At 40.0% G+C, this 270,000-nt stretch overlaps 1 protein-coding gene across 1 annotated transcript; it reads right to left on the bottom strand.

Annotated features, from left to right (window-relative positions):
- Nucleotides 1–57,873: 57,873 nt before the first annotated feature.
- Nucleotides 57,874–236,867, bottom strand: HDAC11 (histone deacetylase 11). The gene is given in 11 exon segments (XM_053689395.1): nt 57,874–58,785; nt 104,078–104,256; nt 119,545–119,641; nt 136,745–136,807; nt 154,114–154,190; nt 165,834–165,876; nt 182,988–183,068; nt 183,071–183,106; nt 219,150–219,238; nt 222,072–222,217; nt 236,710–236,867. Coding segments are annotated over 11 exon segments (1,179 nt in total). The 3' UTR covers nt 57,874–58,575.
- Nucleotides 236,868–270,000: the final 33,133 nt, after the last annotated feature.

Genomic DNA, 270,000 nt, shown 5'->3' with positions numbered 1-270,000 from the left:
AAGTTAGAGGGGGATGGGTAAAGAGCTGTTTGGGGGGTATCAGGGAGGTTGGGGGCTAAGGGGGGATCCTCCAGAGCAGCATATGTAAATATGCCTTTTTAAAAATTTTTTTATCAAGGATAGCTTTTTTTTTTAGTACTGGCAGATTTTCTGCCAGTACTTAACATGGCGGGGACAATTGTGGGGTGGGGGAGGGAAGAGAGCTGTTTGGGAGGGATCATCGGGTGTAATGTGTCAGGTGGGAGGCTGATCTCTACACTAAAGGTAAAATTAACCCTGCAAGCTCCCTACATGCTACCTAATTAACCCCTTCACTGCTAGCCATAATACACGTGTGATGCGCAGCGGCATTTAGCGGCCTTCTAATTACCAAAAAGCAACGCCAAAGCCATGTATGTCTGCTATTTCTCAACAAAGGGGATCCCAGAGAAGCATTTACAACCATTTGTGCCATAATTGCACAAGCTGTTTGTAAATGATTTCAGTGAGAAACCTAAAATTGTGAAAAATGTTACTTTTTTTTTTATTTAATCGCATTTGGCGTTGAAATGGTGGCATGAAATATACTAAAATGGGCCTAGATCAATACTTAGGGTTGTCTACTACACTACAATAAAGCTAAAATTAACCCTACAAGCTCCCTACATGCTCCCTAATTAACCCCTTCATTGCTGGGCATAATACACGTGTGGTGCGCAGTGGCATTTAGCGACCTTCTAATTACCAAAAAGCAACACCAAATCCATATATGTCTGCTATTTATGAAAAAAGGGGATTCCAGAGAAGCATTTACAACCATTTGTGCCATAATTGCACGAGCTGTTTGTAAATAAATTCAGTGAGAAACCTAAAGTTTGTAACAAAATGTGTGAAAAAGTGAACAATTTTTTTTATTTGATCGCATTTGGTGGTGAAATGGTGGCATGAAATATACCAAAATGGGCCTAGATCAATACTTTGGGATGTCTTCTAAAAAAAAATATATACATGTCAAGGGATATTCAGGGATTCCTGGAAGATATCAGGGTTCCAATGTAACTAGCGCTAAGTTTGAAAAAAAGTGGTTTGGAAATAGCAAAGTGCTTCTTGTATTTATTGCCCTATAACTTGCAAAAAAAAGCAAAGAACATGTAAACATTGGGTATTTCTAAACTCAGGACAAAATTTGGAAACTATTTAGCATGAGTGTTTTTTGGTGGTTGCAGATGTGTAACAGATTTTGGGGGTCAAAGTTAGAAAAAGTGTGTTTTTTTCCATTTATTCCTCATATTTTATATTTGTTTTTATAGTAAATTATAAGATATGATGAAAATAATGGTATCTTTAGAAAGTCCATTTAATGGCGAGAAAAACGGTATATAATATGTGTGGGTACAGTAAATGAGTAAGAGGAAAATTACAGCTAAACACAAACACTGCAGAAATGTAAAAATAGCCTTGGTCCCAAACGGTCAGAAAATGGAAAAGTGCTGTGGTCATTAACCCCTTAACGACCAACGACGTATGGGGTACGTCCTGCAAAAAAATGCAGTTAATGACCAAGGATGTACCCCGTACGTCGTTGGTCTTTGAAAGCAGTGGAAGCGATCCTGATCACTTCCAACTGCTTTCATGTTATAGCAGTGATGCCTCGATATTGAGGCATCCTGCTATAAGATTTTTAAGCCGTCCGATGAAGAGAGAGCCACCCTGTGGCCCTCTCTGCATCGGCCATCAATGGCCCTGTTCGTTGGTGGGTGGGAGCTGATCGTGGGAGGCGGGTGGGCGGCCATCGGTGGGGAAGTGGGGCGGGATCAAGTGCGCACGCGTGCGCGGGTGCGCGCGCGTGCACAAGAGCGGGTGCGCGCGTGCGCGGGTGGGAACCCTACACTATGAAACACTGTAAGGTGGGAGAGAGGGGGTTGAGGGAAGGCAAATGTTTTACAAATGTTAACGATCTGGGAGGGTGGGCAGCTACACTACAGAAAATACTATTTTTAAAATAACAAAATTATAAAATGTTCTAAAAAACATATTTGATTTCAAACTGGGTACTGGCAGACAGCTGCCAGTACCCAATATGGGGCATAATAAGGCCGAGAGGGGGGTTAGAGAGCTGTTTGGGGGGGGGATCAGGGAAGTTGGGGGCTAAGGGGGGATCCTACAGAGCAGAATTATCTTTTTTTTTTTTTTTAAATCCCCAAAAAACTCTTATTTTAGTACTGGCAGACTTACTGCCAGTACTTAAGATGGCGGGGACAATTGTGGGGTGGGGGAGGGAAGAGAGCTGTTTGGGAGGGATCAGGGGGTGTGATGTGTCATGTGGGAGGTTGATACCTACACTAAAGCTAAAATTAACCCTGCAAGCTCCCTACAAGCTCCCTAATTAACCCCTTCAATGCTGGGCATTATACACGTGTGGTGCGCAACGGCATTTAGCTGCCTTCTAATTACCAAAAAGCAAAGCCAAAGCCATATATATCTGCTATTTCTGAACAAAGGGGATCCCAGAGAAGCTTTTACAACCATTTATGCCATAATTGCACAAGCTGTTTGTAAATAATTTCAGTGAGAAACCTAAAATTGTGAAAAATTTAACGCTTTATTTTTATTTGTTAGCATTTGGCGGTGAAATGGTGGCATGAAATATACCAAAATGGGCCTAGATCAATACTTTGGGTTGTCTACTACATTATACTAAAGCTAAAATTAACCCTAAAAGCTCCCTACAAGCTTCCTAATTAACCCCTTCAATGCTGGGCATAATACATGTGTGGTGCGCAGTGGCATTTTGCGGCCTTCTAAATACCAAAAAGCAATGCCAAAGCCATATATGTCTGCAATTTCTGAACAAAGGGGATCCCAGAGAAGCATTTACAACCATTTGTGCCATAATTGCACAAGTTGTTTGTAAATAATTTCAGTGAGAAACCTAAAGTTTGTGAAACAATTTGTGAAAAAGTGAACAAATTTTTTTATTTGATCGCATTTGGTAGTGAAATGGTGGCATGAAATATACCAAAATGGGCCTAGATCAATACTTTGGGTTGTCTTCTAAAAAAAAATATATACATGTCAAGGGATATTCAGGGATTCCTGAAAGATATCAGTGTCCCAATGTAACTAGCGCTAATTTTAAAAAAAAGTGGTTTGGAAATAGCAAAGTGCTACTTGTATTTATTTCCCTATAACTTGCAAAAAAAGCAAAGCACATGTAAACATTGGGTATTTCTAAACTCAGGACAAAATTTAGAAACTATTTAGCATGGGTGTTTTTTGGTGGTTGTAGATGTGTAACAGATTTTGGGGGTCAAAGTTAGAAAAAGTGTGTTTTTTTCCATTTTTTCCTCATATTTTATAATTTTTTTATAGTAAATTATAAGATATGATGAAAATAATGGTATGTTTAGAAAGTCCATTTAATGGCGAGAAAAACAGTATATAATATGTGTGGGTACAGTAAATGAGTAAGAGGAAAATTACAGCTAAACACAAACACCGCAGAAATGTAAAAATAGCCTTGGTCCCAAACGGACAGAAAATGGAAAAGTGCTGTGGTCGTTAAGGGGTTAAAGAGACACTGAACCCAAATTTTTTTCTTTTGTGATTCAGATAGAGCATGCAATTTTAAGCAACTTTCTAATTTACTCCTATTATCAATTTTTCTTTGTTCACTTGCTATCTTTATTTGAAAAAGAAGGCATCTAAGCTTTTTTTTTGGTTCAGATCTCTGGACCTGTGCAAAAGCTTCTTCCTGTGAAGGGCCCCAGACCCAGGCAACATCTTTCTTCAACAACTCTGTGATAGGGTGTAGTACTGTGGATAATTATGGAAGGAACCTGCCCACATAATTTACAAGGCCCAATATTTGTCTCAGCTCGTGTACATCAGAAGGACTTTTCCTCTGTTCAATAGCAAGGATTTTATCAGGGTCCTGCTTGATGCCATCTCCATTTATGATATGCCCAAAGTAACATAACTCAGATTTTCTAAAATAGCATTTCTCTTTATTTAATTTCAGCAGGGACTCTCTAATGGTCTGCAGCACACAGCTCAATCGCTGGTCATGTTCTTCCAATGTAGACACATACACTAAAATGTCGTCCATGACGACTGCCATGCCCTTGTGGTCCCTTAGGAGGGAATTCATCTCTCTTTGAAAGATTTCAGGAGCAGAGGATATGCCGAAGGGGAGTCTGCAGAAGCAAAACTGACCTACCGGTGTAATGTAGGTAGTCAGTTTGCGGCACTGTGGATCTAGAGGTATCTGCCAGAAGAAACTGGAAGCATCCAGTGTAGAGAAGAACTTCTCCCCAGCCAGTTTTGGAGCTATGTCTTCAAGAGTCGGCAGCACATATCTCTCTCTCCGCCACCTCATTCAGCCTTTTCAAGTCTATGTAGATGCGTACCTTCTCGTTTTTCTTCGCAACAGTCACAATGGGGGCACACCAGTCCGTTGCTTCAACAACCTCTTCAATAACTCCCATATTCTTCATACGCAGAAGTTCCTTCTCCACTTGAGGCATGAGCGGGAACGGAATTCTACGAGGGGTGGCAATGCTGTATGGGACTGCATCACTTTTAAGTGATAATCGGACTGGGTTGCAATTCAGTAGGTCCAATTCACCAAACATGTCTTCCAAAATCTCATTTACTTTGGCGACAAGGCCCAAACCACAGGCTGCTTTCCTGCTCAGTATGTTGTTAATAAACTGACCGCTCATTACACACATAGTGAATTTCCTCTGCTTGTACTTGCAGCTGGCAAGAAATTTCCCTGCACAATCAATGCGGCCACCAGGACTATGAACTTTAGTTGTAACTTTGCCAGCTGAGGCTGTTGAGGCAGTTTTATGAATGCTGCAAGGGACATAACAGTGATGTCTGCTCCCGTGTGAATCTTGAAGGCAACCTTGGCTCCCATTACAGTAAGGGTAACCCGCCAATCTTCATCTGAACCAGACCGTTCAACAACAGACCCCACAAAGGACACTTCTTGACCCTCCTGGTCATTATCCACTTGCATCTCCTTGATGGATTCAGTTTTACAAACCACTTTGAAATAGCCCATTCGGTTACACTTCCTACATCTTTTATCTTTAGCGGGGCATGTGACATTCTGATCATGGGTACGGTTACATCAGAATGTCACATGCCCCGCTGCACCCATCTGCTTCTGGGCCTATCTGTTGCCCTTAGTCTACCGCTCACACTGTGCCTTTCACCTGTGACCTGCAACTCCCCTGAACTGCTGCACTTCATCCACAATACTCTCAGACCTCAGGTCAGCACTTTGCTTTTTCAGCAGTTCACTCTGGCGGGCCATCCTAATTGCCCCATCTAACGTTAATTCAACCTCCAACTGTAGCTTCAGTGAGACTTCGGCATCTGCAATTCCTATAGCTATTCTGTCTCTGATTTGCTCTTCTTTAGCAACACCAAAGTCACAGAATTCAGCTAGTTGATACAGGCTGCACACAAATGACTCCACAGATTCTCCCACACGCTGAGCAGGTTTGTGAAAACAAGCCCTCTCATGAATCACATTTCTTTTGGGCACAAAGTGAGCACTGAGTTTGTTCATAACTATTTCAAAGTCAAATTCTTCCCCTTCTTGGAATGTAAAGGCATTAAACACTGGCTCCACATCTTTCCCCGTAGAGTATAAAAGAGAATTAACTTGTACTTCACCACTATCCTTGTCCAGCCTGGAAGCAATCCAGAAGCGTTGAAAACGCTGACGCCATTTGGGACAAGATGCAGGCTGAGAGACATTTGGGACAAGATGCAGGCTGAGAGAAATCAAAAGGCTCAGGTGGGTAACCTTCGACATCGTCCTTACTCAGGAAACAGAAGCGCAGGCAAGTACTTCTGACACCATGTCATGAGATGCAGGACACAGCATAGAAGGTACAACGCTATTTTTTTGCAATGCATAGAAGTATAAAGCTTGTACAAAATATCTAACTTAGTAACTGTGACATAGACTATAACGGCTATAAGCCACACCCTCATACAGTGAAGTCACACTCCTACTCTCATCACAGAAACTTTAGAGTATTTGGGGAATACAATCATTCTGATAATGTTAATTCTACCAGAGAAGGATAATGGAAGATTAGTCCAGGATTTAAGTTGCTCAGAAATAAATTTTAAAATTGGTTCATAGTTAAGCTCATATCACTTGTGGGGGTTCCGATATAAATATATAAATATACCACTAAATATTTAAATGCACCCTTCACTCTGGGTAAAGCCACAGGAATTCAGATATTTTTATAGTCAATCTGGTAACCGGAGAGCTTACCAAATATGGTTATCAGATGCATCACTTTGGATTTGCAACAATCAGGACCATATCGTCTGCATAGAGTGAAAGGTGTAGTGTTTCAAATCCCAAGTGGAGGCCTTCTATACCTTTCCAAATTTTAATTGCTAATGGCTAAAGGATGAGGTTGAAAAGAAGGGGGGACAGATGGCGCCCCTTACTGGTACAGCTATGACGGGAGAAGCTGGTGGATATTAACCCATTAACTATTATGCTTTCAGAGAGCAAGAAAGATGTTTAATGATATGTAAAAAGTGACCCTCAATCCAAAACTTAAGCAGAGATAAAAATAAGTGATTCCATAAAACTTTATCAAATGACTTCTCGGAATCGACTGCCACCAAACAAGCTGGCGGCAACTCAACTTAGAGGCCCTCTGTTCTACATTACCGGTAGTGAGATAATTGCAGTTGTATTTTGCGTATATTGGAAACTGAGGATTAGCCTTTAATGAAGCCAGTTTGGTCTTTATGTATGTTATGCAAAATTTTTGATAGTTTAATAGCTAATATGTTTGTGAATATTTTGTAATCGTTGTTCAGCAAAAAAATTGGCCAATATGATTCTCGTAATATGGGATCGGGATTCCTTCCTGGCATAGCTATTAAGCTAATGTTAGCTTCTGCAAACCTGTCCGACATAGTAACCGTTCCTGTAAAGAAACTGTTAAAAAGGGCAGTTAAATCAGATATTATGTCTTCAACCTTGTATAGCTTCAGACGCTCCTTGAAAACCCACCTATTCAGAGAGGCTTACCATCTCTCCTCCATCTCTCATCCTAACCAAACTAATACATGAACTGCCTGACTCATTTCCGCAACTACAACCGATTTGACAAGCTACCCCCAACCTTATGTCTCCGCACCCAAACCTGCAGACTGTGAGCTCTCCGGAGCAGAGCCCTCTTCCTCCTGTACTAGATTTGTTTAGTTTTGTTATGTTTTGTATTTTATCAGAAATCCTTTTCATTGTATACCCCTATCATTGTACCCAGCATTACGGAATTTTTGCGGCGCTTTACAAATAAATGATAATAATAATCTTTCATTATTTTGTAAAATTCTGGTGTTTTTCCCTGTGGTAGATCTTTAAACACTTGTCTAACTTCCTCTATCGTAATTAGTTAATTAAGCTTATCTATCTCAGCTTATCTATCTCAGCCTAACCAAGTTGAGGTAAATTGTACCAAAATTGTTCTTTGAGATATTCTTGAGATTTATAGAGCTTACTATAATAATCAACAAAGGTTAATCAGTTTTCTGAATCAGTTGAAAGTAAGGAGTCACACACCCAGAGGGCAGAAATGAAGCTAGTCGGTCTATCATGTTTTTTCAAGGCTGCTAAATATTACCCAGTTTTATAACCAAACTGGTTGAACACTCCCTTTGACTTATTCAGCCTGAACAACATCTGTTCAAAGAGATGACTATCTTATTTGTTTTACTTAATAATATTTATTTCTGTGGGGGATTGTGGGACATCTTAAGTATTTATTATAGGCATTTTTAACCTGCCGCGAAAGAAGATCTGATGTTGCAGTGTATCTCTTTTTCAAGCATATAGTATATGTGGTGATAACACCTCTTAAAGGGCTAGGAAATATCATGATTTGTATAGAATACAATTTTAAACAACTTTACAATTTACTTTTAATTTCAAATTTGCTTAATTCTCTTGTTATACTTTGCTGAAGGAACAGCATTGCACTACTGGCAGTTAGATGCACACATCTAGTTAGCCAATCACAAAAGACAAAGGTGTGCAGGCATCAATGAGCAGCTAGCTTCCACTAGTCTACATATTATTTTTCAACAACGGATACCCAGAGAACAAAGCACATTTAAAAATAGAAGTGAATTGAAAAGTGTCTTAAATTTAAATGCTTTATCTGAATCATGTAATTTTAATTTTGACTTTCCTATTCCTTTAATATAGCCTTAGTGATCTCCCAAAATGACATAGGTGTATTTAAATGTTGTGAATTAATAACTAAATATTTCTGCCATTCTTCTTTGTGAATTAATATCTAAATATTTCTGCCATTCTTCTTTGTGAATTAATATCTGAATATTTCTGCCATTCTTCTTTGTGAATTAATATCTGAATATTTCTGACATTCTTCTTTGTGAATTAATATCTGAATATTTCTGACATTCTTCTTAAAAAAAAAAAAAAAAAACACCTATGAAAGCTGGCATCATTGTAGAATTAGCTTGGGAATCTCCATCTGTTAGATTTTCGACAAGTGCATTTGGATCCTTTGTTAGGATCTGAATGCGGAATTATGTTTTATTTGGCTCTTTTTTGCGCCAGATTGATTCTTTTGCAAGATCATTGCACAGATCTTAACATGGTGATCTTGCACAAGAAAAAGCTGAAAAGAGCCAAATAGCGCATACTTCCGCATTTGGATCCTTATGAAGGATACGAATGCACGTCCAAAAGATTTATGTGCTGTCACAGTCATGTTCATAGATAATAGCATTGGTGAGTGGTCAGATAAGGTAATTTCAAATACATGCAGTGTTTACTCTGGAAATGAACAGGGTGGGAATCAGAAAAATAATCAATGGGAGATAAAGTGTGCCTGGAGGCAGAAAGACGTAGTTTTTCACCACAGGATTTCTATCTCTCCCAACGTCCTTCAGTTGTAAACTGTTCATAAATTTTGTCACTATGCGGGAATCTCTTTTAGAATACGTAATTTCAATTGGAAGAGTCTGTGGAGAGTCAGGATTCCTAAACCTATAGAGGTCTGTGCTGCTATATTGAAATCACCTCCCACCTCAATAGGGAGGTCAGCATACATAATTAGTTTATGTTGTAAGACTGGGCCAAAACTCAGTTTTACCCTCCAAGAGCCTGTATAGTTCACAAAGGACAATCAAACGTTAAGCTATATATGTCAAACTGTAGGATAATAAAGCATTCCTCCACATCTATGTCTCTTTTAATTATAGTATAGGGAAGCTGTTTTCTGAAAAGTATAGCTACCCTTCTAGCTCTTCATGCCTCATACACAGTATATAGTACCTCAGAGACCCATCCCTGCATCAATTTCTGATGCTCTGAGATAAATTAGTTTATTCCAGTATTACTATATCTCTGCATTTTTGCTTAAGATATTTGAGAATGGCTTTACGTTTAACAGGGGCTATAACGCCCCCTACATTCCTGAATCCATGCTAATGTTAAGTTTAATGCTTTCCATAGTTATCTACTGTTGCAACTAAGATGGACTATTGTGTTATGTCATGGATATCAGGCTGCCAAGGCTACTCCCCACCCCCCTACTACTTGGCTCACTCCTTTTTACACCACTTTTGGCCTTTTCATGGCTTATGCAATCTCCCAGACTCTTCCTATTGCTTGTTTTGTGGTTTGTAAATCCTCATGGAAGAGCTGATCTCTGACCGCCTAACCCCTCTCTGGCTGCCCGGGTTTGTGGAACTGCCGGTCGGCTGCATCACCCCAGACACCCGCTAACCTATACCCTAGGTTGCTTCAGCGGCTCTTTGCCCTTTTGTTTTGCAATTTTTGGGCTGCGGCATCTGGGGACCGCGGGCATTCCAACGACTCCCTGGAAGTGCCACCGCTTTCCCGAGATCACCCCAGAATAACCACCTCTGTACCACTGGGACTCTGTGGGACTATGGATATTATGGGGGGTGCCAGCCTGTCTGGAGGGGCGGGAATGGCGAGAGATCTGGGGGGGTCAGATAAGACCCTTATCAAGATGAGCTGGGTGTATATAAGTGTGTGTGTTTCATAATAAAGAATGTTCTTGTTCCACCTGAATACTGGTTCTGTCTGGTTATTTGGGTGGGCTCTGGCTATAATCACTTCTCTGCTCTATAGCTGCAAATTCCAGGGATAGGTAGGACCCTCTTGGCAGGGCTACCCAATCGGGGTAGCCGGTGTCCGTCACATGTTATATGTACAATTAAGTATTTTTGTAAAAAGGAGGAAAGACCATTGCCATATGTCAACAACATCAGCCCTGTCCCGTTATGTAAGGTCAATTGTAAATAAAAACACAACTCTGCATCTCTATGTTGACCCTGTCTGGGGTTTCCCCTGGTGTATCCTGAGGAGGGAGCAAGCAGCAGTAAGCCAGAGTATCTCTGAGCAAACACAAAACATAATTTATGCTTACCTGATAAATTAATTTCTTTCATGGTGGTGAGAGTCCACGATCCATTACTTCTGGGATTTTCTCTTCTCTACTACTAGAAGAAGGCAAATATTACAAAGCCTTAAGAGCCCTATAAAACGGCTCCCACCTCACAGGTACCTTAGTCTAACATATAGCCAAGCAAATTGAGATAAGAAAAAGGAATAAGAGCCATTCAAGGAGCAGGGAAAAAATATGTGCTACAGAAAAAAATAACCATAAAAAATATAAGGGTGGGGTCTCATGGATTCTCACCACCATCAAAGAAATCAATTTATAATGTAACCATAAATTATTTTTTCTTTCATACAGGTGGTGAGAGTCCACGATCCATTAGTCCTGGGAACTAATACCTAAGCTGTGGAGTCCACGAGTAATAACATAAAGGAAGGGATTTAAAAACATATTTTTCCACTGAGAAATTAAGTCCACCACCCCAATATATTTTTTTAATGCACTTAAAATAAATCAATCAGGGGGCGTGTCCAAGCAGTGGCTCTGTGCAGTCGCACTTTTCTAAGCTCTGGGAGAAAAGTGTATAATCCCCTGATTATTACCTCAATACTACAGCTTCTATCACGAGTGTAATTGACATTATACTTACTCAGACCAGCAATCAACAATATCTTTCAAATAGCTGTGTTTATGACCCCTGAGACGAAAAAGGACGATTAAGGCTTGGAGCGGCGGCTAAAATACAGGCAGCGTCCTCCCCCAGGAATCCCCTGGGGTAATTTGCCAGATTTGGTTAATATAAATATACATAGCAATACCTTTTAAACATCCAACGCCTTTTGGAGCGTATACAATATTTCAGACGGAGCAGTTATACATTGAACGTCGTCAAAATCCTCAGCCAGCCATGCTGCAGACCGACGACTCATCTATCGCCTTAGACCCACTTATGGCCAAGCTGGAGGCTTTGTTTCAAGCTATGATAGAGAAAGTGCCCTCAGAACAGGACATACAATTTTTAATTGATAAAGCAACATCTATAATCACCATGGATTCCACACCGCATCACTTCAAGGCAGAAAAGACTGAGCTAGATTTACAAGAAGAAGTCAGCCTCATATTCACACCTAGCTACGGAATATCTACCCAGCCAGGCAGCTGCCTTGCAATACCATTCCGACCGGAAACTTCAGGGAGCATATACAGAACATCAGACAACTCGCTATGGCAAGATCCTCAAGCCAAATCCCTTTTACCAAAAGCTGATTCACTGAGACGGATCTGTGACGGATACCCCAGCTACTCCGACTGGGTAGCTCCGCCAAACGGGTCCTGCTTCCTCACTGCTGACTGCAGCTATGTATCTGGCAAGTGACCACAGCCTGTAGCCACCCCTGATGCCCGACAGCATCAGTACCCCGGGTCCCACCCTGTGGCAGACTCCAGCTACCTAGACTGGGTAGCTCTGCCTGATGATCCTTTCTCTGCCTGGAACAGGCTGCTATGTATCCCAGGAAAGTGATTTCTATGTAGCCCAGGAAAGTGATTTTAGCTAGAGCTCACCCAAATAACTAGACAGACTAGCCTTCAGGTGAACAAGAACTGATTTTATTGAGAACACACACTCCTTTTATACAGACATCTCTTCTTGATAACACAAAGAACAATCCCACAATTTTCCCGCCATTCCCGCCCCTCCAGACTGACCGGCGCCTCCATAGGAGCCACAGTCCCACATAATCTCAATACATGGGGTGGCGGTTTCGGGGTGATCCAGGTGGAGCGGCGGCACTTCCAGGGTGTCATTTTAGTTGAAATAATTTTTATTATTTTCCAGTTAAATAACATCTTTAGGTACATCAAAACATAAGTAAACAAAGTGTAGCTAACAATATATCCTAGTGCAAATTATCATATAGTTTATCTCTTCACTTGGTTGAATGAGCACTAAGGAGTGCCAAACCCCCAGAGTCGTGAAACTCCGAAAGAGTTGGCACTAATCTCCTCAGATGATTAATGTCCATAGTTTACACATATCCCAGTATCTCCTGGTATAGATGTCCATTAAATAATTTCCTATATTTAAGGAAAAAACAAACAAAATAATACTATCAAACTATAATAACTATAAGTGTCCAACTTACAAATCTGCTTGTCTTTAGGGCTTAGACAATTGCTTATGAGGAAGGGTGAAATCATTAAAGTTACCTTAAGAAAAGATATTTTTTGTCGAGCAGAGCCGGGAGGGGTCCCATTCTATCCTCTCAGGAGACCGAGACTACTACCTATAAATGTAAAAGTCTAGAAGAGTCCACTCTCTCCATCTCAACTTCCCCCATTCTGTTACCTCAAAATCCAATAAAACCAGATTTTATGAAAGCTCTCATTATTTCCTTGTATCAGAGAGGCTTGTTCCGACATAGAGTATGTCGTTTTAAATTTCTCCATAATCTCAACCCAAGTCGGAACCCCCACTTTCCAATATTTTGCTACACAAATTCTGGTAGCCGTGCATAGAGTTTTTATAAATGTGTTTATGGCTGAATTGTATGTTGGGATGTGTTCGTTTAAGAGGGCCTGTGCCGCTGTCAGATTTATATTTTCAGATAGAATTGTACCCAACAGGGTTGAAAGTCTTGACCAAATTAATCGCACCTTCGGGCATTCCCACCACATATGAATGTATGTACCCACTTCCTGGCACCCTCTATAGCATTTATTGGTGGCTCCCTTTGAGAAGTGTGACGTTTTAACCGGGGTCAAGTACCACCTAAAGGTGGTTTTAATACAATTTTCTTTGATATCAGCACTAATCATACCCCTACTAGAATCTTGGGTTCTAGCTATCCAGTCCCAGTGCCTAGATCTTTTACCCATCTTTCAATCAACGGGGTCCTAGAGTTGTATCTCGCTTTTTGTATAGCTATATATAAATGTGAAATCATTTTTTTGTCCCTAGTCTTGGAGCTTATAAAGTGTTCTAGCATAGTTACCCCTCTTGATAAGGGAAGATGTAAATATCTGTGGATCGCAGATGATATTTGCAGATATAAAAACCAATGGAGCTTATGGGGGGGGGGGGGGGGGTTAATCTCTCCTGAACTTGTAGATATGTTCTAAGTTTCCCATTCTCCAAGAGGTCTGCTACTTTGTATAGCCCCTTATTTTCCCATTTACCTAATTGTGGGTGTAGTTCCCTTGGAAGTAAAGTGTTAAGTGGCCTGGATACTGAGTCTTTCGGTAGTAACTGAAGGGAGCTTGTCAGCACTGTCCAGGTCTGTACTGTTTCCCTAGAGGCTACTGAGTCATTTACAGAGTTAGTATGTCTTTGGCCTGAGTTCCAGAGTATATCAGATGGATTGTCATGTCCTCCTAAGTCTGCTTCCAAGGTTGTCCATATAATATCGTCTGAATTTTTGTTCAGCAATATATCTTGAGCTAGTTTGGCTGCTTGATAATACTCCCACCTGTTTGTGTTGTTGCAGAATCTTAGAGGCTATTCTAGCTATTTTGTTACCCCTTAAGAAACCCGTTAAGTCTTGTTGTAGTCTTTGTAAGTCAGGGATTGGCACTTTTATTGGTAGAGCCCTGAAAAGGTATAGCATTCTTGGAAGTATGTTCATTTTTATAGCCGAGAGACGCCCGAACCATGAGAATTGCTTACTTTTCCATAAGTCTGACCTAATTTTCTTATATAGGGGAGTGTAATTTAGTTTATACAAATCTTTATAATCGTGGGACAATTTGACTCCTAAGTAATGTATCGCTTTTTTTGCCCAGGCAAAAGTAAAATTAGTTTCTATTAATTTACGAGTGTGGATCGGGAGAGCAATAGGCAATACCTCATACTTGTCTAAGTTAATTTTGTATCCCGACACATCAGAGAACTCCTGTAAAGTGTTATATAAATTTGGTAGAGATATTAGGGGTTTTGTCAAAGTCAACAGGATATCATCCCCAAAAAGTGAGAGTTTATATTCATTTTGTTTTACCTTGACCCCGTGTATATCTGGGGAATGTCTTATCTTCGCCGCAAGGGGTTCTATGCACATCACAAATAGCAGGGGAGATAGAGGGCAACCCTGTCTCCTCGAATATCTATGGGGTCTGACTGATATCCTGCTGCTTTTATTACAGCTGTTGGAAAAGAGTAAATACTCCTAATTGCTGTCACGAAGGGACCACTGACCCCAAAACCCGTCAATACCTCAAACATGTATTCCCAATCTACTCTGTCAAACACCTTCTCTGCATGTTCTCTCCAAGTAATCTGTCAAGTTTATAGTCCGTCTGATATTGTCAGGTGCTTCCCTATCCCTAACAAACCCCACCTGGTCGGGATGTATCATGGAAGGGAGGTGCTTTTTTAATCTATTGGCAAGAATTTTAGTAAAAATCTTTATATCCTGGTTGATTAATGAGATAGGGCGATAGCTTTGGCACAGTTTTGGGTTCTTTACAACTTTAGGGATAACAACTATCTTGGCTCTAAGGATGTCTGGAGGGATATCCCTACCTGTCATGATGTTGTTGCAAAATTTTAGTAGATGTGGTACTAATGCTACCCTAAATAATCGATAATACTCCCCAGGAAACGCATCTGGGCCTGCTGCCTTATCCGGCTTCAAATTTTTAACTGCATCAATAACCTCCTTCGTTGTTATTTCTGCGTTTAATTCCTTTAGAGCCTCTTTTCCAATCGTCGGGAGTTGGGCTGTCAATAAAAACTGCTCTCTAAGCGTTTTGGTATTTACCGTCGGGTTAGTTTTGTTACCGTCATACAGTACTTGGTAGTACTTCGCAAAATTATCCGCTATTTCCTGTGGGTTTGCTGTGTATGAACCGTCAGCAGTCTGAATGGAGGGAATAGAAAAAGATCTAATTTTCTCCTGTAACTTATGAGCCAAGTATCTGTCTGGCTTATTTGAGTATATATAATAATGGGCTTTCAACCTTTGGGAAGCCCTAAATGAGGAAGCTGACATAAGATCAGACAGTTCCCAGCGCTTTAATTGAAGAAGTTTAAAAACTGTAGTAGAGGTTGTTTGTTGGTGCTGTCTAGTCAGGTCATCTATCTCTGTCTGTAGTTTGTCTGTTGTTGCGCGAATATTTTTGTTATATATGGCTTTTGCCTTTATAAGAAGCCCTCTGATAAATGGCTTATGTGCTGCCCAACAGCACACTGGATTAGCAGTTGAATCTGCATTTATTTCCCAGTATTCAGTTAATTATTTTAAAATAGCTTCCTGTGTCTTTTGATTTTTAAGTACAGTCGGGTCATAAGTCCATGAGCGAATGCTACTATATCCTATAATCCCCGCTACTTTAATACCGATTATAGAGTGGTCAGACCACGCACATGCATGTATGGAAGAGGATTGTAAGTTAGGTATTAATATCTGACTAAGGTAAATGTAATCTAGTTTCGAGTATGTCTTATGCGCATAAGAGTAGCATGTATAATCATTGGTTTTGCCATATAATGATTCCCAAGAATCTATCACATTATGTGTTAACAAGGCTCCCCTGATTGATCTGACCAATACATTGTGATGTTTTTGCTTATGGGTTAGTCCGGGAGAGTCACCCATCCCAAGAACCTGCATAGGTAAATTAAAATCTCCCCCTAGGAATATTCTCGATTGAGACCATTGGGTAAGTAGTCGGGCAATTTGTTCAAAAAAGCTGTCTTGTTTGTCAATTGGGGCATATATGTTGCATAACGTGATCTCCTTCCCCTGTATCGACCCTCTAACTATTAGGTACCTACCCTCCGAGTCCCTCAGTACTTCCTCTGTAATAAAATTTAGTGATTGATGTATTAGGATGGTGACCCCTCTTTTTTTACTATCAGTTACAGAGTGATAATGTTGGGGAAACTGTCTAGACCAGTATTTGGGGATTATGTTGTTGGTGAAGTGTGTCTCCTGCAGAAATATTAAATTCGCTTTTAATCTATCATATTGGGTCATCACTGTCCTGCGATGAGACCTTTTACATTATGTGAGATAAGATGAATAGAGTTTGTCATTATAAGCTTACCGTGATGTGGAATGCATTCTTATCGGTCCTCCCTGTGACCTTTGATATTTCTCTTCCCTCCCCCCCCAGCTCTGCCGACCACGACCTTCCTTCTGAATGGTATAACAATTACAAGCATGGTTAGACACTAAATCAGAACAACAAAAACATAAATGAACTAGTAACAAAATTTGAACACATAACAGGTGCATATATGGCGAGATCCGCCAATGTCTTAAGAAAAAGAGAGACGAGAAAAAGAAAAAAAGGGGGGGGGGAGGAAAGGGAAAGGAAGTAAGATAAAGAAAAAAAAGAAGGTAGAGAAAGAAAAACATTTATTCAATGTATGATGTGTAACATCGCCTAACTTCAGATATGCAGTAGCAGCATATCGTGTGAACACCAGTGATTAAAAATAAAAATTTTAAGTAAACTTCTTAGAGTGTTATAACCTTGTGCAGCCTACAAATTATATAAAAACATTAGCAGGTAATTCAGTCGAAAACAGTTATCATATATGAAACTTTACGTTTATGATTCTAGGACTCCGGCCTACAATCCATGGAGACCTGACATCTAGAGTTCCGCAAAGTTGTGAGTGGAACAAATCTGTTCAGCTCCAAGCCCCTGGAAGTCCATCTTCCAGGATATTTTAAATGAAGAATTTCAGAACTTCTCAGGTCTTGGTACCTTTCTTGGTTGCTTTAGTCCATCTTTGTCCCTGAGGATGGTATGTTTTGCGGTCCTTTTGTGGGTCTTTTTCGGGAGGTGAATCAGAGGGTATATCAGGAATTTCCAAATGTAACCGCTTACAGGTCTCCGGTATTTCTGACAGGTCTCTTAGCATGATAGATCTACCTTCAGACTGGATATGTAGGCCAAATGGGAAGGTCCATCTATAGGTAATATGATTTTTCCTCAACAATGAGGTTAATGGTCTCATTTTGCCTCTACGTTGCAGCGTTCTCAGGCATAGGTCTTGGTAAAACTGTATAATAGACCCCTGAAATTTAAATGTTGGGGTCTTCCTCGCTGCCAACAATATGGCCTCTTTCTCTGGAAACCGGAACATTTTTAATGATCACATCCTTTGGTGGGGCGTCTTCTTTAGGTTTTGCTCGTAGCGATCTATGGGCTCTCTCCATCTGAAACTTCTCATCACCAGTTTCCCCTTTGATGGCTTGAAATAGTTGGTGTAGATAAATTGGCAACTCAGAGGTAGTAACTGATTCTGGGACCCCCTTAATTCTCAAGTTGCACCCGTGGCTCCTATTCTCCATATCCTCCATTTTACCTTCTATTTCTGAGATCTCTTGTTGCTGGGAGGTAATTTGCTGGGATAGTGCTGAGATTGCCTCTATGTTGGAGGATTCATTGTCTTCTAATGAAGCTACTCTGTTGCCTATGTCTAACATGTCAGATCTAATTTCTGCCAAGTTGTTAGTGATTGTGGTCTGGAAACTATCAAACTTGTCCCATAATTTTTCAAAATTAGTATTAATGTCCTGTTTTGACACCAACAGTTTAAGGTCCGCTTTTGTCACCGGCGTGGAGTCCCCCATTACTGATTGGGTGTCTGAGTCTGATCCTGCTTCTTCTTCTGTTATAGATTGGCGGAGTCCTTTAGACTTAAAAAAGAGACTTGAAACTTGAGTCTTACTGACCACAGGCGGTTTATTTTGCTTTCTGGTTGCCATTATTAATCAGGTGAAAGGTATGATCTGCAACAGCTTGCAGTGTCCTTAACTACAGTAACCTGGGATTAAGCCTTGTGTAACAAAAAAAATTATATGTGACTTCCTGCAGCTAGCTCGCTAACATATAGCGTTACAGTCCTCCTGGTTAATAAAATTATGCTTTGTTTGCTTTTGAAAATATGAGAGCCAGAGTCCTCTACAAGATGTTTATTTAATGTCTCTTATTAAAGGGCCACTGTAAGTAAATATTTTCTATGCCTGTTACTAACTAACTACCCCAAATACGCTTTTTATCAATAGCATTTCATTAACATATCTCTACCGTATATCAGAAATCTTGTCTGCAGATTTAATTGTTTTCCAAACCCACTTCGTGGGTATCCTTTGCTCTGTACCAATCCGTTTACAATACCTAGGTTTCAAAATGGCACTTTAAACACAAAGTTATTGGTTTAAGTATTTTGAACATGCAGTGCTGAAAATAGTGGGCAGGATAACGTGACATCATCGGCGAATAAAAGATATAACTTTTAGAACGTTATGAAACTTCGTTTTGGAGAAAATATAGGTCAGTAGGTTTTAATTAATGTTTATTAACTTTAATATGTTAGTTGTTTAGCTTAAGAATTATAACAGAAAGTAATCCTTTAACTGCTATAAATGACTCTGCAGTCGATGGGCAGCTTTCCTCAGTTCAAAAGCTTATCTGTTATTAAGGACCTGCTTATATACTTATTCACATGTCACTCTTATCATTTATGACAACCTTGTGTTCACATATCCGATATTAATCTGTACAGCTTTCGCCATGCTGCTGCTTATATAACGGACTGCTCTTGACAGTTATCTCTGCCACTACCATCCCGGTTTTTAGACCAATATACCACCCTCTCACCTCTGTGGCGTTCTATACTTGTGAGTACCAGCTTCATGAAGTCGGGTTGTCCGCAAGCCGTGAAAAGGCACTGAACCGCATGGCCAAGATGGCGTCTGTAACCTTTGAGCTCCGCAACTATTATGCCGCTTTACTTGCCGCTCCTCTTTATTTGGCTGCTTGCCAGTTTACTCGGGGCTTCGGTTAGGTCTGCAGATGGTTTCTGCTGAAATTACTGCATCCATTCTTTAAGAAATTAGTATACCATTGGCGATGTCACATGGAGCTATGTGTTTAGACCTCCATCTCTGAACGGCTCCAGGCTCCACCAATTACATTCCAGGGTGTCATTTTAAAGCTCTCGGTCCCCAGATTTCACAGTCCAAAACTCAGCATGATTTGTTACTGGGGACTGAAGTTACAGTTCGTTGAAGTTATGGGGTTAGGGGTGTCCAAAACCCCCAGTTCCCAAAGGAGCTCCCCTCCGGCAATTCCCCGACACCTTGTACTTCCCAGGGGCTACTAATCCCCAAAAGAGCGGAGCTCTGGGGCACATGGTTGCTGGAGCGACCTGGGTTAAAGTTAGCGGGTGTTCTGCTGTCCTGTGGCCGACCGGGAGTTCCAGGAGCCTGGCCAGCCTGAGAGGGGTAAGGCGGGTGTCCGTTGTGAGGTGGCCAACTGGGAGTTCCAGGAGCCCGGCCAGCCTAGGAGGGTTTTCCTGGTCATACACCAGCTCTTTTCTAAACAAGTTTGGAACACAAAACGATGCAACCAAAAGCTTCCAGAAATGGTGGTTGCTCTGAGGAGCCCAAAACCACTGATAAACAACAGGGGTGAGGTTGTAGTGTGGGTTGGGGGTATCCTTAGCTGTCTGGTATCCGTGACAGGATCCATGCTGACACTTCTTCCAAGATGGCGCCTGACACCATGCTGAACAAAAAATCGGAGAAGAAGCTGGACCTTATCCTCACAAATAGCAGAAACAAAGAACAAGGACCACCTCATACACCAAATCGCACCGGATTAAAAAGATCACATCTCATCTATACGGGGGGCGGAGCCGGAAGCTGCCATGAGAGCAGTGTAAAACCGGAGCTCCGTGCATTATGCCCTGAAATGTTAAGTTTATTCTAGGTGGATATTTGAAAAACTTCAAAAGAGGAAAAGAAGAAGCAATCTAAACATCTAGGCTTAAAGATGAGCCCCTTTGCAACAAGATACGACACGCTGGTGGATGTTTAGAAGATCTATCTAGATGCACTTCAAAAGTAACTGCGCCATAGCGGAAGTGGAATTGAAGCGCCACAAGAGGCCTATCCTTGAACCCGCAGCGTAGCGAGCAGCACTGACAAACCAAGAACCCCAAAAGAACGACCACATTAACAGATGAACCAGGAAGCTGACAGGCTATCGCTCCATAGAACGGAACATGTGGCAAAGGTGAGCCCTTCTAATACCGGTGGCTGGTAACATAGTGCAGGCAAAACAGTTAACCGCTACGACATACATATCACTATCTCTGCTAAAAAGACTGAAAGACCTGCTAGCTGCTAAGCACTTAAACACACATATATGCAGCGGGTATTATACGAGGGAAAGGCACATAAAGGGAGAATATCACTGACAAAGTTGGGGAAATGAAAACAGCATGAAAAGAAGTAAAAGTAAAGAAAGGTTTCCCTGAAGCACGAATCTTTGCATCTGAGATGTTAAGTATAGAAGCATAGACGCATCAGCGGTAGAGACTTGCAGTTATTTACAACTATAAATATTATTCTGGACATAGCAAATAGTGATATTACGTGACAGAACTCTGCAGTGCATACAGTAATAGAAATACTTCCTGAGAATCCTCAGTATTAAACATGGCGGCAAGACGCAACATTAGAACTGATAAGACAACTAAGCAGACACCCATGAAAACTCTCACCATGACCTCATACTTGCAGGCTGCAGACGCAATGGAACCATTACATAGTGAAGCCAACCCAGGAGCACAATCACCTACACCTTCCCAAAGCTCCCAACCCAAAACCATGGTGATAACTCCTGAGTCACAAATGCAAGCATCTTTCTTAAGTAATCTGCCATCAAAGCAAGATATAGCAGACATAGTCCGTACGTGTATCAGGGAAGAACTGGCTACCTTATCTCAAGACATCCACACTCTTGGTTTTCAAGTCGAATCACTAGAAAGCAACCATGACAAATTGAGGGAAGAAGTCCAAGTCTTAACTGAACAGGTCAATACTCAGCAAGATGTCATTCAAACCCTCCAAGAAAAAATGGAGGACATGGAAAACCGCAGTAGGCGGAAAAACATTAGAATTAGAGGAGTACCAGAGGAAGTCTTACCACGAGATTTCCCAGTCTATCTACAAGCTTTGTTTCAGCATGTAAAAGAATCTTCACACACAACGGACATACAATGGGTGAGAGCACACCGATCACTTCGTCCCAAACCTCCCAGTACAGCACCTCCCAGGGACATTATCATCAGGTTCAAGAATTTTCTAGAGAAAGAAATGATCTTAAACCAGACACGCAAAAACCAACCAATCCGCTTTAGAGGTACTGTATTGCAGTTCTATCAAGACTTGTCATATGAGACCTTGCAGAAAAGAAAAACATTCTCCCCTCTGACCACAGCATTAAGAAACAAGAAGATCCCCTATCGTTGGGGTTTTCCAGCACAGATTTGGGTCATTCAGGATAATATTAGACTGATCTGCAAAACACCAGATGAAATTGCGTCTTTTTGTTCATCTCTGGACATTGAACCTATAAAGCCAACGTCAGAAAATGGCGCCACTCAGTCCTCTGCCAAAAGACCTAGTGACAGAATCCCAAATTGGCAGACTGTTACCACTAAAAAAGGGAAAACTTTGATTCCCATACCACCTAGATCACCTGTTACTAATCAAACTGTTTCCACAGAAGTGTCTTGAATTCTAGACAATATTTACTTTCAGGGCCTTATACCAAGATAGCTTATTATTAGTATTGCTTTTCTGTTTGAAATTGTTTATTTACCAGAATGAAGAAGATTCTGTTAGATGAGACCTAGGGGCTTGCAACACCAATTCCCCCATGTATTCTCTCAATATACCCTATGTTAGGAAGAGAGACTTGTATTGTAATCCATATACTAAAATTTCAGTATATATGTTTGTTTGTTATGTGTTTACACTAATGTACAACTTAGTTCTCGCTGTTAATATTTTGTTTTGCAGAAATACCTGTGTTCAAATTCTCCTCTCGAACCCACAGCAATGTACAATGCAGCATTCCTGATCAAGTTCTATCAAGTATAGGTAAAGATGTCGAGACACACAAATAAACGCACACATCATCTGACTTTACTAACGCAGAATGCTAAAGGACTGAATTCACCTCACAAGTGTAGCAAAGCACTATCAGACCTAGCTAAGCGACATGCAGACATAATATTTTTGCAGGAGACTCATTTTCAACATCAAAGAGAACCAAAATATTTAGGGAAGACGTACACCACACATTACCATAGCTCAGGACCCCATAAGAAAGCAGGAGTCAGTATCTTAATCAAAAAAGACCTCCCGTTCACGACTTCACATATCAGTAAAGACAAGGAAGGTAGATTTTTAGGCCTAACTGGATTATTGTATGGAAGACCCATAACGTTAGTAAATGTATACGCGCCAAATACCAAGCAAAATTCTTTCTTCCACGCTATGTTTAGGAAAACATTAGATTTGGCAGTGGGCCCAGTGTTTCTAGCAGGAGATCTGAATTTTCCCCTCCAGCCCTATAAAGAAAGTTCCAATCCTAAAATAATGGTGTCCAAAAAAACTACTACAACATTGTGGAGAAACCTAAAAGACCTTAATCTATATGACCTTTGGCGTCTTATTCACCCAGATACAAAGGATTACACTTTTTATTCTAGCCCCAACAAGACACATAGCAGATTGGACTATATTTTCACTAATCAGAAAGGCCTCCCTAATGTGCATAGTTGTGATATTTCCCCAACAGCATGGTCAGACCATTCGGCAGTAAAACTAAAATTTTCTTGGCCAGAAACGCAGTCAGATGCGTTTCTTTGGAAGTTAGATGACACTTTACTGAATGGCCCAGACACCCAATCGAAGATATCAACACTGATCACAGAATATTTTACACACAATGTAAATTCTATAAATAACAACTATATGATTTGGGAGGCACATAAAAGTGTATTGCGAGGGGAACTGATAAAATTAAAAGCCCAGAGACAGCGTCATATGAGGCAACAATATAAAGACTTGGCAGATGAATTTTCTCGATTAGACCTGGCAATAAAACAAGATCCAAATAATTTAGAAATATTTCAGAAATATCAAACAGCCCGTACAGCCCTAGACAGTTTTTTAGATATAGAGTACCATAACCTACAACGGAAAACAAATAGCATGTTTTATTATGAGAGCAATAGAGCAGGCAAACTGCTAGCGAGGGCACTAAAAAAGAAGCGGTTTAAGTCATATATTTACGAGATTAGAAAACCACAATGTCAGAGTCCTCTTACCACAACAAAAGAAATTCTAGATAGTTTTAGGGAATATTATATTAATCTATATAACATTTCGAAAACGCCTCCCTCAGAGGAACATCTCACAAATCTCACGTCATATGTAGCAAAGTGTAATATTCCCAAAATCACACTAGACCAATTGCAAGATTTAAAAAAATCTATCACGGCGCATGAAATACAGAATGCGATTAGCACATTACAAAATGGGAAGAGCCCGGGCCCTGATGGCTTCTCATCAAAATATTATAAGCTCTTCTCCCAAAACCTAATACCCCACCTAACATCCCTCTTTAATGAGGTTACAGGCAATAACCCGTTTCCTCCCTCTATGCTAGAGGCACAAATCTCAGTAGTCCCTAAACCAGGGAAGTCTCCAGACACCCCAGCAAATTTCCGTCCAATCTCATTGCTGAATGTAGACATAAAATAATATGCCAAAATATTAACAGCACGTATTAATAAAGTCCTCACCCAAATAGTCCACATTAACCAGGCCGGTTTCACACCGACACGGAGACAACACTACTAAACTTTTGGCAATAATGGAACATGCTCACCGTATGCACACACCCTCCGCATTCATTTCAATGGATGCGGAGAAAGCCTTTGAGAGGCTCAGTTGGAACTTTTTAAAGCAAGTTTTATCTAAATTTGGGTTTGATCAAGAATTAATTGGGAAGATATTTTCATTATATAACACCCCTCAAGCAAAAGTTAAACTCAATGACTCAGTCTCAGACCCCTTCCAAATAACAAATGGTACGAGGCAAGGCTGCCCCCTATCCCCACTACTTTTTGTGTTATCCATGGAAGTATTAGCCTCATATGTTAGGGATAACGAACACATAACAGGGCATCGGATAGGGCAGTCGGAATACAAAATTACGATGTATGCAGATGACATATTTACCACACTAACTCACCCTAGCAAGTCAGTCCCCGCCCTTATTCATTTGATACAGGAGTATGGCCTCTACTCCAATTTCAGCATAAATATATCTAAATCTGAATTGCTGAGTATTAACTTAGAGCCAGCAGCAGTAAAAACCCTGCAACAGCAATTCCAGTTTATAATTTTGTTTTTATTGTTTATGGTTCGCAAAACGTAAACAGAATAAACATGTTGTTTCCACATAAACATAATAATAACTTACAGAACATTATCATCCATATCTCCTATTATATAGTTAGCTTAACAATATAATATTAGTTCTATTCATGTAGAACACATACTTGATGAGAAAAAAAAAAAAAAAACGAACCTCAACATTTTCTAGACATTATATTCTGAAGGCATTGAAAAAATAAGAATTCTTATATATTTAAACTAAATTTACTACCAAAGATTATTTTAGCGTTTCACTAATCTTACCTATACTATACCATATTCTGTAAACCATCCTTAATAAGAGAGGGGGGGGGGTTAGGACACGATGCTCAGGGGGAAAGAGGAAGGAAAAAAAAAAATTTTTTTTTTTTAGTAAAGGGAAAAATTTCGATTGTGTTTATATATTATTTCTGTATCTCCTGATAAATTCTAGCCATTTATGTTCAAATTTATGTTGGTAATTAGTTCCCTGATTAAGACTATCAATTTGTTCTATTTGATATTGTGAATGGAGTAAGAAAGTTAGATTATTAATTGTAGGTTCCCTTGTGGCTTTCCAATTTTTTAGGATAAGATATCTGCCTCCCAAAATTGCTGTATTAATGAAATCAATATTGGAGACATATTCCCCAAGATCTCTCAAATTAATCAGAAAGAAAATGTGCTGTAGTTCTATGAGTATCTGTATATTCAATAATCTGTTCAGCCAGAACTGTACTCGCTGCCAGAATTGCTGGATCTTGGGACAGCTCCAGAACATGTGGACCAGGTCGGCATTGATGGAACTGCATCGGGGGCACAGATTTGAAACGTTCCCGTACCATCTATTTAAGCTAGCCGGTGGTATATACATGCAATTCACAATTTTAAACTGTGATTCTCGCCATGATGCTGAAAGAGTTGCATGTTCTGCCACAATTATGCTCTGTTTTATTTTATATGGCTCCATGTTTTGTATATCTGTAGCCCATTTTGCAGATATCTCTACTATATTTATTTCACTTCAGAATCCAAGATAAAGCGATCAAGTACCTTGGGGTACATATCTCTCCTAATGTCCCTGATATTCTACTACTTAACTATAACTCACTTAAACTACATGTGTCCTCATTGCTAAGAGCTTGGAATAATAAATTCCTTTCTTGGCTTGGTAGACTTAACGCAATCAAAATGGTCATATTACCCAAAATTTTGTATTATATGCAAACCTTGCCCATTCCCCTCCCTGAACAAACAATTTATCAGATACAAAAAATGCTAACCAAGTTTATATGGGCAAATAAACGCCCACGAATAGCAACAGCAACGCTTTACCGTCCAAGAGAATTGGGAGGTATGGGGGCTCCGAATTTGCAACACTACAGGCAGGCAACCTTTCTGACCAGAATTGTTGACTGGTGTAGGAACGCAGTCAATAAAGAATGGGTTCAGCTAGAACATCAGTTAGCTAACAATGCTCCGCTAGGAGGCTTCTGCTGGCTCCCTCCCAGTCAAAGAGCACTTCCAAAAACTGTAGCCACATCGACATGGGAAACTTACAGATGTTGGGACAAGATTATTAAGAAACATTCACATATTTCCTCGACATATTCCCCACTGACCCCACTAGTGGGGAATGCTCTCCATCCACTTAATCTCATAAAGAGAGGGGAATATCCCTTAAGTATACGAGAATCTCTCCCTGTTTGTGAATTCTACACAGCAGGAAAACCGAAATCGCAAGAAGAAATTATTGCTAAACACGGCCCTAGATTTCAAGATTGGCTTGCGTATTTACAAATATCCCACTTTCTCACCACACACCCGTTCAAAGCACATCTAACTCGATCTCTCACCCCATTCGAGAATATATGTATCAACCCTCTACCAAATCGGGGAATATTGTCCCTCACACATAAACAAATCTTAGTTACATACTCTAAAACGCTGCCATCTTATGTCAGTGCATGGGAGAAGGAATCAGAAAGCTCGATGCCTAGACAGACATGGTGTGACATATTCACACGTATGAGTAAAGCTTCTTCATCCATCTCTATCCAAGAGATGAATTTGAAACTGATGTGCAGGTGGTATTATACACCAGTGCGCCTATACCAAATTTTTCCCACAGTTTCAGATATGTGCTGGAGAGGTTGTCAGGAAAGGGGCACACCATATCATATCTGGTGGCAATGCCCAATAGCAAAAGATTATTGGGAGGCAATCAAAAGAGAAATTGAGAGAGTTTTGCAATTGCCCTTACCACTAAACATCTGGACTCTTCTTTTTAACTCATTCCCTAAAATAACTTGTAAATTTAGACTAACGCTTTTGACAATTATGGTTAATTCAGGGAAAAAATTGATACCTTTAAACTGGAAGAAGCCAGACCTTCCTTCAGTAGAGGTATGGAAAGCTGCAGTAACACATGCACTTACATTAGAGAAATACCACTTTAAGCTGACCAACCGAAAAGACGACTTGGACTCAATACGATTTATATGGGACGAGTACAGGAATACCTGACTAGACACATAGTGAGAGTGGTAGCCGAGAACCTCAGTGACCACAGTAGGGTAATTTGTAGTCTTAGATACCAGCTTAGAAATGGAATGCAAAATTTTCAATTAACCATTCAAACACAAGTACATATGCGCTCTGGGTTCTCCCTTCTCCTTTTTTTTTTTTTTTTTTTAAATCTTGATAACCAGGAATTCTTTTCTGCAGTTTATTTTGTTAATAATGTGTTAAAAGTATAAGTAGATAATGTGAAGCAAAGCTATAACTGTATACCTTGTTATTGAATACTGTATGCTTCTGAACCTTTCAATAAAAAGTTTAATAAAAAAAATAATAAAATAAATAAATAAATATCTATACCTATAAAAAAAAAAGAAAAAAAAAAAAGATCACATCTCATGACAGAGTGGAACCTGGAGCAGGTACCACCGCTGCAGGAGCTCGGGGGGGACTCTTGGTCGGCCAAGGACTCTGAGGTGCTTCACTCCTCTTACAACAGTAACATCCCAGAGGTCAATTTAACCCTTTTGCAAGGCACTGAGAATTATGCTTTATTACAAACCACTCTGGGAACTAGGACCCTTAAAAAAATATCTCCTGCTGCCACAACCACTAGAGTTTTATACCAATGAAACGGGCCAACCAGCACATCTCATATGCCAACTATGTGGGTGATACAGATATGATCATCCAGCAGGCAAATTCAGGAGAATGATAGTAAAATTGTAATATTCTTCTACTAATAGACTTTCTGTCATAAAACTATAGGTTGTTATATAATACAGTTAGATGTTGTTTAATTTTATATCATATTCTAGGTTATGTTAAACTTGGTTTGTTTGCACATTGCCATTTACCAACATACACACACTAAATGTAAATCATAGCAATACACTACAGAAGCAGCTCAAAACTCAGCAACACTGAAATTTATAGCAGAAGTTGCTAACATATGTTCTTATCTACAACCCTCAAGCAGATCATTGTAAAACCAAATAAACTATGGGCGCATACACTATATTCTCAAAGTGCTACCTCTCGCGAGGCTGGCGGCCGCAGCAGCAATCGAGAGGAAATACTTATATTTAATAGTGAAAAGGTCATATCTTACTATATATTATAAAAGGTCGCCCACCCACATATAGACCCTCACACAAAGGAGAACCATAAGTCACAAATACAACAGAACTAAAATGCCTACTCTTCCTACCACAAATAAATTACCTCCTATTAACCACAAATATACTCTAATTGCGGCAAACCTGAACTATGTCATTGCGTGGCCTAGATAAAGCTGCTAGGAGTACTACATTATATGTACAGGCTTAAAGCATCTACTCTACCTAAAACATTTTAGACTAGGTTTTGCTTGTAATAACGTTAGTTTACACATATCTGGCAACTTGCATCTTTACCTGACCAAAGTTCCTACTAAACTATATATTAATTTTTCTGATATATTGAGATGCAGTTTTTCCTTTTCTTTTAGTTGATAACATTTTGTTGTTCATATTACTGTGCTTACAATAATCCCCTAGCTTTCATTTCTATTATTAACATGGGACCAAAAGTGTCCAACAGCATCTCGGGGCCAAAAATGAGGGCAGACTTGTTTTGAATACATATTCAATTAACGAATATGAGGTCAATATTCGAATAACTGTCAACGTAACTTTTTTTTCTTTGTAACATCCTCAATAAAATCATAAAAATTAATTTAAAAAAATCAATCAGGCAAAAAAAATCAAACTGAGACAACTGCATAAAGAATCTTCCAACCAAAGGCTGCTTTAGAAGAAACATCAAAATTGTAGAATTTTGTAAAAGTATGCAAAAAAGATCAAGTAGCTGCCTTGAAAATCTGGTCAACAAAAGCCTCATTCTTGAAGACCCAAGAAGTGGCAACTGATCTAGTAGAAATACAGTAGTAATCAGCTGCAGTGGAGGCTGACTGGCCTTCAAGTAAGCCTTGTGAATAAAAAGTTTCAACCAAGGGGCCAAAGAAACAGCAGAAACTTTCTGACCTTTCCTAGGACCAGAAATGTGAATCAAATTCTGAACAAAACCATTAATATCAGGAAGATCAGCAATCTTTTTATGGAACAAAACTAAAAGAGCAGAATTCTGAAAGAATGCCTGAAAAAACCATGATCAACACACCAAGAAATACAGGCCTTTCAGACCTTATGATAGATTGTCCTAGTTACAGGCTTACAAGCCTGAATCAAGGTTTAAATCACATAATCAGAGAAATCCCTATGTTAAAGGACTAAACATTCAATTTCCATGCCATCAAGTTCAGAGACTTGAGATCCGGATGGAAAAACAGACCGTGAAACAGAAGGTCTGACCACAGAGGCCAAGCAAGACAGCTGGATATTTGAACCATAGCTGCATAACAAATCATGTGAAGCCAAGCTAGGGTAATCAGGATTACTGATGATTTCTTTAGGCTTATCTTGGAAATCGCTTTAGGTAGAAGTAACAGTGGAGGAAATATTGTTGTTCAATCTAGAAGCCATCAGAGCTATCTCTGAGAGACCCCAAAGATCCACAATCTGATTGCACACATCCTGGTGAAGAGACCACTTCCCTGGCTGTAGAGATTTACAACTGAGAAAGTCTGCTTCCCAGTTGTTCACCCCTGGAATATGAATTGAAGAATCTAGACAAGAATTGATTCCTGCCCATGAAAGAATTTAAGACACCTCCCTCATCGCTTGTGAACTATGAGTTCCGCCCTGATGGTTGACATAAGCCACTGCTGTGACATTGTCTGTCTGAAAATGGAGATGAGATTCTCTTTTCAACAGAGGCCAAGCTTGAAGAGCCCTGAAAATTGCAGAGTTCTAGAACATTTATAAGTAATCTCGCCTCCTGAGGATCTCAAATTCCCTGTGCTCTCAAGGCCCCCCAAACAGCTCCCCAACCTGAGACTTGCATCTGTAGTGATCTCAGTCCATGTAGGATGACCAAAATAAGCCCACTTAATAATAAACTGATGATCCAGCCACCAAGTCAGAGACAGACTTGTATTGGGATTCAAAAATATCTTTTGAGACAGCTGATTAAGTCTCTGCACCATTGTTGAAGCATACTGTCACAAATATCTCAGGATTCAGCTGCTAAGGAGTTAACTTTGTGTAGCTTGAACTCAAAACAGTTATTTGTTTTTCAAGAAATATTGTGTTTGTGTCTTCTTTGAAGTGCCAGGAGCATCATAAATGCTTGGCAGTGTAAACAGGACAGACTTTTATGGCCTAAGCTGTCAGCAGCAGGGCATGATGTAAAACAGGGCCCCCCAGCACATCTCCTGAGGAGGTCAATAAAGGGACATGGGTTATGTATAATGTGCTTAAAACTATTATAACCTTAAATGAAGGTAAATATGACAACCTATGGCATATTTGATATCAAACCGATTCTCCCAATTAAACTAAAAGGTTCTAGATATGCAAATATAGAAATTGAGTTACCTAGCAGAACTTATAATGGATTGTATAATTTCAGGCAAGAAATTAGTCTATTGAAGGTCATAAAGACAGGGGGGTTTTCTTAGCCCGCCCAGGAGGGTGTGGTCAGGCAACTTGATTTCTGGAAAATGGTATAAGAATTTTATGTTTTAACAATAAGATGGCCATTCCTTACAAGGGGAGCTGCTGTACAGAAGTAAGGAGCCATCATTTTCATGCCAGCCCCGGGCACAGAGCTTGAAGCTAGGAAAGTATTCAATTCTGTTTTTTCTCCTTTTTATTTTAAAACACTGTTTGCGTGTGTAATTTTATTTGTAACAACTTTTTATTAATAATGCATTGTGCATAATATTTTTGGCATAATAAATAATTCCTTTATTAAAGGGACAGTAAACCTTAAAATTAATGTTATATAATTCTGCACATAGTGCAGAATTATATAACATTATATTAGCCAAACTTTATAACACATAATATTCCCTTTTCATTTTTAACAAAAAACGCTGTTTTACAGACCCGCTCTCTGCGCTCTGCTGAGCGGGTCTGCTTTTTTTACACAGCGCATCGGGCCAGCTGTATAGTCACAGCCCGGCCCGACCACGCCATAACATTAAGTGCAGCTCGCTGCTCTGTCTGACAGCGGTGTAGATAATTTTTTTATTATTAGATTTTAGTGCGTGTGGATTTGCTAGTGTGAAAATCCCGGTACTAAAAGAAATTGTTTCTTACAATTTCCAAAGGCTAAAACTCAGTGCATTATATAGTCACACATTGCAAACAGTCCCCTTCCCTATTCTCTGTTTTCCTTTTCTATTTTATTTTCGCTATGCAATCATACGAGCAGCAATCTAAAGAGACACTGATGCTCCTATGCCAGGAGTGTGATATTCCAACACGTTCAAAGAACAAAGATTTACTAATACAAGCTCTTGTTGAATATGATAACAGCCAAATCACACCAGTTGAAGTCTCAGGAGAGATGTCTGCAGCTGTGGGCAGTGATTCATCAGGATCTGGGGATCCATTGGACTGTTATTTGCAAACTGTTCTTAAACATATGGGCTCAGTGGATGCAAGTTTGTGCATGGAACTGATTACAAAGTTTTATGAAAGACAGGCTGCTGAACGACAGGCTGCTGTGGCGGAGAGACAGGCGTCTCTGGCAGCTGAGAGACAGGCTGCTGAAAGACAGGCTGCTGAATGACAGGCGGAGAGAGAGTATCAGCTACAGCTTGCACGGTTGGAGAGAGGGATGGTCTCACCTGTTGTTAGTGAACCTGGAGACCCACCTGCTCCCCGAGTGCGTGCAGAGAATTTTCCCACTCTGGAGAAAGATGGAGATGTGGATGTATTCCTGCGTAGCTTTGAGAAAGTTTGCAGACAGTTCCAGTTGTCAAGGGAGCAGTGGGCCAAGTACCTTACCCCTGGCCTGAAAGGTCCTGCACTGGAGGCGTTTGCTGACCTACCCCCAGAGTTTGATCAGGACTATGATTCCATTAAAGCTGCACTGCAGAGGAGATATAATCTTACTCCTGAGGTGTACAGGAAGAAATTCCGTTCTCTGCAGAAAGGTTTGTCAGAGAGCTATACTGCAGCTGTTGGGGACTTGATGACAGCCTTTAAACAGTGGGTCAGAGGATTAAAAGTTGCCACTATGGAGGAGCTGGAAAATTTGATTGTGAAGTAGCAATTTATGCAGCTGTGCCCAGTCGGAGTTCAAGAATGGGTTTTGGATCGGAAGCCCATAACAGCATTGGAAGCTGGCGAGCTGGCTGATTTTTACACAGCCAACAGGTCACCAGAGAATGGGAGGAAATCCTTTTCTAAGGGAGCTGCTGCACGACCCCCATTCACAAAACCTGCTGTGCCTTTATCTAGTGTGTCTGCTCCCTCTGGGAAAGAAGGGGCAAGTGCTGCATCTGGGCAGGCAGATACCCGCAGATGTTTTGTTTGCAACAAAGTGGGCCACATCAGCTCCACTTGCCCAGAGAGGATTAACTTGGAGCCATCAGCTGGAGGGGGTAATCCCTAAGAAGTACCAGCATCTGTTTTGTTTGTTACCTGTCCAGAGAAAAAACAACCATGAGAACTTGCAACCTGTGACTGTTCTAGACAAGGTAACCTTGGGGTTGAGGGACACGGGTGCAGAAGTGACTATGGTGCGTCCAAAGCTAGCGAACTCTGAGAACATTATCCCTGGAAAGACTCTAGCAGTTAAAGGGATTGGGGGAATGAAACTTGCAGTGCCTATGGCACGTGTATATCTTGATTGGGGAGTGGGGAGAGGTTTAAGAAATGTGGGGGTATCTGAAAATATTCCTAATGTTTTACTGGGTACTGATTTGGGTAGATTGTTATCTCTTTATGTGCCTGACAATGCTACATGTGACCTAGTGACATTAGTTGACCCTTATGTGGAAAGGGCTGTTTGTAAAAATGCTCAGAGACATTATGACCAGGAGGGAGGACAGCGTGCATGTGTGCGAAGTGCTGTGCCTGAACTGGGGGTGTCTGTGCTGAGAGGTGAACCTGTAAGAGGAGAAACTGATGGGGGAGAAAGGCAGATAGACTGTGTGGGTCTGTCTGTGCCTGAAACGAGTTTACCTGTACAGGGAGAAACTGTCTGTGAGAGGAGGTAGATGAGTGACGAGTGTCTGTCTGTGATTGAATCAGTGGATTCTATAGAAGGAGGTGAGATTCTGTGTGAGGATGCAAAGTGGCAGACTGACTATGAGAGAGAGCAGGGGGGCAAGCTAGCCCACTCTATGACAGAAGCAGCAGAGCCACAGATTTCAGAGTGTGTGGGGGAGGAGGGTACAGGATACTCTTTGAGGGATCCCCAGAGTGAGTGTGAAAGATTGTGGGTGACAGAGACCCCAGTAACCTCAGCTGTGACCTAAAAACAGACTGCACAGGCTAGGGGACAGAGACTGACACAGACTGCAGGCACAGGGGGGGGGGATTACAGAGAAGTGTATTTACACAGCCCCACATTGCCAGTCAGCAAATACAGTGGTAGGTGTGCCGCCTCAGAGTCCCCAGCAGGCTCAGCAGCTGGGACCCACAGTGAAGAGGAGGGTGGGAGTTAGTCAACCCCCTACCAACATAACAGAGTGCAGGAGTACAGGAATTCTGCTCCAATGGGAGGGCAAGAGCCCATGGTAGTTAAGCAGCAACTGACAGCACACAATATGTTTAGAGAGCACACCATAGGTAGCAAGACACTAGGTTTCACAGGCACCTCTGTAACAGGGGATGATGTGTTATTCAGGGATAAGATGCAAGCCTTATTGGGGGAGGTACCTGCAAAACCCAGAGATGCCATATTCGCACAAAAACAGTTGCAGGAGTTTACTGCCAGAGAGGGAGTATATGAGATGGGGCAAAATGTTCTGGTACTAACACCCATGAGGCAGAACCAGCTACAGGCTGCATGGGAGGGGCCCTGCAATATATTCAATCAGTTGGGTAGAGCAACTAGTGTGTCAATTTTAAAAGGAGGGCATCCTGCTGCCAAAACTGCTATGTGCAATTTGTCTGGCAATGGTGTTCTCACCGCAAGGGGAAGCTCCCTTTGATACGCATCGGGAGTGGCTTGTAGCCACCCCCTTTTGCGTCTCTTATTGGGGGAGGTGTCACGAATATCTCAGGATTCAGCTGCTAAGGAGTTAACTTTGTGTAGCTTGAACTCAAAACAGTTATTTGTTTTTCAAGAAAAATTGTGTTTGTGTCTTCTTTGAAGTGCCAGGAGCATCATAAATGCTTGGCAGTGTAAACAGGACAGACTTTTATGGCCTAAGCTGTCAGCAGCAGGGCATGATGTAAAACAGGGCCCCCCAGCACATCTCCTGAGGAGGTCAATAAAGGGACATGGGTTATGTATAATGTGCTTAAAACTATTATAACCTTAAATGAAGGTAAATATGACAACCTATGGCATATTTGATATCAAACCGATTCTCCCAGTGAAACTAAAAGGTTCTAGATATGCAAATATAGAAATTGAGTTACCTAGCAGAACTTATAATGGATTGTATAATTTCAGGCAAGAAATTAGTCTATTGAAGGTCATAAAGACAGGGGGGTTTTCTTAGCCCGCCCAGGAGGGTGTGGTCAGGCAACTTGATCTCTGGAAAATGGTATAAGAATTTTATGTTTTAACAATAAGATGGTCATTCCTTACAAGGGGAGCTGCTGTACCGAAGGAGCCATCATTTTCATGCCAGCCCCGGGCACAGAGCTTGAAGCTAGGAAAGTATTCAATTCTGTTTTTTCTCCTTTTTATTTTAAAACACTGTTTGCGTGTGTAATTTTATTTGTAACAACTTTTTATTAATAATGCATTGTGCATAATATTTTTGGCATAATAAATAATTCCTTTATTAAGTTTGGCCTTTGTCTAATAATTGAACCGCATTACTGAAAGAGACTGGAATATTAGAACTGTATAATTTAGGTTATTTTCTGCTAAATTGTATTTCTAGAGTTAATGTGTAAAGTCTGGGTTTTTTCTTAGGATTTTCCCTTTAATAAATTTTAAGTGGTGGCAGTATTGGAGCTATAGGATTGATAGTTTATTGTGGGTGGCAATAAAAGGGAGTTTTGGGCATTTCTCTTACGTCTAGTACAGACTAGGGAGTGTGGTTAACCCTTGCACCCACTAAACTGAATCACAAGCTTGCCTGGTGTGGCTAGATTGTGACCTATTGGTGACAGTAATAGGGGGCTGAAAACCCTTTCTGTGCCAAATAAGTGACTGGCGCAGGGTTGGATAACCTTGGTTCGTCACACATACAACGCTGAAGAGGTTTCATGTGAAAACAAGCAAATGTAATTGCATCTGAAGCTGCAATCAATCATTAGACCTAGAACTTCCATACAAAGAGTAACCTTTTCTGCTCTTTTAGAGAAAGACTCATGGACACTGAATATATTTGAGAGCCCGAAAAAGTTACCTTTGTTAGAGGAATCAAAGAACTTCTTGGAAAATTGATCCTCCAAATATGTTGTTGAAGAAATAACAAGAGTCGGTTGGTGTGAGATTCTGCTTAAGGAAAAGATAAAGCATGAACCAAGATGTCATCCAGGTATGGAAACACTGCAGTACACTGAGTTCTGATTAAAGACAAAAGGGCACCCAGAACCTTTGTGAATATTCTTGGAGCTGTAGCCAGACCAAATGGTAGAGCAACAAACTGGAAATTCCTGTCCAGAAAGGCAAACCTCAGAAACTGGAAATGTTCTTTATTAATAGGAACATGAGGGTAAGCATCTTTTAAATCTATTGTAGACATAAACTGACCTTGCTGAACAAAAGATAAATTAGTGTGAATAGTTTACATTCTGAAAAATAGAATTCTTACAAATTTGTTCAGAGCTTTCAGATCCAGCACTGATCTGAAAGTACCTTCCTTCTTTGGTACAATGAAAAGATTAAAATACAATCCCATCTCCTGTTCCTGCAAAAGAACTAGAACAATCACTCCATACCTTCCAGATCTGAGATAGACTTTTACAGGATTACTTGGATCATTGGACATTGGACAGAAAAAAACCTTCCTCTGGGAGGCCTTGTTCTGAATCTTATTCGATATCCCTGAGAAACTATATTCAGAACCTAAGGATCTGAAACAGACTGAAACAAAGCCTCCTTAAAGAGGCTTAACCTGCCCCCTACCAGAACTTCTGGATCGAGGCAGCACCTTCATGCAGTTTTGGCAGTAGGGATAGATTTTTTACCCTGCTGTGACTTGTTCCAGTTTGAATTTGGTCTCCACAATGAACCAGAGGTGCCTTTCTTCTGAGCAGAGGAGTCAACCTTGTGTTCCTTATTCTGTCAAAACAAATGAAAATGAATAGAAGCTTTAGATTTCCCTCTGGATTATTTGTCCTGAGGAAGAAAAGCCCTTTACCTCAAGTTACAGTATATATCAAATAATGTAAATTAGAACTAAACAATTTATTTCCCTGAAAGGAAAAACGTAATAATTTGGATTTTGACACCATATCAGCAGACCATTTTAAGCCACAAAGCACTCCTGACAAGGACTGCCAAAGTCATGGTTTTGACAGACAAATTATGTGACAGACAAATTATGTAAGGTTTATGAAAAACTTCATATGAGGTCAAAAATTAATCACAAACCATACCCCAAATATATCCCTTGGACAAGCACTGTACTCTGAGGGGAAACCGGGACTCAATATAAAATGAAAACCCCTCTCTCTGAAAAATTAATTGCACATATTTATTCTTCAACAACCTCCAGTGGAGGCAAAGTAAAGACTGAGGTATGTGTGAGGTGGGAGGGATTTTATAGTGCTCTTGGGGTTTGGGAATCTTTCCCTCCTCCTAGTGGTAGAGAAGAGTAATTCCCAGGAGTAATGGATCATGGGCTCTCCCCACCTGTATGAAAGAAAAGGAGGTTTAATGTACTTATATTACAGTAAACTCAGTGCCCTTTATTAATTTACTAAGGTGCTAGTGCCTTCATCTTAAATGCTTCTAACAACCCAAAACAACCTATAAGATGAATCACCACAGTCCCCAGCAATAGAGTCAGGTCAGCTTTCATATCAAGTAGATGGCATTTAATGAGTCTTTGTCCCCATGTTCATCTCTTGGGCCAGCAGCTTGTCCTGCATTCCCATTCTCAAGGTAGACTTGCAGTTTTTTCGGTGTGTCAAAAAACTTTGGACCTGCTGCTGTGTTGAGTGGGGTAGAGAAGGACAATCGATCTTCCTTCCTCAATGAGTTTCTTACAGAAGGTAGCAAATTCTCTCCTCCTGCTTGTGACTTCAATTGAGCAGAAATATTGCAGGCATGTCCGGGCGCTGATTCCAGAGCCAACAAACTTCTATGGTGATCAGGTGGTGCGACAAAGGGAAGCCCCTTTACATTTGCTTTGGGACTGCACGCAACAGAGGCCAGAAACATCTTGCCTCGTGTAGAGGTAACAGAAGTCTTGTCTCGTATCTTCTGAGTGGAGGATCGGGACAAGTCACTCCTCCATTTTGAGGAAATGGTCTGTGATTAGTGCTTGTAGTTGGCTTTGGAAAAAAGTGTCCTCCATTTTGATCTGTCAGGGAATAAATATCAGTAGCTGGCAGGTTAAATAAGCACTAATGTTATATCAAGTTGGCAAGCAATAGTAGGAAGTACAGGACCACTGGGGCTACCTGCTGGGGGTCAAATTGAAGGCCGCAACCTCCAATATGACTCGGAGTCCAGAGAAATCTGTAGAACCTCACAGCCTGAGACCTTGTAACACTAACGAGTCACATGACACCGGGGAGGGAAAATGGCTAATTGGGCCCAATTTGGACATTTCCACTTAGGGGTGTACTCACTTTTGTTGCCAACGGTTTAGACATTAATGGCTGTGTGTTGAGTTATTTTGAGGGGGCAGCAAATTTACACTGTTATACAGGCTGTACACTTACTACTTAACATTGTAGCTTTTGTGAGTACACTGTATATATAAATTTTTTGCATAAATAAAAAATACTTTTAGACCTTATTCTGGCTTTAAGTCTGGAAAGCTACTTATGAGCCATTAATTATACGATACACCTGAAATATAGAGCAGAATATTGCTCTATTATATGTGAGTACACATTTGACCTGTCTCAGGGGCCCATTTATCAAGCTCCATATGGAGCTTTAAGGGCCGTGTTTCTAGCGAGCCTTCAGACTTGCCAGAAACACCAGTTACAACCTGTCCTCCTGCTCTGAGGAGGCGGACAGAGATTGCGTGAAATCAACCCGATCGAATACGATCAGGTTGATTGACACCCCTTGCTAGTGGCTGATTGGCCGCAAATCTGCAGGGGGCGGAGTTGCACCAGTAGTTCACAAGAGCTGCTGGTGCAATGCTGAATGCAGAGAGCGTATTGCTCTGTATTCAGTGATGTCTGTCAGACATGATCCGCTGATCCGATCATGTCAGACAGCCATTTCATAAATAGGCCCTTCAGTGTTTATTGCAATATATTTACAATGGTATTGCACTGTTTTTGTGTTTTTCTCTCTTTTAAAGAAAATCAAGGACACTTTGAAGATCATAACTGTGAACTCGATATCCTTTATATCACATTTTTGTACACTATATTGTTTTTTATGATTTATCTCACTTTTTATTTATTCATTAGACCCATTAACTTAGTGAGAAAGAACCCAGTAAAATCTAGACTGGATCCTGTACATTCAATTACCCCGATAGTGGAGAATTGTCCCACCCTTCTCTTCTGAATACTTAACACCAGGGAACCCATATTACACAATAACTAAACAGGCTAGTTTAAACACTGTCGAGTTTTGCGTTAGCCTTAAAAAGCAGCGTTAAGAGGTCCATGAATCTGTCGCTGAGTATGTGCAGGAAACGTCAAGATAGATAATTCCCACTTGTTGAGGAACAGTTTGTGCGTAAGTCTATATCTCCTTGCACGTCTGCTTGTTCTATTCTCAGCTGCTGTTGCAACCTCTGTTTCAGTCTATTTAGAGTGGACGGTGTGCTTTCCAGCCAAAGAGAGAGTATCAGGTGTCTGGCTATCACTATGACATTATTGATCAACTTTGCCAGGTAATTAGTCTCACTGTTTGCAAACAATATGAGTATCTTAGGCCATGTTAGTGTTAATTTAAATCTGCCTATCCTACTCAGCCAGTAAGCTGTCATACCCCAAAACCTCCTAATCATAGGGCAGTCCCACATCAAGTGTTTCAATGATGGACAGGGAGCACTACATTTCCTACACATTAACTGAGCTGATGGGGCCCACCTAGTCAATCTGTCTGGTGTGATGTAAGCTCTGTGAATCAATTTAGAGTTTTGTTTCTCTTAACACTGCTGACAATGTGGAACTCCGTACCCTGTCAAAGCTCTGTCTAATTGCGTCTACGGTTAGTTTGGGGCATTGCCAACCTGCCCATCTATCAGCTATCAAAGACAGTTGGCTGTCTGCCTTAGTGTCGGCTAGCAAGTGGTATGCCGGGGATATCGATCTAATGCCTAGTCTATAGAGGGATGTCAGGTAATCTCAGTGTGAGGGGCCCCATCTGAAGTTGCCCTGCTGTATTACGTGGTTTAAATAGTGACGCGCTTGCAGATACGCAAAGTGGTGAGAATTTTGAATTTCATACTTAGTCCTGACTTGCTCAAAGGACAGGATACATTGTTGGAATATAGACCAGATTTTAGTGAATACAGCCCAGTGATGCAAAAGATAAATGACACAAAAGATATTTAATTAAGAAATCAGTTATTTTTATTTAGAATTAAAAAACAAACAAAAAACAACCCCTTAAAGGAACAGTCTAGTCAAAATTAAACTTTCCTGATTCAGATAGGGCATGCAATTTTAAACAACTTTCCAATTTACTTTTATCATCAAATTTGCTTTGCTTTCTTGGTATTCTTTGTTAAAAGCTAAACCCAGGTAGGCTCATATGGTAATTTCTAAGCCGTTGAACTGCCTCTTATCTCAGTGCATTTTGACAGTTTTTCACAGTTAGACACTGTTAGTCTGTCATATAGATAAACATTGTGCTCACTCCCGTGGAATTATTTATGAGTCTGCACTGATTGGCTAAAATGCATGTCTGTCAAAAGAGATAAGAGGGCAGTCTGCAGAGGCTTAGATACAAGGTAATCACAGAGGTAAAAAGTATATTTATATAATAGTGTTGGTTATGCGAAACTGTAGATTGGGTAATAAAGGGATTATCTATCTTTTAAACAATAAAAATTCTGGATTAGACTGTCCTTTTAATTATTTAAACAAAAATTATGATTCTACAATCAAGTTAAATCTCACCATCATTGAAAAATCAGTGCAATAAAATGTGTGTTTGTGTTCCAATGAAAAACACATACTAGAAAGGAATTCCCATTCAGTGATTGTTTAAAAATCCATATAGTTAGTGTCATCTAAAAGAGTTTATTCAAATAATATAAACTATGTTGTTATTAACATAAATAAAAAATATATATTATATTTACACATACTGAATTTAAATTAATCTGTAATTTCATAGAATTACACAATATTTTCTCCTAGACTTGAAAAAAGTTTATTTTTAACTTTGCATTTAAAGGGACATTAACCATCAATAACATTTTTACATTGGAACATAGTATGTTTCCCAAGACAGTTTGTTATGGGGTACACACCATTTTTCAAGTTATTTTGCCCCCAGATAGTGGTTATGCACTTTACAACCCCCTCTTCTATGTGGCTAAGTAGGAGTACTTTACTTTAAAATGAATACAGAGCAGTATGGCTTCTGATTGGCTGTACCACCCTATGACAAGCCTTCAAAATAGTGCTTTTACAGATGGGCAGCATATTAAGGTGGAACAGCAGCAGTTCCAGGAGCCATCTGTGGAAAAATCATTTTAAGAACGGTGAATAACAAACTTCCAGACTGAATATATTAATTTGTGATGTTAAAAAAATATGGGCTAAATTACAAATTTGCCCGTTTGCGGGAGCACAATAATTAACCAGCTGGTTATTGCTACTGCGAGCTTGTGGTAGCAATTAGCGCTCAGAAAATTAACCAGAGAATAGATCTCTGGTTAATTTTCTAAAAGTGCCCTAAATGCCGGGCATTGTAGTTTTTTATTAAAAAAATGCTAGCATTTTTTTTAAATAAAAAACCCAGCACTAGGCAGTTTTGGGGCTTTAAAGTTGGTGGAAGTGGGGTGTTAGAAGAAAAAAAAACGGCACTGAAAAGTGCCTTTACATTGTGGTCTATTGGAAATGTGTGTTCCCATTGACTGAAATGTAAATATATATGTATATGATTATATACATATATATTTATGTGTTACTATGTGTATAATGGTGACCATCGCTGCGCTACATATCTCCTTCACTGCGCATTAGAGCAAGCCTACCATAGGAGCCCCTGGAAATGCACTCTCGTGAGCGCGATGCTTCCTAGCAATGTGAACGCAAGCTCAAGTTCGCATTGCGATTAATTTGTAATACTAGGGCACATTATCGTGCTCTGGTTTGATAAAGTGGAACGCTAATATTGATTGCAAGCGATATTAAGGGATCTGCTTGTAATCTGGCCGTATATATCTATAACTATTGATCAATTGGTTGATATAGATATGTATACACACAAACACACTAAGGGGAAGACCTGCACTCACTGGTTTTAAAACCAATGAAAGCAGGTCTTCTCTTTAGTATTATTTAACTGCCTAGCACCCTGGTAATTTTATCATAATTTGTGAGAGTGCATATTCACACCCAGTACTTATATATATATATATATATATACACATATACACACACACACACACACATATATATATATATATATACACACACATATATATATATATATATATATATCTATATATAAAAAAAATTATGTAAGAACTTACATGATAAATTAATTTCTTTCATAGTGGCAAGAGTCCATGAGCTAGTGACGTATAGGATATACATTCCTACCAGGAGGGGGAAAAGTTTCCCAAACCTCAGAATGCCTATAAATACACCTCCCATCTCACTTATACCTTAGTTTAACGTTTAGCCAAGAAGTGAGGTGTAAAACAAGGAGTAAAAAGCATACAAAAAGAGGAACTGTAAAAAATAATGTGCTTTATACAAAAACATCATAACCACAAAAAAAGGTGGGTCTAATGGACTCTTGCCACTATGAAATAAATGAATTTATCAGGTAAGTTCTTACATAAATTATGTTTTCTTTCATGTAAGTGGCAAGAGTCCATGAGCTAGTAACGTATGTGATAAAATACCCAAGATGTGGAAGTCCACGAGTCACTAGAGAGGGAGGGATAAAATAAAAACGGCTATTTCCGCTGAGAAATTAAATCCAAAAAATAATTACGTTTTCTTAAAAAATGAAAAAAAAACCCTCAAAACAAAGGCATCAGAATCAAACTGAGACAACTGCCTGAAGAACCTTTCTACCAAAGGCTGCTTCCGAAGAAGCAAATACATCAAAATGGTAAAATTTTGTAAAAGTATGCAAAGAAGACCAAGTTGCCGCTTTGCAAATTTGATCAACTGAAGCTTCATTCTTAAGAGCCCAAGAAGTGGCAACTGATCTAGTAGAATGAGCTGTAATTCTCTGAGGCGGAGACTGTCCCCCCTACAAATAAGCTTTGTGAATTAAAAGTCCCAACCAAGAAACCAGAGAAATAGCGGAAGCTTTCTGATCTTTCCTGGAGCCAGAAAAAATAACAAATTGAAATGAAGTCTGTAAAACCGCTTTATCTTGATGAAATATCAGATAAGGAGACTCACAAGAGAGAGCCGACAACTCAGAAAGTCTTCTAGCAGAAAAGATAGCCAAAAGAAATAAAACTTTCCATGAAAGTAGTTTAATATACAAAGAATGCATAGATTCAAAAGGAGGAGCTGCAAAATTCTTGCGAACCAAAGCCTGAACAAAACAGTGAATATCCAGAAGTTTAGCAATCTTTCTATGAAATAAAACAGGAAGAGCAGATATTTGACCCCCAAACAAACCCTTATCCAAACCATCCTGAAGAAACTGTAAAATCCTAAAAGAATGCCAAGAAAAATTATGAGAGGAACACCATGAAATACAGGTTTTCCAAACCCGATAATAAATCTTCTTCGAAACAGACTTACGAGCCTGTAACATAGTGTCAATTACTGACCAAGAACTAAGCATTCAATTTCCATACCTTCAAATTTAGAGACTTGAGATCCTGATGGAAAAACGGCCCTTGAGATAGAAAGTCTGGCCGTAAAAGGAAGTGGCCAAGGATAGCAACTGGACATCCGGACAAGATCCGCATACCAGAACCTGTGAGGCCATGCAGGTGCTATCAGAAACACATAAGTGTCCCATTATGATCTTGTAACACAAAAATAGCAGCAGCACCACTTTTCTTTATCAGCAAAATCTCTTTATTTCCACATAGTGGGAGCAAGATATAACAGAACAACGTTTCGGGTTATACACCCTTAGTCATGTTCATGAAATGAACATGACTAAGGGTGTATAACCCAAAACGTTGCTCTGTTATATCTTGCTCCCACTATGTGGAAATAAAGAGATTTTGCTGATAAAGAAAAGTGGTGCTGCTGCTATTTTTGTGTTACATTATCTGGAGGATTTTTGCAGTAATCCTGGAGCAACATGCACACAGCTCAGGGTTAAAGTGCTGGATATTGAACTGGTTTTCCATTATGATCTTGGAAATCACCCTTGAGAGAAGAACTAGAGGTGGAAAAATGTAAGCAGGTTGGTAAAACCAAGGAACTGCTAAAGCATCCACCATCTCTGCCTGAGGATCCTTGGATCTGGAAAGATATCTGGGAAGTTTCTAGTTCAAACGAGAAGCCATCAGATCTATTTCTGGAAGACCCCACATCTGTACAATCTGATGAAACACATCTGAATGCAGAGACCACTCTTCTGGATGCAAATTCTGACGACTGCGATAATCCGCTTCCCAATTGTCTACACCTAGAAATTAGACAAGAATTGGACTACGCCAAAGAAAGTATCTGAGATACTTCCTTCATTGCTAAAGAACTGCGAGTCCCTCCTGATGATTGACATATGCGACTGTTATGATATTGTCTGTCTGAAAACGAATGGAAAGTTCTCTCTTTAATAGAGGCCAAGCCTGAAGAGCTCTGAAGAGTTCTAAAATGTTGATTGGTAACCTCGCCTCTTAAAGTTTCCAAACCCCTTGCACTGTCAGAAACCCCCAGACAGCTCCCCAACCTGTAAGCCTTGCATCTGTTGAGATCACAGTCCAGAAAGGACGAACAAAAGAGGCCCCCTGAATAATCCGATGATGGTTCAACCACCAAGACAGAGAGAGTGGAATGTTGGGATTTAAGTATATCAACTGTGATATCCGAGTATAATCCCTGCACCATTGATTCAGCATGCAAAGCTGCAGAGGTCTCATATGAAAACAATCAAAGGGGATCGCGTCCGAAGCTGCAGTCATAAGACCTAAAACTTCCATGCACATAGCCACTGAAGGGAATGATCGAGACTGAAGGTTTAGACAAGCTAAAACCAATTTCATTTGCCTCTTGTCTGTTAAAGACAGAGTCTTGGACACTGAATCTATCTGGAAACCTAAAAACGTGACCTTTGTTTGAGGAATCAAGAAACTCTTTTGTAAATTGATCCTCCAACCATGCCTTTGAAGAAACCACACTAGTAGTTTTGTGTGAGATTCTGCTAAATGAAAAGACTGAGCTAGTACCAAGATATCGTCCACATAAGGAAACACCGCAATACACTGCTCTCTGATTACAGATAGAAAGGCACCGAGAACCTTCAAAAAGATTCTTGGAGACGTCGCTAGGCCAAATGGAAGAGCAACAAACTGGTAATGCTTGTCTAGAAAAGAGAATCTCAGAAACTGATAGTGGTCTGTATGAATTGGAATATAAACATAAGCATCCTGTAAGTCATAAGACATAAAATGCCCTTGCTGAACAAAAGGCAGAGTAGTCCTTATAGTCACCATCTTGAAAGTTGGGACTCTTACAAAACGATTTAAAAGTTTCAGATCCAGAACAGGTCTGAAAGAATTGTCTTTCTTTGGGACAATGAATAGATTTGAATAAAATCCCAAACCCTGTTCCTGTAGAGGAACTGGAATAATTACCCCTGAAAGATCTAGATCTGAAACACATTTCAGAAAAGCCTAAACTTTCAAAGGATTTGTTGGAACATGAGAAAGAAAGAATCTTTCCATTGAGACACAATATTCTGAATCCACTGATTCTGAACAGAACCTGACTAAAATTCCTGAAACAATTTCAATCTGCCCCCCACCAGCTAAACTGGATTGAGGGCTGTACCTTCATGCAGTCTTGGGGGCTGGGTTTGGTCTTTTATAAGGCTTGGTTTTATTAGTGGAAATGATAGAATCCAATTGAGAACCAAATAAATTCTTACCCTGGAAAGATAGAGATAGCAATCTAGATTTAGACCATGTCAGCATTCCAAGATTTAAGCCATAAAGCTCTTCTGGCTAAAATAGCTAAATACATAGATTTAACATTGATTTTATTAATGTCAAATATAGCATCACAAGTTAAATGATTAGCATGTTGAAGCAGAAGAATAATGCTGGAGAAATCATGATCTTCTACTTTCCGGGGTAAACTGTTCAACCAAAAAGTTAAAGCAGCAGCCACATCAGCCATAGAAATAGCAGGTCTAAGAATATAGCCAGAATGTAAATATGCTCTTCTAAGATAAGATTCAATCTTCCTATCTAAAGGATCCTTAAAAGAAGTATTCTCTTTCATAGGAATAGTAGTACGTTTGGCAAGAGTGGAAATAGCCCCATCAACCTTAGGAACTTTTTCACAAAACTCTAAATTAGCAACAGGTAAAGGATACAACTTCTTAAACCTAGAAGAAGGATTGAAAGAAGAACCAGGTTTAGACCATTATTTAGTAATCATATCAGAAACAGCATCTGGAACAGGAGAAATCTCAGATGCAACCTTAAAAGGTTTAAAAACAGTATTTAAACGTTTACTGGCTTTATTATCAAGAGGACTAGACTCTTCAATACCCAAAGTAACCAGAACTTCTTTTAATAAAGAACAAATATAATCAATCTTAAACAGATATGAAGATTTGGCAATTTAAGAATCTGAATCAGGATCTTCTGAACCAGAAGAATCCTCATTAGCAGAGGATATTTCAGTATGCTGTCGGTCAAATTTAATCAGAATTATGAGAAGTTTTAAAATACATTTTACATTTATTTGAAGGCAGGATAGCAGACATAGCCTTATCTATAGCTGCAGCAATATAATTCTTTACATCTGCAGGAATATCAGGTACTTTAGACGTTGTATTAGTACAAATAGAAACATTATCAGCATGCAAAAGCTTATCATGACAGATGCCACATAATTGGGCTGAAGAAATAACATCAGTTAATTTACAACAGACACACTTAGCTTTGGTAGAACTGTGTTCAGGCAGCATGGTTTCTACAGCAACATCAGAGGCAGGATCAGATTGAGACATCTTGCAAAATGTAAAAAGAAAAAAAAAAACAACAACAACAACAACAACATTTCAACAAAATATCCAATTTCCTCATATAGCAGTTTCAGGAATGGAAAAATAAAGATGCAAAAAAATAAGCATCATAGCTCTTAATATGAAGAAAACCAAAAGCATTAAAGGAAGAGGGGTAATATACAAAAACGTTTTTAGTGCCAAGTATGACGCAAAAAGGAAGTTAAAAATGTTTTTGATGCCAAAGCTAACATCAGGAAATGACGCAACTCGCGTCCAAACAACTTGCGTCCACAAAGACGCAGGAAATGATGAAACTTATATCACCTTAGATGCAATTTCGCGCCAAAAACATTTTCACGCCAAAAATGACGCCATAAAAAACTAAATTTATTCTTACCTGATAAATTTATTTCTTTCTTGACACGGTCCACAGAGCATCATCAATTACTGTTGGGAATATCACTCCTGGCCAGCAGGAGGCAAAGAGTACCACAGCAAAGCTGTTAAGTATCACTTCCCTTCCCACAAACCCCAGTCATTCGACCGAAGGAAAAAGAGAGAAAAGAAGCAACACAAGGCGCAGAGGTGCCTGAGGTTTAAATAACAAAAACACCTGTCTGAAAAAACAGGGAGGGCCGTGGACTCAGGTAAGCATAAATTTTGTTTTCTTTCTTATGACATGGTGAGTCCATGGATCATCATCAATTACTGTTGGGAATCAATACCCAAGCTAGAGGACACAGATGATAAGGGAGGGACAAGAAGGTAACCGAAACAGAAGACACCCCTGCTTGAAAAAACATTCTCCACAAGAAAACCTCAATCGAGTCAAAAGAAACAAATCTGGAATCTTTTTTTTTTAAATATGTACAGAGAACTCAGATACAGCCTGTCAAATCAGATGCACAGAAACTACATTACGAAGGCCAAGAAGACTAAACAGTCCTCATGGAATGAGCTGCAATTCTCTCAGAAGACTGCTACCCAGCAGACTAAAACCCCCAAAATTATACTTCTCCATCAAAAAAAAGAAAGAAAAAAAAAAGAAAGAGAAGTAGCAGTAGCTTTCTGACCTATACGTTTTCCAGAGAGAACAAGCAAAAGGGTCAGAAGACTTGCGAAAATCCTTAGTCGTCTGTAATAGATAAAATACCTGCATAATAACTGAATTATGCAACAAACAATCCTTATGAGAAAAAGGATCAGGACATAAAGAAGGACCAACAATTCCTAACTTAGGACTAAAGACCGCCTTATCAACATGAAAGATAAGATAAAGCGAATCACACTGAAATGCAGAGAGTTCCAAAACTTTCACCAAAAAAAACAAGATAGCAACTTAATATCCATGGGATGCAAAAGCTCAAACGGAGCCTGCTGCAAAACTTTAGGAACAAAGTTAAAACTCCTCGGAGAAGCAATAGCAAAACCACAGGCCTGATTCTGACCAAGGGCTGACAAAGAGATAGCACATCTGGCACGTCCACCAGACGCTTAAGTAGCAAAAGGAAAATGCGGAAGGAAACCCATCCAGGTACTGACTGACAACCCATTTCCAGACCTTTCTGGAGAAGTACACAATCCTAGGAATCCTGATCCTACTTAAAAAGTAGCCCGTAGATTCACCCCCATAAAAGCGCCATATTCTTATAGCAAATCTGTCAACGAACAGGTCAGCGAGCCTGAATTATGGACTCAATGACTAATCCAGAAAAAAATACGCTCAGAACTAAGCGTTCACCAATTGAAACAAGCCAAACTCATGGAAAGAAATCAAACTGAGGAATAGAGATGTCAGACTGAAAACCCAAGGAAACCACTAGGGATTTAATAGAGCAGCCTTCAGATCTCTTGACCTTAAAATGTAACCAAAACGTTTGGCTACTGCCATCCCAACTCCAACACCCTCCATTTTGAGGGTTAACCTAGAGAACACCTCCGGAAAGAAAATCTACCCCCCCCGGAATGAAAACTGTCTGCTCAGGAAATCCTCGTCCAGAAGACCACCTCTAGAATGCGGAAGGCAGATAGGCCATTGAGAGCTACCGTCCACTGAATGAAGCCGAACCACCTCCTTCATTGCTAAGGAACACGAGTTCCTCCCCAAGCCACTAAAGAAAAAGACCAACTGGACTCGGATAAACCGGCTAGAACAATTGAAGTCAAGCCCTCAGCCTTAAACATCGTTCTCCACTCCAAATGTCGATGGGGAGAACAAACTCCTCTAGAGCTCAAAGATCCTGCGCCGATAACGAGATCCAGACTGCACCGCAGCCCAGCAGGCTGGCATCCATGGACACATCCCATGAACCCTCAGGACAATTACCTCCATACAAAGAGCCACAAAAGAGAAGGAAAATTCAACAACAGCTGGATTCAAACTCCCAATCCTCTGGAAGCAATGGCTAAGCTATGTACCGGGCTACTAGAGCTATATATAGCCCGAAGAAGACTGTAGAGAGAGATAAGAGGAAGAAATCATTGATAATCTGACCTCTAAGAAAAAATTATTATAGAGAATCTATTAAAATGTCTCTAAAAATACCCTTGCAGATGAAACAAGACACTCTTCCCCAGATACACTTTCCATCCATGAGAAAGTGAAAGGGACAAGATCTCTTGAAAGAGAGACTGCTCAGAAGAAAGAGGACACCCTTATATAGAGTCTGGACTAGCACCCTTGCAATTCCCCAAGACCAAAAGTCTTCCTTAGAAGACAAATCTCAGAAAACTTGATAAGATCCCGGATGATGGAAAACTAAGCTACATATCCTACAGTTCTGTGTTCATCATAAACAGACCCCCTTCGAATCAAAGGAGCAAGGATACTACTTTGAATGACTGATTAATGGAACTCATTTTATCAACCTTGGAAGGATGAAGGACTAAGTTGGTCCTGCCGGGATTTCAATCTGTGACCCTGGATCCTTTAAACAGGCTTTTTTGTAGTCAGGGCATTTTACCAACTGAACTAACTCATTCTCTGAGAAACTAAAGGAAAACCCTAGATCCCATTCCCTAAATGAAACTGGAACTACAATTCCCAGAGAGGCAGAATCTGAACCCAGTTCAAGAAGGTTTCTCAACATAACTGGATTGCAGATACAAGAAAGAAAAAATCTAAGTTCTAAGATGTTATCTCCTGGACCCGGAATGGTAGATCTCAATCAGTATTCTAAAAGACTGGACTGAATTTGTCGAAAAGAGAGAAAGCCTGTCCTTAAGTCCTTTCCAGTTGACAAGTGATGGAAACTCGAAAGTCCTCTCGGCTAGTCCAGGTCTAAACAAGGTCTTACTATTGTAAAGAAGCACCCGAAGTTGTACTAGGAGGGGGAAAAAACAAATATGTTCCATCATGGCCATGATCAACATATGTCTTGGCCAAATAGGATATAGAGGGGCCTAGTTATCAAGCCGTCAACCTCAAATACGCTGCGTATTCTGCAGCGTATTTGTGGCGAGGCTGATACGCCTTAGTTATCAAAGGCTCGAGACCGGCAAAAGTAGAATTTTGTGACGTAAGCTTCGATCCGCCGGACTCAGTCCGACACAGATCGATTCTTACGTCACTCCAGATGTTCCGCACACAAGTGCGGCACATTCTCACTACTTTTGCTAGCTATCAAAAAACTAGCAGGTACGCTCGGCACTTTTACGGCCCAGCGTACCTGGTTTTCAAAGCGCCAGCCTGGAGGCGGCGGATCCCATAGGAATCAATGGGAGTCTGACCATAGCGAAAGTACAAGTTCGCTGCTGACAGACATCCCATTGATTTCTATGGGAGCTATCTACACCTAACACCCTAACATGTACCCCGAGTCTAAACACCACTAATCTGACCCCCCCTACACCGCCGCAACTAAATAAAGTTATTACCCCCTAAACCGCCGCTCCCGGAGCCCACCGCAAGCTACTCTATACATATTAACCCCTAAACCGCCGCTCCCGGAGCCCACCGCAACTATAATAAATGTATTAACCCCTATCCTGCCCCCCCTACACCGTCGCCACCTATAATAAATTTATTAACCCCTATCCTGCCCCCCACTACGCCGCCGCCACTGTAATAAAATTATTAACCCCTAAACCTAACCCTAACCCTAACGCCCCCTAACTTAAATATTAATTAAATAAATCTAAATAAATTAACTCTTATTAACTAAATGAATCCTATTTAAAACTAAATACTTACCTTTAAAATAAACCCTAATATAGCTACAATATAAATAATAATTATATTCTAGCTATCTTAGGATTTATTTTTATTTTACAGGTACCTTTCAATTTATTTTAACAATGTACAATAGCTATTAAATAGTTATTAACTATTTAATAGCTTACCTAGCTAAAATAAAGAGTAATGTACCTGTGAAATAAATCCTAACCTAAGTTACAATTACACCTAACACTACACTATACTTTAATAAATTATTCCTATTTAAAAATAAATACTTACCTGTAAAATAAACCCTAAGATAGCTACAATGTAATTAATAATTATATTATAGCTATCTTAGGATTTATATTTATTTTAAAGGTAACTTTGTATTTATTTTAGCTAGTTAGAATAGTTATTAAATAGTTATTAACTATTTAATAACTACCTAGCTAAAAGAAATACAAAATTACCTGTAAAATAAATCCTAACTTAAGTTACAATTAAACCTAATACTACACTATCATTAAATTAACTAAATAAACTACCTACAAAGAACTACAATGAAATACAATTACATAAACTAACTAAAGTACAAAAAATAAAAAAAGCTAAGTTACAAAAAATAAAAAATTAAGTTACAAACATGTTAAAAATATTACAACAATTTTAAGCTACTTACACCTAATCTAAGCCCCCTAATAAAATAACAAACCCCCCCAAAATAAAAAAAATCCCTACCCTATTCTAAATTACATAAATTTCAAAGCTCTTTTACCTTACCAGCCCTTAAAAGGGCCATTTGTGGGGGCATGCCCCAAAAAGTTCAGCTCTTTTGCCTGTAAAATAAAAATACAACCCCCCCCAACATTAAAACCCACCACCCACATACCCCTAATCTAACCCAAACCCCCCTTACAAAAACCTAACACTAATCCCCTGAAGATCATCCTACCTTGAGTCGTCTTCACTCAGCCGAGCCACCGATGGAACTGAAGAGGACATCCGGAGCGGAAGAAGTTAATCCTCCAAGCGGCGCTGAAGAAATCTTCCATCCGATGAAGTCATCATCCAGGCGGCGCTGAAGAAGTCTTCGATCCGGCCGATGTCATCTTCAAAGAGGCGCTGAAGAGGTCTTCTATCCGGGCGAAGTCATCTTCCAAGCCGGGTCTTGAATCTTCCTTCCGCCGACGCGGAACCACCTTCTTCACCGACGGACTACGACGAATGATGGCTCCTTTAAGGGACGTCATCCAAGATGGCGTCCCCTCAATTCCGATTGGCTGATAGGATTCTATCAGCCAATCGGAATTAAGGTAGGAAAATCTGATTGGCTGATGGAATCAGCCAATCAGATTCAAGTTCAATCCGATTGGCTGATCCAATCAGCCAATCAGATTGAGCTCGCATTCTATTGGCTGATCGGAACAGCCAATAGAATGCGAGCTCAATCTGATTGGCTGATTCCATCAGCCAATCAGATTTTCCTACCTTAATTCCGATTGGCTGATAGAATCCTATCAGCCAATCGGAATTGAGGGGACGCCATCTTGGATGACGTCCCTTAAAGGAGCCGTCATTCGTCGTAGTCCGTCGGTGAAGAAGGTGGTTCCGCGTCGGCGGAAGGAAGATTCAAGACCCTGCTTGGAAGATGACTTCGCCCGGATAGAAGACCTCTTCAGCGCCTCTTTGAAGATGACATCGGCCGGATCGAAGACTTCTTCAGCGCCGCCTGGATGATGACTTCATCGGATGGAAGATTTCTTCAGCGCCGCTTGGAGGATTAACTTCTTCCGCTCCGGATGTCCTCTTCAGTTCCATCGGTGGCTCGGCTGAGTGAAGACGACTCAAGGTAGGATGATCTTCAGGGGATTAGTGTTAGGTTTTTGTAAGGGGGGTTTGGGTTAGATTAGGGGTATGTGGGTGGTGGGTTTTAATGTTGGGGGGGGTTGTATTTTTATTTTACAGGCAAAAGAGCTGAACTTTTTGGGGCATGCCCCCACAAATGGCCCTTTTAAGGGCTGGTAAGGTAAAAGAGCTTTGAAATTTATGTAATTTAGAATAGGGTAGGGATTTTTTTTATTTTGGGGGGGTTTGTTATTTTATTAGGGGGCTTAGATTAGGTGTAAGTAGCTTAAAATTGTTGTAATATTTTTAACATGTTTGTAACTTAATTTTTTATTTTTTGTAACTTAGCTTTTTTTATTTTTTGTACTTTAGTTAGTTTATGTAATTGTATTTCATTGTAGTTCTTTGTAGGTAGTTTATTTAGTTAATTTAATGATAGTGTAGTATTAGGTTTAATTGTAACTTAAGTTAGGATTTATTTTACAGGTAATTTTATATTTCTTTTAGCTAGGTAGTTATTAAATAGTTAATAACTATTTAATAACTATTCTAACTAGCTAAAATAAATACAAAGTTACCTGTAAAATAAATATAAATCCTAAGATAGCTAGAATATAATTATTAATTATATTGTAGCTATCTTAGGGTTTATTTTACAGGTAAGTATTTAGTTTAAATAGGAATAATTTATTAAAGTATAGTGTAGTGTTAGGTGTAATTGTAACTTAGGTTAGGATTTATTTCACAGGTACATTTCTCTTTATTTTAGCTAGGTAAGCTATTAAATAGTTAATAACTATTTAATAGTTATTGTACATGGTTAAAATAAATTGAAAGGTACCTGTAAAATAAAAATAAATCCTAAGATAGCTAGAATATAATTATTATTTATATTGTAGCTATATTAGGGTTTATTTTAAAGGTAAGTATTTAGTTTTAAATAGGATTCATTTAGTTAATAAGAGTTAATTTATTTAGATGTATTTAATTAATATTTAAGTTAGGGGGGCGTTATGGTTAGGGTTAGACTTAGGTTTAGGGGTTAATCATTTTATTACAGTGGCGGCGGCGTAGTGGGGGGCAGGATAGGGGTTAATAAATTTATTATAGGTTGCGGCGGGTTCATGGAGCGGCGGTTTAGGGGTTAAACTATTTATTTAGTTGCGGAGAGGTGCGGGATCAGCAGGATAGGGGTTAATAATTTTATAATAGAGGGCGACGGTATAGGGGGGGCAGGATAGGGGTTACTAGGTATAATGTAGGTGGCAGCGGTGTCCGGGAGCGGCGGTTTAGGGGTTAATACATTTATCAGAGTTGCGGCAGGGTCTAGGAGCGGCGGTTTAGGGGTTAGTAACTTTATTGAGTTGCGGGGGCTCCGGGGGCGCCGGTATAGGGGGTAGAACAGTGCAGTTTAGTGTGAGTGCTTAGTGACAGGCTAGCAATAAAGCTGGGAAAAAGCCGAAGGGCAGCGAGATCGGATGAGTGATAACTGTCACAGTCCGCTGCTCATCGCCCCGCGGCTTTTTGACAGCTTTATTTGATAACTTAGGCGTATTTTTTCAGGTCCGCGGCGGCGAAGGTAGGCGAGCTTAGGCGGACGTATTGGGCCGGCGAAGCCAGAAAAGTAGACGGCTTGATAACTAGCCCCCAGAATCTGCACCTGCAGAGATATAAAGCCTAGGTTGTGCCACTGATCCACAGGTAGACCTCTCAGATATAACGCCCCACGTACTAGCACAGAAAGTCTAATTAGACAAGGCATCACTCTAAATGTCAAATAAACTTCCAGCTTCTTATCCATTTTTTAATTGTATTGTATACTTGTAAAGTGCGGCTAATCACCCGTAAGGGTCTCAAATCGCTGAATGAAAGGCTGAGTGGACTTCGCCGGGGATAGAATTTGCAACCCTTGGGTTGCTACAGAGCTCAGCCACAGTGCCTTAGCATGCTGAGCTATCTGTCCAGCTGTTCTCTGAGCCAAGTAAAAAGTTCCCTTCTACTTAAAGCAATGAATATCCGAGGAACAGGAAAATCCTGAAAAGGACGAAAAAAACAGGGATAAAGGTATCTCTAGCTTCTCCTATTCCAGTGAAAATGTTTGATTTCATGTCTAGAAACACTTCCGCATAGGAAGGAACATCCTAGAATGAAAAGATGACAAAAACTTCCAAAGGTTGACAACAACAGGAGAATCAATGTCATCCAAGTAGCTAAAAACTCTTTAACAGTACATGAGGAGCTCAAGCATTCATCTGAAGAAGACCACTTCAGTATCAGATGAAGGAATTATACTGTCCGATATCTGAGATCTTACCCTCAGAAACTACTGGAGAATCCTCCTCCCAAACTTAGGAGAGAAATCAACCTGTGTAGCAGAGAGTGGAACAGAAACCTTACTATCTGAATCATTAAATGTCCTCTTGCATTTTCTCTGTAGAAAGGAAAAACAGATTAAGCCGCAGATACCGCAAGGAATACCTGAGCTGCAAAATCTGCAAGCAAATACACTCCGCCAGGAGATTGAGAGGAACCTTAGGGCACTGCATGTGATATCATGGAGGCTTGGGACATTTAAGGAGAAGCTGTGGCAATGCCTGAACAGCATCATCCTTGGAGACATGAGGCTCAAATGCCGCCAGCTAAAAAAAACATCCAATAGCTGACAATTATATGCAGCACAGCATTTCATTAAGCTGTATAAAATATGTCTAGAGGAACAGAAGGTTCAATAAAATTATATCTTAATTTTCAAAGATTTCATTTTTGATATAAGGGACTAAAACATTTGAACAAACAATAAATACCCAAGAGACCAGACCCTGTTCCAATCCAGACTCAAATATAATATAAAATAAAGCAACACTCTCATAGGGCGTAAATACTTTGAGGTACATAAAAACATAGAAACTGAAAATAAATTTTTCTACAGCACTGTCAGCGATGTCTTCTCTGTAGTAAGAAAAGCATAGCTGCTAAAAACAATATCATTTGCAATTGGAGTGTGAGAATCTATACTAGTCAGATAAAATGTGCGAATAGGCAGAACATGCTATCTGAAAAACAATATGACCAAAATCACAACCCTGCTCCGATTCTTTAATTACCGGGGGGCGAGGCAGAGTAAACATCTAGACTCCTATATTCACTTGTAAAGGAATTTCATGTTATAGAGACCGCCAAGGATCTACCCCAAACCTGCCTCTCTGACATGCTGATTGAAGTAACCAAAATGGCGACGCTCCGCTCGGTAAGGGAAGGAGGCGGGAAAAAAACAATATCGGCAAGAACTGAAGCGAACACACATCATGATCAATGTCTTCATTCCGCCGAGAAAACAAACTAAAAACTGCTGCAAACATGAGGAAAACCTAGCAGTGCCATTAAAATAGATCAAAATAATTAAGCAGCTCCGCACTCCTTACAATCGGTGTTGAGAACAACTGAAAAAGCCCCATAGAAGAGGCGTCTCTAAAAGAGAGAGCGCGTCCTCCAAACAGTCCGATCCGGACCAGAGAAGCTGCCAATAATCCCACTGCCAGCAAGGAAGCTTAAAGGCAGTCAATGGAAATAAATGTGTTATATGAACAGATTAAATAAAAATTCTTAACTGAGCCACCTTAAAAAGTTAACTCCTTCCTTGCCGTAAAGGAGTTAAACGAAAGTCTCCAAGTCACTTATGAGGGGCCTGCCCACTGCCATTAAACATCCTTTACCCTGAAGGATTTAGCTTCCCACATTTAGTACAGAGGGTTCTTAACCCCTTCAGTGCCAGCCTCCCAGCCCCAGAAGACAACAGGCACTTACCTGCACATTCAGCTGTCTGGCAGGAGGACAGTTCACCCGGTATGAGAGGATGCCTCTCCTCACATGGACCTGTGGAAAACAAGAAAGACTCAGTAAGCTTACTCAGGCTTTCAGTAGAGGGCAGCAAAACTGTTTGAGGGGCAGTAGGGCAGTGGTGGCTTTTAAGCAATTGGAAACATGTGGGGTACAATCCCCACTGCGCCTCTCAAACTGTTTCTCTGTTTGTTTCTCAAGACCCCAGAAAAGATCAGAGCAAACCTACTCTGCTTAAAAATAATAAAATCTTGATTGAAGAAAACTTCCTATCAGACACCTAAGCTTCATCTCTTCCTTGCACTGCAGGCAAAGAGAATGACTGGGGTTTGTGGGAAGGGAAGTGATACTTAACAGTGTGCTCTTTGCCTCCTCCTGCTGGCCAGGAGTGATATTCCAAACAGTAATTGATGATGATCCGTGGACTCACCATGTCATAAGAAAGAAATCAGCATTTTGCGTCCCCGCGAGCCCAATTTGCCCGCAAAATTTGGAAAACAAAGTCAAATTGAAAGAATCTGGAACCCAAGGTAAGACATTTTTTTTAAATAATCTTCCCAAATATAAATTCCATACTGAAACTTATAGTCTGCAGAAAAGGGAAATATACATAGACCTGACTCTTGGCAAATATAAACAAATACATATATTTAAAGCTTTATAATATAAAGCGCCAAACATAGCCGAGAGTGTCTTAAAAAAATTATACATACTTACCAGAAGACACCCATCCACATATAGCAGACAGCCAAACCAATACTGAAAAATATCAGCAGAGGTAATGTCGATCTGAAAAGGGAGGCAAATGAATCCCTGCGACTGATTACCGAGAGCCTTTGAAAGTATTTCCCATGGGTGAAACCACTAAATCAACAGGCAATACTCCCTTCACATCCCTCTGACAAACTTTGTACTCTGAGAGGAACTTGGCCTTCAAAATGCTTAGAAGCGCCTTTCACATAAGAAAATCAAGCACATCTTGCTTCACCACCTCCATAGGGAGTATGTGGTGGGAGGTGTATTTATAGGCATTCTGAGGTTTGGGAAACTTTGCCCCCTTCTGGTAGGAATGTATATCCCATACATCACTAGCTCATGGACTCTTGCCACTTACATGAAAAAAAATAATAATATATATATATATATATATATATATACACACACCTGTATATAGAATGTCTAAATATGTGTATGATTGTATATATTTATGTATCTTTATTTATGTGTATCTATCTATATATATTTATATACATACATATATACATGTATAAACACATATATACACACATGTATATACATAATATAAACACATATACACTTTAGAGCCCTTTCAACTCAAATAACTTTAAACATGTCAATCATTTGTATTAATTTTTTTTAAATGTAATAATGTGTTTTAATGTGTTTATACTGTAAATATTTTACATTCCAATGTTTTTCACTTAGAAGAAAATGTTCTTTGTATTTTTAAATAGATATTTTTTACATATATGTATATATCTATGGTCAAACGAACACAGAGCAGTGCTCAAGGAAGAAACTCCTACCCTCGGTATACGTCCACAATGATTCAGCCGCCTTCACACTCTGATGAAGGCAGCTGAATCTTTACCTGTATATATTCATATAGATATATAGATATGTATTTTACAAAAAAAATAATCAGGTATATACATAAATATATATATTTAAAAAATAAAAAGAACATTCTCTTCTAAGTGAAGAAGATTGGAATGTTTTATGCATAACTACCTTTGGGGTTAGTGCAGTTGGTCTAATGCAGTGTCGGGGTAGCGTGCGAGTAATAAGTGTTAGATTTTTTTTCTTTAGCGTGCTTGATTAAAGTCTATGGGCAGAAGAAGTTAAGTCCAGATGTTAGTGTGTCACCTTTCGCTCTAGCTCAAACAATTTACTTTCATCTTGTAATACTAAAATCATTTAGCGCGGCAATTGTAATCTGGTCCCTTATGGGGAATTACATTTTGAGTTTAATGTCCCTTTAAATTGTTCAGAAAAGGTGCTGTAAGAGGTCATCTTAACTCTTTATCATCAGTTCTATGTTTGCATTGTCCATTTCTCTGGTAGCTAAGGTTTTATCGATAAGCCCAAGGTTGTGCAGATTGAGAATGGAGTCTGCAATTATCCGCGCAGTTCTTTTCTGGTAGCCTCCAGACGTGACCATCAGTATAGGAACATGATAACTTTTGGCTATAGAAAACACAATTTCATCTCTTTTTATAATACCCTGAAATATAAAAAAGAACATCGTCATAATAGACAATATATGGTACTGATATTCTTTTTTTATGCAAATTTCAGTAACATCTTTATACACTTTTGATTGCAGCAATGTTTCCACGTTTAACATTGTTTAAAGTGACACTAAATCCATTTTTTTTTCTTTCATGATTCAGATAAATCAGCAATTTTAAGCAACTTTATAATTTACTCCTATTATCAATTGTGTTTGTTCTCTTGGTATCTTTATTTGAAAAGCAAGAATGCAAAGCTTGGGAGCCGGCCCATTTTTGGTTTAGCACCTGGGTAGTGCTTGCTGATTGGTGGCTAAATGTAGCCACCGATTAGCAAGCGCTACCCAGGGTGCTGAACCAAAAATGGGCCGGCTCCTAAGCGTATATTTCTGCTTTTCAAATAAAGATAGCAAGAGAATGAATAAAATGTGATAATAGGTGTAAATTAGAAAGTTTCTTAAAATTGTATGCTCTATCTGAATCATGATAGAAACATTTTTGGGTTTAGTATCCCTTTAAAGTTGCTGCCATAGTGGGTTCCAGAAGTAAAATGGAAGTAAAGTTTTTTTTTATAATATCCCTTTAATGTCTTAATGGACAAACATATTAATAGGACAGGATTACAACAGACCCCTTTGGTTTAGAAATTCCGTATTTTGTACAATTAAGATTTTTATTGACTAAAAGCTATAACTTAAAACAAGAAAACCATGTATAAACATGAGCTAACACTGAAATCTCCTGAATTAAAAGTAATTCACAGGTCATTCTATGCACAGGTAAAGAAAAAACAATTGTGTAGTGAAAATCATTTGCACAGAAACTTTGCTTGCAAACATATTTAACCTATGTCTGTTCTCTAGCAGGAAATTTTGTTATTTGCTCATTTAAACCCCCACAGCCATAATTAGTATTTCAATACCTAACAAACGGCTAGATTACGAGTTTTGCGGTAAGAGGGGTGTGGTATTAACACGTTATTGTCACCGCTCACTTACCTACAGCGCTGGTATTACAGGTTTTCATAAACCCGGCGTTAACAGGCAAGAAGTGAGCGTAGAGCAAAATTGAGTTCCATACCTCACTCCAGTACCAGTGCTGCTTAAGTCAGCGGTGAGCTGGTTTTACGTGTTTGTGAACGATTTCCCCATAGACATCAATGGGGAGAGCCGGCTGAAAAAACCCCTAACACCTGCAATAAAGGAGCGTAAAGCTCAGTAACGTAGCCCCATTGATTCCTATGGGGAAACACATTTTATGTTTACACCTAACACCCTAACATGAACCCCGAGTCTAAACACCCCTAATCTTACACTTATTAACCCCTAATCTGCCGCCCCGACATCGCCGACACCTTCATTACACTTATTAACCCCTAATCTGGTGCCCCCAATGTCGCCGCCACCTACCTACACTTATTAAATCCTAATCTGCTGCCCCCAACATCGCCAACACCTACATTATATTTATTAACCCCTAATCTCCCGCCCCCAATGTTGCCGCAACCTACCTACATTTATTAACCCCTAATCTGCCGCCCCCAACATCGCCAACACCTTCATTACATTTATTAACCCCTAATCTGGCGCCCCCAATGTCGCCGCCACCTACCTACACTTATTAACCCCTAATCTGCTGCCACCAACATCGCCGACACCTACATTATATTTATTAACCCCTAATCTCCCGCCCCCAATGTCGCCGCAACCTACCTACCTACATTTATTAACCCCTAATCTCCCGCCCCCAATGTCGCCGCAACCTACCTACATTTATTAACCCCTAATCTGCCGCCCCCAACATCGCCAACACCTTCATTACATTTATTAACCCCTAATCTGGCGCCCCCAATGTCGCCGCCACCTACCTACACTTATTAACCCCTAATCTGCTGCCACCAACATGGCCGACACCTACACTATATTTATTAACCCCTAATCTCCCGCCCCCAATGTCGCCGCAACCTACCTACCTACATTTATTAACCCCTAATCTCCCGCCCCCAATGTCGCCGCAACCTACCTACATTTATTAACCCCTAATCTGCCGCCCCCAACGTCACCGTCGCCAATAGAATGCGAGCTCAATCCTATTGGCTGATTGGATTGAAGTTTAATCCTATTGGCTGATTGCATCAGTCAATAGGATTTTTTTCAACCTTAATTCCGATTGGCTGATAGAATTCTATCAGCTAATCGGAATCTAAGGGACGCCATCTTGGATGACGTCACTTAAAGGAACCTTCATTCGACAGGAGTCGTCATAAGAAGAGGATGCTCCGCGCCGGATGTCTTGAAGATGGACCCGCTCCTCGACGGATGGATGAAGACTTCTGCCCGTCTGGAGGACCACTACTCCCGGCTTGGATGAAGACTTCTCCTGGCTTCTTTGAGGACTTCTTGCTGCTTTGTTGAGGACTTCTCCCGGCTTTGTTGACGATGGATGTCGGGTCTTCAAAACTGTAAGTGGATCTTCGGGGGTTAGTGTTTTTTAAGGGTTTATTGGGTGGGTTTTAATTTTAGATTAGGGTTTGGGCAGCAATAGCGCTAAATGCCCTTTAAGGGCAATGCCCATCCAAATGCACTTTTCAGGGCAATGTGGAGCTTAGTTTTTTTTAGTTAGGGTTTTATTTGGGGGGTTGGTTGTGTGGGTGGTGGGTTTTACTGTTAGGGGGTTGTTTGTATTTTTTTTACAAGTAAAAGAGCTGATTTCTTTGGGGCAATACCCCGCAAAAGGCCCTTTTAAGGGCTATTGGTAGTTTAGGCTAGGGTTTTTTTATTTGGGGGGGGGGGGCTTTTTTATTTTGATAGGGCTATTAGATTAGGTATAATTAGTTTAAATATCTTGTAATTTGTTTTTTATTTTGTGTAGTTTAGTGAGGTTTTTTTTGTAATTTCTGTATTTTTATTTAATTTAGTTAATTGTATTTAATTTAGGTAATTTATTTAATTGTAGTGTAAGGTTAGATGTTAGTGTAAGACAGGTTAGGTTTTATTTTACAGGTAAATTTGTATTTATTTTAGCTAGGTAGTTAGTAACTATTCTACCTAGTTAAAATAAATACAAACCTGCCTGTAAAATAAAAATAAAACCTAAGATAGCTACAATGTAACAATTAGTTATATTGCAGCTAGTTTAGGGTTTATTTTACAGGTAAGTATTTAGTTTTAAATAGGAATTATTTAGTTATTAATAGTAGGTTTTATTTAGATTTATTTTAATTACATTTAAGTTAGTGGGTGTTAGGGTTAGACTTAGGTTTAGGGGTTAATAACTTTAGTATAGTGGCGGCTACGTTGGGGACGGCAGATTAGGGGATAATAAATTAAGGTAGGTGGCAGCGATGTTAGGGACGGCAAATTAGGGGTTAATAATATGTAACTAGTGTTTGCGATGTGGGAGTGCGGCGGTTTAGGGGTTAATATGTTTATTCTAGTGGTGGCGATGTCCGGAGCGGCAGATTAGGGGTTAAAGGGACACTGAACCCAAATTTTTTCTTTCATAATTCAGATAGAGCATGCAATTTTAAGCAACTTTCTAATTTACTCCTATTATCATTTTTTCTTCGTTCTCTTGTTATCTTTATTTGAAAAAGAAGGCATCTAAGCTTTTATTTTGGTTCAGCACTCTGGACAGTACTTTTTTATTGGTGGATGAATTTATCCACCAATCAGCAAGAACAACCCAGGTTGTTCACCAAAAATGGGCTGGCATCTATACTTACATTCTTGCATTTCAAATAAAGATATCAAGAGAATGAAGAAAATTTGATAATAGGAGTAAATGAGAAAGTTGCTTAAAATTTCATGCTCTATCTGAATCACGAAAGAAAAAATTTGGGTTCAGTGTTCCTTTAATAATTTTATTTTAGTGTTTGCGATGCGGGAGGGCCTCGGTTTAGGGCTTAATAGGTAGTTTATGGGTCTTAGTGTACTTTTTAACACTTAAGTTATTAGTTTCATGCTACAGATTTGTAGTGTAAAACTCATAACTACTGACTTTAGAATGCGTTACGAATCTAGCGGGATAGGCTGTACCGCTCACTTTTTGGCCTCCAAAAAAAGCTTGTAATATCAGCGCTATGTCCCATTGAAAAAAGACTTTACAAAAATTGCGTAAGTTAATTTGCTGTACGGCCAAAAAAGTGTGCGGGACAGCTGTACCTACAAGACTCGTAATAGCAGCAGTAGTGAAAAAGCAGCGTTGCTGCTTTTTTACTCATAACGCAAAACTCGTAATCTAGCCGATAGATGACATTAGCAAGGCTGCTTTATATTCAGTTCAAGTCTATTGTTATGGGCATGTCTTGGAGAACAAGTGATGTTTTTATTTGGCAAAACAGCTATTTCAAATACAAATATATGCATACATTTAAAGGGACATTAAACCCCAAATTTTTCTTTCATGATTCAGACAGAGAAAACAAATTTAAACAACATTCCAATTTACATCTATTTTCTAATTTGCATCTTTCTTTAGATATCCTTTGTTGAAGAAATAGCAATGCACATGGGTCAGCCAATCACACAAGGTATCTATGTGCAGCCACCAATCATCAGCTACTGAGCTTATCTAGATATGCTTTTCAGGCAAGAATATCAAGAGAATTAAGCAAATTAGATAATAGAAGTAAATTAGAAAATTGTTTAAAATTGTATTCTCTATCTGAAAAAATGTTGGGTTTGATGTCCCTTTAAGGGGATACTGAAACCAATTTTTTCTTTTATGATTCAGATAGAGCATACCATTTTAAGTAACTTTCTAATTTACTCCTAGTATCAGTTTTTCTTCATTCTCTTGGTATCTTTATTTGAAAAAGCAGGAATGTAAAGCTTACATGCTGGCCCATTTTTTGTTCAACACTCTGGATAGCGATTGCTGATTGGTGACTGCATTTATATATATATATATATATATATATATATATACACACATATATGCATACAGTATATATATATATACACATATATATATATGTACACATATACTGTATATATGTGCATATAACAAGTGGAATGTATACCTATAAAAATTTTTTTTATTTTTTTTGAGTTTTAAATATCTTTATTGAAATAGTAAATATGGTACAAAATAAAACAAAAAGAGTAAGAGAGAGAGTGCTCTGTACATCAATAAAAGAGCCAGTAATGAATCATAAACAGGTTATTACTCCTTGCAATGCAGCTCTATAAGCAAGACTGTCTTATGCCAAAAAAAAGAACTATATAGTCCAGTGTTCCAGCTTGTGTGAAGTTTTGTTTCTAGAGAGTTCTTTGATGATTAGCCAGTCCACATCTAATGGTCTTATATACTTGGCTGGACAGTCGTACTAAGACTTGAGATTTTTAGATTCACGAGTATACATATAATAGAGCAACAACAAAGTTAACAAGAGGTTGGATGAATAATGTCTCAAAGGCTCTCTCTCTCTCTCGGAGTGTTCTCTGTCAACATAATAATACATTCTTATTCTTACTCTCAGTCAGGCCTGTCTATGACATTGTCGAGCGCGGGCGAAGGGGGGGTTAAGGGGAGAGTAGTGATGTAGAGGGAGGGGTGCACCTTAGGCAAAGGGTAGAGGGTTTGCAGATGTTTTACTTAGGATATTTTATTATAAAGCTTGTGTGTTGCAATCTTTCCTATCCTACGGAAATAATATCTTTCCAGAGCCAATAGTGAGTCTACTTGCTCTATCCACATATCCAAGGTAGGTATACTTTGTGTTTTCCATCTCTGTGGTATTAGGGTTTTTGCACTGTATACCTATATTTTATATAAAATATGTGTGTGAAACAAAGTCTACATTCTAACTAAGATATAAATAATGCGATTATTGACACAGGTAGAAAACACAATAGTAAGCAATAAATGTACAGCATATGCAAAGGAAAGAATGTACTGTTCTCAATAATAGATGACAAGATATAAGCAGTACAGTTGAGAAGGATGAGTAGGAAACACCACACAACACTCTTTTCAGGGGGCATAAAGTTTAACTGGTAATCTGGCCTGAATCATGTGTTGTTCTGCACAAGAATCTTCAAATCTTTATGGACATAGTGTACACCATATAACACAAAATGGAAAACTAAATGGAAAGTACTTACAAGAGTAAATAGTCACAAACAATTTATTCTGAAATAAAAAACAGCTCCACAATCAGCTAGCTCAGCTATGAAATTAGGTAGCTCACAACGGTCGCATATGTTTCTTTTATTTTAAGAGGAATCGTTTTTCCAAAAAGTTATATCTATCTATCTATACCTGGAACATTCAAACCACCAACTGAAGCCCTCTTCGGATGGAGCAGCAGTACCCTTCAGCAGGGTAGCTGTAGATATTGTTGGTCCCCTGTCCCGTCCCAGCCCCTCCAGGAAAAAGTATATACTGACAGTGGTAGATTATGCCAACCAGCACCCAGAGGCCATCCCTCTGTCCAATATCCCGGCAGAAACAGTGCGGATGCCCTGCTCCGGATATTTGCCAGGGTGCGTTTTCCCTGGGAAGTGATCTCAGACCAAGGAACCCAGTTCACTGCTGAGCTCACCCGGCAGCTGTGGAGGCTTTGCAGGATAAAACCCCTGCAAAGCGCTCCATACCACCCCCAGACTAATGGGTTGTGAGAGAAGTTCAACAGGACCCTGAAGCAGTTGCTTAAAGGGCCACTGTAAGTAAATATTTTCTATGCCTGTTACTAACTACCCCAAATACGCTTTTTATCAATAGCATTTCATTAACATATCTCTACCGTATATCAGAAATCTTGTCTGCAAATTTAATTGTTTTCCAAACCCACTCCGTGGGTATCCTTTGCTCTGTACCAATCCGTTTACAATACCTAGGTTTCAAAATGGCGCTTTAAACAAAAAGTTATTGGTTTAAGTATTTTGAACACTCAGTGCTGAATATAGTGGGAAGGATAACGTGACATCATCGGTGAATAAAAGATATAACTTTTAGAACGTTATGAAACTTCGTTTTGGAGAAAATATAGGTCAGTAGGTTTTAATTAATGTTTATTAACTTTAATATGTTAGTTGATTAGCTTAAAAATTATAACAGAAAGTAATCCTTTAAGATGTTCTTGGCCTCTCACAAAGACTGGGAAAGATACCTGCCGCACCTCCTGTTTGCATCCCGAGAGGTGCCCCAGGAATCTACTGGATTCTCCCCCTTTGAATTTAGTATATGGCCGGAGGGTGAGGGGGCCCCTAGACCTATTGAGAGCCTACTGGGAAGGATCAGTGGGGGAGGAAGGACCCTCCATTGTGGGGTACGTCCTAGAATTCAGAGACCGACTGAAGGACCTCGCCGAGAGGGTGCGAGAGAACCTTCAGGAATTTATGCTTTTCTCCCTTCAGCTCATTGTTTACTGGAATTCCCTGTGGAACTATTACTCCTCTCTGACGATTGTAATTATTTGTTTAAGGATCTAAACTTTTTGTTCTATTAGGAGACTTTGATTTATGTTTGTCTCCGTGTCTGTGTGACGTCACAGCCTCACTTCTACCAAGCCGACATCATCTCTGAGACTCAGCTTGCAGTGCCGTTCACCTCCTCACTCTCAGGTTTAGAAAAATCCTTTTCTCACAGCAGACTTCCTGGAGCAGCTGCAGTTCCTGTTGGTTGTGTCTTAGTTTGCCTGCAGATATATCATTACTACAGAAATCTCCTCTCTAACAAGTAAGCAACAGCATTTGTCAGTTGAGATTATTAACCTCTTCACTTACTGAACTGCCTAATTCCTTCACAGTCTGTATCCTCAGATACAGGTTAAACAAATGTGTTACAATTGTAAGCTGTTTGTTTAAAAAATTATAACGTTATAAAAACAAATAATTTTTTCAATATATATTTTCTATTTTTCTCGCCTGCCTCAATATTGTTGAGAACCATTGTTCATCTAATCTGTCTCATTAATTTTTTTCACTCTTATTGAGATATCTCAGTTAAATTCTAAAATACATATACATTTTTTGCGGACCCCCAAGCTATGGGTCGCGGACCCCCTCAGGGACCATACTTTCCCCTTAGAGAGACCAGAAAGCAAATTTTCTACCTTAAATTCTCTCCAGAATGCTGCAAATCAGTAGATGGTTTTTGCAATATTCTTAAGAAAACTTAGGTTACAGAATTAGCTTTTTGACCTCTCTATATAGAGTGCGGAAAAATCAACATTTTACAAAAAACAAACAAAACTAAAGTGGTACTTAAAAGGGACAGTATACCGTAAAACTATTTTCCCCTTAACATGTTCCAAATGACAGCTGCAGTCTATTAAATGTATTGAAAACTGCTCCTTTAAGGCTTATAACACATTGTACTCAAAAATATGCCCATTCTAATCGGCTGAGCTTGTAGGAAGAAACAAATACTTAAAAGAGACCAATACTTAAAATTATTTTTTTATTTTGTGTGGTGGTTTCATTGCTGACAATCAGCTATTTCAACGACAATAATAAACATAAGAGTGATTTTAAATTGTTTTAATAATCTATAGCTGTCAGATGGGAACACATTACAGAGAAAAATATAATGAATGGTGCTGCACTCATTTTTGGTAGTCTCATGTGATGGCCTGTGGACTATCTTTTGAAATAAAACAAAAAATGTATGCTTACCTAATATATTAATTTCTTTCGTAAAGGTGAGAGTCCACAAGTCATCACTTGTGGTCTTATTAATGTCCAGCGGACCTAACCATGTCCTTAGCTTTTTTGTCTTGTGGCAGGAAAGCTCCTTTAACTTCAGTGACTGTTGCAATAATAACATTGCAATAATAGCATCCAGTAAAGGTCCAAACAAAATCTTTCCCTTGAAAGGAAGGGAAATAAGTCTGCTTTTAGATGCCATATCATCAGTCTAGCACGTTTCACATTAATATGAGTCATTTCAACAGCTGTGTCACAAATTAAACTCTTGGCAGTCTTGACCAACTTCAAGTGATCCTTGAGCGATAAGGTCAGAAATGTCACACTAGACTGTAGTAGCTGCAGCATTGAAGAATACACTGACAACTAGAATAAACATATAGCAAGGCAGCTTAAAAGATCTCCAAAAAATGCTTCAAGCTTTCTGTCCATGGGATCCTTGAATGAAGTGTTGTCCTCTAAAGGAATAGTAGCCTGTCTAGCTAGAGTGGAGATTGATTCAACCACTTTTCAAATAGTTTCCGTATTCAGCATTGCACCAGCAGCTCACAAGAGCTGCTGGTGCAACGCCGCCCCCTGCAGACTCGCGGCCGCCAGCAGGGGGGTTGATTTCTGGCGATGTCTGTCCGCCTGCTCAGAGCAGGCGGACAGGTTATGGAGCAGTGGTCTTTGTGACTGATGCTTCATAACTGCTGTTTCTGGCAAGTCTGAAGACTCGCCAGAAACACGGGCCATCAAGCTCCTTTTGGAGCTTGATAGATAGGCCCCCTGGACTTGACATGCCATTAAAAAGAAATAAATGGCTGCCAAAAATTGCACCCAATATAAAGAGATCACATAAATACATATATATATATATATATATATTCACACTGTATATATATATATATATATTACACACACATATAAATATATATACATACACATGCATATACATATTTAGACATGTGTATATATGTATGTATCTCTATGTTAAAGCCATTTGCATGACTTGTTTTTTCTAACATCTTTGAGCCCTTATAACTTTTTATCACAATTTTTTTTTAAATATCTCTTATAAGATGGTGTTATTATGAGTGTAACTGTATTGTTAAATGTATTTTATTTTTATTTATTTTTTTAATCTTTTTATTGTTTGAAAGTTTGACAAAACATAGGCAAAAATATTTCTATCACATAAGAACAAAGTATTACATAAGTATAGGTAAAATAAACTTGTTGTGAAGAAATATCCATTTTTCCAGATCTGAATTTACAATTTTCTGAGGCATATATTCCATGTTGGGTATGTAGATGAACAGGTTCATACATGACATTTTTTTAGGCACTTATTTTAACAGTTTGCATTTTTTCAATACACATAACACAAAGAAGGGTACAAGTTTTGTGAGTGTCAGGACTAATGCAGCGAATGTGTACGAGTGAGGCTCAGTTTTGGTTGTGTGTATCGGATTGGAGGTGATACCGGTATTTCTCTAAATGCAGGAGGTTTTCTACCTGGTTGTCCCACTCCTTTTCTGTGAGGGTTATGTCAGATTCCCAATGTTTTGGAATTAAGGATTTTGCGCTGTTTAGCATAAGTATCAGTAAGTCTCTAGCAGTGGTTTCGTTAAGCTTAGTTAGTGATAAGTATAGGAGGATCTGCGGATCGTTTGGCAAGTGTTTCCCTATTATGTCTGACATTCGTTTAATATTTGTCCAGTTTGCTGCAATGCCACCATATATATGTTGGGTTGCCTATTTCTCCGCATCCCCTCCAGCACTTATTGTTGGCTGTTTTGTAAATTGTGTCCAGTCTGCTAGGTGTGAGGTACCAGCTCGTTAGGTATTTGCAATTTGTTTCCAAAACCCTTGTGAATATTAACGATTGTTTGGTGATTCTAAAGGATATTGTCCAGTCTTTGAATGTGATGTTGGATCCTAGTTCTTTATCCCATGAGTTGATGTACATTGGAAATTTCTGTGTGTCTCTAAGGAGTACTAGTTTATATAATATAGAGATAGCATGTTTAGTTTTTTTTCTAGTTAACACAAGTTTTCAAATGGTGTAAGGTTTCTAGTTGTGTTGTTTTTTTGGGGTGAGTGTCCAAGTAGTGGCATATTTGTGAGTAGGAGTATCAGTTTAAGGATATGTCAAGATGATTTTCTTGAATATCGGTTAGTCGTCTATATGTTTTGTCTTTGCAAAAAATGTATATGATTCTATTCTTTATGTAGCAACTTAAGTCTGGTTGCGTGTCTCTGTGGTTCCAAGGTAACGTTGGATTATGGCAAATGGGAGACATGGGGAAGAGAAGGTTGGAGATGTTTGTTGATGTGCTTGTTAGCTTATCCCATGTTGTAAAAAAATTCTGTCAGGAGGGGGTATTATTGTATTTTAGCAAGTCTTTGTTTGGGAGGTATCCATGCAGCTATTCCTGTGTTGCAAAGTCCTATCTATCTGGACCCATTGTTTGTTTATGTTGTTTGTGCACCAATCTAGTAGTCTATGTAGCATTATAGCTTCTTTGTAGGTATGTATGTTTGGTACACTTAGTCCTCCTCTGTCTTTGGGTAGGTACATTGTCTGTTTTGCTATTCTGGGTCTGGAGCCCTGCCATATATATTGTTCTATTAAAGATTGTATTTTGTTGAGGTATTGTGGCGGGAGATGTATGGGGGTGGTTTGCAGTAGGATATTCATTTTTACCATGTTTTTTTTCTACCAATCCATGAAATGGATTTGTCTTTCAAACTTGATAGGTCTGTCATAGTTTTTTCCATTAATTTATAATTTGATTGGAATATTGTTAGGATGTCTGGGGCTAAATAGATACCTAGATATTTTAGACTTATTTTTTGTCTTTTAATTGGGCAGTTGGAGGTCAAATGGTTTAATTCTCGGTCCTTGAAGTTGATATTTAACATTTCAGATTTTGTGAGGTTTAAGAGGAAGTTGGAAACTCGTCCAAATTCCTCAAATGTCTCCAGTGTTTTAGGTATAGAGGTTTTAATCTTAGTAAGAGTGAGAAGAACGTCATCAGCATATAATGCCAATTTATGCTCAGTATTATCAATTTGGATGCCTGTGATTAATTTGTTGTTTGAAAAGGGCAGGCGAGAGGGGGCAGTCTTGTCTTGTGCCGTTGTATATGTAGAATTTGTCTGACAAAAGTCCATTTACCTTAACTTTGGCTGTGGGGCATGAATATAGTGAAAAAATTTGGTTAAGGAATTTGTCTCTGAATTTCCTTTTCTGTATTACTGTTTGTAGAAAAAGCCAATTAACTCAGTCAAATGCTTTTTCTGCATCCATGGATACTAGGGGTGTTTGTATTTTGCGCATGATTTATAATTTGTAAAGTTTTCAGGGTGTTATCCTTAGCCTCCCTTCCTGATATGAATCACAATTGATTATTGTTCACTAATTTCGGTTGGTGTTGATTTAGTCTGGTGGCTAGAATGTTGGGGAAAATTTTTGTGCCTGAATTTAAAGGGACAGTCTAGTCCCAAAAAAACTTTCATGATTCAGATAGGGCATGTAATTTTAAACAATTTTTCAATTTACTTTTATCATCAATTTTTCTTTGTTCTCTTGGTAATCTTAGTTGAAAGCTTAACCTAGGAGGTTCATATGCTAATTTCTTAGACCTTGAAGGCCGCCTCTTAAGAATGCATTTTAACAGGTTTTCACCACTAGAGGGTGTTAGTTCATGTTTTTCGAATTGATAACACTGTGCTCGTGCACGTGAAGTTACCTGGGAGCCATCACTGATTGGCTAAACTGCAAGTCTGTCAAAAGAACTGAAATAAAGGGGCAGTCTGCAGAGGCTTAGATACAAGATAATCACAGAGGTAAAAAATATATAAATATATCTGTGTTGGTTATGCAAAACTAGGGAATGGGTAAAAAAGGGATTATCTATATTTTAAAACAATAACAATTCTGGTGTAGACTGTCCCTTTAATAGTGATATGGGGTGAAAATTCTCGGGTCTGTTTGGTTGTTTTCCTGGTTTAGGGACAACTGTAATGTGAGCTTCCAGCATGTTGCTTGTCAGTCCCTCTGTATGTAGTAGTGAATTTAATATGTTTGTTAAGGGTGTTGTAAGGTGGAGAATGTAAGTCTTAAAGTATTTCCTACTTAGGCCGTTAGGTCCTGGGCTTTTGCCTCCGGACATGTCTTTGATTGCTCTTTGTATCTGTTATGGGTAAGTTTAGATTGTCAGCTTCTTCATTGTCTAGGATCGGTAAGTCCAGGTCAGCTAGGTATGTTTCTATGTCCTGTAGCGTGGCTATGTTTTGTATGTTGTATAATGTCGCATAGTAGTGTCTAAATATCTCTGCTATGTTTTTGCTGTCCTTTTGAGTGTCTCCATGTTTGTTTATTATAGAGTGTATATGTGTGTTGAGTTGCTTTCTTTTCAGAGCGTCTGCAAGGGATGATCCTGATTTGTTTTTCACATCAAAGTATTTTTGTTTCAATAATGCAGCTTTTTTTGGGTGTTCTTTTATGAGGTAATCTTTTAAGGTTTGTCTGGTTTGTGTTAAGGATTCTAATATACTAGTGGATTGTAGGTCTTTCTTGTGTGCTTTTCCCCAGAAACTTATCTGGGCCATAAAGGAGTTTAGAAACTGTCTATTTGTTTTTTGTTTTCTTTGCCTTGTGTGCTATCAATTCACCCCTTACTACACACTTGCGTGCCTCCCACAACGTGGTTGGTGTTGTTTACTGTGTCATTTTCTCTGAAATAGTTTCATATAGATTGGTCTACTGCCTGTTTAATTAGGGTGTTCCCTAGCATGAACTCGTCTAACCTCCAGAGAAAGGGGCGTTGAGGGATATCTGGCCATTCCACTGTACATTGCATAGGTGCGTGGTCTAACCAGGTAATTGGTAGAATGTTTGAGTCTGTAATCATAGAAAGTCCAATCTGGTCAGTGTGAATGTATTCAATTCTTGTGTACGTATTGTGTGGGTGCCAGCAAAATGTATAATCCCTAGTGTGTGGGTTGTATGTCCTCCAGATGTCATGCAGTTTCAGTAGGTGCATGTAGTTGGAGACTCGTTTAGAAGTGCTTGTAATCCCAGTGGAAGTGTCTACTATTGGGTCCAGAGGTAAGTTAAAGTCCCCTCCTAGAAATAATGTCCCTTGTGCGTGTTCTAATAGTGAGTTAGTTATGTTTTTGAAGAGGTGATGTTGCTCTTTATTCAGCAGGTATATGTTGGCGAGGGTGATCGGTCTGTTGTATAACAATCCCACAAGGATTGTTTCTGTATATGTGGCCTGGAAGTGTAATTAAGTTTTAAGCAAGATTCCTACTCCCCCTTTTTTGGAGCTACCCGAAGCTAGAGAGCTTGTTCTGTATTTATGGCTCATCAATTTTGGTTCATGTCCCCTCTTAAAATGTGTTTCCTTGACAAACAGGATATCGCTTGAGGTGTTATGTAGGTCCTTACACACCATTGACCTTTTTCTGGGCTGTTTAACCTTTTCGTGTTTTTGGTGGTAATGGTGATTGTATGCATGGTTGTTGTCATTGTGTATGGGTAGCTTAGTGTTTGATCAGAAAGTGTACCTGCTTTTGCTCCGAGGTGTGTAGTCTTAAATGGTGTGAAACAGTGCTAAAATTATAACAGTTGTAAAACAAAAAATTGCAATAATGTTTGTAGTTAAACTGGAAAAATGTGTAATAATCTCGTAGAAGTTTCTAACAGAGATAAAGTTACCTTACTCACAGGATTTATTGCAAGTGTTAGAATAAACTAAAAATCTTAGGTAAAAAGTTCTGTTATTAATGAACAAAGTCCTGCAACAGTAAAATTAACAATAAGGGTAGTATCCTCACTCCCAAACCTAAAAAATTGTAAGATAAATAACATTTATATACGACCAGTAGCCGCAGTGGTTCGCTGGTAATGTCAGTCCATTTTGGCTTGCTCTGTAGATAAGGTGGTGTCTGTGTCTTGGTTCATAGATGAAGGGTGTGATCTGGCACTTTCTGTCTGAGGGGAATCTTGGGTAAGGTTACTTGTTGGTTGCTTTTCTCTTGTGTTGAGTTGACAGTCCTGTGGGATGTTGAGTTGTAGAGTTTTATTGAATCTTGGTTAGTCCTCCAGTGATTTGAAGGTGGCTGTGGTATCGCCTTTGGAGGCGATGCTACTGACTGGGAATCCCCATCTGTATGATATCTTCTGCTCCCTCAGGACTGAAGTGAAGATCTCTCCTCTTCTGCAATGTAGTCGGGCTTAAGTATGCAAATATCTGTATATGGATGCCGGCATGCATTATCCTTTGTTTTTGTCTGGTCTGCCGCAATATTTCTTCTGTCTTTGTGGTTAAGGAGCTTCACAATTATGTCCCTGGGTGGTGCTTTCAGGGGTGGTTTTGACCTTAGAGCTCTGTATGCTCTCTCAATATATACATCTGGTGAGTTATTTTGAGGGTCCTGATTAAGTCTTGGAGGCAGCCTTCTATTGCGTTTGGTAGAATTGACTCTGGGATGCTGCGTATACGCAAACTGTTGCATCTACCTCTATTATCTAGATCCTCTACTTTCTCCAATAACTGGTGTATAGTTTCTTATTGGTTGTATGCCACTTTTGAGATGTGTTTTATATCGTTGTAGGCAGTGTTGTGGCTCTTTTCAAGAACAGAAACCCTACGAGTTACTTTAGATAGGTCTTTTTTGAGTTCACCGTACCAATTTTTGACTTCTCCAATTATATCTTTAATGTCTTCTTTTGTACATAGGGCTTGCAAGTCATCTTTGGTTAATGTTGAGGTGCTTGCAGCTGCTTGCGAGGGTTGTTGGTGCGCTGCTGGGGTGGTGTTGTTAGCGATGTCCATTTTTGGCACTTTATTTATGGGTTCTTGTTGTTTGAGGTATTGTTGTATGGGTTTTAACACTGCTTTGGTTATCTGCTTTGCTAGTTCTGCGGCCAGGCATATCTAGTTTTAATGGTATTAGTCACAGTTTTTGTGAGGTGTTGGTAAATAAGGTATAATGGGCAAGTTTATGCCAAGTGTAGGGGATGTTGGCAGTTGGTACAGGCCCCTTATACTACTTGTGGGCTTTTATTCCTTGGCCCTTAAGGTGGTGGATGCACTGTATAAGTACAGTGACAGCGTCCCTTTTGGCTGTGTGTAGTGAGGCACTGATAACGTTAGGAGTCTGTGTGCTGGAGCCTTATTTAAATGAGTGTGTTGAGGTGATAAGCCATACTTTAGCTCAGAGTTGTTTTATTTTATAGTGGCAGTCTAATGTGGTTATGGACTGTTATGTCCCCTAGGTTAATTGAAGCTATCTTACCTTTTTTCACTGCTGTGTGGGTTTTAAAACAGCAGCCGGTTTTATGCTGGTGTGTCCCGGTCCGGTCACGTGGTCTCAGGGAAGAGCTCCGATTTTAGCCCTGTTTGCTGGCTTCTTCGATGTCAGCATTGAAGTGGGGACAGAGGAAGGGTGACTGAGTGTAAAGGCCGTCGTTTGCTTGTGGTCTGCTAATTATGACAGGATCATGTCGGCTTGATCTCGAGAGCTGCGGTGTCTGTCCTCTACTTCCGGTTTCTGAAAAATGGATTCGTTTTCCTGATGGAGGCTCTTTTTTTGCCAATTTTTGTTCCCAGTGTGCTCTGTGGATGTCGATGATGTGGCGACCACTTGGCTATTTTTGTTCAGATTGGGAAGTGGGGCCTAGGAGCTAAATAATTAGGTGGCCATTTCCCTGAATGGCCAAGCTCCGCCCCCCTGTTAAATTTTATTTTAATGCGTTTTTTGCAACTTTTTTTCAAGCGTGACCATTAAGCAGAGCTCTGAAGTAGCGATATCTTGATGCATGTTTAATTCAATTGTGCTCGAGAGAACAACTTTACTTTCAACTTGTAATACATGCGCTAGTTCCGACACGTGCAAAGAGCCGCAATAAATTCTTAACATGTACAATTAATATGACCATTTTAAAAAATAAAAAACTACACAAAGCAAGGGGTTAAAGTGAGGGGATGTTGGGTGTTAGAAAACAAATTGCACCTAAAGTGCATTTACATGGAGGTAAATGGGGGGACTGTGTTTTCTCTCTCTCTCTCTCTCTCTATATATATATATATATATATATATATATATATATATATATATATACACACACACCTGATAAATTTCTTTCTTTTGTGATGTACCGAGTCCACGGATTCATCCTTACTTGTGGGATATTGTCCTTCCTGACAGGAAGTAGCAAAGAGAGCACCACAGCAGAGCTGTCTATATAGCTCCCCCCTTAACTCCACCCCCCAGTCATTCGACCGAAGGCCAAGGAAGAAAAGGAGAAACTATAAGGTGCAGAGGTGACTGAAGTTAACATAAAAAAATTACTATCTGTCTTGAATAGACAGGGCGGGCCGTGGACTCGGTACATCGCAAAAGAAAGAAATTTATCAGGTAAGCATAAATTTTGTTTTCTTTTGCATGATGTACCGAGTCCACGGATTCATCCTTACTTGTGGGATACCAATACCAAAGCTTTAGGACACGGATGAAGGGAGGGACAAGACAGGAACCTAAACGGAAGGCACCACTGCTTGCAAAACCTTTCTCCCAAAAATAGCCTCCGAAGAAGCAAAAGTATAAAATTTGTAAAATTTTGAAAAGGTATGAAGCGAAGACCAAGTTGCAGCCTTACAAATCTGTTCAACAGAAGCATAATTTTTAAAAGTCCATGTGGAAGCTACTGCTCTAGTAGAATGAGCTGTAATCCTTTCAGGAGGCTGCTGTCCAGCAGTCTCATAATCAAACGGATGATGCTTTTAAGCCAAAAGGAAAGAGAAGTCGCCGTAGCCTTTTGACCCCTACGCTTTCCAGAATAGACAACAAACAAAGAAGATGTTTGACGAAAATCTTTGGTTGCCTGCAAATAAAATTTCAAAGCACGAACCATGTCCAAGTTGTGCAACAGACGTTCCTTCTTACAAGAAGGATTAGGACACAGAGAAGGAACAACAATTTCCTGATTGATATTCCTGTTAGTAACAACCTTAGGTAGGAACCCAGGCTTGGTACGCAAAACCATCTTATCAGCATGGAACACAAGATAAGGTGAGTCACATTGTAATGCAGATAGTTAAGAAACTCTTCGAGCTGAAGAGATAGCAACTAGGAACAAAACTTTCCAAGATAAAAGCTTAATATCTATGGAATGCATGGGTTCAAACGGAACCCCCTGAAGAACTCTAAGAACTAAATTTAGACTCCATGGCAGAGGAACAGGTTTAAACACAGGCTTAATTCTAACTAAAGCGTGAACGTCTGGAACATCTGCCAGACGCTTGTGCAACAAAATAGACAGAACAGATATCTGTCCCTTTAGGGAACTAGCTGACAATCCTTTCTCCAATCCCTCTTGGAGAAAAGACAAAATCCTAGGAATCCTGATTTTACTCCAGGAGAAGCCTTTGGATTCGCACCAAAAAAGACATTTACTCCATATCTTATGATAGATTTTCCTGGTAACAGGCTTTCGAGCCTAAATTAAGGTATTTATGACTGACTCAGAGAAACCCCACTTTGATAGAATCAAGCATTCAATCTCCAAGCAGTCAGTTGCAGAGAAATTATATTTTGATGCTTGAATGGACCTTGAATCAGAAGGTCCTGTGTCAATGGCAGAGACCATGGTGGAAGGGATGACATGTCCAGAAGATACCCTAGCACCTTCGTGAAGATTTTTGGAGCCATGGCCAACCCGAAAGGAAGAGCCACAAACTGATAATGCTTGTCCAGAAAGGCGAACCTGAGGAACTGGTGATGATCTTTGTGGATAGGAATGTGTAGATACGCATCCTTTAAGTCCACGGTGGTCATATATTGACCCTCCTGGATCAATGGTAAGATAGTCCGAATGGTCTCCATCTTGAAAGATGGAACTCTTAGGAATTGGTTTAGGATCTTGAGATCCAGAATTGGTCTGAAGGTTCCCTCCTTTTTGGGAACTATAAACAGATTGGAGTAGAACCCCTGCCCCTGTTCTGCTTTTGGAACTGGGCAGATCACTCCCATGGTAAAAAGGTCTTCTACACAGCGTAAGAACACCTCTCTTTTTGTCGGGTTTACAGACAATTGAGAAAGATGGAACCTCCCCCTTGGAGGGGAATCCTTGAAATCTAGAAGGTATCCCTGGGTTACAATTTCTACTGCCCAGGAATCCTGAACGTCTCTCGCCCAGGCCTGAGCAAAGAGAGAGAGTCTGCCCCCTACTAGATCCGGTCCCGGATCGGGGGCTACCCCTTCATGCTGACTTAGTGGCAGCAGCAGGCTTTTTGGCCTGTTTACCCTTGTTCCAAGCCTGATTAGGTATCCAGGTTGGCTTGGATTGAGCAAAGTTCCCCTCTTGCTTTGCAGCAGAGGAAGAGGAAGTGGGACCACTCTTTAAGTTTCGAAAGGAACGAAAATTATTTTGTTTGGTCCTTGTCTTATTTGACTTATCCTGAGGGAGGGTATGACCCTTCCCTCCAGTAATGTCTGAAATGATCTCTTTCAGTGCAGGCCCGAATAGGGTCTTACCTTTGAAAGGGATGGACAAAAGCTTAGATTTAGATGACACATCAGCTGACCAGGACTTAAGCCATAACGCTCTACGTGCTAAAATGGCAAAACCTGAATTCTTAGCCGCTAATTTAGCAAGATGAAAAGCGGCGTCTGTAATAAAAGAATTAGCCAACTTAAGAGCCTTAATTCTGTCCAAAATATCATCTAGTGGGGTTTCCATCTGAAGAGCCTCTTCTAGAGCCTCAAACCAAAAGGCAGCCGCAGTGGTTACAGGAACAATGCACGCTATAGGTTGAAGAAGAAAACCTTGATGATCAAAAATTTTCTTTAGGAGACCCTCTAATTTTTTATCCATAGGATCAATGAAAGCACAACTGTCTTCAATAGGTATAGTTGTACGCTTAGCCAGGGTAGAAATAGCTCCCTCCACCTTAGGGACCGTCTGCCATGAGTCCTTTAGGTGTCAGAAATGGGAAACATTTTCTTAAAAACAGGAGGGGGAGAGAACAGAATACCTGGTCTATCCCACTCCTTAGTAGCAATGTCCGAAATCCTCTTAGGGACCGGAAAAACATCAGTGTAAACAGGAACCTCTAAATATTTGTCCATTTTACACAATTTCTCTGGAACTACAATAGGGTCACAATCATCCAGAGTAGCTAAAACCTCCCTGAGCAATAAGCGGAGGTGCTCTAGCTTAAATTTAAATGCCGTCATATCTGAATCTGTCTGAGGGAACATCTTTCCTGAATCAGAAATCTCTCCCTCAGACAACAAATCCCTCATCCCTACTTCAGAACATTGTGAGGGAATATCGGATACGGCTACTAAAGCGTCAGAAGGCTCAGCATTTGTTCTTAACCCAGAGCTACTGCGCTTCCTTTGCAACCCAGGCAGCTTAGATAAAACCTCTGTAAGGGTAGTATTCATAACTGAAGCCATATCTTGCAAGGTGAAAGAATTAGACGCACTAGAAGTACTTGGCGTCGCTTGTGCGGGCGTTACCGGTTGTGACACTTGGGGAGAACTAGATGGCAAAACCTGATTTCCTTCTGTCTGAGAATCATCTAATGCCAAACTTTTATAAGTCAAAATATGCTGTTTGCAATTTATAGACATATCAGTACAAGTGGGACACATTCTAAGAGGGGGTTCCACAATGGCTTCTAAACAAATTGAGCAATGAGTTTCCTCAGTGTCAGGCATGTTTAACAGACTAGTAATAAAGCAAGCAAGCTTGGAAAACACTTTATTTAATGAAAAAAACACAATTTGCAAAAACGGTACTGTGCCTTTAAGAGAAAAAAAGGCATACACAAACTGCAAAACAGGTTAAAATTGCTTCAATTTTTCAGAAATTTTAACAATGTACCCACTTGCACCACAAGTTAATAAGCAATAAACCCCCAAATTAAAAAAACGGATTGAAATTTGTCTAAAACCGGTTAAAAACCCCTATAAGCACCTTGCCACAGCTCTGCTGTGGCCCTACCTGCCCTTAGGAACGATAATATGGGGTTAAAACTTCGAATAGGCCCTCAGAAGATCATCAGGACCTCAGGAGAAGTTGCTTGCTGCTTGTCTGTATAACTAAATGCGCAACTGAGGCGCGAAAATAGGCCCCGCCCACCTCACTTGATGTTGCTGGGGCCTACACAAATCTAATACACCTAGTTTGAAAACCATGTGGGTTATAACAAACCCAAAATAAGCCAAATGACCCCTCAAGCAAACGTCCCATAAACATAAAAAACGTTACTCCCAGAACACACAAACGTTTGTCCCAATTTTACATAAACAAACTGAGTGCCCAAAAAAACTTTGCCTTTTATGCAAGCTAGTAAAACCTCTTTCATACTAGGATTACTGCTTCCCCTTCCCCTAATGGGGATACTGTCAGCCTTTCTGAGTTAACACAGTCTCTGCAGAAAAATGACTGAACATACCTGTATAGCAAGAACCGTTCCTCACACTGAAGTTTTCCTGTACTCCTCAGCTTCTGTGGGAACAGCAGTGGACCTTAGTTACAAATGCTAAGATCATCATCCTCCAGGCAGAAATCTTCATCTATGTCCTGCCTGAGAGTAAATAGTACAACACCGGTACCATTTAAAAATAACAAACTCTTGATTGAAGATAAAATAAAAACTAACAGCTTAACACCTCTTCTCTTTACCCTTCCTGCTTAGAGCCAGCAAAGAGAATGACTGGGGGGTGGAGTTAAGGGGGGAGCTATATAGACAGCTCTGCTGTGGTGCTCTCTTTGCTACTTCCTGTCAGGAAGGACAATATCCCACAAGTAAGGATGAATCCGTGGACTCGGTACATCATGCAAAATAAATATATATATATATATATATATATATATATATTTTTTTTTTTAATAATTTTTTATTGAGACAATGGATAGAAATAACAGAAAAGGGAGTGTGTCCCAGCACAAGACAAATACAAAAAGAAAAATAGCTGATACAGATCACATATGAAAGGTACATAAGAATTAAGACATTGGTGTGCTAATATAGGATTTGTTAAGATATTATCTAGACAATAGAGTTTCAATATTTATATAATATTAGGAGTCAATGATATGGAGATATCTAGGTTGAAAACAGAGAGATAACATTTGACGTAAGTTATAGCACCGACTTTATGACCTTAAATACAGAATGCGCACAGTGAAATCAAAACATGTGTGACTGGGGCATATAGAAATGAAGTCTCAGTTTTATAATACAGGTAACTAGTGGTCCCTACTCTCAAATAAGGGGTATTCTATACGCTGAAAATGGTGAGAGGAAGGGAGCTGGCATTTATCAGGCCTCCGGTAGGCCTGTGTATATAGGGGGGTGAGGGATGCAGCGGGCAAGAGCCGCTCATAATGGGGGGGAGAGGGGAGAAGGGAAGGGGAGGGGGGGCGGAGCTAGATAATTTGTCTTAAGAATATAAACTACAGGGCGATGTGAAATGGAATGGGATCTCAGGGCTTTTGAGTATACTCCTGGATAACATCTCTAAAATATGAAAACTAGGGCATGTGGATGTAAGGGAGATTGCCAAAGAGGATACTAACAGGGGGGGGGCATTTCTATAGACACAAAAAGTTAGTTAAGGGCCACTACATGACCCCCTCTCCAGGGAAGGTGCTATCTATAGACGGTGCAGGTAAAAGGAGAAGGGATATGACCCGCAGGTACTAATCGCCAGCGGGAAAGGGAGGAGAGGGGCCAGATAGAATTGGGAGGTGTCTAAGAAGGCCATATCCTGAATAGCCAGGGTCTGGGGGACCTGGGGAGCCTCTGGGTGAGCCCCTCTCCTAGGGGAGTGCCACCTATAGGCGATGCGGGAAAAAGGAGAAGGGATATGACCCGCAGGCATTAAGTACCAGCGGGAAAGGGAGGAGAGAGGCTCAACGAAAACAACTATTATGTGCTAGAAATATGAGCAAGCGCAGAAATAAATTAGGGATGAGATTCATACCGCCACAGAGAATGATAGTTAGTAACAAATAATATAAATGAACAACAATAACTATTAAACACAACATAGAGCAGGTTTGGGACTTGTTACCCAGTTGCTGGTAATCATTCATAAACTAGTATGTTGCTGGTAATAGAAATAACTCCCCTTAAGATGTCCCAGCTAATCGAAATATCTAAAAGAGGTAATATAGAGCGTAGGACTTTAAACTATACATCATCATAAGAGATACAATGTCAACAATAAGCTTTGTAAAGCTAGATAACTCTGTTTAGTGATAAATTTATCCTATATCTTATACTGGAACATATGTCCAGCACCCTGCAGAAAGAACCCATGCGTCTAACTAAGGAAAGGATGAAAACTTGTATGCCAGACCGTGCCTTCCCAGTAAGCACTGCCCAGCAATGTCTAGTGATGCCTGCATGGGAACACTACAGTGACCAGACAAAGTATCTCTGAAATTAAGGGAACTGTTTGGTAATATCAAAGCTCTAAATATTTCACTAAGGAGCAGATCAACTCTCTATCTAACTAAGGCATATATAATAATGTGTTTCTATACAGTGGGGAGCTTTAAAAGAAGGAAGGTAGTAGCTTGGAAGCATAAAATGTTAGAAAAGCTGTGGTAAGACAAACAGTCGCATAGTCTAAACAAGCTCAGGTCTAAATGGTAAGGGAAACTGTCCCAACAATAACTAAATAAACACAACCAATACCCACGGGACTCCTCATCAAACAATTTAAATGTGTCATCATTAATAGTGACCCGTGGAGCTTGGGTAAAACTGAAAGCACTGCAGAAATCACATATAGAGTTTTCATCTGTTGTAGGGACAGCAAGCAGAAGAAGCGTTGCATCTCTTCATTAACCTTAAGTACACACTTTTGTGCTCATGTAATCTAAGTAAATATGTTCGTTTATAAAAGGTGGTAATTATTGCGGTGGGGGAGAGATCTTTGCAGGGGGGTAAACAATTGCCAAAGTGACCAACATATAATAAAGTAAACAACTAGTATTGTTAACTCCCAAGCTAAATAACATATGAGTTTATGGTACGTTTTTTTCAATCTATCAATAGGAACATAAAATTAGGCAGTACATCAAAAAACTAACATATAGGCATGTATAATAACACACAAAAACATCAAGGTGCAGCTAACTAACATGTAAGCATGCCTGATACGTTTGATTCAGCATGTTAGACAACGCATCAGACATTATGATCATGTCATCATCAATATATGTCTATTTGTAGGGCAGGGGAGTAACCAAAAAAGTCTATCAAAGATATGTAAAGTTTATCCACTTTCTCAGGTAACATGTACGTGAGAAGTGTAGTTTCCCCTCTTCAGCCTATGCCACATACCACATAAGAGTTGGAACAGTTTGCCCTCTCAAACAGTCCAAGCGACCAGTCTATAGGGGGCTGCAGTGTGAATCTGGACGGTAAGCAGGTGTCGGTGTGGAATTTGGCATGTCGCATCGATGCAAAAAGTCCGGCAGTGTTGATGGCTCCTGCGTTCAGATTGATGCCGATACTCCAATTATATGAGACTTTGATCTCCTCCACATGCAGCGTCCCATAAACATGCGGTGGGTCTTCCATGTTATCTCTAGGAGCCACAGCTCCGAAACTGAGCTTTGGTGGGATGGTGTCGACCAAACAAACCATACTGTGAGGTAAGTGATTGCGCCCGTACCTATAGGCTGCTGCATCTGGTTCCATGATAGGGACGACAGCGTGCTCTGACTGAGAGGAACTCAGAGGGTCCAGGGCATCTCTCCGAGTAAGCATCTCATTTTCCGGTTCCTCTGAGATGATGTCTGCGCTTTTGAGCTCCGGGTGTAAGGAGCTTAGTAAGTCCTGGAAGCACTTATCCATCTGCCGTTCGAAAGCTGCTAGCTGATCAGCTATAACTGTATGTGTTAGGTGGTCTTCCATGGTATAAGGGCTCCAGAGTCCTTAGTATTACCGTGAAAAGAGGGTTAACCTCAAAGTAGAGATTCCAGCGTGATCCGGTAAACAAGATGGCGCCTGCAGGATATTCACTGTGGCGTTCTTTGTGGGCAGAGATCTTAGAATGCTACGCTGCTCAAGCCTCTTATGTTACCAAAAACGGAGCCAAATATTCTGCCATTTAATCAACTCCCATTTAGTGAAAAATGAACTGCCATGAGCGGTCATAAATATTAGAAACTAAGAAGTTCAGCCGGAGCTGATATGAAGTGCGACCGCTCATATGCAGAGCCAGCTCCGCCCCCCTATATATATATATTTTAATATTATATACATATATATTTATATGTGTATATACATATATATTTATAAAACAACAAAAGATATTTTGGTGCACATCCAACCACTTAAGTCCACTCTTTCATGGCATATGAGTATATGCTTCTGTCTGCCAAATATACTTACATAGCTTCTAATAAGATTGGGATAAACATCTCACAATAATATGAGCTTATATTTGTGCTACAAAAACAAATATACTTCTATCTGCTAAATATATTTACATAGTTCAAATAAAATTGAGATTAACATCTTGCAATAGTATTGACTTATATTTATGCTGCAAAATTTTTTTTTTTGCTTTTTAAAAAATGCCTTTAAATGAAATGGGATCTTAGTCACACAATATGATCATATTCTGCTAAGCCAGTCTACCACTTACAAGGTGTCCCACATCAGACCGGTCCTATACTAACCAGTTTCCACACTGCAGCAAGTCATGTCTACACAGTGTGAAGCTTTCTAGCTTATTGAGTATATTTATCAGGAACACAACTGGGCTGGGTAGCGTGCAGTAACCAAAGGGGAGGGATTTGGTCAGCTCCCTATTTAAGAAATACAATAGAGGGGTTTTTGGTTACGCACACCACAAAAGGACTGTTTAAACTTAACACACATATTGTGGGAGTGCTACCAAAGTGACCAAAATAATTACAAAACAACAAAATATAAGCTCATATTATTGTGAGATGTTTATCCCAATCTTATTAGAAGCTATGTAAGTATATTTGGCAGACAGAAGCATATACTCATATGCCATGAAAGAGTGGACTTAAGTGGTTGGATGTGCACCAAAATATCTTTTGTTGTTTTGTAATTATTTTGGTCACTTTGGTAGCACTCCCACAATATGTGTGTTAAGTTTAAACAGTCCTTTTGTGGTGTGCGTAACCAAAAACCCCTCTATTGTATTTCTTAAATAGGGAGCTGACCAAATCCCTCCCCTTTGGTTACTGCACGCCACCCAGCCCAGTTGTGTTCCTGATAAATATACTCAATAAGCTAGAAAGCTTCACACTGTGTAGACATGACTTGCTGCAGTGTGGAAACTGGTTAGTATAGGACCGGTCTGATGTGGGACACCTTGTAAGTGGTAGACTGGCTTAGCAGAATATGATCATATTGTGTGACTAAGATCCCATTTCATTTAAAGGCATTTTTTAAAAAGCAAAAAAAAATTTTGCAGCATAAATATAAGTCAATACTATTGCAAGATGTTAATCTCAATTTTATTTGAACTATGTAAATATATTTAGCAGATAGAAGTATATTTGTTTTTGCAGCACAAATATAAGCTCATATTATTGTGAGATGTTTATCCCAATCTTATTAGAAGCTATGTAAGTATATTTGGCAGACAGAAGCATATACTCATATGCCATGAAAGAGTGGACTTAAGTGGTTGGATGTGCACCAAAATATCTTTTGTTGTTTTGTAATTATTTTGGTCACTTTGGTAGCACTCCCACAATATGTGTGTTAAGTTTAAACAGTCCCTTTGTGGTGTGCGTAACCAAAAACCCCTCTATTGTATTTCTTAAATAGGGAGCTGACCAAATCCCTCCCCTTTGGTTACTGCACGCCACCCAGCCCAGTTGTGTTCCTGATAAATATACTCAATAAGCTAGAAAGCTTCACACTGTGTAGACATGACTTGCTGCAGTGTGGAAACTGGTTAGTATAGGACCGGTCTGATGTGGGACACCTTGTAAGTGGTAGACTGGCTTAGCAGAATATGATCATATTGTGTGACTAAGATCCCATTTCATTTAAAGGCATTTTTTAAAAAGCAAAAAAAAATTTTGCAGCATAAATATAAGTCAATACTATTGCAAGATGTTAATCTCAATTTTATTTGAACTATGTAAATATATTTAGCAGATAGAAGTATATTTGTTTTTGCAGCACAAATATAAGCTCATATTATTGTGAGATGTTTATCCCAATCTTATTAGAAGCTATGTAAGTATATTTGGCAGACAGAAGCATATACTCATATGCCATGAAAGAGTGGACTTAAGTGGTTGGATGTGCACCAAAATATCTTTTGTTGTTTTGTAATTATTTTGGTCACTTTGGTAGCACTCCCACAATATGTGTGTTAAGTTTAAACAGTCCTTTTGTGGTGTGCGTAACCAAAAACCCCTCTATTGTATTTCATATATATTTATATGTGTATATACACATATAGACACATAAATATACATGTATATATATATATATTTATTTATTGCTACCCAATGCTGCTCTAGGTGGTTTGCCGTGGTTGCCGGCATGAAAACGATGCTCCCATTGGATCCTATGGAAGTACGCTCTTGTGTTCTATTGGCTTTCGGCAATGCGTACCCGAGGTCGTGTTCACATTGCACTGCACCTGTAATACAAGTGCACATTTACGTGCGATGGTATTATTGAGTGGAGTGCAAATATTGCGTAAGCACAATGTTGATCTCCACTCGTATAGTAATCTGTTTATGGAGGTGGGATACCCAAAGTCTTTGGTATATGAACGAATACTATCGCCTGTTACAAGGGAAGGGAGGTTCTCTTACAAGTAAAATATAGGAAACATCTGATAGTTTTTTATTTCAATGTAACAAACAGGTTTTAAAAATGATTAATAAAAAGGGGGAATATTTGTATATATAAGAAAATCTCTCCTCACTATCGGCGAGATTACGAGTCTTGCGTTAGCCTTAAAAAGCAGCGTTGAGAGGTCCCAATGCTGCTTTTTAACGCCCGCTGTTATTACGAGTCTGGCAGGTACAGGTGTACCGCTCACTTTTCTTCCGCGACTCGAGGCTACCGCAAATCCCCTTACGTCAATTGCGTATCCTATCTTTTCAATGGGATTTGCCTAACGCTGGTATTACGAGTCTTGGAAGAAGTGAGCGGTAGACCCTCTCCTGTCAAGACTCCTACCGCATTTAAAAGTCAGTAGTTAAGAGTTTTATGGGCTAACGCAGTAACATAAAACTCTAACACCCATAAACTACTATTAACCCCTAAACCGAGGCCCCACCCACATCGGAAACCCATAATCTGCCGACGGACATCGCCGCTACTTTAATAAATATATTAACCCCTATCCCGCCGCACTCCCACCTCGCAAACACTAGTTAAATCTTATTAACCCCTAATCTGCCGTCCCTAACATCGCCGACACCTACCTACATTTATTAACCCCTAATCTGCCGCCCCCAACGTCGCCGCTACTATATTAAATTTATTAACCCCTAAACGTAAGTCTAACCCTAAGTCTAACCCCCCTAACTTAAATATAATTTAAATAAAACGAAATAAAATTCCTATCATTAACTAAATTATTCCTATTTAAAACTAAATACTTACCTATAAAATAAACCCTAAGCTAGCTACAATATAACTAATAGTTACATTTGTAGCTATTTTAGGATTTATTTTTATTTTACAGGCAACTTTGTATTTATTTTAACTAGGTAGACTAGTTATTAAATAGTTATTAACTATTTAATAACTACCTAGTTAAAATAAGTACAAATTTATCTGTAAAATAAACCCTAACCTAAGTTACAATTACACCTAACACTACACTATCATTAAATAAATTAACTAAATTACCTACAATTAATTACAATTAAATTAAATAAACTAAAGTACGAAAAAAAAACACACTAAATTACAGAAAAAAATAAAATAATTACAAGAATTTTAAAATAATTACACCTAATCTAAACCCCCTAATAAAGTAAAAAAGCCCCCAAAAATAATAAAAATCCCTACCCTATACTAAATTACAAATAGCCCTTAAAAGGGCTTTTTGCGGGGCATTGCCCCAAAGTAATCAGCTCTTTTACCTGTAAAAAAAAATACAATACCCCCCCAACATTAAAACCCACCACCCACACACCCAACCCTACTCTAAAACCCACCCAATACCCCTTAATAAAACCTAACACTACCCCCTTGAAGATCACCCTACCGTGAGACGTCTTCACCCAGCCGGGCACAAGTGGTCCTCCAGAGGGGAAGAGGTCTTCATCCGATCCGGGCAGAAGAGGACCTCCAGAAGTCTTCATCCAGGCGGCATCTTCTATCTTCATCCATCTGGAGCGGGTTCATCTTGAAGCCAGCCGACGCGGAGCATCCATCCAGACCGACGACTACACGACGAATGACGGTTCCTTTAAATGACGTCATCCAAGATGGCGTCCCTTGAATTCCGATTGGCTGATAGGATTCTATCAGCCAATCTGAATTAAGAGAAGAAAAATCCTATTGGCTGATGCAATCAGCCAACAGGATTGAAGTTCAATCCTATTGGCTGATCCAATCAGCCAATAGGATTGAGCGTGCATTCTATTGGCTGTTCCAATCAGCCAATAGAATGCAAGCTCAATCCTATTGGCTGATTGGATCAGCAAATAGGATTTTTCCTACCTTAATTCCGATTGGCTAATAGAATCCTATCAGCCAATCGGAATTCAAGGGACGCCATCTTGGATGACGTCATTTAAAGGAACCTTCATTCGTCGCGTAGTCGTCGGTCTGGATGGATGCTCCGCATCGGCTGACTTCAAGATGGACCCGCTCTGCTCCGGATGGATGAAGATAGAATATGCCGCCTGGATGAAGACTTCTGCACGTCTGGAGGTACTCTTCTGCCCCTCTGGAGGACCACTTGTGCCCGGCTGGGTAAAGACGTCTCACGGTAGGGTGATCTTCAAGGGGGTAGTGTTAGGTTTTATTAAGGGGGGATTAGGTGGGTTTTAGAGTAGGGTTGGGTGTGTGGGTGGTGGGTTTCAATGTTGGGGGGGTATTGTATTTTTGTTTTACAGGTAAAAGAGCTGATTACTTAGGGGCAATGCCCCGCAAAAAGTCCTTTTAAGGGCTATTTGTAATTTAGTATAGGGTAGGGATTTTTATTATTTGGGGGGGCTTAGATTAGGTGTAATTAGTTTAAAATCCTTGTAATTATTTTATTTTTTTCTGTAATTTAGTTTTTTTTCCCCGTACTTTATTTTATTTTATTTAATTGTAATTAATTGTAATTAATTTAGTTAATTTATTTAATGATAGTGTAGTGTTAGGTGTAATTGTAACTTAGGTTAGGGTTTATTTTACAGGTAAATTTGTACTTATTTTAACTAGGAAGCTATGAAATAGTTAATAACTATTTAATAACTATTGTACCTAGTTAAAATAAATACAAAGTTGGCTGTAAAATAAAAATAAACCCTAAGCTAGATACAATGTAACTATTAGTTATATTGTAGCTAGCTTAGGGTTTATTTTATAGGTAAGTATTTAGTTTTAAATAGGAATAATTTATTTAATTGTAGTAATTTTATTTAGATTATTTTAAATTATATTTAAGTTAGGTGGGGTTAGGGTTAGACTTAGATTTAGGGGTTAATAACTTTATAATAGTGGCGTCGACGTTGGCGGTGGCAGATTAGGGGTTAATAAGTGTAGTTAGGTGGCGGCGACATTGGGGCGGCAGAGTAGGGGTTAATAAATAAAAAGTAGGTGTCGGCGATGTTGGGGGCAGCAGATTAGGGGTTCTTAGGGATAATGTAGGTGGCGGCGGTGTCCGGAACGGCAAATTAGGGGTTAATAATATAATGTAGGTGTCGGAGATGTCGGGGTCAGCAGATTAGGGGTTAATAAGTGTAAGATTAGGGGTGTTTAGACTCGGGGTTCATGTTAGGGTGCTAGGTTGGGGCTGCGTTAGAAGCTGAACGCTGCTTTTTTGTAGGTGTTAGGTTTTTTTTCAGCCGATTCTCTACGCTCACCTTTTTGCAGCTAACGCCGGGTTTAAAAAAACCTGTAATACCAGCGTTGTCTTAAGTGAGCGGTGAAAAAAAATGCTTGTTAGCAACGCACCCCTGTTACCGCAAAACTTGTAATCTCAGTGTATTTTAGGCAATTTAGGAAATCTTGCTTTACTAGCTTAGGTAATATACGGCTAGATTACGAGTTTTGCGGTAAGAGCTGCTCGGTACTAACTTGCAAGTCATTGTCACCGCTCACCTCCCTACAGCGCTGGTATTACAGGTTTGCAAAAACTCGGCGTTAGCAGGCAATATTGCAGCGTAAAGCAAAATTGAGCTCCATACCGCACTCAAATACCAGCGCTGAGGTGAGCTGCGTTGAGCTGGTTTTACATGCTCGTGCACGATTTCCCCATAGACATCCATGGGGAGAGCCGGCTGAAAAAAAAGCCTAACACCTGCAATAAAGGAGCGTAAAGCAGCCACATTGATTCCTATGGGGAAAGAAAAACATAATTTATGCTTACCTGATAAATTTATTTCTCTTGTAGTGTATCCAGTCCACAGATCATCCATTACTTGTGGGATATTCTCCTTCCCAACAGTAAGTTGCAAGAGGATCACCCACAGCAGAGCTGCTATATAGCTCCTCCCCTCACTGCCATATCCAGTCATTCGACCGAAACAAGACGAGAAAGGAGAAACCATAGGGTGCAGTGGTGACTGTAGTTTAATTAAAATTTAAACCTGCCTTAAAAGGACAGGGCGGGCCGTGGACTGGATACACTACAATAGAAATAAATTTATCAGGTAAGCATAAATTATGTTTTCTCTTGTTAAGTGTATCCAGTCCACGGATCATCCATTACTTGTGGGATACCAATACCAAAGCTAAAGTACACGGATGATGGGAGGGACAAGGCAGGAACTTAAACGGAAGGAACCACTGCCTGTAGAACCTTTCTCCCAAAAACAGCCTCCGAAGAAGCAAAAGTGTCAAATTTGTAAAATTTTGAAAAGGTGTGAAGCGAAGACCAAGTCGCAGCCTTGCAAATCTGTTCAACAGAGGCCTCATTTTTAAAGACCCAGGTGGAAGCCACAGCTCTAGTAGAATGAGCTGTAATCCTTCCAGGGGGCTGCTGTCCAGCAGTCTCATAGGCTAAGCGTATTATGCTCCGAAGCCAAAAGGAGAGAGGTTGTCGAAGCTTTTTGACCTCTCCTCTGTCCAGAGTAAACGACAAACAGGGCAGATGTTTGACGAAAAACTTTAGTAGCCTGTAAGTAAAACTTCAAGGCACGGACTACGTCCAGATTATGCAAAAGACGTTCCTTCTTTGAAGAAGGATTAGGACACAATGATGGAACAACAATCTCTTGATTGATATTCCTGTTAGAAACCATCTTAGGTAAAAACCCAGGTTTGGTACGCAGAACTACCTTGTCTGAATGAAAAATCAGATAAGGAGAATCACAATGTAAGGCAGATAACTCAGAGACTCTTCGAGCCGAGGAAATAGCCATCAAAAACAGAACTTTCCAAGATAAAAGTTTAATATCAATGGAATGAAGGGGTTCAAACGGAACTCCCTGAAGAACTTTAAGAACCAAGTTTAAGCTCCACGGGGGAGCAACAGTTTTAAACACAGGCTTAATCCTAACCAAAGTCTGACAAAATGCCTGGACGTCTGGAACTTCTGCCAGACGCTTGTGCAAAAGAATAGACAGAGCAGAGATCTGTCCTTTTAAAGAACTAGCTGATAAGCCTTTGTCCAAACCCTCTTGGAGAAAGGACAATATCCTAGGAATCCTAACCTTACTCCATGAGTAACTCTTGGATTCACACCAATAAATATATTTACGCCATATCTTATGGTAGATTTTCCTGGTGACAGGCTTCCGAGCCTGTATTAAGGTATCAATGACTGACTCGGAGAAGCAATGCCTTGATAGAATCAAGCGTTCAATCTCCATGCAGTCAGTCTCAGAGAAATTAGATTTGGATGATTGAAAGGACCTTGTATTAGAAGGTCCTGCCTCAGAGGCAGAGTCCATGGTGGAAGAGATGACATGTCCACTAGGTCTGCATACCAGGTCCTGCGTGGCCACGCAGGCGCTATCAGAATCACCGATGCTCTCTCCTGTTTGATTTTGGCAATCAGTCGAGGGAGCAGAGGAAACGGTGGAAACACATAGGCCAGGTTGAAGAACCAAGGAGCTGCTAGGGCATCTATCAGCGTTGCTCCCGGGTCCCTGGACCTGGATCCGTAACAAGGAAGCTTGGCGTTCTGGCGAGACGCCATGAGATCCAGTTCTGGTTTGCCCCAACGAATGACCAGTTGAGCAAACACCTCCGGATGGAGTTCCCACTCCCCCGGATGAAAAATCTGACGACTTAGAAAATCCGCCTCCCAGTTCTCTACGCCTGGGATGTGGATCGCTGACAGGTGGCAAGAGTGAGACTCTGCCCAGCGAATTATCTTTGAGACTTCTAACATCGCTAGGGAACTCCTGGTTCCCCCTTGATGGTTGATGTAAGCCACAGTCGTGATGTTGTCCGACTGAAATCTGATGAACCTCAGTGTTGCTAACTGAGGCCAAGCTAGAAGAGCATTGAATATTGCTCTTAACTCCAGAATATTTATTGGGAGGAGTTTCTCCTCCTGAGTCCACGATCCCTGAGCCTTCAGGGAGTTCCAGACTGCGCCCCAACCTAGAAGGCTGGCATTTGTTGTTACAATCGTCCAATCTGGCCTGCGAAAGGTCATACCCTTGGACAGATGGACCCGTGAAAGCCACCAGAGAAGAGAATCTCTGGTCTCTTGATCCAGATTTAGTAGAGGGGACAAATCTGAGTAATCCCCATTCCACTGACTTAGCATGCATAATTGCAGCGGTCTGAGATGCAGGCGCGCAAATGGCACTATGTCCACTGCCGCTACCATTAAGTACTTCCATGCACTGAGCCACTGACGGGCGTGGAATTGAATGAAGGACACGGCAAGCATTTAGAAGTTTTGATAACCTGGACTCCGTCAGGTAAATTTTCATCTCTACAGAATCTATAAGAGTCCCTAGGAAGGAGACTCTTGTGAGTGGTGATAGAGAACTCTTTTCCACGTTCACTTTCCACCCATGCGACCTCAGAAATGCCAGAAGTATCTCTGTATGAGACTTGGCAATTTGAAAGCTTGACGCCTGTATCAGGATGTCGTCTAGATACGGAGCCACCGCTATGCCTCGCGGTCTTAGAACCGCCAGAAGTGAGCCCAGAACCTTTGTAAAAATTCTCGGGGCAGAGGCCAACCTGAAGGGAAGAGCTACAAATTGGTAATGCCTGTCTAGAAAGGCAAACCTTAGGAACCGATGATGATCTTTGTGAATCGGTATGTGAAGGTAGGCATCCTTTAAGTCCACTGTGGTCATGTACTGACCCTCTTGGATCATGGGTAGGATGGTCCGAATAGTTTCCATTTTGAATGATGGAACTCTGAGGAATTTGTTTAAGATCTTTAGATCCAAGATTGGTCTGAAGGTTCCCTCTTTCTTGGGAACCACAAACAGATTTGAATAAAATCCCTGTCCTTGTTCCGTCCGCGGAACTGGATGGATCACTCCCATTACTAGGAGGTCTTGCACACAGCTTAGGAATGCCTCTTTCTTTATCTGGTTTGCTGATAACCTTGAAAGATGAAATCTCCCTTGTGGAGGAGAAGCTTTGAAGTCCAGAAGATATCCCTGAGATATGATCTCCAACGCCCAGGGATCCTGAACATCTCTTGCCCACGCCTGGGCGAAGAGAGAAAGTCTGCCCCCCACTAGATCCATTTCCGGATAGGGGGCCGTTCCTTTATGCTGTCTTGGGGGCAGCAGCAGGCTTTCTGGCCTGCTTGCCCTTGTTCCAGGACTGGTTAGGTTTCCAGGCCTGTCTGGAATGAGCAACAGTTCCCTCTTGTTTTGAAGCGGAGGAAGTTGATGCTGCTCCTGCCTTGAAATTTCGAAAGGCACGAAAATTAGACTGTTTGGCCTTTGATTTGGCCCTGTCCTGAGGAAGGGTATGACCCTTGCCTCCAGTAATGTCAGCAATAATTTCCTTCAAGCCAGGCCCGAATAAGGTCTGCCCCTTGAAAGGAATGTTGAGTAATTTAGACTTTGAAGTCACGTCAGCTGACCAGGATTTAAGCCATAGCGCCCTACGTGCCTGGATGGCGAATCCGGAATTCTTAGCCGTTAGTTTAGTCAAATGAACAATGGCATCAGAAACAAATGAGTTAGCTAGCTTAAGCGTTCTAAGCTTGTCAATAATTTCATTCAATGGAGCTGTCTGGATGGCCTCTTCCAGGGCCTCAAACCAGAATGCTGCCGCAGCAGTGACAGGCGCAATGCATGCAAGGGGCTGTAAAATAAAACCTTGTTGAATAAACATTTTCTTAAGGTAACCCTCCAATTTTTTATCCATTGGATCTGAAAAAGCACAACTGTCCTCAACCGGGATAGTGGTACGCTTTGCTAAAGTAGAAACTGCTCCCTCCACCTTAGGGACCGTCTGCCATAAGTCCCGTGTAGTGGCGTCTATTGGAAACATTTTTCTAAATATAGGAGGTGGGGAAAAGGGCACACCGGGTCTATCCCACTCCTTGCTAATAATTTCTGTAAGCCTTTTAGGTATAGGAAAAACGTCAGTACACACCGGCACCGCATAGTATCTATCCAGTCTACACAATTTCTCTGGAATTGCAACTGTGTTACAGTCATTCAGAGCAGCTAATACCTCCCCAAGCAATACACGGAGGTTCTCAAGCTTAAATTTAAAATTAGAAATCTCTGAATCAGGTTTCCCCGAGTCAGAGATGTCACCCACAGACTGAAGCTCTCCGTCCTCATGTTCTGCATACTGTGACGCAGTATCAGACAAGGCTCTAACAGCATTTGCGCACTCTGTATCTCTCCTAACCCCAGAGCTATCGCGCTTGCCTCTTAATTCAGGCAATCTAGATAATACCTCTGACAGGGTATTATTCATGATTGCAGCCATGTCCTGCAAGATAATCGCTATGGGCGTCCCTGATGTAATTGGCGCCATATTAGCGTGCGTCCCCTGAGCGGGAGGCGAAGGGTCTGACACATGGGGAGAGTTAGTCGGCATAACTTCCCCCTCAATAGAACCCTCTGGTGATAATTCTTTTATAGATAAAGACTGATCTTTACTGTTTAAGGTGAAATCAATACATTTAGTACACATTCTCCTATGGGGCTCCACCATGGCTTTCAAACATAATGAACAAGTAGGTTCCTCTGTGTCAGACATGTTTAAACAGACTAGCAATGAGACTAGCAAGCTTGGAAAACACTTTAAAACAAGTTTACAAGCAATATAAAAAAAACGTTACTGCGCCTTTAAGAAACACAAATTTTCCCAAATTTTGAAATAACAGTGAAAAAATGCAGTTACACTAACGAAATGTTTACAGTGTATGCAATAAGTTAGCAGAGCATTGCACCCACTTGCAAATGGATGATTAACCCCTTAATACCAAAAACGGAATAACAAATGACAAAAACGTTTTTTAAACAGTCACAACAACTGCCACAGCTCTACTGTGGCTTTTTACCTCCCTCAATACGACTTTTGAAGCCTTTTGAGCCCTTCAGAGAAGTCCTGGATCATGCAGGAAGAAGCTGGATGTCTGTGTCTGTAATTTTTGCTGTGCAAAAAAACGCCAAAATAGGCCCCTCCCACTCATATTACAACAGTGGGAAGCCTCAGGGAACTGTTTCTAGGCAAAATTCAAGCCAGCCATGTGGAAAAAACTAGGCCCCAATAAGTTTTATCACCAAACATATGTAAAAAACGATTAAACATGCCAGCAAACGTTTTAAAATACACTTTTATAAGAGTATGTATCTCTATTAATAAGCCTGATACCAGTCGCTATCACTGCATTTAAGGCTTTACTTACATTACTTCAGTATCAGCAGCATTTTCTAGCAAATTCCATCCCTAGAAAAATATTTTAACTGCACATACCTTATTACAGGAAAACCTGCACGCTATTCCCCCTCTGAAGTTACCTCACTCCTCAGAATATGTGAGAACAGCAAAGGATCTTAGTTACTTCTGCTAAGATCATAGAAAACGCAGGCAGATTCTTCTTCTAAATACTGCCTGAGATAAACAGTACACTCCGGTACCATTTAAAAATAACAAACTTTTGATTGAAGAAATAAAGTAAGTATAAAACACCACAGTCCTCTTACGACCTCCATCTTAGTTGAGAGTTGCAAGAGAATGACTGGATATGGCAGTGAGGGGAGGAGCTATATAGCAGCTCTGCTGTGGGTGATCCTCTTGCAACTTCCTGTTGGGAAGGAGAATATCCCACAAGTAATGGATGATCCGTGGACTGGATACACTTAACAAGAGAAATGTATGTTTACACCTAACACCCTAACATAAACCCAGAGTCTAAACACCCCTAATCTGCCGCCCCCGACATCGCCGACACCTACATGAGTTATTAACCCCTAATCTGCCGCCCGACATCGCCGCCACCTACCTACACTTATTAACCCCTAATCTTCCGCCCCCAACGCAGCCGCCACTATACTAAAGTTATTAACCCCTAACCCTAACTAACTGTAATGTAATTAAAATAAATCTAAATAAACCTAATATTAATAACTAAATAATTCCTATTTAAAACTAAATACTTACCTGTAAAATAAACCCTAAACTAGTTACAATATAACTAATAGTTACATTGTAGCTATCTTAGGTTTTATTTTTATTTCACAGTTAAGTTTGCATTTATTTTAACTAGGTAGACTAGTTAGTAAATAGTAAATATTAATATATTCAAGGCCCAGAAGCTCTGTTTATTCCAAGAAAATTGTTTGTGACCAGAGGTCACAATTTAAGGTTGGAGGAAAGGAGATTTAATCTCCTGCAACGGAAACGTTTTTTCACTGTAAGAGCAATAAAATAGTGGAACTCATTACCAAAGGAGGTAGTGAATGCCAATACCCTAGATACATTTAAAAATTATTTGGATACATTTCTGTCTATAAACAAAATTCATGGATATGATTGCTAGTATTAAATGGGTCACCTTTTAGTGGGATTATTTAAGATTAACTGGAGCTTTTTGTATATATTTTAGATTTGTATAGGTTGAACTCGATGGACTTCTGTCTTTTTTCAACCTCATCTACTATGTTACTATGTTACCTAGCTAAAATAAATACAAATTTACCTGTAAAATAAAACCTAACCTGAGTTACACTAACACCTAACCTTACACTACAATTAAATAAATTACATTAATGAAATACAATTAACTAAATTACAAAAAACAAACAAACACTAAATTACACAAAATAAAAAAGAAATTCTCAAATATTTAAACTAATTACACCTAATCTAATAGCCCTATCAAAATAAAAAAGCCCCCCCAAAATAAAAAAAAACCCTAGCCTAAACTAAACTGCCAATAGCCCTTAAAAGGGCCTTTTGCGGGGCATTGCCCCAAAGAAATCAGCTCTTTTAAAACCCACCACCCACACAACCAAACCCCCCAAATAAAATCCAAACTAAAAAAACCTAAGCTCCCCATTGCCCTGAAAAGGGCATTTGTATGGGCATTGCCCTTAAAAGGGCATTTAGCTCTTTTTCCGCCCAAACCCTAAGCTAAAAATAAAACCCACCCAATAAACTCTTAAAAAAACCTAACACTAACCCCCGAAGATCCACTTACAGTTTTTGAATACCCGACATCCATCCTCAACGATGCCGGGAGAAGTCTTCATCCTAGCTGCAAGAAGTCCTCAACGAAGCCGGGAGAAGTCTTCATCCAAGCGGCAAGAAGTGGTCCTCCAGACGGGCAGAAGTCTTCATCCAGACGGCATCTTCTATCTTCATCCTTCCTACGTGGAGTGGCTCCATCTTCAAGACATCCGGCGTGGAGCATCCTCTTCTTTCCACGGCTCTTCTCGAATGAAGGTTCCTTTAAGTGACGTCATCCAAGATGGTGTCCCTTGAATTCCGATTGGCTGATAGAATTCTATCAGCCACTCGGAATTAAAGGTGAAAAATTCATAATTGGCTGAAGCAATCCAATCAGCCAATAGGATTGAGCTCGTATTCTATTGGCTGATTGGAATTCTATCAGCCAATCGGAATTCAAGGGACGCCATCTTGGAGGACGTCACTTAAAGGAACCTTCATTCGAGAAGAGCCGTGGAAAGAAGAGGATGTTTTTTTAGTATGGATTTTATTTGGTGGGTTTGGTTGTGTGGGTGGTGGGTTTTACTGTTGGGGGGTTGTTTGTATTTTATTTTACAGGTAAAAGAGCTGATTTCTTTGGGGCAATGTCCCGCATAAGGCCCTTATTGGGAGTTTAGTTTAGGCTAGGTTTTTTTATTATTTTTTTTATTTTGATAGGGCTATTAGATTAGGTGTAATTAGTTTAAATATTTGATAATTTGTTTTTTATTTTGTGTAATTTAGTTTGTTTTTTGTAATTTAGTTAATTGTATTTAATAAATGTAATTTATTTAATTGTAGTCTAAGGTTAGGTTTTAGTGTAACTCAGGTTAGGTTTTATTTTACAGGTAAATTTGTATTTATTTTAGCTGGTAGCTAGTAAATAGTTAATAACTATTTACTAACTGGTCTACCTAGTTAAAATAAATACAAACTTAGCTGTGAAATAAAAATAAAACCTAAGATAGCTACAATGTAACTATTAGTTATATTGTAGCTAGCTTATGGTTTATTTTACAGGTAAGTATTTAGTTTTAAATAGGAATTATTTAGTTATTAATAGTAGGTATTATTTAGATTTATTTTAATTACATTAAAGTTAGTGGGGGTTAGGGTTAGATTTAGGGTTAGGGGTTAATAACTTTAGTATAGTGGCGGCGACGTTGGGGCGGAAGATTAGGGGTTAATAAATGTAGGTAGGTGGCAGCGACATTGGGGGCAGCAGATTAGGGGTAAATAATATTTAACTAGTGTTTGCAATGCGGGAGTATGGCGATTTAGGGGTTAATATGTTTATTCTAGTGGCGGCGATGTCGGGAGCGGCAGATTAGGGGTTAATATTTTTATTATAGTGTTTGCGATGCAGGAGGGCCTCGGTTTAGGGGTTAATAGATAGTTTATGGGTGTTAGTGTACTTTTTAGCACTTTAGTTATGAGTTTTATGCTACAGCTTTGTAGCACAAAACCCATAACTACTGACTTTCAGTTTACGGTATGGATCTTGACGGTATTGGCTGTACCGCTCACTTTTTGGCCTCTCAGGCAAACTCGTAATACCGGCGCTATGGAAGTCCTATTGAAAAATGACTTTTTGAAAGCTGCGGTAGTGACGTTGCGTTACGGCCAAAAAAGTGTGCGGTGCAGATATACCTGCAAGACTCGTAATACCAGCGGTAATGAAAAAGCAGCGTTATGAGGCTTTTTCACTCATAACGCAAAACTCGTAATCTAGCCGATAGATTGTTATAATTCATTTTAAAGACCAGATGCTTGGATGTTACAGAGCATGTTATTTAGAACAACGTTCACATTTGCTTCTATGATCAAAATGTGATCTGTTCACTTGATATCCTTTTTTGAAGAGTAAACCTAGGTAGGCTGAGCGCAGGAGTGTGCACGTGTCTTTACCAGTATATGTTGTCATTGTTTGTATCTATGCAAACCATTGCTATAAACAATGTTGCAAACACTGCTGCCAGATGGCCAAAGACACATGCACATGCCTAAACTCACCTAAGATTACTCTTTAACAAAGGATACCAAGAGAACAAAGCACATTTTGATTATAGAAGCAAATTTGAAAGTTGTTTTAAATAACATGCTCTATCTGAATCATAAAAGTAAAGGTTAGATTGTTGATCCTACACAATCAACCACACCCTCTCTTAAGGTAGTGGAAAACACAATTTTACAGTAAAAAGCAGATAAAATAAACAACAAACATACAAAGTTATTTTACTAGGCTAAATTATACATTTAGGGCTAGGGTCATTCTAACAGCTGTGCACAAGCGATAAGGATTTATAGCCTGTGTATTACAAATTGAAAGTAAAGGCGTTCTCTCAAGCGCAATTGAATTAAACACACGTCGGGATATTGCTACTTCAGAGCTCTGCTTAACAGTTACGCTTGAATAAAAAAGTTGCACAAAACACATTAAAAGTACATTTAACAGTACAGTTACACTCATAATAACACCATCTAATAAAAATTATTTAAAAAATGTATTGTGATAAAAAAGTAAATTTATGCTTACCTGATAAATTGATTTCTTCTATGATACGACGAGTCCACGGATTCATCCTTTACTTGTGGGATATTATCCTCCTGCTAACAGGAAGTGGCAAAGAGCACCACAGCAGAGCTGTCTATATAGCTCCTCCCTTGACTCCACCCCCCAGTCATTCGACCGAAGGTTTAGGAAGAAAAAGGAGAAACTAAAAGGTGCAGAGGTGACTGAAGTTTTAAATCAAAAAATATAATCTGTCTTAAATTGACAGAGCGGGCCGTGGACTCGTCCTATCATAGAAGAAATCAATTTATCAGGTAAGCATAAATTTACTTTTCTTCTATAAGATACGACGAGTCCACGGATTCATCCTTTACTTGTGGGATACAATACAAAAGCTACAGGACACGGATGAACGGGAGGGACAAGACAGATACCTAAACAGAAGGCACCAGTGCTTGAAGAACTTTTCTCCCAAAAATAGCCTCCGAAGAAGCAAAAGTATAAAATTTGTAAAATTTGTAACAGGTACGAAGGGAAGACCAAGTCGCAGCCTTACAAATCTGTTCAACAGAAGCATCGTTTTAAAAAGCCCATGTGGAAGCCACCGCTCTAGTAGAATGAGCTGTAATCCTTTCAGGAGGCTGCTGTCCAGCAGTCTCGTATGCCAAATGGATGATGAGCGAAGAGAGAGAGTCTGCCCCCCACCAGATCCGGTCCCGGATCGGGGGCCAACATCTCATGCTGTCTTTGGTAGCAGTGGCAGGTTTCTTGGCCTGCTTTCCTTTGTTCCAGCCTTGCATGGTCTCCAGGCTGGCTTGGCTTGAGAATATTACCCTCTTGCTTAGAGGACGTAGCACTTGGGGCTGGTCCGTTTCTGCGAAAGGGACGAAAAATAGGTTTATTTTTGCCTTGAAAGACCTATCCTGAGGAAGGGCGTGCCCTTGCCCCAGTGATATCAGAGATAATCTCTTTCAAGTCAGGGCCAAACAGCGTTTTCCCTTGAAAGGAATGTTAAGCAATTTGTTCTTGGAAGACGCACCCGCTGACCAAGATTTTAACCAAAGCGCTCTGCGCGCCACAATAGCAAAACCAGAATTTTTCGCCGCTAACCTAGCCAATTGCAAAGTGGCGTCTAGGGTGAAAGAATTAGCCAATTTGAGAGCACGAATTCTGTCCATAATCTCCTCATAAGAAGAAGAATTATTATTGATCGCCTTTTCTAGCTCATCGAACCAGAAACACGCGGCTGTAGTGACAGGAACAATGCATGAAATGGTTGTAGAAGGTAACCTTGCTGAACAAACATCTTTTTAACAAACCTTCTAATTTTTTATCCATAGGATCTTTGAAAGCACAACTATCTTCTATGGGTATAGTGGTGCGTTTGTTTAGAGTAGAAACCGCCCCCTCGACCTTGGGGACTGTCTGCCAAAGTCCTTTCTGGGGTCGACCATAGGAAACAATTTTTTAAATATGGGGGGAGGGACGAAAGGTATACCGGGCCTTTCCATTCTTTATTTACAATGTCCGCCACCCGCTTGGGTATGGAAAAGCTTCGGGGGGCCCGGGACCTCTAGGAACTTGTCCATTTTACATAGTTTCTCTGGAATGACCAAATTCTCACAATCATCCAGAGTGGATAACACCTCCTTAAGCAGAGCGCGGAGATGTCCAATTTAAATTTAAATGTAATCACATCAGGTTCAGCTTGTTGAGAAATTTTCCCTGAATCTGAAATTTCTCCCTCAGACAAAACCTCCCTGGCCCCCTCAGATTGGTGTAGGGGCCCTTCCGAACCAATATCATCAGCGTCCTCATGCTCTTCAGTATTTTCTAAAACAGAGCAGTCGCGCTTTCGCTGATAAGTGGGCATTTTGGCTAAAATGTTTTTGATAGAATTATCCATTACAGCCGTTAATGTTGCATAGTAAGGAGTATTGGCGCGCTAGATGTACTAGGGGCCTCCTGTCTGGGCAGACTGGTGTAGACGAAGGAGGGGATGATGCAGTACCATGCTTACTCCCCTCACTTGAGGAATCATCTTGGGCATCATTTTCTCTAAATTTTGTGTCACATAAATCACATCTATTTAAATGAGAAGGAACCTTGGCTTCCCCACATTCAGAACACAGTCTATCTGGTAGTTCAGACATGTTAAACAGGCAAAAACTTGATAACAAAGTACAAAAAACGTTTTAAAATAAACCGTTACTGTCACTTTAAATTTTAAACTGAACACACTTTATTACTGCAATTGCGAAAAAGTATGAAGGAATTGTTCAAAATTCACCAAAATTTCACCACAGTGTCTTAAAGCCTTAAAAGTATTGCACACCAAATTGGAAGCTTTAACCTTAAAATAACGGACCGGAGCCGTTTTTATATTTAACCCCTTTACAGTCCCTGGTATCTGCTTTGCTGAGACCCAACCAAGCCCAAAGGGGAATACGATACCAAATGACGCCTTCAGAAAGTCTTTTCTATGTATCAGAGCTCCTCACACATGCATCTGCATGTCATGCTTCTCAAAAACAAGTGCGCAATACAGGCGCGAAAATGAGACTCTGCCTATGATTAGGAAAGCCCCTAGAGAATAAGGTGTCCAATACAGTGCCTGCCGTTATTTTACATAATTCCCAAGATTAAAATAATTCTCAAGGTATGGAGTATAAAATATAAATCGATTTAGCCCAGAAAATGTCTACAGTCTTAGAAAGCCCTTGTGAAGCCCTTTTTTTCTTTCTGTAATAAAAATGGCTTACCGGATCCCATAGGGAAAATGACAGCTTCCAGCATTACATCGTCTTGTTAGAATGTGTCATACCTCAAGCAGCAAAAGTCTGCTCACTGTTCCCCCAACTGAAGTTAATTCCTCTCAACAGTCCTGTGTGGAACAGCCATCGATTTTAGTAACGGTTGCTAAAATCATTTTCCTCTTACAAACAGAAATCTTCATCTCTTTTCTGTTTCAGAGTAAATAGTACATACCAGCACTATTTTAAAATAACAAACTCTTGATTGAATAATAAAAACTACAGTTAAACACTAAAAAACTCTAAGCCATCTCCGTGGAGATGTTGCCTGTACAACGGCAAAGAGAATGACTGGGGAAGGCGGAGCCTAGGAGGGATCATGTGACCAGCTTTGCTGGGCTCTTTGCCATTTCCTGTTGGGGAAGAGAATATCCCACAAGTAAGGATGACGCCGTGGACCGGACACACCTATGTTGGAGAAACTAACATTTTATCACCTCTTTCACTTTACCCTTCCAATTACTTAGAGTAGGCAAAGAGAATGACTGGGGGTGGAGTCAAGCGAGGAGCTATATAGACAGCTCTGCTGTGGTGCTCTTTGCCACTTCCTGTTAGCAGGAGGATAATATCCCACAAGTAAAGGATGAATCCGGTTGACTCGTCGTATCTTATAGAAGAAAGTTATAAGGGCTCAAAGATCTCAGGTGTTAGAAGAAAATTAAAAAGGAATGCAAAGGGATTTAACATAGAGACACATACATATATACAGATGTCTAAATATGTATATGCATGTGTGTGTGTGTATATATATATATATATATATATATATATTTATATGTGTGTACATATGTATTTATATGTGTATATATGTATTTACAGACATATACACACATAAATACATATGTATACATATAGACATATATAGGTGCATTGGAGCCCTTTGTAGTCAGGTAGATAAAAACATAAAAGCATATTTAACTGTATATTTACTCTAGATATTTCACATTCCAAATTTTCTTCACATAGGGGAATATGTTCTATGTATTTATAAATAGACATTCCTATATACAGTATAACTGTATATATCTATACCTATATATAGGTATAGATATATATTTTACCAAAAAACATCAGATATATATTAAAATATTTATTTATAAATAAATAGAACATATTGTTTTATGTGAAGTACATTGGAATGTGAAATATTAATATTTCATGTTGTGTTAGCACAGCTTTTCAAGCTCTCTTGGGGGAATACGTTAACGCAGTCACGATATTCTAACTTTAACTTTTTGTGCATGAGCGAAAACCTTTTACTTTCAACTTGTAATACGCAAAAAGTCGAAGTGAACTACACATTACATTTTTTTCACACTTTGCATGGCTCTTTAAGAAAACAATTTAAATATTACTATATTGGTCCACTGTAAAACTGACTCAATAGATCGGCCTCAAACTTTCTTACCTATCATTAGGCCCCAGGCCTTTTATCAGAACCACTGAGGCTTCATTAGTTATCCTTTACCACCTTTTTTGTACATAACCAGTATATTTACCTGAGGAGAAATTGAAAGGCCTCCAAGTGGATCTCCATCCAAAATATCTGTCCCAGCGTTGTACACAATTACATCAGGTTTCTTTTCATTTAGAGCTCCTCTTACGTGTTTTTCTACTTTCTCTAGATATTCTTTATCTTCTGTACCCCAGTCCAACTCAATCTTCCTTTTTATTGCTTCTAGAAATAGAAAGAACAAAACAAATGGAAAAAAAGAATGGGAGGTCAAGGTTGTGGGTGGAGCCATGATTGGAGAGGTCAGGTTGGGCAGACCCCGAGCACTGTTCAGGAAGGCTGTGGGGGAGGATTGGGACAGTCCCTTTTATATTAAAACTTTATTTTTTTCTCTGTCAAGCATTTTAATATATTATATGTTTTAATATTAAAAAAATACTGTTTTAATATAAAAGATTGTAAGCGTTAAAAAAAATAGGATATATCTTACCAAATCATTAAATACACTAAAAGTTGTAACTAATATATTTTAAATAAATATCTTGAATTTGAATTGTTATTACAATGACAACAAAGTTATATTTCCCCTGTTTAAACAAAAGGGTTAATCTCCACATTTTGTAAACCCATTTTCAGAACAGGTGTTCTACCTATCTCGGAATTGGTGGGAGGAGTTTACCTAGGTAAAAAACAACAGAGGAAACAGGGAATATTATAGCTTTTTATTGATTGTTTAATTGCTCTTGATAAAGGCAAGTTGAGCACTTTTATATATATATATATATATATATATATATATATAGACATTTTAATCGTGTAAACTTTTTTTAAGTTTTAAGTAAAGCTGGATTTTTTATCTACTACATTGTTCCAGTTGGTTTCTGAATAAAATAATTTGATTTATCTTGTTCTCTGTGAGTTTACTGAATTCAGTGCATCGTTTGGCTTGATTATATTGCACTATTGTGATCCTTTCTCCCTGAGGCTACCACAGGAAGATGGAAGGTCAGATTTCTTTATTTTAGGAGGAGAGAAATGGCGGGACCATTCTACGGAAATTGTATTCATAACGGTGGAGGAGTAACCGAGGAGTTCTCTACCTGCACAAGAAAAGTTATTCCTTAGTTGAATTTTCTGTGCTGGGAAAGGCTGGAACCGGACAGTAGTGGAGCAAGGAGCTTTACTCCTGATGCTTGAGCAGAAGCTGTAGATAAAGCTAGCGGTTGATACCTGAGAGGAGTGAGGGTTGGAGCCTCAATGCCGTAACTTGCAGGAGTTGTGGCTGCTTACTGGAGATAGAAGAATCACACAGAGTTTCAGACAAACCGTTAGGTAAGAGTTTGATTACACAGCTGTGTTATGTGCTGATTTATCCAGCATGAAAAGGAGACTTCAGCTCACATGAGTACAAGTTGCAAAAGACTGGAACCAGCATCTAAGTATAGAGCTAATGAAGTAGTGGTAGAATTATTCCTTGAAGAAGGAAACTAATAGATAGTAAGTTAGTATAAACTGCTAAGAATGGCAGCAGCTCGAAGTTAACATCCAAGCATAGTACTCAGGCGGAGTTGAGCTTATATTAGGTAATTGGCGTGCGGATGACCTGAAAGTTGGAACAATAAAAGAAAAAAAGCGCAAAAAAGTGTAGTAATAAACAGCACAAAGAAGCGCACATTAAAAATTGCACTTACAATGTTTATTAAAATGAATGCAGTAAAAACTAAGTAAACTTCATCCAGTGAACACAATGTAAAACATTCCCTTTTCGGGTGCTCAATACTCAGCGGTATAGTTTTTATCCGGTCCCGACTCCTCTGCATAGTATAATTTCAATGTTCCTTCCTGATATCCAACGGAACTGTAGCTGTTGAAAACTCTGCCTCCAGAGCTACAGGTACTCGGGACATCCAAAAACAGGCCTTGGTTATCCTCTACGCGTTTCGTCTGCTATCGTGCAGACTTTTTCAAGAGGGTGAACAGTATTCAGATGACTAGATGGGATATCCGTCCCATTTAAAACCCCTCACTGGCTCTCCTTTTGGATACAGTCCAATATCTTCTATAAACATAGTAAATGTCCGTGAAGGTTACCCCACAACAAATTCATACATATACATATTCGAGCAAGTACTTTTCTCAGTTAAAAACATACTTCTAATTCAAATTTTAACGTCATGGAGATTAAAGTTATATACACACAAACTAGACAGATTTCATATATGGAATGACATATTAAAAAATATACCGTATTAGAAAAATTCCAAAATTCATTAAGCCCTAGGACATAACACAAAACTATTATATAGAAGAGAATATAATATATTAAAGCCTATAAAAATCATAGAAAACATTAAAAAAAAGAGTAAACGAGACACTTCATATGAACTATAAAATATGTATTTAACTATATATAGAGGGAAAAACTGGGACAGGTGTATCCAGTCCACGGATTCATCCTTTACTTTTGGGATATTCTCCTTCCCAACAGGAAGTGGCAAAGAGAGCACACAGCAGAGCTGTCCATATAGCTCCCCCTCTAGCTCCACCCCCCAGTCATTTATTTTAAATGGTGCCGGTGTGTACTATTTACTCTCTAGCAGAAAGGAGATGAAGATTTCTGCAGGGAGGAAAATGATTTTAGCATGTTGTAACTAAAATCCACTGCTGTTCCCACAAAGAACTGAGGAGTACAAGAAAACTTCAGTTGGGGGGAACGGTTTGCAGGTTAGGCTGCAAAAAAAAGGTATGTTCAGTCATTTATTTCTAGACAAAACTGTGATAATGCTAGAAAACACTGATAATATCCCCATGAAGGAAGGGTAAGATGTATTCAGAGTCTAAGTATGGAATTGCAAGTTTACATAACAGGGCTAGTTTATGCTGGTTGACACTGCTTAATGGCAAACTGTTTTTTTTTTTAAAATTTCATTTTTTGAGACACTTTGAAGGTTTCTTTGGGTTTCTTTCAGGGGTTGTTACCCACATGGCTATTATTAAAACACTTAGGAGTGTTTCTTTAGGCCTCACAGTACCGGAGTAAGGTGGGAGGGGCCTAATTTTGCGCCTCAGATGCGCAGTTATATTTGACTAGAAGTCCAGGCTGTTTCACATGGAGGGCCCTGCTGCAATTTTTTTTACTTGATTAAAGTGATTTCTAAGCCTGTTTGTCTTACTACTAGTCTGTTAAACATGTCTGACACCAAGGAAAATCCTTGTTCATTGTGTATAGAAGCCATGGTGGAACCCCCTCTCAGAATGTGTCCCACTTGTACTGATATGTCTATACATTTTAAAGAACATATTGTTGCACTTAAAAATGTGGCCCAAGATGATTCTCAGGCAGAAGGTAATGAGGTTAGCCCGTTAACCTCTCCCCAAGTGTCACAACCAGTTACGCCCGCTCAAGCGACGCCTAGCACCTCTAGTGCGTCTAACTCTTTTACCTTGCAAGACTTGGCGGCAGTTATGAATTATAACCTCTCAGTGTTTTAATCTAAACTGCCCGTGTTACCTGCAAAGCGTGATAGCTCTGTTTTAAGAACAGATTCTGAGCATTCTGACGCTTTAGTAGCCGTATCCGATATACACTCACAATGCTCTGAAATGGGGGCGAGGGATGTGCTGTCTGAGGGAGAAATTTCCGATTCGGGAAAGGTTGCTCCTCAGACAGACTCAGATACGTTGGCTTTTAAAAAAAAAAAAAATTCTTGAGGTTTTTGACTTAAACAGTAAACTGCATACATCATATGTCTACAGACAATAAAAGATACAGAAGTGAGCTTTTGTTATCTAGTTATGAGGAGAAGAATATATATACTTTTTATCTGGTGACTAGTATCCCTGTGACTCTAGCAGAAGGTATAGTGTGACTAAGATAATAGAGTCAGCTACGTATCTTTTAGCTTTAACATTCATAAGAGAAAATTAGCTAGCATATAGATAGTTTCAATCTGAACTTTATATCAAGACATAATTGAAGAGAACCTCATTTCTCCAACATAGGTGTGTCCGGTCCACGGCGTCATCCTTACTTGTGGGATATTCTCTTCCCCAACAGGAAATGGCAAAGAGCCCAGCAAAGCTGGTCACATGATCCCTCCTAGGCTCCGCCTACCCCAGTCATTCGACCGACGTAAAGGAGGAATCATTTAATCTGGGTATTTTGTAAAATAATATCGGCAGGCACTGTTTTGGACACCTTATTCTCTAGGGGCTTTCCCTAATCATAGGCAGAGCCTCATTTTCGCGCCGGTATTGCGCACTTGTTTTTGAGAAGCATGACATGCAGTCGCATGTGTGAGGAGCTCTGATACATAGAAAAGACTTTCTGAAGGCGTCATTTGGTATCGTATTCCCCTTTGGGCTTGGTTGGGTCTCAGCAAAGCAGATACCAGGGACTGTAAAGGGGTTAAAGATAAAAACGGCTCCGGTTCCGTTATTTTAAGGGTCCCTTTCGTAGAAACGGACCAGCCCCAAGTGCTACGTCCTCTAAGCAAGAGGGTAATACTTCTCAAGCCAAGCCAGCCTGGAGACCAATGCAAGGCTGGAACAAGGGAAAGCAGGCCAAGAAACCTGCCACTGCTACCAAGACAGCATGAAATGTTGGCCCCCGATCCGGGACCGGATCTGGTGGGGGGCAGACTCTCTCTCTTCGCTCAGGCTTGGGCAAGAGATGTTCTGGATCCTTGGGCACTAGAAATAGTCTCCCAAGGTTATCTTCTGGAATTCAAGGGGCTTCCCCCAAGGGGGAGGTTCCACAGGTCTCAATTGTCTTCAGACCACATAAAGAGACAGGCATTCTTACATTGTGTAGAAGACCTGTTAAAAATGGGAGTGATTCATCCTGTTCCATTAGGAGAACAAGGGATGGGGTTCTACTCCAATCTGTTCGTAGTTCCCAAAAAAGAGGGAACGTTCAGACCAATCTTAGATCTCAAGATCCTAAACAAGTTTCTCAAGGTTCCATCGTTCAAAATGGAAACCATTCGAACAATTCTTCCTTCCATCCAGGAAGGTCAATTCATGACCACGGTGGATTTAAAGGATGCGTATCTACATATTCCTATCCACAAGGAACATCATCGGTTCCTAAGGTTCGCATTCCTGGACAAGCATTACCAGTTCGTGGCACTTCCTTTCGGATTAGCCACTGCTCCAAGGATTTTCACAAAGGTACTAGGGTCCCTTCTAGCGGTACTAAGACCAAGGGGCATTGCAGTAGTACCTTACTTGGACGACATTCTGATTCAAGCGTCGTCCCTTCCTCAAGCAAAGGCTCACACGGACATAGTCCTGGCCTTTCTCAGATCTCACGGATGGAAAGTGAACGTAGAAAAGAGTTCTCTATCTCCGTCAACAAGGGTTCCCTTCTTGGGAACAATAATAGACTCCTTAGAAATGAGGAGGCCAGAAAAACAAAACTTCTAAACTCTTGTCAAACACTTCATTCCGCAGTGCATGGAAGTAATAGGTTTGATGGTAGCGGCAATGGACATAGTTCCTTTTGCGCGCATTCATCTAAGACCATTACAACTGTGCATGCTCAGTCAGTGGAATGGGGACTATACAGACTTGTCTCCGACGATACAAGTAAATCAGAGGACCAGAGACTCACTCCGTTGGTGGCTGTCCCTGGACAACCTGTCACAAGGGATGACCTTCCGCAGACCAGAGTGGGTCATTGTCACGACCGACGCCAGTCTGATGGGCTGGGGCGCGGTCTGGGGACCCCTGAAAGCTCAGGGTCTTTGGTCTCGGGAAGAATCTCTTCTACCGATAAATATTCTGGAACTGAGAGCGATATTCAATGCTCTCAAGGCTTGGCCTCAGCTAGCAAAGGCCAAGTTCATACGGTTTCAATCAGACAACATGACGACTGTTGCGTACATCAACCATCAGGGGGGAACAAGGAGTTCCCTGGCGATGGAAGTGACCAAAATCATTCAATGGGCGGAGACTCACTCCTGCCACCTGTCTGCAATCCACATCCCAGGAGTGGAAAATTGGGAAGCGGATTTTCTGAGTCGTCAGACATTACATCCGGGGGAGTGGGAACTCCATCCGGAAATCTTTGCCCAAATTACTCAACTGTGGGGCATTCCAGACATGGATCTGATGGCCTCTCGTCAGAACTTCAAGGTTCCTTGCTACGGGTCCAGATCCAGGGATCCCAAGGCGACTCTAGTAGATGCACTAGTAGCACCTTGGACCTTCAAACTAGCTTATGTATTCCCGCCGTTTCCTCTCATCCCCAGGCTGGTAGCCAGGATCAATCAGGAGAGGGCGTCGGTGATCTTGATAGCTCCTGCGTGGCCACGCAGGACTTGGTATGCAGATCTGGTGAATATGTCATCGGCTCCACCATGGAAGCTACCTTTGAGACGAGACCTTCTTGTTCAAGGTCCGTTCGAACATCCGAATCTGGTCTCACTCCAGCTGACTGCTTGGAGATTGAACGCTTGATCTTATCAAAACGAGGGTTCTCAGATTCTGTTATTGATACTCTTGTTCAGGCCAGAAAGCCTGTAACTAGAAAAATTTACCACAAAATATGGAAAAAATATATCTGTTGGTGTGAATCTAAAGGATTCCCTTGGGACAAGGTAAAAATTCCTAAGATTCTATCCTTTCTTCAAGAAGGATTGGAGAAAGGATTATCTGCAAGTTCCTTGAAGGGACAGATTTCTGCCTTGTCTGTGTTACTTCACAAAAAGCTGGCAGCTGTGCCAGATGTTCAAGCCTTTGTTCAGGCTCTGGTTAGAATCAAGCCTGTTTACAAACCTTTGACTCCTCCTTGGAGTCTCAACTTAGTTCTTTCAGTTCTTCAGGGGGTTCCGTTTGAACCCTTACATTCCGTTGATATTAAGTTATTATCTTGGAAAGTTTTGTTTTTGGTTGCAATTTCTTCTGCTAGAAGAGTTTCAGAATTATCTGCTCTGCAGTGTTCTCCTCCTTATCTGGTGTTCCATGCAGATAAGGTGGTTTTACGTACTAAACCTGGTTTTCTTCCGAAAGTTGTTTCTAACAAAAACATTAACCAGGAGATAGTCGTGCCTTCTTTGTGTCCGAATCCAGTTTCAAAGAAGGAACGTTTGTTGCACAATTTGGATGTTGTTCGCGCTCTAAAATTCTATTTAGATGCTACAAAGGATTTTAGACAAACATCTTCCTTGTTTGTTGTTTATTCTGGTAAAAGGAGAGGTCAAAAAGCAACTTCTACCTCTCTCTCTTTTTGGATTAAAAGCATCATCAGATTGGCTTATGAGACTGCCGGACGGCAGCCTCCTGAAAGAATCACAGCTCATTCCACTAGGGCTGTGGCTTCCACATGGGCCTTCAAGAACGAGGCTTCTGTTGATCAGATATGTAGGGCAGCGACTTGGTCTTCACTGCACACTTTTACCAAATTTTACAAGTTTGATACTTTTGCTTCTTCTGAGGCTATTTTTGGGAGAAAGGTTTTGCAAGCCGTGGTGCCTTCCATTTAGGTGACCTGATTTGCTCCCTCCCTTCATCCGTGTCCTAAAGCTTTGGTATTGGTTCCCACAAGTAAGGATGACGCCGTGGACCGGACACACCTATGTTGGAGAAAACAGAATTTATGTTTACCTGATAAATTACTTTCTCCAACGGTGTGTCCGGTCCACGGCCCGCCCTGGTTTTTTAATCAGGTCTGATAATTTATTTTCTTTAACTACAGTCACCACGGTATCATATGGTTTCTCCTATGCAAATATTCCTCCTTTACGTCGGTCGAGTGACTGGGGTAGGCGGAGCCTAGGAGGGATCATGTGACCAGCTTTGCTGGGCTCTTTGCCATTTCCTGTTGGGGAAGAGAATATCCCACAAGTAAGGATGACGCCGTGGACCGGACACACCGTTGGAGAAAGTAATTTATCAGGTAAACATAAATTCTGTTTTTATATAAACTTGAGAAATCTCATACGTAACACCTTGGCCTTTGTATACCCTTGAATATAAGTGGAATAACATGGGATAAGGAAGGGTCTTAATCAGTATATGTCATCACTCTTAGGCCACATATAGAAGTAATATGTTAAGTGTGAGCTGAAAAGAAAAACAAAAGAAAAAAGAAAGAAAATAAGAGATGAAGAAAGGGGGTCAGCGGGCAAGAGCCGCTCGTATGAGAAAAATTAGTGACAGCCAGAATCTATGTGATATTTATGTATTGATGTATTGTTGGAAGAGTTCATGGAGTCTAACGGCGGGAGGGGGTCTAATTATGGAGACACATTATTTGAGGGGGGGTGTGGTTTGAGATAGAAGGGTAGTGTATGATGAGTTAACATGTATAAGTATAGTGAATTTATGCGATCTGGCCCTTATATGTCTGCCGCGAATTCACCTATTTCTAACTAGGCAGGCTGTCATTAAGTGGGCACAGTGAAGGGTATTAGTATCAGCGATTCTAATGTCCTGTGCCTTACTATAAGTGAATTCTTGTGACTGGAGCATAAGATAATAAAAAGTGGGCTGTTAGCAAGCCTTAGGGCTGGTAAATATGTGAGGGTTTGTTGGTCCTATTTACACTAATATTGCATCTGCTGCACTTGTGATTCTTACCTCTAGGGATAATCTAACATAACTGAGAGGCAGCTCTCTATGTGGGAAGCTTCGCTAAATGAGTGTGAGAGCAGTTTTGAACATGCAGGTGCAGATAAATTAAGAAGGTGCACTTAGAAAACAAAGAGAGAATGGGGGGGGGGTATTGCTAATGTGATAGGTACAGTATAATTTGGAACCCATTAATTAAGTTCTGCCTATACAGTAATGTTACAGGTTACTAATTGTGTGACAACGTTTATCATCAATAAATGTCAGGATATCAGCAACTCAAAAGACATTTAGAGCATAAACTATAACTATAAACAAACAGTTACTGAAACTTGATTCCTTAAATGATAAGGGGAGAGTCCGCCAGGTTTCAAAAAGATCAACCCTAATCAACTCCTGCCTTAAAGTTCATCTGTATGTCGCAGTATATGTCTAAGTCCCTGGATGTAATGGGGCCAGTGTTCAGTATCCATAGTTCTTGTAGAACTCTCACATTGTCAGAAGGCAGCCGCCAAATCAACCAGGCTCTACATTCCGATGCCCCGTGCTTCTTGTAAGGAGCTTTAAAAGGTCTCTGTACGCACCCAGGAGAGCCGGCCGTATCTCCCCAAGGCGTGCCCAGAAGTGAGTGAGCAGGCATCAGTTCAACTCAAGGGTCCATGATAGGTGAGGGAGGCCGATGTTGGCGCTTCCTGTCTACTAACAGAGTGGTGCTTTTCTGCGGTGCAGTGTCCTTATCCGGGTTTAGTGGGCCCTCCGTAACAAAGGGAGGTGCAGTGTCATCTTCTGTCTCGTTAGTTGCAGTGTAAACAGTGACCTCTCTGATTCTCCCTATTTGCGACAGTACAAGAGATTGCACTACATGTAGGTCAGCTGGTGGCTCGGGAAGTTCAGTGCCGTGTATTGCGGGCAGGCTGGCGCCATCTTGTAAGCTTGTAGATTCAGAGGAGGTTAGCGGATCACTGAGCTTTCTTTCGGCTTTGCGGCTCATTTCCTCTAGTAAGGCGGCTACACGAGTGCAAAACTCCTCCATCCTGTATTTCATAGATCCCGACTGTCACCCGGCTCGACAGCAAGCCGGGGGGGGGGGGGGGGATGGTAATAGAACAAACTAGGCCGTTAAAGGCAGCCCCAGTCGGTATAAGTCTTTTAAGTGCAAGTGAACAGCTTTATTTGCAGACTCTTATACACAGTCTATTCTTTAGCTGATTCCTGAGAGTTTTCGTGCTGAATGCAGTAAGTTAGCTTAGGTGATCATTGGGTTATGAAAATTATCGAGAGAGCTTCTGCAAGATGCGTCCGACCGTGGCTGCGGCTTAGACCCGCCCCTGGCTTTTAAATTTAAACTAGAACACCTCCGCTTATTGCTCAGGGAGGTATTAGTTACTCTGGATGACTGCGACCCTTTGGTGGTTCCAGAGAAATTGTGTAAAATGGACAAGTACCTAGAAGTTCCCGTTTACACTGATGTGTTCCCGGTCCCTAAGAGGATTGCGGATATCGTTACTAGGGAGTGGGATAGACCAGGAAAATTTTTGTTCAACAAGGTTTTTCTTCCTGTAACTACTGCAGCTGCTTTCTGGTTCGAGGCGCTGGAAGATGCGCTCCAGATGGAGACCTCATATGAGGACATTATGGACAGAATTAAGGCTCTTAAGCTGGCTAATTCTTTTATCACAGATGCCGCTTTCCAACTAGCTAAGTTAGCGGCAAAGAATTCAGGTTTCGCCATTTTAGCGCGCAGGGCGCTATAGCTGAAGTCCTGGTCGGCCGATGTGTCGTCAAAATCCAAACTCTTGAACATTCCTTTCAAAGGAAAGACCCTGTTCGGGCCTGAATTGAAAGAGATTATTTCAGAAATCACTGGGGGAAAAGGCCATGCTCCTTTAAGACAAAGAACAAACAAAATAATTTTCGTTCCTTTCGGAATTTCAGGAGCGGCCTCGCTTCATCCTCCCCTACTACAAAGCAAGAGAGTAACGCTTCACAACCCAGGCCAGCTTGGAAACCTTACCAGGGCTGGAACAAGGGTAAAAAGGCCAAGAAGCCTGCAGCTGCTTCCAAGACAGCATGATGGGGTAGCCCCAGATCCGGGACCGGATCTAGTAGGGGGCAGACTCTCTCTCTTCGCTCAGGCCTGGGCAAGAGACGTACACGATCCCTGGGCCTTAGAGATTGTATCTCAGGGATATATTCTAGAATTCAAGGACTCCCCTCCAAGGGGAAGGTTCCACATTTCTCGTTTGTCTACAGACCAGGCAAAGAAAGAGGCGTTCTTATGCTGTGTAGAAGACCTACATACAATGGGAGTGATCCACCCAGTTCCAATTGCGGAACAAGGGCTGGGTTTTTACTCAAACCTGTTTGTGGTTCCCAAGAAAGAAGGAACTTTCAGACCAATCCTGGATCTCAAAATTCTAAACAAATTCCTCAGAGTCCCATCATTCAAGATGGAGACCATTCGGACAATCTTACCAATGATCCAGGAGGGTCAATATATGACTACCGTGGATCTAAAGGATGCGTATCTGCACATTCCTATCCACAAAGATCATCACCAGTTTCTCAGGTTCGCCTTTCTGGACAAGCATTATCAGTTTGTGGCTCATCCTTTTGGGTTGGCCACTGCTCCCAGAATTTTCACAAAGGTGCTAGGGTCCCTCCTGGCGGTACTAAAACCGCGGGGCATAGCAGTGGCGCCTTATCTAGACGACATCTTAATTCAGGCGTCGACTTTCCAAAGAGCCAAGTCTCACACGGAAATTGTAGTGGCCTTTCTGAGGTCTCACGGGTGGAAGGTGAACAACAAAAAGAGTTCTCTCTCCCCCCTCACAAGAGTTCCCTTCCTAGGAACCCTAATAGACTCGGTAGAAATGAAAATATTTCTGACGGAGGTCAGAAAGTTAAAACTCTTAACTACTTGCCGAGCTCTTCATTCCATTCCTCAGCCATCTGTAGCTCAGTGCATGGAGACAATCGGACTAATGGTAGCGGCAATGGACATAGTCCCTTTTGCACGGATACACCTCAGACCACTGCAATTAAATGCATGCTCAAACAGTGGAATGGGGATTATGCAGATTTGTCTCCTCAAATACAGTTGGACCAGGGGACCAGAGATTCTCTTCTCTGGTGGTTGTCTCAGGATCACCTGTCTCAGGGAAGGTGTTTCCGCAGACCAGAGTGGATCATTGTAACGACCGACGCCAGTCTGTCCCTGAAAAGCTCAGGGCTTATGGTCTCGGGAAGAAGCTCTTCTCCCGATAAACATTCTGGAACTGAGGGCGATATTCAACGCGCTTCAGGCATGGCCTCAGCTAGCTGTGGCCAAATTCATCAGATTTCAGCCGGACAACATCACGACTGTAGCTTACGTCAATCATCAAGGCGGAACAAGGAGTTCTCTAGCAATGATGGAAGTAACCAAAATAATCAGATGGGCGGAGGATCACTCTTGCCATCTCTCAGCAATTCACATCCCAGGAGTAGACAACTGGGAGGCGGATTTTCTAAGTCGTCAGACTTTTCACTCGGGGGAGTGGGAACTCCACCCGGAGGTATTTGCCCAGCTGACTCAGCTATGGGGCACTCCAGAATTGGATCTGATGGCGTCCCGTCAGAACACCAAGCTTACTCTTTACGGGTCCAGGTCCCGGGATCCCCAGGCGGTGCTGATAGATGCTCTAGCAGCGCCTTGGTCCTTCAATCTGGCCTATGTTTTTCCACCATTTCCTCTCCTCCCTCGTCTGGTTGCCAGAATCAAGCAGGAGAGGGCTTCAGTGATTCTAATAGCGCCTGCGTGGCCACGCAGGACCTGGTATGCAGACATAGTGGACATGTCATCTGTGCCACCATGGACTCTACCAATGAGGCAGGACCTTCTAATACAGGGTCCTTTCAAACATCCAAATCTAATTTCTCTGCGTCTGACTGCTTGGAGATTGAACGCCTAATTCTATCAAAGCGTGGTTTCTATGAGTCGGTTATTGATACCCTGATTCAGGCTAGAAAGTCTGTCACCAGGAAAATCTACCATAAGATTTGGCGAAAATATATTTTTTGGTGCGAATCTAAGGGTTACTTATGGAGTAAGGTTAGGATTCCCAGAATTTTGTCCTTTCTCCAAGACGGATTGGAGAAAGGATTATCAGCTAGTTCCATAAAGGGACAGATATCTGCTTTGTCTATTCTTTTTCACAAACGTCTGGCAGAGGTACCAGACGTTCAAACGTTTAGTCAGGCTTTAGTCAGAATCAAGCCTGTTTATAGATCTGTGGCTCCGCCATGGAGTCTGAATTTAGTTCTTTCAGTTCTGCAAGGGGTTCCGTTTGAACCTTTACATTCCATAGATATTAAGCTTTTATCTTGGAAAGTTTTGTTTTTGGTAGCTATCTCTTCTGCTCGAAGAGTTTCAGAGTTATCTGCTCTACAGTGTGATTCACCTTACCTGGTGTTCCATGCAGATAAGGTAGTTTTGCGTACCAAACCCGGTTTTCTTCCTAAGGTTGTGTCTAATAAGAATATTAATCAGGAAATTGTTGTTCCTTCTCTGTGTCCTAATCCTTCGTCGAAGAAGGAACGTCTGTTACACAATCTTGATGTGGTTCGTGCTTTAAAGTTCTATTTACAAGCAACTAAGGATTTCAGACAAACAACTTCTTTGTTTGTTATCTATTCTGGTAAGAGGAGAGGTCAGAAGGCGACTGCTACCTCTCTTTCCTTTTGGCTGAAAAGCATCATCCGTTTGGCCTATGAGACTGCTGGCCAGCAGCCTCCTGAAACAATTCGTGCTCATTCTACCAGAGCAGTGGCTTCCACATGGGCTTTTAAAAATGAGGCTTCTGTTGAACAGATTTGTAAGGCAGCAACTTGGTCTTCGCTGCATACTTTTTCCAAATTTTACAAATTCGATACTTTTGCTTCTTCGGAGGCTATTTTTGGGAGAAAGGTTTTACAAGCAGTGGTGCCTTCCGTTTAAGGTACCTTTCTTGTTCCCTCCCTTCATCCGTGTCCTAAAGCTTTGGTATTGGTATCCCACAAGTAAAGGATGAATCCGTGGACTGGATACACCTTACAAGAGAAAACAGAATTTATGCTTACCTGATAAATGTATTTCTCTTGTGGTGTATCCAGTCCACGGCCCGCCCTGTCATTTTAAGACAGGTGGTTTTTATTTTTAAACTACAGTCACCACTGCACCCTATGGTTTCTCCTTTTTCTTCCTAACCTTCGGTCGAATGACTGGGGGGTGGAGCTAGAGGGGGAGCTATATGGACAGCTCTGCTGTGTGCTCTCTTTGCCACTTCCTGTTGGGAAGGAGAATATCCCACAAGTAAAGGATGAATCCGTGGACTGGATACACCACAAGAGAAATAAATTTATCAGGTAAGCATAAATTCTGTTTTTTTATTAATGTTGCAGAAAATCTATAAATCTAATTTTATTTTATGACAGCCTGATCAAACGGCAACTGGTGCCGAAAAACGCGTAGCTGTGTTTGTTTTAATAAGTATTTTAATAAAAACACTTTTATCGTACCCTGTTCTGCTTCACCTTTCATGAGAGACTTCGCTGGTTGGTTGTTTTTCCTCACGTGGACATCTCGTAGGTGTTACCGGATTGACCAATCTTCTACTCCATCTGAGACGTCACGGGTGACGCATCTCATTGTGGCTTTGTGTTCCAAGGGGGTTGTTTGAGTCAGCCAAGCAGCTCTGAAGTCTCGGCTTGCGCTTTATTGCACTGGATGTGCAAGGACATTTGTGAGTATTTTGATTGTCTTTGCTCACTGTTTTTGCCCTGTTCCCTACGATATTACACCATGAGGCACCTCTATCATCTTGTTTTATATCATTTTATTAAGTAAATAAGTTAAACTTAAATGGACACTGAAGTCACAATAAAACTGTATGCTCTATTTGAATTATGAAAGTTTAAAGAGACTTTCCAATTTATTTCCGTTATCACATTGTGCACAGGCTTTTTATATGCACTTTCAGAGGCACCAGCTCCTACTGACCATGTGCAGGAGATCACAATGTATTCATATATGAGTTTGCTACTGGCAGATGGCTGTCCCGATACAGGGGGCCAGCAAATTGAAGTAAATTTTGAAATTTGGAAGAAAAAAAATCTACTGCTCATTTAAAATTCAAAGTGTTCCTACATTGTCTTTTTATTATGTACTTGTTGGTTATGCAATTCTAATGTATTTAAAGGGACTGTAAGCACCAAACATGTTATTGTTTAAAAAGATAGATAATCCCTTTATTTACCATTCCCCAGTTTTGCATAACCAACACTGTTATATTAACACACTTTTTACCTCTGTGATTACTTTGTATCTAAGCTTCTGCAGACTGCCCCCTTATTTCAGTTCTTTTGACAGACTTGCATTTCAGGCAATTAGTGCTGACTCTTAAAAAACTTCACAGGTGTGAGCACAATGTTATTTATATGGGACACATGAACTAACACCATATAGCTGTGAAAAACTGGCAAATGCATTCAGATAAGAGGCAACCTTCAAGGGATTAGAAATTAGCATAAGAACACCAATTCATCTAAGAACACCAAAAGAACAAAGCTAATTTGATGATAAAAGTAAATTGGAAAGTTGTTTAAAATGACATGCCTTATCTGTCCCTTTAATGGTATACAGGTTTTACCTGAGTAGTGTCATATATATCTGACTCTGATTATACTATGGTTATATACCCCTTATTTATACTTTTTTTTACTTACACTACTGCAGATATGCTAGGTTTGCTCCGCTGTTTTGCCTAGTTCTATGTTACAATTTTCATTATATTGTACAATGAACTGAGGCATTTATGTCCTAAATAACAATGTGGTTACTAGATAAATAAATAAATAATCGACATAAAATCATAACATTTAAAGCTCTCTAAACAACGTCTTATAATATAGGCTACTTACTTTTTGCCATTGTATCACCAGGATAAATGTAGCGGTTGTAAACATCCATAATGTACACCCTTGAATCGTCAAGAAAGTCTCTCTCATGTCCATTTCCCTATTTCAAGAAATGCAGAGGTAACTGTAAAATTCTAAAGGTAACAAAATACTTTGTATGACCAGCAGAAGAAAACTTGTCTCTAGATGTACTGGAATTGCCCAGGTGTGCAGCAAATAACTGAATTCTGCTACTCCAGCTGCAAGACTCAGCTGATACCTACCTACAAGATCTCCCCATGGGCAAAACCCTGGGGTTATAATTTAATGCCTACATATAAAAAATCCTTTAAATTACTATTGCTAAGATTTTCTAAGTCCATCTCTTAGGCAGAAAAAAAAATAACAAAGCCTCCCCTATAAATGGTTTATCATTTAAAGTGATTAACTTAGTGCGGCGAACACTTCAGACAAATACAGGAACTTTCAGCATGAAGTATTTTTAGTTTTAGAATTGTGTTAACATATTTCACATTTTACAGTATGTTTCTAGATTGGTAAAGACAAGGGCTTGGTAGATAATGGGGGTTATTTAGTTATGCTAAAATTAGAGCAGATTTAATCAGTCCAATTCACATTGTCTTGTCAAATGTGAACAATGAATCCAATTTTTTTCTATTGTGATTCAGATAGAGCGTGCAATTTTAAGCAGCTTTCTAATTTACTCCTATTATCAATTTTCTTCATTCTCTTGGTATCTTTATTGAAAAGCAAGAATGTACGCTTAGATGCAGGCCCATTTTTGTTGAACAACCTGGGTTGTTCTTGCTGATTGGTGGATAAATTCACCCACCAATAAACAAGTGCTGTCCAGGGTTATGAACCAAACATTGGCGGGTTCATTAGTGTAGATGCCTTCTTTTTCAAATAAAGATAGCAAGAGAACAAAAAAAATTGATAATAGGAGTAAATTAGAAAGTTGCTAAAATTGCATGCTCTATCTGAATCACGAAAGAAAAAATTTGGGTTCAGCGTCCCTTTAAGGTTACTGTCTAGGATAGAATTTAGCTTAGTTCTATTGTGCCAACATTTAAATGGAAATGTACTGGAGTTAAAGGGATACTGAACCCAATTTTTTACTTTCATGATTCAGATAGAGCATAGAATTTTAAGCAACTTTCTAATTTATTTCTATTATCAATTTTCTTCGTTTTCTTGCTATCTTTATTTGAAAAATAAGGCATCTAAGCTAAGGAGCCAGCAAATGTTTGGTTCAGAACCATGGACAGCAAAACTTACATTCTTGCTTTTCAAATAAACATACCAAGAGAATGAAGACAATTTGATAATAGGAGTAAATTGGAAAATTGCTTAAAATTGCATGCTCTATCTGAATCACGAAAGAAAATATTTGGGTTCAGTGTCCCTTTAATCCTTTGAGTGCTAAGCACTTTCCCACCTGGGTGCTAAGCACATTTGAGGGTTTTTAAAATTTTAAATTTTTAAAAAATTTTTTTTTTTCTTTTCTTTTCAGATCCCCAAGACTTATACCACTGGAAAGGTTAGGCGATTACCTTTCCAACGGTGGGTCTTGGGGGTCTGTAACTGCTTATATGCCTGAGATACAGGCTTCTAAGCAGCATGCCCCCTTTCCCTATATTGTCCTTTGTCATTTTTAAATAAAGTTGCGCGGTGACGTCATCACGTCATTACGCATGACGTCACCGCCCAAAACAGAAAGCCCCGACGATGCCTGTCACTCTACAGCAGGGGTGTCCAAACTTTTTTGGAAGAGTGCCAGATTTCATGAAGTGAACATGTGCGAGGGCCGACCATTTTGCCTGATATTCTTTGAACCATTTTAAAATAAATACAAATTAACTATTTTATGCAAAGTTTATTGAAAACGGCATACTTTTACATTTTGTGACTTGGATGACAAATCTAAACAGGTGTTAAATCACTCTGCCTTTAATATAAAAAAACAGGAAGCTGAAATATGTCAGGAACATTGTAAAGTACATTACACAAACTAATAAAGGTTGTCTGTCAACTTTTAAGTTCAGAAAATGTGAACAGGAACATAACACCAAGTATACATGTGTTCAAATATATTTATAACAACGTTTCTCCCAAGAAAAAGCTGAGTATGCTGTGCCTTTTACGTTTTTACATTGAATGACATGTCATAAATTGAACTTTTTATACCTTGAAATATCTCCTTGCTTATTCCTGTGCGTCCGAGATCTCGCGAGATTTGTACTTTCCCCTTCTTCCTGTGCCGGCTGATGACGTCAAACCAGAGATCTCATGAGTCCTGAGCGGCGCTCGGGGACTCACTGAGCGGCGCTCTGGGACTTAATTGAGCGGCGGTCGGGGACTCACTGGGGAGCCGTATAATGTATATTTGTAAAATTATCTGTGGGGCCATATCAGTCCGGTACTCGTGCCGCAATTGGCCCGCGGGCCGGACTTTGGACATGCCTGCTCTACAGGCACGATCGCCGGGGTAGGAGCGGGTGGGAGCCCCCAGATCTCCCTCAAGGTGGGAGTGTGCTAGCGACGGCTCTGAGCCGTCGTTAGCACCTGAGTGAGAAACTCTATGTGTGGGAAGCTGCTGTAGCAGTGAAAAGAAAAAAAGGTAATTTTTTTTAACAAAACGGCTGCTTTGTAAACTTTGATGAATGAAAGTGCCCCTGTTTTTAATAGTATTTTTAAATAAACAGGCTTTCATTCACCAAAGCTTACCTTCACTTTAAAGGGACAGTCTACTACAGAATTTTTATTGTTTAAAAAGATAGATAATCCCTTTATTACCCATTCCCCAGTTTTGCATAACCAACACTGTTATATTAATAGACTTTTTACCTCTATGATTACCTTGTATCTATGCTTCTGCAGACTGCACCCTTATCTCAGTACTTTTGACAGACATGCAGTTTAGCCAATCAGTGCTGACTCTTAAATAACTCCATGGGAGTGAGCTCAATGTTATCTTTATGACACACCTGAACTAGCAGTGCCTCACTGTCAAAATGCACTAAGAGGCAGTTCAACGTCTTAGAAATTAGCATATGAGCCTACCTAGATTTAGCTTTCCACAAAGAATACCAAGAGAGCAAAGCAAATTTGATTATATAAGTTAATTGTTTAAAATTGCATGCCCTATCTGAATCATGAAAGTTTAATTTTGACTAGACTGTCCCTTTAAGTATGATGGCATTTGCCTGCAACATTATACACAGTGATCGGTTAGCTAAGATCAGAAGCTCAAGTGGCCAAGCAAAGCAGACCTGGAACACATACAGGCTTTTCAAAAAGTGGTATCTTCCTTTGCAAAACCTTATTCATTCTGATGTGTTTAAAACATTTATTTAAGGGGGAACTTCTGGGTGGCGGCCATGGCAGGACGTATGATCTACAGCTCCTTCACCTGCTACCATATATTTATATGAAAGATATTCCTCATTAACTCATCCACCGTATATTTTAGAGTGAGACTCTACAGCAAAGCATACTCTCTCATGTAATACCACTCTTTCTAGATTTGAGGTATTATTTAGCCCACCGGAACATTTCAGAGGTTGCGGCCTACCATCTCTACATCCCCCGGCAGGGTACCATTTAGCCCTGTCGTTAGTAAGCAGTGATATCCCGCAAGACACTGCATATATTCTTTTTCAGCAAGACGTAACATTTAATCTAAAGGAGCATTGCATACCTCACTCTTGGCTAAAGCTTACTACAATATATCCGATATGGAGATTCCCTCAAACTTTATGGAAGAGCTCTGCAACTTGCTCGCTTCCCACCATGAGGCCTTAGAAGCTACACTTTACACAGTCTCCAGGCACAGTAATGCCCGGTTGTCCCACATACCTACCCAACCTGAAACCTGTGTGAGAGGAGGTGATGGTGGCGATGCTTTGGGGCCCCAGCGTCTAAACCCTACCTTCAAAGCACCAGTAGGAGACCGAGAGTCGCAAGAAGAGGAACTGACATCGCAACCTGATTCAGTGCGGGTGAACGAACACATGACCGCATTGGAGAGCTCTGCTAAAACCCTCCAAGCCCACAATATCAACCCGGAGGTGCCCCGGTCGGACATCCCACGGAACCGAGGAGAATTGAGGAGGAGTTTTTCAGCGCTTCCAGTCCAGAAACAGGACTACGCTTGTGGAGACCGGGGACTGCATGCTTTGTTTTCTTGCGCTCAAAGACGGCCTTGGCCAGCTCTGCTTCACCCGCTTCTTCACATGATCTTGCTGCCTCGTAGGTGGGATCCAGGTGGCCTGCTTGCCCTCTATGTCTAAGCCTCTCGGGCCACGTATAGGACTCTGGGGACTAACTTTCACTGAACATTGTGAGTGATCCAAGATACTAGATATCTGCTTAGTCTAGTATATGTGACCCCCATACCTTTGCCTTAGAATTCTGGCAACATATCATTAGGGGTTGAGAAGGAACTCAGCTTGTCGTGTTCAGGTGCGGAGTAACCGTTTGGGACACCTTGTAACATATCTCAGCCTAATGTCACTATCCCTTTAAGACTTCCTTCTCTGACTGCTGCATTTGGGCAGTATTCACATTCAGCTTGCTTGCCTGCCTGATTAATCATTCATGCACCTGATTACCTCAGCCTCTTTTTAAGCCTTCTCAGGTCTAATGTGCTTTGCATTAACATTGAAGTTGTGATCCTGAACAACAGAGGTCTGTGACTGTTTCCTGCATGAATTTTACCAACTATTTCAACCTACAGCATTTTCTATTACCAATGCTTAAAATCATCAAATCGCAAGTATCCAAATAATTCCATTTCTGTTTCCTGGACACTGCTTCTTAACAAACTCTGAACTTTATTATAAATCAAGCATACTTTTGGTTACCATCACTCTCTAATTACAACAGCATCTTACTCAAAACTTTATAACTATTTCTCTGCTACAAGTTGTCATTGCTGAATTATCCTGCTGCTATTCAGAACTCTGCATCTTTATGTTCAGTTAAAAGCTTTCATGTGATTCTCCAATATATGTTCAAACAGTAATTGATGCCTTAAACTTAACTTTCACCTGTGCTGCTCTGCTAATTACTGACATACAGCTCTTCATAATATTATGTACTGTGAACCTGCAACAAACCAAGTTTGCATATATATGCACAAACATTAATTAATGCCTAAACTTGTAGCTTGTCTAAATACCTGTGCAGCTGTGCTTAACTCTGACATACAACTTTATATAATATTATGTACTGTGAACCTGCAACAAACCTTAGTTTGCATCTAAGTGTCAATCTTCTACCAGTTTACTCTGAAGTCTGAACATTCCACATTGCTATATTTTTCTCTCATTGAATCCTGCAGCTACTTCTATTAACTAACTATAAGTCACAGTGAAGTCAGAATATATTGTATACAAATGTTGCACTCTCCATTTATTCTACAATAACTTCTAGCAAATATGAATCACAGAATATCATCTATCCACGTCCAGGATACTCTTCCCCGTGTCAGGGGTCGGTGTCTTCAAATCCCTACCACTGCCCAGAGGGTCTGTGTCCTGAGCGAATGTACACCGGATCATGACACACCTTCTATTGCCAGCTTGACTCTTAGCTCCTTAGCGGCAGACAATTGTGCCAGCATTTGCTGTTTTTCTAGCCTATATTATGTACACCTTTTAAAAGCCCATTTTACCATACAGGGGCCGACTTGCAGTTTCCAGATGTGTACTTTTGGCTTCTCATTTTTTTTTAGACATTTACCAGTTTAGCTTAGCTTTTACCTACTAATATTTGACATATTGAATCCTTATGTACTAACCCTGAGTCTCTAACATATACCTTACCTAGATGTTCCCTTGTTGTAGGGTCAATATAATGTTGCCGTTAAGTAACTCTCTTACCTACTATTGCTCTATATTATCTATGCCAAATAGAGTCATATATAGCCCCATACTCACACCATTGTGAAATCTTGTGCAGGCTGGACCTGCACTAGTGTTATTGTCCACTATATCCCTATCTTTCAATGTCATATGAGCTATATCTAGGGAAAAGGAACATTCTCAACTTATAGGCAGCACAGCTTGTGTACACTTTGCTAATTTGGTTCCTTCTGTTATGTGAGTCTGTAAGCTCTGTACTGTTAGTTGACCCGCTGTATCTTGTCTCATCTACACCCTCTAATTGAGATAAGTGTTTAAGTTTTGAGTTACTTCTGCATAGAGGTATGAGGTACATTATATGCTATACAATTTTTCAGTCACACCGGTTCATAATGTGCGTTCGAGGCAATAGAGCATGAAGTTTAACCTTCCTGCTACATAAATTATTATCTCTGCTCTGTATTTACATTACATATCTTTTGGGGAGCTCTCCTGAGCAGCTATTAAGAGTTATGTTAGTAGGTTTACTGTTAATCATTATTCCTTCACAGATTTGTAGGTATGCACACTTAATAACATGATGTCTTCCCTAATCATTCTAGTTCTCTAAATAACCCTAATCTGTTGATAAAGCCTGAATTACAAAAAATAGAAAATGAGGTTCAGTTGAGATCCAAGAGTGGTCTCCTTAGTTGATTTTTTTTTTTACCTCCAATGCCTATCTCACATAGAGGGGAGGTCCAAAAGTGGCCTCATTTACCAATTTGGAGGTTTACAAAGGATTTGGTATACTGTCTGAGTATTGTGCCCACTTATTTATGCCTTTTTATGTAATGCAGCTAATCAATCACAATGTTGTATCTTATGTTGTCTTCATTCCAAACAGTTTTTATGATGACACTGTATTGTATATTTCTTGTATACCTTATGTTAAACCTCAAATAAAAAGTTAAAAAAAAACCAAACATTTATTTAACAACCCAATGCCTAATTGCTGAAATATTCTATGAGATACATGTTCCTTTAACTTTTTTTGCAAGATGTTGATAGTTTCCTGAAATCTATAAATATTTTATGTTAGAAAATACTAACTGGGATGCAAGAAAAAGAAAATTTATTCTTACCTGATAAATTTGTTTCTTATTAGACACGATGAGTCCACGAATCATCATCCTTACTTGTGGGATATCGCCTCCTGATCAGCAGGAGGAGGCAAAGAGCACCACAGCAGAGCTGTTAAATAGCTCCTCCCTTCCTTCCCACTCCAGTCATTCGACAGAAGTTAAGAGGAGAAAGGAAAAGCTAAGGTGCAGAGGTGTCTGAAGTTTACAAAAAATAAAAACCTGTTCTAAAAGAACAGGGCGGGCCGTGGACTCATCGTGTCTAAAAAGAAACACATTTATCAGGTAAGCATACATTTTCTTTTCTTTTTAAAGACACGATGAGTCCACGGATCATCATCCTTACTTGTGGGATAACAATACCAAAGATAGAGTACATGGATGATAAGGGAGGGACAAGACAGGGAACCTAAACGGAAGGCACCACTGCTTGAAGAACCTTTCTCCCAAAAACAGCCTCAGCCGAGGCAAAAGTATCAAATTTGTAAAATTTAGAAAAAGTGTGAAGTGAAGACCAAGTTGCAGCCTTGCAAATCTGTTCCACAGAAGCTTAATTTTTGAATGACCATGAGGAAGCAACCACCCTAGTGGAATGAGCCGTAATTCTTTCAGGAGGCTGCTGTCCAGCAGTCTCATATGCAAATCGGATGATATTCCTCAACCAAAAAGAAAGAGAGGTAGCCGTAGCTTTCTGACCCTTATGTTTTCCAGAAAAAACTACAAACAGAGAAGACTGACGAAAGTCTTTAGTCGCTTGTAAGTAAAACTTCAAAGCATGGACTAAGTCCAAATTATGTAGAAGTCTTTCCTTCTGAGTAGAAGGATTAGGACACAAGGAAGGAATAACAATCTCCTGATTAATAGTCCTGTCTTAGACCTAGGAAGAAACCCCAGTTTAGTACGTAAAACTACTTTATCCGAATGGAAAATAAGGTAAGGCGAATTGTATTGCAACGCCGAAAGCTCAGACACTCTTGGAGCTGAAGAAATAGCAACAATAAATAAAACTTTCCAAGATAACAACTTAAAATCTAAGGAATGCATAGGCTCAAACGGAGCCCCTTGAAGAACCTTAAGAACTAAATTCAGACTCCATGGAGGAGTAACTGGTTTGAATACAGGCCTGATCCTAACCAGAGCCTGACAAAAGGATTGAACATCTGGGGCATCAGCCAGACGTTTGTGTAACAAAATAGATAATGCAGAGATCTGACCCTTTAGGGAACTTGCCGATAAACCCTTCTCCAATCCTTCTTGGAGAAAAGACAAAATTCTGGGAATCCTAACTCTACTCCATGAGTAGCCCTTGGATTCACATCAATAAAGATATTTACGCCATATCTTATAGTAAATCTTTCTAGTTACAGGCTTACGCGCCTGAATCAAGGTTTCTATGACTGAATCAGAAAAACCCTGCTTGGATAGAATTAAGCGTTCAATCTCCAAGCAGTCAGTTTCAGAGAAATTAGATTTGGATGAAGGAAGGGACCTTGAATGAGAAGATCCTTCCTTAACAGCAGTCTCCAAGGTGGCAGGGATGACATGTCCACCAGGTCAGCATACCAAATCCTGCGAGGCCACGCCGGAGCAATGAGGATCACTGATGCCTTCTCCTGCTTGATTCGAGCAATGACCCGAGGAAGAAGAGCAAACAGAGGAAAAAGATATGCTAGGCTGAAGGACCAAGGAACTGCTAGAGCATCTATCAGTTCCGCCTGAGGATCCCTGGACCTTGACCCGTATCTCTGGAGCTTGGCATTCTGACAAGATGCCATAAGATCTAACTCCGGCCGACCCCATTTGAGAATCAGGTTGGAGAATACTTCCGGATGGAGTTCCCACTCTCCCGGATGAAAGGTCTGCCTGCTCCGAAAATCTGCCTCCCAGTTGTCCACCCCTGGGATATGGATCGCTGACAGATGACAAGAATGGATTTCCGTCCATCGGATTATCTTGGCTACCTCTGTCATCGCTAAGGAACTCCTCGTTCCTCCATGATGATTGATGTAAGCCACTGTCATTATATTGTCCGTCTGAAATCTGATGAACCGGGCCGAAGCCAACTGAGGCCAGACTAGAAGAGCATTGAAAATCACTCTCAGTTCCAGGATGTTTATAGGAAGAACAGACTCCGCCAGAGTCCACACTCCCTGAGCCTGAAGAGGACCCCAGACAGCTCCCCACCCTAGAAGACTGGCATCTAATGTCACAATCACCCAGGATGGTCTGCGAAAGCATGTTCCCTGGGATAGATGCTCCAGAGACAACCACCATTGAAGTGAGTCCCTTGTCTTCTGCTCCAGGGTTAACTGAGGAGACAAACCTACATAATCTACATTCCACAGCCTGAGCATGTTTAACTGCAGAGATCTGAAGTGATGTCCATTGCTGCCACCATCAGTCCGATTACTTCCATGCACTGGGCCACTGACGGCCGAGGATTGGACTGAAGGGCTTGACAGGTATCTAGAATCTTTGACTTCCTGACCTATGTCAGAAAAATCTTCATGGAGATAGAATCGATTACAGTTCCCAAGAAAGTCACCCTTGCTTTTGGAATTAAGGAACTCTTTTTTAGATTTACCTACCACCCGTGAGTTCTCAGGAAGGATAGTACAATGTTGGTATGGGACCTTGCTTGATGATAAGATGAAGCCTGGATTAGAATATCGTCCAGATAAGGCGCCACCGCAATGCCCCGCGGTCTTAAAACCACCAGCAGAGACCCCAGAACCTATGTGAAAATTCTGGGTGCCACGAACTGAAAATGTCTGTCCAGAAAGGCAAACCTTAGGGACTTGTGATGATCCTTGTGGATAGGAACATGTAGATATGCATCCTTTAAGTCCACTGTCGTCATAAATTTACCCTCCTGGATCAATGGAAGAATGGAACGAATAGTTTCCATCTTGAAAGATGAAACTCTGAGAAACTTGACAGACTCTTGAGGTCTAAGATAGGTCTGTAGGTTCCCTCCTTCTTGGGAACTACAAACAGATTTGAATAAAAACCCTGCCCATGGTCCTGTACAGGAATGGGAATAATCACTCCCAGGGAGGAGAAGTCTCTTACACAATGTAAGAATGCCTCTCTTTTTATCTGGTTTGCAGATAATCTTGAAAGAATAAATCTTCCTCGAGGAGAAAAATGTTTGAACTCCAGTTTGTATCCCTGGGACACTATTTCTATAGCCCAGGGATCCTGAACGTCTCTCGCCCAAGCCTGAACGAAAAAAAAAAGTCTACCCCCCACCAGATCCGGTCTCGGATCGGGGGCATGCCCTTCATGCTGTTTTAGAGTCAGCAGCAGGCTTCTTGGACTGTTTACCCTTGTTCCAAGGCTGGTTGGGTCTCCAAGTAGACTTAGATTGCGAATAGTTTCCTTCCTGTTTGGAGGAGGAAGAGAAGGAATTGCCCTTGAAATTGCGAAAGGAACGAAAATTATTTTGTCGTTCTTTCTGTTTATTTCTCTTATCCTTAGGAAGGAGATGACCCTTACCTCCCATGATGTCAGAGATAATTTCCTTTAAGCCAGGTCCAAACAAGGTCTTTCCCTTGTAAGGAATAGCTAGAAGTTTAGACTTAGATGAAACGTCCGCAGACCAAGGTTTTAACCATAAAGCTCTGCGGGCTAGGATAGAGAACCCTGAACTCTTAGCTGCCAATTTAGTAATTTGTAGAGAAGCATCCGTAATAAACGCATTGGCTACCTTCAGAGCTTTAATCCTATCTTGAATCTCCTCCAAGGAAGTCTCAGACTTAAGAGACTCAGACAGAGCATCAAACCAATAAGCTGCCGCACTAATGACAGTAGCAATGCACGCAGCCGGCTGCAACAGCAGACCCTGGTGAACATAAATCTTTTTAAGTAGACCCTCCAACTTCTAGTCCATGGGGTCTTTAAAGGCACAACTATCCTCAATAGGAAACAGAATTTATGCTTACCTGATAAATTACTTTCTCTTGCGGTGTATCCAGTCCACCGATTCATCCTTACTTGTGGGATATTCTCATTCTCTACAGGAAGTGGCAAAGAGAGCACACAGCAGAGCTGTCCATATAGCTCCCCCTCTAGCTCCGCCCCCCAGTCATTCGACCGACTGTCAGGAGAAAAAGGTGAAACCATAGGGTGCAGTGGTGACTGTAGTTTAAACAAAAAATTTTAACCTGACTTAATTGCCAGGGCGGGCCGTGGACTGGATACACCGCAAAAGAAAGTAATTTATCAGGTAAGCATAAATTCTGTTTTCTCTTGCAAGGTGTATCCAGTCCACGGATTCATCCTTACTTGTGGGATACCAATACCAAAGCTTTAGGACACGGATGAAGGGAGGGAACAAGACAGGTAACCTAAACGGAAGGCACCACTGCTTGCAAAACCTTTCTCCCAAAAATAGTATCGAATTTGTAAAATTTGGCAAAAGTATGCAGTGAAGACCAAGTCGCTGCCTTACAAATCTGTTCAACAGAAGCCTCATTCTTGAAAGCCCATGTGGAAGCCACAGCTCTGGTAGAATGAGCTGTAATTCGTTCAGGAGGCTGCTGCCCAGCAGTCTCGTAAGCCAATCGGATGATGCTTTTCAGCCAGAAGGAAAGAGAGGTAGCAGTCGCTTTCTGACCTCTCCTCTTACCAGAATAAATGACAAACAAGGATGGTGTTTGTCTGAAATCTTTAGTTGCTTGTAAATAGAATTTCAAAGCACGAACCACATCAAGATTGTGTAATAGCCGTTCCTTCTTAGAAGTTGGATTAGGACACAGGGAAGGAACAATGATTTCCTGGTTAATATTCTTATTAGAAACAACTTTAGGAAGAAAAACAGGTTTGGTACGCAAAACTACCTTATCTGCATGGAACACCAGATAGGGTGAATTACACTGCAAAGCAGACAATTCTGAAACTCTTCGAGCAGAAGATATAGCTACCAAAAACAAAACTTTCCAAGATAATAACTTAATATCTATGGAATGTAAAGGTTCAAACGGAACCCCTTGAAGAACTGAAAGAACTAAATTTAGACTCCATGGAGGAGCCACAGGTCTATAGACAGGCTTGATTCTGACTAAAGCCTGTGCAAACGCTTGAACGTCTGGTACTTCTGCCAGACGCTTGTGTAAAAGGATAGACAGAGCGGATATCTGTCCCTTTAAGGAACTAGCTGACAAACCTTTCTCCAATCCTTCTTGGAGAAAAGACAATATCTAACACCACATTCACTTTACCCTCCCGTGGAGATGCCCTATCTGTTAGAGCGGCAAAGAGAATGACTGGGGGGCGGAGCTAGAGGGGGAGCTATATGGACAGCTCTGCTGTGTGCTCTCTTTGCCACTTCCTGTAGGGAATGAGAATATCCCACAAGTAAGGATGAATCTGTGGACTGGATACACCTTGCAAGAGAAATAGTAGTTCACTTGGCTAAGGTGGAGATAGCCCCTTCCCCCTTAGAAACCGTTTGCCAAGCTTCCTTGATAGTGTCAGCTATAGGAAACATCTTTCTGAAAATAGGAGATGGAGAGAAGGGAATACCTGGTCTCTCCCATTCCTTAGAAACAATCTCTGAAGCTAACTTAGGAACTGGAAAAACATCTGAGAAAGTCGGAACTTCAAAATATTTGTCCAATTTACTCACCTTCACCGGAGTGACTACCACTGTGGAATCACAGTCGTCTAAGGTAACCAACACCTCCCTGAGTAACAGACGGAGGTCTTCTAGTTTAACCTCTGAATCAGTCAAAGGTTCTGAATCTGAAATCTCGCCATCTGATAAAACCTCTATAACCTCCATCTCAGTTCCCTGGGAGGGTACCTCTGAGACCGCCACCATGGCATCAGAAACCTCACTGATAACATGCTTGTCTTTCCTCTTGCGCTTGCCTTGAAGCATAGGAAAAGCAGACAACGCATCAGAAATTGTGGAAGACATAACCGCCGCTATGTCTTTTAAAGTAACTGCAGCAGGTACTAGCGCAGAAATGCAGGGCACTGCTGGTGGGGACGTTAATTTTTGGGACGCTTGGGGAGAAAGTTGCGGCATAAATTGACCCTCATCTGAAGACTCTTGGACAACATCTGCCTGAGAGGAGATTGGCTCAGAAAAAATCTTATCCCTAAAACTTACAGTCCTTTCAACACATGTAGGACAGAAAGGGATTGGTGGTTCCACATTTGCATCAAGACACAAAGCACATGTAACAACTTGTACACCCTCTTGGTCCATCTTTCAACACAAATTTTCAAATAAAAGATAGAAAAAATGATAAATATCAATCAAAGCTAATTATAACAAAAAAAAACGTTACTGTCTCTTTAAATACAAACGGTTTCACTATTTTTCTGCAAAATATCAGACTCTATTCTTAAGCCTAATGTTTAAAGAAAAAGGCTAATTAAATACACCTCTGCACCTCAGCAGCCTGCTGAGGTGCTCCTACCATGATAAATGACACCGGATCCCTCTGCTATTGATCCGATAACAGTCACACTGCCAGGAAACTCCGGAACGGTCTTAACTCATCTGCACTAGAAACACATGATATTATATTGCATACCGCTCTAGATCAGATAAGTAACTTGTCCAGCTCAGTGTCTTAGCTAAAATACCAGGAAAAGAGCGCTCTACAGAAAGGCACGCAAAAAAACAGGAAGTCCCGCCCATCGTGGGCGTTACCTAAAGATCAATGTCTCTGCTCCGTGAGAGAAATATAGTGAAACCACCGGAGCCTTCCCTAAACAAAAAAGCAACCTATCTCTAGCCCCAGTGCCTGCAATATTTCACTGCCCCAAAAAAACTTTCACTTAAAAGTTAAAACGAGTCCCAACATAAAAGAGGCTTTAACCATTAACCCCTTATGTTCCATAGTGCTGTTTGTACACAAACATACTGAGTATCCTTAGGTCCCAGAAAAAGGCAGCACTTACCTTAAACACTGGCTGGCAGGAAGGCAGTTCCCAAGCTTGAGAGGTCCTCTCCCTCACATTGGCCCGAGAAATAAATACATGCTGAGTCAAGAAGCACCTCAGACTGAAGGAGATAGGGCAGCACAAATATGGGAGGTGCAGTGAGAATTATGTCCCACAAGTTCCCATTGCTCTAAAGCCACCAAAGTTTTACTGTAGAGACTGAAATGGAACCAGACTACACCCCAGAACAAAGTAGCACTCTCTGGCACCACTTTAAAATAACAAACTCTTGATTGAAGAATCTAACCTAACACCTCACTTTACCTCTTCCTAGCACTAACGAAGGCAAAAAGAATGACTGGAGTGGGAGGGAAGGGAGGAGCTATTTAACAGCTCTGCTGTGGTGCTCTTTGTCTCCTCCTGCTGACCAGGAGGCGATATCCCACAAGGATGATGTAAGGATGATGATCCGTGGACTCATTGTGTCTTTAAAAAGAAAAAAATTTGAGAGAACATCAAGAAATTATATATCCAGGTTGCTACTATCCTGGCTGAAAGATAATTCCCACTCATAAGTAGAAGATCCACACATTTTATCATTAAATTGAATATCACACACACACTGACCAACATATGATTCCTGTTTGATAGCCCCTAACCTAGTACATATGGGCCCAAAACATCCCTTTGAGTTGGAGATAGATGCATCACAAGTAGCAGTGGTAGTTCAATGAAACTACAGTGTTACTGACACAGCTGAAAGATCTCTGGAATCTTAATTCAGAAGCCAATATGGGCTAGATTAGCGCGAGGAGCATAAACACGATTGCGATGTTCTTTATGCTCAAATTTATATTAGTGGTGCACTGTTTAAATTACTGCAAATTAATTTGTGCAAACTCACGGGTTGCGTTGAGTGGTAATGTGCCCTCGTATTACACATTAAAAGTAAATGCAATCGCACAAACATTTGTGAATTGTTTTATTTTTTTTTGCAATGTTAGCTTTTTTTATTTTGTGTATATACAGTATACTGTAGGTTTTGCTTTTTTGTTTTTAAGTAATGTTAGTTTTTTTATTTTAAAGTAATAGTAGTTTTATTTTTTTATTCTTCAAATAAGTTTTTATTTTTTTAAAGGTAGTTAGGTTTAAACATTTTTTTTTGTAAAGGTAAGGTTAGCCTCTTTTGGGGTAACTTAGGGGGTGTTAGGTTAGGGGGTTTAGATGTTAGTGTATTACTTAGTGGTGAGGGTGTAGCAGTTTATCGATTAATAGTGTAGAGGGGTAGTTTGCCATATGGCGGTGGCGGTTTAGGGGTTAATAGTATAGGTTACTTTGCAATGTGGTGGGGTGGCGGTTATGGGGTTAATAGTGTAGGTTACTTTGTAATGTGGTGGGATGGTGGTTTAGGGGATAATAGTGTAGGTGACTTTGCAATGTGGTCGGGTGACAGTTTAGGGGTTAACAGTGTGGTAAGGACGTTGTGGTGGGCTATGTGGTAGTTTAGAGGTCTTACGGCGATTCGGGTTAGCATGCGAGTATTGTGATATTCTAAGTTCTGCCCAATGCGTGAGTCGGGTTAACACTAAAGCGATAACCATTTACTTTCAACTTGTAGTACGGGCACTAGCCGACTCACGCAAAGAGCAAAAGTCGAGCTGGGTTAGCGTGCGAGCAGGAGCGGTAATTACCGCTCCAGTTGTATTACAGCCCTATATTTTTTACATTTACAAGATTCATCACTGAAGTATCTGCAATTTTAGGGACAAATTCTGTTCCCAAGCTCCATTTTACAGAAACAGTCGAGTGCTGTTTGTAATCAGTCAGTGCTGTTTAAGTCAGTGAGGCTCTGCTAGTTTTCTGAGCTCTGTTTGACTGCCACCTACCCATACCCATGGTTATCCTTCATTTTATCTTTAATCCTTGCTCTTCTGACACCTCTCATTAGATGTATATTTAAACTTGACCTGCCTACTACGCTTTTCAATAGGGCTGAGCACACGTCCTTAAGCTCCTGTATTATTGTCTTTATCTGTAATTTTTTAGAGTCGTCCAGCATTCCAATTCTTCATTCAGTTCCGTTCCAGTCTTATTCCATCCCTGAACTTTATTTCTGCAATGATGATCTAAACCCAGCAGTGCTATGGTGCTCACTGCTAACTGCTGAAGTCAAGACACCTCTTATTCTGGCACTGCTCAATTTGTCCTTCTCAGTTAATAATTATAGCAATATATTGTATACTGTTTTTAAAAGGGGCACTCAAGTCAAAATTAAACTTTAATGATTCAGATAGAGCATGCAATTTTAAACAACTTTCCAATTTACTTCCACTAACAAAACATGCACAGTCTTTTTATATTCAGACTTTTTGAGTCACCAGCTCCTACTGAGCACGTGCAAGAACTCACAGAATATAAATATATGCATTAGTGATTGGCTGATGGCCTCATATGATATAAGGGAAATGGAAATAGACATAACTTTGAAATTTGTCAGACAAAAATCTACTACTCATTTGAAGTTCAGAATAAGTGCTATTGCATTGTCTTTTTACCATGCATTTGTTGATTATGCAAATCTACTAAATTTACTGGCCCTTCAATTTTTGGACCGGTTTGTCATTTGTGGGTCACACTTAAAGGGACACTGAACCCAATTTTTTTCTTTTGTGAGTCAGATAGAGAATGCAATTTTAAGCAACTTTCTAATTTACTTCTATTATCAAATGTTCTTAATTCTTTTTGTATCTTTATTTTAAAAGCAAGAATGTAAGTTTAGATGCCGGGCCCATTATTGGTGAACAACCTGGGTTGTTCTTGCTGATTGGTGGATACATTCACCCACCAATAAACAAGTGCTGTCCAGGGTCTGAACCAAAAAATATCTTAGATGCCTTCTTTTTCAAATAAAAATAACAAGAGAAAGAAGAAAAATTGATAATAGGAGTAAATTAGAAAGTTGCTTAAAATCGCATGCTCTATCTGAATCACAATAGAAAAAAATTGGGTTCAGCGTCCCTTTAACTAAATGTATGTGCGATGATGCAGTTACATTTACTTTTCTACACTAGTACACTAGTCAAGCATCATTTGCCATATATTAGGATGCTATAAGACATAAAAATGTGTCTCTCAAAAAGTTACTTGTTGTGGAAAAAAAAAATATATATATAACCAGATTTACATGCTCTTTCAACCTAATTTTTGAAATTAACTGAATCATTCTAAAATGTAATGTGATTATATCAAATGGTTTAAATACAAGGAAAGTATATTATTTTTATCAAAATGAAAAGTTAACACAAAGAGGCTTACCTGATGTGCGTCAAGGTCTATAATAGTTGCTTTTGTTACACCTTCAACTCGCTCGAACATAAACTGAAAATGAAATGCATTTTCAAAATTAAAACACAAAACATAATTTATGCTTTCATGATAAATTATTTTCTTTCATGGTGGTGAGAGTTGATGAGCCATCACATGTGGGATTCATTTCCTGATACCCAACATACCAAGAGGTTTTCATCCCTCCAACTTCCCTGTGCTCACTCTATCTAATGTATAGCCAAGAACACAAGAAAAAAAATAGAAGGTCTTATCCTGAATAGGACATAAACAAATGTCTGGTAATCTAGCAATATGTCTGGGATACAAAACTAAAAGAGCTGAAATGTGACCCTTTAAATAGCTTGCAGAGAAACCTTTGTCCAATCCATTCTGAAGAAATTGAAGAATTCTTGGAATTCTAAAAACTTTTTGTTAAAACAACAAACTTTTTGGAACATTTATTTTTCAAACATGACTGCAAAGAAAGAACAGCAGTTTGTTGGTATGAGAAATTGCCAAATTTCTACTGCTACTGCTATAGCCTGAGCACTTACCACTGATAAAAGCCTCCAGAACCTCCAAAAAAGGCAGAGTAACAAACTGGGGGTGTTTGTCTAGGAAGTCAAACCTAAGAAACTGGTGATCTTGACATTTAAAATCTGGTACTGGAACTATCACACCCATGAGTCTTGGATCGCAAACACACTGAAAGAAGGAACCTGGCCCTTCTTGGGGTTCTTTGGGACAGGGGTTAGAAGAAAACTTCCTTGAGGAGGCTTTGACCCTGGGATCCTATATTTAGACATAAGCCAAGTGCTGTTATAATATTGTGCTTTACGTTTCACTGACTTCCTTTTTTTTAAAAAAAAATGCTCCATTTCTTCATGTTCATTTTTGCTACCTTTTGTCTTTGCTACCTCTTGTCTATACAACAAACTATATAATTATTTACTCTTTCAACCTCACCACCTGCTCCATTCATTGGCTCTTCTCTTTTATCTTCACCACACATCTGCTCTCATGAGCCTGACAGATTCCAAAACTCTCTCCTCTCTCCACCACATGCCAAAGACACTCTCAATACTGCAAATCCATGTCTCATCTAATGTCACTCTCCCTCTTGCTCATATTAGCTGCAGATGACATCTTTCCCAATCCTGGTCCCCTACAACTTCCTTATCTCGTCAAACCATGTATGCCCTTCCATAGACATAGAAACCAGAAACCTTACTCAAATTCCTTGTGTATCCAAGTCAACACCCACTTTACTTGTGCGCTCTGGAACTCTTGCTCTGTTTATAACAAGCTCACTTCTATCCATGACCTTTTATCACTGACTCCATCAACCTTCTGGCTCTCACAAAAACCTGGCTCTCTTCCTCACACACTGCCTCCCCTGCTGCATTGACAGATGAAGTCTGAAAACAGACAATGAAACGGTGTAAGTATTATACTTTCCTCTCATTGCACCTTTACAACAAATACAACCCACATCTTCCCTCACATTTTCCCATTATCACCCCAGGCTCCCCGGCTCTTTTTTGCTGCCTGACTGCCTTATTTCCTCTCCAAAATAAAAACCCTAGCCTTATGGACTGACATGGATACTCCTTTGAGCTGGTTTTCAGGTATCGATGCACCCTCTTAAACTTCACAATTTCCCATTTTCCTCTTTCTGACCATTATCTTCTTGCAACATCACAGCTCTTCCTACTACTCTCCCTCCATGTAACCCTTATACCAAACTCCACAGAAGCATTAAGTCACTAGATTAACATCTCTCAAAGTCTCTCAAAACCTTTGCTATCTTCCATCTCCTCCTTTTCCTGACCTGACCAATCTATCACTACATCACATCACATCAGTCTTTAACAATTTGGCTACTCTTACCATAGCTTGCAAATCACACTCTAATCCTCAGCCCTGGAATACTCCTCTGACACACTACCTACTTAGATATTCCTGCACTGCTGAGTGACATTGGAGAAAATCCCGGTATTCAGTTGACTTTCTTCACTACAAGTTTTCCTGTAACCTCTCTAAGCAGGATTACTTCTCTACTCTTTTCTTCAAATCCAAACATTTCTGTTCTCCACTTTCAATACCCTTCTCTGCCCACCGCCACCTCCTTTTAACACTTCTCTCTCAGCTCAAGATTTTGCAAGCCACTTCAGCAACAAAATTGATTCCATCAGAAACAAAATCATCTCTCAACATACTAGCAGTCTTCAACCCCCTCAACCATTCTCAGACATCCAAAACCCACAAAGTCCAAAACTCTGCTATTTTCCCCATATTACTGAGGAAGAAGTTTCTGCCCTTACATCTTCCTCTCACCTCACTATCTGTTTCCTCAATCCCATCCCTTTAAAAACACTGGCCTCCCTCTCTCCTATTCTTACTCCAATCCGTGGACTCTCCTTATACAGAAGTAAATTAAATTACCTGGTAAGCAAAATTTATGTTTCTCCTTCTTAAGGAGAGTCAACAGCTTCATTCCTTACTGTTGGAAAACTTATACCCAAGCTCTAGAGGACACTGAATGGTAACGGGAGGGACAAAAAGAGAGGCGGACCCTAATCTGAGGGCACCTCAGCCTGCAAAATCTTTCTCCTGAAGGCTGCTTCAGCTGAAGCAAAAACATCAAACTTGTAAAATTTAGAAAAAGTGTGTAAGGAGGACCAGGTAGCTGCCTTACAAATCTGATCCATAGAAGCCTCGTTCTTAAAGTCCCAAGAGGAAGCCACTGCTCTAGTAGAATGAGCCGTAATTCTCTGAGGAGGTTTATGTCCCGCTGTCTCATAAGCTAAGCGGATAACACTCCTTAACCAAAAAGATAAGGAAGTCGAAGAGACCTTCGGACCCTTACGCTTCCCAGAATAGGCAACAAACAAGGAAGAAGTTGGTCTAAAATCCTTAGTAGCCTGAAGATAGAACTTCAAGGTGCGAACCATGTCCAAATTATGGAGAAAACATCCCTTGAAGAAGAAGGATTGGGACACAGGGAAGGAACCTCTTGATTAATGTGGCGGTCTGACATGACCTTAGGAAGAAAACCTAGCTTAGTACGTAGGACAGCCTTATCAGAATGGAACACCAGATAAGGAGGCTCACATTGCAAAGCGGCAATTTCAGAAACTCTGCGTGCCGAAGCACCTTCCAGGACAACAACTTAAAGTGAAGGTAAAGTTTTACCTATCTGTAAACCGTAAGAATTCTTCCTAGATTAACCCCTTAAGGACCACAGCACTTTTCCATTTTCTGTCCGTTTGGGACCAAGGCTATTTTTACATTTCTGTGGTGTTTGTGTTTAGCTGTAATATTCCTCTTATTCATTTACTGTACCCACACATATTATATACCGTTTTTCTCACAATTAAATGGACTTTCTTAAGATACCATTATTTTCATCATATCTTATAATTTACTATACAAAAATGAAAAAAAAAAAACACTTTTTGTAACTTTGACCCCCAAAATCTGTTACACATCTACAACCACCAAAAAACACTCATGCTAAATAGTTTCTAAATTTTGTCCTGAGTTTAGAAATACCCAATGTTTACATGTTCTTTACAAGTTATAGGGCAATAAATACAAGTAGCACTTTGCTATTTCCAAACCACTTTTTTTCAAAATTAGCGATAGTTACATTGGAACACTGATATATTTCAGGAATCCCTGAATATCCCCTAACATGTATATTTTTTTTTGTAGAAGACATCCCAAAGTATTGATCTAGGCTAATTTTGGTACATTTCATGCCACCATTTCACCGCCAACTGCGATCAAATAAAAAAAATCGCTCACTTTTTCACAAACTTTTCTCACTGAAATTATTTACAAACAGCTTGTGCAATTATGGCACACATGGTTGTAAATGCTTCTCTGGGATCCCCTTTGTTCAGAAATAGCAGACATATATGGCTTTGGCGTTGCTTTTTGGTAATTAGAATGATGCTAAATGCCACTGCGCACCACACGTGTATTATGCCCAGCAGTGAAGGGGTTAATTAGGGAGCATGTAGGCAGCTTGTAGAGTTAATTTTAGCTTTAGTGTAGTAAACAACCCCAAGTATTGATCTAGGCCCAATTTGGTATATTTTATGCCACCATTTCACCGTCAAATGTGATCAAATAAAAAAAAAAAACGTAAAATATTTCACCATTTTTGGTTTCTCACTGAAATTATTTACAAACAGCTTGTGCAATTATGGCACAAATGGTTATAAATGCTTCTCTGGGATCCCCTTTGTTAAAAAATAGCAGACATATATGGCTTGGGCGTTGCTTTTTGGTAATTAGACAATTAGAAGGCGCACCACACGTGTATTATGCCCAGCAGTGAAGGGGTTAATTAGGGAGCTTGTAGGGTTAATTATAGCTTTAGTGTAGAGATCAGCCTCCCACCTGAGACATCCCACCCCCTGATCCATCCCAAACAGCTCACTTCCCTCCCCTACCCCACAATTGTCCCCGCCATCTCAAGTACTGGAAGAAAGTCTGCCATTATTAAAAGAAAAGTGTTTTTTTTAAAACCCCACATATTCTGCTGTGTAGGATCCCTCCTTAGCCCCCAACCTCCCTGATCCCCCCCCCCAAACAGCTCTCTAACCCTCCCCCTCTACCTTATTGCAATAACAATAAAGCTAACTTTATTTTTACAATTCATTATATAATTATACAATAATCTGGTTTTATATTTACCTACCATTCTGTTAATAACTCATCCCCACATCCATTTCCTGATCTTAGTGAGAGAGTGACGTATATAGCGGTCCCACCCGCTCTATACGTGTCTCAAAAAAGCGTTCAGGAGGATCCAAATTATTTGCGCATGAGCACAGCATTGACTACTAAGCAATGCGCATGCGGTAATCTGCTATCCCAAATTTTTTCTAAACGCCTGCGCAGATCCTCCCTTAGGTGGATGACATAGTTTAATGGCCGCCTAACGGCCAGGATTTCAATAGGCAGATAAGTTTAAAGCTCTAAACTCAGTTTATACTTCAAATTAAAAAAAACTGATGAATGAAAGTACTATTCATTTAGGGTGACTAGTATAATTTGATAATGAGATCGGTCAAACTTTACCTTCACTTTAATGTCAATTTCATGCATAGACTCAAACGGAGCCCATTGCAAAACCTTAAGAACAAGATTCAGACTCCAAGGAGGAGCCTTAGATCGGAACACAGGTCTGATCCTAATCAGAGCCTTAACAAAGGACTGTACATCTGGAAGCTCAAAGAGCCTCTTGTGCAGTAAAACAGACAGGGCCGAAATTTGTCCCCTCCGGGAACTAGCAGAAAGGCCTTTCTACATGCCATCCTGGCAAAACGATAGGATCCTGTCAACTTTAACTTTATGCCAGGGAAATCATGCTCTTCACACAAGAATAAATAGGTTCTCCACACCTTATGATAGATGCGACGAGTAACTAGCTTACGAGCTTGAATGAAGAGCCCCTAGAACCTTCGTAAAAATTCTTGGAGCAGTAGCTAGACCAAAAAGAAGTGCAATGAACTGGAAGTTCTGGTCCCATAATTATTTCTGCGATAGGTACCGGGACAATAACCCTTAAGGAGGACAGATCCTGCATGCACCCCAGAAAGGCTTCCCTCTTTTCTGGTCTGGAAGAAAGGCTTGATAGGAGAAATCTGCCCTTGGGTGGATGAGACTTGAAACCTATCTTGTATCCCTGAGCTATGACCTCCAGGACCCATGGGTCCTGCACGTCCCAGAACCAAGGGTCTGAAAAGAGCGAGAGCCTGCCCCCTACACGATCCAGCGCCGGATCGGGGGCCGCCCCTTCATGCCAATTTAGTCTCGGCGGGCTTCTTGCTCTGCTTGGATTTATTCCAGGACTGAACGGCTTCCAAGTACTCTCGGTTTGCTCGGGCGCTTAGAGGAGGACTGCTGTCGTTGGGATACATCAGAACGAAAGGAACGAAAATTAGAACTTTGTCCCTTAGACTTGTTCTTCCTATCCTGCGGTAGGAAGGCACTCTTGCCCCCTGTAACCGTGGAGATAATGGAGTGCAGGCCTGGACCAAATAAAATTGTTCCCTTAAAAAGGAAGGAAAAGAAGTCTGGACTTAAAAGTCATATCCACAGACCAGGACTTCAGTCAGAGCGCCCAAAGGGTCTGAACTGAAAAGCCAGAAACCTTAGCATTTAGGCGAATAATCTGCATGTTTGAATCACAGATAAAAGAATTAGCAATTCTCAAGGCTTTAATTCTTTTTTTTTGATAACGTTGAGGGGACCCTTCACCTCAATCAGTTCCGATAAGGAGTCACACCATTAGGCCGCACCTCCAGAAACCAACAGCCGCTGACGGTTGAAACAAGTATCCCGTATGTTGAAACATTTTTCTTAGAAAAGTTTCTATCTTCTTATCCATTGGCTCTCTGAACGACGAGCTATCCTCAAGTGGGATAGTAATCCGTTTGGCCAGCGTTGAGATAGCACCATCCACCTTAGGGACGGAAACCCACAACTCCAATTGAGAGTCCGAGACCGGGAATCATTTCTTAAAGGAAGACGAAGGGGAAAAGGAAGATCCAATTCTATCCCACTCGTTTTAAATAATGTTTGTCATTTTTACAGGTACAGGAAATGTTAACGGTACTACCCTGTCCTCGTAAACTCTCTCTAACTAAGGAATCAAATGTTCATCAGGCAGCTTGGCCTCTTTTAGAAGAAAACATAAGTGTTCAATCTTAAATCTAAAGGCTGGTTCCTCTGTAGCAGGAGGCTTAGAGGGAGCAGACTCCGACCCAGAAAGTTCACCCTCTGAAGCCTCAGAGTGTGACTCATCCTCAGAGTAAAAACAGATAAATCCAATAAATTACTTGATGACCCCAGGGCAGGGAGCTATGTTTAATATTTCGCTTGCGTTTAGCGGGGCAAGGTAACGCACAGAGGGCCTCCGACACCCCCGTTTTTAATTTTGCAGTAAAATCTGATGGTAAAGGGCTTCCACCAGATGGAGGAACAGGCATGCTACAGGAAGCTGCATGTGTAGAGGGAGATGACTAATGGGTATGCACCTCACGGGGCTGCGAATCCTCAGAGGTGGACGGCTCAGTGGTACTAAAGGAGTTAACCTTCTTAGACCTAATAACGTTGTCAAGGCATGTGGAACATAGTTGAGAGGGCGGGCATACTAAGGCCTCCTCACAATATAAACAGGTATTACTATTTGGAATAGAGGGAGTATTCTCAAGTATATCAGAATCCTCCATAGCTTAAACTAATGACAGTAGGACACAGAAAATAAAAAAATCTTTTTATTTCTCACAAAAACGGCACTTTTATACTCCCAATGGCTGGGGCCCTCACCACTTCCTAGACCCAGACAATACAGAGAAAAAGCATCTTCTCCGACAGCCAGCTCTGTCAGGAAAGAGGAAATGAAAACAAGACCACTCCCAATCACGGGGTGCGCAAGGCAGGACCTCTCCTGCTATGAGAAAAAGCGTGCCAAGCTACAAGCTGCACAGCGTTCAAAGTGAAAGTAAAAATCTGTGTGTTCCAGCCACATAACAAACAGTCTATGGGCCCAATAAAATCTCACACACATAAAGCAGCATAAAATCAAAGCATCACATTTGATTAATCCCCACTGTTCAATAATCCCCCTCAGGAGATATTAACCCCTGATTCTATTAAGATAAAATGAGCCACACTGTGACCCTGTCTTCTGTGACTATGTAAAAATGTAAATGATCTTTTAACAGAAACACAGCCTCTCAAGTGTGACAGTCATGTAGCATTGCTCCTGATATGGACTTTAGTGAAGAAAACGAGCAGGCAGTGAAACTTGTCAACACTGATTGCTTAAGGAGCTGTTAGCAGGCAGTCTAGATGGGTTCGCAGAAAGACTCTCCCTGCATCTCCAGTCTCTAACTTTCATCAATACTCTCACTGAGAGGCTGACAAGACTACTTAAAACTCTAGTCCCATATCGAAGGGCAGATACCCCACCTAAGGAACTACTCCAAAATCTTCTGACACTTTTCTGCCATCCTCCTGTGACGAAAGGTAAAGAATAACTGCGGGAAGTGGGAGAGGTATTTAAGCCTTTTGCTGGGGTGTCTTTGCCTCCTCCTGGTGGCCAGGTTCAGTATTTCCCAACAGTAAGGAATGAAGCTGTGGACTCTACTTATATTAAGAAGGAAAACATTACTCGTATCTTAGTGACTTGGTACATAAACGATTAAACTGGCATCTAAACTGTAACCTCTGCTTTGTAAGTTTGCTGCTGAACGCTGAAAGCATCTAGTATGAAAAAAACAAAAAGTCAAAAGTGACAGAAGTGCAGCTAAGGAAATGTCTGACTGTTTAAAAGATGGCCACCCATGCAATGAGGAGACAGAGAGCGACTCCATAGCATAGCAGCAAAATGTTTAATGCTAGAGCTACCAGGGCAGAGCGGCGTGCTGAGCACTAACATGCCCCTTATGAGAAATAATAATATCCTAATGAAAAAAAAATGATATCCTAATGAGAAAAAAATAATAATCTAAACCCCCCAAAAAACAAATGAACCAGCAAAGACATAGCACAGGGGAATTAACAATGAGCCCCTTAAAGACATAGAATGAAATAAATATGTGAGGTAACATGTACATATCCCATAGGTAATTTCTTTACAGTGGTATACCTGGTGTGTCCCCTGGCTATGCTATACATATATGTATCTGCTAATAGCCTGTGGGCTATGTGAGTGCACAAAGTACTTATCTGCACTGCACCCACACTACTGTTCTTAACCAGCTGAAGAATATATACTTCCAGTAGAGACCCTATCTAGTGATGTGTAAAAACAGCAGAGAATATCTCCCAAGAGTACAAAGATGACACCAACAGAAGGAGGCTAAGAGATGAATCGATGAGATACCTAATGCAGGCTTGTGACAAACTCCCAGTGAGAGGATGACTCTCACTGAAAAAGACTCCTTTACTCCACTCTGTCCTATTCCCGGCTCTCTGTGGGGGGGGGATAATGGGTCTCAAGTAGGTCTGAGAACTCCGGTCAACTAAGAATCTAAAGCATCTTAATTCTTCACCTTCTCCTGTAAAGGCAAAAATAAAATGAAGGTATACATGGAAGTGGGAAGATTAAAATCCCTTGGTTTGTTGGGTATCTTTGCCTCCTCATGATGGTCAGGAATTGAATCCTACATGTAATGGCTTGTGCAGTCTTACCACCTTATGAAAGAAATTATACAATTTTACACATATAGCAGGAATTATAATTACAAATTTTAAGCAATTTATTAAATTAAATAATTATTATTTCAGTCTAAAACACACACACACACACACACACACATATATATATATATATATATATATATATATGAATATTTAGTTGTAGCATGGATGCACTCTCACTGATAATCTCCAGTTGCCAGGGTGCTATAGAAGTTAATGACAGCAGGTTGAATAAAGCACTCACTGGACTTTGATAGTCTCTAGTCCAGTGAGTGCTTTATACAACCAGAATATGAATCAATATTATACGCGTTTAAAAACTATTAAATTATGCTATGCAGAGTTCATACAAGTATTCCTTATTCACAATAGAATTTCATTCAGTTAACATAATGAGATTCCAAGATCTTTAACTGCTAACATCCAAGCAATATAATTTTAACAGTGCTTAGTTAAACAATAGGCCTAGAACTGGCCAACGACCAGATTTATGGAGCTCTAAAAAGATATATACAACACTGTCAATATTTGGCGAAGCACCCCACGCCAAATTGACAGGTATAGCCTAGGATTTAGTAAGCGGTTAACATTATTAAAAACCAGATATAGATACGGTATCACAAGGATTGCAAATACTGCAAGTAGCTATATATGTGATACATTAAGCTTAGACACATGTGATACATTAAGCCTGGATTTTGTAAGCGGTTAATATTGTTATACATCAACATAGATACAATATCGCAAGTATTGCAAATATTGCAAACAGTTATATAGGCGACACATTAAGCCCAGATACTCACTCTTGTGAGCATACTCACAAGAATATTATAACTCTTACATCGTAAGATCCTAACGCTAAGATCCAATAGAGCTACTAAATTACTTAAATATGCTACTGTTATAACAAGTATAGTACACACTATCAACTTTAAAAATTCCAAGAAATTTAAAAAATACAATTTCTGTGTAATGATTCAAGCACAATGTTTGTGCATACTTAAGTATTGATAAATATACGATCTAAGATATCAAGCACAATGCTTGTGATTTAAGCACAATACTTGTGCATACTTAAGTATTGATAAATACACGATCCAAGATATCACAGGGGTTAATACATTAACTTACCGACCAGTATTACTATACTATACACAGAAAGTACTTTCAGTATCTATACAGTTAGGAGGCTACTTAAAACAGCAGTATACATATATTTCCCACAATATCATACTGAAATAACAAGACAACTACTAGGAAATTAAGCAGTGTCTCACCAAGATACATATGAAATGCAATTTTACAAGCATTAATAATAAATATTGGTGATAACATGGAATATTTACGCTAATACCTTTAATATCAAAATTTGATTTGAAAGTTGAGTCACAGATCACTCATATAACAACAGAGTAAATATCACAATACCACAGCCTTCTCAAATATAAGCTCAAAGTATAATAAATCACTATATAATCACTGGGATTAACCTGACCTCCAACCCAAGTAATTTCTGAAACACAACACAACCACGTAATGTACTCCGTGAATAACGGATAATAATCTATCAAGACCCAAACCTGTGTTTTTAATAAAGTTTGTATGTCAATTGTGTTTGTTGCCGTATATTTTTTAAAAGATTACCAATAAAGGTTATATTTTAATAAACATCCCCACGCACACTCTCCTCCAAGGAGACACAGCTCTTGTCCAATTTTTGTCACTATCAATTAGGGAATGAGTGCTATATAGGTGTACACTCCATCAATCCAAGGATTGATAATTTTCGTTTGAATAAAGCACTCACTGGACTTTGATAGTCTCTAGTCCAGTGAGTGCTTTATACAACCAGAATATGAATCAATATTATACGCGTTTAAAAACTATTAAATTATGCTATGCAGAGTTCATACAAGTATTCCTTATTCACAATAGAATTTCATTCAGTTAACATAATGAGATTCCAAGATCTTTAACTGCTAACATCCAAGCAATATAATTTTAACAGTGCTTAGTTAAACAATAGGACAGTATATATACTCTAACTGAAACACCAGAAGTTATATATATATTATTTGTGCCAACAATCAAACTCTGAGTTATAACTCTATATTTGCACAGCTAAAACAGCTTAGCATTAAGGATATATGTTTAACAATACACAGACTATGAATATAAACTAAAATACAAACTGCTCTTTTAAATCTCTCAACTATACTTTAAACTGCAGTGACTATGCCTATATCTTATTTTAAAATATCACATGTAATTGCAAATTTTTATTCTTTATACTTTACCCAGATAAATAATCGATATCCAATATTTCTTAACAGGAACAATCTCACCTCAGAAATACCAAAATTGGGGATATCTGCATATGGAGAATAAAAAGTAGCTATTTGCTTGTATAACTGTAGCAGTTATTTGTCCTTCAGCAAAAACGGTTTTCCCATCCAAGTTCGCCAGCAGCCTCTTTCTCTCTCAATGCTTGGGGTTAAATCATCTGATCTCACCCCTCCCCTTTTTTGATTAGTACCCATCATTGGTGAGATTGGAAACGCCTCACGGAAGCTTGTTTCGGATTGGATATCTGGGATATCTGATCGGATTGGCCCTGGGAAATTTCATTTTTAATAGCCAAAAGGCCTTCTGGCTGTTTTTCTCGCGTCACAACACCGGGGGGCAGCATGACAACAACACAGCAATACATTTTAATCATTTCTAACATTTAAACATATTTCTTTAAAATGTGTAATAAATGTCATAATTTCTTTACATTAATAAATTACATGTTCAAATGTATTGGGCTAGGTCACAATATTTCTTCTGATTATTTTAATATGAAACATTAATATCTTTTTAATATCATATTATATTAAAGTAATTTCTACTGCTAACTGATTAGCTTTAAATCCATTTAAGAATGTCACCAGTATCCTGGTATTCATATATAAACACAGCATATTTCACATTTCTAGCGAATTCTGAATGCATGAATCTTGTCTATGGTTCATATTCATAGGACATCTTGTTATCATATGGGGGTCATTTAACTTGCAGTTGTAAGAAATTACAATCCCTGAAATTGTTTGTGTTTTTAGCTGGTCAAAATTTTTTACTGCCTCAATATACATGCAGGAACTGATTAGCAGGTCTATGCTAATCACTATGTAGTCATGGGTCTCTGCCTCTCATTTGGCTTCAAACGCTTCAGTGAGCCATTGCATTGTTATCACATGTGTCTATTAGCATATGTTTCTTTTCAAGTCACAAAGATTTAGTGAAGGATTCTATGTTTATCTTTGTTTGACAAGATAATTGAGTTGCAAAAGACAATCCAGCTTTTTCTTTGACATAGTGTAATTTGAAGCTTTTAGAAACTAAATGAATTATTTGATGAAATGACTCAATGGTCATATCCTATCTTAACAGTTTAAACACTGCTCTTCCTCCAAGATAAAAGTTAAGTATACCAAATGTTTTATTGTCTTCACTTGGATGCATTTTAAATTTTGCATACTGAATGGGGGAGGATGGGACATGAGTTTCAAGTAAATTTTTCTGAATGAATGAATCCTTTGGAATTGATTAGTCAAATATATATATATATATATATATATATATATATATAGACACACACATATACATATACACAGTATATATATATATATATATATATATATATATATATATATATATATGTACCAACACACACACAAACTAATGTATATTGCTAAACCATTCCCCCCCCAACCAACCTACTCTGCTTGCTTAGTCTTGTCTCTAAAATAATAACAAACAAAATGCCTAAAAGAGTGAATCTCCTCTAAATGATGAAGGTGATATAGTGACTACAGTAAATCTACACGTTGACTTACTAATTCACTAATATACCCATATCCAATTACGAGGGTGTTACCACGAGCATGCTGGCACCATCCAGTTAGAATGGGACATAAACTCTAAATACATTTTATACGCATAGTATTAAGGTTATTCCCTCTAGTCATGGTGCCAGTGTGAAATCTAGCTTTCACTGCATTCCAGTGCTGATGTGTTTGTACATGTGCAGCAACTCTCCTTTAGATACCTGTGGTGTAATTTAGGTTCCCAAAATGGCTGCACCCATGATTAGAGGGAGGCGCATGAAGTATAATTAGTGTTTAGTGCCCCTTTAAGTGATGACAATGAACAGCCATGGCTGGTTGTTTATTAAAAAAAAAATGATTATTATAGTGATCAAGGCACTTATTTTACTTTATGTCCCTTTAATATCTCAAAATACTTCATCATGGGTTATAAAAAGTCCTTGCAATAAGCTTTCAATTTTTATTTCTCCCATGAATAAAGGCCTAGTTGAGGCGCAAAAAGTTGTCTGTACTGTTTATGTGGATTCTATGTGAAATAAAGGTTCCTTTTTTAACTCAGCTGCTTGAGTAATGCACATTCACAAATCAATAGCTAAGTTAAAAGCTAAGCTAAAGAATGACATTAAGTCAATATGGCTTCTTTAACATTTCAAATATAGCTATTTCACTAAAATGGACAGTACACACCTTGCAATATGTATATAAAATGTTTAGTTAAGCAACCTCACATATACAACACTGAATTTTCCATGGGTAACATCGATCCACAGATAAACAAGGATTCTCAAAATTTAGATACAAATATTCATCAAGTTTTAAAATGGTGAATCAATATGTTCCCAATCTAAAAGGATTTACTTGGGCAACAAACTGGTATACATATAGATGCCTACATAGTTACCTCACGAAACACATATACTCACTCAACCTGATATGCTCTTTGACTAATCTAGAGAAACTATATATGTCTACCTCTTCAATTAACCACTTACTATCCATTCTAAATAAATTAATAAAACAATCCCCTCCAGGTTTTCTACCAAAATCAATAGAAAATTGGGAAAGAGAACTTGAACTATTATACTACCTCAAATAGCTTCCACCATATTCGACAATACTGGTTCATCCTCCATCTCTACATCAGTTCTTGAGGTAAATTAGAAAATTCTCCATGGTTGGTATCTGACCCCCATATGTGGTTGTGGTGCTCCCAAATAAACCAAAATTGGTATATAATTATTCGAGAGATGAAGGGGATATTCCAGGCCCCCTTTCACAGATCCTACAATATGGTTGCTAAATAACATTTCAAAGCTTGCTAATAAATATTACCGCAAGCTCTTCCAAATTTTGATAAATAGTGCTAAAGTTCTGATTGCTAAAAACTGGAAATCAAAAATACTCCTTCCTTTAGCTATGTGGAGGAACAAGGCTATGGAGTTAATTGAATTGGAGCAATATAGTCATCACAATTCAGGGAATAAAGACATTTTTATTGAAATACATTTTGTATGGGCGGATTTTTTTTTTAGCAATTACGCAGACTGGTGTCTCCTTTCACATAACCTTATCCTGCACTACTGAGGTTTCAGGCAGAAAAGTTAAAAATTCAATATCAGACTGGTGTTCACCTGACAAGGTAGCAAAGGTTAAATAGGCACAAAAAGAGACGCATAAAACTTTCTTATATTGGTTCAACATTGTTTTTTTTTAATTTTTGTATTGTTTATCTTTTAAAAACCAATAATCTGTACTTTGCCAAAATGTTCATTGCAATAAGAGATGACGTATTGAACCCTGTAACTTTATTTTTATACTCAATAAAGAGTTTCTTTAAAAAAAAAATAATAATAATGATACCACTTTGCAATATACTTTGTTTATTTTGCCCCCTTTTAATGTAATTTAGCTCTGAAAATTTAGCAATTTCTAATTCCCAGAATTTAAACTGCACCCTGCTGACTTTTCAAGGCTAACCCTCCTATATACAGTGGGGGAAAAAAGTATTTAGTCAGCCACCAATTGTGCAAGTTCTCCCACTTAAGAAGATGAGAGAGGCCTGTAATTTTCATCATAGGCATACCTCAACTATGAGAGACAAAATGTGGAAACAAATCCAGACAATCACATTGTCTGATGTGGAAAGAATTTATTTGCAAATTATGGTGGAAAATAAGTATTTGGTCACCTACAAACAAGCAAGATTTCTGGCTCTCACATACCTGTATCTTCTTCTTTAAGAGGCTCCTCTGTCCTCCACTCATTACCTGTATTAATGGCACCTGTTTGAACTTGTTATCAGTATAAAAGACACCTGTCCACAACCTCAAACAGTCACACTCCAAACTCCACTATGGTGAAGACCAAAGAGCTGTCAAAGGACACCAGAAACAAAATTGTAGACCTGCACCAGGCTGGGAAGACTGAATCTGCAATAGGCAAGCAGCTTGGTGTGAAGAAATCAACTGTGGGAGCAATAATTAGAAAATGGAAGACATACAAGACCACTGATAATCTCCCTCGATCTGGGGCTCCACGCAAGATCTCACCCCGTGGGGTCAAAATGATCACAAGAACGGTGAGCAAACATCCCAGAACCACACGGGGGACCTAGTGAATGACCTGCAGAGAGCTGGACCAACGTAACAAAGGCTACCATCAGTAACACACTACGCTGCCAGGGACTCAGATCCTGCAGTGCCAGACGTGTCCCCCTGCTTAAGCCAGTACATGTCCGGGCCTGTCTGAAGTATGCTAGAGAGCATTTGGATGATCCAGAAGCGGATTGGGAGAATGTCATATGGTCAGATGAAACCAAAGTAGAACTGTTTGGTAGAAACACAACTTGTTGTGTTTGGAGGAGAGAGAACACCATACATACTGTGAAGAATGGGGGTGGCAACATCATGCGTTGGGGCTGTTTCTCAGTAAAGGGAACAGGACGACTGATCCGTGTAAATGAAAGAATGAATGGGGCCATGTATCGTGAGATTTTGAGTGCAAACCTCCTTCCATCAGCAAGGGCATTGAAGATGAAATGTGGCTGGGTCTTTCAGCATGACAATGATCCCAAACACACCGCCCGGGCAACGAAGGAGTGGCTTCGTAAGAAGCATTTCAAGGTCCTGGAGTGGCCTAGCCAGTCTCCAGATCTCAACCCCATAGAAAACCTTTGGAGGGAGTTGAAAGTCCGTGTTGCCCAGCGACAGCCCCAAAACATCACTGCTCTAGAGGAGATCTGCATGCAGGAATGGGCCAACATACCAGCAACAGTGTGTGACAACCTTGTGAAGACTTACAGAAAACGTTTGACCTCTGTCATTGCCAACAAAGGATATATAACAAAGTATTGAGATGAACTTTTGATATTGACCAAATACTTATTTTCCACCATAATTTGCAAATAAATTCTTTCCACATCAGACAATGTGATTGTCTGGATTTGTTTCCACATTTTGACTCTCATAGTTCAGGTATACCTATGATGAAAATGACAGGCCTCTCTCATCTTCTTAAGTGGGAGAACTTGCACAATTGGTGGCTGACTAAATACTTTTTTTCCCCACTGTATCTCCCCCTAATTGGCTTTATCAGGTAACAACTGCAAAACACTGCACTCTATACGGATATTATAACTGGGCTAGCCTTGTTGTCTGCAGACTAAAGCACAGATTGGCTCTTCCAAATAAGGCAACTGCTGAGTGGAGTTTGGCTATTGAAAAATAATTACAGTAAAAAAAGGATGTTTATGTTTTTTATAAACGTTAAGACTTGGCTGATATGTTATTCTATAACAACACAACATAAATATCTTGTAATTACAAGTTTTTTACTGTCCCTTTAAGTAATTTTAAAGGGACAGTAAAGTCAAAATTAAACTTTTATTATTCAGATAAAGTGTACAATTTTAAACAACTTTCCAATTTAATTCTATTATCTAATTTGATTTTATTGTTATGCTTTATTGAAAAGAATATCTAGGTAGGCTCAGGAGAAGCAATATACTACTGGAAGCTAGCTTGTGACTGGTGGTTGCACATATATGACCCTTGTCATTGGCTCACCTGGTGTGTCCAGCTAGCTCCCAGTAGTGCATTGCTGCTCCTTCAACAAAGAATACCAAGAGCATGAAGCACATTTTATAACAGAAGTAAATTGTAAAGTTGTTTAAAATGGTATATTATATATGAATCATGACAGAAAGAAAAATTCGGTTTGCTGTCCCTTTAAATGCAAATTTCATTTTAAACATAATGACTATACCTTGATTGCCAATGTAATATCAGCATATGCACAAAATCCTCCTCCTTTTTCACTAGAGCAATGATGAAAACCACCACCTTGAGACAGAAAATAGAAAACAAGATATATTACAATAAATTGTTATTATCTCTAGTGTTGTAAAGTGATATAAAGTGACATTCACATAAATTTACTGCATTATGTCTACACATAACTATTATAACAAGAATGCTTTCCGCTATACAGTGGGCAGCAATCTTTTCCATACTCCCATATCCCTATATTATTCTATGTATCATTAAAGGGACAGTCTAGTCAAAATTAAACTTTCATGATTCAGATAGGGCATGTGATTTTAAGCGACTTTCCAATTTACTTTTATCATCAAATTTGCTTTGTTCATCTTGGTATTCTTTGTTGAAAACTAAACCTAGGTAGGCTCATATGCTTATTTCTACGCCCTTGAAGGCCACCTTTTATCTGAATGCATTTTACAGTTTTTCACAGCTAGAGGGCGTTAGTTCATGAGTGCCATATCGATAACATTGTGCTCACGTCCATGGAGTTACTTAACAATAACAATTATGGAGTAGACTGTCCCTTTAAACTCAACTCTCTTCACATCTTGCTTCTGAGTAAAAATAGTGGTTGTTCCACACTCCCTAAAGAAGCCAAAAAGCTAATTTTTAAATGGCCATTCTAGTGGAAAAAACATAATTTATGCTTACCTGATAAATTTATTTCTCTTGTAGTGTATCCAGTCCACGGATCATCCATTACTTGTGGGACATTCTCCTTCCCAACAGGAAGTTGCAAGAGGATCACCTACAGCAGAGCTGCTATATAGCTCCTCCCCTCACTGCCATATCCAGTCATTCGACCGAAACAAGACGAGAAAGGAGAAACCATAGGGTGCAGTGGTGACTGTAGTTTAATTAAAATTTAGACCTGCCTTAAAAGGACAGGGCGGGCCGTGGACTGGATACACTACAAGAGAAATAAATTTATCAGGTAAGCATAAATTATGTTTTCTCTTGTTAAGTGTATCCAGTCCACGGATCATCCATTACTTGTGGGATACCAATACCAAAGCTAAAGTACACGGATGATGGGAGGGACAAGGCAGGATTAAACGGAAGGAACCACTGCCTGAAGAACCTTTCTCCCAAAAACAAGGACAAGAAGCAAAAGTATCAAATTTGTAAAATTTTGAAAAGGTGTGAAGCGAAGACCAAGTCGCAGCCTTGCAAATCTGTTCAACAGAGGCCTCATTTTTAAAGGCCCAGGTGGAAGCCACAGCTCTAGTAGAATGAGCTGTAATCCTTTCAGGGGGCTGCTGTCCAGCAGTCTCATAGGCTAGGCGAATTATGCTCCGAAGCCAAAAGGAAAGAGAGGTTGCCGAAGCTTTTTGACTTCTCCTCTGTCCAGAGTAAACGACAAACAGGGAAGATGTTTGACGAAAATCTTTAGTAGCTTGTAAGTAAAACTTCAAGGCACGGACTACGTCCAGATTATGTAAAAGACGCTCCTTCTTTGAAGTAGGATTAGGACACAATGATGGAACAACAATCTCTTGATTGATATTCTTATTAGAAACCACCTTAGGTAAAAACCCAGCTTTGGTACGCAGAACTACCTTATCTGCATGAAAAATCAGATAAGGAGAATCACATTGTAAGGCAGATATCTCAGAGACTCTTCGAGCCGAGGAAATAGCCATCAAAAACAGAACTTTCCAAGATAAAAGTTTAATATCAATGGAATGAAGGGGTTCAAACGGAACTCCTTCAAGAACTTTAAGAACCAAGTTTAAGCTCCACGGGGGAGCAACAGTTTTAAACACAGGCTTAATTCTAACCAAAGCCTGACAAAATGCCTGGACGTCTGGAACCTCTGCCAGACGCTTGTGCAAAAGAATAGACAGAGCAGAAATCTGTCCTTTTAAAGAACTAGCTGATAATCCTTTGTCCAAACCCTCTTGGAGAAAGGACAATATCCTAGGAATCCTAACCTTACTCCATGAGCAATTCTTGGATTCACACCAATAAAGATATTTACGCCATATCTTATGGTAGATTTTCCTAGTGACAGGCTTTCGTGCCTGTATTAAGGTATCAATGACTGACTCGGAGAAGCCACGCCTTGATAGAATCAAGCGTTCAATCTCCATGCAGTCATTCTGAGAGAAATTTGATTTGGATGATTGAAAGGACCTTGTATTAGAAGGTCCTGCCTCAGAGGCAGAGTCCATGGTGGAAAGGATGACATGTCCACTAGGTCTGCATACCAGGTCCTGCGTGGCCACGCAGGCGCTATCAGAATCACCTATGCTCTCTCCTGCTTGATTTTGGCAATCAGTCGAGGGAGCAGAGGAAACGGTGGAAACACATAAGCCAGGTTGAAAAACCAAAGAGCTGCTAGAGCATCTATCAGCGTCGCTCCCGGGTCCCTGGACCTGGATCCGTAACAAGGAAGCTTGGTGTTCTGGCGAGACGCCATGAGATCCAGTTCTGGTTTGCCCCAACGATGGATCAGTTGAGCAAACACCTCCGGATGGAGTTCCCACTCCCCCGGATGAAAAGTCTGATGACTTAGAAAATCCACCTCCCAGTTCTCTACGCCTGGGATGTGGATCGCTGACAGTTGGCAAGAGTGAGACTCTGCCCAGCGAATTATCTTTGAGACTTCTAACATCGCTAGGGAACTCCTGGTTCCCCCTTGATGGTTGATGTAAGCCACAGTCGTGATGTTGTCCGACTGAAATCTGATGAACCTCAGGGTTGCTAACTGAGGCCAAGCCAGAAGAGCATTGAATATTGCTCTTAACTCCAGAATATTTATTGGGAGGAGTTTCTCCTCCTGAGTCCACGATCCCTGAGCCTTCAGGGAGTTCCAGACTGCGCCCCCAACCTAGAAGGCTGGCATCTGTTGTTACAATCGTCCAATCTGGCCTGCGAAAGGTCATACCCTTGGACAGATGGACCCGAGATAGCCACCAGAGAAGAGAATCTCTGGTCTCTTGATCCAGATTTAGTAGAGGGGACAAATCTGAGTAATCCCCATTCCACTGACTTAGCATGCATAATTGCAGCGGTCTGAGATGCAGGCGCGCAAATGGCACTATGTCCATTGCCGCTACCATTAAGCCGATTACTTCCATGCACTGAGCCACTGACGGACGTGGAATGGAATGAAGGACACAGCAAGCACTTAGAAGTTTTGATAACCTGGACTCCGTCAGGTAAATTTTCATCTCTACAGAATCTATAAGAGTCCCTAGGAAGGAGACTCTTGTGAGTGGGGATAGAGAACTCTTTTCCACGTTCACTTTCCACCCATGCAACCTCAGAAATGCCAGAACTATCTCTGTATGAGACTTGGCAATTTGAAAGCTTGACGCCTGTATCAGGATGTCGTCTAGATAAGGAGCCACCGCTATGCCTCGCGGTCTTAGAACCGCCAGAAGTGAGCCCAGAACCTTTGTAAAAATTCTCGGGGCTGTGGCCAACCCGAAGTGAAGAGCTACAAATAGGTAATGCCTGTCTAGAAAGGCAAACCTTAGGAACCGATGATGATCTTTGTGAATCGGTATGTGAAGGTAGGCATCCTTTAAGTCCACTGTGGTCATGTACTGACCCTCTTGGATCATGGGTAGGATGGTCCGAATAGTTTCCATTTTGAATGATGGAACTCTGAGGAATTTGTTTAAGATCTTTAGATCCAAGATTGGTCTGAAGGTTCCCTCTTTCTTGGGAACCACAAACAGATTTGAATAAAACCCCTGTCCCTGTTCCGTCCGCGGAACTGGATGGATCACTCCCATTACTAGGAGGTCTTGCACACAGCTTAGGAATGCCTCTTTCTTTATCTGGTTTGCTGATAACCTTGAAAGATGAAATCTCCCTTGTGGAGGAGAAGCTTTGAAGTCCAGAAGATATCCCTGAGATATGATCTCCAACGCCCAGGGATCCTGAACATCTCTTGCCCATGCCTGGGCGAAGAGAGAAAGTCTGCCCCCCACTAGATCCGTTTCCGGATAGGGGGCCGTTCCTTCATGCTGTCTTGGGGGCAGCAGCAGGCTTTCTGGCCTGCTTGCCCTTGTTCCAGGACTGGTTAGGTTTCCAGGCCTGTCTGGAATGAGCAACAGTTCCCTCTTGTTTTGAAGCGGAGGAAGTTGATGCTGCTCCTGCCTTGAAATTTCGAAAGGCACGAAAATTAGACTGTTTGGCCTTTGATTTGGCCCTGTCCTGAGGAAGGGTATGACCCTTGCCTCCAGTAATGTCAGCAATAATTTCCTTCAAGCCAGGCCCGAATAAGGTCTGCCCCTTGAAAGGAATGTTGAGTAACTTAGACTTTGAAGTCACGTCAGCTGACCAGGATTTAAGCCATAGCGCTCTACGTGCCTGGATGGCGAATCCGGAATTCTTAGCCGTTAGTTTAGTCAAATGAACAATGGCATCAGAAACAAATGAGTTAGCTAGCTTAAGCATTCTAAGCTTGTCAATAATTTGATCCAATGGAGCTGTATGGATGGCCTCTTCCAGGGCCTCAAACCAGAATGCCGCCGCAGCAGTGACAGGCGCAATGCATGCAAGGGGCTGTAAAATAAAACCTTGTTGAATAAACATTTTCTTAAGGTAACCCTCCAATTTTTTATCCATTGGATCTGAAAAAGCACAACTGTCCTCAACCGGGATAGTGGTACGCTTTGCTACAGTAGAAACTGCTCCCTCCACCTTAGGGACCGTCTGCCATAAGTCCCGTGTAGTGGCGTCTATTGGAAACATTTTTCTAAATATAGGAGGTGGGGAAAAGGGCACACCGGGTCTATCCCACTCCTTGCTAATAATTTCTGTAAGCCTTTTAGGTATAGGAAAAATGTCAGTACACACCGGCACCGGATAGTATCTATCCAGCCTACACAATTTCTCTGGAATTGCAACTGTGTTACAGTCATTCAGAGCAGCTAATACCTCCCCAAGCAATACACGGAGGTTCTCAAGCTTAAATTTAAAATTAGAAATCTCTGAATCAGGTTTCCCCGAGTCAGAGATGTCACCCACAGACTGAAGCTCTCCGTCCTCATGTTCTGCATACTGTGACGCAGTATCAGACATGGCTCTTACAGCATTTGCGCGCTCTCTATCTCTCCTAACCCCAGAGCTATCGCGCTTGCCTCTTAATTCAGGCAATCTAGATAATACCTCTGACAGGGTATTATTCATGATTGCAGCCATGTCCTGCAAGGTAATCGCTATGGGCGTCCCTGTTGTAATTGGCGCCATATTAGCGTGCTTCCCCTGTGCGGGAGGCGAAAGGTCTGACACGTGGGGAGAGTTAGTCGGCATAACTTCCCCCTCGACAGAACCCTCTGGTGATAATTCTTTTATAGATAAAGACTGATCTTTACTGTTTAAGGTGAAATCAATACATTTAGTACACATTCTCCTATGGGGCTCCACCATGGCTTTCAAACATAATGAACACGTAGGTTCCTCTGTATCAGACATGTTTAAAGCAATGTAACCAGCAAGCTTGGAAAACACTTAAAACAAGTTTACAAGCAATATAAAAAACGTTACTGCACCTTTAAGAAACACAAATTTTGTCCAAATTTGAAATAACAGTGAAAAAAGGCAGTTACACTAACGAAATTTTTACAGTGTATGTAACAAGTTAGCAGAGCATTGCACCCACTTGCAAATGGATGATTAACCCCTTAATACCAAAAACGGAATAACAAATGACAAAAACGTTTTTTAAACAGTCACAACAACTGCCACAGCTCTACTGTGGCTTTTTACCTCCCTCAATACGACTTTTGAAGCCTTTTGAGCCCTTCAGAGAAGTCCTGGATCATGCAGGAAGAAGCTGGATGACTGAGTCTGTAATTTTTGTTGCGAAAAAAAGTGCTAAAATAGGCCCCTCCCACTCATATTACAACAGTGGAAAGCCTCCAGGAACTGTTGCTAGGCAAAATTCAAGCCAGCCATGTGGAAAAAACTAGGCCCCAATAAGTTTTATCACCAAACATATATAAAAAACGATTAAACATGCCAGCAAACGTTTTAAAATACACTTTTATAAGAGTATGTATCCCTATTAATAAGCCTGATACCAGTCGCTATCACTGCATTTAAGGCTTTACTTACATTACTTCGGTATCAGCAGCATTTTCTAGCAAATTCCATCCCTAGAAAAATAATTTAACTGCACATACCTTATTGCAGGAAAACCTGCACGCTATTCCCCCTCTGAAGTTACCTCACTCCTCAGAATATGTGAGAAAAGCAAAGGATCTTAGTTACTTCTGCTAAGATCATAGAAAACGCAGGCAGATTCTTCTTCTAAATACTGCCTGAGATAAACAGTACACTCCGGTACCATTTAAAAATAACAAACTTTTGATTGAAGAAATAAACTAAGTATAAAACACCACAGTCCTCTTACGACCTCCATCTTAGTTGAGAGTTGCGAGAGAATGACTGGATATGGCAGTGAGGGGAGGAGCTATATAGCAGCTCTGCTGTGGGTGATCCTCTTGCAACTTCCTGTTGGGAAGGAGAATATCCCACAAGTAATGGATGATCCGTGGACTGGATACACTTAACAAGAGAAAAATACAATTCTCTAATTCATTAGAGAATGTATTTGAAGCACTAGCAACCCTGCAAGCAAACTGGATTAAACACATAGTTAAAGTACTACATAGGAGCTGCAGAGAAAGGTTAGTCCTTGATCAGCAGTTGTAGTTGCATGATCTTAGGTCAGTAGCAAATTGAAAAGGTTACATACAGGAGGCTCCCTGATCTAAGCTCAATTCAAACAAAAACTGACACAGAGCCAATAGAAGTTCTAAATAACTAATAATAAAAAAACTTCAGCGCTTATTGCGACCAGGCTAACTTTCTCAACCTACAGAGTTAACCAGAAGGTAGTTATGAATATTTTACTTTTCATGATTCCATACATAAATAATTAATCAATAGTCAGTGTCTTAGCAGTTTATCTTACACAATATTATGTATCAGAGAATATATATATATATATATATATATATATATATATATATATACACACACATACATACATATACATACATACACACATACATACACACACTCACCGGCCACTTTATTAAGTACACCTTGCTAGTACCGGGTTGGGCCCCCTTTTGCCTTCAGAACTGCCGTACTTCTTTGTGGCATAGATTTAACAAGGTGTTGGAAACATTCCTCAGACATTTTGGTCCATATTAACATGATAACATCACGCAGTTGCTGCAGATTTGTCAGCGGCACATCCATGATGCAAATCTCTCGTTCCACCACATCCCAAAGGTGCTCCATTGGATTGAGATCTGGTGACTGTGGAGGCCATTGGAGTACAGTGAACTCATTGTCATGTTCAAGAAACCAGTTTGAGATGATTTGAGCTTTGTGACATGGTGCATTATCCTGCTGGAAGTAGCCATAAGAAGATGGGTACACTGTAGTCATAAAGGGATGGACATGGTCAGCAACAATACTCAGGAAGAATGTGGGGTTTAAACGATGCTCAATTGGTACTAAGGGGCCCAAAGTGTGCCAAGAAAATATCCCCCACACCATTACACCACCACCACCTCCACCAGCCTGAACCATTGATACAAGGCAGGACCATATGAATGTCGCAGATGAAATCGAGACTCATCAGACCAGGCAATGTTTTTCCAGTCTTCTATTGTCCAATTTTGGTGAGCCTGTGCGAATTGTAGCCTCAGTTTCCTGTTCTTAGCTGACAGGAGTGGCACCCGGTGTGGTCTTCTGCTGCTGTAGCCCATCTGCTTCAAGGTTCGTAGTGTTGTGCATTCAGAGATGGTATGCTGCATACCTTGGTTGTAACAAGTGGTTATTTGAGTTACTGTTGCCTTTCTATCATCTTGAACCAGTCTGCCCATTCTCCTCTGACCTCTCACAACAACAAGGCATTTTCGTCCACACAACTGCTGCTCACTGGATATTTTCTCTTTCTCTGTCCACTCTCTATAAACCAAGAGATGGTTGTGAGTGAAAATCACCGTAGATCAGCAGTTTTTGAAATACTCAGACCAGCCCGTCTGGCACCAACAACCATGTCACTTCAAAGTCACTTAAATCCCCTTTCTTCCCCATTATGATTCTCGGTTTGAACTTCAGCAAGCTGTCTTCACCACGACAATGCCTAAATGCATTGAGTTGCTGCCATGTGATTGGCTGATTAGCAATTTGTGTTACAAAGCAATTTAACAGGAAAGGGAGAGAGAGAGAGAGAGAGAGAGAGAGAGAGAGAGAGAGAGAGAGAGAGTGAGAGAGAGAGTGAGAGAGAGAGTGAGAGAGAGAGTGAGAGAGAGTGAGTGAGTGAGTGAGTGAGAGAGAGAGAGAGAGAGAGAGAGAGAGAGAGAGATCCAAGTCCAGAAAATGCACTCATTGGTCTTTGTCAAAGTAAAAAGTAACATTTATTATACAAACATTAAAAAAAAGACATAATGTCCCCCCCACTACTATCCACAATACTGAGTGCGTTCCTGGAACGCATGTTCCTACGTCTCCTATTCTAGGGAATTTCATCTTTACCATACAGCCACTTATAAACGCGCTTCTCTCTATAGTCATTCTCAATGGTATTGAGTTTTTTGTTCTTAAAAGCAATAAGATCGTTTCTGTACTTGCTGACTAAGTTATCAAGTTTGGATAGCCATTCTTGGCTTTTATCCTCCTCCAACACATGGAAGCTCTGCAGTTTAATGGTCTCAATCTCTGCCTTCATCTTATACTCCAACCTCGTAACCTCTTCAATGACTAACAAAATTAGATCAGAGCATTTGTTAACAGATTGGAATAGAATCCCAGACCCTGCTCCTGAATTGGAACAGGAACTATCACTCCCATATCCGAAAGATCCTGGACACAACATAAAAACGTCTCTCTCTTTATCTGGTTTACAGATAAACTTGAGAGAAGGAACCTGCCCCTGGGAGGATAAGTCTTGAACTCTAGCTTGTAACCCTGGAAAACAATGTCCACCGCCCAGGGATCCGGGACATCCCAAACCCAAGCCTGAGCGAAAAAAGAAAGTCTGCCCCCCACAAGATCCCCTCCCGGATCGGGGGCAGACCCTTCATGCTGTCTTAGAGTCAGTAACGGGCTTCTTAAGTTGCTTCCCCTTGTTCCAGGAATGATTGGACTTCCAGGAAGACTTAGAATGTTCTTGCTTAGAAGAAGAGGGGGAAGGCTTAGCTGAAAAGTTTCAAAAGTAACGAAAATTACTCTGACGTTTTTGTTTATTTCTCTTATCCTGGGGAGAAAATGTCCCTTACCTCCCGTGATATCAGAAATAATCTCAGCCAGACCTGGTCCAAACAAGGTCTTACCCTTGTAAGGAATAGACAAAAGCTTAGATTTAGAGGAAACATCCACAGACCAGGACTTCAACCATAAAGCTCTGCAAGCCAGAACAGCAAAGCCAGTAATCTTTGCACCCAACTTGATGACTTGAAGAGAAGCATCAGTAATAAAGGAATTGGCCAACTTAAGAGCCTTAATCCTATCCTGAATCTCCTCAAGAGGAGTATCTGACCGAATAGAATCAGACAACGCATCAAACCAATAGGCTGCCGCACTAGTGACAGTAGCAATACACACCACAGGCTGCGATTGCAACCCCTGATGAACATACATCCTCTTTAGTAAAGCTTCCAGCTTCTTATCCATAGGATCCTTAAAGAAACAGCTATCCTCAATAGGAATAGTAGTTCTCTTAGCCAAAGTGGAAATAGCTCCTTCCACCTTAGGAACATATAGGAAAACATCTTCTTAAAAATTGGAGAAGGGGAAAAAAGAATCCCAAGCTTCTCCCACTCCCGTGCAATAATTTCTGAAGCACGGTCAGGAACAGGAAACACTTCCACCGCGGAAGGAACGTCAAAATACTTATTAAGCTTACTAGATTTCTTAGGAGTCCTTACGACCGTAGAATCAGAATAATCCAAAGTAGACAAAACCTCCTTAAGTAACAAACGGTGGTGTAAAAGCCTAATTCTGAATGAAACAACCTCAGCATCAGAAGAAGGAATTATACTGTCAGAATCTGAAATCTCACCTTCAGATGTTAAAGAAGAATCCTCTTCCTAAGACTTCTGAGAAGAGACATTAGAGATAGCCACTCCTGAAACAGAGGCCTCTAAATTCTTAAACATCCTCTTACGCTTCCCCTGCAACATAGGGAAAGCAGATAAAGCCTCACAAACCAAAGAAGATATATGAGTAGCCATATCTTGCAAAGAAACTCCAGCTGGAGTATGAGAGGAAATGCTGGGCACTACATGCAAGGCAGACAAAGATAGGGATGCCTGAGGACAAAGCTGCACCTGAGCAGAAGGCCCCTGAACAGCATCCTCCTTAGATAATGATGGCTCAGACTCAAAATGTTTATCCCTGTAATGTAATGTTCTCTCAATACAAGAGAAACAAAAAGGGATAGGTGGTTCCACATTAGCCACCAACCATAAAGTGCAAGTAACATTTTGCAGGGCCTCTTGGTCCATATAAATACAAAAAAATAAAGCCCAAATAATTTATTTAAACTTTTAAAAAGAATAAGCCAAAAATATGTTACTACCCCTTTAAGAGATTAAGTAACATTATAAAATGACAACAGACTTCAACTTATATAAAGCAAACAAAAAATATAGGCACCTCTACACCTCAGCCAGATTGCTGAAGTGCCTACCTGAACCTGCTGATCAAACGGTGAGAAACAAAAACGATCCAGACTGTAAACCGCTCTGCAGAAAAACCGCCACTCGCACAAAGCTCAGAGCCGCACTAAAATCTCTCTGGCACTTCTGGAAAAGGGAAAAGAGAAAGCGTGCAAAAAAACTACCGCCTCAGCAAGCCCTGCCCACTGAAGGCGTAACATTCCTCCCAGCCAGACATAAACTCTTCCAGGGAAAAAATTGTTAAAAAATAAACAGACAACCCGCCACTCGATCACAAAGTAACAAACACTATTGAGCCATAAAATAAACCTTGCCAGTGCCCTGCATTACAGCCATCTCTCTAAACAGTATTAACTGTTTAAGGGCCACAAATACATTTTAGATAATAAAACATGTAAAATAATGTAGCACTTACCATAAAAGTATCTGCCTGGCAGCAGGCAGTTCACAAAGTTTAAGAGGCATCCTTTCCTCCTATGGACCTGTGAAAAATAGAAAAGACTGTGCAAACTTAAACAGCCTTTCTGATAAGGGCAGCAATAAACTGATTGAGAGGCACAGAGGGATTATACCCCCCAAGTTCCCAAGTGCTTAAAAGCCACCACTGCTCTACTGAAGAGACTGATAAGGATTACGGCTAAACCCTCAGCAAAGATCAGTACATCTTGTCCTGCTTTGAAAATAACAAACTCTTGATTGAAGAAAATCTTACAGACAACTAACTTTACCACCTCCTTGCAACTAATACAGGCAAAGAGAATGACTGGGGATTGTGGGTAAGGGGAGTGGTATTTAACAGTTGTTGCTGTGGTGCTCTTTGCCACCTCCTGCTGGTCAGGAGAGATATTCCCAACAGTAATTATGATGATCCGTGGACTCACCGTGTCATTAGAAAGAAAGATTAATTTTGGCTTTCATGTCCTTTTAAAATCAAGTTTTCTGCACATTTGTCTCTTCAGTAAACATGGGTACATCAATAAAAATGGTGAAAACATATACTTGCCAATATTAATGGCCCAGCCTCTTTCAAGTGCAAGTTTTCCAGCCTGAAAAGAAAAAAAAAAGAAAAAAAAATTCAGATTATATGAATTTCATTGATAATTTATGTAATATGTGATATCTGATAAACGTGTGCTAGAAATTAAAGGGACAGTCAACACCAAAAACGTTTTACCTCTGTAATTACCTTGTATCTAAGCCTCTGCAGACTGCCCCCCCCCTTATTTCAGTTCTTTTGACAGACTTGCATTTTAGCCAATCAGTGCTCACTCCTCTGTAAATTCTAAGAAATTAGCATATGAACCTCCTAGGTTTAGCTTTCAACTAAGAATATCAAGAGAACAAATCAAAATTGGTGATAAAAGTAAATTGGAAAGTTGTTTAAAATGACATGCCCTATCTGAATCATGAAAGCTTTTTTTAGACTAGACTGTCCCTTAACCCCTTAATGACCGGACCATTTTTCAATTTTCTTACCCTTAATGACAATGGCTATTTTTACATTTCTGCAGTGTTTGCGTTTAGCTGTAATTTTCCTCTTACTCGTTTACTGTACCCACACATATTATATACCGTTTTTCTCGTCATTAAATGGACTTTCTAAAGATACCATTATTTTCATCATATCTTATAATTTACTAAAAAAAAATGATAAAATATGAGTAAAAAATGGAAAAAAACACACTTTTTCTAACTTTGACCCCCAAAATCTGTTACACATCTACAATCACCAAAAAACACCCATGCTAAATAGTTTATAAATTTTGTCCTGAGTTTAGAAATACCCAATGTTTACATGTTCTTTGCTTTTTTTGCAATTTATGGGGCAATAAATACAAGTAGCACTTTGCTATTTCCAAACCACTTTTTTTCAAAATTAGCGCTAGTTACTTTGGAACCCTGATATCTGTCAGGAATATCTGAATATCCCTTGACATGTATATATTTTGTTTTAGAAGACATCCCAAAGTATTGATCTAGGCCCATTTTGGTATATTTCATGCCACCATTTCACCGCCAAATGCGATAAAAAAAAAAAAAGTTCACTTTTTCACAAATTTTGTCACAAACTTTAGGTTTCCCACTGAAATTATTTACAAACAGCTTCTGCAATTATGGCACAAATGGTTGTAAATGCTTCTCTGGGATCCCCTTTTTCAGAAATAACAGACTTATATGGCTTTGTGGTTGCTTTTTGGTAATTAGAAGGCCGCTAAATGCCGCTGCGCACCACACATGTTTTATGCCCAGGAGTGAAGGGGTTAATTAGGGAGCTTGTAGGGAGCTTGTAGGGTTAATTTTAGCTTTAGTGTAGTGTAGTAGACAACCCCAAGTATTGATCTAGGCCCATTTTGGTATATTTTATGCCACCATTTCACCGCCAAATGCGAGCAAATAAAAAAAAAAACTTTACATTTTTCACAATTTTAGGTTTCTCACTGAAATTATTTACAAACAGCTTGTGCAATTATGGCAGAAATTGTTGTAAAAGCTTCTCTAGGATCCCCTTTGTTCAGAAATAGCAGATTTATATGGCTTTGGCGTTGCTTTTTGGTAATTAGAAGGCCGCTAAATGCTGCTGCGCACAACACGTGAATTATGCCCAGCAGTGAAGGGGTTAAATTAGGTAGCTTGTAGGGAGCTTGCAGGGTTAATTTTAGAGATCAGCCTCCCACCTGACACACCCTCCCCCACCCCACAATTGTTACCGCCATCTTAAGTACTGGCAGAAAGTCTGCCAGTACTAAATAAAAGTTTTTTTTTTTTTAAATAAAAATTATAAAATATTTTAGTTGTGATGGACCCCTGCCTTAGCACCAACCTCCCTGATCCCCCCCTCCAGCTCTCTAACCCTCTCCCCTACCTAATTACCGCCATCTTGGGTACTGGCAGCTGTCTGCCAGTACCCAGTTTTGCCCCACAAACCAAACTTATTTTAATTGTATTTATAACTGTTATTTGTGTTTATTTATTTCTGTAGTGTAGCAGCCCCCCCACAATACCCCCACCCCCTCCCCCTCACAGATCCTTTTAAATATAAAAAAAATAAAATAACTTTTTTTCCCCTTATTTTTTCATTGGTGTCAGTGTGGCTAATGTGCGCATGTGCACGTGCGCCCACATGCACACCCGTGCACGTGCGTGCGCGCATCATGCACGCGCGTGCACACGCTCCTTCCTCCCACCGGTCAGAGGCACCATCGGCACCATCACTACCGGTGCAGAGAGGGCCACAGAGTGGCTCTCTCTGCATCGGAGTCTTGTAAAGGGGTATTGCAGGATGCCTCCATATCGAGGCATCACTGCAATACCCTCAGAGCTGCTGGAAGTGATTGTGATCACTTCCAGCACTCTGTTAGACAACTGACGTACCAGGTACGTCCATTGTCATTAACTGATTGTTAATGCATGACGTACCTGGTACGTCAGTTGTCATTAAGGGGTTAAAATAACATAAAGATAAAAGGTGCAACAGAGGCATACACATTTATTAACACAGATAATATAGTTTTTTAAAGGGAAACTAAAGCCTCTGAGATTGTTACTTTTTTTTTTGCTTATCTAGAACTAATCCTAATGAACATCAGCAGATAAGAAGAACAAGCGTTTTTTTATCTTGGAGTTACAATATTTTAGCAAAAAACGTATTTCTGACTTCCGGTGGACGGGGCCAAGGAGCGGCAGCACTAGTGAAGAGCTCCGGCACTGTACGGCCTAAAAAAACTGTCTAAGTGTGCTGCTTGGCTTCTCCCCACGCACATTTCTTGTTGGGCGTTTATCCCCAATCCAGCCCCAACTGAAAACTCAGCGTGAAGGGCATTTTTGATCAGCCCTTGCCCCCGGAGGCGCGAAACAGTAAAGGGGAGATAGGGAGACAGGCGCCATCTTGGAGCACGGCGCGAGAGCTGCAACAGAGGCCTAACGGTCGCCCGAAGATCTGCGGATCAGCAAACGGAGCTACAACCTGCAGGAGCAAATACCCGGCGGGATTGGGTGAGATCAGTGAGCTTTCCTGACTATACGGGTGGGAGCGGGCGGACGGCTACCCTGCATTATAACACACAAGGCTCTGCAGATACCCACACAACACACGCAGGGAGGCCTGCTACCCACCTCGCCTGACCACCCATTCCTGCACACCTCCCATCAAGGTATTTACGGTGCAGTGGGGAGGAAAACACCAAAACTGTTTACTTGGTTGGAGGGGGGAGCGAGGGGCAGTAGTGATTAGAGGTGTGAGCGGAGACACTGTAAACTGCGCAGCTACAGCATCACTCCTAACCGGCCTCCCCTGGCAGGGAAGACCTCTCATAAGGGACATCAAATTAAATTGTACGCCACTGCCTGAGGCATCACTACGGTACCGCCCAGGCTTGTCTTTGCAAGTGGCCCTGATACATGCTAGCTGCCCCACTCGCTCTCTCCCTAGTTTGCTGCAGCTGAGCTTCCACCAACAACGGCAGTAATACAGCGTGAACTTGGTTGCTTTGCTGTAAACTGACAGGGAAGCTCTGTCTCTTTCTTCCACGCATTGACAAAATAGCTCCTACCTGCAAGTCATTTGTACCAGACGAAGACCTGTCATACTCTCAGTCTCACTGGCCCACATGAAAGTGGACAAATACTTTAAAGTCTCTGCTACACAAGCTACACCTATCATGTCAGGCAGACAAAAACCAGCAGAAAGAAAGCAAAAACTGACACCAGAACCCCAGCTGGAGCCACCGGGGCCCCCCGACAGGGAAACACCTCAAGACACTTCCCACACAATGCTACAGGACTTAAAAGCCTTTTTTCTTCCAAAAATGGAATCCCTGCAGGCGGGCATGGATACTCTCACCTCAGAAATACGACAATACTCCACCCGTCTGCAGCAAGCAGAGCAAAGGATCTCAGATGTGGAGGACAATCAGCACTCCTCCTCTGTCACTGTTCAAAGACTGGAGCGTCAAAACTTCACACTACAAGAAAAACTTGACGACCTTGAGAATCGGTCTCGTCGCAACAACTTGAGACTGATTGGGGTCCCTGAATCAATAAAGAACAAAGACCTACTTGAATTCACGGCCCTGACACTACCTAAACTACTGCAACTCGACCCAGACACGCTACCCCTGGATGTGGAAAGGGCACACAGAATAGGGCCAGAATCTTTACCCACTAGAGCTAACCAACGCCCCGTCATCTTCAAGCTCCTTCGCTACCAAGAGAAACTGGCGCTGCTCAAGGCATACAGAGCTAAACCAGACCTCTGCTTTGAGGGACACAAGCTGCTCATCTTCCAGGACTTTTCAGCAGAGGTCGCAAGAAAAAGGAAGGAGTTTGCCCCCTTATGCTCTAAACTGCACTCACAAGGCCGTCAGGCTTCACTCTTATACCCGGCCAAACTAAGGCTTACCACCCCTGGAGGCCCTAAATTCTTTCTCACACCCCAACAGTTACAAGAATATCTTGAGGTCGAAGACAAAGATGGACAGAGCTGATCGATAACACCCATCTCTACTCACGGTCTTTGTCCCTCTGCAACCCCATCCTGTGATGGCTTTCAATGATTGTGACCTGGCCCAACAGGCTGGGCCTGAACTCTTGCCCTTTCGATCACAGACTCCTCTGGTACATGGAAACTCTAGCTCTGGGTTCCAAGCAACCAGGCCCTTACGGGCTACTCTATTTCATAATCACGAACCCCTGATAACATGTATATGTAGTGTTACCAGTTACACCATTGTTCTCTTTATGTATGTCTGTCTATGTATTGCACTTTTCCAAATATGGTTGTCTCATTCTGTTTTGCCTTCCTTATCAGGTCCTGGGGGGGGTCCATGGAGGGACTGGCAGCCGACTTTTCACTTTTCAGGACCAGGAGCAGCTTTTTCCCTGGACGGTAGTAATTGTAAGTTACCCAACACTCACACCTACATCAACAAATGGACAGTTTCATCTGACGTATATTACGGAGAGCTGGGATGCCCTGGTCCCATCTATGACTGTAACGGTGCATTATTTCCCACACTCTACACACCATGTCTCAAAGCCTAAAGATTGTGTCCTGGAACGTCGGGGGTATAACATCCCCGGCCAAAAGGAGCATCATACTGCAGCACCTTAAACGCTTACACGCAGACGTGGCTCTGTTACAAGAGACACGTCTGACGGATGCCGAACATGAGAAACTAAAGGTTAGGTGGGTGGGCCAGGTTCACTATACTCCGACTGAGGGCCGTAAGCGTGGGGTGGCAATACTGGTTAAAAAGGGCTTACCGATTCAGATCTCCACACTTAATACAGACCCCAGAGGCAGGTTCTTAATAGTAAATCTCAATTTTGCAGGAAAATCTTACACTTTATGCAATGTCTATGGCCCTAACCGCCCTCTTCCCCAATTCTGGCATACCCTCCAGGCGGCCCTGCTACCACACGCGGATAAGCCTTTATTGGTGGGTGGCGATTTTAATCTGATCCAGACTACACCGCTTGACCGCAAGGCTGAGAACACTGACTTAGAGCACACTAGAGAACAAAGTAGGCGTCACAAAGTAGAAACAGTCACCATCGCAACATTTAAAACTGCACTAGATCTGGTGGATCTGTGGAGACTCCGCCACCCGACCCATAGAGATTTCACTTCCCTTTCTAAGACACACAGCTCTCTGTCCCGGATAGATTATTTCCTATGCTCCCCACAACTAAACAGACAGATCAAACACACACATATCGCAGACATTTTGATCTCAGATCATGCCCCTGTGTGGCTAGAGTTGCAACATAATCCATCCCCCCCCTCCTCTCGAGGGGCCTGGCATTTCCCTACATACCTATACAATAATTTAGACTTCAAAAAGCATTTGAGGGCAGGTTGGACAGACTACATTCGGTTTAATGCTCAACACCAAGACACCCCGGCACTTTTCTGGAGTGCCTCAAAAGCAGTAATGAGGGGACACATAACCAGCTACACGGCCTATTATAACTCTAGGCGCAAACAAGCCGACGCAGTCACAGCGGTTACCACCGCGTATAACGAATACCTGGCGCGTCCGTCTACCCAGACTAGATTAAAGTACTGTGAGTGTAAGAAGATAAGGGAGGATGCTTTATATCGCCAAGACTTAAATTTTCAACACCATAGACAAGGACGATTTTACAGATTTGGGAATAGGACGGGGAAACTATTGGCCAACACTGTGAAATTAATTACACCCAGATCAGTAATTACTGCCATACGAGCGAATGGGACTATTCAGACTGACAACAAAAGCATAATGGACGAATTCGTTCGTTTCTACACAGACCTGTACACTAAACACACCACTGCACCTAGTGACAAAGACGCTTTTTTTAAGCAAATACGGACTCCCACTATCACGCAGGACCAATTAGCTTGCCTAAATGCACGCATATCACCCTTGGAAGTCCAGAAAGCCATTAAGAGGGCCAAACTAGGGAAAGCCCCGGGCCCAGACAGAATCCCCATAGAATACTACAAAATACTGCAAGACGAAATTAGCATACCACTATCCCAAACGTTTACGGCATACTTAGGTGGTGCTGCCCAGCCGGCGACGGACTTTGCAGACGCACACATATGCCTGATACCAAAACCAGACAGGGATCCCACCCTGGCCGCCTCGTACAGACCAATATCGTTACTGAACAACGATTACAAGCTCTTCACGGCCATCCTGGCAGATAGGCTGGCTGGGGTGGTGGGAAATGTCATTCATAAAGACCAAACAGGATTCATGAAACACCGCTCATCGGTTACGAATATTCGCAAGACGCTAGCAGTTATCTCCCACTACTGGCAAGCCAGGGGAGGGGGCCACCCTGACCCGCTCCCGGACGCCTGTCTCCTCGCGATTGACGCGGAGAAGGCATTCGATAGGGTGGAGTGGGACCACCTGTTGACAACCCTAGACAAATTTGGAATTACGGGAGATTTCCATAATCTCATTCGGACACTTTACCAAAGCCCACACACATCGGTCATAGTTAACTGGGAAACATCCCAAACCTTCACGTTGGAGAGGGGTACCCGTCAGGGGTGCCCACTCTCGCCCCTCCTTTTCAACCTTGCCATAGAGCCACTGGCCATTCACATTAGAGAGACCCTGAGGGGGGTGGAGGTTGGTCAGCATCCCACGCACTTATCCCTTTATGCAGACGACTTGCTACTTTACATTCAAAATCCAAATACTGAAATCCCCAAACTCCTCGACATGCTGCATCAATTTGGAAAGATATCAGGATACAGGATTAATTTAGACAAATCGGAGCTTATGTATCTGAGAAACACTGCAGGCCCTGACACACCTCAGTTTCCACTTAAAGTCACAATGGGGGCGTTTAAATATCTGGGTATATACTTACACACAAACCCCGACTTAATTTATAAGCTCAACATCCCCCCTGTGCTCACACAGGTGCAGGTCCTCTTGACCGGCTGGTCCAGGCTCCCACTCCCACTCTCAGGAAGGTCTAACCTAATAAAGATGATAGCAATGCCAAAATTGCTATATCCCCTCCAACTGTTGCCACTTCTCCTTACGCGAAAGGATACACAGACTGTAAACACAATGTTTTCCAGATTTATATGGAATGGCAAAAAACAGAGGATTAGTCGCCTTAAGCTGGCTATGCCGGCGATCCGAGGTGGGCTTAAGTTGCCTAACGTGGAGTGGTACAACTGGTCTACTCTGACTAAGTTGGTTTTAGAGTGGCTGGAGGGTACATCAATGTTCGGTGATAAACAACTAGAGACACATCTCACATACCCGCTAGCCCGAGCCTTCCTGCCACATGCGGAACTCCGTTCACTACCGCCCCACGCTAGGGATAATATCTTGTTCCGAGACCCCTTGAGGGCATGGAAGAGATTGTGCAAATGGTGGAGTCTGTCTCACACTATTACCAGGCACCTCCCATTGCAAGGGAATCCGACCTTTCTCCCAGGCATGACCACACAGGCGTTCAGGTCCTGGGGAGAGAAAGGCTTAACCTCAGTATCGCAACTCATAGACCCCCTCTTTAACAAAGTGTATCCGTTAGCTACGCTCCAGCAAAAGTACGATCTCCCCCCTCATAGTACCTTCCCATACCTGCAATGCACCCACTATGTACATAAGCTTCAAACTGACGGACTAGACATTACGAAACGCACACATATAGATAGCCTGTGTTCTTTAGCAAAACAGGGAACTCACTCCATCTCCCACATTTATGACTTAATCATGCAGCAGATGTCTACAGAAGTCACACGACACCTGAGTGCCAGATGGACTGCCACTATGCACAGGGACATAGATGCAGATACACTGACGGATAGCTTTGAACGGGTAATACGAGCCACTTTGGCTTCGGAAACTAGAGAATCACATCTCAAACTCATGCATAACAGTTACATCACACCAGCCTTACGAGCCAAATGGGTACCCAACGCAAACAACTCCTGTTTGAAATGCTCCCTCCCGGATCCAGACATAATGCATTTATTCTGGGAATGCCCCAAAATCTTACAATTCTGGGCAAAAGTACAATTCTGGCTCTCAAAAATTAGCGGCAAACACATCAAGCTTACACAACACGAGGTCTTTTTCCTGAGAGGACACGCTCACTCATCCCCAGCAGACCGCTTCACAAATGCCATCATACTGCTGTCCAGGAAATTAATTCTTAAGCATTGGATTCTACCTGGGCCCCCACACATAACCGAACTCATACGTTTGACACACACTCAGCTCCTAGTTGAACAGGCAGATGTTAATGGAGATGTGGAGAAGAGAGTAAAGCATTTCATGTCCAAGTGGGAACCCTACCTAATGTATCTCGCCCCGGGCATCAGACGACACCTCTTGACCCCCTTTCTCAACAGCACCTACCTTATGACTGAACAACTGAGGGGCCGATGGCCCCTGACTGAAGGAAACCTCTGACTTCCAACACAACAACCGACACTTACTCCCCTGACGACAGACCCCGGGCTGTGGCCAAGATATGGAGACTGGCCAATCGCAGGCTGGCTGCTGGACCCCCGAGACCCCCCCCTTCCTTCCCCCCCCCTCATCATCATCATCACCATCTGTATTTGCCCACCCCCCCACCTTCTTCTCTCTATCAATGGCAGAAGATTTGAGGTAGGCTGAAGGATTAACCATAGCTGTTCACTGAACTGCACAAGGCATGGAACTTGTAGTCTGTAGCTTGTGGTTTATTCGTACCAGGACTGTTATTTGTACATCAATATTTTGACATGTTTGTTCACGGTTTCGTTTGAAATGAATAGTTACAAGATATTTAGTTTAATTGAATGTAATGATTGCCTGGCATTAGCCTCTATGCAAGGTTCCTAAGGATAGCATCCCAGTAATAAATGGTTAGATGGATTAAAAAAAAAAAACTTTGACAAAAGTAACAGGTGCCACCTACTGTGAAACTAGGTTCTCAAATAGTTGTTTGCTCTCCCTTGCTTCCCCTCTCCCTCCCCCCCTCCTCTCCTACCCCTTAGACCCCACCCTGCCCCCTATTCCTGCCCTACCCCTCCACTACCTAACTTCTAACCCATCCCCAATCCCAGGTTCCCCCCCTCCCTCCCCCCCCCCTCCTTCTCCCCCCTCCCTTCCTCTCTTCTCCTCCCTCTCACACCCTCGCCCCCCCCTTACCCTCCCAATCTTTCCCAATTGGTTTGGTTTATTTAGAAAATGTGAACAGGCCCAGGAGGAGAGAGCTGAGTAATACTTGCAGGCACTCTTCATCACTACTTGCTGCAAGATCAATTATGTAAAAACATCTCTGTACTATGTTTACTACGGTGATTTGTATTGTCTCTCTCTGTTTGGATCTGTGAAAATAAAGTTATTAAAAAAAAAACAAAAAAAAACGTATTTATTCAATATTTAATATATTTCTCACGCTACTTTGCTTTGAATACATCATCATGTATTTAAGTGTTGTGTCCCTTTAACAAAAAGCCTGGTAACTCAGGTAAATGTTATTATAAATTTTAAAGTGCAGGTTTTCCATAGAACAAAAAAAAAAAGTTGTGTGTAGTTTAGAAATCCTATTCTTAAAAAAACATAATTTATGCTTACCTGATAAATTCCTTTCTTCTGTAGTGTGATCAGTCCACGGGTCATCATTACTTGTGGGATATTAACTGCTCCCCTACAGGAAGTGCAAGAGGATTCACCCAGCAGAGTTGCTATATAGCTCCTCCCCTCTACGTCACCTCCAGTCATTCGACCAAGGACCAACGAGAAAGGAGAAGCCAAGGGTGTAGTGGTGACTGGAGTATAATTTAAAAAATATTTACCTGCCTTAAAAAACAGGGCGGGCCGTGGACTGATCACACTACAGAAGAAAGGAATTTATCAGGTAAGCATAAATTATGTTTTCTTCTGTTAAGTGTGATCAGTCCACGGGTCATCATTACTTGTGGGATACCAATACCAAAGCAAAAGTACACGGATGACGGGAGGGATAGGCAGGCTCTTTATACAGAAGGAACCACTGCCTGAAGAACCTTTCTCCCAAAAATAGCCTCCGAGGAAGCAAAAGTGTCAAATTTGTAAAATTTGGAAAAAGTATGAAGCGAAGACCAAGTTGCAGCCTTGCAAATCTGTTCAACAGAGGCCTCATTCTGAAAGGCCCAAGTGGAAGCCACAGCTCTAGTGGAATGAGCTGTAATTCTTTCAGGAGGCTGCTGTCCAGCAGTCTCATAAGCTAAACGAATTATGCTACGAAGCCAAAAAGAGAGAGAGGTAGCAGAAGCTTTTTGACCTCTCCTCTGACCAGAGTAAACGACAAACAGGGAAGACGTTTGTCGAAAATCTTTAGTTGCCTGTAAATAAAATTTAAGGGCACGAACTACATCCAGATTGTGCAAAAGACGTTCCTTCCTCGAAGAAGGATTTGGGCACAAGGATGGAACAACAATCTCCTGATTGATATTCCTGTTAGTGACTACCTTAGGTAAGAACCCAGGTTTAGTACGCAGAACTACCTTATCCGAGTGAAAAATCAAATAAGGAGAATCACAATGTAAGGCTGATAACTCAGAGACTCTTCAAGCCGAGGAAATAGCCATTAAAAATAGAACTTTCCAAGATAACAACTTTATATCAATGGAATGAAGGGGTTCAAACGGAACACCCTGTAAAACGTTAAGAACAAGGTTTAAACTCCATGGTGGAGCCACAGCTTTAAACACAGGTTTAATCCTGGCCAAAGCCTGACAAAAAGCCTGAACGTCTGGAACTTCTGACAGACGCTTGTGTAACAGAATGGACAGAGCTGAGATCTGTCCTTTAAGGAACTAGCGGATAACCCCTTTTCTAAACCTTCTTGTAGAAAAGACAATATCCTAGGAATCCTAACCTTACTCCAAGAGTAACCTTTGGATTCGCACCAATATAGGTATTACGCCATATTTTATGGTAAATCTTTCTGGTAACAGGCTTCCTAGCCTGTATTAAGGTATCAATAACTGACTCAGAAAAACCACGCTTTGATAAGATCAAACGTTCAATTTCCAAGCAGTCAGCTTCAGAGAAGTTAGATTTTGATGTTTGAAAAGACCCTGAATCAGAAGGTCCTGTCTCAGAGGTAACGACCAAGGTGGACAGAATGACATGTCCACCAGATCTGTATACCAAGTCCTGCGTGGCCATGCAGGCGCTATTAGAATCACTGATGCTTTCTCCTGTTTGATTCTGGCAATCAATCGAGGAAGCATCGGGAAAGGTGGAAACACATAAGCCATCCTGAAGGTCCATGGTGCTGTCAAGGCATCTATCAGGACCGCTCCCGGATCCCTGGATCTGGACCCGTAGCGCGGAAGCTTGGCGTTCTGTCGAGACGCCATGAGATCTATCTCTGGTTTGCCCCAACGTCGAAGTATTTGGGCAAAGACCTCTGGATGAAGTTCCCACTCCCCCGGATGAAAAGTCTGACGACTTAAGAAATCCGCCTCCCAGTTCTCCACTCCCGGGATGTGGATTGCAGACAGGTGGCAAGAGTGAGACTCTGCCCAGCGAATTATCTTCGATCCTTCCATCATTGCTAGGGAGCTTCTTGTCCCTCCCTGATGGTTGATATAAGCTACAGTCGTGATGTTGTCCGACTGGAACCTGATGAACCCCCGAGTTGTTAACTGGGGCCAAGCCAGAAGAGCATTGAGGACTGCTCTCAATTCCAGAATGTTTATTGGAAGAAGACTCTCCAGCAGAAAAAAATACACAAATAAACGTTTTTTTATATCACAGTCAATACAATCAGCACAGCTCTGCTGTAATGATTACTTCCCTCAAAAAAGGCTTTGGAGATCCCTGAACTCTGTAGAGATGAACCGGATCATGCAGGAAGAAAATGAACCTCTGACTGAGTTTTTCTGATGCTTAGAAAAAGCGCCAAAAATCGCCCCTCCCCCACACACATAACAGTGAGAGGGATCAGTGAACTGCTCTAATTTAAATCAAAACTATTGCCAAGTGGAAAAATAGTGCCCAAAACATTTTTTCACCCAGTACCTCAGAGAAAAAAACGTTTTTACATGCCAGCAAAAAAACGTTTTACCTCAATAATTAATTGTCATTTAAAACCTATTGCAAGTCCCTGCAAAATAGGTTAAGACTATGTATACAGTTTAAAAGCCAGAGAAGTACCATTTCCCAGAAAACTGAAGTGTAAAATATACATACATGACAGCCTGATATCAGCTACATCTACTGCATTCAAGGCTGAGTTTACATTATAACGGTATGGCAGGATTTTCTCATCAATTCCATGTCAGAAAATAATAAACTGCTACATACCTCTTTGCAGATTAATCTGCCTGCTGTCCCCTGATCTGAAGTTTACCTCTCCTCAGATGGCCGAGAAACAGCAATATGATCTTAACTACTCCGGCTAAAATCATAGAAAAACTCAGGTAGATTCTTCTTCAAATTCTACCAGAGAAGGAATAACACACTCCGGTGCTATTATAAAATAACAAACTTTTGATTGAAGATATAAAAAACTAAATATATCACCATAGTCCTCTCACACATCCTATCTAGTCGTTGGGTGCAAGAGAATGACTGGAGGTGACGTAGAGGGGAGGAGCTATATAGCAACTCTGCTGGGTGAATCCTCTTGCACTTCCTGTAGGGGAGCAGTTAATATCCCACAAGTAATGATGACCCCGTGGACTGATCACACTTAACAGAAGAAATATATTGTAATGTAAAATGTTCTCAATTTTAATGTGTTCCAAACAGGAACAAACTACAGGGGGTGCAGAGGGCGCAATTGCGACTGGGCCCCAAGGGTGGGGGCCCAGCTTAAAAAAAAAAAAATTATTATTTTTTTTTACAATAAAAAATTGTTGACCTGCCACTGCCTGCACTGATATCATGTGAGTGTGACATGATGCTTCACTAGTGTCTCTAACTACAGGGGTTAGTGTTTCTGTTTTACCCATTGGTGTTTATGTATGTGTGTGTGTATGTATGTATGTATGTGACTGTGTGTGTATTTATGCATTTATGTGTGTGTGTGTGTGTGTGTATGTATGTATGTATATATATGTGACTGTGTGTATTTATGCATGTATGTGTGTTTGTGGAACCAGCAAATTACAGACCTTGTTACTACAGCATGGGGGTGCGGGGTAAACAGTGTCAGTCTATACAGTACCACTATATACAGTACGGGGGGGCTGGACCATGTCACAGACTACTGTGGTCACTTTATAAAGTACTGGGACGGGTAGGGTCAGGCCAGCCATCTCACCGGCAGATTACAGACTGTGTCACTGACTCACTGTATACAGTACTGGTGGGTTAAACAGTGTCACTATATACAGTAATAGGGGGTCAGACCATCTCACAGACTGTGGGCACAGGGTACCTCCTTTTGTAGACATGTAATCTGATTCACTTTTTTTTCTGTGTTAAATGTAAAAAAATATATATATTTTTTTTTGGGAGGGGGGCCTTCTTAGATTCTTGCATCTGGGCCCAGTGGTTTCTAGTTACGCCTCTGGTTTCAAATGATCCATTTTACCTGCTGGAGATTATTAAACTGGGAATAAAAAGCAGCCCTGAACAAAATATTTAGTTGGGAACATAGCAGAGTGTCACACAGGGGGTGATTTTGCTGGGCAGGGAAAGGTGCAGAAGGCTTCATGCAACTTTTTCAGCCTTAGAACACTTTTTTTTTTTTAAGGGGACTTTAGTTTTAGGACAGGCATAACTGGGGGGGTATTTTGGTAGTACTTTTTTTTTTAAATTTTGTGCAATTTTAGTGTTTGTTAGTTTGTGTAACTTATGGGGGCGTTAGGTAGTTAAGAAGTATAGGGCTAGTTTGCGTTAGGGGGTGTGGCGGTTTAGGGTTTAATAGGTTACAGGTGTTTGCATTGGGAGTTGTGGCATTTTAGGGGTTAATAGGTTAGGGGGTGTTTGCGTTGGGGGGTTGTGACAGTTTAGGGGTTAGTAGGTTAGGGGGTGTTTGCTATGGAAGTTATGACAGTATAGGTGTTAAGTAGTGCAGGGGTAGATTGCAGTGTTTTTTTTGGCAGTACAGGGGCTAATAGGTTGGGAAGTTTATTGTGGTGGGCTATTGGCTGTTTAGGGGTTAATAGGTAAGGAAGTTTATTAAGGTGGGCTTTTGGTGGTTTAGGGATTAAGTAGTGTAGGGTTAGTTTGTGGTGGTGGGTTATGTCGGTTTAGGGGTACATATTTATTTTTATTAGCTTTGGTGCTATATATTTTAAAAAAAAAAAACTTTACTTTAAATTGTCAATGTCAGTGCCGATACGGCTTGGAATCAGGGCCTAAGAGAGACCCATTACGTAACAGCAATACAAGTAAGTGGTGACTCAGAACAAGAGTCCCGATTCACTGTACAGTATATTGTATAGCTGCATTGCTTACAAGTTTCCATTTGCAGGGGGGGAATTATGTGGAGCTCACTTTGCCAATTACGTATAGATTGGATGGGACTACTACACTACAAAAGAAAAGAAAGGTGAGGGGGAAACATTCAAACTGGGAATAGTTAAACTTATTTTATATTAAAATAACCATTCTGCAAAAAAAAAGAAAAAATTAAATTTGTTTTGCCATTGTGCAGAAAAGTAACTATTTAAGGTGCACAGTAGAAATCGTTGTAAACTGCAGTGCACATCAAAAGAGCACTGTGAAAATCATATTTATAATATGAAATTCAAAAAATGTTATTTTCCTTATTGTAAAATGAGTTTCCTGCCTCTGCAATAGGACTCAGCAGGGACATTCCATGGGCATAGCTGAAATTTCTCTGCCAAGTGTGTGGGGTGTTCTGTAAACATTTTTCCCATGCAAATCCAATGTGTTTGTTGCAAACTAAAATGTGGCAAGGTTGTTGCCAAAATACGCAAAATATTCATAACAAAACACATGTAAGTAACTATACACTGAAAGCACAGCAGTGTGATTTGTATTGGGTGCAGGATTTTATTTTCAAACTGTGTCCTCTGTTCCCTAATAACTTTGCTCTCCCCAGTAAAGTTTTACATTTCCAGCAAGCTCTATTAGTTTCTATGGGAGAAATCTCGCTATTTGCATATACAGACCCTTTTTTGTTCTCTCCACATCTGACCCTGAAAAAGTTTTAATAATCATACCCTTAGTTTTCATGGGATCCTTTTTTGTCCTTTTAATTAAAGGGCCACTGTAAGTAAATATTTTCTATGCCTGTTACTAACTAACTACCCCAAATACGCTTTTTATCAATAGCATTTCATTAACATATCTCTACCGTATATCAGAAATATTGTCTGCAAATTTAATTGTTTTCCAAACCCACTCCGTGGGTATCCTTTGCTCTGTACCAATCCGTTTACAATACCTAGGTTTCAAAATGGCGATTTAAACACAAAGTTATTGGTTTAAGTATTTTGAACATGCAGTGCTGAAAATAGTGGGCAGGATAACGTGACATCATCAGTGAATAAAAGATATAACTTTTAGAACGTTATGAAACTTCGTTTTGGAGAAAATATAGGTCAGTAGGTTTTAATTAATGTTTATTAACTTTAATAGTTAGTTGTTTAGCTTAAAAATTATAACAGAAAGTAATCCTTTAATTCTCTAGTTCTGCTTAATAACTTAAACCTTGTGTGAATATCACAAGATAAGTTAAAGGGACAGTAAAGTAATAATTAGACATTAATGATTTAGACAGAGCATACAATTTTTAACAACTTTCCAATTTATGTTACCTTTGCTGAAAGGTTTATCTAGGTAAGCTCAGGAGCAGTAAAGAACCTAGTTCTAGTTGCTGATTGGTGGCTGCATATATATGTACCGATTGTCATTGGTTCACCAAATTGTTCAGTTAGAAACCAGTAGTACACTGCTGCTCCTTCAACAAATGATACCAAAAGAATTAAGCAAATTTGATAATAGCAGGAAAACTGGAAAGTTGTTTAAAATTGTATGCTATCTAAATCATGAAAAACATTTTTTAGGTTTCATGTCCCTTTAAAGGGACAGTCTACACCAGAATTGTTATTGTTTTAAAAGATAGATAATCCCTTTATTGCCCATTCCCCAGTTTTGCATAACCAACACAGTTATAATAATATACTTTTTGCCTCTGTGATTAACTTGTATCTAAACCTCTGCAGACTGCCCCTTTATTTCAGTTCTTTTGACAGACTTGCAATTTAACCAATCAGTGTCTGCTCCCAGATTACTTCACGTGCACGAGCACAGTGTTATCTATATGAAATATGTGAACTAACACCCTCTAGTGGTGAAAAACTGTTAAAATGCAATCTGAAAAGAGGTGGTCTTCAAGGTCTAAGAAATTAGCATATGAACCTCCCAGGTTAAGCTTTCAACTAAGAATACCAAGAGAACAAAGCAAAATTGGTGATAAAAGTAAATTGGAAAATTGTTTAAAATTACATGCTCTATCTGAATCATAAAAGTTTATTTTGGCCTAGACTATCCCTTTAATATAATTAAAAAAACAATAAGCATAAAAAAAACTTTCAAATGGTGATTTTGAGTTCCATATTCTAGTGTTTAGGACAAATATATCAAATGTACATTTGTCAGTACAGGGTTGCGGTGAAGAAATGGTTATAAACTGTGAGGTTCCATAACTTGTAAATTCAAAATCTTGTACCCACCATTATTGTTCCTCCAGTTTGCGTCCTTAAGGGTTTAAGTACATTCCTTTGAACAAGAAAGTTAGGAAGCAGGAAAAGGGGGTCGGTATCTCTGTGATGGTAGCTACCACATAAGACCACTGGGGAGAGAAAGAAAGAAGCACATTTCATAGTTATTAAGCCATAGAATTAATATAAGACCACAAAACAAATTTCTCTTTTTTAAGACACGATGAGTCCATGGACCATCTTTAATTACTATGGGATATTCACCTCCTGGTCAGCAGAAGGAAGCAAAGAGCACCACAGCAGAGCTGTTAAATAGCTCCTCCCTTCCCTCCCACTCCAGTCATTCTCTTTGCCTACGTTAGTGATATGAAGAAGTAAAGTGAGGTGTTAGTATAGATTCTTCGATCAAGAGTTTTTTATTTTAAAAAGTAGTGCATGATGGTACTGCTTTCTTCTAGGGTGTAGTTGTAGTCCATATCAGTCTCTTAGAAGAGCTTTGGTGGCTTTAGAGCAATGGGAACTTGTGGGACACTCACTGTGCCTCCCATATTTCTTGCTGCCCTATATCATTCAGTCTGAGGTAGTCGTTAACTCAGCTTTATATTCTCCTCAGGTTGATGTGAGGGATAGGACCTCTCAAACCTGAGAGCTGCCTTGCTGCCAGGCAGGAGTGCTGCCTTGTAAGTGCTGCCTTGTATTTCTGGGGGAAAAGGAGCTCAGACTTTAATTATAGTAAAAGGCACAAATGAGCATAAGGGACTCTGTGGGATTAGAGCCCTTTATGTTGGGACATTAGGATAATTTATTAAATAAGGGTATTGAGGCAGTGTACAATGTCATCCGCAGTTTATAGGCACTGGGGCTGGAGAACTGTAGCGCTTTAGTTACAAGCTTGCACTAATGGCTCTGGTGGTTCAATAAGGTTTGGCCGTCATTAGAATGAACGGCATAGGTAACGCCCATGATGGGCGGTCCTTCCGGTTCTGTTGCGCACCACTGTATCGCTTCAGTCATATTTTAGTGCGTCATGAGAGGAGCCGGTCTGGTCTGGGGTTGCATGTTTTAATAAGGCATGTTGCTAGGGCAGTCTGGTGTTTTACTTTTTTTGCTCACTGTTCACGGATCGTTAAAAAAAAGAGACATTCACAAGGCAGACAAAACGGATCGTTAGAAGCAGTCATCTAGCGATCTTCTGTCAGGTAGGAGCACTTCAGCAGAGGCTAAGGTGCAGAGGTATTTTATTCTTATTAACAGTTCAGAAAGAACTTTTATTATTCTGACAGGCTACATTACAGAAACGAAACTGTTTTAAATTTAAAGAAACAGTAACGGTTTTCCATTGCTATTATTGCAAATATTTTTTTATAAATTGTGTTGGTCATTTTATAAATTGTGAATTAACATGGATCAGGAGGACTTGCAGAGTGTTACCTGCTCTTTATGTTTTGACGCCAATGTGGAACCACCAATCCCTTTTTGTCCTTCATGTATTGCAAGGACTTTGACTTATAGGGATAAGATATTTTCTGAGCCAGTTTCCTCTAAGGCAGATGTTGTCCAAGAGTCTACTGATGAGGGTCAATGTATGCCGCAGTTTTCTCCCCAAACGTCCCAAATTATACCGCCCTCACAAGCAGTGCCCTGCGGTTCAGCTGTAGTCCCTTCTGGGATTTTGTTACAAGACATAGCTTCCCTCATGTCTTCCACTATTTCTGGTGCTCTGTCTGCCTTTCCAATGTGGCAGGGCAATCGTAAGAGGAAAGCTTCGGGCGCAATTGTTGCAATATCGGAAGCCTCCTCCAAACATCCTGAAGAAGAGGGTACTACAGTACTTTCCGAAGGAGAAGTTTCAGATTCAGAAGTTGCCTCTGACGGACTCAGAAGTGGTATCTTTCAAATTTAAACTTGAGCACCTCCGTCTGTTCTCAGGGAGGTTCTGGTCACCATAAGACGATAGTGACTCCACAATGGTGTTGTCCCTCAAAAGTCTAGTAAGTTGGACAGATATTTTGAAGTCCTTTCTTTCACATATGTATTTCCAGTCCCTAAAAAAAGCTACTGAAATCATTGCTAAGGAGTGGGAGAGACCGGGCATCCCTATTCTCCCTCTCCTATTTTTAAGAAAATGTTTCCAATAGCCGACTCTGTTAAGGAGGTTTGGCAAACTGTTCCTAAGGTAACATAGTAACATAGTAGATAAGGTTGAAAAAAGACTGAAGTCCATCGAGTTTAACTATACAAATCTAAAATACTTACAAAAAGCTCCAGTTAAGCTTAAATAACCCCATTAAAATGTGACCCATTTAATACTAGCAATCATATCCATGAATTTTGTTTATATACAGAAATTTATCCAGACTATTTTTAAATGTATCTATGGTATAGGCATTCACTACCTCCTTTGGTAATGAGTTCCACAATTTTATTGCTCTTACAGTGAAAAAACGTTTTCGTTGCAGGAGATTAAATCTCCTTTCCTCCAAACCTTAAATTATGACCTCTTGTCAGAACCAATTTTCTTGGAATAAAAAGAGCTTCTGCCATCTCTGTATATGGGCCTTGAATATATTTATATAAAGTAATCATGTCACCTCTCAAGCGCCTTTTTTCTAAAGAGAACAGACCCAGTTTGGCTAGCCTCTCCTCATAGGTTAATTTCTCCAATCCCCTTATTAGCTTTGTGGCCCTTCTCTGAACTTTTTCTAGTTCTGCAATATCTTTTTTAGCAATCGGTCCCCAGAACTGCACTCCAAACTCAAGGTGAGGTCTTACCAGGGCTTTATATAATGACAGAATTATGCTTTCCTCCCTTGAATCAATGCCTCTTTTAATACATGCTAGTATCTTATTAGCCTTTGAAGCCGCTGCCCTGCATTGTGCACTCATCTTTAGCTTGTTATCTATTACTACTCCCAAATCCCTTTCCTCCTGTGTTTGGCTAAGTCTTGTCCCATTTAAAAAATACATAGCCTGCTTATTTTTACTTCCAAAATGTAGAACCTTACATTTTTCCGTATTAAATCTCATTTTCCATTCACTTGCCCATAGTTCTAATTTTAGCAAATCCCTTTGCAAAGAGAGTTCATCCTGCTCTGACCTAATGACCTTACTTAACTTAGTATCATCTGCAAAAAATAGAGATGTCGCTATTTAATCCTTGCTCAAGTCATTTTATAAAAATATTAAAAAGAACAGGGCCCAGTACCGATCCCTGGGGGACGCCACTGATTACCTTTGTCCAATCTGAGTATGATCCATTTACTGCTACTCGTTGCTCCCTATCTTTTATCCAGTTATTTATCCATGAGCTAACATTTTCAGCTATTCCCAGTCCCTTAATTTTGTGCATTAATCTCTCATGTGGCACTGTATCAAATGCCTTTGCAAAATCTAAGTATATCACATCAACTGATTCCCCTTTATCTATATTTTTACTTACTTCCTCGTAGAATCTAATTAGATTAGTTTGACATGATCTATTTCTCCTAAAGCCATGCTGATTAGAACTCATAATCTTGTTTACACGAATTGCTCATCAATATAATCCCTTATAATCCCTTCAAATATCTTCCCACTATTGATGTCAGACTAACTGGTCTATAGCTTCCTGGATCATCCCTGCTTCCCTTTTTGAAGAGTGGCACCACATCAGCTTTACGCCAATCCTGGGGTACCATGCCTGAGGATAATGAGTCTTGAAAAATTAAGAGTAAAGGTTTGTCTATAACAGTGCTAAGTTCACTTAACACCCTTGGGTGTATTCCATCTGGGCCTGGAGTTTTATTTACCTTAATATTTTTTAGTTTTTTCCTGATATCCTCTAAACAAAACCCAGTTAGTGGTATGGACTGGCATGTTCTATTCTGTTCCAAAGTATCATTTCAATGGTTCCTCTCTTGTGTATACTGAAGAAAAAAACTGGTTTAGTACCTCAGCCTTTTCCCTGTCATTATTTATCATGCTACCCTCCACACATTTTAATGTACCTATATTATCCTTCTTAGATTTTTTGCTATTTAGTACTTAAAGAACCTTTTAGGGTTAGACTTAGAATCCTTTGACAATTAATTTTTCATTTTCAATTTTGGCTAATTTGATTGCTGTTTTGCATGCTTTGTTACATTCCTTATAAATATTGTATGCCGGGTCTGTACTATTTTCTTTTAATAATTTAAATGCCCTACGTTTTTTCCTAATTTCTTTTAACACATTTTTATTTAGCCATAACGGCTTATTTTTTTTATTTTTATTTTTATAACCATATGGTATGTATTGATATGTATATTTATTTAACAAATTTTTAAATATTATCCATTTATCCTCTGTATTTTTATTAGAAAATACATTGTCCCAATTTATATTATTTAATGATTTCCTTAAATCGTTGAATTTTGCTTTCTTGAAATTAAAAGTCTTAGTTAAGCCTTTAAAACACTGCATATGAAAGAGATTTCAAATGTGACCATGTTATGATCACTGTTACCCAAATGTCTTTAACTTCTATGTTTGATATTATATCTGTATTGTTTGATAGCACTAAATCCAATATAGCTTTACTCCTAGTTGGCTCCTCTATTAATTGTGACAAGAAGTTATCCCTGAGAACATTTAAAAATCTATCCCCCTTAGCTGAATTACTAGTTTCATTGGCCCAGTTTATATCAGGGTAGTTTAAAATCTCCATAATTACAGCACTGTTATTAGCAGCCTTACCTATTTGGATAAGTAGTTGAGTTTCCTCTGGGTCACTAATGTTGGGAGGCTTGTAGCATGTTCCTAGTAATAATTTTTTAGGATTTTTCCCCCCACTCTTTATTTCAACCCACAGGGTCTCTACATTGTCACTTGTATCATAAATATCTTCCCTTATTGTAGGTTTAAGGTCAGGTTTAATATACATGCAGATTCCTCCACCCCTTTATTATTCCTGTCCCTCCTAATTAATGTATACCCCTCTAAGTTAACTGCCAGGTCATGTGAATCATCCCACCAAGTTTCAGTTATACTGATAACATCATAGTCCTCTTCTGCAACTAAGAGCGTCAGCTCCCCCATTTTACCTGTCATGCTTCTTGCATTTGTTGTCATACATTTAATTTTCATGTGCTTTCTGCTGCTACTTGGTGTACTTTCCTCTATACTTTCTAATGTGACATTTCTTAAGTCATCCCTTCCTTGAGATATTAATGGAGTGACATATTCAGACACTGATCTCTCTGTTCTATTTTGTTCAAATTGACCCTCCCCCCCTTTGCCTAGTTTAAAAGGTTCTCTAAACGTGCTACCATCCTTTCCCCCAACACACCTGCACCCATGTCATTCAGGTGCAATCCATCCTTACTGTACAATTTGTACCCTAGTGAAAAATCAGCCCAGTGTTCTAAAAAGTCAAACCCCTCATTTTTACACCATGTTTTTAGCCATGAATTAACAGACCTTAGCTCCTTCTGCCTTACTGAGTTAACACACGGCACTGGTAATATCTCAGAAAATATTACTTTGGATGTCCTTGCTTTAAGCTTGCTACCTAACTCCCTGAAGTCATTTTTTAGGACTCTCCATCTCCCACTGATTTCTTCATTAGTACCAATATGCACCATGACTGCAGGATCAGACCCGCATCCCTCTAACAATCTATCAATACGCTCCACAATATGCCTAACACGAGCCCCTGGAAGACAGCAAACTGTTCTATGTAAAGGGTCTGGATGACAAATTACCCTATCAACCTTCCTTATAATAGAGTCTCCTACCACCAACATCTGCCTCTGGCCCTGACTTGTATGCCCCTCTTCCATGACTGAAGGACTGCCCTCCATAGTATGCTCCTCTTCCACAGCTAAAGGACTGTTCACTATACTAGACAACACGGCCCTCTCTGACACTGCCACCCCTGAACTGATATCCCCAACATCTTCACTTAATCTTGCAAATCTATTGTGGTGTACCAGCTCAGAACTGGCCTGTCTCTTCCGCTTACTTCGCCCTCTAACTGTGACCCAGCTACATCCTGGAGTCTCCTCATCTGAATCCTCCCCATTCCCACTGCTGGAACCATTAACAACCAGCTCAGTCCTATCCATTTCCCTTTCAAGTGTCTGAATTTCATGTAGTGTTGCAATTCGTTCCTCCAGATCCCCAATACGAGTTTCTAAAGAGACAATATGCTCGCACTTGCCACAAACATATAATCCCAGAAGCGGCTGCTCCAGTGATGCAAACATGTGGCAAGCTGTACACTGAATGAGATTCTCACACATTCTTAATAAAAGGTTTAACTTAAAAGTATAAAATAAATATATTTCCCCTTGGTTACCCCAAAACCTTGTTTGCCTAACTACCTTGGTTAGCTAACTATTATACTTAAACAGACAATGTTACTTTAACAGAGAATCAATACAGCAAGCCTAAAAGAGCAAGCTCACAGAGTAAATGTGCTAAATTTATAGGCTTCCAAGGCCCAAACAGGTGAAAATAATCCCACCCCTAATTACCCACACAGACAGAAAAACAAAAAAAAATGGAATGCTAGAAATAAAGTTATTTAGTTATTTCCTTTTTTTAAAATAAAAATGCAACCCTTGCAAAGCAAATAATTTAGAAAATAGCTTGGTTAGCTATTATACTTAAACAGACAATGTTACTTTAACAGAGAATCAATACAGCAAGCCTAAAAGAGCAAGCTCACAGAGTAAATGTGCTAAATTTATAGGCTTCCAAGGCCTTCCAAGGTAGAAGGAGCTGTCTCTACTTTACCTAAAAGAGCTACTATTCCCATAGAGGATAGTTGTGCTTTCAAATACCCGATGGATAAGAAGTTAGAGGGGTTAATCAAGAAGATTTATGTACACCAGGGTCTGCAGTGGCAACCGGCTGTGTGCATTGCCACCATCACTAGTGCTGCGGCATATTGGTTTGATGCTCTGTCTGAGGCTTTCAGGACTGAGACTTCTTTGGATGAGATCCAAGATAGGATAAAAGCTCTTAAGCTAGCTAATGCCTTTATTTTGGACGCTTCCCTTCAAGTTATCAAATTGGGAGCGAAGATATCTAGTTTCTCTATTTTAGCCCGCAGAGCCTTATGGTTAAAACCTTGGTCTGTGTATGTGTCATCCAAGTCTAAACTTCTAGCTATTCATTACAAGGGGAAGACTTTGTTCGGACCTGATCTGAAGGAGATTATTTCTGATATTACGGGAGGTAAGGGTCATCTTCTCCCGCAAGACAAGAGAAATAAACAAAAAGGACGTCAAAGCAATTTTTGTTCCTTTTGAAATTTCAAGTCTTGGAACAAAGGAAAACAGTCCAAGAAGCCGGTCAGTGATTCCAAGACAGCATGAAGGGCATGACCCCGATCCGGGACTTTCCTTTTTCGTTTAAGCCTGGGTTTGGGATGTTCAGGATCCCTGGGCAACAGAAATAGTGTCTCAGGGATACAAACTGGAGTTCAAGGTTTTTCCTCCCAGAGGCAGATTTCTACTTTCAAGATTATCTGCAGACCAGACAAAAAGAGAGGCGTTCTTACATTGTGCAGGAGACCTCTCTGGGAGTGATTGTTCCCGTTCCAATTCAGGAACAGGGACTGGGATTTTATTCCAATCTGTTTGTAGTCCCCAAGAAAGAGGGAACCTTCAGACCAATTCTAGACCTCAAGAGTCTAAACAAGTTTCTCAGAGTACCGTCCTTCAAGATGGAAACAATTCGTTCCATTCTTCCATTGATCCAGGAGGGTCAATTTATGACAACAGTGGATTTAAAGGACACGTACCTACATGTTCCCATTCACAGGGATCATCACAAGTTCTTAAGGTTTGCCTTTTAGGACAAACACTTCCAGTTCATGGCTCTTCCTTTTGGCTTGGCCACGGCTCCCAGAATCTTCACAAAAGTTCTGGGTCTCTGTTGGTGGTCCTTCGGTCACGGGGCATTGGGCCGGCACCTTATCTGGATGACATTCTAGTTCAGGTACCATCTTTTCAGCAAGCAAGATCCCACACCAACATAGTGTTATCTTTACTGAGAGCTCACGGGTGGAAGGTAAATTTGGGAAAGAGTTCCCTAGTTCCAGACACAAGAGTAACTTTCTTGGGAACCATAATAGACTCCTTGTCCATGAAGATTTTTCTGACAGAAGTCAGGAAATCAAAGATTATCAATACTTGTCTAGTCCTTCAGTCCACTCCACGGCCGTCAGTGGCTCAGTGTATGGAGTTAATTGGGATAATGGTTGCAGCAATGGACATCATCCCGTTTGCTTGTTTCCATCTCAGGCCTCTGCAGTTAAGCATGCTCAGAAAATGGAACAGAGATTGTCTCCTCGAATAACTCTGGAGCAGGAGACAAGGGACTCTCTTCAATGGTGGTTGTCTCTGGATCATCTCTCCCAGGGAACCTGCTTTCACAGACCGTCTTGGGTGATTGTGACAACAGACGCCAGCCTTCTGGGATGGGGAGCAGTATGGGGCTCCCTAAAGGCTTAGGGAGTTTGGACTCAGTCAGAATCTGCTCTTCCTATAAACATTCTAGAACTGAGAACAATCTTCAATGCTCTTCTGGCCTGGCCCCAGCTAGCCTCACTACGGTTTATCAGGTTCCAGTCGGACAACATAACTTCAGTGGCTTACATCAATCATCAGGGAGGAACGAGGAGTTCCTTAGCGATGACAGAGGTAACCAAAATAATCCAGTGGACGGAGGCCCACTCTTGTTGTCTTTCGGCGATCCATATCCCAGGGGTGGACAACTGGGAGGTGGATTTTCTGAGCAGGCAGACCTTTCATCCGGAGGAGTGGGAACTCCATCCAGAAGTGTTCCCCAATCTCATTCTCAAGTGGGGTCAGCCGGAATTGGATCTCATGGCATCCCGTCAGAACGACAAGCTACCAAGATACGGGTCGAGGTCCAGGGACCCCCAGGCAGAACTGATAGATGCTCTGGCGGTTCCTTGGACCTTCAGTCTAGCATACCTATTTCCTCTGTTTGCTCTTCTTCCTGGGGTAATTGCTCGATTCAAACGTGAGAGGGCTTCGGTGATCCTCATAGCACCGGCCTGGCCTCGCAGGATTTGGTATGCGGATCTGGTGGAGATGGCATCTCTGCCTCCTTGGAGACTCCCGTTGAGGAAGGACCTTCTGATTCAGGGGCCCTTCCTTCACCCAAATCTAGTTTCTCTGAAGATGACTGCTTGGAGATTGAATGCTTAATTTTATCCAAGCGGGGATTTTCTGATTCGGTCATAGAGACCATGATTCAGGCTTGTAAGCCTGTAACTAGAAAGATTTACCATAAGATTTGGCGTAAATATCTCTATTGGTGCGAATCCAAGGGCTACTCATAGAGTAGAGTTAGGATTCCTAGAATTTTATCTTTTCTTCAAGAGGGTTTGGAGAAGGGTTTATCGACAAGATCCCTAAAGGGTCAAATCTCTGCCTTATCTACTTTGTTACAAAAACGTTTGGCGGATGTCCCAGATGTACAATCTTTATGTCAGGCCCTGGTCAGGATCAGGCCTGTGTTCAAACCAGTTACTCCTCCATGGAGTCTTAATTTAGTTCTCAAAGTTCTTCAAGGGGTTCTGTTTGAGCCTATGCATTCCTTAGATATTAAGTTGTTATCTTGGAAAGTTTTATTTCTTGTTGCTATTTCTTCTGCTCGGAGAGTGTCAGAGCTCTCGGCATTGCAGTATGAGTCTCCTTATCTTATTTTTCATTCAGATAAGGTAGTTTTACATACTAAACTAGGATTTCTTCCTAAGGTTGTTTCTGATCGGAACATTAATCAGGAGATTGTGGTTCCTTCCTTGTGTCCTAATCCTTTGTCTCAAAAGGAAAGACTTCTGCACAATTTGGACGTGGTCCGTGCTTTAAAGTTTTACTAACAGGCAACTAAGGACTTTCGTCAGTCTTCTTCTTTGTTTGTGATTTTCTCAGGAAAACGTAAGGGACAGAAAGCTACGGCTACTTCTCTTTCTTTCTCTTGTAAGGTGTATTCAGTCCACGGATTCATCCATTACTTGTGGGATATTCTCCTTCCCAACAGGAAGCTGCAAGAGGACACCCACAGCAGAGCTGTCTATATAGCTCCTCCCCTAACTGCCACTCCCAGTCATTTCTCTTGCAGCTCTCGACAAGAAAGGAAGTATCAAGAGATATGTGGTGAATTAGTGTAGTTTATCTTCAATCAAAAGTTTGTTATTTTTAAACGGTACCGGCGTTGTACTGTTTTTACCTCAGGCAGAAATTAGAAGAAGAGTTCTGCCTGAGGTTTTTGATGATCTTAGCAGGTTGTAACTAAGGTCTACTGCTGTTCTCACACATAACTGAAGAGTATGGGAAAACTTCAGCTGGGGGAATGGCCGGCAGGATTACCTGCTCTAAGGTATGTTCAGTATATTTTTTTCTAGAGATGATAAGGTCTAGAAAATGCTGTCAGTGCCTGATATATTTAAGGTAAGCCTGATTACAGTGATTTAACAAACGACTGGGATCATGCTTGCAGTAAAGGGTAATATTTATGTTCATTGCTCTTATTACTTAGTATGTAAAACGTTTGCATGAGATATAAAAAATGTTTTTTACTGAAGGTGATAAATCTTTATTTGGGGCTTAGTTTTCCACATGGCTGATTGGATTTCTCCTAGGAGTAGTTATTTATGGCCCTTTCCCTTTGAGTGCATGGTGGGAGGGGCCTATTTTTGCGCTCTAATTGCGCAGTAGTTTTTGCAGTCTGAGATACCCAGCTTCCCTGAAGGAGTCCCCTGACATATAGGACCTCTGTAAAGGGTTTTTGTTGCTACAAAAGTCGTTTTAAGGACAGGTAGGAGTCACAGTAGAGCTGTGGCAGTTTGCTTGTGACTGTTTATAACGGTTTTACCGTTTTTCTGATTCGTTTTTGAGCCTGAGGGGTTAATCATACATTTGCAAGTGGGTGCAATGCTATTTTAGTCTATTATACACACTGTAAAAATTTAGAGTTTACTGCTTTTTTTCACTGTTTAGCAGTTTATGTGATTGTTTTTTTCCCTTAAAGGCACAGTACTGTTTTTTATATTCTGCTTTTTCACATTTATTAAAGTGTTTTTCAAGCTTGCTGGTCTCATTACTAGTCTGTTAAACATGTCTGACATAGAGGAAACTCCTTGTTCATTATGTTTAGAAGCCATTGTGGAACCCCCTCTTAGAATGTGTACCAAATGCACTGATCTTACTATAAATTATAAAGACCATATTCTGGCTTTAAAAGATTTTTCACCAGAGGAAATTGACAAGGGGGAAGTTATGCCGACTAACTCTCCCCACGTGTCAGAACCTATAACTCCCGCTCAAGGGACGCCAAGTACATCTAGCGCGCCCATTGTGTATACCTTACAAGACATGGCGGCAGTTATGAATCATACCCTTACAGAGGTATTGTCCAAACTGCCAGGGTTACAAAGAAAGCGAGACAACTCTGGGGCTAGAACAAATACAGAGCTGTCTGACGCTTTAGTAGCTATGTCTGATATACCTTCACAATGTGCAGAAGCAGGAGAGCTTCTATCTGTGGGTGATTTTTCTGATTCAGGGAAGATACTTCAACCTGATTCTGATATGTCTACATTTAAATTTAAGCTTGAACACCTCAGCGTGTTGCTCAGGGAGGTTTTAGCAACTCTGGATGACTGTGACGCCATTGTAGTCCCAGAGAAATTGTGTAAATTGGATAAATACTATGAAGTGCCTGTTTACACTGATGTTTTTCCAATCCCTAAGAGGTTTTCAGAAATTATTACTAAGGAATGGGATAGACCAGGTGTATCGTTCTCTCCCCCTCCTGTTTTTAAAAAAGATGTTTCCTATAGATGCCGCTACACGGGACTTGTGGCAAACATTCCCTAAGGTGGAGGGAGCAGTCTCTACCCTAGCGAAGCGTACAACTATCCCGGTCGAGGACAGTTGTGCTTTTCTAGATCCAATGGACAAACAATTAGAGGGTTACCTTAAGAAAATTTTTATTCAACAAGGTTTTATTCTCCAGCCCCTTGCATGCATTGCCCCAGTCACTGCTGCTGCGGCCTTCTGTTTTGAGTCTCTAGAAGAGGCTCTACAGGTAGAAACCCCGTTGGATGATATCCTTGACAAGCTTAAAGCTCTTAAGCTAGCCAATTCATTTGTTTCTGACGCAGCTTCAACTTCCTCTAATACAAAACAAGAGGGAAATTTTGCCCAGTCTGGAGACCTAACCAGGCTTGGAACAAGGGAAAGCAGGCCAAAAAACCTGCTGCTGCCTCTAAGACAGCTTGAAGGATCAGCCCCCGATCCGGATACGGATCTAGTAGGGGCAGACTTTCTCTCTTCGCCCAGGCTTGGGCAAGAGATGTCCAGGATCCCTGGGTGTTGGAAATTGTGTCCCAGGGATATCTTCTGGATTTCAAAGCTTCTTCCCCAAAAGGGAGATTTCATCTCTCACAATTATCTGCAAACCAGATAAAGAGAGAGGCATTCTTACATTGTGTTCAAGACCTCCTAGTTATGGGAGCGATTCACCCAGTTCCAAAGGAGGAACAGGGGCAAGGCTTCTATTCAAATCTGTTTGTAGTTCCCAAGAAAGAGGGAACATTCAGACCAATCTTAAATCTCAAGATCTTAAACAAATTTCTCAGGGTCCCATCCTTCAAGATGGAGACTATTCGAACCATCCTACCTATGATCCAGGAGGGTCAATATATGACTACCGTGGACTTAAAGGATGCTTATCTTCACATTCCAATACACAGAGATCATCATCGGTTTCTCAGGTTCGCCTTCCTAGACAGGCATTACCAGTTTGTGGCTCTTCCCTTTGGGTTAGCCACAGCACCAAGAATCTTTACGAAGGTTCTGGGGTCACTCCTAGCGGTCCTAAGGCCGTGGGGTATAGCAGTAGCCCCTTACCTAGACGACATTCTCATACAGGCTTCGAATTCTCAAATCGCCAGGTCCCATACTGACATTGTTCTGGCATTCCTGAGGTCTCATGGGTGGAAGGTGAACGAAGAAAAGAGTTCTCTATCCCCTCTCACAAGAGTTTCCTTCCTAGGAACTCTGATAGATTCTGTAGAAATGAAGATTTACCTGACAGAGACCAGGTTGTCAAAACTTCTAAATTCCTGCAGTCTTCTTTATTCCACTTCTTGCCCTTCAGTGGCTCAGTGTATGGAAGTAATCGGCTTAATGGTAGCGGCAATGGACATAGTGCCGTTTTCCCGCCTACATCTCAGACCGCTGCAACTGTGCATGCTCAGTCAGTGGAATGGGGATTACACAGATTTGTCCCCTCTACTAAATCTGGATCAAGAGACCAGGGATTCTCTTCTCTGGTGGCTATCTCGGGTCCATCTGTTCAAGGGTATGACCTTCCGCAGGCCAGATTAGACAATCGTAACGACAGATGCCAGCCTTCTGGGCTGGGGTGCAGTCTGGAACTCCCTAAAGGCTCAGGGCTCGTGGACTCAGGAGGAGGCACTCCTTCCGATAAACATTCTGGAACTAAGAGCGATAGTCAATGCTCTTCAGGCTTGGCCTCAGCTTGCTGCGGTCAGGTTCATCAGATTTCAGTCGGAAAATATCACGACTGTAGCCTACATCAACCATCAAGGGGGAACAAGGAGTTCCCTAGCAATGTTGGAGGTTTCAAAAATAATTCTATGGGCAGAGGTTCACTCTTGCCATCTATCAGCTATCCATATCCCAGGAGTAGAGAACTGGGAGGCGGATTTTCTAAGTCGGCAGACTTTTCATCCGGGGGAGTTGGAACTCCATCCGGAGGTATTTGCACAGTTGATTCAACTTTAGAGCAAACCAGAACTGGATCTCATGGCATCCCGTCAGAACGCCAAGCTTCCTTGTTACGGATCCAGGTCCAGGGATCCCAAGGCAGCGCTGATAGATGCTCTAGCAGCGCCTTGGTCCTTCAACCTGGCTTATGTGTTTCCACCGTTTCCTCTGCTCCCTCGTCTGAATGCCAAGATCAAGCAGGAGAGAGCTTCGGTGATTTTGATAGCACCTGCGTGGCCATGCAGGACCTGGTATGCAGATCTGGTGGACATGTCATCCCTTCCACCATGGACTCTGCCGTTGAGGCAGGACCTTCTACTTCAAGGTCCTTTCAATTCAGGCTCGAAAGCCGATCACTAGGAAAATCTATCATAAGATATGGTTTAGATATCTTCATTGGTGTGAATCCAAAGGTTACTCATGGAGTAAGGTCAGGATTCCTAGGATATTATCTTTTCTCCAAGAAAGATTGGAGAAGGGATTGTGAGCTAGTTCCTAAAAAGGAAAAGATTTCTGCTCTGTCTATTCTTTTGCACAAGCGTCTGGCTGATACTCCAGATGTTCAGGTGTTTTGTCAGGCTTTAGTTAGAATCAAGCCTGTGTTTTAACCTGTTGCTCCACCATGGAGTTTAAATTTAGTTCTTAAGGTTCTGCAAGGGGTTCCGTTCAAACCTTTGCATTCCATAGATATTAAACTTTTATCTTGGGAAGTTCTGTTTTTTAGTAGCTATCTTCTCGGCTCGAAGAGTTTCGGAGTTATCTGCTTTACAATGTGATTCCCCTTATCTCATTTTCCATGCAGATAAGGTAGTGTTACGTACCAAACCTGGTTTTCTTCCTAAGGTGGTATCTAATAAAAATATCAATCAGGAGATTGTTGTTCCTTCACTATGTCCTAATCCTTCTTCAAAGAAGGAACGTCTATTACACAATCTTGATGTGGTTCGTGCTTTAAAATTATATTTACAAGCTACAAAGGATTTTCGTCAAACATCTGCTTTGTTTGTGGTCTACTCTGGACAGAGTTGAGGCCAAACGGCTTGGCAACTTCTCTTTCTTATTGGCTAAGAAGTATAATCCGCTTAGTTTATGAGACTGCTGGCCAGCAGCCTCCTGAAAGAATTACAGCTCATTCCACTAGAGCGGTAGCTTCCACATGGGCTTTTAAGAATGAGGCTTCTGTTGAACAGATTTGTAAGGCGGCGACTTGGTCTTCCCTTCATACTTTTTTCTAAATCCTACAAATTTGATACTTTTGCTTCTTCGGAGGCTATTTTTGGGAGAAAGGGCTTACAGGCAGTGGTGCCTTCCGTTTAAGCGCCTGCCTTGTCCCTCCCTTCATCCGTGTCCTATAGCTTTGGTATTGGTATCCCACATGTAATGGATGAATCCGTGGACTGGATACACCTTACAAAAGAAAACAAAATTTATGCTTACCTGATAAATTTATTTCTCTTGTGGTGTATCCAAGTCCACGGCCCGCCCTGTCATTTTAAGGCAGGTGCTTTTTTTTATTTTTAAACTACAGTCACCACTGCACCCTATAGTTTCTCCTTTCTCTTGCTTGTCTTCGGTCGAATGACTGGGAGTGGCAGTTAGGGGAGGAGCTATATAGACAGCTCTGCTGTGGGTGTCCTCTTGCAGCTTCCTGTTGGGAAGGAGAATATCCCACAAGTAATGGATGAATCCGTGGACTGGATACACCACAAGAGAAATAAATTTATCAGGTAAGCATAAATTTTGTTTTTTGGCTGAAGAGTATCATAAGTTATGCATATGAGACTGCTGGACAACAACCTCCCGAGAGAGTTACGGCTCATTCCACTAGGGCTGTTGCTTCCTCATGAGCGTTCAAAAATGAAGCTTCTGTGGAACAGATTTGCAAGGCTGCAACTTGGTCCTCTCTTCACACTTTTTCCAAGTTCTACAAATTTGACACTTTTGCCTCGGCTGAGGCCGCTTTTGGGAGAAAGGTTCTTCAAGCAGTGGTGCCTTCTGTTTAGGTTCCCTGTCTTGTCCCTCCCTTATCATCTGTGTACTCTAGCTTAGGTATTGAATCCCATTAGTAATTAAGATGATCCGTGGACTCATTGTGTCTTAAAAAAGAAAAGAAAATGTATGCTTTCCTGATAAATGTATTTCTTTTTTGAAACGATGAGTCCACGGCCCGCCCTGTCCTTTTAAGACAGGTTGTGGGTTACTGTAAAATTCAGACACCTCTGCACCTTGGCTTTTCCTTTCCCTTCCTAACTTTGGTCGAATGACTGGAGTGGAAGGGAAGGGAGGAGCTATTTAACAGCTCTGCTGTGGTGCTCTTTGCCTCCTCCTGCTGACCAGGTGGTGAATATCCCATTAGTAATTAAGATGATCTATGGACTCATCGTGTCAAAAAAGAAATAAATGTATCAGGTAAGCATAAATTTTCTTATATAAATATGATCAGAATAAATAAAATCCAATACAAATAAAAAATATAATTGAATAATTAATCCTATCTGTGTTTGTGTCAAATTCTTAAAATCTGGAGTGGGTGTATTTAATAGAATTACTTTAGAGAATGTCCTCTAAACCTAGGAAGGCTAATAGGACTTTAGGAGTGTGCATGTGTCAGTCTATGACATTGCTATAAATAATGATGCAAACACTGCTGCTAGATGGCTAAAGACGTGCACACTCCTGAAGTCATCTAGGATTACTCTTTAACAAAGGACACCAAAAGAACTAAACAACATGGATAGTAGACGTAATATGGAAAGTTATTTAAAACTAAATGCTCTATCCAATCAATTTAAGCTTCATTTTGACTTTACTGTCCCTTTAACACCAGCGATGCCCCAAAGCTGTGTTTAACCCTGCAATGAGAGCCACAGAGTATTGTTGGTCCTGAGCAGAAACGGTTGGTGACTACAGCTGCTAACTGGGTGACCGGTAGTTATCATTTAAGACCAGCAGTGCTCTGCAACTCCAGAGTGGTACTTTGACTATGAATTTAATTCCTACAAAGGGGGGATTGCTATTGTTAAAAAGTACATGCTATAACAAATTGGAGCATGTTATTTTTACATTATTACAGTCCTTTAATCTTTTATATATAGCTCAAAAAATATATATAAGGAAAAAACATTGTAGGATTATGAAGATATAAATAACCAGAATGTGAATGCCTTACACACTACACAGTGTTCTCCACGGAAAATGTTGCCAGCCAGGTGATGATATGAAGTAGCTGGGTGGGGGCAGTGTAACACTTTGTAATATTGTAACATTTTCTTCTATCTAAAGCACAAAGTAATTGCATAATCTAATAAAAATGTATTTAATCATACAGACAGAGATCAGCATTACCCAAAATTTAATTAAAAAAGCAAATATAGTGAAGCATTGCTGCTTTGCTCTAAGTGTGGTATTCTGCTTTAGGAAGTCACATTTAATATATTTAATGATAAACAGGTATCTTCCACTCTACTAAACTTCTAAATCTTTATTTATTTATTTTTTGCCAGTCCTAAAGATTGTATCCCATTCTCTGAGAAACATTTGTGTTTATAGACACCTGACATAAGTCAACATAATTCTGGAACGTCAAAAATTGGTTTTGATTGGTTAAAAATGTACAAGTAATGTGTTATGTGTTATGGAGGTCTTTTTACATTACAAGAGACACAAAAAAAAAGCAGCCAATGAAAAAGAAGATCTTTAAAACCCGATATGACTACTTTGAGAATTTGTTTACAGGTACAAGCTCAGTTCATGATGTGTGTAATTAACCTGTTTAATATCATTTAGGGCCCAATGTTCAAAGGACTGTCAGGTTACAAGAAATGCTCATTTCAGTCTCGCCAGTGTCACAATTTCTCCGCCATGCAAAATGTTATAAAACAGTCGGCTGTCCAGATGAGATTCTATGTGCCTTCCATAGGATAGCATAGGTTCCACAATCTTACCACTAGTGAATGCAGATCTTGGCAGTGTGGAAGGGACGTTTTCAAAGCATGTTTACATAACATATACTGTGTTAAGTAAATATTAACATGGTTTCTGGGACTAATGTTTCACTGTAACTGCTAATCTCGCCCCTGAGATGGGTGGCGAGACAGGTATGTGTGAATAAAGTTCACCTAAGCAGGCAGAGAACAGTAAGAACATTAGAAATTCCCATGGAACACTCATGATAAGCCTATATATTAGCTATGTATGCAATTGCCATTTCTAATAAAGAACAACAAAAAAATTAAACTGCCAAGATTCTTGTAGTGCATCCAGTTTTAAAAGACTTTCCAATTTACTTCCTATGTAAGCTTGGGGATTGTGAATATATAATCCATCTGCATATACAGGTATACCCCGCTCATACAGCGGGTTAGGGACCGGAGCCCCGCTGTAAAGTGAAAACCGCCTTAAAGTGAAACAAGGCAGTTTTAGCAATCTTTTCACTTGCCAGTGTGTTTAAAAACTTAAAAACATGTTTAAACTAACATATATTAGAGGTGCAATATTGCTATGTTTAGTGTAACACTAGCTCAGCACAGTATTCAATAAATACTGTACCTGTAAAATAGTGACAATTACTGTAGTAAAATTTGCCAGACTATAACACTGAGGCACAGATTGCACTGTAATGCTGTAAACAAAGTGAACTGCACATAACAAAATGGTGTCAGTCACTTTTCTCGCAATCTCACGAAGATTACAGCACTGTTTCAAATATTTGGAGGTTGAACTTCAGCTCCACAAAGCGCTGTATAAGCAAAGTGCTGTAAAGTGAAGCGCTGTAAAGTGAGGTATACCTGTACTGTGTTTTATGATTGTATAGTACTGTAAAATGCTATTATATGTATTTAAAGGAAGTTTGTCTAATAAACATGTTAACTTTTAGCGTGTATGCAGAGGCGTAAGTAGAAACCATAGGGCCCAGGTGCAAGAACCAACCCCCCCCCCCCCCCCCAGAAAGAAATGTAAATCTGATACATATAATTTTTTTTTTTTTAACATTTAACACAGAAAAAAAATGTGAATCAGATTACATGTCTGCAAAAGGAGGTACTTTGTGCCCACAGTCTGTGAGATGGTCTGACCCCCTATTACTGTATATAGTGACACTGTTTAACCCACCAGTACTGTATATAGTGAGTTAGTGACACATTCTGTAATCTGCCGGTGAGATGGCTGGCCTGACCCTACCCGCCCCAGTACTTTATAAAGTGATCACAGTAGTCTGTGACATGGTCCAGCCCCCCTGTACTGTATAGACTGACACTGTTTACCCCTGCCCCCCCCCCATGCTGTAGTAACAAGGTCTGTAATTTGCTGGGTTCTGCCAAACATACCCACACACACATACATGCATAAATACACACACAGCTCACATACACACATAAACACCGATAAAAACAGGGTAAAACAGAAACACTAACCCCTGTAGTCAGAGACATCTAGTGAAACGCATCATGTCACACTCACATGATATCAGTGCGTGTATTGGATATTAATATTCCAATAGAGACAGTGGATGCTGCTGTTTTTACAACTTTACAATTGTGTATTTCTTCATCATTTGCTATTATTTTAAAAATAGATGGCTTTTTTTTTACATTGTCTATGTGTAGTCAATACAAGATTACACTTAACTGAACGTGTTTAGTTCTATATCACAAACGCACTGTACTTAAACGTGTTCTATCTTAATAATTATGTTTCAACCTACGTATTAAATTGATGATCATTAGCACCTGTTTAGTATAACTGTCTAATCTTGCACCTGGCTGAATTCCTACAACATCCCTGACTTTGCACAAGTGTACTCAGAAGAATCGATTTTGATTTAGATTTTACTTCTGTTCACTCACTTTGCATAACAATAAACTATTAACATTTCTATTTTTTAAAGTATTTTTACATTACAGCATTTTTTCACACCTGCCTAAAACTTTTGTAGAGTACTGTATATAATTAAATACAAAGCAAAGTGAACAAAGCTAAATTAAATCAAACCTAAACATTACAAGCATTCCATATTATAATTATTTTATCAAATTCCAACTTTTAATAGATTATAAGACTACCTTTGTCTGACTGATAAGATACCTCTGCAATAACTGTCAAGCCTGTCAAAGTTGGCAAGTCACCCAATGCTGTGAGAGGTCATCAGAAGAACTGAATGACCTTGCGGGAAAGCCCTATTGATAGGTCAGAGGTACCTCACCCCTTCAGCCAGGTCCCCATGCCGATCCTCTGAATCCCACACCATCAAAGCCATTGGCCCCCCGAGGTTGCATGCTGCCCAATGCCCTCTTCGTTATAGCCAGCTAATAATAAAGAAAGGCAAAATAAAGCAAAGTTTGACGTCCCAATGCCGTATTCACACAGCATGATGGGAATTGTAGTCCAAATTGCACAAAACACTAGCGGCTAGATTTAGAGTTGGGCGGTAGCCGTCAAAAACAGCGTTAGAGGCTCCTAACGCTGGTTTTTTACCGCCCTCTGGTATTTGGAGTCAGTCAGGAAAGGGTCTAACGCTCACTTTCCAGCCGCAACTTTTCCATACCGCAGATCCCCTTACGTCAAATGCGTATCCTATCTTTTCAATGGGATCTTTCTAACGCCGGTATTTAGAGTCGTGGCTGAAGTGAGCGTTAGAAATCTAACGACAAAACTCCAGCCACAAAAAAAAGTCAGGAGTTAAGAGCTTTCTGGGCTAACGCCGGTTTATAAAGCTCTTAACTACTGTGCTCTAAGTACACTAACACCCATAAACTACCTATGTACCCCTAAACCGAGGTCCCCTCACGTCGCCACCACTCTATTAAACATTTTTAACCCCTAATCTGCCGACCGCACACCGCTGCCACCTACATTATCCCTATGAACCCCTAATCTGCTGCCCCTAACATCGCCGACCCCTATATTATATTTATTAACCCCTAATCTGCCCCCCTCAACGTCGCCTCAACCTGCCTACACTTATTAACCCCTAATCTGCCGAGCGGACCGCACCACTACTATAATAAAGTTATTAACCCCTTATCCGCCTCACTCCCGCCTCAATAACCCTATAATAAATAGTATTAACCCCTAATCTGCCCTCCCTAACATCGCTGACACCTAACTTCAAGTATTAACCCCTAATTTGCCGATCGGAGCTCACCGCTACTCTAATACATTTTTTAACCCCTAAAGCTAATTCTAACCCCTAACCCTAACCCCCCCCTAAGTTAAATATAATTTTATTCTAACGAAATAAATTAACTCTTATTAAATAAATTATTCCTATTTAAATCTAAATACTTACCTGTAAAAATAAAGCCCTAATATAGCTACAATTATAAATAATAATTATATTGTAGCTATTTTAGGATTAATATTATTTTACAGGCAACCTTTGTATTTATTTTAACCAGGTACAATAGCTATTGAATAGTTAATAACTATTTAATAGCTACCTAGTTAAAATAATTACAAAATTACCTGTAAAATAAATCTAAACCAAGTTACAATTAAACCTAACACTACACTATCAATAAATAAATTAAATAAACTACCTACAATTATCTACAATTAAACCTAAACTACACTATCAAATAAATTAATTAAATAAAATACCTACAAATAAATACAATGATATAAACTTAACTAAAGTACAAAAAATAAAAAAGAACTAAGTTACAAAAATAAAAAAATATTTACCAAACATTGGAAAAATATTACAACAATTTTAAACTAATTACACCTACTCTAAGCCCCCTAATAAAATAACAAAGCCCCCCAAAATAAAAAAATGCCCTACCCTATTCTAAATTTAAAAAGTTCAAAGCTCTTTTACCTTACCAGCCCTGAAAAGGGCCCTTTGCGGGGCAAATTATTCTTGGGTCACCCTAAGAGTAATGGGGAAACCAGACGTGGACTCCATGCACACTTGCCCTTAGAGAGATACAACTGCACCTCACTGACGAGGCCCATAGAAGGCCAAAACGATCGTCTGGGGTTGTTGCTTCCCTTGTTCAGAGAAGAATTGCCTGGTATTTCGGCGCTGGACTGTAATTGGGCAGGGTCAGACTGATATGCTTCAGGATATTTTTTCTCTGTGAAGGGGCGTAGTGTGCAAAAAGAACTGGCACCCTGAGGAATACAATAAAAATGAACATGCATGGAAGTTATTCCAGCTTCTGTTCTATCTCATGGAGTGCTGTTCTCTCTCTTTGGACCCTTTGCGGGGCATACCCCAAAGATCAGCTCTTTTGGCATGGAAAAAAAACACATACAATACCCCCCCAACATTACAACCCCACCACCCACATACCCCTAATCTAACCCAAACCCCCCTTAAATAAACTAACACTAAGCCCCTGAAGTATCGTCTCCTACCTTGTCTCACCCTCACCACCGGGTCCCCAATCTGTCCAGAAGAGGGTCGAAGTCTTGATCCAAGCCCAAGCGGGGGCTGAAGAGTGACGTCCATCCTCGGGCTGAAGTCTGGATCCAAGCGGCGGCTGAAGAAATCCATCATCGGGCTGAAGTCGGAAGTCCATCATCGGGATGAAGTCTTCTATCAAGGCAGCATCTTCAATCTTCTTTCTTCCGGAGCGGAGCCATCTTCTTCCCAGCCGACGCGGATCATTCCTCTTCTAACGACGCCTACTAGCCGAATGACGGTTCTTTAAATGACGTCATCCAAGATGGCGTCCGTCGAATTCCGATTGGCTGATAGGATTTCAGAATTTTCCTACCTTAATTCCGATTGGAATTCGACGGACGCCATCTTGGATGACGTCAATTAAAGGAACCGTCATTGCGCTAGTAGGCGTTGTTAGAAGAGGAGGGATCCGCATCGGCTGGGAAGATGATGGCTCCGCTCCGCAAGAAAGAAGATTGAAGAATGCTGCTTGATAGAAGGACTTCATCCGATGATGGACTTCCGACTTCAGCCCGATGATGGATTCTTCAGCCGCCGCTTGGATCCAGACTTCAGCCCGAGGATGGACGTCATTCTACCAAAACCTTTGAGGTTTTGCGGGTCTAACTAGGAAGGCCTCAACACCCCCCACATTCACACAGGTAAGGAAGTGAACGATTCACCTTTGTTTGAAGCTGCAAGTAAGGAGTAAAATAACTACTTACTGCTGGCTGGGGGTTAATCTGGGTATCAGTTTATCCAAAACTCACTGCATGCCCTTATAACAACAATAATCCACACACTATCCTTGTCTCTCCCTCCCCTTACTCTCATCCCCTATGGTGTCCTCTCATGAACTACTCTGCCTCCTTAAAAATACTTTCCCATCTAAACTCTCCTGTCTCTAATCATACCGCTCGTACAAGTCTCACTCTCACCTTCTGTAACTCACACTCCTACTACTGCTTGCTGCTGGTTGACATCTCTCCTAACTCTGCAGCAATTACCACACTTTTACACTCTCGCTCAGCCTCTCACAATACAAAACACCAGGTCACGCAATCCTAATAATCTCATCTCCTATAACCCACAGACGCTTATCCCATCTCTTTTCTTGGCCCTCTGGAATGCTCGCTCTGTCTGTCACAAACTTACAACTGTTCACGACCTGTTTGTTTCTAAAGCTTTCAATCTTCTAGCAATTTACTGAAACCTGGCTATCTCTTCTGACACTGCTTCCATTGCTGCTCTTCACGCACGGCGGTCCTCCATTTTAGCCACACACCTAGGACCAGGTGACAGACATGGTGGCGGTGTTGGAATCTTACTCTCCCCCTATCACATCTAATACCTTCTCTGTCTTCTACCCTTACTGGTTCGATTTCCATCTTCCTTCAAACGTGCAAAGGTCACCCATCCTCAAAAAACCCTCCCTCAACCCCAATTCTCCTGCAAACTACTGCCCCATATCACTGCTTCCGCAAGCTTAAAAGTCCTTGAAAAACTAGTTTTCAATCGCCTAACTCACTTCCTGTCCTCCAACTTATTGCTTGACCCCCTGCAATCTGGCTTCCGTCCCCCAACACTCAACTGAGACTGCCCTCATTAAAGTTACTAACGATCTGCTAAAAACAATGGCCACTACTATATACTTGACCTGTCCTGCTGCCTTTGACACTGTTGGCCATCCCCCTCGTCCTTTGGACTCTCTGCTCCCTTGGGCTTCTATGACACTGCCATCTCCTGGATCCACTCATATCTCTAATAGGTCCTTTTCTGTCTCATTTGCTGGCGACTCTCCTCTTCATTGCCTCTGTCTGTTTGAGAACCTCAAGGCTCTGTTCTAGGCCCTCTACTCTTCTCTATCTATACTTCCTCACTGGATAAACTTTATTTAGTAGCAATGGCTTCAACTATCGCCTCTATGCTGATGATACTCAGATCTACCTATCCACCCCTGCACTCTTTCCTTCTGTCCTTTCCCTCATCAGTGACTGGGCTTATCTGGCATTTCTTCCTGGGATGGCCTCTCACCACCTAAAAATAAACATGTCCAATACTGAGCTTCTTCTAATCCCCCCCATCTAATTCTACTGCAGTTTCTAACTTTACCTATCACTGTTGGCGACATCACTATCTCCCCATCACCCCAAGTCCGCTGCCTAGGAGTACACTTGACTCCAATCTGTCCTTCATACCCCACATCCAATTGCTCTCTTCATCCTGGCACAACCACCTACACATATCTCCAAAATTTGTTCTTTCTGAGTGCTGAAACCTACTAATAGCTAATCCTTTCTCTAGTAATTTCCCGGCTTGACTACTGTAATAACCTACTAACTGGCCTTCCTCTCTCCCACCTCTCCCCACTTAAATCCATCCTAAATGCCTATGCTAGGCTAATCCACCTCTCCCGACGCTCTGTATCTCTGCTGCAACCCTCTGTGAGTCCCTTCACCTGGCTCCCCATTCACAGCAGAATTAATTCAAAATTCTCACTCTGACCTACAAAGCCTTACCAATGCAGCCCCCCATACCTGTCCTCACGCATCAACAAACATACTCCAGCCTGCTCCCTAAGATCCAACGTCTACTCCTTGCATCTCTTACCATCAACTCCTCCCATGCTAGACTGCAGGACTTCTTTCCGGCGGCACCACCCTCTGGAACGCACCTTCCTCAAGGCTGTCAGACTTTTCCCCAACCTCTCCTCCTTTAATGCTCCCTAAAGACCTTCTTGTTCAGGGAAGCCTATCACCATATCAGTAACTAATAAATTCCTCTTGACTAATAGTTTTCCTCATCTAGCTCCACACTAACATCATTCCCACCATTGCATTCCCCATCTCCTGTTATCACCCTCCTACCCATCTAGATTGTAAGTTCCAATGGGAACAGGGCCCCCCAATTGCCCCTGTATTTGTTTGTTAAATTTTGTCTGGTGTCTCATATTTTACTGTACTTTTATCTTTGTTACCCATGGACAGTGCTGCAGGAATCTGTTGGCACTTTATAAATAAAGAATAATAATAATAAAATCCATTTCATGGTCAGCCAATATCTTAAAACTATAAAACAATATGCACTAGTGTCATTTTTACCTATATTGGCACTTAAAAATCTTTTTGTGGAGCTTATGTTCTCTTCTATGTGCCTTCTTATACCGGCCACCAGATACTCCATATGTTTTTGTTCATACTATTAAATGTGTGGCGTTGTAACATCCATAAATCCAATATTCAATCTCATAGAAAACATTATGATTGTGTGACACTGATGTAGTATACTGTGCTATTTGTTTTTCTCATTTGGTTCCTCAAGTGCGCATTGATTAGTACAATACCTTGAAGATGAGACATAGATATTAATAGACCCTCCACTATCACCCTAGATAGGCATTATTATTATTTATTGTTAAACAGATTACATGTTTTTTTATGTGTATGTATATGTTATCTATCAATGTAAATATGGCTAAAAATAGTTAAAAAATTAGGTTTCTTTATGTTAAAGGGATAGTAAAGTCCAAATTAAACTTTCATGACTCAGATAGGGCAAGTAATTTTAAACAACTTTCTAATTTACTTTTATCCTCAAATTTTGCTTCATTCTCTTGTTATTCTTAATTAAAAGCTAAACCTAGGTAGGCTAATATGTTAATTTCTAAGCCCTTGAAGGCCGCCTCTCATCTGAAGGCATTTGACAGTTTTTCACAGCTAGAGGGTGTTAGTTCATGTGTTTCATATAGATAACACTGTGCTCACACACGTTGAAGTTATTTAGGAGTCAGCACTAATTGCCTGAAATGCAAGTCTGTCAAAAGATCTGAGATAAGGAGGCAGTCTGCAGAAGTTTTAGATACAAGGTAATCAAAGAGGTAAAAATATTTCTATAACAGTGTTGGTTATACAAAACTGGGGAATGGTAAATAAAGGGATTATCTATCTTTTAATAACATTTTTGGTGTTTACTATCTCTTTAAGATACCTTCTATTATTTGCAATCATAAAATGTTAGGCATTATATATATATATTTGAGTTATTACAGTTATTGCTTATGCAACAGTATTGTAATATAAACAATTTTGAGATTTTTTATATCGTTATGGTATTCATTGTCGAATGTATCATGCATTTGCAATGTAATGTATCTACTTCTTTACATTTCTCAGTATATTGTTTGTATGCCTGTATAATAAAACCTCAATAAAAAAAATAATTTATCGGGTAAGCATGATTTGTTTTTTTTTCTTTCATAAGATGGTGAGAGTCCACAAGCTATTACATGTGGGATCCTATACCCAAGCTATGAAGAAGTCCACGAGACCACCATGAAATAGGGCATGAAAAAACAGCAGGAAGAAATACAAAATAGGCACTACGGCCTCGAGAACTTACCAAAAGCAGCCTCAGAAGAAGCAAATGTGTCAAAATGGTAGAATTTGATAAATGTATGTAAAGATGACCCAGTAGCTGCCTTGAAAATCTGCTCAAATGGAGCTTAGTTTCTAAAAGCCCAACAGGTGGCGACTGCTCTAGCAGAATAAACAGTAATTTTGCTCTAGGGTAGACTTTCCTCCTACTATGTATGTTATGCGAATCAAAGCTTTAAGCAAGCTGCCAAGGTAATTGCAGTAGCTTTCTGACCCTTGAAGGGTCCTGAGAAATGGATGAACAAGGAAGAAAAATGTATGAAGTCTTTAGTGGCTTGAAGACAAAAATTTAAGGCCCTGACTGCATACAACTCTCAAAACAAAGTTAAGATTCCTCGGAGGGGAAGCAGGCCTGATAATTGGTTTTCTCCTGACTAAAGTTTGAACAAACGCTAGAATGTCAGCAATCTTGGAATCTTTTTGTGATACAAGACAAAAAAGGCAGAAATTTGGCCTTTAAGGAAACTGGTTGATAACCATTCACCATACTGCAAAAATGAAGAATTTGAGGAATTCCAAGAGCTCCAGTGGTAATTCTTTAGCAGGTTTTGTGGCCTGAATCAAAATGTTTATCACTTGATTTGAAAACCTGAGCCAAATCAGGTGTTCAATCGCCATGCAGTCAAATTGAGCAAATTTGAGGTATTGATGGAAGAAGAGACTTTGAGAGACAAGGTCCTTCCAGAGAGGAAGACATTTCTGGTTCAAATGTCCTGGGGGACATTTGAACCAGAACTGTGTACCAAGTCTTACAAGGCCCATGTCGAACAATCAGAATCACAGAGGTAATCTGTAGATAATAAAAAGGAAGCACCACATAGCGTTTTCTTAGCTCACAGGCCATTTCATCAGGCCTGATTTTTGTCACCAATAGACACTCGATTTTATATGTCATAGAGCTTGAATCAATTACTACGGCAAGATAAGATTTTTTTATGTAATTTAAATAATGTACTTTTTATTATTATTATATATATATATATAGTATATATATATATAGCTGATACTGTTCATGTAAAATACATATCTATACATCTATAGGAATATATATATATATATATATATATATATATATATATATACACACACATACACACACAGGTAGCCCTCGGTTTACGTCGGTTCAATTTGCGCCGTTTCAGAATAAAAAACCTTTTTTTTCAGTCATGTGACTGCTATTGAAATGCATTGAAAAGCAGTGCATTGATTAAAATAGCCAGTAGGTGGAGCTTTCTTCTTGTGTTACAGCAAAGTTATTCAAGGTTAACAGCCTGAAATGAATCTGTATACACAGAAAAGGACATTAGCTATCGAGCTATTCAAGCAACAAGATCTAGCAGCCACTTCCCTATTATTCTTCCTGTCCAGCTGCTTGAGGTGAGGGTGCCTAACGGCTTATTAATCAGTCCAGATTGAAATGTATAGAATAGGTGCAGACCCAATATTATCTAACATGCCAAACTATGCAGAGAACTGTTTGCAGAAAAAATGCAAGTAAAAAAATGTTTTTGTTCATTAAACTTAGTTTGATTATATTTTCTGTGTTGTGTGATTATTTTATTAGGTTATAATACTGTTTTAGCAAATGTTTTTGTTCATTTAACTTAGTTGAATTATATATTCTGTTTGTGTGATTATTTTATACTGGTTTATAATGTTTAAAGTCTTCATTTCAAAGCTTTAAAAAATAATGTATTATGTGTTACTTATGACAATTTTGAGAGGGGCCTGGAACCTAACTCCCTCACTTCCCACTGACTTACATTATAAACTCTGGATTTCAATTTACAACGGTTTCTATTACACCATTCCTTCTGGAACCTAACCCCGGCGGTAAACTGAGGGCTACCTGTGTTGTGTATATATATATATATATATATATATATATATATATATTTTATATATATATTTATATTTACAATAAAAAGGACATTATCCTGTAAGCGAAAAACATTAAAAAGGTGAAATATGTACAGTAAAATATGCAGTTAAACTGAAATATTAAAATACATATGGTACACACATATATACATACATATTTAGACATAAGTATGTATGTATGTATCATCTATGTTAAAGCCCTTTGCATGCCTTTTTTTTTCTAACACCTGAGACATCATATCTTTGAGCCCCTATAACTTTTTCATGCAATTTTTTTTTTTTTTTATCAGACAGCATTATTATGTGTGTACCTGTACTTTTAAATATATTTTTGATGTTATTTGTGTAACTTTTTCGTCTCGTTTAACAGTTAACCAAAGCTCTGGCAGTCGCACCAAAAATGCAAGTAAAAAAATGTTTTTGTTCATTAAACTTAGTTTGATTATATTTTCTGTGTTTGTGTGATTATTTATTAGGTTATAATACTGTTTTAGCAAATGTTTTTGTTCTTTGTAACTTAGTTGAATTATATTTTCTGTGTTGTGTGATTATTTTATACTGTTTATAATGTTTAAAGTCTTCATTTCAAAGTTTTTAAAAATAATGTATTATGTTTACTTATGACAATTTGAGAGGGGGCCTGGAACCTAACTCCCTCACTTCCCACTGACTTTACATTATAAACTGGATTTCATTTACAACGGTTTCTATTTACAACCATTCCTTCTGGAACCTAACCCCGGCGTAAACTGAGGGCTACCTGTGTGTGTGTGTGTATATATATATATAATATATATATATATATATATTTATATTTACAATAAAAGGACATTATCCTGTAAGCGAAAACATTTAAAAGGTGAAATATGTACAGTAAATATGCAGTTAAACTGAAATATTAAAATACATATGTACACACATAAGTATACATACATATTTAGACATATGTATGTATGTATGTATCTCTAGTTAAAGCCCTTTGCATGCCTTTTTTTTTTCTAACACCTGAGACATCATATCTTTGAGCCCCTATAACTTTTTCATGCAATATTTTTTTTTTTTTTTTTTATCAGACAGCATTATTATGAGTGTACCTGTACTTTTAAATATATTTTTGATGTTATTTGTGTAACTTTTCGTCTCGGTTTAACAGTTATAACCAAAGCTCTGCAGTCGCACCAACCAGATGTGCGTTAACATTGGATTGCACTCAAGCGAGACGCATTTACTTTCAACTCGTAACACGTGTATGTCTGATATATACAGTGTATATATATATATATATATATATATATATCTATATATATATATATATATATATATATACTATATAGATATAAATAATTATTATTTTTTTGTTTCTTCTTTTACAAGAAATCAATCCAGGCTACGAAAATATCCAATGGCCACAAGTCACTGCTTACTTCCACTTTCGGATCCTCACAAAGGATCCAAATGCACATCCCTAACTAACGACATATTATAGGGAAACAGAGTTATCACTCACTGACAACACTAACAGGAAATTCAGATACAAGTATTTCAGAACAAGATTTTGGTATCATGCAATTAACAAATTAGACCCTAAAAGTGGTAAACAAATTAATCTGAAAAACAGGTTAGCAAATACACACCTAAGCTAACCTTACAAATGGTACACTTTTAACAAGTGACAAAGACAACTAATTGCTGAAAGAAGGTGGCACTAAAACAGCTGGTGAAAGATTTTTTTTTCCATTAAATAATTTGAATTGTTTTCTAACAGGTATACAAGTATACTGCAAAAAATGAAGGAAATTTGAGGAATTCCAAGAGAGCTCCAGTGGTAATTCTTTAGCAGGTTTTGTGGCCTGAATCAAAATGTTTATCACTTGATTTGAAAAACCTGAGGCCAAAATCAGGTGTTCAATCGCCATGCAGTCAAATTGAGAGAATTTGAGGTATTGATGGAAGAAGAGACTTTGAGAGACAAGGCCCTTCCAGAGAGGAAGACATTTCGGTTCAAATGTCCTGGGGGACATTTGAACCAGAACTGTGTACCAAGTCTTACAAGGCCATGTCGGAACAATCAGAATCACAGAGGTATCTGTAGATAATAAAAAGGAGCACCACATAGCGTGTTCTTAGCTCACAGGCCATTTCATCTGGCATGATTTTGTCACCAATAGACACTCATTTTATATGTCATAGAGCTTGAATCAATTACTACGGCAAGATAAGATTTTTTATGTAATTTAAATAATGTACTTTTTATTATTATTAATATATATATATATATATATATATATATAGCTGATACTGTTCATGTAAAATACATATCTATACCTATACATCTATAGGAATATATATAAATATATATATAAATATATAATATATATATATATATACACACATACACACACAGGTAGCCCTCGGTTTACGGTCGGTTCAATTTGCCGCCGTTTCAGATAAAAACCTTTTTTTTCAGTCATGTGACTGCATTGAAATGCATTGAAAAGCAGTGCATTGATTAAAATAGCCAGTAGGTGGAGCTTTCTTCTTGTGTTACAGCAAAGTTATTCAAGGTTAACAGCCTGAAATGAATCTGTATACACAGAAAAGACATTAGCTATCGAGCTATTCAAGCAACAAGATCTAGCAGCCACTTCCCTATTATCTTCCTGTCCAGCTGCTTGAGGTGAGGGTGCCTAACTGCTTATGAATCAGTCCAGATTGAAATGCATAGAATAGGTGCAGACCCAATATTATCTAACATGCAAACAATGCAGAGAACTGTTTGCAGAAAATGCAAGTAAAAAATGTTTTTGTTCATTAAACTTAGTTTGATTATATTTTCTGTGTTGTGTGATTATTTTATTAGGTTATAATACTGTTTTAGCAATGTTTTTGTTCATTTAACTTAGTTAATTATATATTCTGGTGTTGTGTGATTATTTTATACTGTTTATATGTTTAAAGTCTTCATTTCAAAGCTTTAAAAATAATGTATTATGTGGTTACTTATGACAATTTTGAGAGGGGCCTGGAAACCTAACTCCCTCACTTCCCACTGACTTACATTATAAACTGGATTTCAATTACAACGGTTTCTATTTACAACCATTTCCTTCTGGAACCTAACCCCGGCGTAAACTGAGGGCTACCTGTGTGTGTGTATATATATATATATATATATATATATATATATTATATTTACAATAAAAAGGACATTATCCTGTAAGCGAAAAAACATTAAAAGGTGAAATATGTACAGTAAATATGCAGTTAAACTGAAATATTAAAATACATATGTACACACATATATACATACATATTTAGACATATGTATGTATGTATGTATCTCTATGTTAAAGCCCTTTGCATGCCTTTTTTTTCTAACACCTGAGACATCATATCTTTGAGCCCCTATAACTTTTTCATGCAATTTTTTTTTTTTTTTTTTTTTATCAGACAGCATTATTATGAGTGTACCTGTACTTTTAAATATATTTTTGATGTTATTTGTGTAACTTTTTTCGTCTCGTTTAACAGTTAACCAAAGCTCTGCAGTCGCACCAACCAGATTGCGTTAACATTGATTGCACTCAAGCGAACGCATTTACTTTCAACTCGTAACACGTGTGATTATATACAGTGTATATATATATATTTATATATATATATACATATATATATATATAATTATTATTTTTTTTGTTTCTTCTTTTACAAGAATCAATCCAGCTACGAAAATATCCAATGGCCCACAGTCACTGCTTACTTCCACTTCGGATCCTCACAAAGGGATCCAATGCACATCCCTACTACGACATATTATAGGGAAACAGAGTTATCACTCACTGACAACACTAACAGGAAATTCAGATACAAGTATTTCAGAACAAGATTTTGGTATCATGCAATTAACAAATTAGACCCTAAAAGTGGTAAACAAATTAATCTGAAAACAGGTTAGCAAATACACACCTAAGCTAACCTTACAAATGGTACACTTTTTAACAAGTGACAAAGACAACTAATTGCTGAAAGAAGGTGCACTAAAACAGCTGTGAACAGATTTTTTTTCCATTAAATAATTTGAATTGTTTTCTAAACAGGTATACAAGTACACAGAAGCACAAATGTACGGATACAAACAACAATTGCAAATGGTACAGGAATGCAGCACAGGATCATTAAAATACAGCTTGATAATATCAACTATTTGAGACTATTAATGAGAGCTGATGCTTTCTGGTTAAAGGAAATATCCTAGTTTGCGTCTTATGTCTAACTAACATAGTAATACTGACTGAAAACACTTTGACGATATTGATTTTATTTACCTTGTTCCCATATAAATATAACATCGGCAATAAAGTCTTGTTTACCTATGAACGTGTAATGTATTTTTTTCTAACTCTAGCACCTGGCTCAATTCGTTAGTCCACATTGTAAAATAGATTTTTTATTAATATTTAGATACATATTGATATTAAAAAGTGTATAGACCAAAACTCCGACATATATAAAATGCTTCAACTTACTTGGTCATTCATTATGCAAAATCCATACGCCTAGATTACGAGTCTTGCGTTAGCCTTTAAAAAGCAGCTTGAGGGGTCCCAACGCTGCTTTTTAACGCCCGCTGGTATTACGAGTCTGGCAGGTACAGGTGAACCGCTCACTTTTCTCCGCGACTCGAGCATACCGCAAATTCCCCTTACGTCAATTGCGTATCCTATCTTTCTATGGGATTTGCCTAACGCCGGTATTACGAGTCTTGGAGAAAGTGAGCGGTACAGCCTCTTCTGTCAAGACTCCTACTGCATTTAAAAGTCAGAAGTTAAGAGTTTTATGGTCTAACTCCATAACATAAAACTCAACTAAAGTGCTAACAAGTACACTAACACCCAAAAACTACCTATTAACCCCTAAAACCGAGGCCCCCCCACATCGCAAACACTATAATAAAATTATTTAACCCCTAATCTGCCGACCGACATCGCCGCCACCTTTAATAAATATATTAACCCATAAACCGCCGCACTCCCGCCTCGCAGACACTAGTTACATTTTATTAACCCCTAATCTGCCATCCCTAACATCGCCGACACCTACCTACATTTATTAACCCCTAATCTGCCGACCACAACGTCGCCGACACTATATTAAATTGTATTAACCCCTAAACCTAAGTCTAACCCTACCCCCCCAACTTAAATATAATTTAAATAAATCTAAATAAAAACTACAATTAAATAAATTATTCTTATTTAAAACTAAATACCTATAAAATAAACCCTAATATAGCTACAAAATAACTAATAATTACATTGATGCTACCTTAGGGTTTATTTTTATTTTTACAGGCAACTTTGTATTTATTTTAACTAGGTACAATAGTTATTAAATAGTTATTAACTATTTAATAACTACCTAGTTAAAATAAATACAAATTTACCTGTAAAATAAACCCTAACCTAAGTTACAATTACACCTAACACTACACTAAAATTAAATTAATTACCTAAACTAACTACAATTAATTACAATTAAATTAAATAAACTAAATTACGGGGGGAAAAACACTAAATTACAGAAAATAAAAAAGAAATTACAAATTTTTAACTAATTACACCTAATCTAATCCCCCTAATAAAATAAAAAAGCCCCCCAAAATAAAAAAATTCCCTACCCTATACTAAATTACAAATAGCCCTTAAAAGGGCCTTTTGCGGGGCATTGCCCCAAATAATCAGCTCTTTTACCTATAAAAATAATACAATACCCCCAACATTAAAACCCACCACCCACACACCCAACCCTATTCTAAAACCCACCCAAACCCCCCTTAAAAAAAACTAACACTAACCTCTTGAAGATCACCCTACCATGAGACGTCTTCACCCTTCACTTTATTTTCTGTAATTTAGTGGGGGGGGTTTCCGTAATTTAGTTTATTTAATTTAATTGTAATTAATTGTAGTTAGTTTAGGTAATTCATTTATTTATAGTGTAGTGTTAGGTGTAATTGTAACTTATGTTAGGATTTATTTTACAGGTAAATTTGTATTTATTTTAGCTAGGTAGTTATTAAATAGTTAATAACTATTTAATAATTATTGTAGCTAGTTAAAATAAATACAAAGTTGCCTGTAAAATAAAAATAAACCCTAAGCTACCTACACTGTAACTATTAGTTATATTGTAGCTAGCTTAGGGTTTATTTTATAGGTAAGTATTTAGTTTTAAATAGGAATAATTAGTTAATACCTAGTAAATTTATTTAGATGTATTTAAATTATATTTAAGTTAGGGGGTGTTAGGGATAGGTTTAGGGGTTAATAACTTTATTATAGTGGCGGTGACGTTGGCGGCGGCAGATTAGGGGTTAATAAATTTAATATAGTTGGGGCGGCAGATTAGGGGTTAATAACTATAATGTAGGTTGTCGGCTATGTTGGGGGCGACAGATTAGGTGGTTCATAGTTATAATGTAGGTGACGGCGGTGTCCAGAGCGGCAGATTAGGGGTTAATAAGGTTATGCAGGTGGCAGCGATGTCGGGGTGGCAGATTAGGGGTTAATAAGTGTAGATAAGGGGTGTTTAGACTCGGGGTTCATGTTAGGTTGTTAGGTGCAGATGTAAAATGTATTTTCCCATAGGAAACAATGGGCTGCGTTAGGAGCTGAACGCTGCTTTTTTGCAGGTTTTTTTTCAGCCGAATCTGCCCCATTGTTTCCTATGGGGAAATCGTGCACGAGCACGTTCAGCCAGCTCACCGCTACCGTAAGCAGCGCTGGTATTGAGGTGAGATGTGGAGCTAAATTTTGCTCAACGCTCACTTTTTAGAGGCTAACACCGGGTTGGAAAAAACCTGTAATACAGCGCTGTTTGTAGGTGAGCGGTGAGCTGGAACTGAGCATTAGCACTGCAAGCCTTACAGACAAAAACTTGTAATCTAGCCGATGAGTTACTTAAAATGTCTATTATATTAAAATCCACAGCAGCACAATACTTACAAAGGATCTTTGTAGGGATTTTATAGCAAGATCCTCTTGTATGGTCATTATTTTCTATTTTGTTGCATTTCTCTAAGATTACTGAGTGACCTCTAAATGCTGGAATTTGTGACCAATGTTTATTGTTTATTGTAAATGTTAAAAATTGTGAATAAAAATATTTTCAACATAAAAAGATAGATAATCCCTTTATTACCCATTCCCCAGTTTTGCAAAACCAACACTGTTATATTAATACACTTTTTATTCTGTGACTAACTTGTATCAAAGCTCTTCTGACCGGCCCCTAATCACATGACTTTTAGTTATTATCTATTGACTTGCATTTCAGCCAATTAGTGCAGTGTCTGCTACTAGCCGCGGGCGTGGATCACAATGGCCTACATGAGCTTCTCTCCCCCCTGCTGTGAAAAGTAAATAAAATAGAGTGCGGTCTTCAAGGGCTTAGAAATTATCATATGCACCTTCCTAGGTTTTGCTTTCAACTAGAATACCAAACAAAGCAACATTTGTGATAAAAGTAAATTGGAAAGTTGTTTAAAATTACATGCCCTATTGAAAAAATGAAAGTTTTTTTGGACTTGACTGTCCCTTAATGTTACAGAAAAATAAGAAAAATAAACAATTTTGAAAGAAATATAACCAATTCAAGTTAAGGAGCAATGCTTTAATACCTTGAGTTTATTCAAGTAGCGTCTTGTGTGTACTACCGATAGATCCTCTTCTGTAGCTTCTTTGCAGGTCACAATTGATTCATCTGTAATAAAGTTTCCATCAGGTAAAAGTCAAAGAATATAAGCCACGTATTATCTCTTGGTCTACTAAAACTATAAAAGAGTATAACGTTTTTTTAATTGATCATTTGAAAGCAGAAGTGACCAGTTCTATACTCCAATATTTGATGGTTATGGTATGAAGAATGGTAGGTAGTTCCTGGTTCAAATTTCTAGGTGTTTTGTTTTGCACATCCTGTGTGCTTAAATTATGATTTACACTGTGCATATATAATACGATTTTTCCTATGTAATTTGCATACAATCTTTTAATGTTTTTGATTAAATACGATTTTGACGCACCTTAACAATACAATTTTATTTCTGCGTATTTTATGTGAATGACTCAATTATTTTTTTGTATGATCTTTAATTACAAATTTAATTGGTGGCACTTTTGTAATGTATTCATCTCCTCCCCATGCTCCTTAGCGAGGCACCATGTTATTAGGGTAAAAAGTGCTGTAGATAATTCCACCAGGGAATGGGGAGTGTGAGTATTCTTTAAATAATCTCGCCAACCAAGAGATCTTTAGATCATTATGCCTTTAGTGTGCGGCCCATCACTATCAGCAGCCTACAGAACATACAATTTAAACAACTTTCCATTTTACTTCTACTATTAAATTTGCTTCATTCTCTTGGTAAGCTTTGTTAAAAGTGCAGCATTGCAGCCACATTTCACCATCTATTTCCCAGTAGTGCACTACTGGAACGTTAAGCAAAATTTATAATATATGTAAATTGGAAAGGTTTTTAAATTGTATAATCTGTTTTGAACTATTATGCCCCTTTAACTCCATAACCCAATACGCAATATATATATATGTCATGGCGGTACACAAGTCCATAGTATTGCATAATGTAATATACACATTAAGCTTTAGGAAGCTCCAGCAGTCTCGGGTTTAAAGTGACACCCAAAACTGCTGTTCCTAATCTTCAGGCAATCTGTCCTCATATTGTAACGGAGCACTTTTAAGTGCTCCATTACTAAATAAGTGCAGATTGCCATATTGAGACAGGCAGAGACACGGGTCTGTAACGATCTCCTTCAGTGCCAGTGGGGGGAGGGCGTGAGTGAAGGGAGGGTAGGCAGCCCAGAGGCGGAGGGAGAGGGGAGGGAGTGGGCCCTATGCTACAAGAAAATAAAGTATGGTTTAGGGATAGGGAAGGAGGGATGCTAGACTACAGAAAAAATATAAATTGGGGTGGGGGAACCTACAATCACAATCGCAGTTACCTAAGATGGCGCCACCATTAGGAGAAGGAAGGGTTAGAGAGCTGTTTGGGAGGTGGGATGGAAGGTAAAGGAGGGATCCTACACTGCACAAAAAAGTAAATAAAATTAATTTAGAAAAAAAAAAAATCTCTAAAACATAATACTGGTCAGACGTCTGCCAGTACTTAAGATGGTGGTGGAGGAGTGTTGGGTGTGGGGAGAAAGAGCTGTTTTGGAGGGATCAGGGAGGTGGGAGGGTATCCTGACAATAGAATACTATATCCATGCCACTAACTAATTATACCCCCTCACGCCAGAAATTTCAGAAGTCTGGTGTGCAGCTGCAACTAGCAGCCTTCTTAATACCAAAAAGCAATGGCAAAGCCATGCATGTCTGCTATTTCTGAAAAAAGGGTACCCCAGAGAAGCTTTAAATCCATTTGTGGTTATAACTGCACAAAGCTGTATATGAAATAATATTAGTGAGAAACATATTTTTGTAAAAAAAGATAACGATTTTGTTTTCATCACATTTTACAGCAAATCAGTGACATGAAATATACCAAAAGGGCCTAGCTCAATACCTTGGTTGTCTACTAAAAATATATATAGTTTTGGGATGTAGGTAATTAAAAAAACAAGGCTCTATTTCGTTTAAAATGGACTGATAACAAAATTGCTAAAATGTATTCGGTATTCTGGGGCAAGTTTTTCTCTGGAGTAGTGAAAGGGTTAGCAGTCATAAATGCAAATAATGGTATGGTTCATACTAAATATCTGGTGACTGAGAAACCCTTGCTTACGGATAATCAGGAGCAAAACGAATATGGGACGCAGAGGGTGGGGTGTAAAAGCTATTATGAAATACCGTAAATGTGTGACTATTCTCTTCTCAGGGAAGTCTGCAGCGTGATCTCTCATTGTAAAACGGGCATCAGCAATTTATAAGAGGATACCTAGCTTCAGCTACTGGGAACTAGCTGGTAATTGGTGGCTGCATTGCTTTCAACAAAGCATACCAAGTAAATGAAGCAAATAAGTAAAATGGAAAGTTGTTTACAATTGTATGTTCTGGGGAGGGGCAGAGCTGCTGCCGATAGTGATGGCCAAACACTAATGACCTCAAAATCTTGTCGCATGGAGAGAAATCACATAAAATCTTCAGGATTTTTTAGACCTTTGTATTGTAATGTAGGAGTCTCTGTTTCACATAAATAACACTACATAGCAATACAAACATTTCTCAAGATAAAATTTGTGTTTCGAAAAAATTTTTTAAGGATTGTACCCGACGAGACTTAGAATATCTCGCCTGAGATGAGAGTATTGGAATACCAGGGCCCTAAGTGAGCTCTGTGTGCTCTGGGCCTATCAGTCTTGCCACCATGCATTAGAGGAGGGCTCTTGCTTGGGGATATTCCCCTTTGAACAGCCTGTATCAGCCAATGCCATTTTTGGAGAAAGCTAGCTAGTCTATGCTGAACATCCATCAGTACATCATACGCTCTAGAAATGAAAATATTTTATTAATGTATACATATAGCTAATACTTTAATAATCGTTCCTCTGTACAGGTGCTCAAGATCGCTTAAATGATTTACCTTTAAGAAAATTGATAACTTTCCCCATTTCCTGAATCAAATGATGTAGCTTCTCAAGTCCCATAAATGTTATATTGTAAGCAGAAGAATAAACAATTGGCCAACATGTGGAGGGAACGTCCTTATATAGCTCAGTTAAATGAGGCCTACAAAATATGGAACAATATTTGAGCCATGTGGCAAACTGTTTGTCATATGTATTAGTTACAGACAAATGCAATGCAGAAAAGCAGCTTATCATAAAGCTCAACATGTGTGGTTTCTATGAGATGGTGCCATTTGGCAAATATCATACTTATTTTATTTTTAACTTGACATGGTACTATTCCCCTAATTTTTATATATATATACTATATATATATATATAATATATATATATTTATCTTTGACAAAAAGGCACTCACTGGTCTTTTTAGCACAAAATGCAAAACTTTAATTCATCTTAAAAAGACATCCATAGCAGTCATAACGTTTCGGTGTTATTCCACACCTTGGTCAAATGTTGCCAAACATCACAATCACGGAATACACATATCCCCAAAAAAGAATTGGCTAACATCATAACTAAAACTACCCACCTTATATACACACTTTTTAAAAAGCCGGTCGCCTACATCGCATCTATCATCGATGACCGTCATCACGCAAAGGCGTGAGCGTGACGTGCATTGCTGATAGCGATTGCTAAGGTGTTACCATAATAACCCGCATACACAGAACCTTGCAAAATAGACCCGCAATCATGTATGGCATAGAGTGTCAGTCAAAACGAAGGTGCTGCAGCAAGATACAATCAAATAAAGCACAGTAGCGCTCCAACATTAAGGCATCAACCAAAACATTCCTTATGAAAAAACACATCCATATGACAGACATGAAAAATGCGGACCTATCACCATGATTAAAACCAAATGTCATATTGTTACATTAATTCTGCATTCTCAATGCAACTATATACAGAACAATCATCATATTTTGTATTCATCAATTAACCCTTCAAGATACACAAAATTACTCCGTAATATACAAATAATTTACCATATATACATTTTAACCTGTTCCTTCATGCCTCTTGTTATATGACTAGAAACCTGTGTGTACCCACTAGAATGAAAATTCATGTAGGATCCTTCCTATAAGCTGGTGCATACCGGAGTGGTTAAATAATATAAATGTATAAGCATGTCCAAGGGTTATTTGGTGTAAAATGTCCCGAAATCGAGGTAAGTGTTGAGTCCCCTAGGTATTAGGGTATCCAGCGTATAATCCACTTTGTCTCCCTTTGGAGAAGTCGTTTTGCTCTATTACCTTCTCTGGATAGTGGCGAATATGATCAATTACCATAGTTCTCATACTGAGACACTATCGCCTAGATTACTAGTTTTGTCGGTAAAGACCCGCGGTGCTAACGCTGCTTTTTTTTCTAGCGCACCTCTTAAGCCAACGCTGGTATTACGAGTTGTCTGAATGGCTGCGTGTTAGCCTCAGAAAAGGGAGCGTTGAGCCAAATTTAGCTTCCCTTCAACTCTCAATACCAGCGTTGCCTACGGTAGCGGTAAGCTGAAAAACGTACTCGTGCACGATTTTCCCCATAGGAAACAATGGGGCTGAGCTGGCTGAAAAAAAACCTAACACCTGCAAAAAAGCAGCGTTCAGCTCCTAACGCAGCCCATTGTTTCCTATGGTGAAACACTCTCTAAGTCTACACCTAACATCCTAACATGAGCCCCGAGTCTAAACACCTCTAACCTTAAACTTTTTAACCCCTAATCTGCCGTCCCCCGGTTATCGTCTGACACCTACATTATACTATTAACCCCTAATCTGCCGACCGGAACACCGGCCGCAAACCTACATTATAGCTATAAACCCCTAATCTGCTGCCCTCTAACATCGCCAACGACCTATATTATATTTATTAACCCCTGAACTGTCCCCCCCCCTGCCACCAACCTACCTACACTTATTAACCCCTAATCTGCCGACCGGTACATCGCCGCCACTATAGATAAAATGTATTAACCCCGAAACCGCCCGCACTCCCCGCCTCGCAAACACGTAGTTAAATTTTATTAACCCCTAATCTCTCTCCCTAACATCGCTGCCAACCATACCTACAATGATTAACCCCTAAACTCCCGACCCCAACGTCGCCGCAACTATAATAATGTTATTAACCCCTAAACTAAGTCTAACCCTAACTAACGCCCCCTAAATTATATATAATTTAAATAAAACAAAATAAATTTACTATAATTAAATAAATTATTCCTATTTAAAACTAAATACTTACCTATAAAATAAACCCTAATATAGCTACAATATAACTAATAGATTTATATTTATTTTACAGGCAAGTTTGAATTTATTTTAACTAGGTACAATAGCTATTAAATAGTTAATAACTATTTTATAGCTACCTAGGTTAAAATAATTACAAAATTACCTGTAAAATAAATCCTAACCTAAGTTACAAATACACCTAACACTACACTATCAATAAATTATTAAATAAATTAACTACAATTATCTTAACTAAAATAAAAATAAATAAACTAAACTATAATACAAAACCCCCCCCCCACTAAATTACAGAAAATAAAAAAATTACAAGAAGTTTAAACTAATTACACCTAATCTAAGCCCCCTAATAAAATAAAAAAGCCCCCCAAAATAATAAAATGCCCTACCCGATCCTAAATTACAAAGTAATCAGCTCTTTTACCAGCCCTTAAAAGGGGCTTTTTGCGGGGGCATTGCCCCAAAGGAAATCGGCTCTTTTACCTGTAAATAAAATGAGCAATACCCCCCCAAAATTACAACCCACCACCCACATACCCCTACTCTAAAACCCCCAAACCCCCCTTAAAAAAAAACTAACACTAACCCCCTGAAGATCTCCCTACCTGAGTCGTCTTTACTCAGCCGAGCCGGAATTCTTCATACAAGAGTGTAGAAGTGGTCCTCCATCCGGTTGAAGTCTTCAGTCCAAGCGGGGCAGAAGAGGTCTTCCATCCGATTGAAGTGTTGATCCAAGCGGCATCTTCTATCTTCATCCATCCGGAGCGGAGCGGGCACCATCCTGAAGACCTCCGACACGGAACATCCATCCTGGCCGACGACTGAACCGACGAATGACGGTTTCCTTAAAATGACGCATCCAAGATGGCGTCCCTCGAATTCCGATAGGCTGATAGAATCTAATTAAGGTAGGAGAAAATCAGATTGAAAAAAGAAAAAACAGAGGCGCTGTCATGGCCTAGTAATGCAAAGATAAGTGGGCTCCAATAAACACAAATCCAGATGTATACTCACAAGAGCAGCGCACCCTGTGGTGCTATTGATGCAGGGCCGGAGCCTCACAGTGGTCCCAGCTCACTGGTGGGATTGAAGTGGATACCCAGAAGATGTCCCTGAGGGGATTGATAGTAGATATCCTATGTGGACACAAAGTATATGCACATAGCCCAGTATTGTTAAGGACAGAGAAGACAAGTAATAAAGAAAAAACTTACAAGATCCAATGCACCTCCAGGTGCATTAACAGCAGGCTGGGACCTAACAGTCGCCCAGCAGACTGGAAAACTCCAGCAGTTCCTGGGTCTTCCTCAGGTGGCTAATAGCAGCACACCCAATAATGTACTCACACAAAATACACCAAAGGCAAGCAAACTTTAATAAAAATCGACACGTTTCTCAGCTGACAAAGAGGCTGTTTCCTCAGACTAAAAAATATTTCATCTTGGATGACGTCATTTAAAGGAACCTCATTCTCGTTCAGAGCCGTCGGCCAGGATGGGATGTTCCGTGTCGGAGGTCTTCAGGATGCTGCCGCTCCGCATGGATGAAGATAGAAGATGCCGCTTGGATCAACACTTTCAATCGGATGGAAGACCTCTTCTGCCTCCGCTTGGATGAAGACTTCAACGATGGAGGACCTCTTCTACACCTCTTGTATGAAGAGATTCGGGCTCGCTGAGTAAAGACGACTCAAGGTAGGGGAGATCTTCAGGGGTTAGTGTTAGTTTTTTTTTAAGGGGGGGGTTTGGGGGGGTTTTAGAGTAGGAGTATGTGGGTGGTGGGTTTTAATGTTGGGGGGGGGTATTGTATTTTTATTTACAGGTAAAAGAGCTGATTACTTTGGGGCAATGCCCCGCAAAAAGCCCTTTTAAGGGTTGGGTAAAAGAGCTGATTACTTTGTAATTTAGGATAGGGTAGGGCATTTTATTATTTTGGGGGCTTTTTTATTTTATTAGGGGGCTTAGATTAGGTGTAATTAGTTTAAACTTCTTGTAAATTTTTTTATTTTCTGTAATTTAGTGGGGGGTTTTGTGTATTATATTTAGTTTATTTAATTGTATTTAGTTTAGATAATTGTAGTTAATTTATTTAATATTTATTGATAGTATAGTGTTAGGTGTATTTGTAACTTAGGTGTAAGGATTTCAGATTATTTACCAGGGTAATTTTGTAATTATTTTAACTAGGTAGCTATTAAATAGTTTATTAACTATTTAATAGCTATTGGTACCTAGTTAAAATTAAATTCAAACTTGCCTGTAAAATAAATATAAATCCTGAAGAATAGCTACAATGTAACTATTAGTTTATATTGTAGCTAAGTTTAGGGTTTATTTTATAGGTAAGTATTTAGTTTTAAATAGGAATAATTTATTTAATTATAGTAAATTTATTTCGTTTTATTTAAATTATATTTAACTTGGGGGGGGGGGGGTGTTAGGGTTAGACTTAGGTTTAGGGGTTAATAACTTTATTATAGCAGCGGCGACGTTGGGGTCGGGAGATTAGGGGTCATAAATTGAAGGTAGGTGGCGGCGATGTTAGGGAGGGCAGATTAGGGTTAATACAATTTATTATAGTGTTTGTGAGGCGGGAGTGGCGGCGGTTTAGGGGTTAATACATTTATTATAGGTGCAGCGATGTCCGGTCGGCAGATTAGTGGGTTAATAAGTGTAGGTAGGTGGCGGCGACGTTGGGGGGGGGCAGATTAGTGGGTTATTAAATATAATATAGGTGTCTGGCAATATTAGGGGTCAGCAGATTAGGGGTTCATATGGATAATGCCAGGTGGCGGCGATGTCCGGTCGGAAGATTAGGGGTTAAAATGTATATTATAGGGTTTGCGATGTGGGGGGGGGGGCTTGGTTTAGGGGTTCATAGGTAGTTTATGGGTGTTAGTGTACTTTATAGCACTGTAGTTAAGAGCTTTATGTTTCCGGCTTTAGCCCATAAAGCTCTTAACTACTGACTTTTTTTGCGGTTGGAGTCTTCGCGGTAGAGGGTCTACCGCTCACTTCTTCCAAGACTCGTATACCAGCATTAGGCAAATCCCATAGAAAAGATAAAATACGCAATTGACGAAGGGGATTTGCGGTAGCCTCGAGTCACGGAAAGAAAGTGAGCGGTAGACCCTTTCCTGCCTGACTCGTAATACCAGCGTTAGATAAAAGACAGCGTTAAGGCTAACGCAGAACTCGTAATCTAGCCGTATGTTTACATTGTGCCAGGAGTTTCCACCCTAGACATCAGAAAAATGGGTAATAGTTACATCCCAGCTCACTAGGGTCATCCGCAACAACAGTGATGTACCCACTATGTTGGAACAACTGAATGAGATGGAGATGAAGTTGACAAGGAGGGGGTTATGACGGTGCGATGGTCCGAGACACGAGACAGAAGTTACTGGAAGGCACTACGAAGAATAATATAAAAGCACAAAAAAAGAGATAACACCATAGTTGAATTTCATAAGCACATATACACCAATGAGTCGTGAGTTGACAAGGTCTGTACACCAACATTGGGCTATCTTAGCGACGGATACTACGCTCCCTTTCCAGGGGACCAGGCCACTACATATGGTACATAGGCGGGCAGATATCTGCGAGATCTACTGGTAAAAACGGATCCAGTGGGAAGTTATCAAAGTGAAACTTGGCTAAAATCTTCGAGTAAAGGATGCTTCACGTGTGGAAATTACACAACATGCAATAGCATGATGAGGGCCAAAACGTTCCAACATCCTCACACTAATCAACGCTATACCATCCGCCATCGACTTACTTGTACCAGTACACGTTATATACATGTTGATTTGCCCGTGTTCCCTGGTATTATTGGGAAAACCATCACAAGCTTCAGAGATAGGATGGGCGAATCATCGTGTGCCATCTGGGAAGCCTTGAAAACAGGTGATTCAGATCAACCGGTGCACGCCATTTTGCACAATGTAAATATAGTGTCTCCAGTATGAGAACTATGGTAATTGATCATATTCCGCCACTATCCAGAGGAGGTAATAGAGCAAAATGAATTCTCCAAAGGGAGACAAAGTGGATTCATACGCTGGATACCCGAATACCTAGGGGACTCAACACTTACCTCGATTTCGGACCATTTTACACCAAATAACCCTTGACTGCTTATACATTTATATTATTTAACCACTCCGGTATGCACCACTTATAGAAGGATCCTACATGAATTTTCATTCTAGTGGGTACACACGGGTTTTCTAGTCATATAACAAGAGGCATGAAGGAACAGGTTAAATATATATATGGTAAATTATTTTGTATATAACGGAGTAATTTGTGTATCTTGAAGGTTAATTGGTGAATACAAAATATGATGATTGTTCTGTATATAGTTGCATTGAGAATGCAGAATTAATGTAACAATATGACATTTGGTTTAATTACTGGTGATAGGTCCGCATTTTTCATGTCTGGCATATGGATGTGTTTTTTCATAAGGAATGGTTTTGGTTGATACTTTATTTGATTGTATCTTGCTGCAGCACCTTCGTTTTGACTGACACCTATGCCATACATGATTGCGGGTCTATTTTGCAAGGTTCTGTGTATGCGGATATTATGGTAACCCTTAGCCAATCGTATCGCAATGACGCATCACGCTCACGCCTTTGCGTGATGACGTCATCGATGATGGATTGCGATGTGGCGACCGGGCTTTTTTAAAAGTGTGTATTTAAGGTGGGTAGTTTAGTTATGGTGTTAGCAATTCTTTTTTGGGGATATGTGTATTCCGTGATTGTGATGTTTGGCAACATTTGACAAAGATGTTGAAATAACACTGAAACGTTATGACTGCTATTGGATGTCTTTTTAAGATGAATTAAAGTTTTGCATTTTGTGCTATAAAGACCAGTGAGTGCCTTTTCTTCAACAAGGACTGTTCATATTATTAAGAAGTGCACCCTGGCGGCTGTGGTATGTTGTAAGACTGTGCTTATCTCTTTTGGGAAGTTTTATATATATATATATATATATATATATTAAAATAAACACAGAGACACGCATATATATATTTATATATATATATACAGGGATGCAGAATTATTAGGCAAATGAGTATTTTGACCACATCATCCTCTTTATGCATGTTGTCTTACTCCAAGCTGTATAGGCTCGAAAGCCTACTACCAATTAAGCATATTAGGTGAGGTGGCATCTCTGTAATGAGAAGGGGTGTGGTCAAATGACATCAACACCCTATATCAGTGTGTGCATAATTATAGGCAACTTCCTTCCTTTGCAAAATGGGTCAAAAGAAGGGACTTGACAGCTCAGAAAGTTAAAAATAGTGAGATATCTTGCAGAGGGATGCAGCACTCTAAAATTGCAAAGCTTCTGAAGCGTGATCATCGAACAATCAAGGCGTTTCATTCAAAATAGTCAACAGGGTCGCAAGAAGCGTGTGGAAAAACCAAGGGCGTAAAATAACTGCCCATTGAACTGAGAAAAGTCAAGCGTGCAGCTGCCATGATCCACTTGCCACCAGTTTGGCCATATTTCAGAGCTGCAACATCACTGGAGTGCCCAAAAGCACAAGGTGTGCAATACTCAGAGACATGGCCAAGGTAAAAAGGCTGAAAGACGACCACCACTGAACAAGACACACAAGCTGAGAACGTCAAGACTGGGCCAAGAAATATCTCAAGACTGACGTGTTCTAAGGTTTTATGGACTGATGAAATGAGAGTGAGTCTTGATGGGCCAGATGGATGGGCCCGTGGCTGATTGTAAAGGGCAGAGAGCTCCAGTCCGACTCAGACGCCAGCAAGGTGGAGGTGGAGTACTGTTGGGCTGGGTATCATCAAAGATGAGCTTGTGGGGGCCTTTCGGGTTGAGGATGAGTCAAGCTCAACTCCCAGTCCTAGCTGCCAGTTTCTGGGAAGACACCTTCTTCACGCTGTGGTACAGGAAGAAGTCTGCATCCTTCAAGAAAAACATGATTTTTCATGCAGGACAAGTGCTCCATCACACGCGTCCAGTAACTCCACAGCGTGGGCTGGCAAGAAAGGGTATAAAAGAAGAAAATCTAATGACATGGCCTCCTTGTTCACCTGATCTGAACCCCATTGAGAACCTGTGTTCCAGTCATCAAATGTGAGATTTACAAGGAGGGAAAACAGTAAACCTCTCTGAACAGTGTCTGGGAGGCTGTGGTTGCTGCTGCACCAATGTTGATGGTGAACAGATCAAAAACACTGACCAGAATCCATGGATGGCAAAGGCTTTTGAGTGTCCTTGCAAAGAAGGTGGCTATATTGGTCACTGATTTGTTTTTTGTTTTGTTTTTGAATGTCAGAAATGTATATTTGTGAATGTTGAGATGTTATATTGGTTTTCACTGGGTAAAAATAAATAATTGAAATGGGTATATATTTGATTTTTGTTAAGTTGCCTAATAATTATGCACAGTAATAGTCACCTGCACACACAGATATCCCCCTAAAATAGCTATAACTAAAAACAAACTAAAAAACTACTTCCAAAACTATTCAGCTTTGATATTAATGAGTTTTTTTGGGTTCATTGAGAACATGGTGTTTGTTCAATAATAAAAATGAATCCTCAAAAATACAACTTGCCTAATAATTCTGCACTCCCTGATATATATACATACACAAACAGATACAAAACACACACATACATATGCGCACACAAACACACACTTTTGAGCCCGTTCGTTGTCACAAGTTGATATACTATATCCATTAAAAAAACGTTTTATACATTTATTTCATATAATAAACATATTTAATGTAAGTATATAAATACAATATATATATATATATATATATATATATATATACTTAAAATTATGCTTACCTGATAATTTTATTTTCTTTGGGACGGAAAGAGTCCACGAGCTACATTCATTACTTTTGATAATACAGAACCTGGCCACCAGGAGGAAGCAAAGACACCCCAGCCGAAGGCTTAAATACCTCCCCCACTTCCCTCATCCCCAAGTCATTCTGCAGAGGGAAACAAGGAACAGTAGAAGAAAATGTGCTAGAAGAACTAAATAACAGACCGCCCACAAGAAAAAACGGGCAAGGGAGCTGTGGACTCTTTTCCATCCGAAGAAAAATTATCAGGTAAGCATAATTTTAAGTTTTTTCTTCATAAATCGAAAGAGTCCACAGTCGCAGTCATTACTTTTTGGAAAACAATACCAAAGCTATAGAGGACACGAATGCAAAAACGGGAGGGTACAAGTTGCTGCCCATTCTGTGGGCACCAGGACTGAAAACCCCTACCCAACAACATCCTGCTTTGTCCGAAGCCGAGAACAACTTTGAAAAGAAAAAAAAAAGGAAAAAGGCCCAGGACCCTGACCGCAGATAGTCCACAAGCCTTGCTAGAGACCACAAGGAATTAGACTCGACTGAGTTCAACAGCTTCCAGGAGACACTGTCACCCAGCAGTCGGTCTCCAAACAACTACTCCCCTTACTAAAAAAAGGGAACAAGCTACCGTATTCTTCATAAAGAAGAAAAGACACAAGGAGCAAACATAAATGTTCTTGTAAAGGCGCGGCTAATCCCCCTTAAGGGACTCAAGGCGCTGCTCATCCTCCTCAACCTCGAAAGGGAGGAGAGGCTTAGTGCACCTCGCCGGGATCGAACTTGCAACCCTCGGTTTGCTATAGTGCAGAGAAGCCACAGTGCATTAGTATGCTGAGCTAGCTGTCCCTAGCATAAGGAACTCCAGACAACAGAGACCCACCAGTCTCATAGAAACAAGGGGAGGCACCGCCCAAACCACAGAAATACAGAAACCATGGGGATTAGGCCGGGAGTCTGAAACAGAGAGGATCTTCCTCTAATACAGTCAACCGCACTTTAAAAAGGCAACTGAAGACAATGTCCCCCAAGTCGCAAAAAGTAGCTCAAAATACCGATATATTCAGAACGAACCTCGTGCAGCAAGCTCAGATAGGTCTGATGAACAACACCTGAAGCAAAAACACTGCACGCTGCAGTCCATAAAAAATTACTCTGAATTTAAATTACTTGCAGGCAAGCAGAAAGCATAACGTTGCAGGCTATCTAAGAGCCGCCAGTCCTTCCCAAAAACCTTCAACTGGAGAAGGAAGAAACCTCAAGAGGGCTTACCGTACCTCGAATGCTCCGAGGACAATTTAGCAGAGCAACAGATCTCAGATCCAGCTCCAACACCGACCAGCCCAAGCGACACACATGTCTGATAGACAGGGGGGACAGAAAGACCCCAACCACAAGCCCCAAGGGGAATGTGAAAGTAAAAGGGGGGACTCCCCCACACCAAAAGAGCTTGGGTGCGAACCCAATCCGCTTACTCCAAAATAAGGCACTTCCAAGGAGAACCCCCTGGGACCTGGAACAGAGAAGAGTGCAATAGATCTGTAGGAAGACCTGTCACAGGCTCTCTAGACAGTCTCTACGTAGAAAGATCAAATTCCAACAGGTGGAACAGAGTCCACAGAACAGCAGATGCTGCCCCTTACAGAATTAAGCCACCTGATCCAACCTTCTACAGACAGGGGCAGGACAAAGACCCTCCAGAGAGAGGAAACCCCAGCTCAAAAGGAAGACAAACTATCCCCTCAAAATGGAAAGGCACAGATAAGAACAGCGTACATGTCCACAAGACATGAAGCCTTAGTATGATCAAAACACCGACCGAATTAAAAAATCATCCAGACACCACTGTTGACCTATAAGAGAAAAAACTCCATCAAGAGGAGCCACACTCCGTCCAAAGACAAGTCAGGCCTTATAGTTTATAACCAGTACCAGAGAGGTGGATGTGACTCTGGCCTTCCTGCTTGCAAGCCCAATGAGCTAGCCCCTATGTCACAACATAGGGTCCCTGAAAAAACGGGTTGTCCCGAACCAGTCTACAGGATCATAAGCCTCCAGACATCCAAGAAGGATCCAAGACAAGAACCCTGGACCCGGACGCAGAATCGTCCTAGAACGAACACCCCCCCCCCCCCAGGGAACACAAGATACCCAGTTGAAGCAATCAGACTCACAGGGGATGAGAACTGGGAAACGGTAAAAACGGGGGTACAGGACTCACTCGTATCTCCCAGTCCAAAGGGAAGAGAGCACCCTTAGCTGGAGGTCAACATCCCCCCCAACAAGGTGCTAAGCCACAACAAAGTCACGCAATATCTCTAGAGCCCCAAAGGCCCCAAGGGCAACACTAAGGGAAATGAGAGAGTAACCAGAAAGAGAGTAGAAAGAAAAGGCTAGTCTCCATAATCCTTTCAGATTAATGTTCCAGAGGGACCACACCCAAGGGAGAAGAATGCAAAGCATCCCGAACCCAGGCAGAAAAACATCCCCTAAGCAAAAAGCTTGGAAAAAGAGACAACACCACCTATCACCCCTGATATGGAGACAACTAAAAAGGACACTTCCAAAGAGACCATGAAAGGCAAAACCATAAGAATGGCGGGTATGAAGGACCTAAAATCCTCCAAGTCTCCAACCCACAATGGGAAGGAACACTCTAGTTCCCAGGGTAAAATCGGAAACGAGCTGAGCATGTCGCCGCAGGATCTCAAGGAGTCCAAGCCCACTAGCTTGAAAGGCGAATGAGGACTGGTCCCTAAGAAACCACGGACCCTCAAGTTCTCTCAGGGATGCTAGTTGAAGCTTGCAAAATAAAACAAGTAAACAACCGAAATCATATTGTGATCACTAGGCCCCTCACCAGACCAACCGACATAAAAAGTGCCACGTGTCTGAAATTAGGCCTCAAAGACAGAAGGATTTGTACCCAGTCATGACCAGCCTGAAACCAAGGGCCCCAGCATCTGTCAAGTGCAACATAGAGTCTCCCCGAGATGGAGGATAAAAGAACAGTCAGACAGACTTTGGTAAAAAGTGCAAACAAAATCGCAAGTATCAATTCCAGAGAAGAAAGTTCCCGGAGGAAACATCACACCACAACATGAGCTTTAGATCAAATAAAAATCATCCTCACCAGATGAAAAATAAAAGATAAGGCAACCCGTAGGTTATAGCCCAGGAAGAACGGACAGACCCGCAGGAACAGCCCAACAGGGGTCCGAGACTTCCAAGCTCAGAACTAGAAAAGAATACACAAATAACAAAGACTATAAGAAGATTACTTCATCCCTTATGTCTATGTATGCAAGCCAGTCGAAGATTAAGACTGAGAAATCCCCAGACCCATTAAGAGTGGGATCCTCCAGCAACACCAAAAATGTGCCTTAGTAGCCAGTCTAATAACAAAAGCCCTTTAAGGTTGACATCCCTAAGTCCCAGGCGATCCCACCCCTGATAGCCACGGTTAACGGACAGCGACAATATCGTAAGCACACTCCCGGGATGTGCAGATGTGCCAGCGTCAGAGATATGGCCAATGCGGAAACCGTGTCGTAACCTCCGGTGGGAACAGGGCCACACGCTCTAGGATAAGTAGCGTTTTGGGTTACCTGCATGCGTAGTAAGAGTTGGTGGTAGGGGAACTCGTCTCGTGAGAAATAGAATCCCCAGAGGGCGGATGGCTCAGTGGGCACCTGATTTCCCGATCCCGAGGAACAGAGCACTCTAAAACGGCATTCAGAACATAACTGATGGGCATGTATCACCCGGGCCAATTTATATTCTTCGCAAGAAGTAGAGTCTGAATCAGAGACAATCCGTCTCCAAAAAATCTGAATCCTCCATAACGGTACAGCTGAATAAAAAATGGACTAATAAGAAAAATCTAAACAGCACCTTACACCCCCAATGGCTGGGGGCACTCACCACCTCCAGAGAACCAGACACCAGCAGACCAGAATTTTCTCAGTCGCCACAACGGTCAGGAAAGCGGAAATGGGGTCACAAGGTAAACCGTGCAGTCCATGCAAAAGCACGCCCCGACCGTAAAGGCTGTGTCACTAGACATAGGCCTTGTGTTCAAAAAGGAGCCATGAGCCGAAGCAACACTACCCAGTAGGCAGACAGAATCATATAATAACATAATTATAATCCCCCCTGTTCAATAACCCCCCTCAGGAGATATTAACCCTTGATTCCTAGATACAAAAAGTAGCCTCACTGAGACCCTATGTTAAAGTTATCCCTGAAGATGTTTGTAGCCCAGTCTAGGATAAACAGTTGCAATTACAATACATCCATGATGAAAGTAAAATGAAACAATATTACCGGGAATCTACGCTGTGAACAGGAAACACGGCCCCTTCAAGTGTGACAGATAGTAGCGTTGCCTCATAAACATTACCCTACTCACAAAATCGCACTTTGAAGTCTCTCTCTCTTCACACCGCTTCTTCCTCCCGACATCTGATCGTTATTGATTGACAGATTCATAAAAATTGTCTTGGCCAATAACAGTTCCCCGGGGGGGGTGGGTTCAGCCCCTTTCCGGCAACGTCACGCTTTTTTAATACGCATTGCGCTAATCCAAATTTTGTGTATAGATTCTAGATGGCGTCCACGATTCGCGCATGCTCAATACCTGCTGCCACGTTCTACTCTGATCTTTAAAAGTAAGAAGCATTGATTGCTGCGGTTTTAGCGAAACGGGTTGAAAGTATCACAATCAATATAATGATTTGCACAAATTTAATATTTTAAATTACACAATCTCAGGAGCTCTCTTGACACATACGTATACGGCGGGAGGGACAGCTGTATACGTCAAATATGTAGAATAGAGGAAGTCGGCTCTGGGAGGAGTTAGAAAAGAAACGGTAACATTTTAAATTAGATTTTATTGCAAAATCGTTTTTTCGTATTAAAAAAATTGATTAATTTATAGCAGGCTTTCACAAACAGAAACTTTACATTCACCAGTCCCATGCCGAAGAGTACTACCCTCCATAAGGTGACTATTAAAAAACTTCTGACACTTCTCTGCCAACCTCCTGGGAGAAAAGGCAAAGAATGACTGGGGGATGAGGGAAGTGGGGGAGGTATTTAAGCCTTTGGCTGGGGTGTCTTTGCCTCCTCCTGGTGGCCAGGTTTCTGAATTCCCAAAAGTAATGAATGCAGCTGTGGACACTTTACATTTATGAAGAAATGTATATATGGTTTCATACAAAAGGATAGTCCAGCATCCAAAATAAAGGGTAATTCTCATCTTAAAAAGATCAACTAGTCAGCAGAGCTTTCAACTGTCCCACTGCAGAGCATACAACTTTAAAAAAAAAAAACTTTCCAATTTACTTCTATTATCAAATTTGTTTTCTTTCCCATGAAAAAGAAATAGAGCTACCATATAGTGTTCTTGTAAATGGATAACATTATTGCAAAACTGCTGCAGCCCTGTCAACTCACATGGTCCCACCATGTGACACACGTTTTTCTTCCTCCTGATCACAGAACACAGGCAGTACATCATACGGTTTTAGTGATCCGGAGGAAATGCCTTCAGATGCAGGGGTTGCATACTTCCAGGGTACAGACTGGCCAGGGGAGGCAAGGTGGGCTGACATTTGTGAATAGGTGCTTATTCCCCTTACAATTGCTTCACAGAATCAATACTTGCAGCAAAGACCTGCTGTGTGCAGAGCGACAGAAAGCAATAAACTTTATTTAACTAATTGCTCTTTTGGCCTGCATGGGAAGAGTCGGAAGTTTACACACACAGCAGGTGGAATCCTTGCTGAAAGAGATGGAACTACAGGAGGGCAAAAATCAAGAGCAATAAAGATGAATTGCTGAAGTCGATGTCTGGCAGAAGACGTTGCAACTCTGGAAAAACAGATTGACGAAAAAAATAAAAAATTCAACAATTGGAAATAAAACAAAAGAAAGGGCAAAAATTATTGCGAGATGAGGATGATTACCGACAGGGTAATGTTTACAAATGGCACTCCATTAACTAAGGCAACTGGTTCTCCAATGGAGTAAGAGGGAGATGTGGGGCCAATCAGCAGAGAGCACGCCAGTTACGTCAGAGAGGAGGGACTGGAAGATCGCCCACGACCGAATAGCTGATCCGAGCATTCCTCCTCCTTTGGAACAGAGCGGGGAGGAAAATACTGCCGAGGGGGCGCAAACACGCAAGCAGCGCAGGAGGCAGCCATGCAATGACGAGGAGGATGCACAAGAAGACCAAACAAAATCGCAAGTAAAAGGCAGAGGGGCTTATTTATCAAACTCTGTATGGAGCTTTATGCCCTGTGTTTCTGGTGAACCTTAAGGCTCACAGAAACAGAAGTTATGAAGCAGCGGTCTAAAGACCGCTGCTCCATACAGTGGGGGTGGCATTGGATCCCTACAAAACATTGTAAATGAGCTTAACTGTAGCATTGAAGGATTTGTACTGATGGTCACATACAGTGAAGAATGTGTGACATTCTTAGACACTAAGATTTTATAAAAGAGGTAATCATTTGGAATTTGATCTGTATACAAAGGAGACAGACATAAATACTCTCCTTAAATTTGATAGTTTCCATCCTAGAAAATTGGTAGAGTCTTTACCCAAAAGTCAGCTTCTAAGAATAGTCAGTAATGAAAAGAACTTAGACCTAAGACTACAAGAAATATCCACTAAATTTATAGAAAGAGGATACCCCAATGACCTTGTTCTGGAGAAAAAAGAAAAGAAAAAGAAATGCTCAACAAGAAAAACCCTGAGAAACCAAGGGATAAGAATAACAGAATGGTCTTTATTTCTCAATAGTTTGAAAACTAGGCAAGAGTCTTGTGGAGCGAGGCAGAGTTTCACAAAATAGGGGCCAATCTGGAGAGGTCCTGTAGATAGGAATGTGAGGGGGTAACAAGAAAGGGGGAGAGCAGCAACTATTGAGCAGAGTGAAGGGGACGGGAGGGCGAGTATCTGGAAACAAGGTGTGAGCAATGTTATTGTGGGTCTTAAATGTCAGAGTCAGGATTTTGTGTATAATTCTGAAGCTAGACATTAAAGTAATTCTTTATTGCCCTTAATACGGAAGCACACAGAGAAGCATAAATAAAGATATTTAATTTGTTTTGATCAAATGTCTGTTCACATTTAATTATTATTATTAATGTTATTAACTTTTTTTTTTTACTTTTTACTGTGAATTTAATGTTTCTCAAAATATTTACAGGCAGATTATATATATATATATATATATATATATATATATATATACACACCAAATAAATACTGCGAAAACGCCTTAGAATCCCTCACCTTAGATTCAGTACAAAGGGTAATTACCTCTTCACTGCTGATTGCTGTGTCTTCTGACCGGCACAATAGAGAGTGAGCTCAGGTTACTCTGTGTGTGTGAGTGCTGCTGCACAATGCGTCTGCTTTGCACATCAACAATAATCTACACTGTCACAAGTTGTGTAGCGCACTCTTCCAGAGAAAATCCAGTACTCAGAAAAGATATGTATAATCCAAAATGCTTTGTTTTCAAACTCTTAAAAGCATATTATACGGCCTCCATGAAGTCTCCTCTCTTCACCAAACAAAATTTCAGTGTACACAGGTACACCTGCATACGCATTTCGTGCATGCGCACTTGGTCACTGCAAATACTTATATATTCATTTAAATTAGTTATGGTGTGATTAAAATCCTCTAGTACATAAGAGTAAGAGATAAGTAACTTTATAGAAAATTAGCAAACCTAGGCAAGTATCCCCGCTTGCTTTCCCCTAGAAGTACTCTGTATACATTGTTTCCAATGCATCAGGGAACTCTGGATAAGATATGCAAATTATATATACAATATAAATCACAGTTTTTGCTTACAAGTAACAGCAATACCATTTATGGGGGTAGGATGCAGCAAGATAAGCCAATTCTGGACAGCTGTTTCGAATATTTTGATTCTCATCAGCAGAAGGTAGGTGTTAGTTGCTACATGGTCAAGCTTCTTCCCAAAGAAAAAGCAATACACCTTGAGTTATGTTGGAGATAAAACCATGAGATTAAAATCCTCAATTTCATCATAGTAAGAGATACAGAATTATTGTATAGAAAATTAGCATATTTAAGCAAGTATCCCCACTTGCTTGTACACTGTGAGAAATTCTCCAAAGTTGGAAGGTCTGCTGCTGTCATATAGTGCTCCATACAAGTCCATGCTTTTCAACAAAATATACCAAGAGGACGTAAAAATTTTTATAAAAGAAGTAAATTGGGATGTTGTTTAAAATTGCATACTCTGTCTGAATCATGAAAGAAAATTTTGGAGTTCCATATACCTTTAAGTGAATACCAATGCTGTGAACTTGGCTGTAGCGTTTGACATCACATGACTGGCAAAAAATAAATAGCTGTAGGTATAACCCTGCTGCTGGTGTGAAGTTGAAATCACTTTATTTTCTCATCCGTTTAAGGAACTTGACTATAAAATCTCACCAATCTCAGAACTGATTAAGTTGATTGGCCTTTATTTTTTTTAAACTAACTTTGAGACAATTAAAGTACAAAACAAAATAGTGAACACAGTATGAAATGTACATGACAAGCTAATAAGCTGAAAGTTTTCTTAAATATATGACAATAGCAACAAAATACCCACAAGAATCAATGAAGCTTACATAGGTTCCATAACATAAGATTGGTCTAAGATAAAATTATAATCAATAATGAAAATCACAAAGTAATACAGTCCATTCTGCATGTGTTGGTGTATGAAAACACCAGAAATAGGGATAGGTCTGGGCAAAAGAAGAGAAAAAAAATGTGTAGTTAGATGAGTTAAGTTTACCTTTTTATCTTTCTAAGACGTCCATATGGACTGAATCATGATAAATGTATCCATGTTTTTTATAATGGTATTCTTCTAGGTCTAATAATTCTAAAACTTTAATTTCTCCACACGGAGACTGATCGATTACCCCTTCCAATATTTGGCTACTAATAAGCTAGCGCCGTTTACCATTATTTGGAAGAGTCTTCAGAATGGAGGGTAACATATCTTAGGAAAATGGCTAAGGAGCAAATCAGAGGATCTAGTGGGAATTCTTTCTGTAAGAATTTACTGTGTCAGTAATTATATTCTTTTTTTCCCCAAAAATATTTTTATTGATTTTTAAAAAATAATATAACAATAGTACAACGCATGATATTATCAATTTATACATGGTTACATAGATTTGTCCTTTTACAAACATATGGATTTCAATCAGCAATATCTTGAGGGGGTCACTTTTGGGCCCCTATATGTTTATATGCATAAACGAGGGAAGTTTTAAATGTAAAAAATTATAATAGAATAGGCATAGCTATATGTCAACATCTAAACACAAAAGATATATGGAGTAACCTGTACAAACAAATAGACATCATGTTAAAGTAGAAAACATATAGAGCCACTCTTGGGCCCTTAGTAATATGTGCTTACAGTTTGACAAAGAGAAAAAGCAACCATATATATTATTATTTATATTTATGGCAGACTATTTCCCATTTTAATAGGTAGTCACTCTTGGACCAGGAATAATATAAATATGGAAACTTGTGAATAGTGTTATCACTAGCAACATTAATAAAGTAGTAAATATTAAGCAAAACGTAATTTGTAATACACTCTGCATTAGTTATCAGCTATAGAAGACTAAAGTATGGAGAGCAAATATAAAAATAGGAGCTCATCAGAGATTAGTATGGAAGTTTTGTATTATATCCTATTCCCAGACATACCTTTGTACATACGGATATGACTATACAATCAGAAGGGCTGGATATAGGCTTCTTTGTATCTGAATAAGTAGTCTCTATACAAATCAGTTAGAAATCATAAAATAACACCTATGCTTGCAAGTGTAGTATAGGTTGGATTAATGATATATTTCACCATGTGGTGTTTCCTTTATATCAAGCAATCTCTGTATCCTTGTGAGTAATCAGTTGTATCTTCTGCTGTAGTGTACTTATTGGCACATACATTTACACAAAATGAAATTGACAATATAAATCAACACCTCCAAAAAAAAATAAAAAAAATAAAAACACAGAGTAGTAGAGCTTAAGTAAAAGAGCTAGCCAGCCAAACATCTGTCCTGCCATGTATCCATAGTAGTTTCCACTATATATGGATGCCTTTATGAGTATACACTTGTCTTGTGTGTTAATTATAGAAGGCTAGTTGCTATTATATTTGCTCAGCAATGTCATTATTATTACTATTATACTATTATAGGGTTAATCTTCTGTGAATGATGTAATGTGTTCCTAAAAGCGACTTACAAGCATAGACATCTATAGGCTCCAACTAGTGTGGGGAAATATTAGAGGGTCGCATTAGTACATGCAAACTGAGGAAATGTAGTCCGGATATTGTTAAAGTAAGGGTGCAGCAGTTCTAATGGGACAGATATGAACATCAAGTAATTCAAATTGAAATGAGATATTATCAAATAAGTACCTCAATATCTGCATTAGTAACATCGCTAAAGCTAGAAGAAGCAAAGAGCTGAGTAGGACTAAGCATTGGCCTTAGCTGTGTTGTTGTAGTATATAAATTAGCACAATCAACTTACTTACAACTCACATATAACTCTGAATAAAATGTTAATCCTCTAAACTAAAAGTAATATTTTCAACTGTGGATTTCTATAAAATAATATCAGACTGCGAGGCCATCATTAGTTATTCAACTATTGTGAACATATCAGAAATCTAGAAGGTATGTAGTCCCTGGGGTTATCCTGCAGTCTATCCAATTCCAGCTTTCTTAGCCATCAGTAGGTAAAGGGTCTTAAAATCAAAGGTAGAGTTAGTCCGGAGTAGTCTCTGATAGCCTCCAAAATTATCTGAAGCTCCGCTGCGCAAAGAAGTAGAGATCGATCTCTGTTCACCATAGTCTCCTTTGTCTGCTGTTCAAAAGTAGGGCGGGGCGGGCGGCCGCCCCGCCCTGGAACATGAAGAGATCAGGTCTACAGCAGATCTGTTCAAGTAGCTGGCCTTCAAGGAGTTCTCCATGTCTCTTCTCAGACGGTCCCTGCTTCATACGGGTCCGCTTCTGCTTCACCACCCAGATCACCGGGAGCTCTAGGGAACACCTCGGCACCTCAATAGAGGGGAGGTAGGTAGAAATAGGGTCTAGTTGACAGCATTGCGTCATCTGTGTCTCTGGGGATCTCTCATTCGCATCATGGCTGGGTGGTACCTGGTCCACCGGTTTCAGTATGTCTTCTTTATTATTGCGCAGTTTAAACTGTCCCAGCAAGGCCAGAATAGCGTGGTGGATCGATTCCATCCCTGGGTGATAGAACTCTCACTAACAAGATAATTGGGTAGATGATATCTTCATATAATCTTATTTTTCACGTATTATGCTTATGCATATTCTATTTTTATTTCAAAGGTTTGGTGGTCATTCTTCGGCACAAATGGCTGGTTTATCTGACTCGTCAGGAGAGTGGGGGGATAGATGAAGGTCCAGGCCACTACCAGGCCTCCGCTTTGCACCTCATCATTTCAGGGCTGCTAGATCAAAATCAAGTACCGAAGTTGCTTAAATCGACTCCACAAGTATTAATTCTTGTCTTAGCACAGATAACAGGCTTGGAGTCAGTATATAGGAGTGTTAACCAGAAACGCCCCCTGTCAGTAATTATCTTTAACCAATACCAATATTTGGGGGCACCATCACCACATATGGCCAATGCCACTATTCACATGTCCACTTCTCCAACATCCATTGTTTTTCTTGGGGCCGAGTTTACGTTCTTGGGGAGAGTAATACCACCAATGGAGGATTTTATAATTTGGAGGAGGAAACTGAGGAGTATTAAATTGACTGAAATAATCCTAGGCTGTGCTAAAGCAAAATAACAGACCCAAATCTCTCTCTGCCCACTTTATATAGGTTGGAAGAAAACCTGGGGGGTTTTTAGACAGTTTATAAGTTTTAGCCAATAGGTGAGAAATGGGGGTTTTCAGGGTACATAAATCAGAGAGCAGACAAAAATTGTATTTTTTCATGAGAAGAGCTATAATGGTACAACCATCTGTAGTTAAACCAGCTTTTACACAGGTAAGGTCATTTTTCATGTAACTGTGCTTGGGATAGGATATGTGTTTTGCTTGTACAATTCCATGTTCTAATTCGTTAGAGTATGTAGTTTTACAACCATAAATCCTGCACTACTGGTCCAGAGCACAACCTGCTGCTGATCCAATCAGAATCACTAGTTGCACGAATCAGATGTGCAACTAGTGCTGCTGATTGGATAAGCAGCAATTTTTTGGACCAGTAGTGTTCTGTGGGTCCATAGAGGCACTTCTACTCTGTGTTTAACCCTTTTGCAGGGGTAACATACAGGGTTAACATCCCTGCAACAGTCACCAGTTTGTCACAGAAAGGGTTAACCAACCCTGTCCACCCTAACCAGTTTGTAACAGTCTAGCACTCCAGACAAGCCTGTGACTTAGTTCAGTGGGCGCAAGGGTTAATAAACACTCTCTCATCTGTACTGGACCCAGAAAAATGTCCAGTTGGTCTACCCTATGAGGCGCATTCTATTTATATTGTTTAAGAGACCCAGAAAAATGCCCAAATTTAATGCTAGTCACACTAAACTATCTCTGCTGCCACCACTTTAAGATTATTATATGTAAAATCTTAACAGAAAACCTTAACAGATAAAAAATATCCCTAAAACACCATTTGGCAAAAACCAATCTAAAAACATGGTACTGTTATTAATAGGCAAAGGTAAAAACTTAATGAAGGAACATTTATTATGAACAAAAAAGAATCACAGTGCATTTATATAAAAATGAATTAACAAACAGATACACACAAAAGCAAAACAATTTTAAAAAAATAAAAAGGAGAAATACAACAGATCCTATGGGGGGTAGTTATCAAGCCGTCAACCTCAAATACGCTGGAATTCCGCAGCGTATTTGTGGCGAGGCTGATTCGCTTTAGTTATCAAGCCCTAGATACCGGCAAAAGTAGAATTTTGTGACGTAAGCTTCAATCCGCCGGACTCAGTCCGACACAGATCGATTCTTACGTCACTCCAGATGTTCCGCACACAAGTGCGGCACAATCTGACTACTTTTGCTAGTTATCAAAAAACTAGCAGGTACGCTCTGCACTTTTACGGCCCAGCATACCTGTTTTTCAATCCGCCGCCCTGGAGGCGGCGGATCCCATAGGAATCAATGGGAGTCTGACCATAGCGAAAGTTCATGTTCGCTGCTGCCAGACATCCCATTGATTCCTATGGGAGATGTCTGCACCTAACACCCTAACATGTACCCCGAGTCTAAACACCCCTAATCTATCCCCCCCTACACCGCCGCAAGTAAATAAAGTGTTTACCCCCTAAACCGCTGCTCCCGGAGCCCACCGCAAGCTATAATAAACATGTTAACCCCTAAACCGCCGCTCCCTGACCCCGCCGCAACTATAATATATGTATTAACCCCTAAACCGCCGCTCCCTGACCCCGCCGCAACTATAATATATGTATAAACCCCTAAACTGCCGCTCCCTGACCCCGCCGCAACTATAATATATGTATTAACCCCTAAACCGCCGCTCCCGGACCCCGCCGCAACCTATATTAAATTTATTAACCCCTATCCTGCCCCCCCTACACCGTCGCCACTGTAATAAATTTATTAACCCCTATCCTGCCCCCCACTACACCGCCGCCACTGTAATAAATTTATTAACCCCTATCCTGCCCCCAACTACACCGTCGCCACTATAATAAATTTATTAACCCCTATCCTGCCCCCCACTACACCGCCGCCACTGTAATAAAATTATTAACCCCTAAACCTAAGTTTAACACTAACCCTAACACCCCCTAACTTAAATATTAATTAAATAAATCTAAATAATATTTCTATTATGAACTAAATTAATCCTATTTAAAACTAAATACTTACCTTTAAAATAAACCCTAATATAGCTACAATATAAATAATAATTATATTGTAGCTATCTTAGGATTTATTTTTATTTTACAGGCAAATTTAAATTTATTTTAACTAGGTACAATAGCTATTAAATAGTTATTAACTATTTAATAGCTACCTAGCTAAAATAAAGAGAAATTTACCTGTAAAATAAAAACTAACCTAAGTTACAATTACACCTAACACTACACTATACTTTAATAAATTATTCCTATTTAAAACTAAATACTTACCTGTAAAATAAACCCTAAGATAGCTACAATGTAATTAATAATTACATTGTAGCTATCTTAGGATTTATATTTATTTTACAGGTAACTTTGTATTTATTTTAGCTAGTTAGAATAGTTATTAAATAGTTATTAACTATTTAATAACTACCTAGCTAAAAGAAATCCTAACCTAAGTTACAATTAAACCTAACACTACACTATCATTACATTAATTAAATACATTAAATACAAATAACTACAATTAAATACAATTACATAAACTAACTAAAGTACAAAAAATAAAAAAAGCTAAGTTACGAAAAATAAAAAAAATAAGTTAAACATTTAAAAAATATTACAACAATTTTAAGCTACTTACACCTAATCTAAGCCCCCTAATAAAATAACAAAGCCCCCCAAAATAAAAAAAATGCCCTACCCTATTCTAAATTAAAAAAGTTCAAAGCTCTTCTACCTTACCAGCCCTTAAAAGGGCCTTTCGTGGGGCATGCCCCAAAAAATTCAGCTCTTTTGCCTGTAAAAGAAAAATACAACCTCCCCCCAACATTAAAACCCACCACCCACATACCCCTAATCTAACCCAAACCCCCCTTAAAAAAAAACTAACACTATCCCCTGAAGATCATCCTACCTTTAGTCGTCTTCACTCAGCCGAGCCACCGATGGAACTGAAGAGGAGATCCGGAGCGGCAGAAGTCATCATCCAAGGGGCGCTGAAGAAATCTTCCATCCGATGAAGTGATCCTCCAAGCGGCGCTGAAGAAGTCTTCCATCCGATGAAGTGATCCTCCCAGCGGCGCTGAAGAAGTCTTCGATCCGGGCGATGTCATCTTCCAAGCGGGGTCTTCAATCTTCTTCTTCAGGATCCATCTTCATTCCGCCGACGCGGAACATCCTTCTTTCCCGACGGACTACCGACGAATGAAGGCTCCTTTAAGGGACGTCATCCAAGATGGCGTCCCTTCAATTCCGATTGGCTGATTGGCCGCTTGGAGGATCACTTCATCGGATGGAAGACTTCTTCAGCGCCGCTTGGAGGATCACTTCATCGGATGGAAGATTTCTTCAGCGCCCCTTGGAGGATAACTTCTGCCGCTCCGGATCTCCTCTTCGGTTCCATTGCTGCTCGGCTGAGTGAAGACGACTCAAGGTAGGATGATCTTCAGGGGATTAGTGTTAGGTTTTTTTAAGGGGGGTTTGGGTTAGATTAGGGGTATGTGGGTGGTGGGTTTTAATGTTGGGGGGGGTTGTATTTTTCTTTTACAGGCAAAAGAGCTGAATTTTTTGGGGCATGCCCCACGAAAGGCCCTTTTAAGGGCTGGTAAGGTAAAAGAGCTGGTAACTTTTTAATTTAGAATAGGGTAGGGCATTTTTTTATTTTGGGGGGCTTTGTTATTTTATTAGGGGGCTTAGATTAGGTGTAAGTAGCTTAAAATTGTTGTAATATTTTTTAAATGTTTGTAACTTATTTTTTTTTATTTTTTGTAACTTAGCTGTTTTATTTTTTGTACTTTAGTTAGTTTATGTAATTGTATTTAATTGTAGTTATTTGTAGTTAATTTATTTAATTAATGTAATGATAGTGTAGTGTTAGGTTTAATTGTAACGTAGGTTAGGATTTATTTTACAGGTAATTTTGTATTTCTTTTAGCTAGGTAGTTATTAAATAGTTAATAACTATTTAATAACTATTCTAACTAGCTAAAATAAATACAAAGTTACCTGTAAAATAAATATAAATCCTAAGATAGCTACAATGTAATTATTAATTATATTGTAGCTATCTTAGGGTTTATTTTACAGGTAAGTATTTAGTTTTAAATAGGAATAATTTATTAAAGTATAGTGTAGTGTTAGGTGTAATTGTAACTTAGGTTAGTTTTTATTTTACAGGTTAATTTCTCTTTATTTTAGCTAGGTAAGCTATTAAATAGTTAATAACTATTTAATAGCTATTGTACCTAGTTAAAATAAATTTAAATTTGCCTGTAAAATAAAAATAAATCCTAAGATAGCTACAATATAATTATTATTTATGTTGTAGCTATATTAGGGTTTATTTTAAAGGTAAGTATTTAGTTTTAAATAGGATTAATTTAGTTCATAATAGAAATATTATTTAGATTTATGTAATTAATATTTAAGTTAGGGGGGTGTTAGGGTTAGTGTTAGACTTAGGTTTAGGGGTTAATAATTTTATTACAGTGGCGGCGGTGTAGTGGGGGGCAGGATAGGGGTTAATAAATTTATTATAGGTGGTGACGGTGTAGGGGGGGCAGATTAGGGGTTAATAAGTTTAATATAGGTTGCGGCGGGGTCAGGGAGCGGCGGTTTAGGGGTTAAACTATTTATTTAGTTGCGGCGAGGTGCGGGATCAGCAGGATAGGGGTTAATAACTTTATTATAGAGGGCGACGGTATAGGGGGGCAGGATAGGGGTTACTAGGTATAATGTAGGTTGCGGCGGTGTCCGGGAGCGGCGGTTTAGGGGTTAATACATTTATAAGAGTTGCGGCGGGGTCTAGGAGCAGCGGTTTAGGGGTTACTAACTTTATTTAGTTGCGGGGGGCTACGGGGGCGCCGGTATAGGGTGTAGAACAGTGTAGATTAGTGTGGGTGATTAGTGACAGGCTAGCAAGAAAGCTGTCAAAAAGCCGAAGAGCAGCGAGATCAGATGATTGATAACTCTCACAGTCCGCTGCTCATCGCCCCGTACTTGGTGCGCGGCTTTTTGACAGCTTTTTTGATAACTTAGGCGAATTTTTGCAGGTCCCCCCATAACTTTACCAGAATAGTCGCTGTTCCGGGGAGATGGCAGAAATATAGTCAAACACGCTGTTGCAAGCAGCCCCCCATATAGAATGACAAAGATCTTAGTTCTCCCAAATATTTATTATTATTTTAAATAATAATATAATATCAGGTTGATAACTAAGCCTCTTCTGGAAAGGCACACAGGGGAGTCTGGGATGGACTTATACAAGGGATCATAAACCTATGCCATTATGTATTACATTATATTTTATATTCAGGCGCTGCTAACCCAGAAACTGTATAATGGACCATACAGGAAATATTATCTGAATTAATTTGATACCAAATATGATAAGTCTAGTGTAAGAGATGTCTTAAATGCAAAATATTAAGTAAAATCTTATCCTGATTTGATTCTGCTTAATTGACCTCAGGTCTATGTGGTGAAGAGGGGCCCTGTCTCTCATAACTCTGTGTTGACATCTTGGCCATAAACTCGCTTGCAGCACCAGGTCTCTTAAAGGGACACTGAACCCAATGTTTTTCTTTTGTGATTCAGATAGAGCATGACATTTTAAGCAACTTTCTAATTTACTCCTATTATCAAATTTTCTTCATTCTCTTGGTATCTTTATTTGAAATGCAAGAATGTAAGTTTAGATGCCTGCCCATTTTTGGTGAACAACCTGAGTTGTTCTTGCTGATTGGTGGATAAATTCATCCACCAATAAAAAATTGCTGTCCAGAGAACTGAACCAAAAACCTTTAATATATAAAATAATGTTTGCTTAAGTGAAACTTGGAAACTATTTATGACAGGAGGTCTGTTTAATTACGGGGGGGGGAAATAACTCTGAGAAAGTTAACCCCTCAAAACCTAAAATCAAGAGGACTTTATGACAAGGGGTTAAACAGACAGTGGTGCTGAGTAGATAGAATTAGAGCATGACACCATGTAAATATTATGGCCCTTTAAATTTAGAGTAAAAAAAATGATTCAAATATATATACTTGTACTTTGTATATATATATATATACACACACACAGTATATAAACACATACATATATACATACACACAAAATGTTGTCAAAGGACTGGACTGTAATGCAAGGCAACTGATGGTCTGATGACCGCTGCTACTTACGCTACTTAGTACTGTACATGGAGCCTTCTGTGGTGAAGTTTCAGTACATGTAGGTCTAGGTGACCCAGGGGTGAATTTGCTTGGTTAGAGTTGTGAATGGGCATGCAATTAGGTAGTAACAGCCATAAACAACCCATATTTGCTTATCAAAAGGACTGAAAGTTTAAATGGTACAATTTTAAAAATAGATATTTAAATATATTTTTATATATACTGTAGATACACCCACATTTACTAGGGAAAGGGTATAGGTTGGTATAATATATAGTTATATAGGGATATATATATATATATATATATATATATATATATATATATATATATATATATATATATAACTATATATTATACCAACCTATACCTTTTCCCTAGTAAATGTGGGTGTATCTACAGTGTGTGTATATATATATATATATATATATATATATATATATATATATATATATATATATATATAAATATATATATATATATATATATATATATATATATATATAAATATACACACGTGTGTATTCATAGTAATATGGTTTTGTAATAATATAATTATTTTACCGTATTTGTTTTCTTTTTTATTTGTTACGGTGTGCACATGGGAATGAGCAACAGTATCTGAGCACAAAATAACAAACGAATGCATTTGTTTCATCATTAGATATCATTAATACCATTAATACATTATCGAACAAATAGAAGGAACTACGGTTATTATTAAGAACAGCAGGACATCATCACCTTCTCCCCAGCTATAACCTCCTAAGTATGACTCCCACCCACTCCATCAGCCATCCCGGGTCTTACTCACATCCCTTCCTTCCGCATTGCAGGAGTCAGGCTGCAGGAAATCACAGGCACGTAAACAAGTGACGTCAGCACAAGGGGCGGGGCGTTTGAATTACTGAAGGTTGACTGACTTAGTTCAGTTCTCACAGTGCTCACACTCACTTCTCAGGTGCGAGGAGGACGCTGGATGTTGTGTGTTATTTCTGGAGCTAATCTGCTAAATAAACGCGTATTTAGAAATAGTAGCTCATATACAAGTGAAGATGTCATATGGTGAAAAACGCTTTGGGATACTTTTTTTATTCTTTTTTATCTGGTCCCTCATAAAGTTCTACCACTTGGATATTTGCGATATTATGCTATTATGTAATGATTCCTCCTAACTGATCTATTACTGGTATTCCTCAAATTATACAAATTATTTTACTTCTTGATGATTTGTGATTCATGTTTAATGTAAACATCATGGAATGATCATGTTAAAGTGACAGTAAAGTCAAAATTATTTTAAACAATTTTTAAATGTACTACTATCAAATTTGCTTTGTTCTCTTGGCATCCTTTGTATAAAATTATACACTGCTGGGAGCTAGCTGCTGATTGGTGGCTGCAGATGCCTCTTCTCTTGGCTAACTCGTGGCCCGATTACCTAAACCTCATCAGATCAGATGTGTTTTTTCTTGCTGACCCTCGCAGGGGCTGCCTTGGTGGAATGATCGTATAAAAGGGGCAGGCCCTTGCGAGTGGCGAGATGGCTCCTATTGAGTAATGGAGCTCGATGGATAGGGACACTTTGCTCCTTAGAACGGTTAACAGTGAGCAGGGGGCGCACTTTAAAAATTAAATCCTGCAGCCAATGTAAAATCACATTACGCTGCTTTCTGCCTATAGCATCTTAGAATCACCTATATTTTCATATGCATGTGTTTTGGTTAATAAGTGTTTTGAGAAAAGCTCACCACCTTCTAGCTGGCGAGAAAAACTGAGATCTGTAGTGCGAAAATCTCTACTGAATTTCGCTGGGATTAGTGAGACAATTTCATATACTCCAATGTTCAGCCCATTTTACGAAAAAACAACAATAACGTTTTGATTTTTGTATTTATAAGTACGCATTTCTGTGTGTTTTTTGTGCATCCAGTGTACTAAAATTACGATGTACACTGTGCATATTTTATACGGTTTATTCCTGTGTAATTGTCATACAAATTTTTGTTACGATTTGATGCACCTTAAAGGGAAGGTAAAGTTTGCACTATTCTAATCTATCAACCTTAATAAGAAACACACCGGAGCTCTGGGAGAGTTCTCCTTTCAAGATTACCCAAGCTCTTTATCAGATGGGGAGATTTTCCCTATCTGAAATTTACCAGTCGCTCATACATCAACACTCGGAGGGTGTACATGAGAAGTTGCGGGAGGGCTGGACTAGGGAGGGAATTGGTGGAATTACATGGGAGGATATACGGCTAGGACTGGAGAGAACTAAGTTGACCACTTTGTCTGCCATGTTCAGGGAAACCCAGGTGCGCTTTCTTCATAAAGCATACCTTACTCCAAGACCAAATGGATACCTTCACGCCCTAATGAGTGTGCAAAGTGCTCCATGGAAGCCCCTACCCTCTTACACTACCTGTGGGAGTGTCCTTCAGTTAGACAATATTGGGGCAAAATCCAATACTGGATTAATGAAATCTTGCAGATAAGACTCACACTTCAGCCAGAAACGGTCATTATTCTACACTGGGCACAACAAAACAAGCAACATGATGCGGTGCTGAGCTTGGTACTATTAATAGCCAGAAAATGTATTCTAAAAAGCTGGACGGTGAGAAGGGGTCCTTCTTTCCAAGGCTTTAGAAACCTACTCAGATCGCAGATATTCATTGAACAAATGGATGTCAGGATGGATGTCCAAAATAGAATAGGCCTCTTCCTACGCAAGTGGCGCAGGCTTATACTATCTTTTGAATTAGAGATCCAAAGACTGATCCTGATACCATTTAAAGACTCAGCTGCTTTTATGGAGGGGGAACTGAGGGGTGAATGGGAACACTTATTCACAGAAACAATAACCCTAGGATGAGAATGCCTTCCTCCTTTCCCCCTCTGCATTACCCCCCCCCTCTCATCTCCTCCTATCCCCCCTCTCCCTTTTTTTTTTTCCCCACCACCGCTGGGCCACAAGTTGGCGCATTTTGGATAATTTCATAGGAAATGTAGTTAGGTATTAGGTAGGTGTTAAATTATTGGAAAATAAGGAGACTGGGGTTGAGTGAACACATGGAAATGTCAGAAACTATGCTTAATAAAAACTCATCGCAGACTTATACAGCTAGGAATGGACCACCATTCACCGTTTTGCAACCTGTTTTCTTTCCAATTTGCTGTACTGATTGTAGACGATATGTGCATTATTCATATCATTGCTATGTAATGTATGTTTTTCTTTTTCTTGTACCTGCACTGCTAATAACTGACGATATGTGTATTGCTCTACCCAATTTCAATAAAAATGATATGTGAAAAAAAATATTATAAGTGGGTGGTTAGCCATTGCACAAGATTAGTACCGGATTCAAGGCAATATTATTGGATTGTTTGAAATTTCAAACCAAGCAATTAAAAAAAAGGGCCATTTTGATTGGTTGATTTTGAAAAATCAGTCAATCTTAAGAAAACTAGGCCCTTATATAACATACCAGACAAAATTCAATATATTTGAAGTGCTATGCATTTAAAAACAACAAAACCACAGCAATACATAGTGGTCAAGTGGAGCACTAATGACCACTATTTGCTTTAGAGCGGTACAGCTTTGCGCTTGTACTACTGTGGCTGTATTAAAAGTAGCTACTAATTATTATATTGGAAGATCATAAATAATGCATGTGCAAAGCCATACTACTCTTCTTGGAAATGTGGTAGTGTCTATTAAGTCAAAAGTAAACCACTGAACCCCCTAAGCTAATAACCCTGAACTATTAAGCTATTAACCCCTGAACCAGCATAGTCCCCAACTGCATTAACTCCTATACCACAAGTACCCCATCATACAAACCCCAAAACTGATATGGTACCCAACCACATTACAACCTATAACAACATAGAGCCCAGCCCCAAATACATTAACTGAAACACTAAGGGGATCACACCCCTTAGTGTTATCCCCTAAGGGCCACCTGCTCTAACAATCTTAGTGTAAAACCCTTCAAAATTAACTACATCATCCAAAAATATCTTCAAAATCTAAAAAAATAAAATCTGGTAAAAAAAAAAAAAAATAGAAACGCCCATTGATAGACAAGTGAATCCCCCTTTGAAGGTCTTCTCCTTCCCCACCGGTCTCCACCACTGCTGCCACATTGACACACTGCTCCACAGGGTCCTCCTAGATCTATACCGTGCTGCAGAATGACTTTGGCCTGGTGTTTTCTTATATTGAGGTCCTGTTGTAGCGCTGGCATATTTTTCTTGTTTCTATTGCTTGGCTGGAAATTTCAAACCTTCTAATAGAAATTGTCTTAAGCCATATACTGCTTCTTTGAAATGGCTAACCATCCACTTGTAATATGCATGCCAAAGGATGCTCAAACTAGGCTAGGGTTACCAGTGGTTCTCCACAAAAATACTGGGCAATCTATAGGTGACTGGCCTCAATGGTAGGTGGGGATCACACAATGCCCCTGCTAAAGCCCATATTCTTGATCTCGCCATGTATATTTTTCACAACTGAGCAGTCATTGTACCCCTTAGCTTCAAATAACATTTAAATCAATATTTTAACCTCTTTGACTGCTAGCAATACATGTAAACAGTAGTAATTTGAAACCACTCACATTATTCTGCTCCACATTTGTAATACATTGAGTCATAGGAGAACTTTTACATTTCCTAACGCTCAGGGACTTTAAAAACTGGACATTTGAGTGTCCAGTATCTATTTTAGTATAGATTTTACTGCTAAAATACTGGACATCCAGTTGATTACTGGACACCTGGCAACCCTATAACTGTCATGGCGAGAAATCACACATTTTTTAGGGATCAAAACGGGGTCGGCTCCTAAGCTTACATTCCTGCTGTTTCAAATAAAGATATTAAGAGAACGAAGACATTTTTTAAAAAATTTAGAAAAAATTGGGTTTCATATCCCTTTAAGCTTTTTATTTTATTTATTTATTTTTTTTTTTTTTTTCAAATATAGCTTTATTATTAGACTGTGTGATACAGCATGTTCACACTCAAGGTTACAGAGAAAAAAATAAAGTGAACATTCAAAGGATAAGGAAACTACATTGTAAATTATTGTATAATGTCCATCAGAGCTTTTCATCCAGGCCTCCAGTGACCAAGACCCCTTAAGGAGGCTCGCAAGTTAAGAGAAAGAGTTGATTTGACTCAACCAAAGTATATATTTTTCACATTATAAATAAAGAGATCTCGTAACCTAATCACAGTCTCAGTGTTTCTTCTTCAAAATGATAAAACAAAATATATAAAAGCATCCATAGTGGGTAAATGACAAAATGTATACATCACTATAAGAATTCCTTCTTTAAAGGGCCATGATACCCCAATGTTGAAACACTTGAAAGTGATGCAGGATAGCTGTAAAAAGCTGACTAGAAAATATCACCTGAACATCTCTATTTAAAAAAGAAAGATATTTTACCTCAAAATGTTCTAAGTATTCACACCCCATTTTGTCTGTCCCGGGACAGGCAAGGGAGTGAGCCTTGTGCACACTCATGTTATTTCCCTATTCAGTTTAAGGAAGTTTACCATGAAATCTCATGAGAGTTAAGTGAAATCTCGTGAGATCACAGTAAAAGAGTTCATGACCTCAGCACTGTTGATGCTGATTGGCTGCAGTTAATTTTTTCATTTTTATTTTTTTACCTGCAACTGGACAGCAGCTGAAGTATAACTTTTTACACAGAACTTAATCTGGTGAGTTGAGGAAATTATGAGGTAAAATATCTTCCTTTTTACGTAGAGATTCTCATGGGATATTTTCCTGTTAGCTTTTTACAGTTATCCTGCATCAGTTTCATGTAATTTAGCATATGAGTAGTATGTCCCTTTAAGGCAGTTGTACAAACAATAGAAACACAACCATAATGTACACATAATGAAGTTGAAGTAACAACTATTGTACTAAAAAAGATACAAAAAGCACGACTTGAAGTTAACAAAGCAAACAGACAACTGCTATGAGTATTCTAGTAACTAAGAAGTAGAAAAACTGTTGGTTTCAGAAGTATATAGTGAGTTTAAGTAAACAAATTACCATTGCTAGTCATCTCTGTAGTTTTCTGTGTATATCTCTATTCTCATAGATGTCCAACACCTGGTAGTTTGGCCGCCAATAGTATATAGATAGATAAGTATTTGGCTTGTTTGGAGAGCCTCTGCATACAGAAATGTAGAAGTGCCTCAGGAGCCGATAAGTAATAGAGTAATCCCAATACTCTCAGAACCTGTGCCACCACAGCCCAGTAGGTTTTCAACTTGGGGCAGCCCCACCAAACATGAAGGTGCAAGCCGATTTTGCCGCAATCCCTCCACAATAGATTAGAGCAGGATGGAAAGAGTTTTTGAATTTTGTTAGGAACCATATTCCAACTAATGAGAAGTTTTAGATAAAGCTTATACATCATTGAACAGCGTATAGCGGATTTAGCAAGAGAAATAGCAAATCCCCATTCAGAATCCTCAAATTCCTGTTTCCACTCCCTCTTCCATCCCCCCACCTGTCTAGATTTAACAAAAACTGGACAGTTAAGGTCTTTTTGATAGTTAAAATAGAGGAGCTTATATGGCTGGTGGCCAGCCAGCCAACACGGTTCCCATAGTGTCAGCTTCCTAAGGTCACAAAAATGGAAAGTGTTCTCACTAGTGACAGTAACCTCAAATATTCAAAGTGAATCCTTTTGGGAAGCAAATGCCTTTCCACTGCCTGCGTTAATATCATCAGCCTCCCCATGTAGTATAAGTCTCTAATATGGATTAGGACACTGTCTTCCCATCATTTTGGGTGAGAGCCAGGCAAGCAAAACAGGATAGCTTGGATATAATGAATAGCAGAAGGATGTAGAGCAATAAGTTGGTCATGTCTAAGATGTTTCCAGTGACGTAAACAACCCAAAATAATTTTATTAGTTAGGCCTAGAAGTACTGGCGCATGACTTGGAATCCAAATCAAATCGCTCAGCCCCGGCAGGAATCAAAGCCTATTCAATTTGCCTCCATCTTGAGAGGTCTTTGTCAAGTGCCTACATAGATATATGTGATAACATAGCTGCTTTATCATAATAGTGGACATTCGGAATTGATAGTCCCCCTAACCACAGAGGCAATTACAAGAGTCTCAGAGAAGCTCTCAGGGTTTTTACGTGCCTAAAAGTATGTTGTGAAGATATTTGTAACTGGGATAACGTGTCGGGACCACAAGGGGCAGGCAACGAAACAGATAAGTTAACTTGGGTAGCAGTATCATTTTGACTGCCATTACTCTTCCATACCAAGAAACCTCAGAGAAGTTCCATTTTGACACTAGAAATCTAAATTCCCTTAATAGCAGGTCAAAATTAGCTGTGCAGGTAACTCTAAGGTCATTTGATAGAAAAGGTGTTTTAGTCCAAGAGTGGACCATTTAAAGAGATAAAGTCTGTAAAGTTCACCTATTTCTATAAGGGAAACAGCATTTGGCTCAGTTTTAGTATAGTTGATTTTATAGCTATTTTTTTAGGCTATTCTAAATATAAAACTATGCAGAAAAATCAAGAAAAGAAAGGCTAGCGCCCTTCTGATAGTGACAAGAAGCAACTAGAGCAGGTTTTTTCCAAGACCCCAAGGTATCAAGAAGGGGGGGGGGGGGGGACCAATAGCCTTGACAGAGTCATTACCCATTGAGAAAGGGTCAGAAACTGCATTTATCTCCCTTCCTCAAAAAGCTTGCTTTAACTTACATACACAAATTCTCAAATGTATAGTGTCTGGGGTAATGAATCCTCGTTCCTAAGCGAAACGTTTACGTACTGCCTGGTAATCCGGAATATATGTTTAGTGAGAGTACAGCAGAATCTAGTGAAGATTATGCTTTATCAGAGAAGGGTGAAGGCTCAAAGAAAGACCTGCCACAGGTAGAGGAGATGTAGTAAGATCCAAAGAAAGGCAACCTCCCCAATCTATATCAAAGGGTATCTCAAAAAATACCCTAGGGAGGCTATTCTAAATATAAAACTTTGCAGGAAAATCAAGAAAAGAAAGGTTTTTTTTTTTTTTTTTTAAACTTTATTTATTTATGCTTCAAATGAGACATATACAAAATGCCACACATAATGGCGCAGTAATAGAACAAAGCGTCACAAAAATGTGTCAATCTCAGAAAGTGAACGAATAATATGAATCAATTATAACTTAAAGGGACATGTAACTCAACATTTTTCTGTTTCTTATTTTTCATGATTCAAATAGAGTATGCAATTTCACACAACTTTCCAATGTACTTATTTTAAACAATTTGCTTCATTCTCTTGGTATTCTTTTTTGAAAGAGCAGCTGTGCACTACTGGGAGTTATCTGAAGACATCTGGTGAACTAATGAAAAGAGGCATTTTTGTGCAGCCACCAATCAACAGTTAGCTCCCAGTAATGCATTGCTGTTCCTGAGCCTACCTAGATATGCTTTTCAACTAAGGATGCCAAGAGAATTAAGAAATTTAGATAATAGAAGCAAATTGAAACATTGTTCAAAATCACATTTTCTTTCTGAATCATGAAAGAAAAATTTTGGGTTTCATGTCTCTTTAAGTCCTTCTCAGGTTCCTAAATTACTTAAATCAACTTTCCGTCTTACAATTTATAAGTCTCTGTTTCCTGAACACCATGATGATCCTCTTGGTGGTTTGCTGATGAAGGTTCTGTCCATGCAAATTGTTTTTATTTACTCATCCACCCAAATATAGGGCGGTTTTGGTTTGAAAACCTTATGTAGTACAGTCTAGCCTTAGTCCATTACTTTTAGATCTTTTTACCCCCATCACACCATGATATAATAACAGTATGCGTGATAGTGATGTAGATGTTGAATTGGGGAAAGATAGGGGAAGGGGACACTCTCTCTCAGCCTGTATTCTCTGTATTTATGAATTTGGGGAGTGTTGTCTCCATCATTAGCTCATGTTTATCAATAGTTCCTGCCTGAAGGTGTAAAAAGTTATCTACTTGTGCCCTCCACTCCTCTACCGTTGGAACTGTGTTAGTTTTCCAATACCTTGGTATCAATGTTTTACCGCTATTCAACATCAGTATTAACAATGCATTTGTTATTGTGTTATCTAGTGTGGGGTAACAAAAGAAATAAGAGGATTTGCGGGGTGGCCTTTGTATTACGTCTGCTATTCAATGGAGTACATCTGTCCAAAATGTGTATAGCTTGGTGCAGTTCCACCATATGTGTGTTGGAGTGCCTATTTCCCCTCATCCTCTTCAACTTTTATTTCTGGCTGATTTGTATAACATTTGTAGTCTGCTTGGGGTCAGGAACCATCTTGTAAGAAACTTGTATTTTGTCTCCAAAATTTTTGTGGATATTGACACCTTCTTGGTTATCGAGAAGGCTGTGGACCAGTTATATTTGTTTCCAACTCTTTCTCCCATGATCTAGTGTATGTGGGTAAAGTATGCATGGTGTCTGTAAGAAGTTGTTGAGACAGTATAGAGATTTGTGGAGAATCTATTAAAAGGACAGTCAACACACAAATGTTATTGTTTAAAGAGATAGATAATCCCTTTACTACCCATTCCCCAGCTTTGCACAAAAACATGGTTATATTAATATACTTTATAACCTTAAAGCCTCTAAATTTCTGTCTATTTTCAAGTCACTAAAGACATGTTTTGTATTAGTTTATCACAACAGGGAAGTGATAGTTCATGTGAGCCACATAGATAACATTGAGCTCACACCCGTGGATTCTAACAACACAGCACTAATTGGCTTAAATGCAAGTCAATAGATAAAGTCATGTGTCAGAAGATGCTTAGATACAAGGTAATCATAGAGATAAAAAGTATATTACTAAAAGGAGGGGTGACTTGACTAGACAACTGACTATTCTGGAATCTCTATGCCTAATACCAAACACACCAAAACATTTGATTTCTATCGCCTACCGTCTGATCCTATCACATAAAGAGACCCCTTTTCCTGACTATGTTAGACAATGGAATAGGGAACTTGACCCCTCCCCGACTGATAAGGAGTGGCATAAGATACTACACACCCACACAAAGGCCTCAATATCAGCGAGGGTATTGGAATCTAATTACAAATACCTGTCCAGGTGGTATCTTTCACCTGACAGACTTAAAAAATATATAAACAGTCAGACGGGAAATGCTGGCGGGGCTGTGGGGAGCGGGGCACCCTCCTTCATATTTGGTGGGAATGTGGTCTGATTGGACCTTACTGGCAATCAATTCTGGACGTCTTGGAGACTACACTTGACATTTCCTTAACTAGATCGCCTAGCCTTTTACTTTTCATGACCTTCCTAAGTTTAAAGATAAACCCTCAAAACAACTCTTTTTTATAATGCTCAACAGCGCTAAGTCCCTTATCCCTGGGAGGTGGAGAAGGGTGGAAGTCCCGACAGTGACGGAATGGATATCTCTGGTGGACAGACACAACTGGAAACATTTAGATACATGAGGGATGACAAGATAGAAATACATGAATACATGCTAGAACTTTGAAAACCAGTGATCACTAACTCATGATCTAACACATAGTAAGAATCATAGTAACGGGAGAATGTTGTTTCCTGTTGAGCCCCCCACTTGAAAGCCTGTTTGCTTGTCCTGTCCCCTCCTTGCCCTCCCCCCTTCCTACCTCTCCCTCCCCCCTCCCCCCCTTGTTTTTTTTCCCTCTCCCTCTCCCTCCCTCATCTCTCATCTTTCTTCTCTCTTTTTTCTTCACTTCTACTATTCTAGTAGACTATTCTTGGCGTGGTAGTGTAAATAAAACCCACGTTGAGCCTATCTTATCTTCTAGACCGCATACATATAGTGAATTATTCTTGTCACTCGTCTGTGTACATACAAGTGGGACTTCGAGTTCATTGTTGGAATATACATTAAGAGATATCTTCAAGCAGCTAAGTTATAGGTGATATGATGTCTGGACATAAAATTCTGATTTTAACTACTATGTAAATGTCACCACTGTGCATGATGAGCTTAAACCCTACGTATTGTATATCTTTTGATTTATGTACCATTTCTATTATTCCTTAATAAAGCTTTGAAAATGAAAAAAAAAAGTATATTACTATAACCATGTTTTTGTGCAAAATTGGGGAATGGGGAGTAAAGGCATTATCTTTCTTTTTAAACAATACATTTTCTGCGTTGACTGTCCCTTTAAACATAATGTTTCGAATGGCGTTAATTTTCTGACTAAGTGATGTTTGTTTGGGTGCGTATTTATATAGTGGCTCATCTGTGTGTATGAATACCAATTTAAGGAGAGTTCAGGAAGGTTTTCTTGGATGTCAGTAAATGTTCTCAGTTTTTTATCTTGGTGAAAGATGGATATTATCCTGTTTTTAAAGTGGTAGTTCTGGTTTATTTGTGTGTTTCTGTGATTCCAGGGGAGTGTTGGATTGTAGCATATAGGTGTCATAGGCAGGGGCGAAACTACAGGGGGTGCAGAGGTCGCAATTGCCCAGCTTCAAAAAAATATATATTTTTTTTATGAAAAACGTTGACCTGCCACTGCCTGCACTGATATCATGTGAGTGTGACATGATGCTTCCCTAGTGTCTCTGACTACAGGGGTTAGTCTTTCTGTTTTACCCATTGGTGTTTATGTGTGTGTGTGTGTATGTGTGTATGTATGTATGTGACTGTGTGTGTATTTATGCATGTATGTGTGTGTGTACGTTTGTGGAACCAGCAAATTACAGACCTTGTTACTACAGCATGGGGGAGGGGGTAAATGGTGTCACTATACAGTGTAGGTGTCGGCGATGTTGGGGGCGGCAGATTAGGGGTTAATAAGTATAATGTAGGTGTCGGCGATGTCGGGGGTAGCAGATTAGGGATTAATAAATATAATGTAGGTATCGGCGATGTCGGGGGCAGCAGATTAGGGGTTAATAAGTATAATGTAGGTGTCGGCGATGTCAGGGGCAGCGGATTAGGGGTTAATAAGTGTAAGATTAGGGGTGTTTAGACTCGGGGTTCATGTTAGGGTGTTAGGTGTAAACATAAATTTTCTTTCCCCATAGGAATCAATGGGGCTGCGTTACGGAGCTTTACGCTCCTTTTTTGCAGGTGTTAGACTTTTTTTCATCCGGCTCTCCCATTGATGTCTATGGGGAAATCGTGCATAAGCACGTAAAACCAGCTCACCACAGCTTTCAGCAGCGCTGGTATTGGAGTGCAGTATGGAGCTCAATTTTGCTCTACGCTCACTTTTTGCCTACTAATGCCAGGTTTTTGTAAACCTGTAATACCAGCACTGTAGGGAAGTGAGCGGTGGTATTAACTTGCAAGTTATTACCGAGCAGCTCTTACCGCAAAACTCGTAATCTAGCCGAAAGAAAACTCCCAGGACATAGGTAAATGTAAATTAACAGCATACAGCTTTAAGCATATGAGGAATCCAGATAAAAATGTTCAATTGATTAGAAAGAGGAGAGTTCAATATATTATGCACTCTGAGTCCCATTAAATGTAAGTATTTGTATTTCAGTGAGATTCACAGTAACAATTAATAAGCAAAATTACTTACAAACTTCTCCAGAGAATCTTGCTGTCTGTGTCAGAAAATGGCTATGTTGGAGACCAGACATTCAGCTATAATCTCTCAATACTCATTATTAGCTGAGTTTTATTTAACATGGGACATCTCAAATGTATTATCCCCTATGACCAGAGGCGTAACTAGAAACCACAGGGCCCACCCCAAAAAAGTGAATTTGATACATATCTTTTTCTTTTCCTTTTTTTTTTTTAACATTTAACACAGAAAAAAAAATGTGAATCAGATTACATGTCTGCAAAAGGAGGTACTCTGTGCCCACAGTCTGTGAGATGGTCTGACCCCCTATTACTGTATATAGGGACACTGTTTAACCCACTAGTACTGTATATAGTGAGTCAGTGACACAGTCTGTAATCTGCCGGTGAGATGGCTGGCCTGACCCTACCTGCCCCAGTACTTTATAAAGTGACCACAGTAGTCCAGTCCCCCATACTGTATATAGGTAGGTTCCACCCCCAATGTTGCCGCAACGTACCTACACTTATTAACCCCTAATCTGCCGCCCCCAACGTCGCCGCCACTATACTAAATTTATTAACCCCTAAACCTTACCCTAAGTCTAACCCTAACCCTAACACCCACTAACTTTAATGTAATTCAAATAAATCTAAATAAAACCTACTATTAATAACTAAATAATTCCTATTTAAAACTAAATACTTACTTATAAAATAAAACCTAAGCTAGCTACAATATAACTAATAGTTATATTGTATCCAGCTTAGGTTTTATTTTTATTTCACAGGCAAGTTTGTATTTATTTTAACTAGGTAGAATAGTTACTAAATAGTTATTAACTATTTACTAGCTACCTAGCTAAAATAAATACAAATTTCCCTGTAAAATAAAACCTAACCTGTCTTACACTAACACCTAACCTTACACTAAAATTAAATAAATTACATAAATTAAATACAATTAACTAAATTACAAAAAACAAACACTAAATTACACCGAATAAAAAAAAGAAATGATCAGATATTTAAACTAATTAAACCTAATCTAATAGCTCAAAATAAAAAGCCCCCACAAAATAAAAAAAACCCTAGCCTAAAATAAACTACCAATAGCCCTTAAAAGGTCCTTTTGCGGGGCATTGCCCCAAAGAAATAAAACCTAAGCTCCCCATTGCCCTGAAAAGGGCATTTAGCTCTTTTTCCGCCCAAAACCCTAATTTAAAAATAAAACCCACCCAAGAAACCCTTAAAAAAAACCTAACACTAACCCCCGAAGATGAAAAAAGAGCCTTAACGCTGCTTTTTCACTCATACCGCAAAACTTGTAATTTAGCCGTTTGTTAATTAACCACAACTGCTCTGAACTCATATTTCAGTTATCTGCAACATTCTCAAATACTTACCTACCAGTTACTATTCCACTTGGCTTTATTTTCAAGTTGTGTGCATTTATTTGCTTTAGTTATTATTCCTCTCTCTGCAGAGAGGAATAACAACTATCTCTCCCAAGAATATAGTTAGTTTGGGTCTATACCTATATCCATATTAAATGTAAGATTAATTAGGAGTAACATACTCATATGTTATATCCTTTAATCCTACGTACACACTTACCTTTTATAGCTAGTTAGGAATATGCAGATAACTAGTAGGTGTGACAAAATATCCAAGCCTTAAAAAATATATATTATTTTTTTTTCTCTTCTACCTGAGTCAGTTCTTACCTCTAAAATGGAGCAATCTGAAATGGCAATGCACGTCTTAAACTTATCACAGAGAGTTGATATATTACATCAAAGGTTTCAAGATTTACATATGGAAAACCAAAGTATTAAGGCAATTTTAACTACTTTAACCACTTCACATCCAGTACCAACTGAATTCCCTGAACCTGCTGTCAGTCCTCCCAAATTTTTTTATGGAGGCCTCCTCCAGTACCGTGAATTTAAGAATGCCTGCCAGCTTATGTTTACTTTAAATTCAAAAACGTATTGTACAGACCGCATAAAAGTTTGTAGTGCAATCTCTTATCTCAGACGTGAATTAAAGGTATGGGCTAACGCTTTCCTCGAAACTGAAGACCCAATTTTCAACTCATTGGATCAATTTTTTTCTGCCATGTCCTCCCTTTACGCAGATTTCAATACACAGATTGCTGCTGAAACCGCACTAAGGAGTCTGAAACAAGGCAAGAGGCCAGTAGAAGACCTTATAGTTGAATTTAAAAGATGAGCTTGAGACTCAGAGTGGAATAACATAAGTTTACGCAATCAATTTCGTCTATCCCTCTCTGAAACTTTGAAAGATGAGTTGGCAAGGCTTGAATTGCCCCCAACATGGGAGGAGTTAATGACACTCGCAACATCTATAGATAGGAGGTTACGGGAACGCAGAGCAGAACGTGGTCACTTTGAACAAACTAGAAAAACACCTAGAGCTGATTTAGACTACCTTCACGAACAACCTAGCTCTGAACCCATGGATATTGGAGTGGTCAGAGGACCCTTGACCACTGAAGAAAAACAAAGGAGGAGAACTCTCAATTTATGTCATTATCGGACTTCAAAGGACCATGATGTAAAGAATTGTTCTCTACTGAGGAAAACTCACCCTTGTAAGGAAAAAATAAATTCCACTTGTCTATCCATTCAGACTAAACATCCTCATATTCCTATTGTTATACAGTGGGATCAAGAACTTCAACAAGTTGAATCGATTCTAGATTCTAGAGCATGTACAAACTTCATTGATTCTCATTTTGTACAGAAGCACAAGATACCCATTATCAAGAAATCTTCACCTCTCCCAGTTAGAGTCATTTTTGGAACTTCTTTAGCCAATGAGCCCATCACGCATCAGACTATCCCCTTACAGATGACTACTTCAAATCGACATACCGAACATATCACATTTGATATAATTCCCTCACCTCTTTATCCAGTAATCCTTGGTATTACCTGGCTGCAGCTTCATTCACCAACAATTACTTGGCATGATTCACAAATCCATTTTAACTCTCTTTACTGTAATCAAACCTGTCTTCAACATGTACTCATAGTACAACCATCTCAACCTCCAATACCATCACTATATCAAGATTTCAAGGACGTCTTCAGTAAAACTGACCATTGACCTTATCCCAGGAGCATCAATTCCATATGGCCATTTTTATCCACTTTCAGAACCTGAATTATTAGAACTAAAAACTTGGAAGAAAATATCAGGAAAGGATTTATCAGACCATCCTCTTCACCTGCAGGAGCCGGAATGTTCTTCGTCCACAATAAGGATAAATCTCTTTGTCCTATAATAGATTACCGTCTTTTGAATAAAATTACTGTTAGACCTTAGAGAGGCTTATAACTTAGTATGCATAAAAGAAGGAGATGAGTGGAAAACCGCCTTCCGCACCAGGTATGGTCTGTATGAGTACTTAGTCATGCCTTTCGGGCTATGTAATGCCCCAGCAACCTTTCAGTGTTTTATAAACGATATTTTCCGAGACTTACATGATGTCTGTGTAGTCATTTATTTGGACGACATCTTGATCTATTCCACCACTGAAACAGAACACATCAAGCATGTACGTTGGGTGTTGGCTAGATTGCATACTCATCGTCTTTATGCTAAACTTGAGAAGTGCATTTTCAATTCGGTCAACATTAGCTTCCTTGGATATAAAATCACGCCAGGTGGTATTCATATGGAGGATGACAAGATAATATCTATATCTAACTGGTCAACTCCTAATAACAAGAAAGCACTACAAAAAATTTTAGGTTTTGCAAACTTTTACAGAAAATTCATCAAGGATTATTCAGCTATTGTTAAACCTCTAAGACTCACCGGAACTACTCCATATCATTGGTCCTCAGAAGCTCAGAACGCATTTGATTATTTGAAAGGAAGATTTACATCCAAACCCATCTTGCAGATGCCAAATCCTAACTTACAATACATACTAGAAGTGGATGCTTCTGAATACGCTTTAGGAGCAGTACTTTCTCAAAAACAACCTGAGACCATTATCGTACATCCTATTGCATATCACTCCAGGAGCCTATCTCCAGCAGAAGCCAACTATCCCATAGGTGAGAAGGAACTGCTTGCAGGATGCATTTGAGACATGTAGACATCTACTTGAGGGAACAATCTTACTTGTTATGGTATACTCTGACCATCGGAATTTAGAATATCTCAGATCAAATAAAACATTATCATCCAGACAAGTCTGATGGAGTCTTTACTTTGAGAGGTTTAACTACATCATCACTTATCGTTCAGGTTCAGCCAATGGGAAAGCAGACACTCTTTCCAGAATACAGCCTCTTCCTAAACCTAATGAAGCATCCTACATCATACCTCAGGATCATATTATCGGTTTGCTTGGCTTGTTTGAATCTAAAGTCAAGAATGCATTGTCTAATGATTCCACTATACCCTACCATCTCCTACAACAAGACTCAACCCACTTATACTACAAAGACCAAAAACTCTACTTACCTCCTTCTCTTCATCTAGAGATACTAAAAAAATACATGATGCTCCTCTAGCAGGTCATCCGGGGATACAAAGAACCTTGGAGCTTATTCAAAGAGAGTTCTGGTGGCCCAAGTTACAAAAAAACATCTATGATTATGTTACATCTTGTACCATTTGTGTCACATCAAAATGTGACAGGAAGCCTCCCTATGGACTCTTGACCTCTCTACCCATACCTGACCATCCTTGGGAATCTATCTCAATGGACTTCACAGTCGACTTACACTTATCTCTGAAGCATAACACTATCCTTGTTGTAGTCGATCAGCTCACAAAGATGTCTCACTTAATACCCTTAACTTCTTTACCCTCTGCTATCAAAACTGCCCAAATCTTCATTAACAATATAGTCAAATTACATGGAATACCAGTCAGTATCACAACAGATAGAGGAGTTCAATTTACCTCAAGGTTCTGGAGAGAATTGTGTAAGGCAATGCACATACAAAACATATAGTAGTGCTTATCACCCCCAGACTAATGGTCTCACAGAGAAGATGAACCAGTGGCTAGAGCAATATTTAAGATGCTTCACCTCCCATTTACAGGATGATTGGGATTGATTATAAATAATAAGCTAGCTCTTTTTACAATAAGTATATACCTTGATTATTTCAACACCGTCTTTATTATATATATCTCATGGTGCAGACCCAATGTTTATATATTTCTTAAACTACAAAAAAGAGACACTATAGATATGAAAGTCTATGTGTACAAGAATAGGAATTCCGCACTCTTTAAATTTTTAATTTTATTAATAATAGATAAACTGAAAGAACACCCTGTCTTTCCAGCAGATACACACATATCTAATAACCGGAAAGTGCAAAAAGTATTATTAGTACCTAATGCCATAAGTATACATACATGAATAAAAGATAGTGTACAATACAATAGGTCACTCTGATAAGAGACTAAAGCATGCAACACCCTGCTGGACGAAACGCTATATATAATAGGTCATGCCTGGCCAGGTTATACGTGGGGATCTATGCATGCATACAATTATGATGGCAAACAAGTTGGAATGACATAGTGTCCAGAGATAGTTTCTCCCTTATATTGTTGTGATCCCAAGACTTTGTAGGTAAGGAACTGTACGTACATCCGTGCAGTCTAGACACAAGCGTATGTCAGTAAATAAACATTAAAGCAAAGGAAGGCATTTAGAAAAGAGCCAAAGCAGACTGAGTTAGTAGTATAGTCATTTCTTGGCAAACAAAAGTATAAGCAACGTCCAACGGCAACAGTCAATATAGCAATTATAGCATGTAAAGTACCGGTTCACCTGCCGTTCATTAATTACAAGCAGGCTCCACATCTAGCGGTTCCGATATATAGCAAGAAGGAATACCTCTCCTTGTGACTGGATGTCAGTTTGCCTTTCTTTGAGACACAAGTCCTGTGTCAATGCTGGTTTAGCCTTTTGTTTATTCATTACAAGCTTAGTAGAGGGGATTCACAAAATGCCATCAATTCAAACGTTCTCTGTCATCAGAATGGAAAGCCACGCCTACGTGTGTTTCACTCCCATTGGCAAAACAATGGAGCTTCATCAGGGCATAATGACATCACTGGGCAACCTAGCATTTATTGTGGATGAAGCGCCCAGTCCTCAGACGAAAAGTGAAATATTATTGGATGGTTAGTTGCTATAGAAACAGTTACAAAAGGTGGTTATTCAAATCTGTGCATTTTTATGGTGGGGATGTACGTACAGTTCCTTACCTACAAAGTCTTGGGATCACAACAATATAAGGGAAAAACTATCTCTGGATACTATGTCATTCCAACTTGTATGCCATCATAATTGTACGCATGCATAGATCCCTACATATAACATGGCCAGGCGTGACCTATTATATATAGGGTTTGGTCCAGCAGGGTGTTGCATGCTTTAGTCTCTTATCAGAGTGACCTATTGTATTGTACACTATCTTTTATTCATTTATGTATACTTATGGTATTAGGTACTAATAATATTTTTTGCACTTTCAGGTTATTAGATATGTGTGTATCTGCCTGAACGACAGGGTGTTCTTTCAGTTTATCTATTATTAATCAAATTCAAAATTTAAAGAGTGCTGAAATCCCATTCTTGTACACATAGACTTTCATATCTATATTGTCTCTCTTTTGATGATTGGATTAACTATCTTCCTGTCGCTGAGTTTGCTTTCAACAACTCTGTTAACGCCTCGACCAACCATACCCCATTCTATGCAAACTACGGATATCATCCTCTCTTCCACAACTTACGTTCACCTCCATCTACTAACATTGTAGTTACTGACACTCTTGCTAATCTCAGGAATGCCTCACAAGTCATCTGTACTAACATCAAGTCTGCTCGACATAGACATACGTTCTACTGTGATCAACATAAGAGAGCGCCCCCTTCTTATCAAATTGGGGATAAAGTCTGGTTGTCAACCAAAATTCTCAGGCTCCAAACCTCGTCAAAAAAACTGAGTAAACTATTTATAGGACCATTTCTGATCCAGAAAATGTTGAATGCCAATGCAGTTACACTTCAATTACCTTCTCATCTCCTCATCCACCCTACTTTCCACGTTTCACTGTTGAAACCTTTCAAGGAAAATCCTTTTCCTAACAGGAATCCCCAGCCTACTCCACCTATCTCTGTTGAGGGCCGTGAGGAATATGAAGTGCATAGTATCCTAGATTCACGGTTTCACAGACGTCGCCTGCAATACCTTGTAAGATGGAAAGGGTATGATGCCTCTGAAGACTCCTGGATTCCAGCGTCTGACATGTTTGCTCCTCGTCTAGTTCGAGCCTTCCATCGAAACCACCCAACCAAACCCTGTGCTCGCCCAGGAGGGCTCCATTGAAGAGGGGGTCCTGTCATGTTTAAGTGCTGCTGTACCTTTAATTCTGGCATAATCACTTTTCCTGACTTTGGCTGTGTATTTAAGTCTGACACTCCCCTAAAAAACTGCTTGGATATTGTCTTGCAACCTCAGTTCAAGTCTAAGCTAAACTGTGTGAAGTTACCTCTCTGTTTGCTTCATGCCTGTTTGTTTTTCCTTGTGCTCTAAGTCTCTCAGTGTGTGGGGTTTTTCCAGGAGATTTCAAGGTAATCTACAAAACTGGGTGGAATCCTTTAACAATAACTTCTGCTGTTAATTTCCTAAAGGTGAAGTCAGCACTACCAATCTTGATCACCAGCTGAATGTCTTGTCTCAAACACAGCCCTTTTCTGACAGAGACAGCTGCAAGATTCTCTGGAGTAGTGTGTAAGTAATTTTGCTTAATAATTGTTGCTGTGAAGCTCACTGAAATACAAATACTTCAATTAAATGGGACTCAGAGTGCATAATATATTGAACTCTCCTCTTTCTAATCAACTGAACATTTGTATCTGGATTCTTCATATGCTTAAAGCTGTATGCTGTTAATTTACATTTACCTATGTCCTGGGAGTTTTCTTTGTTAGTTAATTAACCACAAC

The sequence above is a fragment of the Bombina bombina genome, chromosome 7, assembly GCF_027579735.1.
Source record: "Bombina bombina isolate aBomBom1 chromosome 7, aBomBom1.pri, whole genome shotgun sequence".
Taxonomy (NCBI): Eukaryota; Metazoa; Chordata; class Amphibia; order Anura; family Bombinatoridae; genus Bombina; species Bombina bombina.
This window is presented reverse-complemented; position numbering and strand designations above follow the sequence as displayed.